At 39.4% G+C, this 288,358-nt stretch overlaps 2 protein-coding genes and 2 long non-coding RNA genes across 11 annotated transcripts; all 4 read right to left on the reverse strand.

The window, feature by feature from the left end:
• Nucleotides 1-38,464: 38,464 nt before the first annotated feature.
• LOC133214962 (uncharacterized) lies at nt 38,465-50,538 on the reverse strand. 2 transcript variants are annotated; one of them, XR_009726285.1, is made up of 5 exons: nt 48,836-50,538; nt 46,043-46,389; nt 41,629-41,786; nt 40,158-40,792; nt 38,465-39,121 (listed from the first exon to the last, which is right to left on the reverse strand). It is a non-coding gene; the product is annotated as an uncharacterized LOC133214962 (long non-coding RNA). The 2 variants fall into 2 exon arrangements; XR_009726286.1 differs by having other exon boundaries at nt 46,000-46,389.
• Nucleotides 50,539-56,249: 5,711 nt separating this feature from the next.
• On the reverse strand, nt 56,250-170,828 carry ATXN10 (ataxin 10). Of its 5 annotated transcripts, none has more exons than XM_061358644.1 (11): nt 170,690-170,828; nt 164,979-165,170; nt 162,888-162,970; nt 142,818-142,914; nt 141,232-141,396; nt 128,282-128,362; nt 122,642-122,807; nt 117,589-117,697; nt 114,150-114,319; nt 84,992-85,055; nt 56,250-56,807 (listed from the first exon to the last, which is right to left on the reverse strand). In XM_061358644.1, exons 1-11 carry the CDS (start codon nt 170,788-170,790, stop codon nt 56,746-56,748), a joined length of 1,290 nt encoding a protein of 429 aa, XP_061214628.1. In that variant the 5' UTR covers nt 170,791-170,828; the 3' UTR covers nt 56,250-56,745. The 5 variants fall into 5 exon arrangements, with proteins under 5 accessions (XP_061214628.1, XP_061214611.1, XP_061214637.1 ...); XM_061358627.1 differs by lacking the exon at nt 56,250-56,807 and adding an exon at nt 66,418-67,239; XM_061358636.1 differs by lacking the exon at nt 56,250-56,807 and adding an exon at nt 83,067-83,266.
• Nucleotides 57,119-59,986, reverse strand: LOC133214047 (uncharacterized). The gene is made up of 2 exons (XR_009725970.1): nt 59,659-59,986; nt 57,119-57,575 (listed from the first exon to the last, which is right to left on the reverse strand). It is a non-coding gene; the product is annotated as an uncharacterized LOC133214047 (long non-coding RNA).
• Nucleotides 170,829-205,941: 35,113 nt separating the features above from the next.
• Nucleotides 205,942-287,180, reverse strand: FBLN1 (fibulin 1). Of its 3 annotated transcripts, none has more exons than XM_061358867.1 (17): nt 286,839-287,180; nt 271,029-271,128; nt 262,955-263,090; nt 255,999-256,161; nt 253,974-254,033; nt 251,553-251,654; nt 250,554-250,691; nt 248,194-248,331; nt 245,786-245,929; nt 245,111-245,239; nt 244,515-244,640; nt 243,833-243,952; nt 242,830-242,961; nt 242,129-242,252; nt 229,464-229,606; nt 227,341-227,472; nt 205,942-207,032 (listed from the first exon to the last, which is right to left on the reverse strand). In XM_061358867.1, exons 1-17 carry the CDS (start codon nt 286,912-286,914, stop codon nt 206,893-206,895), a joined length of 2,103 nt encoding a protein of 700 aa, XP_061214851.1. In that variant the 5' UTR covers nt 286,915-287,180; the 3' UTR covers nt 205,942-206,892. The 3 variants fall into 3 exon arrangements, with proteins under 3 accessions (XP_061214851.1, XP_061214863.1, XP_061214857.1); XM_061358879.1 differs by lacking the exon at nt 286,839-287,180 and adding an exon at nt 286,326-286,530; XM_061358873.1 differs by lacking the exons at nt 205,942-207,032; nt 227,341-227,472; nt 229,464-229,606 and adding an exon at nt 234,661-235,107.
• Between the last annotated feature and the right edge of the window lie 1,178 nt (nt 287,181-288,358).

A 288,358-nucleotide genomic window follows, 5' to 3' on the forward strand; every position in this document is an offset into this window, starting at 1 on the left:
TGCAACTGTGCAGTCCCACATTGTCCCTCCATGACAAAGGGGACCCTGCCCGCCTGAGGAGACACAGTGGCTTGATACACTGTCAGGTATGACTGGAAAGGCTCTCTGCAGGGAAGCACACCAAAGTTTTGTGTTGCAGTCATGGCTGCTCCCAAGATAAGTCACTAAGAGCTCTGTAGATGCTACCATGCGCGGCACTGTATGAGAAGAGGACGTTTGAAACTCCATGCATACACTGCAGAAATTTGCTTTATCTTTAACCTGCATCATCTCAATGAAGCCATGTAGCTATATTCATGTTCTGGGCAGTGTTTATTACAAAGGCTTTTTGCATATGTCTCTGTAGCAGCCCCTTTTACCTCCACAGATGTAAAGGTTAGGTCTTCTTCTCTCCTGGTAACAGTCTGGGCTTATTTATCCTCCTGGAAAGAAGTCTAAGGGAAACAAATATCCTTCAGCTCTCAAAATCAAGCTTATGAGAGGTTTAGGATAAACAAGCTTTGTGAAAACTCTCTATATAGATGAGCATTTCACAAAGAAAAGTCCTTAGCTGTACCATGGGCTCCATGCAATAGTAGGCATCACTGCTTTCCACATTAAACAAATCTGTCCTTGAGGTTTCGGAGGGGAAGAAGGCTGGGGCCTGAGTTGTGGGGTTTTAGCACCTAGGTGACTCTAGGTGACTTCCCACTGCAAACTGAGGCTCATACTGGTTGTTACACCTTACACTACCATGACTTTGGTAGTATCAGTCACACACAATTCCAGAGTTCAAAAATTCTAGTGATGAAAGAGACTACACAAGTGATGTCATACTGATGCATTAACCAGAGAAGCATGACACTGAGATGGGCCTGCCCAGACTCTTAGCTTAAGCACCCTAAAAATACTTGTAAGACTTTTAAACTGAAATGTTATGCTCATTGCCTCCACGACCTTGCCCTGCAAAAAGTCTTCAAAGTGAGACAGAACAGAATAAATAGATTAAAAGCAGTTATTTCCCCATCTGAACCCTGTGTTGTTGCAGGGTGCATCTTTTGGGGTTTGCTTGCTTTTACCATCACAATTCTGTTTACAGTGAGGTAGAACCTATCTGCCTTGCAACAGTCTCAGCACATCTTGAAGTCCCTCAGCATGCATCTTCCCCTTCTCAGAAGCCACACACTCCCTACTGCTTTACAAGTCCCCTTTCTGGTGCTGCTTTTTTTACCCCTTGGCCGGCACTTTGGACTTTGTAGAACACAGGCTGCTGTCCTGAGAATTCTATGGGAAGGATAAAAAAAGAAGGAAACCTGCTATATTGTTGTAAAAGATGATTCACAACACTTGCAGGTAACAAAGTACAGAATAATCATTGACCAACTAGCAACTTTAAACAAAATAAAGAAAAAGCACCATTTAGTCACTTTCCTAAGGGAATAAGTGCAAAAAATTTGCAAAGCAGGGTGCTGCATGACAAGGTTGACTCAAGAGCTGAATTTTGTAAGAGAAAGCTCCCCTTGCCTAGTGACATGAAGGGCATGGTGAATTTAGCAAACATCTACATGTGTTGGTAATATTGGGAAAAGCAAGTGGACAGCAGAAGGTATGAACATGGAGATTTCCCTGAGCTGACCTTAGCCAGAGCTTTCAGAAAATGGGGTGAAGAAATGTGGACCTCCTCTGGTGATGGTGGCAGTCTCTCCAATACAGCCTTGCACTAAAGAATAGTCCCAACTTGCACCAGCAGTTTCTCCTCTCCATATAAATGTTCACACAGTCATAGCATTAGCTCCACTAAGCTACACTGAAACACTCAGAACTAATGTTCTTCTCTAAGTTGTCCTGTTAAAAAGATCCACAACTACTGATTTTATTCATTAAGTTTCCAACTACGGTACAGTCTGTTATTCTTGCTGCCTCTTGTTCAGTCACCTACATGATGGCAATGTTCAATGGGAAACGTTCTTTTCAATAATGGTAGGTATGTTCCCTTGAAAACTCCAGTTCTGCAATTTGCTTTTGCTTCATGCATGCCAGCTCTCAGGAAGAGAGGTTGGGGGATAACCTTGCTGTGAGAAAGACAGGTTGCTTTTTCTAAGAGATGTTTAGAGCCTAGGGAAAGTGAGTTGAAGAAGCACAAAATCAGCAGGGAAAATAATTCAAAATAAGGGAGCATTTAAAATCCTTTCTTTGGCTAACACTGGCAGTAAACATCTCACTTGAAATACTGCAAGGCAATTCAGCTTGCCTGCATGGGAGAGCAATGGCAGAGCAGGAAACTAAATCCAGTAATTAACAGTGAGATTTTAGCTCTGACAACATAAACATAGCACAGCACAAATAACTTTCTAATATTTTGCATTTCTCCATAAGAATCGGGGCAGAGTTTAAAATAATGCAGTGGAGTTGGGTGAAAATCATTCAGTGGCAGCTCCTAGCAAGGATCCTCTGAATCTCTTTTTGGAACTCTGTGGACACACGCGTCTACATGAGTAGGTCATGTTCTGCAAAATTAGTGCCTGATGTCCTGGCTGAAAGAATTCAGAATTACTGCTTACGCAAAGAGTGATCTGAGGTAGATACAATAGAAGTACAATGAAAAGGATACAGGACTTGCCTGATCATTCAACCGTAAGGGTGTGCTGAAAGATTTCTTTCTGAGCCTTCCCCGGCGCAACCCCACAGTGCAAGCTACTGCACTGGGTCTACAGAAGCCTGATTACTGTGCACACCGTGCACCACCTCGGCAATGAAGTCATTCAGTAGTCTGACTAAAATAACATCTTCTAACTCCCTTTTTGTTGTAATTTACAGTCTCTCTCCTTTGGCTGAACCTGCCAGCCATCCTGGAGGTGAACAAAGAGAATGTGCTAAAGTTGCCAATTCTGGGGCCTGGTGTGAGAGAAAGCTTTTATTCCAGAGGTTGTATTTACTCTGGAGACAGTTAATCAAAGCTCTGCAGAGCATTGTAATTCTTCTGTTCCTTTCGTACGGGTATGAACTCTCGGCGACTGATCCCTGCGACTCTCAAATCCCCACAGTAAGCTCACTCCAATGTATCTTACAGTAGGTTTGCTTAAGAAAGATACAAGCTTTTTCAAAATGGCTTTGAATGATTAAATTACATCACTTGCGTTGTTGGATTTCATATTGGCATCATGGGCACCAGGTAACACAGCTGAAATGAGTTTCAGAACTCTTTCAGCAGGACATTTAACGCTTAGCCCAGAAGAGGACTTAGATGGAGCCAGTTCCACTGAGGAAGTGAATATTTGGGACAATAGAGGCAATATGTCATATACTTAAAGTAAAATCAATGGACAAGCCACACAGAGGCATCCAAAATGAGCGGGTGATAAAGGTGTGTGTCTCAGATCTGATTTTCTCAATTTGCTATGAATGCTCTTCTAATAATCCACATTGCCTATGACCATACATGAAGACTACATGCACGGAATCAATGCCTGGTAAGTAATTTGTCTTTCATTTAAAAGTCACATGGAAAACTCTCTAAGGTACTCTGGTGACACCAGTAGACACTTTCTATTTTCAGGTACAGCTGAACAAAATGATAAATCATTTCAAACAGCTAGGTTCTTGATTGGTCTTGCAGCAAGTCTGGAGTCTATGGCAAAGCAAAACTACACTGGAGCTACTTGTGCTACTGAGATTCTGGCAAATTTAGTTGAAAGTTTTGTTTCAAAGCACAACATTCTCTTTTCAGCTTAGAATTACATAGGGAAGAAACTTTCTTGATAAAAGAAACTGTATGCTACTTAACATGCAAATATTATGAGCCTCTTTTGAAATACAGATACTTGAACAAACGGATTCATAAGGCCAGTAAAGGTGGTTTTTTTTAGTATGGACATGGATGCCAGTTATCCTAGATAAACATTAAATATGAAGGTCACTCATTTATTTTTAAACTGTTATTTATTTTTTAAATGATTCCATTACACAAATGCAAACAAAGCACACCAGAAACAGAGTGCTCTGAGACGACTCCCCTGAGCACTGCCTGCGTGAACATAACAAGCCCAGAATATGCCTTATGGGCAGTGAACTCCAAATAATTTCAGCCTATCATCTCCTTGGAGAGGATGCTGCTGTATCTGGGTTCTGGGTGGTCTCCAGTTGCATGGAGAAACAGTTTTAATACAGATAATTTAACACTGTAAACTATTTTGTGACTCTGGGGAATGATGAGAGTGAGAAAACTGTGGTATTTAACCTTGTTCCTTCACCATCTCTATGAGATGAACTGCACCAACAACTACCTACATCACCTTCAGACTGTTTAGGCTGAACTTTACTCAGCGTAAGCCAAATACTGAAGCTGGGAAAGGAGCACCATACACCAATCCACCACACGTGGTGGACAGGGCATCGGAGTAGGACACAGAGCTATGGATTTGTCCCAGATTGTGACCTTGGTTCATTTTGCCTCTGCTTCAATTTTAGCTTTGGTAATATTCCAGCATGCTTTTGTAGAAATATCTGCAACTGCAGGCAAGCTGGGATATCTTGTGTCCTAAGGTACCAAGTCTAAAGAGCAGTAGCAAAGCATGAAAGGCTGTACCATGAACTACTAACTGGAGGTTGCCTACACACCGAATCACAGAAATAGCTCAGAAGTCAGCCAACCCCCTTTGCTGCCGGGAAAACATCAGCAGTAAAGCTACACTCCACACTCCCCATACTGTGGTCTACTGAGAATTGCCTCATCACATGGCATGTGCTCCCTGACTTCTGAGCTGTGGAAACCATGAACTGATGATACCCAATATCTTTTCTGCTTTCTCAGTATCACATTTCAATTAAAATCATTGCAACAGATACTACAGAAGGACAATCTGTGCTCAGAAACAGTAGGAAAGGTGATCTGTGACACAGGCTTTGTGTTAAAATGTAGTCTACCACACACATGAAATCAACTCTCTGAAAGACAGCAGAGGAGAGCAACACAACCCCAGCCTGTAGACCAGTGCATTCAGATGCATTAACAAAAGATCATGGCCAGTTGTAAAAAAATACTTGAACACAAAGCCCTTTTGTACCATCAGAAAATGATTGTGATCTAACAAGTCCAGCTCAATATCCACCTGAAGCACTCTCAATTTGCTTCTACACTTCCTCACTCTTGCTTTCTAGGATTAGGTCCACATCAACATCTGCAAGAAAGCTGCTTCTAATTAAATGTGGAAATTCATATCCCATGCACTCAATTCATACTGTGCTAGCATACTCAATGCTGATAAAGTAACAGAAGTGATTCTAAGCCACAAACTGCTAAATGGAGCCTCCTCTGCTTTGCAAAGTGCTGCTCTTTGAAGTGGCAGCATTTTGACTTACTCTGTCTAAGACTGTGCCACTGAAAATCTACAGTGAAATCTGTGTCCTATTGAATGGCAAAACTCCCGGCAACTTTAGCAAGGCCAGGAACAGATTTAATCTCCTGTATCTATAGCAACTCAGAGGCACAAATTGCATCCATGGGACCTTAAAAGTCAGAAAGCAATGGGTGGCAATCATAATGAAGCTGATTTTCCCAGGATTCTTAGAAAACAGTAGACAAATAAATAAAAATCCAGAATATTTTAACATTTCATTTCCCCAACCCCTCTTTATGAGCAGCTACAAGTCCTCAGAGTTTCCCACTGCCAGTGGTCAATGATATCATTCACAGTGATTTTTCTACACCCTTCATTCGCTGGCCTTTCTTAGGTCTACTACAGTTTCCTGTGGGCTTTGGTTTGATTTGTGTTTTTCTTGGCCATAAGCTGACCTGAAAATATGAGGCTATTTCAGGCAAAAAGTATCAAAAAAATAAAATAAAGTATGCTTTTTCAACCCCTATGGCCGCACCCCTATGCCTTCCGCCATTCTGCTCAGTTAGCATTTTTTTAAAACACATTTTAATTTATTTATTATTTATTTGTGCATTCAATTCAAACTCAAGGCAACCAGACTATAATTACAGAGGCTGTAATTTGGCAGTAGAAATCAGGTTCTTTCAAAAAGTGCTTCATGTTTATGGGGCTGGATGGGATCCATCCAAGGGTACTGAGGGAGCTGGGGGAAGTGCTCCCTAAGCCATGTTCAATCCTTTATCAGCAGTTCTGGCTAGCTGAGGAGGTCCCAGTTGCTTGGAAGTTAGCAAATGTGATGCCCATCTACAAGAACGGTCAGAAAGAGGACCAGGGGAACCACAAGCCTGTTAGTGTGACCTTGGTGCTAAGGGAGGTTATGGAGCAGATCATCTTAAATGCCACTAAAAGGCATGTACAGGACAACCAGGTGATCAGGCCCAGTCAGCATGGGTTTATGAAAGGCAAGTCTTGTTTGACTAACCTGATCTCTATCTATAACAATGTGACCCACTTAGTGGATAGGGAAAAGGCTGTGAATGTTGTCTAAGTAGACTCTAGTAAAGCGTTTGACACTGTTTCCCACAGCATTCTCCTGGGAAAACTGGCTACTTATGGCTTTGATGGTCATACTTTTCCCTTGGTAAAAACCTGGCTGGATGGTTGAACCCGAAGAGTGGTGGTGAATGTCGATAAATCCAGTTGGTGTCTTGTCACAAGTGGTGGTCTGCAGGGCTCAGTACTAGGGCCAGTTCTGTTTAATATCTTTATCAGTGATCTGGACCAAGTAATCAAGTGCACCCTCAGGAGTTTTCAGATGACAGCAAGTTGGGTAGGAATGTTGATCTGGAGGAAAGGAGACTCAGGGGAGACCATACGGCTCTCTACAACTACCTGAAAGGAGGTTGTAGTGAGGTATCAGTCTCTTCTCCCAAGTCACAGGTGATAGGACAAGAGGAAATGGCCTCAATGTGCACCAGGGGAGGTTTAGATTGGATGTTAGGAAAAACTGCTTCATCAAAAGGGTTGTTAAACATTGGAATAGGCTGCCCAGGAAAGCGGTTGAGTCACCATCCCTAGAGGTATTTAAAGGATGTGTAGATGTGGCACTAAGGGACATGGTTTAGTGGTGGACTTGGCAGTGCTGGGTTAACAGTTACATTCAATCTTAAAGGTCTTTTCCAACCTAAATGATTCTATCATTCTAGGAATTCTTGCAAAAAGATGCAGAAGCTGTGCCATGACTGGTAACTTGATTTCTCCTGTCACCCAAAAGGTGCCTCCTATTGCCACAGGATGCCACTTCACACCACAGCAAGGCATGAGTTTGGGCTGGAGGACCAGACCTCAGAGAATAAACAGGAGCATCTTCCTGCACTGCCTGGGTGCTCCTTTGGGGTTTACTTTCCCATCGATTTCCCCATGAGCAGACTCTGATGAGATGGCAGGATTAGGTGTTACTGCAACAAATGCTAAAGGCTGTCCAGCCTTCCTTTTTATTCTAAGGAAACCTTCCAAGCTTGCCATAGTACAATTTGGCATAGTATTTCAACAGATTGCCTCTGTCTGTGTGGACAGCCAAACATATAATTGAAGGAGTATTCTGAATATTCTAATATTCAATTAGTCATATTTTTCAACTGGCATGAGTCTAACACTGTAATCACGTTATTACAGGACACTCGCACAGTTCCATGTGGTCTTTTCCTAATAATATACAAGGCAATGGCATCATTTTGTCCAACTGAAAATTTACATGGTGGCACCGAATCTGAGATTTTCCAGTTGCTAAAATGAATTTTGTCATTCAATGAAGAGAGAAGAAAAAGCTCCCAAGTGAATTGCTTTTCTAATGCCTTGAAAGCTGCACATAAACCAAAACAACCTACCACCCCAAATCCTGTAGATTTACTGAGTCCTTCTTGCATGTTGAGGTTCAGTCATGAAGGAACTCTAAATTATTAAGGATAAAACTACAGTTATTGTGACTGATGCTACTCAGAACGGCATTACTTCTTACTGAAAAAAGACACATACTGAAGTCCAGACCAGCCTAACTGCTGCAAAACTACTTTGAACTAAGTGAAATAAAGTGATTAAAATAGAAAAAAAAAAGTGATAAAAACAGAAAACAATTTTGCCAGTGGGATAGGGGAATTGCAGAGTGCAAGATACTATGAATTTTGTGCACTGTCTTCTGACAGATTTGCAGGGGAAACTGCTCTGATTCCACAAAGAAGGTGAACATGAAAACAACCCTCTGTTGCAACAGAGCTTATTGGAGTCATCGTCACCCAGGGTAAAGGTGAGAGCCTTAGAGGGTGATTCCTGGAGAATTTTATTTTATGTTTGTAACCGTCTACCCATAGAATACTTGTGAAAGAACTATTTGGACAAGGCCAGGGGGACGAAGGTGTCCCCCCAACCCCATACAGCCAAATAAGCAATACAACTGATATTTGGCAGCCTCTTGTTCCCACAGCCAGTCATTAGAGATGCACATCCAAATGATTCTTCTTGCTGTTGCTCTTACTCACCTGGCTTCTGTTCCCTACTCATGCTAGGCAGCAGAGGAATCAAGGAAGGATTAACACTGAACCATAAGCAAGTATTTAAGTCACCTCTTCACTGAAAAGCCCATTAGGTCCTAAGGTCGGAAGAATCTCCCCTGTGAAACAAGCCAATACCCTTCAATTACGCCAGCACTGGAGTTGGTACTTTATGTCTTGTCAGTACTTATCTTCCAGAAGAGGCTTTGTCTGAAGACATTAGGAGACTGAAGACACCCTGCTTCCTTTAGCATTTTGTTGCAACACATAATTATTCTTCATTGAGTCATTTGCTTCAACTGCTCCAGTGACTCATTAGAAAACGAGTGATATTCACCCACATGAATGCAAGCTCACAGGGCTTCAGAGAAAAGCATGCAAAGTTTTTTATCTCTGCTTTTCATCTGCAGCTGACTTCACTCCAGCCTTGCTATGGCTGCTTTGATTTCACATTGGCTGCCTTCCATGCCATCTTTCTTTTTTTTTTTTTTCCCCCCCCCCAAGACTGTCCTGTTTCATTGTGAGAGTGGTTTTATGCCAAGCTTCTTCTGTTCAGAGATGAAATTTCCCAAAATGGTGCCTACTTCTCCATTCCTAAAACCTGCTTTGAAAACTTTGGTAATTGGCTTTGATTTTCTAAGATTTGGAGTATAAGGCATCTTCTGACAAGAGATATCAGGTGCAGGCCCAGTTTTATGGAAAACATATATCTTGTTTTCATGTCCCTAAATAGCAAATTAGAATTACAGGCTTTCACTTGTGGGCTTAAAGATCTTGACAAGAATGCCTATCCACTGGATTATAACTCCACATCATTTGGCAGCAATTGCTCAAGTTGTCACGAACAGTTTAAATCTCCACCAGTCACACAATTTGTTCATTGGGAAGCAAGTAGCTGGTTAAAACCAGATGGCACAGGATCAAAATGTCAAGAGATACCCGCATGGGACAAAGCTGGGTCTAATGGAAATACTTATGAGACCTCTAAATGGTACCAGGAGTAGGTGTGTGTCACATAATGGTTCCATAACTTCATCAACTTGCTAAGTATTTCTGGACTTTAGAATATTATTTTAGAACGGGATTCCAAACTTTCATCTATTACATTAGATCTAATATATTAGATCCGCCATCACAATAATCTATTTTAAAATATTTCATATACTTAAACTTACGTATGTGAGACACTAACTTTTAAAGTTCGCCTGGATTATTATCCTTACTGTAGAGTAAACCTCGTTTCTGCTTTTCTGGATCTTAGGCTGACAGTTCTCCAGCCTCTAATCCCAGTGGCATTCTGCAGATTAAATGGCATTGGTACCTGAAGCAGCTAAGTCACCAGGGGCATTATTCAGCCACAATTTGTTCTACAGGTATTTAGGAAAAAGTTTCTTAGCTCAAGAAAAAATAAAATATGGCGCAGCACCCATAGAGCAGTATAGGAATAATGCACAGGAACAAAAAGCTTTGCTGTGGAAATACTTCTACTGGGACTACATTAATTTAGGGGTCCATTTCCAGGGCTAACTTGGCTATCTTGACCACTATACTTTGATAATGACTTTTGTGATTACAGGAGAAATTTGTAATGAGGTTGAGATTTGAAACCAGCTACTTCACTTTTTAACTGGTGTCCTGAGTTCCGATCTATCCTTCCTCAAAACATTTACTGCACAGCACCGGTCCGTATCATCAAAAGTTGATGCTTCAGGACAGCTAAGAAATTGGGCTTTTGCTTGTCCATGGCAGTGGTGGTTGGAACTAGATGATCTTAAGGTCCTTTCCAACCCTAACTATCCTATGAGTCCATGATAGTAACTGAGTTGCACTCTCAACACTTCCAGTTGCTAACTGGATCTCAGATGCTTTAACTCCCCACACTCCTGCTGGATTACTTCTACCAGGGAAATGAGCATTTATTTGAAGTCTAACAACTGCTGTGTCTGATCCACTTCCACCCCAAAGGGACTGCAGCACACAGGGCCTGGCTGACTTGATGACATTGCCTGATACTGGCTGCACCTTGGCCATTGTAAGGCCTCCAGGACAGTGGACAATATCAAGACAACGATGTACCCACCAAATGAAGTGGCCTCCTCCCCCTCAGGCTCTTTAACACTGATGTCTGGCAAAGCAGACTAGCCTTAAAGCTAAAATCAGCCAAAGCCTAAAAAAGGGCCAACAGATTCTTACCTTGCTCTTTTTATGCTGCTGCTGTCACTCAGACTTGGACTGGGTTGCATGGGCTAGACATAACAACCTGACAGAGGTTCCCCATGAAAAGTGGAAATTTTGTAAACATCCCCAAAGATTCACCCCTTGGAGTACCTTGTCATCATCTATGATGGAGGATATAAGTTGTTAGGAAGCTGCATTAGGCTGATTAGATTTCCTTCACATCCTTACCTCCTGCAATGCAGTCAATGCAGTAAAAAGCTGGAGGTAAACTTAATTTTGATCACTGCCTGCCAACAAAAACCTGTAGACTGGTTTGTACAAGTCTATGACATTTCCTATATGTCTGCTCAAATTAGTGGTAAAAGATGTCCTACAACCTTATTCAGAAAAAAAAATACAAGCTGTAATTTTTTTAATGGGAGATGTGATTTCAAACAATATTGGTTTTCATCTCAAAAGCAGCACTAAACATTTACATCATCGAAAAGAAGAAAACATATTTATTCCTATGTTTAATTTTAGGTATCTATCTGATGAATAAGGGACTATGATACTTCCAGTTCTTAAATAAACCATCTTTTGTACCACGGAGACATAAGTTGCATGGAAATGACCATTTCTATGTCTTACAATGAAATTACAGTGTTTCAGAAGAAGCATGAAGGTTTCCTGAGGGGAGGAGGGTGAATGTATCTTGTGTCCTTCCACAGCTGGAGTGGTCATACAAGACATATTTCTGAGCCATGTGATGCTTCATCATTCTCAGACCAGCTAGTGGGACAGCTAGTTTTTCCAGACATTGCTTTGCCAGGCACAGGTAGTGGAGGTGAGATGAAACACTCTTCAGAAATGGTCTTTGAGATGTACTAAAGGGCAGCCATCGATATGGTCTTAAAATAAGGTTAAGGAAAGCCACTTTTAAAACAGCCATTGCTCTTTCCTGTTGTTGCTGTGAGGGATTTGCTAGCATGACGTCTCTGTGATATGGGATAACATCTTTCCCTGTGGGAACTGAAGCAATATGACTTTATATACTAAGAATTGTCCTTCAGAGGTTCACCTTCAGCTCCCGAGTCAGAAAACAACTGTGGCATTAAACATTACTGTCCTAGGGACGCGGGCTGTACGCCTTCAGTTCCCTACAGGCATGTCCTGTGTTAATCTAGGATAACATCATGTTACTACAATTACTGGAAAGCTTCACAGAAATTAGGAAAAAAAAAAGATCAGTGTTAAGTTAAAACAATCTTAAACTAACGTTATGATACAGCATCAAATTGTTCCAGATAGACTGTAATGACCAAAAGTGCAGCATGTCAGCTATATTGGAAGCCCCTGCTGAGTTTGATTTGTGGATTTTGATTCCTTCCCCTCCTCCCCTTTGGTCTTCTTCACCCCCACCTTATTTTTATCATGTCCTTTTTACCAGTGTTCTCAGAGATCCTCATCTGAGTTTGGTTCCTTTGGAACAGAGCCCTGCACATAAAATTATCTAAAGCAATCTTCCTTTTATTCTAATACTGACATTCATAATCCTCTAAGGACTTAAAAGAAAAAGCAGGACTAATATCAATTATGGGAAAAAGGCTTTTATAAGCTGAAAAGGCGTTTTGATCTGTTAAAATAAAATTAAAAAAATTCAGCCATTTGTGTAACATTTCCCAGGCTAATCCCCAGCATAATTCAAATGAGATAGTTTAGCATACAAAAAATAATAGGAATTCTTTCTATGGGATAAACCCACAAGGTTTTGTTTATTTAAAATAATTGCAGCTGTGGGATAAAGAACTTGATCTGTACCAAACAACCAGTCTCTGTTCAGATATCACAAAAAATGCTTCCCTTATTTTTTATTTTTTTTTTATAATCACCTTTCTATTCTAAAAAGAATGAAGTCTAGGAAATCTCAGTTGTTGACTATTACAGATATTTGAAAGACAGAAGATCACTTGTACTCACTTTCAGAGTACAGGAAGGGACAAAAAGTGATGCCTTGCACGAGAAAGAACATCCTCCTCCTCCTTCCCAGACAAGTGTATTAATAACCCTCTGCAAGCTATCTTCTGAGAGCAGGTTAATGCTCTAACTCCACAACTATCCAGCTATGCCATTACAACTGGAAAAATGTTATATGTATGGTATTTATGATCCTCCAATATTTAAGACAACTTTAATTAAACATAAATGTTTGTGGTAAACTGCCATTTGAAAACACAACTATTTTAAAAATAGATCTAAAACCTAAGAACTATGGTTCTTCTCCTCATTTCTATCTCTGCTGTCACTTCTGTGCATATGAGCGTAAAACCACCATATTTCACTTACAGGTTAATATTTGGGAAGATTAAGCTTAACTCCCTGCATTCCTCAAATGTCTACATTCCTCCATTTTCACTTACAGAAATTGTCAAACAAATAAGCAAAATACTTAAGTCTTTTTCCGCTTCCCTGAAGAACAGACTAAGAAGTCATGAGGTCTGGTAACCATATGTTCCTTAAAGCTGGGACAGTTCTAAGAATCATGAATCTAAGTAATACTTTTATGTTGTGGTTTTCTTGTTCAAACTGAAGAGCAGAGACCTAATCCATCCCCTAAGCACCTCTGAGTTAGGGTCAGGACTGGGACTGGGATTCACACTTCTCCAGTTCTTGCCCTTGATGCTTCTCTACATCAAAGCATGACGATCTTAAAGTTGCATGCTTCCTGTCAAATCAGATACTTCCCAAAGCTCATGGACTCTCTAGACCTGTCTCTCTTCTGCAACTGAAAGACTCCTCAAACCCCACTTGGAAAACTCATGGGCAGTTTCTTGATCTGAATCAACTGAGTTCTTCTGCATACCTATTTGAGGAAAACATGGAAAAAGATAAAACAGACACGGATGCAAGACTGTGTGATGCTCTCAGCACCATCTCATGCATTCTTACCACCAGCTGTGGTTAATGCACAGTGACAAGCATCTCTTGTGCTGTCTGTACCGTGCTAACTTGAAACAATCCTCACATGAGGATGGACAGCCTCATATGAGATTCACTGGGAATGTAGTGAATGTGGTGCCTTCATGGTATCTGCCAGCCGAGTGGCAGGGCTAACTGGCAGGAATGAAGTGGTAAAAGCTGAGTTTTTCCTTTTCATGCGTTTAAGACGACTGTACTCCTAAGGGATAAAAGAGATCAAGAATTTGGATAGTGTGCTTTCCTATAAATTAAGCATCAATTCACCTTCAGTGCCAGTGAACTGAAATCATGTTGGAGAATCATAAATCTCCCATGTCTACTGACAGCTGTAAGCCATACCTATGCCTCTGGGGTTAAGTAGGCTGGCTGAGAATGAGCTGTCAGGAAGCTTCAGATCTGAATGCTGAAAGGGGATAGTGAAACCTCAAAAAGGCTGCTTCAAGCTACCTTTTTTCTCTCACTGCTTGATCCAGTTTGTCCAGCTTTATTTACTCTGTCCCTTTGTAATTCCCAAAAGAATATCCTGGTCTGCTGCCATATTTACTTCCAGGTGAAAGCCAGAGTTTCCTAGGCACACATAAATTGAAATGTGTGGAAGCAACATTAACACTAGCTTTCCCAAAGTACATGTTAAGCTATCAATGGAACAGACAGTAGCTGAAGTGAAGATAAGACTAATGCATTCACTTTTCATGAGCAAACTTCAAAATAGGTCATTTTTTTGTGAGGGTGATGTTACCATAGTTCTTTAAAGCACACAGAAACACAGTCTCACATTAGCATACTCCAGTAAAGTATAATAAAGTGTTTTCCTGCATTCAGGTGAACATGGACTTCACACAGCAGACAGTCAAACAAGTAAAATGTTTTAGCATTAATCCGTTTCTATTGAGTTGAATTGATATATCTCAGAATATTTGATGTTCATAAATTTTACAACCACTAGGAATATAGGTTTTTAACTTTTAAAGAAATATGTGCTACTGAACTAGGTTGCTGCAAAAAAATAGCTAGAAAGTATAACCAGTGTTTGTTTCCAAGGTTTGGTCCTTCCAGTTTCATACTCTGCATTTCAAATTTTTAATCCAATCATATTATTATAAGATTTATGATTCCTGAACAATTAAAATCACACAAAGGACTCACAAAGCTACTTGACTATGCAATTTCTTCCACATCTTTCTGATGCTTCATTGATATGGAGTAACCAGAAAACTTCTTCTCCTTTATGTTGCTGTATACCACACACAGTGCAGTACGAACCACAGATATACTCAGACTTCTTTTTTCTAAGTTTAGCAAACACAACACACTTTGAAGCATAACTGTGAGGTCTTTAGAGCTCACTGCTCTACTATTAGCTTCATCTATGAACACTCTGCAATTAATTGGTTTCTAACCTCTTACACCAAAAAAGCCCCCAAGCCCCCTTCAGACAATTAAAAATGTTCAATATTTCTGTAAGTTCAACAGTCTAGGGAACATAAGCAAGAGGAATTGTCCCCATCAAAGGCAAACAGATGTTGCTATAACCTTTGGAAAAAAACCTGCTCTTAGAAGTGTTATAGTAAATATGTAAATATGCTTTGAAATCTAATATCCTTCCTGAAGTGGAAGCCCTGGAGTACAAAAGCTCTTTGAGAGTATGTTTTGGTTTCGTGAGATCGTACATATGCGATACTGAGCTGTGCCCAGCACAGCCAAGAGTCATCACTACCATACCTTCTTGCAAGAAGATTGCAGGGAGGAGAGATGTCCCAGTGAAAGGAAAGGATAAAGAACATGTGTGCACCATGACAACATACAGAGGCCTCTGACCAGGGGTTAAGAATCTATTAGCCCAATGAGTAGTCTATTACCATGAGTAGTTGTTTTCTGCCTCAATGGAAATAATCTGAAACATTTTCTATGTGTCTTCCATTCTCCTCCATGTGGAATTCCCTCACCTCACACAGCTTTTCACCTGTCTGTTCATTATGTTTCTGCTTCCAGCAATAAAGTATCTTAGAGCTGACATAAATTATGTTGCCAGAGAAGCTGTACTGCTCTCCATCAGCTGAGCTCCTTATGTTTCCCCTTCCTTTGAAAATAATTCATCTCACTACTGCTTTCACCACAGAAGTCCATACAGGCTGGCGGCTTCGATGGGTTTCCCAGGAAGTGGGATCATTAGGCAAACCCCAGAAAATGACTGCCATTCCCAGCCAGAGTCTGAATTGCACAAAATTTCCTCCTCTGGGTGTCCTGCACTATCAGAAATCAGTTGTGCTTTTTTTTTTTTTTCTTTTTTTTTTTTTTTTTTCTATTCAGAGAGAAATAATATTTTCAGAGAGAATAAATACGTTCTTCTCCCTCAAAGGGTTCTGGCTTCGGTACACTGAAGAGGATTAGGAAGTAAGAGCAGACATTGCTCTTTGTCCTCCGGAGACTGTTTCTAATTGTGGAACATGGGTTGGTGCTGTTACAGTGAGTAATATCCCATCAGTGGTACAGGAAAGGACATTTCTAGGCCAGGAGAAAAGCAGAACCAACTCAGATGTTTCACAGGCTTGGGGAGATCAGCAAGAGCAGATACACAGGCATCAGGTGGACGAGACCACATGGTGCTCTACAACAGGAAGGCACAGGTTGATGAAGAACTGCTTTCTGCCAGACCAGTGCACTGAAAAAGTACTCTTCAAGGGTGCTATTTTGCTCCCACAAGCAGCCAGTCTGAACAGTGGGTAGCTCATGATCAGCTTGAATGACTGAAACCAAATCATGTTACAAAGCATTTCATCTTCTGTTCAATTCATGTCTCATAAATTTGAGGCAGGGGATTCATAAGCTACCCATTGCTTGTGAAGTATCTCCCACAAATATTCCTCTGGATCACCTCCAGTGGAAAGAGCTCTCTCATTTTCAATTCTGTCTGTTAACTCCTTCAGAGACCTACAGATGACATCTGGAGAGCCTGCCTCAGAAAACTGTAACAACCCTTTGCTTTGTGGGTGTAACCTCAACATTTCAAAGGGCTTTCTCCTCTAAGGGGTTGCAAAACTCCTCCTGTTCCTTGATAGGTAGGTCGTGTGGTAATGCTCATCCTGGTAAGGGCCTGGGCTGAGATGTGACCCCTGAGCAACACAAGGAGGGTCCTGGCGAAGTTCCCACCATGGCTCTTTCCCTGATATCTGTGTCACATCAGAGCTGGCCTGGAGCACCAGCGGGCAAGCCTCAGGGAAGAGCCAGGGGAAGCAGTTGCAGAAAAAGTGTGAAGAAGAAAAAACTGTTTGGTTTTGCTATGAGAGAAAGCACAACCAAGACAGAAAACAATTTATCTAATCATGCTTCGAATTTTAATTATGGAAAGCAAGGGCAACACGGATAGCACTGCAAAAATCCATCATAGACTAAAATCACCCAAACTCCAGCCTCGTCCTTTAGTTTTGCCTTTTCTGCAATCATAGAGGGGCTTGAAATTCTGGTGGGAGAGGGCCCTCATCTGCACTGTACTGATTTGCAGAGGCAGTCATCCAAAAATAATATTCTGGGTCGAGTTCCTGGAGAGGGACATTGGGGTTTTGTGGCAGGGAAAAGCTGGCAACCGTGACCCTGATCTGTAAAACTCTTCCTTCACCCCTTACACATTTATTGGCTTGTTTTCACACCTTGCCCTCTTTGAAGGATTATATACAGAAACACGATGCTGTCTGGAGCTTCAGAGTTTTCAAAGCTTGAAGCAATTCCTTGCCTCCCCAAACATCCAAAAAAGGTCGTATCTGCCTTGATTTCCTTCCTAAATTTTTCCTTTTTGTTTTAGAAAGAACTGTGCCACTTATGCCTATTCAAACATATCCCTCTCTACTCAACAAAAATGCCATATCTAAAGCTTTAACTGCCATATGTCCTATATAGACATATGAAGCATATTTCTTTTTTATTCATATTTTATTGGAAGCCTTACAAAGCATACAGAACAGATGCCAGTACATCAAATTCATCATGCCGAGCCTTGATTATACAGACCCCGAAGCCCCAACACTGCCATACAATCCTTCCTTTCAGGAAATAAAAGCCAAAGACCAGTTTTCCCACAGGACCACTTGTGGGTATAAGCTGAAGCCCTTATTATCAGAGGTTCCTTGGATACGATTTAAAGCTTGAAAGTCCCTCATGTAGCTGTTCACTCATCATAAGGTACTTCTCAAAGTCTAGGCATGCTGCTAAAAGTAGGAACACCCATCCAAAACCATGGAAGCACTCAGCCAAGTATCTGCTTCCAGCATAGTAGCAGCAGCCTTCTCTTTTTCTCTGAGAGTGCAGCAGACGAGGAGAGAGAGAAGCGTACAGAGAATGCAACATTACAAATGCCAGCTACCAGAAGCTGCTACTATGTGCAAAGGAACTTCACGCTATTCTCAATGAAATTTGGTTCAGGATTGTCACCTGAACCAAATCTACTTTGCAAAGAAGAGATAAAGTAGTTCCTGAGGGCTTGATGTGCTATGCCATGACAAAACAATTAAAAATAAATGAATAGAGCAGAGTCTCACTGGTCTGACATTTCCTCCTATAGTTTGTGGTGTAAATCAAAGCAGGCATGACATCCTCCGAAATTTTAGCTTTATTTACATGTGTTTGGGCTGACCATGTTTACTCACTCGGGGTTTCACTCCACCACTTGTTAATGCATTTGGCACGCTCTCATGTAAATACATCAAGGATTCCAAAGGAAGGTCATTCTGTATTCCCCCCTCCATGCAGAAGGAACATGCCAGAACTAGGCTGAGGATATGGAACGAGATCACTTGAGATCAGAGTCACCATGGGTGGGTAATGATGGGGTTACCCCTATGGTGTGTGTAGATGTATTCCAAACCCTTATTACAGTTACGATATATTCACAGAAACACAGCAAACCCATCTTTGAAACTGTTCCTTGGTTTGAAGTCTACTTGCTCCTCTATGGAAGCCACTCCTGCAGTGATTTTCTGCTGATATAAATGGCAGTATTAGGGGAAGAAAGGCAGCAGGGGCGGGGGGTGTGTGTGGTGGTGATGGTAGAGTAGGAGTGGAGGAATGCAAGGAAAGGAGGGCAGAGGAAAATGATAGAAAACTAGGGCTCCACCATGCATTTGAAAACGCAACTTCAGAACAATTCTAAATCCCTGTTTATAAATCATTATTATCAGCTGTGTGTGTGGATCCCAGTACTTCACATGCATAGCCAGGTCAGGTGACACTCTCATCAGCTTCACTTCCCTCAGAATCAAACTCTGTCAAGCCTTGTGTTACTTTTTTTGTTATTTAGAGCTTTTTGGTCAAACAAGAGCTTCTTGAAACTCAGCCAAGCACTGGAGGTTGCAAAAATTTCAGTTTCTTGATCAAATAAGGATTCAGTGTTACACAAGTGAGGAGATACCTCTATCAACCATAAAGTACCTGCACCAGTTTACCTCCTCTGTGAGTCCAGGCACTGGTCTTGCTGAGGCAATACTCTGCATCGCATAAACATCAGTTCTGTTCCCATCTGACATGTATTTTTTCATATTTATTCTGTGCTGTTGTGGGAATAAAGTCTATGTTGGTTTTTAGGTTTATTTTTAAAAATTTATGGAAAAGAGTTGTGAATTTATTTTGCTTAGAATAGAGCTCTCTTTCTTTTAAATACATCTGGCTAGTTGGCATAAAGTATAACTAGAGCTGGCTGAATCCCTAGAGTTTAAAGAAATATTTCTGGTCATAGGGGATTTAGCTCAAAATTTATTTCAGGATTATGCTTTCAATGATTAAGGCAAAATAAAATCCATGCAACACTTACTATTTTCTATTTAAAATCTAGAAACTGCTTTGAAAAACCCAGCCAGCAAAAATAAAAATGTTTTTAATTGTTAAAGATTATTGTTAATCTTTCACGTTCTAATGATGATGTTATCTTTATAGGAACTGCACATATCTGTGAAATGCCTGTTTGCATAAAATAGAAGGATTTCTTGAAGTCACACTTCAGATGTGGAGGGTTTCATTTTTATTTATTTTATTTCTTTTGAAGACTGTACCACATCAACACTTCAGATGAGATTTCTGAAAGCACTTAACATTGCATCTAATTCTAACCCAGTTCAGTCCCAGTGGTGGCTTAAATGTAAGCAGTATTAGGTCATTGTGGAAGACTTCTGAAAATCTCAAATTAATCCCTACTGTTACCTCATTTAGGTCATGATAGCTCCTTTTTGCCCAGTAACAAACTAACACTTGTAAGGATATAGATTTTCGTGACTCAAGAAGAATGCAAAAACCAGAACTTTAACATCTGGGTTGATAAAAACCCAGAAATTCTGGGCTTTTACTTAGGTTTTGGTGTAAGAGACCATCAGGAGGAGAGATGACTGGTGCTATACAGCTTATGTGATAGGCTGTGAGCTGATGTATAAAGGTGTAACTCCACCAAGACCAGCATCGGGTTTTTTTCAGTGAAGCTATGGCAGCTGAGCTTATTATGCCTAGCTTAGAGCAAACCACTCAATAAATTGCACAGAGCTTATATTATTCAAGAGCAGATGGTATATTTTGCCATGCTGATAATCCTAAGGAGACACTCCTACGGAGGTCAGTGCAAAGCCTGACATTGATTTTCACTGGTTCAAAGAAAGCAGGTTTTCCATGCTATAACAAACTTCAAAGCTGCCCTGTCCCACTGTCCCCATCCCTGTTCCTTCTCTGTCTATAGCCACTTCCATAGCCAACCCCAAAACCCCAGCCATACGGTCCCCAGTATAATCATCATCATCTATGAGCACTTCAACAAGTCAAATCTAATGTGACAACAAAATGTGGTCAAAAAGTCTTTTATCTCACAGAAATAAACATCAATAGATCAATATAATAGATCAATATTAGATCAATACAAGTTTACAAGCGGGTAAGCAAAACCACAAATGTAAAAACCAGACTTTTTCCAGATTTCCAGCATAACACCATTTCCCCTCCACTGCATTCATCTCCAAATATTATCTGCCAGTCACCTTTCACCTAGCTCCCACTAGAGCTGACCACAACAAAACTAACATGTCTTGTGACGTTATTACCATGTGCCAATTCATCTGAATTTAATCTTTATATGAAACTACCTAGCTCAGATTAGGGGCACATTTAATAGTTCTTAGAAAGCCAAAAAGCAGTGGTGAGAAGGATACAGCACTTCCAGCAACAAGCAAAAATAGGAGAAGCTCAGAGAAATACATCACAGCAACCAACAGTTTGAGACTTGACAAAACCATATTTAAATGGTAGACAGAAGAAGCCACAGTGGCACATTCAGCTCTTTGCATCCCTTTTGGAACTGGCATTCTATAAGTTTGTTGTTTGGTTGTTCTTTTTTTTCATCTTCAGCTAAGGTTTGATTGAAAGTCATCTTCAAGAAGCCCATTCACACACCCACAGCTTCGTAGCCCAGTAGTTGTGTTTGAGAAGCACAAGTGGTTTTGTGCAGGGTTTGTGGATATATCCGCTGGGGGGGTGGAAAAACTATTTTTAGACATATCCTGATGCATCATGGTGTTTATGTAGAAAATTAGAAAACAGTTGGTCAGAGAAAATTTGACTTTTACCATGTTAGCACATGAGTGAGAGCTGACTCACATTTTTATTATCTGAGTGGGTCTCGTCTACTGGAACCATCATTTCCAGTAGTCATGTCTTGTATTTCTCACATCATCAGTTCTTCCTCTGCAAGTCTCTCCCACACATATTTCAACTTTCAAGGATAAAGAACAAGGGAAGTGGGAACACCCTACTCATTCCAGTATGCAAAATAAACCACTATTCTGGGATTAAGACCTGAACAGTACTTTCAGGGTATAGATACTAGTCAGTTAACATCTCACAACTGCTTTGCGCAAAGGTGATGTGGAAGACCAAAGAGAAGCCAGAGAAAGCAAAGGCTGTCATATTTTTAACAGAGAAATCTTTGCTAAACTATTGCAAAGAAAGTAAATTGTGAAGAACCTTTAAGAGAAAAAATTATTTTCATTGAGATATTTTCATATGAACATTAATATACCTTAGAGTTTTGCTGCATGAGACAAGTAGTCACAAAATCATAAACCTGGATGACATCTGAAGACATCACGTAATGCACACTGCCATCCTAGGACAGAACCAGACCCGTATTTTTCAGTTCTTCAAAACTTTTACCTAGCCCCTCTCATTTTCAGTGATGGAAATTACACAAATATCCCAGGCATTCCTGCCCCACTGATTCACTATTCTTACTAGTAATTTTTTTTTTTCCTGATGTCAATTTAAACCCAGTCCTTCTTGTCCTAACCACCACTGGTTTGAGGGCCAGAGATTTTCTTCTAATATTGTGTCTTACTTTCACGGAAAGCAAAATTTTTAATAAGAGGAAATAGCATTTTTTTCCAGAAGAAAATCCAGTACTTGAGATTTCAAAACATCAGTTATTTTTTGCTTTGTTTTAATGCGAATCTTCTCTTACTGGTTTTGTCAAAAGCACTATGAAAAAAAGCTCTTTATGGTGCCTCAGAAATCCAGTCCCAATCTGGTTATGCAATAAATCAGAAAAGACAGACTACTCTCATGGGTCAAGGGGGTTGATTTCGAGCCCAGACTGGTTTCAGAACAGTTAAACTTTTAGATTCTTATCTGAACTGAGCCATTTGAAGCTAGGCCTTCACTTGCTAGTGGTTTACTTTTTCACCTCCAGAGACTTCAGTTTAATTCCTGGTTTAGGTCACAGTGAAAATGAGTTTGGTGGTTTTCATCCTAGTGGACTTCTGTCAACATTGAAAAACCACCATACAGTCCTGCACAACTGGAAATTTTTGCTTTAAAGAAAGCCTGGACTGGAATACCAGAAGTAGCTACAAGTTGAGACAGAATCGCAATGCTACAGCTATATAGAGAATTTTGAACAGCACCTGACACTGAGTCCAGTGACAAGCAATAGAGATTAACTGCTCGCTTGACAGAGATATTTTTGTTTGTCCAAACTCATACATTTCTGAATCAGTATCTTCACATATTTGCCCCCAAAATTTCATAACGAGCAATGACAACAGGGAAACTGATCCCAGACACTGCGCTTTGAATTAAATGGCTAGCAAATAATTTTGTAATTTGTTGTACAAAATATTTCTATATGAAGGTATATTCAACAGTTTGATTACATAAAATAAGAAAAGACAGATAAATTGGTGAGTTTTAGATCAGAATATAGATTTACATTTACCATACTAAAAAGAAAATACAAAAATGCCTGAAATAAACTGAAAAAATACAAATAATAATCTTCATCTTCCATTTCTGTTGCCCTTTTTTCCTTCAATCACACAAATACAAATTTGTTCTCAACTGCCCTGTAAACAGACACAAATGAAGTAGAAACACTCTCATGCATAGACAATGTTAAGCATGAGTTTCTTGGTTCAGGTGTTCCAAAGATGGAGATGACAACAGTGAAAGAGTGAGCTTTCCCATAACCCAAGGGACTAAGACGATTTTCCATCAACTTTCCAAAAGTGTTCACATATGTTTTCAAGGCTAGAGATGAAAAGATTATTTTTTTCCCCAATATGTGAATTAGAGGAAAACTGAATGGGAATGAACAGTTTTGCACTGTGGGAGTTGATATCACTTCAGATACAGGCAGAATGCTGTGAATTCAATCATTTGTAGTGCTGGAGTTTGCAATACAATTCATCACTAGCTGCAGGTTATGTTCCAAAATCTCCACTTTTATTAAATAACACCAGAACAATCACTTTTCTCCCCCCCCCCCCCCGCTCCCCCCCTTAAACCACAGTTGCAATAGAAGGCTTGTATTTTGCAGGGCCACATAAATGAATATAAAATTTGTTTTCCTGAGTTTGTGGTCTGCCTTAAGCAATACTGAAGTCATGTGAAACGTCACATGCATCTCAGCAGAACATCTGCAGTGAAGAAGGAAGACAACAAAGTGACCCAAATAATCTTAAAAAGTGCCCCCCCCACCGATGAGCAAATAAAATTTAATAAATAAAAAGAAGCAACATACTTGAGAACTATGGCACTGATTTTATAATTAATTCTCAAATGCAAATTGAAAATACCTATTTCTCTGATGCTATCACAGCTTTATCCATAGGGAGATTTCTGAAGAGTTCAAGGTACATGACAGCTTGATGACAGCCTTCTCATTCAGTGAAATCTATTGCATAATACAGTAACCTAAAGAACATAGTCCTACAATAGTCTTCATCTATTCATTTGATTTCGTAATATTAGTATTTACAGCCTACAGCAAAATGTCAGTTGTGGAGCTGCATCAAAATCCAGCTCTCCAGCCCCTTATGTAGACAATATTTTTGATAGTGGAAAAAGAAAGGATTTATTCAAAGGTAAAATCACAGGAAAATATTATAATAGAAACAAAAGACCTGACAGAAAAGGGAAACCATTCAAAAGCTATAAGCTTTGCCAGGAAAAATGCCCCACAGGGTTTTCAATCTACTGCTCCTAGAACAGGAGGGAAGATAAGTAATAATGGGAAAACAACTTCTTCAGAGAGTTAGAAAATAAAAGGTGCAAACAAATTAGAAACAAAGAAATACCCACAAAGCATCTGCACTGATAAAGGACACAGAAAAAGCACACCTAACTTCTGCAGGTGAGAGAACAGTCAGAAGGACAACTGATCAACAGCTAGCCTATGAATGTGTACAGGAATAGGGAAATTTCAAGAACTGGAAAATATGAATAAAATATAACAGAATCACTTATGGATTACACTATAATCATTTAATAATATAATTCAGAGTAAGACCAATCAAAGTTGCTTCCAGCCTTTCCCATCCATCACTATTTGTTGTTATCCTCATGAGGCTCAGGTACCAGGATCATAGTTTTCAGAGAACGGTCTAACAAATGATGCACTTGATTACCTTAGAGGAGGAGAAAATCTAAACACATGTGAGGACTGAAGAGTACTTGGAAAAATGGCATTTAGACAGGAGTTGGTAGTGTTGATCCACATAAGAAATCTCAAGCCCTAGCACCTTCAAGAGATGCCCTACATAGATGTCCCCAGAGATTTTTGAGAGGCCAATTTGGTTTTCAGTCTACAAAATCATTAGTCTGATTTGATGAATGAAGAACTGGGTCACTTGATGGTTGCCGATAATTGTTTGTATTTTAGGATTAGATCAGTTTAGAAGGGGACAATGTATGAGTATAAATGATTTTTTATTAAGTCGCAGATGTACTTAGCAGTATGGTTTACGGTACTGAATTTTGTTGACATCCCAATATGTACCAGATAAGGATAGGTAAAACAGTTTCCATTCTCAGCAACAAATGAATGAATTTATGGAAATAGTGAAATAAAAGTTAATGTAAATGTAATGAAAGCTAAAAACTATACATTATTCTATTTTAAAATGGGAACACAAGAAAGCAGAGCATGGTAAACAAGTAAAACGTCCTTAGAATGAAAGGCTGTTAAAAGTCTCTTTGCTGCAAGAGCAAAGGCTCTACATAGCTTAAGTTCCACATTTGCTGATGTCCACCTCAGAAACACCAGGGATCAGCTTGATGAGTTTGAAGCAGCTGATCACAGTCCCATTAACTGTATATAAAGTGTGTGCACAATGTAGGAGTCTGATTCTAAGCAGGCTTTATGATGTAATGCCTTTGAGAGGAGAACTGTCCCCACTAGTAAGGTCCTGCTCCTCAGTTCCTAATGCTGTTTAAAACATTTAATTTTGGATGAAAACTAATCAGAAGCCTTCATTCTTTTGGAGCATTATATTTCTCACAGTGATTTTTTTTTTTCCTGGAAGAATATAAATTACCAGATGGAATTTCTGCACTAAATTCCAATTCAGAAAATGACAGCTTGATGAAGACCTACATGCACATTCGGTCTGCTATATCTTTGTTACGGCCAATGTCTTGCTGTGCTGTCATTTTCAACTCAGAATTAGATGCATTTCAGTAACTAAAATGTTCTTCAGTGTGTTCAGGATCTTCAACAATCTGTAGCACTTAGGTCTTAGACTTGTAATTGAATCATCATGGTAAACTTACTTCTGTTTGGATCCCGTTAAAGTTAATCTTACTAGAGTTGCCTGCTTCCAAATACAGTACAAATGTACATCCAGTGCAATGCTCAGATAGTTAGTTAGAAAACCCAAGTAAGTACTTTCTCACAGAACACATATTAAATGGTAGATCTCACTGATACAGGAGACTTTGGGAGCCAGACAGAAAAAAATAAAGGACTTCAGATAAATCCATGGACAGTACATCTGTCAGCAGCTATTACAAACAGTATTGCAGACTGAACCTCTGGCTGAGAAAGTACCTGTGCCCCTGACAGCTGGAACCTGGGAAGCGGTGTGGGAAAACAGAGTGCTACAACTGGCACCCATTAACGGCCATGCGGGTGACAAAATACTGGCCCAGGAGGACATTTGGTGCGACTCAGCACAGCAGTCATTATGGCTAGCAGGAGAACTGAAACAAGGATTCTCCAGTCAGAGAGCACTGCATGTACAGGAAGGACAACCAATACAAGACACTGTTGTTACTCTAAAGTAACAATGACCAGTTGGACATCTGTGCCAATGTGCTGACAATGTGTACTCCCAGCCCTGAAAGCAAAACATATCCCAGGGCAGCATCAAAAGCAGTGTGACCAGCAGGTCAAGGGATGTGATTCTCTCCTCTACTCCACCTTCATGATACCCCACCTGCAGTACTGCATTCAGTTTTGGGCCCCCCAAAAAAGAGGGACATGGACCTGCCTGAGTGAGTCCAGAGGAGGACACAAAAATTCTCAAAGGGCTGGAACAACCCTCCTAGGAAGAAAGGCTGAAAAAGTTTGTGGTGTTCAGCCTGGAGAAGAGAAGGCTCCAGAGAGATCTTCCAGCAGTTTCCAGTGCACAAAAGGGGACTATAAGATGGGAACAAAGTTTTTAGCAGAGTCGGTTGTGACAGGACAAGGGGTAATGGTTTTAGTCTAGATATAAGGAAGAAATTTTTTACAGTGCAGCTGGTGAAACACTGGCACAGGTTGCCCAGAGAGGCGGTAGATGCCCCATCCCTGGAAACATTCAAGGTCAAGCTGGATGGGGCTCTGAGAAACCTGACCTAGTTGAAGATGTCCCTGCTCATTGCAGGGGGTTGGACCAGATGACGTTTAAAGGTCCCTTTCAACCCAAACTATTCTATGATTCAAAAAAAAATCCTCAAACAAGCATCAAGAGAAGTACCTAAAGAAAAATACGCAATTTCAAGGGGAAGAAAAAAAAAAGTTCACAGGCATGTGCTCTTTCCTGCTGTCCTGTTTAGGGGAGCAAACAATGGTACGGAAACAGTCGCATAAAACTGCAACCTCTCTCCATCCCTAGGCATTATGGAAGTCCTAATCTTTAAGCTTTAAGCCTCCAGACTGTAGTTACTACCTGAGGCAGAGTTGTCACACTGCATGTGACAAGCCTTCTCTTCAACCCAGGATGGGTTATGGCTACTTACAATTAGCCCCACCATTACTGGCTGCACACCTTCAGCTAGACTCACTAAGAAGAAAGAGGGTTGCAACTACCTGGATTTGCCAAGCACTCCCCTCTTCTACTGCTCAGAAAGATGGGAGGTGATTTCACAGGATGTGGGACATACAGAGAGAAACCTCAGTGATGGCAATTAGTTTAGTTTCAGAAAGAATGTCCTAGAGTAGAAGTTTAGTCATGTTGTGTTCCAAGATGTATCAAGATATGCCAGTGTGTCTCAATAATTATGTTAGAGGAGGTCATGCCATGTCTGCAGCGTTGGAAAAATCACACACAGAATCATAGAATCAGATAGTTTAGAAAAGACCTTTAAGTCCACCCGTTCCCCCAGCACTGCCAAGTCCACCACCAAACCATACCACTAAGGGCTTTGTCTACATGGGTTTTGAACACTTCCAGGTGTAGTGATTCCACCACTTCCATTACAGATGATGGTTACACTCCAATCACAAGAGCAATAAATGTTATTTATCCCACAGCATACTACAGAGGCAAGAGAAGTCTGGATCTGCACATAAAATCACTCAAACACACTATCCTGCTTCTTTAAAACAGCTTTTCTTCCAAATCGACTCCCTCAGCGAATTCTTAATTTCTAAGTTTCTTTTTCAGAGTCAATGGCATAAATCTATAAACTGTACCTCCACATGAACTATTTCAGTGCAGACTGGACCTTAATGTGTCAAATTAGACAAGCAATTAAGATTTCGTAGGCTTCACTTCCAATGATAAGAATGGCTGAATGAGCAGGATGGGGAGGAATTGCAGCATTATGATACTTGGGTTTGTCTTTCTGCAATTACAGGGATGAATTTAGATGAAACCATTCTGCTCTCTGTGGCTTTAATGAAGACCACTTGCCTTGCCTAATCAAAAAAACAAAAAGTATATATTTGAGAACCAAAAATATCTTGGTTTAATGACGCACATAGGCAGAAGTTTCTAAGTGGGCAAACTTCCCTGCTGCACAGCCCCAGTGCACCTGTGCAACAGCTGGATTTAATCTATTGAGGACTCTATTTTAGAAGCCCTTACCAGATTTTAGGCTGGAAACTGAACAGTGCCTCACCCAGCCATGTTACAGTCCACAAACTACTTTTAACGTTTCAGCGAGGGTACAACAATTATATTCTGTCAGTTAAGGAGATCCAGGGATGATTTGTGTGTTGCTGGGGGTTTAAAGAGGAGAAAACAAAACAAGGCAAATTCAGCTGATGAGAAAACCAATTAACCATTTGGTTTGGTGCAGTGAACAGAAGTTAAACTTATCGACAAATGCCATTGACATTTGTGCTTGATTCATTACAGAACAGCTATGTGCAAACAAGATTGTGATCAATGCAGCTAAGTTAATAATATTCACAGCTTCATAAGGCTGTACTTCCTCCATATCTTTCAACAGTTACATATCTTCACAGTCTGCATCAACAAAACACAGATTTAGACATAAAGATCAAATACTCTGCCCAAGGGCTGAGAACAAATAACTATCAGCCAAATGACAGCGCAGTAAATAAGCGAGGCTCTGAAGCCTACAGACTTTCCCAGCAGTGATTTAGGAAATCTATCTTTGGACACTTTGTTTTCTTTTTTTCCAGCTCCCCCTCCAATCATGGGCAAAATTTTGATACCACGGACCTAAGTGGAGCCAGGTTTTTAACCATTAGCCTTACCATACAAATTCATCTGTTAAACAGATGGTATGAGGTCAGGACATGATCTCATACCTTTTTAGGCACAATATCAAACCCACATGATCACACCCAAAGCATCTAAAGCAAAGGAGCTGGATGTGACAAGACCACCTGAGCACCACTGCTTCATCATGAAGATGAGCTGAGCTGTTTTCTAACCTTGCAGAAGGCAGGTTTTTCAAAAAAGACTAAAAATGTTGTCTTGCCTTCTCTGTAAGCTCTAAGACCCTACTCCTAAGGCTCAGTTTTGGACACACTCCTTTATACCCTCCCCCTGCTTCTCCCTTCTGTTTTTGAAGCTACTCTACTAGCACTGAAGATCACCAGACTGAAAAGTGAAACATATTGTAATAAAATTAATCAAAATTGTTACTGCAAAAACAAACTCTCCTTAACACGGTGATTAAATGATCAATTTATGGACATCTGGAAAAGTTATTCCACAAACTGCAAATCTAACCTAGAGACCCTTCCTAGCCATCCAGGTGCTAATGTTGTTGTTGTATGCTCTGAGGGAGCAACTTAATATTACTTGGCAATGTTCTGCTTTATATAATTGGTGGGGGATATTTTTTCTCGACTTTCCATCAGCTACAGATTGACATCCTATCTCACTCTGTGGCTCAACAGATACCTGATATGAAATGAAGCTGCTCTTCAAGAGAGGCTGATGAAAGATTATCTCACAAGCCCTAACATCCATCTAGGGGTGGGACCCTGAACTGTGTTCCCTGTTTTGGGGCATAATTATGTGTGACCTAAAGAGCCATTGCAAACCCAGAAATTAAGACTCCTCCTGAGTCTGGTGATCAGGACCTAGCTCTGGGAGAAGCTCTGCCTTAGATCAAACAGGTCATTCAAGGCTCAATGAAGTGGGAACACTTGCTTTTCGTTTTAACGAGCAAGAGGGAGGGAAACTAGCTGCAGTTGACCTGAAGCAAGTATTTTTTCCTGAAAGTTTTGCTGAACTGGAAAATCAACTTTTCACGAAGCCCTTAATCAACACAGGCTTTCATGTTAAATTCAGATGGATAAAACCCCCTATTGTATATTTTTTCCCCTTAGAAATACTATTATTTTCTTCCTTTGTTCCACTTTTTCCCTGGAATTAGCTTTGCTTACACTAAATTAAATGTTTGAGCTTAGACACTGAGAGGTGCAAGGTGGGTCTCCTAATCCCTTAGTGCAAGTCAATCTATGGAAATTAGGAAACCTTCTCATTTTAAAGATTTATCAATGAGTTTCAGTTAATCAACCGTGTAAGAAGGATCCCAGCCTGCATATAATTTAATGCTGAAAGGAAAAGCAGCTTACTAGAAACACACATTTGAAAATATATGAAAACCCCCATTCCTCTGCCCGAATAAAACAGTAGATCTTCAACTTGGCAAAACTGTGGGGTGAGAAGATGAAGTCTAATTCCTGCAGTGTGAGATTTTGTGTACACCAATTACATCTGGAAACACACAACTTGTATTATTTTGACGTTGAAGGTTTCACCACAATAGAATGTGAGAGGGTCTTTCTCTTGGTGACAAGCCCTTTCACATGTCCTTGCCCTGAAGAGAAAGGAATGCCAGCACATCAAGTCACTTCTGCGTCTCCCATCACCATATTTTTCTTTCCCATGCTCATCTTGGCCAGCTGTTACATTGTCCCAGCTCATCTTTATTTGAACAGCTTGATGGTATTCCGGAGCAGCAAGGCAGCCCACCAGGCAATTCCCATCCTGATACATCGCTCTTGCTGATTTTGGCAATAATTCATCACACAGATTTACAAGGACAGACAAACAGCTGACTGATAGACAGATAATTGGTGGATGATAGAGCTCTGCAAGTAAATTCAGACTCTATTCTTTATTTGTTTGTGCTCTAGTTCTTGTCAAGGGCTTTGACGCAAAAAATCAGCACATTTTCTAACATGACTTCCTTAACAACAAGTTCTGCAGAAATTCCTTCTGCAGAAATTCCCAGGAAGCAATTTCAACACAGCTTTATGCAAATCTCAGTTTTAAATGGCAGTTCTTATTCTTCTACTCATCTATGCTTTCACGAAACAACTAGAGATTTTGACAGACAGTTGCTTGGGTGCTCACCATATTTCAGCATACGTGTGACTCCTATATTACAGTGCTACTTGTTTGCTCAAATATTTACCTTAACAATACCCCTGAATATTTAAGAAGTGTTATTAATTTCCTATCTGTAAGCCAGGAAATTAGTCTCAGAGATATTAAGGAACAGACAAAGATATTTAGGAACAGATCCTCGCCTCCTTCGCCACCAACCCCATGATAAAAGGCAAAGTCCAGAATCTAATGTAACTGAGGTGAAATTTGGACTGTCAAAACCTGAGCATATCTTTCACAGACACACTGACTAGGAAAAACATGTGTCAGTACAAAAAAATAAATATGTAAGTACCTAAAGTTTTTCCACTATGCTTACACAGGACTGCAAGCTTCTCATCACAAGAGTCTTTATTCTTAGCTCATGGAAAAGCTTCCTTGGGAATTACATACTAGGAGGAGGCCTTAGGCCTAAATTCCCTTCAGGAATCTGAGCACGCCCAAAGCACACTTCCCCTCTTGAGTTCAATACCAAACACAACAGGCTTTGTTTTTAGCGTCTAAAGAAAACATTCACATTTGGTAAACCCCGCAAAATGAAACCATAAATAAGTTAGCAGCTTTGAATCACCTGAACAAAGCTTTAGATTAAATCCATTCTCAAAACAGATGGTGACAGAGATGATTTCTAAATGGGCAGAATTCAGAGTAAATAACAGCATAAAGCCCACAGAGAACAGGATCAAAGGTGTATGCAGAGTGGAACAGTGGTGACCTTCCTACAGAACACTGCCAACACACAAGGGCACATCTACGTATCTCTCATCTCACAGCTATTTTGGAGGGAAACTCCCAGTGAATTTTGCAATAGAAAGTGTTAAAATAACAGCTCTGCCTTCTGCACACACGCCACAAATAGAAAGCATTCACTTGACATGCTTCAGGTTCCACCTATATCATTAGCCATTAAGGAACTTGCATGGTCAGTATTGCCCTTGTCAAGTACAAGATAAATCCACATCAAGAGCTTGATTTCAAGCTCATATTGCAAAGGAGGTAATTATAAACAAGTAAAAGGAGAACTACAGCACTGAAAGACAAGCTGAAGTGCATTCAACAGTGTTGGAGGCCCAACTGCTACTGCAGCTTTATATTTAGCTCTGTACACCCAACTCACTGCAGTTTATTCAAAACTTTGCAAAGTGAGTTCACAGAGGGTGGACAAATGTTCAAACCTAGGTCCAATAGCATATTACAGGAGAGTAGAAAACAACTGAAAGAGGGAGGAACAGATTTTCTTCTTTTGGGGAAGTCTGCCAGTGAAAACACACCACACTGCTGCAACTACTATCAGTGACTGCATGTTTGGAGAAGGCAACATAAATGGCCAGATTTTAAATCAGCGAAGCTATGCTGAGTTTCAGTCTGTTCCCAAAGGCTTTGCTTTACCTCTCTGAAGTCTTACCCCCTACAACACTCCCTTTTATAGCCCCTTGTAGAAAACCTCAAACATACTGCCTTCCACTGCAAAATGCAATGCAATTGAGTCCTGACACTGAGAAACAACTGCATTGTGTCTTCTATTGTTTTACTCCAAGGGTATGTTAGTCACAATTACTGCTTTACAATAGTCCACCTTTCAATTTCAGGAATGGCTTTCAGCTCTGATATGCTGGGAAACCACAAAATCTGTGAAAAAGTCTATGAGAATTTCATACCCAGATACTATTAACTCTCATCTAAAACTCCAGTGGGTTAACACAGTAGACTGACCCATGCAGACAGACGTTTACTCCATCACTACAACCTCAGCCTTATTTAAATCATCTTAACTGAGCTAAAATTATTTTTAAATGCGAATGTCTATTACATCTTCCATAGTTTAATCTGAATGGGAGACAACAGTGCCATTTGGGCAGAATAAATGTGATGGGGCAACAACTGCTTTGAGCCACAGTTTCGTGCTTGGAAGAAGTCCTGTCCCACAGAAGAGTAAAAAGCTGTCAGCCTCAGACAGCACAAGGCTGTGTTATCCAGATGATGGAGGCACTATAGGGATGGAGCTATACAATACTGGTTCTCTGGCCACACAAAGGTGTGATAGCATGTGTTACTGACCCAATGCACTCACCACCATGCTGTTCATTCCCAAAACAGGAGACCTAACTCTTGTAGAAAATTACTGCCAGTCTGAAAATTACATGCATCCACTCAGGCAATTGCTTTCAATAATCAGAAAACATTAGCTGGCATTAAGAAAAGCAGATCACTTTGAGCAAGTCCTCCCTCTTGCCAGAACTGACAGATTTCCTTCTCTCAGCTGCAAGCCTTGCTCTCAGCACTCCAGCCACTCATCACGCCGGTTCATTTGCGATGGATGTAACTTGTATGGGCAACCACTAGCCCATATCATCGTGCTTCCTATGCAGCTGCTCATAACTGTAGGCCTTTCAACAGCACCGAGCCTTCAATCAAAACAAATTGTTTGTTTCTTTCTGACCACAAGAAGAAGTCTGGTTTCATCGTTTGCTTTGGCTACATTGCCTGAGTAAAAACACACTATAATGCTAGGAACTCCACTCAGCCCTCTTCAGATCTAAAGCCATACGGCTGCAGTTTACAGTTCTGACTGTAATAATTCACAACTGCTTTTGAGGCTGTAGCACTCACCAAGGAAAAATTCTTTTTTACACCTTACCATACTGAGCTCCCCCATGACCGTGAAGGTAAAGATACTTGCTGAGGGGTTTTGGAAGACAGCATGAGAAAAGGTTTTCAAGGACGGTATAGTGCACAACATAGGGATATTCAAGCTAGCATGGGAATGGTAAGCCACCAGCCAGCACAGTGTGGGGCTCATCAGGCAGCAGTCCACTCTGTCCCCAGCACCCAAGCCTCCTTGGCTCTTCCTAGGCTGCACTATGGAAATGATTTGCTTTCACTCCTCTTACAGCAGCTTGGGAACAGATATATATATATTTCAAACAACCTTTGGAAACCTTATTTTCTGATATGTTCCTCCTGGCTGCTTGCAAAGCTACTCTGAATCCTCCTTGTTCTTTATGCTCTGCTTGTTAATGTTGCTGCCTTTGCCCTCCACAGTGCCCAGCTCCCTGGCACATCTTCTTATTGTAAAACAGAGCCACCAGCAGAAACTTGTGATAAGCCTCAGTGCAGGTCCAATCCCAGAGCTAATGGAGACAGACAAAAATTATACTGAACTGGGACAAATCTGTAAATTTAAACACCCATCTTTTGTATCATCTAATGGTATGTCAGAAGATCGTCACAGTCTGAAAGAGAGTAACACAATGTGGTTTCCTGAGACCGGGAGAGACTGGAGCCAGTGACCCAGGAGGTACCATCCCTTCCCATGCTCTTCTTTTCTTTCCATGCTCCCTTCTTGCTGCCGCACATCTAAATTTAGGCTGTGAACTAATTTTAACCGTAAGAGGCATGGGGTTGACTCCTTTGAGTGTCTGACACACTGCAGGAGCAGAGTAACTAAAACACAAATGCTTATGTAAATTCATCTTTGATTTTGTAATCAATTTAGCTCACTAATTTGTTGCAGGGATTGGCTGAAGTAACATGCCAGAATTTTTACTGCCTCTCTGCCATAAAACTGACAAGCATAGGTTTTCTGTTTTTGTTTTTACTTCCTTTCAAGTGTAATAACTTCCCTTTTCATAAAATGCCAACATATTCTTTTAAAACTGTCAGGCTGCCATCAACCTGGTCATGATCCAGTGCCAGGCCATAGCCAGACAAGATGAGTTACAAGGTAATCTTTTCTCTGCCAAACAATACAAAGATATTGGCACCTTTCTCACGGCTGCAAATCAGCTCAAAGGGCTACAGAAATCAGAAACCCAAGAATCACTTCTTCCTCTTTTCAGTGTTTGCCTTGCAAGGAAAGTGGCATTCTGCAAGGAGCCTAATGTTTTCATTAATAGCACGCTGGCTTCTTCCCTTCCTCCAAGCCTTTTCCTCCACAAAAGTCCTGGATATGATTTTAATGAGACTGAGGATAACACCCCCCCCCCCCCCCCCCCAAAGTTACACACTGGATTCCTGAAGACTGGTTTCAAGGAAATGTTACTCCCAAATGAAATACAAAGCAGATGCACAACTTTGGCAGGGAAGACTGCACAAATGCCACCAGAAAGTGAATCACTGTCTCAGCCTAACTGGAAGTGCATCAATATTCCTATCCAGGAAGGTCATGCAGCAGTAGAGACCATCCCTGACATCATATAGAAAAAACAGTTCAAAAGGCCACAGAACTGGAATATTGACCCCATTTTTTCCATATGACTGACATGAAAAATGAGGGTTTATGAAGTCCACCAGCTGGTAAATTAATGCATCAGCATAGTAAGAATTTTTAGACAGAAACTTAAAGCACTCGTACTTTCATGAAGTGATTTTGAAACTGCACCTATGTTCTTCGCTGCTACAGTCCCTCCAAATTCTTGTTGCTTTTAAGTGATTTATGTGGGTGGTACAGAACTTCCTTCTACCAACATCCCTCATTTTGGATTTCAGCCTCTTAACTTTATGGTTCGGAAAGAGCATCAAAAATCGTGATGAAAACAAGTGTCTCCATCCAGTGCTTTCTATGCCTCTTATCCTAGTAAATGCAAAACCAGTATCTTTGCACATGCAGAGAATGGGTAGGGATTGCAAGAAGATCCAGTCAGTGCTGCTGGCAGAATGTTCTTTCTTTTTTTTAACAACTTTAATTGCATGACCATAAAGTATACAGTTAGCCCAGCAGCATTAGTGCATCAATCCCTTCTCATACCAATTCACTGAGCAGCATGGTACTATGGTTGCCAAGCTGAGAAAAGTTAGCCTGGGCTCTGACTGAAGTCAAGCTGGTTTTGATTTGGCCTGCATAGCACCACCGGGAGCAGAGATTCATGGAGCCAAACCTCTGCCCTCAACTCACTGTGGACAACTCCCTGTTTCTAATAAGGTAGAACAAGGGTAAATTAAAGGCAGGATTTGCAGTCACAGTAGCAAAATATTTAACAATGCCAAGTCTTATTCCAAAACTGAGACAGCTGCACACTCTGGCAATGCCTGCAGCAATAAAAGTAGTAAATAGCAATTTCTGTCCCAAGAGCACGCATATAGGGATATGTTATCAGGTATTTGCTGATAATGGTGTGTTATGAAGCGATAATGGTATGTTATGAAACAACAATGGTATGGAGGAAAGGTGAAATTTTTTCAGAATGACTTTCAAAGTAGAAATGTCCTCAGGAAGGCACTGGGTTAACTAAGTAACTGATACTTATTGATATTACTGATAATTACTTGTCATTAGAACAAATATACATGTTTATCCACACACAGTACTTGTAAAAATGCCCACCCAACAAGTATAGCAGCCACACATGTACATTTTGAAAACTTGGACTATCATTAGTCAGCTTTTGGCTCAAAATAAATGATTTCTCAATAGACAGTAGCCATTCAATAAAGGATTTGGCCAACATATTATCTCTGGGAAACCTGGATGGGAATTTATGGCAGTAGGCTACAACTCCCTGGACTGATCAGGGTACATAACTCTAGTATTCACAATTCTAGTGCTTGCGTCCCTTAATCCAGCATAAGGTATCATTAGAAATGTAATGTTTACAGTCACATTAGAAATCAGAAACCCTGAAGCACGCATTATTCTAGAGATAGTAGCTGAATATCAAACACATTAATTTTAAGGCACGAAGTTTGAGACAAGCACGCATAGGATGATAGTAAAACTTTCGTGATAATACGGCTCAATTGTTCCGGAAGCATGAAAAGAATGATTAAAGAAAATAAAAAAGAGAAAGGTGACACAGCTCACTGAAAGCATGAAGTGATTTGGGAGTTTGTCTAGTTCTGCTTAGGAAGCCAAACGAACAACTCACCAAGGGAAAACGATATTCAGTGAGGAAAGGAAATCAGATGAATACACAATTTACACACTGTCTAGATAAGAGGTATTTACCTTCAGATAACTTTAAATTCAACTACTGAAATCAAGTATTTCCGGTCTCCAAAACTCTTGTGACTTAGACCAACATCTTAATAGCTCTAATCCATGTAGTTGGAGATGAAAAAAGAAAGGAAAAAAAACAAAGAGAAAATTAAACAGAGCTTGAGGTATGTTACACTCCAACTTGATCTGTTACTGAATACAGAGCAAGATAAGGTATATTCAATAAGGAAGTCCTCAGGCAATCTTCTGCTTATAGAGTACTGTAAACAAAGTAGCCCTCTTTAGCTTGCTCAGTATATTTCATATGAAATGTTTAACTAGAAAATGGTATTATATTAAAAATAAATTTCCAAGGAGAGTTGCACTTCAGCTGCACTCCAAAGCTCAGCGCAAAACATGAGGCATGCAAGTTCTGATGATGGAGAAACCAAATTTCCACTCTTAAATTTATATAGCATAATTAGTGACAAATCTACACACAAAAATATTTTTTTAAATACTTTAGTGGTTAAGCAGCACCTTCCTTTCTGATGAACTAATGCTATTCTTTACATCAAATCTAACCTCACTCAGTAGTTGCTTTTGATATCAAAGTGGAGACTGGTGCTATGAAAAAATATTAAAACTGGTGTAAAATTTAATTTTACATGCTCTTTAAGGCATATTTAAAAAGTTGTAAAGGTTGTCTTGATATTATTGGAACCCAGCTTCTTTGCTTATGCATGAAAAGCCCTTTAAGGTTTCATTCATAGCACCATAGACTCATTTAGGCTGGAAAAGACCCTCATATCATTGAGTCCAACCACTTGCTCAGTCTTCCTGTTCTGTCTCTTGTTTCCTGGAAAGCAGCAACATACTAGCATAATACTTGCCAGTGAACCATGTAAATCCAATGAAAATGTACACACTGGATCTCAGTGGGTCAAGAATCAGCACCAGGATCATTCTGCTCTTTATCTCTGTGCTAGTCTCCAAGAAATAGCCTTTTACAATCCCAAAGAAGCCAGGAGGACAAGAACTAACAACCCCATTTTACACATTGTGACCACAGCTCCAAGAATTTTTGACAAAAGCATGTGAAAGAATGTGGGGCATAGGTAAAGGGGAAAGCCCTCAGAGTATGTGCTATCAGTAAGCTTGCCATCTTTTCATCTGGGTGGAACCTCATGTAAAGGGGCCACTGCTTTTGCACCAAAGCTGTAAACTAACTTGAAAGACTAACCTTACGAAAGACTAATCTAACTCCTCTCGTAAAGAAAGGACTCATTCTTCTTAGGAAGTACCTTATGCTGTTGGATGTAGGAGAGTGAGAATTAATTTTGGACGATGATCTAGGTGATGCACTCATCTATAATGTAACAGGAACATTTTGAAGGAAAATAAATACAGATGAGTCCTCTGACATATGAATAGTAGCAGAAGGGAAGCTTGATGTGTTCAGCATATGGCAATACATAGTTTTTAAGTCTTCACTAATATAGCTCATGAAATGTTACCAACATACCTTGAAAAGAGTGGTATTTTTTAATTATCTTTATTTGTTTTGACATTTCAGCCTTTACTATTTACACACTCTTTAGCATTAATGTTGAACCAATCTGTCTTTATTTTAGCAGGCAACACTTTATTAACACTCTAGAACTTCAAGTTTCCTCAAAAATGCCTTCAACATGCAATTTGAATGACAGCCAGCCATAAAAGCTACCTCAAACTGAAAAGAATTAAAAAATGAAATGGACTTTGGAATGAAGAATGTGTAAGTTCAGTTACCTAAGTCTTATGAAAATATAGCAAACACAAAGAGTAGATGATGTGCCACAGGGAAAAGTCTTACACAGGCTGATTGCCTAATCAACATTTCTTTCATGGATGCACTCTCAGTCATAGCATACTGGTGAGTAAAGAAGTGCCAGTGCTTTGAGTTACATTCACATGCCAATGCAAACTTGAGCTGCATTTAACATATTTGCCTCAAAGAAGAAACATTTCCATAGTAACCTCATAGTTTACCTCAATCCCTCCACCCTAGGCACCCTACAGCTGGGAGGGGATCACTTTCTGCAACATAAAATGGGAGTGAGAAAAGCCTAAATATTTGAAATAGTTAGCTGTATTTAACTTTGTAAAAAGTAGTTTACCTTGAACACGCATCCTGTTTCCCCTCCATGCTCTTAGCAGCATAGTGGAGCTCTCAGCAACACGGTGGTGACTCTCCACTTCAACTCCAAGGGTAGCTGTAAACCTTCACAGCCATGTTTTGCCCTGGGTCATTTGCTTCAAAGAGAAAAGTGAAAAAGCAAAACAGGGCACAGAATTAGCACTGTCCTTTTCACTCCTGTGGCTGACCAGGAGGGAGGATTAGCTTCTTTTCAGAAATCCTCCAGCCTTTAGCCTTTAAGGCCCAAAGAGAAATAATAGAATTTTGCTTGTTCCTCTTCCTGGGGGTTTAAAATGTCACCAGATTTTAGGAATTGAACCAACAGGAGAGGGAAAATGTTCTCACAACTAACTGCCTTCCTAACATTCTTTCCCAGCATTCATGGGACAGAAAAAAAAAGCCATAATAAAGTGCCTACCCTGCCACACCTGGTCATTATTAATTGCACAGTTAATCACACTGGAAAGGCCACACAGCCTAACTGAAGCAGAAACTTGGGCAGAAATATGTTTTTGTTTTTTTTTTTCTTTTTACTGTTGATCTTCCACTGCTTTGTGTGTGTGGGTAATCAGAAACTGTCATTTTCAGGATGCGTGGATGGCAAAAGCTAGAACTGACATATTTAACTTGGGAGGAGGGAAGGTGAGATTTATGGTGAATGGCAGGAGCCAGTTAAAAACTAAACACCTGTCATATTAAATAGAAGGAAACCTGCTATCTACCGAAACTCTACTGAGCAGAGTCCGACCCCACCTACAGAGAGCTTGAATTACAGGATATTTGTTATAACAAACAGAAGAATGCTAGGGAACCCAAGACAGGAGTCAGGCTGGGCAGTGTTGCAGCTGTCTCCCCAAGGTGATAACCTTTCCCCCAGTGCAAAGAGCAGCCCTGCCATGGAAGAAATTGTCATTTGCAGAGTCAACCTCCTTTTTGTTCCTTGGCCTCAAGGCTAGAAGGAAGGTAGTTGTCCTGCTGTTTGTGGCTATGATCCCATGGGAAGTGCTGCCCTCTCCACTTATAGGGAATGGAAAATAAAATGTTTTACATGAGCTACAGAGATTCTTCAAAAATCATCAGGCAAGGGAAAGGGTAGGCCTATCAGTGGTCATTTGGAGAATGCTTCCCAATGGCCAGCCCAAAGGTCCTTACCAGAAGAAGCTGGGGAACTCAGGACCTCACATGTACTAGGACTGGTCTAATACATCAAGAAGCAGGATTGCCATGGGAGAACAGGCCACGCACTCCTTGGAATTCCGTGTATCTGGCTGGCTGATGAGAGAATATGGCTGTAGTTCTCTTATAAACTAGAAATAAGACTAATGGCATCAGAAGAATTGCAGGAGGGCAGAGGTAGTAAGAAAAGGGAACATGCTCTCTGATTATTTGACATAAAGTGGGTGAGAAAACAGATTCTATCTTAGGAAACTACTATATAAGAGCTAGCTAGGTTAAATATAAGAGCTTGCTAGGTTAGGTCAAACAACAGGCTATGTCAATGTCCTGTTGCTGACGGAATGCAGCAGCAGATGCTACAGTAGGTGCACGAGAAACATAGCAAGAATAAACCAATCCTCCTTGAGATATTGCTTCTCAGCTTCCAGCAAACCCAATTATTACAGGGAGGATATAGAAGAAAAACCAACAAATCATATTCCTGCTGATGTGCTTCCTGGGCCTGTATAAATCACCATCTTTGGGTTGCTACCCTGGCTTGCCCTTCTTTCCTCAGTGTTTTCTCCTGCTCTTTAGACTGATGGCTGCTTCACAGTACATATGAATGGCACCTAATAAAAAACCCCATTTACCTTGGATGACCCTCAACAAGGTCTACAGAAAAAACTGTAGGTTAAATCCCACCCTCATCTAGAAAAGTCAAATGAAAATGGAACAACTTATGTTCTGCTTTTGCTTGCAAAACTAGAGGGATGATAGATAAAGCCCCTCACGATGTAACCTCTCCCTACTTTTTCTGCTGCCAGAAAAACAAAGGAATGGAAAACAAGTATTTTTTTTTTGCAACTTTTCTCCTTTCCATCCAATGTTAATAGTATAGATCAAGTTCAGAAAGTAAGCTGAAATACAGAAGATACAATGCAAAGCTACTACTCCTGCATTCTTAACACCTGAACAATCTGAATATTCATTACAGAACTAAGATAGCACAGAGGATTGAGAGGTCAATCACTGCCTTCCATATACAAACTGAATATGCTATAATTCTTTCCATCTTCTTACTTAGAAACAAATAAAAATTTTGTTTGAAAGCAAAATTGGTCATAGGAAGCAATGGCAAGCGTAAGCCACAGAATTAGCGTAACCTACTTGCTCCCCAGTGTATCAAAAGTGTATGCATGCAGCTGAAAGGTTTGAACAGCTATAACTGAAGGGAAAATTTGGCCTGGTCTGTAAAATCAGGCTAAAATGATAGTCAGATCCATACTCAGTACAGCTTCCCCTCCCTCCCTTTTTTTTTAAGCTTCATATCCACTAGTTTCATAGCTTAAATGTCTTGCTGAAGACTTACTTTAAAATCTGATACTAAACAGCCCAGCCATAGTCCTGATACAAAATACAGTACTACAGATGACACACTGGGAAAAATAAAACAAAATTAACATACCAATGTTTGTGGCTGGACCACTATACCATTACTGGCATTTTGCTTATGTAGTGATTCCATTGGTGTTTTGCATTACATGGCAAAACCATAGGTTCCCCTTCTAAGAAAAGACTTGCTTAATGTGCCAAATGGTACATCTGGAGAGAAGTACTGCCAGCCTGCAATGATAAAAAAAAAAAAATTATTAAAAATAAATAAATAAATTAATCGGATGCCTGCTGGCTAGGTTTCTAAATGAGGGTGTTCCTCATAATATTTTTATTGAGAATCATATTTTGGTAATGTGTTGTCTAAAGCTTTCAGGCCAGGAAGTGTCTTTAATCCATTATTCTATGGCTTTTTATTTTTTTGGCAAATCCTGTAGCTGCAGGGGAGATGACTGTGGGTTTGGTGAGATAACATGTATTATCAGTGCTTTGCTTTATCTTGTTCATTAAAATATTCTGTTGCCTTCCACTGTCAGAGACACCGTCAGGCACAGAATTTGTTTGATCTTTGACTGAGTAATGATGTTAAAATGAAGCCCTTTGACTTACAGTGTAGATTTAGTGTCATATGGTATTTAAGGCTTAACACATCAGAGAAAACAAGTAGAAAGGACCTAGTAGATCAGACCTGGTCCATTAGAACGTGTTTTTCTGAAATGTATTAAACTACTACCATACAAAGTCTGGTCATCCCTTCCAAGCAGTGACTTCTGCCACTTCTTCAAATCAAGCTGTTAATGGCAATGGGATTCCTGCAGGGGGAGCACCTCTGTGCCCCTTGCCTATTGTTACAGGGCTCTGGACAGCTAAAAGGATCTGACTATGCAACTCCAAGCAGAGGCCTGAATTTCAGGAGACATCCACATGAAGTTTTCAATTTAAGTAGCTTCAAACCATGCCTCCTTTTTAAGTGTTTTCTTTCTAACATTTTCACAGAAAGAAAAAAAAGAAATCCCAAGCATTTTAGACTCCGGAGATTTAAGTTTGCACAGAATGATACAAGCAGAGGTCAGATCTGCAAGGATTTCGCTTCAGTGATGTAAAATATAACTGCTATTAGGAGAAGTAACATAATAGATGTCATGTATAATGCTACTGCAGCACGGTACACAATTCATAGTAGGCTCAAGACATCACCAAACACATCTGTCCCAGCACACACGGCAGGGATACAAAGATGCCTTGGAGCAAGGCTTTGCATTGCTAAAGCTGTGCCAAACCATCTGAGAACAAAACTGTACAAATCTGCAGCTGTTTCAGAAGCTGAAGGAGTGCTCTGGTTTTGAGGTTTGTAACAGGCCCTGCATTAGAAAAGGCCATCCAAAGAATACGGGTGATTTTTTTCCATGAAAGGTGAATGATTTTCCAACCGAATACCTCCCTGATCCACTGATTCTAGCCATGTTTTCTGGAGCTTTTGGAAAGAGACCTACATTATAGATCTCAGAACAAGTGTTCCGCTCTAGAGTTGTTCATAACCAGTCTGAAATTGTCTGTGGACCATATTAAATACTCAGTGTAGGAAAAAAGTGATGCCTTTTTCTAAGGAGTATTTCATACCAAAAAACTGCATGAAGCAAGTCAAGATAGCTGGGACAGGGTACTTAGTACAGCACTATGAATGCTTCAGGGATGACACATCACTGCATGTGACAATGTAGACACAACACAGGTAAAATACTTGAAATTCTGTAAAAAGGCTATGGGTCATTATTGACTCGCACTGCAAGGTTAGGGCTGGGAGGGGTAGGAGAGAGAGATGTGCATTTCAGGGTTACATCTCTTGGAAGCTGTCTTTATGCTGTGAAATTTATCAGTTAGAATAAAGACAGTGATAAGAGTTGGCTTAGTCAAACTGCTGGTTTTGAACGGCACATGTATGGCCACACCTTGCCTGCTTCCCTGCTAGTTTAGGTGCATGTAATTGTGCTACTGACATTCATTCAGCTCTTCTGGGTAGCTAAACTACTTCAGCCTTCAACTAGGTAATCACCACTTGCCATCGTATTAATGAATACTGAAAAATAGAATGAAACCCATACTGACCTTTCAAAAAGTCCCTGTCATAATCTCCCTTACACAGACAAGCTTCCGTGTTTCATGATGTAAATGGTATAAATTGCTTTGACGTTTATTAGTGCTTCCTCCATCTGGAAGCACCTTCTCACAAACTGACTGCTCACATTAAAAGACAGACTTGAAGTTTGCAAATAAGTCAAGTCTGGCAAACTCATCTGTCCTCAAAATATATTGACATTTCTCATCTCACACAGCAGTCCCTTTATTTTCCCAAAGATCAGAATTTTTACATTCCAGGAGGTAGCTTTCAGGATCGCTCTTTAGCTCCTTCCTGAAGAAACATGTTTAAAAATTGATCTTATCTATTTCCCTTCTCTGACACAGAACATTAGTGGAAATTTGAACAAAGAATTCAGAGCAGCATGCCTGTTGACAAGTGGATAAGGAGTGTCTACATTTAGACACAAGCTACTGAACTTTTCAAACAGGTTGGGGATACTAATCTCTATAGAGCCTGATGTTATTTGTTTACTCTCAGTGTCCAGACCTGTGCTTCATTTTATTGAATAATCAGCTCTGAAGTCTTCCCCATGGCACATAATGTGCATCTTTTATTTTAGTGTCAGACAACAGATGTACAAGGAAGGCTCACATGGCATATATCATGAATTCCTGTTAACCTTTTTTTTTTATGTAGTGAAAACATTATTTTTCCTCCAAAAAACTGTAATTGTAAAAGAACAAAGCTCATAGTGAAAGTAGATGTGGCATGGTTTTATCCTATGATAAAGTAAAAGTTCCTTAATATTTAACTTTCATAATAACACCTAAATTAGGTACATGCTTTCAGAGACACAAACTGTTCCAAGCCTTGCTGTTTCACAGGTGGTGGATGCAGAGACTAAGTGATTGGCTGAAAGTAACACAGCAAGCCTGTGGCAAAGTAAAAAACTGATCCAAGAACTCCCAACCATATCCTGGGCTGCATCAAAAGGAGTGTGACCAGCAGGTCGAAGGAGGTGATCCTACCCCTTTATTATGCTCTTGTGAGACCTCACTTGGAGTATTGTGTACAGTTCTGGTGTCCTCAACATAAAAAGGACATGGATCTGTTGGAACAAGTCCAGAGGAGGGCCACGAGGATGATCAGGGGACTGGAGCACCTCCCATATGAAGACAGAGGGAGAAAGTTGGGGCTGTTCAGCCTGGAGAAGGCTGCATGGAGACCTCATAGCAGCCTTCCAGTATCTGAAGGGGGCCTATAGGGATGCTGGGGAAGGACTCTTCATTAGGGACTGTAGTGACAGGACAAGGGGTAATGGGTTAAAACTTAAACAGGGGAAGTTTAGATTGGATATAAGGAGGAAATTCTTTCCTGTTAGGGTGGTGAGGCACTGGAATAGGTTGTCCAGGAGGCTGTGACTGCTTCACCCCTGGCAGTGTCCAAGGCTAGGTTGGACGAGGCCTTGGGTAATATGGTTTAGAGCGAGGTGTCCCTGCCCATGGCAGGGGGGTTGGAACTTGATGATCTTTCGGTCCTTTCCAACCCTAACTATTCTATGATTCTATGATTCCTATCCGTTGCCTGAACCACAAGACGATTGTGTCTTCCAACTTGCATTATTATTTTGTACCTTTATATGTCGTTAGTCCTCATCATGCCCTGTTAAAACTGCTCTCAATACTATAGAAAACACCATTTTTATCATCAATAACCCCCATGTTCAGCATCACAAGCCCTCACCCCACCTCAAGGGAGGTCCAGGAACCCCTTCCGTCACTACTCCCAGACACACAGCATTGACAGCCCACCTCTCAACAGTCCTGTGGACACAACCCCACAGACCTCCTACCTCTTCCCAACCTCTTGAACACAATCTGACTTACAATCTATTTACTAAACCTGCAAATCGGGCAGCATAGCTGCCAAACTAGGTGTGGTATGTGTGTGTGTCTCTGCTGTACCCATTAGTGTCTTCAAGGTACCTGTGGCTCAGAAACCCCTTTCCTACCTGGTCCATGCTCTCGCTGGTGCTGAGCAGCTTCACACAGCCAGCTCCAGCTGCAGAAGCAAGATGCCAGTGCTTGTGGAGGGACCATGCAGTAAATGACACCTCTGCAAATACATTTTTGGAGAACTCAAATTCCAGGGAGGAAAACCTCAAAGCTTCCACCTTCTCGGGGGGATGACTGAGAACATGGTAACAGAAAGACTGTATGGGAGAGATTCAGAAAAATACAACCTGCCTTTAACCACTTCACACTACTACTTGTCAATGGGAAATAAATACATGTGTGTCTCTGAAAGCATCCCTGATGTGATACGTTGTGTAAAGCACATGCCAGAAATCTAGGAATTGCATACCACTGTTTCCTGGCACTGACCACCACAGAATGGCTCACCGTACCTCACATTCACATGTGGAGTGCCTCAGGTTCTTGCCAAGTGAAAAGAAATTGTGGTGGTTTAGAAGCCATCAAATCCAGCTTCCACAGCTCTTAAAAAATGCTGTGGGAAAAAATGAAACAAGCATGGAAAATATTTGCATAGAAGAATAAATTAATATGGAAGTCTACAGTGCATATAACATTTATCAACACTTAAAATAAGTGTGATTATTTCCCCCTTGAAATTTCTTTAATTTTCACAAACACACACACCTGGGTTTACTGTTCCATAAACCACTTCATCCAGATTTGTTCCTAATAGCAAGATTCCATAACTTACAATGGACCAAAACTTAATAACTGGATCCTGTCGATAAATGCCAGACAAGTTGTGATTAAAAAAGATTTTTGGGATGAAGATTCCTGAGTAGCCATGGAAAAAGCCACATATTGATCATTTCAGTTCAGCGTTCTCCCTTTCCCAAGGGAAAGAACATGAAAACATGCATTTGTTTGCATCAGTTTGAAAGGAAGTGGTAGAAAGAATGACTGTAGTACTTCCCTGTCCAACATTATTTCCTGGCTCTCTCAGCATCTTCTGATGTTTGAGGTGAACCTGCACAAACTGTAACTTTGCTAAAATTCTCAAAAGATATGAACAACAAAATCAAAATTAGGTAATAATGGATACGCAGTACCAATGCCATCTTCTTTCTCTCTTAGTCCACCAGCTGGACCTAGCAAAGCCTATCCAGATTTGTATTTGAACCCCACCAGCACCGGTGGGAATGTGTTATTCAGAAATCTCAGAACAATGGAGTTTATTTCAACATTACCACTGATTTCTGGTCCCTGTCTCCAGTTTGACCAGTTGCCATAGCAAAGTGAGGAAGCTGTGGAATGGCAATGGTAGCATGACAGCAGATAAAGAAGAGGGTTATCATCAGACTTACCTTACAGTGATCATTTATCAATATTTGAGTTATGCCTTCCATTATAGCATTTTCCATATTCTATTACAGACTTAGAAATATCAAGGAAATATTAATTTCAAACTATTAAGTTATTCCAAAGGTGATCATTTAGAAAAAATAGAATACCTTACTCATTAATTTAGTTGCACAACATGGAACCCGAAGTACCAGTACAGGTTGAGGGCTGACCTGCTAGAGAGCAGTTCAGCTGAGAAGGACCTGGGAGTATTGGTGGATGATGATAAATTGACTATAAGCCAGCAGTGTGCCCGTGCAGCCAAGAGGAACAATAGTATCCTGGGATGCACTGGGAGGAGTGTGGCAGTAGGTCGAGGGAGCTGATCCTCCCCCTTCTACTTGACCCTGGTGATGCCACATCTGGAGTGCTGTGTCCAGTGCTGGGCTCTTCGGAACATGAAAGACCAGGAGGTACTGAGGAGGGTCCAGTGGAGGACCACAAGGATGATCAGGGGTCTGGAGCATCTCTTATGAGAAGGGATTGTGGAAGCTGGACCTGTTTAGTCTAGAGAAGAGCAGACTAGATGGGGATTTCATTTGTGCAGATCAGTATCTCAAAGGTGGGTGCCAGGAGGATGGTGCCAGACTCTTTTCAGTGGTGTCCCAGTGACAGGGTGAGGAGCAATGGCCGTAAACTAAAATACAAGATGTTTTACCTCATCACAAGGAAGAACTTCCGCTGAGGGTAGCGGAGCACTGGAATAGGTGCCCAGGGGGGCTGTGGAGTCTCCCTCTCTGGGGACATTCAAAACCTGCCTGGATGCTTTTGTGTGTAACCTGCTCTAGGTGACCCTGCCTTGGCAGGGGGCTGGACAGGATGATCTTCCAACCCTAGTGATCCTGTGAAAGCAGGACTGTGCTCTTCCTAACAAGCATAAGGTGGAAACAAGTGGGTCTCATGTGGGTACCCATACTGTTAATTTGAGTGGTAATCCCTGGAAGACACTCCATCTGGCATATTATCCTCCTGGTCCACAACACATCTGACAATTTATTGACAAATTATTTCTCTGACAATATGCTATTACTCCTGTGTGCACTGGGCAGTCCCCAGTGTGTAGCAGGCTCCAAAAGAACATGCTACTAAACTTGAAGGGCCTCACAGGATTTAGTAACAATTAAAATAAGAGACAAGATGCTGAACATTTTGTGTGAGGGTTCCCCTGCTTAGCAAGTCACAAAATTGGATTTGTAATCCCATTAGCTTTGTTACCGCAACAATAACAGGATTTTTTTGGGGGGTGGTGTTGGGGTTTTTTTAGGAAGTAATAGGCAATAACAGTATGGCAGTGAATGAAATAGAGGTTATCTGTTTGGCACTCAAGTGCCTGATAGCTGCTAATATTGTGGGTTGAAACAGTTTAATTTAGAATTTACCTTAAGAAAGAAAAAAAAGGGTGATAAATAAAAGGAGATATGTGACTGTGGTGGAGGAGTTCTTGGGGTCCAGCATTTGAGAACGATCAGTGGACTGGGCACTCAAGGAGAAGCAGCACTACTGTTCCCTCCATACCAGCTTCCACACAATCCTCCCCCCATCTCCAAAACATCCTTCACGGCAATAACTTGCCCTTGGCATGACCCATGTTTCCAGCTAGTTAAGTCTTCCTCTGTTCCCCCATTCCCTCAGAAGGCATCAGTTTTCTATTTTAAAAATATCAAGTCACCCTATCTCAGCTGCATTATAAACAAAGACAAACAAAACAATCCAAAACAGTTTTGTGTGTGTGGAATGAGAAAAAAACACTTCAAACCCAAAGAAGTTTCCAATAAGTCACTCATTGAAATTCAGGAAGAAAAAACCCCAAAGCGTAAAAATACCCCCATGTATCCAAGTTCTCTGAGGCCATTTCTTTCCCTCATCTGTGTTCCATCATCTTCTTCCTTATCCAAAAAAGTTGCGGTGTCCGTGGGAGTATGAAAAAACATTGGTGTGACCACCGAAAGGAACTCTCTGTCTGGCAGCAGAAAGCCACGCGTTATCCCGTCTCCAGGAACTAAGCCTTGCTTCGACGGTCATAAATATTCTCTGATGACAAAGCAAAGGGTAGTCATTCATCCAGACTGAATAATACTTTAAAACCTTGAAAAGCACACTGGGATCTGTCCTCTGCCCCCAGCCAGAACATTAAGACCCTTGGGAAACAACCCCTGATTGGCCTTGTGTGTAGGACACCCCAGCACTGTCCACCTTCATTGTCAGGGTGTTCCAGGCAAAAAAGAGAGTTGGACTTCTCCCATTCACAGGTCCCAACCCACTACATTATCTGAGGACAGCATGAAGCTTTAAACCCTTCCCGATTCTCCCCCTTGCAAAAACACTTCCTGTGTTTTTTTGCTTCCTAGCCTCATCCTGTCTTGAATGTGTATAGGAAGCCAGTCTTTACATTATGTAGGCATTAGTGGATGCTGCTTCACAGGGCAGCAAATTAAAATACCATATTAAAGTACCATATCTGTGAGTGATCAGCCTCAACTACATCACTGAATGACACACAAACACACAGAAAGGCTGAAAAAAGCAACCAAGCACAGGCTATATGAGTAATGATAGATGGTGTATGCTATTAAAGGGTACCCAGAAATTTAGGTCACCTTTTTAGATACACTCTGCCCTTGGAAGCTTTCAAAGCTTTACAAAACATTTAGGTAAGTGTCATTAAAAGGGGGAAAGGGGAAGACCAATTGCAATATTTATTGTACCATACGGAGTAATCAGAGATCTAATTTTCAAATGTGACTTTACCTCTTGTTGTATAAATATGCTGCTGGTGCAAGCAGATCCACAATCAGCAATGTACGTCATAGCTTTGCAAAAGTGATTGATGAGAAAATTATGAGTAGCTTTCATTTAGTCAGTGGAGAAAAAAGATCAAAACGTGAGTTACTTTCCTCTCTCGGACTCCCTTTCTACCCCCAACCCAAAAAGTTATATTTACAACAAATAAATAATAATTTTATGCTTACCTGTATGCCTTCTACTTTTATGGGAGTCTCTTGAGTTAAATGTAATGTTGGCATTCAGGGCTGAAACAAGTAATAAAACTAACCTGTTTATTAGTCACTGTAGTTTTAGAATTAGATTTTCTTTTCTTCCTTTGAGAATGTAACTGATTGTTGACACAATGGAGGCCAAGCATGCATTTATGGTGCATGATATCATTGTGTGGCTAATAGAGGGAGTTTACTTATTCCACAGATGACTGCCACAAGAGAATGTAATTGCTCAATAATGTGTCGATGTACCCATGGGAAGGATTTAAGTCATCTGAGACACATATTGGGAACTTGCCAGAGACCCCAGCACCACCTCTAATTTGCACGAAATGGTGGAGTTGTGGCCATCTTCCACAATGAGGATAAACATAAGGAGGGAGAAAGTCAGGAAGAACCAGAAAGGCACCCCAAATACAAAAATCTGTTAGACCTTCAGCTGACATGAATGAATTGAAGGCTTAGCGATTTAAAAAAATCAAGTTTTTACACTTCTGAGTTGAGAGAAAGAGTAAGAAAAACCACTAGATTAAAAAAAAAATCTGAACAGTTTTAATTTTTATTTGTTAAGAGGTCTGATGTGGAGAGCATTGCCCTGGAGCCGTAAGATCCCAACAAATGTAAATGGTAAATGTATCCTCATAAAAATTATTATGATATGCCAATAAAAAAAAAAAAAGAAAAAAGGAAAAGTATTTCTCAACTAATTGAAAGAAACTAGAAGGGGAAAAACTGCTGCCCAGAGGCAGGAAATAAAAACTGTACGTGTAGCAAACTTCCAAGGGGACAAGTCAAAGTGCAGCATACTCTAGCATGTAAGATGACAAGGAGAAATTACAACATCAAAAATTAAAGGCTCAAAAAAACCCCATAGATACAACACCTGGCTGAAAACTATTTACAAACAAATCTTTGTACCATCTATACTATAGCTTTAGCTAATTGTGTATCAAGTTAAAGTGGTACACCTGATTGATTGAATACTACTAAAGCAGAGCAAAGAGCTCACTGACTATTGCAAAGCAAGTACCACAATGCATGATCAAGCTAATAAACCAGAATATTTTCTATGCATCTCAAGGACACAAAGAGTCATAGGATGAGATTCACCTTGGTGGATGCCTATTTTTAAGTATGTAGTACCTTTGACTGACTTTGAGAAGACTATCAAAATGCTTCAGTTCAGGCACATGCATTAAGAAAAGTACTTGGGTAAGTGAAGGCCTTGGTTGGGAGTTCATCATTGGATGTATTGAGCAGCTTTTCAAACCAATGGAAATTTTAACTCTCTCCATCAATGCCCATAACCATGTAAAAAGACCCTGCAGATAAAGTGAGAATGACCAGACAGCCCCCACTAGCTAGGGCAAAACTGGAATTTAAAGCCTATCCCAGTGCCCCATTGCAGAATTTTTCCTGAATTTTCAAAATGGTTTATGGGATGTTTTCTGTCCATCTTTCCCCAAGATGCAGCTCAGAACCACCTGCATACCCTTAGCACTAAAAGGTTCAACCCTGAATCCCACAGTGAGTCAAATGATCTGATTCAATGAGAAGCACTATGTCATGATGTGATGCTCAGGGCCCATATGTAACCTACTCCCCCAGAAATCCCATAGTTGTTCTGCTGATTTCAGGTTAGTTTTTCGAACTAGTCCTTTCCCCAGCTCCCCCTCTATATCCCCCTTCCAACACAATCTGATTTTTCACATTTTCAAATAAGATTTAGAAATCTGCCCAATGGCAGGTGGGTGGAGGCACTCCAGATACTATGTTTGTTGGTAGCCCAGCAGTTATTTGTGGTTGACTTTTTTGGTTGCCCACAGGAATTTCCAGGGTGGTGTAAACAGACAGATGTGGGTTCTTTTCTGCTATATAGATCACACCATAGAGAGATATCAAAGGAAAAAAACAAATCCATGAATAATGCACTGGTGGCAGCGTTTGAAGATCAGAACTTTTAAAGACTGGGCTCTAAATTTATTGGTTTAATTGCTGGGTTTGGACACGTTGGCCACCAGATAGCTTTTGAAATCAAAGCATCACTGGAAGGGTTCCTGAATATTTAAAAGTTCAAACAAAGTGAAAGCAGGCTCAAGTACTGGCAAACTCAAAGCTGCTCTCACCCTGTCACCACTGCCCTAACCTTAAATGCTAAAATTGCTCTCTCTTTCCATCAGTACCATATTGGTTTGCTTTTACTGTAGCGATGCATCTCACAACTATCCCATGGCTCTTTGCTGCTCTAACATTGGCAAGCTAAAGGGGAGGACTTCAAGGGTCTGGGTGACAAGATAGTCCTTTTGCTGGCTTAGATTAGTAAAGCTCCACTGATCTCAGGTTAACTCACATTGGCCAGGAATATTGTTCTCTTTTTTGTTTATTTGATTTTACTGATACCATTATGCAAAAATTACTTTGCCATGTGATTTTTGTGTTCCTTTTGCTCACACAAGAGACACATTGTGGCATTTTTCCCCTTGAGATTAACAAGCAGCACATGATTAAAACCATGTTAACTCAACAGTGCAACTTGCTAATCATTCTTACTCTGGAATTGCCAGCTAAAGCTTTTTTCATCATTTATTTTTTCAGGAGGATTTGTGTATGTTTCTGTCAGTCTATTTTAGAGCATGGCAGGTTAAAGAGGAGCTTTGATTCATGGCTGGACATAGATTATTTTAAGTAGAAGGAAAAAGGAGTCTTGGTTTTAACAGCATTGCACTGTCATCTTGCGGTTGCAGCGCTCAGTTCCTAACCCTTATTTGGAAATGCCTTGAACAAGAATTTGATGTGAGCAGGAAGAAACGGTGATTGCCTCACTCCTGGGGCTTGGGTTTGTTTGGAAGCCTCCTTCCTGCCACTCTTGTGACAACAAGACAGACTGACCTTGCCAACTGTTTCCACAACAGTTCTTTCCATCTCCTTCCTCCGTGAGAGGAGAGCGTGACCTCCTCCATAAAACCATCATTATTTAGAAGACTCCATCTCCTTTGGACTTCCAGTACTTCTACCATGAAGACTTATTTGAAGACACATTTTCAGGACAGTATTGTGTACAGTCCTCCTTCCTGCCTGAGCTTTACAGAGGGAATGCTCAACCACTGTCAGCTCCTGAGTATACATCTCTTTCACTACTAAGGCAAAGCTTTTAAAACTTAATTCGCTTTTTCCAACTTGTAAACAGGAACAGTTTTTGCCTCTTTTTCTGGACTGCTCAAGACACCAGCCAGCATGGGGTGCTCCTTGTAGACACCTCGAATCAGCATAAAAGAGTTTACTTCCTGAATTTGTCCAAGATGTAGGAGAGAGCTCCAAGCTAGGCTGAGCTAGGCTTCCCTTTGCCTCCAGCTGTGCCATTCCCTGATTCCTTATATCCTCCTGCTGGCTAAAAATAAACCATATATCAGAAACACACATAAAATGCACTCAGTCCCAGTGAAGTCTGAGGTAATCATCTATCAGTGCATGACTAGAAATGCTGAAATGGTAGTCAGCCTAACTAGTGTGCAGCATGAGGTGACCCAAACCACAGACTCCAAAAGCTGCAACCATATCCTCCTCCTCTGAAAGCAACAGGTGAATCTGCTATTACAGATTCTTGCTCACCTTTTACCAATATCAGGAACCAAAAGCTTAAAAATTTATGTAGTTTCTATTTGTGCTCTCACTTCAGCAATTTTTCTTAAGTTAGAGAAAAAAACAAACTCAGAAGGTCACTATTGTTATCTTCAAGTTTTGGCTTTTGTGTTTGGGCTGCCAATACTTTGAGGGAACGTTTATTTTTGCAGAAACCATTGTTAATATTAAAAGTTGGAGGGGGGGATCAGAAATAAGTTTCTGTGGGGCTCAGTGTAGTACTTGGGAGGAAAACCACTGTATTTTGGTTAGAATTGTTTACTATTGTTCCTCTGAATGGAATCTGGAGTATGCATACTGAATTCCCCATTTTCAGACAGAAATGCCTACAGCTTGAAATGTTGTAAACCATGTTTACTTCAACTTGGTTTACACATGTGAAAATGTTCATGATCTTGCAAATGGATTATCACAGATACACTTATGCATCGATTCAAATTCTTACTACCAGCAGAGGGATCCTCTGTGGGTTTTGGAAATCATCAATGCACCATTCAGAGTACACAAGGTTTATATTCTAAAACTCCCCAAATAAAAGATATTTATTGCAAGGTTCTTCAGCTCTAAGGTGTTTTAAAAGCTCAGAATTACCTATTTTATGCTCACACTTTCAAAATAACTAAATTTTGTGTTAGCTTCAGAAAATAACAACATTTATTGCAGAGATAAATGTAAAACACTTTACAAAGAGGACTGACTGCCTGTAGTATGATAGGGTTACCACTGGTGTGGACTGAAATGTGAAGAGTCTTAATTGCAGTAGATTTAGCAGAAAGGTTAGGGGACTAATCCGACTGATGCAGGATGTGTGGGAAAGTCCAACAGTCAGGTACCAAAATGCCCCTGAACCCAGGAATCAATAAGCTGCAGAGGGCAAAGCAAAACCAAAGCAGAATGGGGACATGGCTCACAGCCTGATCTTGTGGAAGCAGGAAAAGTTGCCATCTCCTCAGAGGGAGAAAATCCGCACGCACACACAACCCAGACAGTGTTAAAACCCAGCTGCCGCTGCAAGAGTCGGAGAGCAGGGTGCCTTGGCCCTGTTTCAGAGAGACCACCTCTAACAGCAGAAGACAACTCGATGGCTAATTCAGTCCTTCGCCTCACTTACCGATACTGCCAACAAGGCTGCTAATTAGTACTAACTGTGACGGTGGTTTCTGTGATGTGGACAGCTGTTTGCGAAAAGCTGGACTGAGACCACCAACTCACTTCAGACAGGCCACTAAACAGCCATCTGAGGGTAACCACTAGGTCGCTAGCAACTTGGGTTAGATTCAAACTAGTGACTTCGAGGTGAAAAGGCTCCATATTCAATTACCAGTCCCCTGAGTCATCCCATCTACCCTCTATAGTTATTTCGAAGTGCTTTGGTAAGCAATATCTGAGGACATTACATGTGTTCAAAATGCTAAAAATACACGTCTAAGAGGGCAGGGAAAAGATCAGATCACCCCAAAGTAAATTTTCCCTTCTATTTAAAAGAAAATAAAGGAAAGAAAAGGTAAAAACATAGGATTCTAAAACTCTGAGCTTTTTTTTTTTCTTTTTAAAAATATATAAAAGCCCTCCCTCCCCTTTGCCATTCCAATTAATTTCTTGCAAATATCATTAGAATACTAAAGAAAGAGACTGTTGTTGGGAAAAGGGAAAATACTCCTTTTACCTTTGTATTTTCTAAACAGCCAAATCAACAGTAGAAAGAAGGGGAAAGTATTAGAGGGTGGGGGGTAGCAGGAACAAAACAAAATGCTAAAAGATGGATTAAGAAAATCCCCATGCTGAAAATGACGACTCACAGGGATTCCACCCAGGGCTTCTCAAACTTGCAGATTTGTTTTAAGAGTGACACTGCCCTTTGCTACCCCAGGATATGGTATTTTGAATGCAGCTCCAGAGGGTCACTAATCTATTTTTGTCACCTATCCTGAGATCTGACAACTCTCACCAGGGGCTCAGTTAAACAAGCCTCCAGTTTTTAAACAAAGTGGATTTTAATTGAGAAGCACCTGTGGTGAGAGAGCCCACTGGCATTATTAAAAAGCAGATTTATCACAGTGAATCATAGAGGCAGGGGGTAGGGAGCGAGCGGGGAGGGGGGCTCCACGCATACGTCATACCTGCAACACAGTACCATTCCTTTCATAAAATTCCCTTGAAGAAATGTGTAGGATCTGACTGCACCCCATGAAGAGTGTTTTTCCCAACAAGCTGTTCCCAGGGTGTTGAAAAGCTATCATTCATAAAAAATTATTGAGGGGGAAGGAGGTAGCAAAGGGGAGTTCAGAAGGCCAGGGATGCCAGTGGAAACCACAGAATGAGACCCTCTGTAAAGCACGCACCTGTTTACGGCCACCATAATAGCTTAACTAAAAAGCTTAAAGTTCCAAATTGTGGGGAAGAGGGGGAAAGGGGAGAAAAGAGAAAAAAACATAATGAAAGCTTGTTCTAATATCAAAATACACTTTAACCCATGGACTGCAGGCTCACCATGGATGGCTGCAAGTTAGAATAAAGCGCTAACAATGGTAAATACACAGAATTGAGGAGGACACTCTTCAAACACATCTTGGCATCATTAAATAGATGTGGGCTTTGGCCAAAGACTGGAAATATTTATTTCAGCACTTTATAAAATATGTGGCTAAAAAACCTTGTTTATTAAATAATATGTAATTATTCTAATAATTTGTTTGCTAAATAATGTTTAATATTGGCCCAGAAAGCGGTTGAGAGTAGAGAGTAGGTGCCAAAGTCTGTCTAAATGCAGTAACGAACAACTGTAACAAAGTGATTACAAGGCAAGGAACAGAGAGTGAAGCAACCCTGCAAAAACTTGGATGATACACAAACGTTCAGAATGACAAAGAATGTGCTGTAATTCCAATGACACTATTAGTAAAATCCTTTGGTGATCTGTAACAATGTTATGAATGCACTCTGCACTCAGTGAGTGGTAAAAGTGACACACTCACATCTGTTGGCTCAGCTGAGAAGGCTTGACATTAAGGATGAGACTCCTCACAGGTATTAAGTCAGTAAAGATATTTTTGCTTTTTCCCCGCAGAAGAAGCTAGGCATTTCCATTCATTATTCCCTTATGGAGTCGTTTTGTTGACATTTTCGCCAAGACTTCTCAAATCATTCTGAGAAAACAAATCTTACATTGAATTGAGGGAAACCACAGGCAGGAGGAATGCACGTATTCACAAAGAAGACAGGTTTAAACCTTTTATCTTAAGCAAGGCTGGGAGGCTGGCTTTGATGCAGAGCCTCTGTCTTGTTACAAACTAACACTAACACTTCTGGCAGAATCTATCATGATGGGCCTATATGAAGCAGAACAGGAGGGCTGCCGCAGGAGTTAGAAGGGGAACATGGGGTAATACAAGACAGCTGTATGTTTCTTTTAATCAATATTATTAGCCCAACACTCTCCCATTTATTAATAGACAAGTAATACTGCATCTATTTCTTTGGTCTTGTTCATATAATCAGCCTACTGAACCTCATCTTCAATCAAAAGAAGGATCAATCTATAATTGCAGAAGAAACATGTGGTGCACAGTAAAAAGGGGGTTAAGGAACAGAAGTATCACCTGCTCTACATTCTCTGTCTGGGACAACATGATTATTTTAATGGTTTATCACCAAAGGGCTTTGATCTCCAAAGCCTGCCTTCAAATAATAATAATAATTTAAAAAAAAGCTAACACAACTCGGCAACTTAGACTGTTTAGATCCATATTTCTAGTCCTAGTTATGCAGCAAATGTAGGCAACTACATCTACACTCAACAAATAGGTAACCTGAAGCAATTTGATTCTTCTTCTGCCACCCACCAGAAAAATAAACCCATAACCCCACAAAAATAGAAAACATTGCAAAGCCCACTTCAAGATACTGATCTTGCAACGTGAGACCACAACTCATGCAATCATGAGGTGGTCAAATTCAAGATTCTCAGGACAGTGAGAAGAGCGTGCAGCAAGCTCACTGCCCTGGACTTCAAGAGGGCAGACTTTGGCCTCTTCAGGAGCCTGCTTAGTAAGGTTCCATGAGATACAGCCCTAGAGGGCAGGCAGGCCCAAGACTGTTGGATGATATTCAAGGATCACTTACTACAGGCTCGGGAGTGTTGCATCCCAACTAGAAGGACGTGCCCAGTTAGAATTAAACTTGACTAGGTATGTGAAAGACAACAGGAAGGGATTCTATAGGTACATAGCAAATAAAAGACAGACTAGGGACAATTTAAGCCCTTCCCGGAAGCTATCAGGAGAACTGGCTACCCTGGATGTGGAGAAGGCTGAGGTTCTGAATGACTTCTTTGCCTCAGTCTTCACTGGTGAAGGCTCTGACCGCACCACCCAAGTTTTGGAGGGCAGATGCAGGGACTGTGAGAATGGAGACCTTGGGCCCACTGTAGGAGAGGATATGGTTCGAGACCATCTTAAAAATCTGAACGTGCACAAGTCCATGGGTCCTGATTAAATCCATCCATGGGTCCTGAAAGAGCTGGCAAATGAAGTTACTAAGCCATTGTCCATCATATTTGAAAAATCATGGCAGTCAGGTGAAGGTCCCGATGACTGGAAAAAGGGAAATATAACCCCCATTTTCAAGAAGGGAAAAATGGATGACCTGGGGAATTACAAACCAGTCAGTCTCACCTCTGTGCCTGGCAAAATATTGGAGTAGATTCTCCTGGAAGGCATGCTAAGGCACATGAAAATCAACAAGGTGCTTGGTGACAGCCAGCATGGATTCACTAAGGGAAAATCCTGCCTGACCGATTTGGTGGCCTTTTATGATGGGGCTACAGAACTGATGGACAGAGGTAGAGCAGTTGATGTTTTCTACCTGGATTTGTGCAAAGCATTCAACACTGTCCCACATGACATCCCTGTCTCTAAATTGGAGAGACAACAATTTGATAGATGGACCACTCAGAGGATAGAGAACTGGCTGGATGGCTGCATGCAAAGAGTTGTGGACAATGGCTCAATGTCTGGCTGGAGACCAGTAATGAGTGGTGTCCCTCAGGGATCGGTGTTGGGACCGGTCTTGTTTAACATCTTCGTCACTGACATGGACAGTGGGATTGAGTGCGCCCTCAGCAAGTTTGCCAATGACACCAAGCTGTGTGGTTCGGTTGATACGCTGGAGGGAAGGAATGCCATCCAGAGGGACCTTGACACGCTTGTGAGGTGGGCTGATGCCAACCTCATGAAGTTTAACCATGGCAAGTGCAAGGTCCTACATCTGGGTCGGAGCAATCCCAGGCACAGCTACAGGTTGGGCAGAGAAGAGATTCAGAGCAGCCCTGCAGAGAAGGACTTCGGGGTGTTGGTCGATGAGAAACTTAACATGAGCTGGCTTCAGTGTGCGCTCGCAGCCCAGAAAGCCAACTGTATCCTGGGCTGCATCAAAAGGAGTGTGACCAGCAGGTCGAAGGAGGTGATCCTGCCCCTCGACTCTGCTCTCGTGAGACGTCACCTGGAGTATTGTGTACAGTTCTGGTGTCCTCAACATAAAAAGGACATGGAACTGTTGGAACAAGTCTGGAGGAGGGCCACGAGGATGATCAGGGGACTGTAGCACCTGTTGTATGAAGACAGGCTGAGAAAGTTGGGGCTGTGCAGCCTGGAGAAGAGAAGGCTGCGTGGAGACCTCATAGCAGCCTTCCAGTACCTGAAGGGGGGGGTATAGGGATGCTGAGGAGGGGCTATTCAAAAGGGACTGTAGTGATAGGACAGGGTTAATGGGTTAAAACTTAAACAGGGGAAGTTTAGATTGGATATAAGGAAGAAGTTCTTTACTGTGAGGGTGGTGAGGCACTGAAATCGGTTGCTCAGGGAAGTTGTGAATACTCCATCCCTGGCAGTGTTCAAGGCCAGGCTGGACAGAGCCTTGGGTGACATGGTCTAGGGTGAGATGTCCCTGCCCATGGCAAGGGGGTTTGAACTAGATGATCTTAAGGTCCTTTCCAACCCTAACTATTCTATAACTCCAGGCATTCCACACAGAACATGATAGGTTCTTATCATTCTTCCCACTGTTCTTCCTAGGTATTCCTGTACCCAAATTCAGTATCAAGTCCTGGCATTTCCAGTAACAAAATATTTTCAGAAATTACTGAGAAGAGATAATCACATAACCACTTAAATAGACAAGCTGTGGATTTTATAACTAATTAGCCAAAAGAAAGTCCTTTGCATGAACACTGACTTCCTCATTATTCCCCAATTTGCCCATAAGCAGTTTATCTTACAAAAGCCCACACACCAGTTTTACGATCTGTTTTGTGTGAAATGTGTCAACACATCACATGCTAATGCGTAACGTTAAACCAATTTCTCAAAGTTGTTTTTTTAAAGCTGTATATACAGGATTTATCATGAAAATCCAAGAAAATGCTTTTATAAGCATTCATTAAATAGCTCACAGAGAAGACTTTAGGAGTGACCATCCCCCTGTACTGGATACCAGTGAAGCTGCTTCTTGAATCCTGTGTTCAGTTCTGGGCCCCTCACTACAAGAGAGACATTGAGGTACTGGAGTGGGTCTAGAGATGGGCAACAAAGCTGGTGAAAGGTCTGGAGCACAGGTGTGATGAGGAACAGCTGGGGGAACTGGGGTTGTTTAGTCTGGAAAAGAGAAGGCTCAGGGGGGATCTTATTACTCTCTCCTACTGCCTGAAAGGAGGTTGTAGTGAAGTGGGGTCAGTCTCTTCTCTCAAGTAACAAGTTACAGGATAAGAGGTAACAGCCTCAAGCTGCAGCAGGGGAGCTTTGGACTGAATATTAGGAAACATTTATTTACAGAGAGGGTGCTCAGGCATTGGAACAGGCTGCCCAGGGCAGTGGTGGAATCACCATCCCTGGAAACAGTTAAAAATTTGTAGATGTGAGACTTAGTGACATGGTTTAGTGGGGGACTTGGCAGCCCTGGTGTTAACGGTTGGACTCAATGATTTTAAAGGTCTTTTCCAACCTAAACAGTTCATGATTCTATGATTATAATAAGTTTTAGTAACCACAGGTTTGAACCCCAAACAGCTGAATCACCTCTATACCCAGAGTTAAGACTTGATAAATTGTTAGGACTTGATAAATTGAGATAAATTACATAATCCATATTGTTTTTCTTATTGTTGTGCTGTGAATACAACATAGGTATGCATTTCTGAAAAACAGGTCAACAGTAGAATAGGTATCATTAACATTTACCATGCTTATGATTTTAGAGTTAACACCACTGTTGAGAGGCCTGTTCAGTTCACACATTTCAGATGTAGTTTTGAGACTTCCTTGAGGCAGCATAGCTTTTGTGCTTTCATCACATTTTCAAAACCCCAAGAGAAGAAAATCTCTTAGAACACCACTACAAAAAAAAAAACAACACAAAAACCAAAGTAGAGATGGGGCTGTTCATCTTATAACAAATACTGATTATGAACACAGTCAGCAGTGTTCAACAAAAAGTGCTAAGATACTGAGAACTCTTGAATTATTACAAAACACCCCACCAAAACTAAAGGCATTGCATACCAACTCCACAAGTGGACAGACAGGTTGAAATAGTTTTTGAATGACAAAGTGAAAATTCAAACAGAAATTCCTTTTTTTTTTTTTTTCTTTTGTGCCATTGTGTCTCTAAACTGATGTTTGCTTGTACTCAAAACTGGTAGGAAACTTTCAAGTTTAGCATAAATGTTTTATGGAAGTCACCTGAAGTACCAATGAGACCAAGTACAAGTTCATCTTATAGAATCACAGAATGGTTTGGGTTGGAAAGGAGCTTAAGATCATCCAGTTCCAACCCCCCTGCCATGGGCAGGGACACCTCACCCTAGACCATGTCAGCCAAGGCTCTGTCCAACCTGGCTGTGAGCACCACCAGGGACAGAACATTTACCACTTCTTTGGAAAATCTGTTTCAGTGCCTCATCACCCTCAAAATAAAGAACTTCTCCCTTATATTTACCCTGATCTTCCCGCTTTAGATTGAACCCATCACCCCTTGTCTTATTGCTGCAGTCCCTGATGCAGAGTCCCTCTCCCCAGCATCTTTGCAGGTCCCCTTCCGATACAGGAAGGCTGCTATGAGGCCTCCACACAGTTTCTCTTTTCCAGGCTGAACTGCCCCAAATTTCTCAGCCTGTCTTCATAGGGGAGGTACTCCAGTGATGCCTCTACACCAATACTGGTGAGGCATTAGCTGTGCTTCTGTGTAACATCTCACTGAGGTGAGATGTCATGCAGCAAAAAGAGGATGAGGTTAATTTTAAATGCTCTGGACTCTTTCTTTACCTACAACTGCTTTTTCCTATGAAAACATGAAAAATTAGAATTCTGATTTATTTACATATTTTCTGATTTTCATTTAAATATTCTAATTATTTTGTATTTTCTGACAGAATTGGCCCTGTTGCTTTAATTGCCTTATCAAACTCAAGGATGCTTTACTGTCTGGCTCTTCCTAAAGGATAACTTTTGGACAGTAAAGTTCTACAACTGTCAGAGTCCATTAGGAATGCTGCAAAATAATTATGCTCTCTCATTTGTTTTACAAACAGACTGATAACACATTGCCCATCTTCCAGTAGTCCTCTCTCAGACTTAAGCCATTCCCTCTCTCACCCTCTGAAATCCAGTTTTATTTATTGCTATCTTCTCCAGTCCATGCAGCTCCTAACTCCATGTTAGATGGACACCAACAGCAGCCAGTGAGATGTGCAGAGAATCTCTCAGTTCTTGATTTCTTTTGCCAGCACCACATTAGTGAAGTGCAGTAGCTGCTGAAAACGCCATGCTCAGGCACTCGATTCATGAGTGGAACAAAGACACTGCAAAAGCAAATTTAGCAGCTCAGCTCTCACAAGCCTCTACTTACAATGTATAAACTAAGGATTTCCAGATCTTACAATCTGGCCAAATTTGGGCTGAATTATGACAGAGGAAAATGCATAACCCTCATTTATATTCGGAATAGTCTTTAAAATAATTATTTTAGGGATAGCATATACGAAACCACTGTCATCTTCTCATCCTCATAAATAACTGGATCTTATCAGAAATCACTGAGAGGGAAAGTTCCTGTGAAGAAACCAATTAAACCTAAAGCCGCATGGAAAATTTCTCCACTTGAATGGTTATAATTTGGCCAAGCTATAAGCAACTGGAATCAGATCTTAACATGGAAAGCATCATTTAACTCTAAACAGAGACACTGCTAACAGGTCTGGCTATAAACAACAAAGACCTAAATATCTTCCACATGTAACACAGCAAGAAGTATTTGTCTTCAAGTACATGTCATCAGCAGCATGCATGTTATTACCCAGCTGTGGCCTCAACACACTGCAGAGAAGCTCTAAAGGAAATTAGGACAGTGATAAAGCCTTGGGGCTGCTTTCCTCGGGAAGGATACAGGCAGTTTGCAGAGCTCTCCTCTGCAGGGCAATGGGCAGTCTGGTCAGAACCTTGGACAGCAGTGGAGGAACTCCATCGCTCCCTAGCTTCGGACCCCAGAGGCATGTATCTCACAAGGAAGCCTCGGAATCATAGAATCCCAGGTTGGAAGGTACCCCAAGGCTCATCTAGTCCTACCTTTCTAGACTAAGCATGACCTAGACTAGATGTCCCAGCACCCTGCCCAGCTGAATCTTCAAAGTGTCCAACACTACAGAGTCCACCACTTCCCTGCTAATATCATTCTCACAGTGGATTTTTCTCATTGTGAAAAATTTTCCTCGTGTCCAGTTGGAATCTTCCCAGAAGGAACATGTGACCATTACCCCTTGCCTTTTCTATATAACCCTTGTAAAAAGGGAGTCTCTCTCTTCTTTTTGGTCACATAGAATAATAGAAATGGCATATAATCATAGAAGTCTACTTAAGAGTACCATATGACAACAGCAAATTCTCTGTCAACATAATCCAATTATATAGTTAAGGCTAGATAGCAAAATTTAAAGTAATTTTCGGTGCAGCCACACATTTTTAGTGGTTTTTTTATTTGCAAATAAATTAGTGTTTTTTGGGATTCTCACTACGTAAACACTCATACTAACCTCAAAAGACAATGCCAACTGCTATTTAAAGGTTGTGACAAAGGCATTAACTGCCTCCGATTTTATTTTTTGTTGGTTGTGCTTAAAAATGTATTTTACAAGTGCTTTACGCAAAACAAACTTTAATAGAAGCAGTGAAAGTTTAGTTCTTTGCAGGCAATTAAGCTTATTTCTCACAACTTGCAAGAATGCTCTTTAAAAATCTATCCACTTATGATGAAAAAACAACTCTCTATTCCCTTTTTTATAAAAAAAAAACCAGACCTAAAAAAAAAAAAAGATTTGATCACTATTGTTTGAAAGCACTCGAAAGCAATAAGATGGTCACAAGGCTTGATCTGACTGTTCTGCCCCTTTACAAACTCAATAAAGCTTGCTTTTTATGACTGATTGCTGTGCTGTATTAATCCCTCAGCATATAAAACAAGCCTATTGGAGACTGGGACTCCACTGGGGGAGGACAGGGAAGCTGTTGTGTTCTGAGAATTAATCCATCTAGGAAAATCAAAAGCCAGCCACTCACAATACAGTAATCAGCATGTTCTCCAATGTGAAAGCCCTACATTTCCCATTTAGAAAACACAACTATTACTCCACTATGTACTGAAACACACAAAACCCTTTTATTTATCTGTGTTTATTATCATTTGGCTTATATTTATGGGTTTGTGTGTATCCCACTGGTGGGTATACAACCATCAAGTTAAAAAAAGCCAAACACTGTCTTTTCCCAACTGCTTAAAAGGAAAAAAGGACTCCTACTGCTTTTTCCACAACCAAAGTTCCTTCTGGATTTCCTTTGTGACCAGGATTTTAACTCTTTATTACCCTAGATAAGAGGAAATTCTTTGCATGTTTTCCTTACACAGAAAGTTAATTTTCTTTTCAGAATAATTATGGGTTCTTTTTCCTCATGTTCCTAAATTGTGTAACATGAATTTGCTAAGTAGCGGTGCTAAAATAAAAAACACTGAAGTTTTGTAATTACTCACCTGGAAAATATTCCACTTTACTTCTAGGTGCTATTATACTTGATGCTCCATCAGCAAAAAGTTTAATCCTTTCCTTTTAAAGTTGAATGATGAAGACCTGTGAGTATTTTTTTCTAAAGAGCAAAGTTGTTTTGTTGTTGTTGTTTTTTTTTTTTTTTTTTGCCATTTGGGTGCTATAAGTATGATTTTTCCGTTATGGAGAAAAAGATTAAATAACTGAAACAAAACCAGCTGTAACTCTAATGTGACATAGTAATTAAACTGCTAAATGAATCCTGGCCTAAACACAAAAATTAAGGCTTATGGAAATCACTGAGAAACCACAAAGTGATAGACCATGTGCTCAAGAAGAACCAAACCCATATACACTTTTCCATTCAGCTAGCAAAAAGCACCTACCTGTATAAGAAGTTACTTTTTAAACCAGCACTTGAAACACAAGATTTTAACATCCACTGAAATGTCCTGTCAATTTATTTTTCAAAAAGCAAATAAAGCACTTTCTTTTGGCAAAGAATAAATACGAATATAAGCAACTAATGCTCTTCTCCCATTTGTTTTTAAAATAACAAGTCACCAAAAGCAATAAAAGTTACAGTTTCCGTTCCTTTTGCCAATATTGCTTTATATACATCTTTTACTTAATAAAGGTCTAAAGACAGCAGTTTCATATCACTGCCTTTAAAACCAGCAGGTTACTAAAATCCCACTAGGTCAATTCCATAGTCCCACCTGGTCAGCTCAGCAGACACTTATAGTTAACTTGAAAAGATCTTAGTATTCCGGCTACACTAACTACCCATTTTAAGTATGACTATGTATTTCTCATAGTTAAAAGCGCCATGTGGTTTTTTTTGTCATTTTTAGATCAAAAAATGAATTGGAGGAGCAAAGACTGATGCACATGGCTGAATGTCAGCAGACACTTATAGTTAACTTGAAAAGATCTTAGTATTCCGGCTACACTAACTACCCATTTTAAGTATGACTATGTATTTCTCATAGTTAAAAGCGCCATGTGTTTTTTTTTGTCATTTTTAGATCAAAAAATGAATTGGAGGAGCAAAGACTGATGCACATGGCTGAATGTCTGTTACATCTACATGTAGTTTTAGGACATAAACTTGCTTTTTGATTTAAAAATAGGACTAAAAGATGACAACAACCTGGACAATTTAATTTTTCTGGGACCTTCTCGTTAGATACAACTGAAGACAAACAAATGATGCACTGATACACAAGTGCTAGTGATATTTAGCTATAATTCTTCTTTTGCTTATGCATGCAGGATTACACTTCTTGGCTATGGCACACATAGAGTTAACTGCCCCCCCCCCCCCCCCTTCACCCCCTTTCTCCCCCCATCTCATTCATGCCACATTCCACAGTGGCAGGGTCCTACAACAATATAGGAGGGTACCCAAAATGAAGAGGCAGGGCCTTCCATTCTTCTGCCTCTCTTGAATTAATTAACTGGAAATGAGTTTTGTCAATGTTTTGGAAAGGCAGAGGGGTGAAAAGAAACTGCTAGAATTAATCACAGTGAGAAACTACCTCTTCAGCAGTCTGCCAGAGTTCAGAAAACCCATGAGAAGTGCAAAATAAAAGGAAAGTGGGCTGACTTACCATCCAAAGGAACAAATAAAATTCAAACAAACACCCAAGTCTCCAAAACAGAGACATGCCCCAGTGCAAAGGAATGTAGCATCTGTTGCCACAACAGCTTCAGCTTTGTTTTTAATATACTTGTCATGAAGACTGAAAAGTAACAAGGTAGAAAAGACAATTTACTAGTTATTTAAATACACAGAAGACATGTTATCTTTAATTCGCTAAATATTTATGTACATCCAATGTTCCACCAAACCTTATGTAAGAAGAGATACTTAAGCACCATGACTGAAAACAAGTAACTTTCATTGTTCAGCCCTGACTCAGCACAGATCTTTTACATGGAGAAGGCAGACTGGAAAGCACTTATTTCTTTCCTGAGTTTTTAATGATAGTAATCTCCAGATTCAGCAATGGAAATTTTAACGACTCACTAGTGCACGCATTTCTACTAATGGAACAAGAAAGTAATGAAATTTCAACCATCTGAAAAAAAAGATCTTTTTCCATACATTAATTTATCGGGGTATTCAGAAAATGTGTAGGTGTCCTTTTGTTTACAACAGTGAGGCAGAAGTACCATTTGGCAGCTTTTCTGACTATGAATGTAACAGTTCCAGCAGACCGGAACTAAAACTGAAGAAATCCTTATTGCCTGAGCAGGGGAAAGTATTTTTAAACAGAAATCTACTTTTAATGATTTGACTGGTCTTAATTTTTTCTTATTGAAGGCTTCTTCCTGGCAGATCTCAAAATTAATTTGTCATCTCGTTTCTCTATCTCTAAGCCCATACTCTCAAGGGCAGAATTGTCTGCCAGCCCCTTCTCCTCCATCTGTGCAATAAGCTCTTGGTTTCTCTCATTCTGTTCAGTGAGATTTCGGATAGCGTATACTGCCCATGGGTTCAGAACTGTTGGACAAAGTTAAGGATCATTTACTTAAAAGTGAAACAATGCTTATTTTAATTTATTACTGCATTCTCCCACCCTCTCCCATTCCTCGAACCCAGAAAAACAGCAGAAAACAAGGGTTTGAAAAAGGCATTTACAGGCAGTGACTCTGGGCCTGCAAATACCTGCATATGAGGTAATTTAAGTCTAAATGAGGTATGTCCATTAACTTCAGGCAATTTTACTAAGTTTTATCTTGAATTAAAATAGAAACAAAACACAAATGAAGGAATTAAAAGGACATATTATTTTAAACCAAAATTACAGTTAATTGAAATGTTCCAATGATCTTCCTAGTGAGATTAAAAAAAAAAGTCACTGTTGCTAGGATCGGAACACTTCAACACTACACTTCCAAGGACTGGCAAACAAGGTGAGCTGTAAATCAGGTACAAGAAAGACAACTTGTTATTTTCTCTGTAAAAGCTGGAGAAATATAGGAAAAGAGAAACACCTCTTGCACAGGGTAACAACTGAAAATACCACAAATAATGTGGGAGACACTTAAAAATACTTAACTTCTAATGATATCAAAACTAATTTCTTTGTGCCTGAGTGCCTTTACAAACTCACCAACAGAAGAGACACTAAGATCACCAGCAGGTAGCTCCTGCTCATGTTTAAAATGGGCACAAGCTACAACTCCTTCACCTTCTACGGTGGTCCCTTGAGGCCAGGATTGAAGCACATGTCAGGGCCATAGACAAAGGATTTAAATTCCCAGGATTATCAGTCAGGCATCTTCCAAGTGAACTACAGTGTTCATTTTATGAAGTGTCAGGGATGTTAGTCCCAATTCTGCAGCTGAAAAGCTATGTTATGATATAATCTTTCCCAAGTTACCCATATGGGAGGCAAGCCATTCTGAATCACACAAAAGTGATTTGCCTGCAGGGCACCAATTATTTACTACATGTAGCTTCACATCCAGTAGAAGAATATGCATAATTTACTCATCTCCTTGACGTCTTTTGGGTTGGACAGTGTCTAAGCACAGAGATAAGATTGTCTTCTTACTGGCATTTGCCAGGGGGTGACTGGAGGGGAAAAATCCTGAGTTGTGGAAGACAGGAACTTCAGCCAAAACAATAAAATACAGGAACTGGACTTTCTTATGCAATCTATCATGACAGCATTTGGACAATTTAGTACCACTGCATGCACATTCTTACAGCAGCAGTTTTGCCATTTTCTCTGTGCACCCTGCTCTGACAGCTGTGTCTATCTTACTGCTACCTTCAACTACCCCTTAGGCTTAGACACTCTCAGCAGAGGCAGCCTTCCATGCTGGCTTGTGGGATGCATGAGGCAATGTAGGTAAGCAACAGCAAGTAGCAGAAGCAGCTTTCTTAATGTAAGACCAGATCCTGCCTTCACAAGCTTATATTTTAAGAGAGGGGAATCAGTAAACTGGGTGCACAGGAGACAAAGAAAAAAAAAAATTAAAAAAAATGCATACCTAAGCACAGTGCTGCTTAGGTGCTGAAAGAGAATAGAGACTGAAGTGAAAAGCACACAAGGAATCCTCAACAGAGAGTGTAGTTTAGATGAAGAGTAGCTTGGACAAACTTCACAGGAGACATACACGGTTAAGGAGCAACCCTGCATTGGCGTGAATCAGTGAAACAGCCCCCTGCCTTTTAACAGCAGTTTATTTTCACATTCAAGCAGCCCAGAATGGAAAATAAAAAATTGGCAAAGCAGTAACAACTATAGGGCTTTTTTTTTCTTTTTTTGGCAGTTCTTCAGATTTTGACAGGAAACACGCTGCACACCTCCTTCATTTAAGTTACATAAAACAAGTACTTCCACTGAAGATTATATTTGAAGTACATAAAACAACAATAAAATATCAAAGAAATAAGACTGCTTATGAGCAGGATCTCACTCAGCACCTCCAATGGTGAGAATAAATGTCAGAATAGTGAAACACACAAGCTGATGAATGCAGAGGAACAAAGCTGATACCTAAACAGGTCTGAGGTCTGATTTAAGGCATTTCACAAGTGCCAAAAAGTAACATGAAGTTCTCCCAGTGGACTGTGAGAAACATGCTACCACCCTCCCTGGCTCTGCTCCTGCAATGAGGCACGACTTCTCTTGTTCTGTTCCTGAAATACAGCTCTGTATAAAATACAGCACTTGCATAAAAGAAAACCTCCTAAAAAAATAAAAGGAATTTTCAAAGAGTGACAGTTCTCAATCATGCAAAGTGCCACACAGAAAAAAAAAAAGTACTCAAAGTATTTTTTGTGTGTATTAGCCTTGGGAATAATCCTTTTACCATCATCTTTATGTCCTTCAATACAAAACCACTGCTAAACCCCACAGCAAATGATGTTTTGCTATTATCATATCCATTCATGCTTACATAATATCTAAGACATCCCCATTATCTTATAAACTCTATCATCATTATGGCATTTATCATTATTGACTACTGTAGCTGAAGCTGCAAAATGGTTTCAATAACATTTTCACTCATTCAAAAACTCTTTTCTGTACGTAGGTTTTCCATTGTAAATTCAGTCATGAATATGCATGATTTCCCTTGTTCACATGCTGTGTGAGGCTAAGACCTTTGGATGGCTGTGTGCAGACCTAGACAGACTTAAGTGTCAGCAGAGATTAAAGCTAGTCCCCAGCTAATATTCACATTACCCTCTTGCTCCTCTCCAAGGATAGAGACACAGAGAGAAAATTAAAAATATTCTACAGTCTCTAATCCTACCAACACTTTAAGCACTTTATTGTATGCTCAGCTTTAGAAAGAGAGCTTCTAAAGTTTCCATAGTTACTACAAATAAGAGCATGAGCCTGTTTGTTGTGAAACTGCATAAAAGAAATGCAGCAAGCACAGATGATCTGATTGCACAGACGATCTGATTGCACAGACTTGTGTAGATGTTTCCAACAGGACGTATTACACTCTCAAATCAATTAGTATTATAGACAAGTAAAGATTACAATCTTTCTGTCACAGTGCAGAGGGCATATAAAAGAAAGAAAAAAAATTCATTTTATTTTGCAGGAGCTTCATTGCCAGACTACCTGTGTTTAGGGAATGAAAGCAAACACTTGCACATGTTTATAGCAACTTTTCAAAATGCTTCAGTACTGTATGCTATGGGATTCCTATGTTACTTTGACTTACACAAACAATAACAAAACTGAACCAACTTGCTCTGTGTTCCACACTGATGTAAGATCTACATACAGTGATTTAAAATTTATCATCTAAACTCTTGTGGGTTGTAACTTTAATTGTCGGGGGGAGTGGGGGGAGGGAGAGGAATACAGGGAGAAAAGAAGAGAGGCAGGGAAAATGTGCTACCAATCTGCCCTAAAGGATGAAATATTTTACTGGCACCTACATAAGCCATGAAGACATGCCACTAAACCCTGTGGAAATTCTGCCACAGACTGCGAAGGGAAGTTTTAACAGTTCTCTCATTTTTCTTCATATGGATTCTGCTACAAGTTTCCTAGAGCTAGTGCTTGCAGCAGCAGAGTGACTGTTTTGTAAGTTTAATGGTGTGTGAAAATACAACCGCATACTGTCAGGAATCACTAACCAATATCCTATTGTGATGCATTACTGGAAAGGAGGACTTAAAACTATTTCCCAAAGAGAAAATTCCAGCTTTTTATTCTCATATTGGGAGGTCCATTTTGGGCTAAATGCTACTGGCCATTGGCTATTGCAGTCACCAGGTCTCTTATGAACTGTTCTATAAAACAATTTTGATTCTAGATGAAAGGTAGAAATGCAGCAATGCATAAGTAACCTGGAAAGTATGTTGCTTAAAAAAAAAAGTAATTAAGTTTCAAATGTTAAGTATTATAATTAATAGAGGATACTGAAGAGGGGTGACAAGGAGAATGAAACATACATGTTTCCTTAAGTCCCCTTAATGGTTATTAATACTAAAGAATTTCTAAATATAACATCTTTGGTGGAGAGTTTGATTCCTTACATAATGTAGGTAATTATTTTCTTTTAGTTAGACCATTACCTGCATTACAGTTAATTTTCAATACTTAAATGATTACTTAGGAAACTTTCTTCCTTAAGAATCATTTGGCCTAATGAGAAAAAGAGAATATTCTTTGCCCAATTCCATTACCTCATTTAAATCAGATTTTTGACTATATAAATTTTTAAGTACATTTTAAACAAATATAGGAAGAGGTACAAAATCTTATAAAGATGGACAACCCACAAGAATTGCAATCCCAGTCAAATGGGCTGTTTATGCAACAGTGAAAGCCACCCAACTTCTCTCAGCACTTTTCTGGAACAGGTCTACAGGGCTAAAAACCAGAGATTATGAAAATACTATTCAAGCTAATTATATTTCTTCCTGGTCTTCAACAAGTAATCCAATTATCGCTAAAACTTCTGTAAACACGAATGAAATACTGAAGTGACACGTTAGAAGAATCACTTTCACTTACAGACCTGACCGGACCACACTGAAAAGACATAAAACATTTCCCCGTCAGTTCTTTTAGTCTTTTCAAGTACTTTTGTGTCACAGCAACTTGAAGATAATTCTTCTCACCATTAAAAGAGGTCTCTAGACAGTTTGGATCAATGTGCTCTGACTGAACACACGTATTAGACAGTCAGGAACTTTGTCCCTCAGAGTCAGCCAAATTGCTAACAAAGTTACACGTTTCTTCCTGTTGGAGCTTTTAGTAGTTTTATGAAGTCCAAGAAGCTATATAAGATGATATAAACTCCTTACAACTTCTTTACATTTTTAAAAATAACATTTACTTGCGCCTAAGACATTACCCCAAAAAAGTAATCACAGAAAATGTAAAGAATTAAAGATTTTATCTTAATTGATTTACTTAAAGAATTTAATTAGTATTTTTACAATTAATAGTTTGGACTCTATTTATACCTGATATTAAATTATGAGCATGAGAAAACCTCAGGAATTCAGCGTATAGAAACTTAAAAGACTCTGCCTGGAAGGTAGAATAAAAACATCTAAAATATTTCAGTTGCCTTTATTTTTATTTATTCCATAGCAGTTAGTATCACTTATGATTGCAGTCACATGATTCTGGATTTTAAAGCTAGAAACAGGCAGTGCTGTGTCATCCAGGAATGTAATTTCTTTTCCAGACTGACCTGGCTCTTGCAGAGCATACAGAGCACAACTCATCTAACTTAAAAGCCTCCCAGGTGGAGGCACCACCGGATGCTGGAGGAGGCATTTATTAGTGGTCACACTTTCTAGAGGTAAGACTTCTAACACTGGGGAACACAATGCAGAGGTTCATGTCTACTACATGTAACTCTCACCTGGCCCTAGAGATCAGAAAGAGGGTTGGACCATCCACCGCCAAACAAGCTCCTATCTTTACCACTACGTGGCAGCAAAGCTTCACTGGACATGCATGAAATCAGATGCCTGCAGCCAGACCTTTCCTACTCCTTACCTAGGACAGGAAGGTCAGGGTCTGCTGTTGACGATTACTGCAAGCACTCCCCATAAAATCTGCTTCAGCAAAATATTCTGGTAAAGAGAGAAAGCCTATTCCTCAAAACCTGAACAGGGGTTTGAAGCTCGAATTCCACTCTGTAGAAGAACATCGATTTGCTAGAGAAAGATCTCAAAAGATACCATCTCAGAACAGGCAAATGTGCAAAACCTACTCAGTTTAAAGTAATTAAATTAGTTTCAGTACTAAGGCAACATTCTCCTTAATTCACAGCCAACACAAATTAGGAAATGCTCACAGCAGAAAATAACTGCACATGAATGTTTTGGGGTTTTTTTCCCCAAGCCTTCACTAACCTCCCATAGCAGTAGCTATCTCTTCTGCTAGCAGACAAACACCATCTTTCCGACTACCTGTACTTGTATCAGTCTTGGAACATCCTACGCATCACATGTCATGATGAATCCATTTCTTAAAGCGTGTCATTTGGGATACAGGTTTTCTTAAAATGGGAGTGGTATCTTCTCTATAACCAACTGACAGGCATGTTATATCGCATATGTGACTTTTAAGTGAAAATTCACTCACTTAAGGATCAATGGCCCACAAATACAGTTCAAGACCAGGACAGATGATCAAACCTCTTTTGTGCAACACTTCTGCACAGAAGACAGTTGACACTGGTCAGTCACTCTTGAAACCAAGCCTGTCAGTTCTGTTTCATGTACAAGATATTTCCACGCCTTTTTCAGAAAGATGTACTATGGTAACTGGGAGATTATACTGTGTCCCTAAATAAATTGTTCAACTGGGCAAATATCTCATTTATTATAGCCTGTGATCTATTTCTGCTTTACGTTTGTTTAGAATTGTTTCCAAACACTAATTTTCATTTTAGAAAAAAACCCAACCCAAAACGAAACAAAACCCCAACATTCACAGATCATAATCAAGGCACTCAGAAAGCATCTTTTGCATGAACTAAAGAGAAACTGAGGGAGATACTCCAAGCTTAGCGTAAATCTTGTACCTATTCCCTCCATTTGTATTTTTCAGCATCCCTTTTGAAGCACAGGCACCAGGGCTATGCAACAAGTTCTGCCAAAATTTTCTCTACGGCTGATTACAGGTGTAACACAGTTGTGAGCACCTTCTGGCTATTAGGAATTCAGAAAAAATGAAGAAAACAAACAAAAAAAGCAGCTCACAATATTCAGTTGCCTTATCATTCCTAGCTATATTCCCAGAAGTAGAATCCAAACTCTCCATCTTATTCAGAACACATTTTCAGCACTGTCGAATTCTGACACCCAGAGTCGAATTCTGAGGCTCATTCATTCATGAGGCCTGACTGCTTTTAACTACATACTTCAGTGATATCCAGCTAAGCAGTACGCGATGTTCATTAAAGTGCTGTTTACCACTTCAGATTTTGGGTTATAAGACACTTCTTACCTAGAGCAAAGTGAGGATTCTTCTCCCCAGATCACTTGTATTTCCAGGTTAACAGGTAGAATCATAGAATCATAGAATAGTTAGGGTTGGAAAGGACCTTAAGATCATCAAGTTCCAACCCCCCTGCCATGGGCAGGGACACCTCGCTCTAAACTATATCACCCAAGGCCTCTTCCAACCTGGCCTTGAACACTGCCAAGGATGGAGCATTCACAACCTCCCTGGGCAACCTATTCCAGTGCCTCACCACCCTAACAGGAAAGAATTTCCTCCTTATATCCAATCTAAACTTCCTCTGTTTAAGTTTTAACCCATTACCCCTTGTCCTATCACTACAGTCCCTAATGAAGAGTCCCTCCCCAGCATCCCTATAGGCCCCCTTCAGATACTGGAAGGCTGCTATGAGGTCTCCACGCAGCCTTCTCTTCTCCAGGCTGAACAGCTCCAACTTTCTCAGCCGATCTTCATATGGGAGGTGCTCCAGTCCCCTGATGATTCTCGTGGCCCTCCTCCGGACTTGTTCCAACAGATCCATGCCGTTTTTATGTTGAGGACACCAGAACCATACACAATACTAAAAGTGATGTCTCACGAGAGCAGAGTAGAGGGGCAGGATCACCTCCTTCGACCTGCTGGTCACGCTCCTCTTGATGCAGCCCAGGATACAGTTGGCTTTCTGGGCTGCAAGCGCACACTGAAGCCGGCTCATGTTCATTTTCTCATCAACCAACACCCCCAAGTCCTTCTCCGAAGGGCTGCTCTGAATCTCTTCTCTGCCCAACCTGTAGCTGTGCCTGGGATTGTTCCGACCCAGGTGAAGGACCTTGCACTTGGCATGGTTAAATTTCATGAGGTTGGCATCAGCCCACCTCACAAGCATGTCAAGTTCCCCCTGGATGGCATTCCTTCCCTCCAGCGTATCAACCGAACCACACAGCTTGGTGTCATTGGCAAACTTGCTGAGGGCGCACTCAATCCCACTGTTTATGCCAGCGACAAAGATGTTAAACAAGACCGGTCCCAACACCAATCCCTGAGGGACACCACTTATTACAGGGCTCCAGCTGGACATTGAGCCATTGACCACAACTCTTTGTGTGCGGCCATCCAGCCAGTTCTTTATCCAGTGAGTGGTCCATCCATCAAATTGATGTCTCTCCAATTTAGAGACAAGAATGTCATGTGGGACAGTGTCAAATGCTTTACACAAATCCAGGTAGATGACATCAACTGCTTGTGATCACACAAGACAACACAGAACAGTATTTTACACTCAGACTGCTATTACTCTTTAATGCCTACCAAGTAAACAACATTTAAGTCATATTCTGTGTGCCTCTTTTCATGCTCTGTGGGACTTAAAAGCACAGTGCCAACACACCTTAGTATTAAACACAAAATTTTGGTCAAGTACTCTGAAGCTGCAAAAGCCATAGTACATGTTTAGCTATATCAATAGGTCTCTTACGCCAAAACTTACAGAACTTAACAACAACAAAAAATAATAAACCCATAACCTCTAGTTTATTTTACTTTTTCCTATACTCAGACTTGTAATACTAGCTTAAAACCATGAATATGACACATTTATTTTTGCTGCTTAGGCTGCCAATTTGCTTTTTTAATTATGACTTTTTAAATAGAAACCCATAATTTATGAGTAACTATAAATCACCTGGTTTTACAAAAGAAAGGATCACACTCTTGATCAATCTTAAGCTAATGCTCCACAGTTACTATATTCTATTCTTACTGTTCCTTCTATTACACTAATTCCACTTTAACAATTCATAACTACTAAATCTGTTAGTTATCTAGTAGAGGTACCAGTGAGTTAGCAGGTTGTTACATCAAAAAAGAAAAAGCTTCAACCGCTGTTACCTGTTAAAAACGCCTCAGCTTACCTTCTTATCCCATTTACAGAAAAAAATGCAAAATTCCATTAAGCTGAAACTCGTGTATCAAATTACTATTAAAACCTATCACAAACATTGAGATGTAACGCACTGAAGCATAGGGGGATGGCAGTGTGCTCACAAACTGATTAAATATCAGGCAGACCATAGTAATTTTAAATGTCCTTGAACATGTAAAGAAAAAATCTCCACCTACACGCAGGAATATATTAATGTGCATTTATATGGATACATAGAGAAACCAAGAGCTTTTCTAAAATGCATTAAAACGGAAATTACAGAAGTAGAAAAAAAAACACCTTCCAAATATTTGACACTAAACTAAAAAACCCAGCCTAGTTAATACCTGAGATATGGTCAAGCTAATTCTAATTTATCATACTAAGGTAGATGACAAGATAAGCTTACTCACAATTTGGACAGAAGGTCTTTTACTATGTGTAATCTCTAGAAATTCGTCTATTATACAGATTCAACAAGGATCTCTATATCAGCTTATGTTTCAACATTGTTTAGAATATTTTATTGATTCAGGGTCTCTGAGTAACTTATGTATTAACTCTCACTCCTGCTGTTTTTGGTAATTTCAAATGTCACATTATGACAAATAATCAGAACAGTGAAGGTAAACGAAACTCCCGTTCCAATGTCACAGACACCAGATGATGTCCAGTGCATCCAAAAATAACAGTGGTTTAAATAAATGTTTTGAAAGATGCCACTAAATCATAACTAACTAAGGTTTTTCTCCCATGTTTTGCAAAAAAGCCATTAGCCAAATTTCCTGCTAAAATTTCAGGAAATGGTTGCATCTCCTTGAAGAAATCTCAGAACACCAAGAGGCAAGAACAAGTAAGGAAGTTCAATGGAATGGACAGCAAATATATCCTTTATGAGGGAGGAAAGGTAGATTTTGGAAACAATTTCAGAAAGAGAAAGAAGGAAGTCTAAACTGGTGAAATGAGGGAAAATGATTTAAGGATCAGGAAGGAGCTGCAGAGGACAATGCACTCACCAGCTGATGTTACAAATTGTTTTAACAAAAGTGACCAAAATATAGCTACAGAATAATGTCAGAATTAAGGTATTATGTTGGCCATATGACATCTGAATATTTTTTGGAGGCATGCAAGAAACAATGTCAAGCAGACAGACTGAAATATGATAAGGCAGTCATAGAAGGCATTCCATTCTGAACAATATTTTTGAACCACTCCTAGCTTTATTAAAAAATAAAAATAAAAAAAATTATCTCTGGGTCTCAAATTTCAGGTTCTCCGTCTCAGCCCAGAGGGGAATTTTTCAAAAGAAAGGCTACAGAAAAATCAAGCAAGCTGTTTGAGCTACAAAAGCAGTGAAAGATTATCTATATTTTTTTGTTGTTGTTGTTGTTGCTGCTCCTGGTAACTAAAGATCCTCTTTCTGTCAAGAATTCAAGCCTGTCGTGGATTTAAATCCACCAAGAGGATCAGGGCAGAGGACAAATATGACAATATTTGATTTAGCAACAGAGTTATTAACTTTAATTGCTCACTTTTACATGCATGAGTTGGTACCTACAGAGATCACTCTTCCCAAGGGATTAGAAACATTATAATGTAACATTTAAAAAAACCTTCCTGCATTCTGTATAGCTCTGCTGAACTTCCTCCAGCTTGAAGAGGAACCCTGCACATTACATATGTTTCGTAATGATGGTAGCTGCCAATTACTGGAGCTGGAGAGGAGGGAGGTACTGAAGGAACAAACTTCATATTTACATCTCTGCAAATCTGCTTCAGTATTTCATATACTCTCGAGAAAATTAATACTTCCCCTTGTGCCAAACTCTGAATTTCAGAATTTTAATCATCTTTCAGATGCACTAAATAAATTGCATCGTGAAACTATGGAATCAGCAACCTGAAATATAACATCAGGAATAATTGTTAAATGTCCAAACGCGAAATTTAATCTTTGGTCATTTCTGGCAAAACCAGGCAGCGCTTTCATTTCTCAGAGCATCTTTTTGTCTCCTACATACTACATTCTTTCTGTGGTCTTAAGTCTTTTTCATATTAGGAGAATGCTGTGTTTGACAAGAGAAAAAATGACCTTGAGGAACAGTGTGGATTAGTTATACAGCTAGTAGATGTAGAACATCTCACAAGAAAACTTCACATTTTTGTTTTCAATTTAAAGTAAACATTTTTTTGCAATAAACGTTTCAGAAGTGCAGTCTTTGAGTCAGAATTTAGACCTATGAAATACTGTGCTTAAGGTGGTTGGGTTTTTTGCTTGGTTCTTCACTTTTAACCAAGTTCTGTTCCAAAGAGTGCAATGCACAGAAAAGACAAACAATGGGTTAAGACATAGAAGTTATATTATCCCAACTCTTTAGACATGAAGCCAGTGTCAAGAGGGATTTAAAGTAAGATTAGGTTACACAAATGCCTCCTGTATCCTTTTCAACAGGGTGCATGCACCTAGATCCTCCCCCTTCAAATAACCTCATTTAGGACACTTTATTCAATACGGGTTGCAAAAATTCCACTTAGAATGGAATCCAGACTGTAACACTACTGTAACAACAATACTGGTTACTTGCAATGCTTATTTCAAGACTGTAAAAATGCCCAGATACATAGTGACAGAAATAAGCACTCATGGGCAGATGACCTTCCCAACTAAAACCAAAATTAGGGCTTGGGAATAGGGTCTTTTCCTTTCACCATAAAAAATAATAAAAAGGCTGAAGACTCTTAGGAAACACTTAGGAAACTGGTCAACTACTGCAGCCAAAAGAAAACCAAACCACCACCCTTATCATACAACATTGGAGGATTCCCCTGAGAACTACACAGACCCCTAGGCTCCATTAGTATCTAGCAAAATACAGCTATGAAGATTTCACAGTAACTTGCCTCAACAGGGTAAGATTTGGTCCACTGAATAAGGTGAAAGAAATAAGCCCCTCTCAGCTTGCCCTTGCTCAATGAATGAACACTTGTACCAGTTCCAGCTTCTAGTCTGACCAGTTCATCTGAGTATTGTTGTAAGACACAGAGAAGGAGCTAAGGTTTGTGCTTATTCCACAAACCAGAACTCCTCCACTCTGTTTAAAGAAGAATTCACAGCACATAGGAGTTGAATTAGTCTGAACTGGAGAATGGCAGTACAGAGATTTCTTCTTGCTTGATGTTTTTTTTTTTTTTTTCCCTTTGTTTTCATCCTAGTTCTATCTATGGTAGATGGCTTCCACTCAGCTGATATTTTGTGTTGTTTTCAGCACTATGAACCTAAGGTTCAGGTCAAGAAATTTCTGCTCTTTACCAGAGCTAAGTCCCATTCTTTCACTGCTGACCACCACTGTGGGGTCACTAAAACCTTACCATCTACCTTTTTTTTGTTAAAACTCATAGTGACACAATCAGTATTGGTTTACAGAAAATAAGATTCTAATAGTGCTTTGTCTAAGGATAAGGGTTGCAGCAGCAGCAACCTGCAATAATGCAAAATTGAAGCCCTCTAGCAAAGAATACACTTCCATTTAGCCCACTTCAAACTTAACTGTGCAACAAAGCAACTGTTAATGGGGTGAGGAAAAGTAATTTCTTCCAAGTGGGCAGAACTTGACTTGTCATGAGGAAGTCCTGATTGCTTTCATCAGCAGACTACATCCTTTGCACTGACCATATCATGGAAATAACATGATTTTATGTATGCTTATGAAAATACAGAATCAAATGGGTCACCTCCAACTACTAAATGCATTGGCAGTGCCTAAAGCAAGTTTTCCAAAGAAAGGCAACCATTACTGATATAGCATTATGCTGTATTTTCTTGCCAACATACATGAGATAGCCACATTTATGTGAAAATGCTCAACTGTATGATGGTTTAATCTAAAAAGTCATTTTACACTCCTGTTTTTGCTTTCTACTGGCTTCTATTCAGCTGTGAGGCTTTTTTACAGCATGTGGTCTGTTTTAGGTTGCACTCTGTAACTTGGAAATAGAATGTGTGTCAGCTCCCCTGAAAGTCTTCGCTGGCATCTCACAAAAACGAACTGCCACTCTTGTAGACCATAGCAACTTGATTTCTTCTAGCTTTACCCAAAAGTTTCATGAACCACAATTATACTTGCTGCTGCCATGCAGTCAAAAGTGTTTTTGATCTACCTCTCAGATGACCTTCAGACTGAATATAAGAAGCAGCTTAGGGAAGGAGTACCTGAAAATGAACTTACGTTTTCTGTATTTTGTATGGATATCCACAGCAACCACATGTTTTTCTTTCAAAAATACTTAGAATTCTTCCTCCTAAAACATAGCCAGCTGGGTATTTACTCGTATATGTAAGAACATATATATGTGTGTGTACACACAAACATATGCACCCTAGAGCAGAATATTTTTTCTTCGCATATGACTGCACTTTCGGCTAACAGAAAAAACATGCCTGATCAGGGGTTAATATAATATGGACACTTACATAAGGTCATCCCAATTAAATTCAGTCAGTCACGAAATCAATTTATCATTAGACCTACTGCAAGAATCTCAAAAGGGTAAGATTAGCAAGCATCCTGAAAAAACCAAGAATATTCCACCTTCAAAACTATATTTTACTTCTGATTTCCAAGTTTTACCACTAATTAACAACTATTTCCTTGCAGTACTTCAGAGAATATGTTTTTTCTTAAAAGAGTAATAAATATTTTTAAGAAGGACCATAAAATTAAAAAAAAAAAAAAAGGCATACCTTTGTATTACTCATGAGCGTAAATGTTAACAAGTAGTGAAAACCCAGACAACTTAAGGTAAACTGAAAAGTCTTCTATAATAAACAGGTTAGTTTATTTAAAGCCTTTTATAAGCACCTTTTTTTGTTTGACTGGGGTCAATAGTCTTTTTATTAGAATGGGATGGACTTCCTTATGTTTGCCTTAAACAAGCAGAATTTGCGAAAGATCACAAATGAAGCTGGAAGGAGCAGTAAGAGCTTAGGATGAGGTAAAAGACAAGAAAAAGAAGAAGGGCTCTTGTCTGATGCTAGAGCCTGTAAGAGATGAAGACGATGGTGGCTTATAGAGCAAAATATAACATATTTTAATTTAGAACACCTATTCAGCCCAAAAAACATGAAAAGCAGGATCTGGAGTAAATTTTTTACTGGTATTACCCAGATAGGCATCTCCAAACCACTCTCCTAACATGTGGCAGGTAGAATTATTTGTTTTTAAATACAGGTTACGTAAGTAAAGCACAACACTCCAATCTTTTCAGAAGCAGAACAAGAAATTTAATTTTCAAAACCAAAAATTTATCTCATGAAAGAACCTCTCCTTAATCTAACAGCAAACAAGTCCACTTGTGTTTTGAAACACCCTTTTTTCTTTTGAATACAGAAGCACAGTTATGGTTAGGATACATCCAGTACAAGATGGAAAGATTTAAAGGCCATAGAAAAATTTAAACTGACATTCAAACTTCCCTGAAGTTTAACTCTTCATACCCCAAGGTCTGTAATGGACTGTATCTCCCTAGTCTCACTCTGCTTGCCTCTTCCCCTGTGCTAAAAGCCTAATAGCTAACAGTTAAAAATCTGTCATCTTTCAGCATTTCTCCATTGAATTTACTTGGAACTATGCAAAATTATAGTTGCTGACAATATAAAATACAAATTCAAATAAATGCAAGAGGCACAGCAAATCTGTTCTTAAGCGTCCATAATCACCTTCATGTCTGTTACTAATGAGGGTGGGTCTTTTTGTTGCTTTTACTCATGAAATATCCTGAAGGAAAAATACTATTTGTTAGCATGAATGTAAAAGATACAAGTCTGTCTGAGATGCAATTAAACAAGGTAACAGTTCTCCTAAATTGGGCACTGAAAGATGAATTCAAACTGAGAAAGTTAAAGCAATGCAAACATGTCAGTTGAACTTCAGCTAGCTATCTCAAAAGCTATAAACCTTGTAATACTTCTGTGCACAGTACAGAACAGTTCAGGATCTCAAAGGATGCAATTTTAAGGTAATGACAGGTTTACAAAGGAATTTATTTTAGGATAAGAGCATACCCATTTCCTCTTTCAGTATGCTTCCATATGCTACAAAGACTTACCAAAGGATTTCTCCTTTCGAAGGTAATAAAGAGCTCTTTTAACATTTAACATGGCAACCCAGCTTCAGTTGATGAATTGCATACTTTAAGGAAATTGTTTCTTTTTTTTTTACTGCCCAGAAAAAAAAATCCTATCATTTTTCCACACAGTTAGATATTTCTTTGGAAAATTTTGTATTTGTAATTTGGAAGCAAAAATTAATTATTAAAATGAAGAAAATAAGAATATTGTTTCTAGTAGAAAACATAATGACAGCTGTGGAGCTTGAGTGTCTCCAAAACAGATGAAGATTGAACAAAAATGTGCATCTACAAAGACTTTACTAAGAAATTTACAAAGTTCTTATACAAAAAGAATGCAGATTAAACTTTTTCCAGACAGCTTTATCCAAGGAGAAATGAGTAACACAGCCTGAAACCACAAAAACAGGCACTAGAAACAAAAATGCAAACAGAAGTTTCTGGACGTGACTTCCCTGAAGGAACCGTGGCTGAAGAACTACACCAAGTCTTCCCTCACAGCTTTCTACATCACCTTGGTAAGATGCAGCACCACTTAGTGACCATGTCTGAATTTCAGCAGCTCTTAACACCCAGCTCAAGAGCTGCCTAAATACTTCCTTTTAATTAATCTTCCCTGAAAACAGTAAGAGACAAAATAATTTCAGTCTGGATCACAAAGTTACAATGCAGGCTATTTTAGGATGTTGCAAGTAGGCTTTCAAATCATAGTAAGAGCACTGTTCTGGTTGACAAGCATCACAAAGTGGACATGTTGCAGACAGGACCCTGTGCACAGAGGGAGGAAACAGCTGAATCCCTTCAAAGGAATGTTATGCTACGGAGCCAGGTACCTACATGCTATTACGGACTTGGATTCTGGTGTCTAGAAGTAGCAGAATATGCTGCAAAGCAGATGAAAGTAGGCAGATACAAACTGCAAATTCCTATTGCTTTCTGCATAAAATATGCTGAGAATGCAGCAGATGAGCAACACCAGTGGCAGGAGAGAAGCAGGGGAGCATTAACTTCATGAAGCACAGGAGCACCTGGAATAGCTCAAGGTCAAACCAAAAAAACAGAGTAGTAGCCAGAAGCTGCGCTCCAAAAGCTGACACAGCAAACTTCATCACACTAGGCTAGTCTCCCCTCTGCCCAAGTTCGACTTGACTTTTTCACATATCTGAATACTGTATGCTACGTATCCCTGGTGAAAGCTCATATTAAGAAGTCTAATTATATCTTTAAACACCAAATCAACAATGTCTTATGCTCTGGCAAGAAGTTTACAGCACAATCATAAAATGTCAGCCTGTATCAAATGGTGTAAGAAGTTCCATGCTGCACAAAATGCAGTAAGGTCTCCCACGGTATTCTATTTTCATGTGATTCAAGACCGTAAATTACAACTCTACCTTTTGAAGGCCTCAAACTTTATCCTCTTTTACTAACAGCTAAAATGAATGACTGATCCTAGAAAGAAATTTTAGAAGTTGTTGCACAGCCATGTTTTCCAGCAAAGGAAGAGTAACTTGGAACCAAAACTCCCTACAGTTTCCTCAGGGCTGCTGTTCTGCTTAGGAAAATGTAACTTTCTTTCCCTCCCCCTCCACTGTATCCAGCAGTACTCCTTACCAGAATCAGATCACAGAAGTACAACTCTGGTACTTGGTGCCCTGTCAAGAGACACACTGTCAGGTCTCCAACTACAGGAATAGTGATGAATTTAAAAACCTTGCATATAAAGCAAGTAAAGTGACGGACTCAGAGGACACTTAACACCCATTGCTCCTCCACCCATCTTGTAACATTTTGCTGTCATCTGCCCCTACATTGTTTCATTTGAGATATGTATTTATAATGTAGATAATGTTCTACAGCACACAATTTTCAGAATACTCTTTCACAACTTTGTTTTTTTATGCTACTTGTAAAAAAGTGAGCTTTTCCTGACAAATTAATTTAAAAACATGTTCCATGTGTTTAGTACAAGAAAGCAGACATTAGACAGGAAAGGCATTTGATTTCCAGATGCACTTCACAGAAAACTTACAAGAAGCTAATGATTAGATGCCAGAAAATAAGAGCTCACCCCCTAGAATATACCAGCAGGATTACTATGCAGTTAATGAAGAGATGGATAAGTCTGCTTAACAACTGTTTATCTTCAATATTATTATTTCCCTTTAATAGCAATCTATCTTGGAAAGTCTCTGCTCTTAAACACCAAGGAAAATAAAATCCTGAATATGAAGCACAATGTCATTTATATTAAAATCTCCCCAACATTTCAGTCATCTGCATCACTAATTCTCTCAATTATACATATTATCATTCCAGCTTACTAGTCTTGTCTCTATAGTTCTCCAACCAGATTTAGTAAGTGTATAGAATTGATGGGGCACTTATTTCAGCCTACTGAACAGATTTCAATTGAAGCAAAAGCTCTAAGGTCTGTTACAACGACCAAACCATAGTATTCATTCAGATTTCCCTTACAGTTAGCTCTCGGAATTGACATATGTGAACTAGTAACATTCATTACTTTAGGAAAAAGAATGGGACAACAATTCAAATTACTTTAGAATCCAGTTTATGAAAGTGTATTTATGAGTTTGCTCACTTCTTAACCAAGCCTTTAAATACAACAGAAACTCATGAGGACAGTTAGACTTAGGTACCAAGTGAAAGCAATGCTGGCATAAATACATTAAACCTCCACACATTTTCTTATGAGTCATATTCAATAATTAGAATTCTTTTGTAAAGGATACAAGGATTGTTGTCATCAATGCTGCAGTTGTCCAGGATCAAGGGGATGCCATCTAACTCATAAACCTAAATAAAAACAGAAGTTTAATTTAACAGATGTCTCAACAATACTAATGACGCTTCATGCAATAAATAGGTAAAACGTAACAGATGTTTGTTTCACCTAAAATATTAAACATGTTAACATTAATTCCAGTGTAAATCTGATGTTTTCAGCAGTAAGCATCACAAAATAGCAACAACACAAGCAGACATTAATTTCACATTCTTTCTTCATTTAGCATGTGTTTGACTGAGGTATTTTCAATGTCATGCTTCTTACACTGAGCCAGAAAAAGTGATGCTTATTGACAGCTCATACTCGCTTCCAGAAGAAAAAAAAAAAAGAAAAAAAAGAAAAAAAGAAAAAGAGTGAATAAGAAAAAAAAAAAGTTGAAGAACACATATACACATGCATAGAAGTTATCATGGGACCACGTGTCTTCTGTATCTATGCAGCCTTTAAAAGCAATGGGTTACCTGTATGTACCTAAGCACAAATTCAATGAAGTAAGAGCCACTGACTTTTTCCTTTTATAAGATGATCATTATATTATTACTATACCAGCTAAGTTGAATTCTGTCATTTTTCATTTCTGTGTATGCATACACATGTGAACTAAAAAAATTACACTAATATGTGTGTGTGGATGTGATAATAACATATGATCTTAATAGACTCATATATACACACCTACACTACCAAGAACTTAGGATAAGTTGCTGTTATCAATAAATATGTACTGTAATTTTCTTTCTTTTTTTTAATTTTCTTAATTTTTTTCCTTTTTTTGCAGCATAATTTTCTTAATAATATTCCACAAGAAATTTATCTAGACTTATAACTTACACTATAACACCACACATCATCATGCATATATTTATAGAGTTAGAAAATGTTACTTAAAAGAAAACCTGTTCTAAATTATGTGCAAAATTTCAACCTTGGAAATACCTTAAGACATATAAGCTTTTTTTTTTTTTAAATACAAAAGTAGTTTTAAAAATACTTGAGAGCATGAGGATTAACAGTTTATATTCTTATTATTTATAGTCTTTAAGCCACTTGGACATGGTCCTGGGCAACCTGATCTGCATGTAAGTACGGGAGATGTACAAGAGGTTCTTCCAGAAGTCCCTTGCAATATCAAAGATTCTGTGATTCTGCAATAGCCAAACCATATTTGTCCAAATACTGAATTCTTTAATTCCTTAAAATTTAATTTCAAACCAAGAAATGCCAGCCAAAGGAATTTAGACAAAACACTGATTTAGACTGTGGCTTGATGATGGGATTCTCTCTTCCTTTTTTTTTCCTTTCTTTTCCAAAACGTGTTTTTTTAATATCACGTTAAACAACAAATCACAAGGTTTATACTGTAGAATGGATCAGCTTTCTGAAACGCAAGTTCTATGGTAAGAGAGGAAAGTTGGGTAGGATGTCATTTAGATGCGAAATCCAAAACAGTTTATTGATCAGTAAAACTGAATTCAGGGACAAATCTCAGCACATGCCTCTTACAAGGTCCTTTAACAATCTTACTTTTTAAGGTTATAGCTTAAAACTCTGCAGTAAAAGTAACAGAAGACAGATCTGCAAACAGGAAAGGCTTACATGTAAGAAAAGCAAACAGTATTCTTAGCTTTTAACTGGCCTAACTGGCACATCAGTACTAACATGCCTAACTATACCTACATGAAATACAGTTAACAATGCAAGTTTTAAAATATTCAGTCTTTCCAAAAACATTTTTTGTTTTCTCCAAAGCTAACGCACCATCTATCATGTCAAAGCTTGACCAAACGTGAAAGTGACCTTTCAGTAACACAATGCTTGTGCATGCTTGGGAAATGTTGTTTCTTTGATTTTCACGCTGTAGCCAAACTCTGATATGCCTACAACGTTACCTTTCATTTTCCATCAGTGAAATGCTAAACAGTACAAATTAATCTAGATTAAGTGCTGTCAACTGAATTAAACCATGCAATCTGCCCAGTCCAATTCAAATGAATCGTTTGGGTAACAGAATAAGTAAGTATTCTGGCAAAGCAGAATTTTTATTAAAATCAACACATGCTTCAAAAGAAGTTAATACTGGAATATAATGAGATTCCTTCAAAGTTAAGTGGGAACAGAAGCAGTAAACCACAGCCTTAGTGATACCTTAACGTAAAAAAACAGTTGCTAACTACTACTGCCTTACACACCCACAGAGTGTCTCTTGAACATCCTCCAGTTAAATTGTATGTATAATTTGACTGAGTTAGGCACAGCATTTGTCACCATGATGCCAGCTTTAGCAGTCACCTGCGATTTACCAGAGAGTGAGGCAAAGCAAGGGAAAGAAGCTTTACAATATACCCACCCGAGTCAAATCTATATACTTCTCAGTCCAAACATGAGACAAAGAGCTCAGATTCCTGAACAACCACTATTAGAGAAGTTCCAGTCCATGCTACCTGTTCCTGAGCCACCACTGATCCGCTAAAAGTGTTTCATGATAACCTAAAATTCATGCCAGTGTATTGTAATGATTTGGGCTGCAATATGAGTCAGTTTAGCAATTGCTTTGGATTTAGTGAAGCCATTTCTGCAATGAATGTCCCAGATAGTGAAAGAAAGAGATCACTGTCCCCCCCACCATGCTATCCCACTTGCATTCTAAGAGTATCTCAAATCTTCTCACTCTTACCTCCCTGTAATCTCCCACACCATCAGATTTTGTGAATATCCAGAAACCATCATCCCAGGTCCCAGTCACACAGATTCACTGGAACTATGCTGCACAATACAAAGAGGCGACTGATTTTTTCCAAATAATTATCGGTCTCAAAGTTTTTCCTTTAAAGAGAGATGTCTGTAAAATGCACAGTGGAGAGTAAGGCAGCAGAACTTTTGCACGGATCATCTGCAGGGCTTGCAAAAGGAGTCAATAGTGCACAAGCTTCAAATCTCACTTTAAATAAGGTGCAAAATTATCCTGGGAAGAAACCATGTAGTAGCTGGTGTGAAACTGGCTGTAATCCATCTAGATTTTGGAAGAAATTATAGACAGAAATTATCGAACAGAACAATAGTTCTGGTGTCTGTCTGGTAAACCGATTGCCCTGTGTTACAAGAGGTCTCTTAAAAACTATTCTCCATTTACATTATTGACAACACTGCTTACCAATAACGTGGAACTGCAATGGACTGTAATTAAACCACAAGGCTATTTTATTATGAAGATCTATATTATTTTATTCTGAACTATACTGAAACAGTAAATGAAGCTGCAATCTATGTGTAGGCTGAAATCTCAACCACATATAAGTTAATTACAAAGGCTACTTAAGACAAAAAATTACAGCTTTGTGCTGGTGTTCTTTAGTACCTTAGTCAAGTTAGTACCAAAATTTTTGCCTTAATAGCAGTTTTTCCAATTCTTTTTAAAAAGCAGAAAAATAGAACATCCAGCATTCAAAGCATTTTATCTGTCTTTGGCAGTTAAAAAAGGTATCTTTCACAACACACCTTTATATTGCTGTCCCACTTGTATTCTATACTTGCCATCGAAACATAATGAAGATCAGTTTCATGCCAGTGAGAAATTTAAATGCATTATGCTTAAAACAAAATGCATTCCTCAGTGACAAAGTGACTGCTAGGTTTTTTCCCCTGTGTACATGGAATTTTATAATCAATTTCAATTACTTAAACCAGACACTGCACAGAAGCCCATGTAGGCAAAGGTACTAAATAAATATTAAACAAGAACTTGTGAAAATGACCAGCCCAGCCCATGCCTACTGCTCCTGTGGCCAAGGAACAATATAGTGTTTTATTCAGATAGTTTGGAACATGTCAGTCCTGTGCGAAAAGCTGTGCTTTTTTCTCTTAATAACCAATGAAAATATTAAGGCTAAATTAAAGCTTTCATGTTATCTTACAGAATTCACATTTATTTACCTTACATACAAATAAGGCCACAAACATAATTAAGGATATGTGCCCATACAGAAGTACTTCTGGTAAGCTCCCAGTATTTTCTTTTGAAATTCATGGAAGTAATCATCATTAACACAATAATTCACAGCAGAACCAAAAAAACTATAAATTACCCATAGACTGTTTCTTGACTCTTTCCCTCTAGCAGCAATGAAGCCAAGCTCAGGGGTAAGAATGTAAATTCTCCAAGCATGACAGTGCTTGTTGATGATTCTCTGTGCATCTATCTAGTAAAATACAACTACAGTCTCCAGGTACAGCAACTATATGGACAGTAACAGAAAATCTCCAGCAAAAATAAGCTCTTCAAAAAATCATTAACACTTCAGGCATTAGAAACATTACCTGGTGAACTAAAAGAGTACTGTCATGCAAAAAGAACATTTACGCCTTCAGGTAACAACAGCTTGAACTTAAATTATTCTTCCACCAGAACATGACCAATTGTCAGTCTTCAATTGATGCAGAAGATGGAATGAAAAATGTGTTTGTTTCAGCCAAAGAATACTTTTATTTCTTAAAATTTTTATTTGGTCAAACTATAGATAAGCAAAAGAAAATGCATTCTCACAAACAGAAGTAGACTACCAACAGTTTGAGTAACCCATGCTGGCACCGGCTCTTTTTACATGTTACGGAATGGTACACTGAGAAATAGAAAGATGAATTTCTAGCTTAAAAAGCAGTTGGGTGCAGGAAACACTCTAGAAGCAAGTAAAAAAGAGGGAACACGCAGGAGCCATTTATATGGAGAAACTCCAGATACGACATTCATCACCATTCATCACCAATTTCCTACCAGAGAAAAAGCCTGTCTCCAACAGCATTTAGCTCCAGAATATTACATTTAAATTCACATTAGTGAACCTTGAAGAAAAAAGGCTTCTGGGAGAAACGGAACTGGCAAACTTCACATTTTAAGGGACTTGGCTCCTTCTTTCTTTGCAACACTCCTAGTTCTTTTCACACAGCTACAAGTGTCAAAAAACATGCAAGTAGCAGCACATGGTTTATAGGTACAGATGTGCAGACAGGTTGCCACATGCCAACCTTCGTTTGCATTAGGCCAGGGATTAAGCTGCTACTACCCAGCTTCCCCCCTCAGGAGCACTACATTGGGTTCCTCATTTACCTACTTGCTGATTCTCATGAGGATAAAAACAGGAGTATAACAATATTTCTGATACCCATATTTCTCTGACAAATTTTATTTAAACTGGCTAATGGATATAAATGCTGGAGGAAGTAGAGTAAGGGAGAAGGGGAGTAACAACACAGCTGGGATAGCGTGACCATAGAAAACCTGAATCATGTATTAAGCTCGCAGAAAACAAACCTATTGACTGTATTTTCTGTTTTCTCTTAGTACCCGAGATCATTGAAGCGATTACATTTCAACGTACTTCTGAAGAGCTGAATTATCAACATATTAACAACCATCTGACTTGAAACAGCAGAATCCTAAGCTGTATCAACAGAAGCATAGCCTGTAGGTCAAGGAAAGTAATTATCTTCCTTGGTATTCGCTTGACAGCAACCTACTCAAGGGGCTGAAGCTATGCCATGAGAAGAGAGGGAACTGGGGGGTTTTATCCTGGAGAGGAGGTGGCTTCAGGAAAACCTGATGTCAACCTTCAGTACCTACACAGAGGTTACTAAGATGACATAACTGCTGTCCTGACTCAGGTTCACAGTAGTTTAAATAGACAAAATATGATAATGGAAATGAAACTGAGAAATTTCTGGCTGTACACAAAGAAAAAAATTTTACAATGAAGATATGGAGCAGGTTGCCCACAGACACTGTGGGCTCTCCATCCTAGAGTTTTTCAAGACTTGTCTAGAAAAGCCCCAGGCAACCTGGTCTGAATTCAGCTTTGAGCAGGAAGTTGGACTACAGACCTCCCGAAATCCCTTCCAGCCTACACGACTGTGCTACTCTAAGCCTTTTCCATCTCACTCCAACAAAAATGAAAGGGCTTAAAACCATGAAAGAAGTGTAAGTCCATTCCTCACATTAGTTGAAGACCAGATTCTTTCTACCCTAATATGACCTTTCCTTGGTTATAAAGCTGGGAAAAGTTGTCAGAAACAGTTTATCAGAGTTCTAATAGTTCTAGAAAACATGTGATTCTTGCCCACTGATGGAATAATCCTGCATATTCACTATCTCCACACAGAGAAATCTTAAATTTGTATTTTGGATGCCAGACTGTTCATATAATTTTGTTCCTATAAGCTCATGTAACTAAGAATTAATGCCTCTGAGTAAACAAAAAGGAATCCTCAACTGTACAAGCTAAGATGACTGTGTTTTCTAGAGTAAAAGGTAGGAATTTGTACAATCCAATATACTGAAGAAATATCTGGGCTGCCTGGGAAGAAAACAAAGGAATAAAAGTGAGGCCTAAAACTACATGTTATTAGGGGAAAAAAAGAAAAGAGTGAAAGTATAATAAGCAACATGGTTAGCCTACAGCAAGAGCTTGCTAGTGAACACAGTAACGTTTAATCAGCTTCAAGAAAAAATGTTTTGTTATCTTCATTCAGGAGGACAAGAAGTAATAGGCCTAACAAATATAATATTCACATTACACACTCATAAAATATGTTTAATGATGATGGTTAGTCAAGCACTGCAATACACTGAAATACAAATCTCAAAGACTCCTGGATAATTCTCCAATATTGCAAGTCTCCACAAATGACCTGACAAATCTTAAAACCATAAACACTCTTAAGCAGCCCTGTTCTGGACAGGTGAATGATTATGATCCTTTGAATCCCTTCTGTCTCCAAGTCCGCATGATCTTCTCAGACAGAAAATCATACTAAAATAAATCATGCCAAAGAAAAGTGATTCAATGAAATACACACTGGGAATTTGCTGCTGATCTTTGGTCATCATTAAAGATACATTTAATTCTTACTCCTTCTGAATGTATAGATGTGGACTACAAAATGACTGTGTGATAAGAAATACATACTTAAGGCCCTGCTACCAAACAGGCTGACCAAACAGAGTCAATTTTCCTGCAAGACCTGCTCAACAAGGTAATGCGACTAGTAATTAAACATCTTGGCAGAATCCAAGCATTCACAAAAGTAGGAATAGATCAACTGGTCAGGTTCACAAATAGGCTCCTCTGCAGTTTTGATGATACTGAAAAATGTTATTTCATATCTTTCATTTCTGCGTCTCAGCCTGGGGCTTGGTTTTGTCTTTTGGGTTTTGTTTTTTTTTTCAGGTTTTCCAAGCAGCAGAAGTGATATGAGATACACAGTAGATTCTACTTCAAAAGACAAAAGTACACTTTAGTCCCTTAGTGCTAGGTCCACTGCAGACTACAGGCACTTTGGCATAGAACAGAGGCAGCTGTGGCTTGCGGCAATCAAGTCTATTATTGGAGTTCACCACATCCTGCAGATCTACTGAAATACTTGTGGACAGAGGCTCCTTTCCCCAGGACATCACAGCAGACTTGCTTAGCTAGTTTGAGAGCTCCTTGCAACAGCATGAATGACTTTGAGAGCTAAGAGAAATCTCTGTGACCATTTCAGTCAAGGCAATGTCTCCAGAATACTCTTCCACCTACTACACAGCTTAGGTAAGCATGTATTTAACATTTTAATGTTTGAAATGCAGAAATCATGGCAACAAAACTGGCTGCTCTGCTACACTGATTTCAAATATGTTGTCCCTCTTTCAGCATTACTTCCTGGAGAGACATGAGGTTTATTTCAACTCTCCCACAAAAGGTGACCCTTGCCTGTTTCTAAGACATTAAAAAAGGTAATTAAAAAAAATATCTTAGAATCTAATAGTGGGATTCCTATGTGATGTCCTAAAACTCTATGAAAAGAATTGGTTTAGAAGATACCTGTTGATCTTACTGAGAGGGGAGGGAACAGAACAGAAGGGAATGTGAAGGTACTAAGCACACAGTCTGGACTAAGTCAAAACAAGCAGAAGCTAGGATGTCCAGCTACTGGGAGAGTGTTACAAGTCATCTCAGTTTTTGAGTAATATTTTCCATTAGTTCTTCCAAGAACAAAACACAGGAGTTTCCAGCCACTGAGATGACAAACACTTCAAAATTCAAGAGACAGTAATAGTTAGCTCATTTGTTTTTAAAACAATTCAGCTTTCATCATTCATTATTTACAGTTCTTAAAACAGAGGCTACTTTTAACAAACAGATGCTGCTATGAGGAGCAGGCTCTTAGGTCTTTTTGAGTTTAGATCTGTTACTTCACATGGATAAAACACGGTCCAACACAAGATGGATTTTGCTTGAAACACATTTGCTAGCATAGTCTTTGCCTATCCTGGCAGCAGCAGTAAGAGAAAAGCACCATTCAGTATTAAGCTCTTGCTTTACACAAATTTGTGTCAGAGTATGTCTCTCTACTTCTAGTCACTCACTATCTTATCCACTAAACCTAGTAACTGGATAGTCGTACTTGCCGATTTCAAATCATTGCTACAAAAGAGGCTCTTTTAATTTTTTTCTTTCATCAAAACAGGAAATAAAATTAAAGGAAACTAAGTATAAGAATTAGCTACACGGCTAGAACGGGGCTGAGGAAACAACCTACACAAGATCATCATAATTTCAGAATAGTATTTCCTTCCAAAGCATAGTGAAAAATGAAGACTTGAAATTACGCCAAAATTCTGAAAAAATAGAAATATGGTTGGGTAAGTGAGACAATTTCAGCTTTTAATCGCTATTGCAATAGGAAGTTCCACGTCATTCTGGCAAGCTGCCACTGTTTTGGTGGCTACAGTATTTTTGTCTTCCATGCTAAGCTTTACAAGTCATTTTAAGCATCTCTCAATTAAAATGAGGGCCTTTGTTTTGTGGGTTGTGTCTATCAGGGGTTTCGTTTGGGTTTTGTTTGGTTTTTTTTGGGGGGGAGAGTGTTTTGTTGTTTTGGTTTTGTTTGGTTTGTTTTTCTTTTCAGTTTTAACATTTTATATTATGTTGGTATAGCTTTTCTTCTGGAATAAAATTCCAGGCATTCCATAAAATATACTAATTTTCAAAATCATTCACATTGACAGAAAAATAATTACCACAAATTTTTCTGTTGAATATTTCCTCATTACTGTTCTACACATGAACACACACTCTTCTAGCCACAGATCAACACAACAGTCTTGTGACCCTCTAGTAACCTCTTCATTCTACTGTTCATGCCAGCTTTGGTACTTACTTCATTTCCCTCCTAGCAGCCTACACACCTGATTTGCTGTTACCTTTCTTCAACATTCCAATTGTTCCTTGAAACCCAGTTCAACCAAAATATCCCTGAAAACCACCAACAGCTTACAACTTAGTGAGTGGGAATGGAAAAGAAGAAAAAGCAATTCAAATTCATACCCTCTTTTGATGAATACACACAATCACTGAGGCCACATGTGTCATCACTCTCCCACATCACTACTGTATTTCAAAACTGTTTCCACTCCCAACATCAAGGATTTCAACTCTTCCTTGCAAACTTCTGAATTCAGCAAGCAAAAATAAATTCTAGTCAGATGCTCTGTCCTCTAATGATGATTTTTGTTGTGTCCAGCATTATTTTGCATTTCCTTGTACTTTGCTTTGAACCAGAGGTTTAAAAAAAAAACCCTAATTCAATGCCAGGCATGTAAATTCATCCATGGCAAAACCACAAACACACAATACTCAAATGAAAAAATTTGTGAGAAAAGATCTAGTATTATTTTGAAACATAGAGTGATTTGTGCTAGTGATTGCTGCACTTCAGGGTAAAATTCTGCAGCTAAATACAACAGAATTGTACACAGTGAGCTGCAGCCACTTGGAGTGCACTGTCAGACCCTAGGACTAAAAACAAAGTACCACAACCACCCAAGTGGTGGCAGTTTCCCCGTAGTTCCCCAGAGTTTCCTACTTCAATTATGTGGCTTCAATAGTGATAATTGTTTTTAAGGAACTGCAAAGAATAAGTTATCGTATATATTTATATTACCCAAAGTTCACAGCCAAGAAAGGGTGGGAGGAAAGTAAAAAAAGAAAGTTAGCAGGCTGGAAGATTGGAAACAGCACACTGATACAATTAATGACGTTCACTATTTTATGTTTCCACATTCCCTTGTATGCAGAGCTTCCAAGATTTTAGTAACGGGTCAAAGAACAAACCATTAATTTTTTTGTACGTGTGTAAAGGACACGGACTATATTACATGTTAAGTATAAAACCATCTTTAATGATAATTAGATTTTTCATTAGGTTAGAGCACAGTAAAATAAAGCAAGTGTTTCAGCAAAGGAGTGTAAAATGCCTTTCTAGAACTCTACAGAACTTGTAAATGGCAGGCTGCAGGACCTGGCTCACTTCTAAAGCCAGAAGACAGTTTAATGCTGTTTGCTGCTTGGGTTTTAAATCAGATCAGTCAGGGAAGCCTTCAGAAGTCTGCACCCAGCCATACAACTCCATTGCTTAACACCACCATACATAATACTCCTCACTGAGCAATGCCAATTTCACACTCCATTATATATAAAATGCTACATTTTCCAAGAAACATATAAATAACAGAACTATGGTACTTTTCAAAGAAAAAACAAACAAACAAACCAACCAACCAACCAACCGGGTCTTGCAATTACAATAACTGCTTTGCTTCAGGAGCAACAGATGTGGTCTCAGTTTACTGCAAAGCAATACGTACAGCCTGCTGGGGTAGGTTTCAAAGGAGGCTAATGCAGGTGCAAATCTAGTCTTGCACTGGGAAAAAAGCTTTAGACATAGGGTATTCTGCTGAGGCTGATTCCTATCTCCTTCCAAATAACTTTTATCCTTTATGATACCTTCAAGTCATGGAGTATTCTTCATCCAAAATAGAACAGCTAGCACATCATTTCAAACAGAAAGCAAAGCAAGTACATTTCTTTCATTTTTCTGAAGTAATTAATTGGCTCCCTTTCTATTTTATAATCCTGTACAAACTATCAATCCTGGTCTAAGCACTTCCCTGTAAAGCCCTTTCATTTCTTCCTCAAAGTTATTTTATAACTAAATTCAGTACAATTTTTATTTACTCAGTGCTCAGTACACAAATACATCCTGGCAATTTTCACTGGAACAGTCAGGAAAGGCAAGAGAAAGTTGAAGTGTTCAGCTCAACTTTATGATGAGGACTAGATACTTTTTAAACACTGATCAAACACCAAGCTCCTTTCAATCTACTTTCACAAGCTCTATATACTTGGCTATCAGTTTCTGCCCATATTACCTGAAAGAACAATGATTAAAACCTATCACATTTACGTCATATGCAGCAATAACAGACTGGAAGGTGATGGAGTTCACATATGTAAGTTTTTTATGCTTTTTTTAGTATTATGTGTCTGTAGAAAGCATCTATCGTAAAGTAAAACAAATTGTAAGCAGTGTTAGAAATTACCATAGATGAACAGAGTAACTTCTGGTTCAGTTTAACCTTGTTTACAAGTCAGACTGAATTTATTTCTTCATGACTGAACTAATGCCACAAACAACTACAGCAACATTTCTACTGAGAATAACTAGTCACATATCTTATGAATAAATAACTCTCATAGTTAAGAACTTTGCCTGAAGAAGGTACTCTCTTCAAGACAGAGTATCCCAGACAAAATGATTTCTCCCATGCTGAAAACAAGCATTAAAAGAAAACTGATTTTCAGTGATGTATTTAAAAGATTTCATAGTATCAATGCAAGGGAAGTTGTGGCATGACAGAATCACTCTTCAATGGAAAAGTATTCAAATGCATTAAGAGAGGTTTTATTCAAGTTAATAATCAGTAACACGATGTGTTTGTTCTTCTCACTTTATGGCACTCTGCAAAACAATGACTATTTCAACAAACGTAATTTATAAATTTGTTTGTAACTCAAATTTGATTCCTCAGAAGCTGTGTCATATAAACTAGTCATTAAATGAAAGCTGGAGATGTACTAATGAAGGTGTTTTGAATTGCCAGCCTCTTATGGAGCAGCTAATGGCACTGTATACCAATATAAAACTTGGAAAAGATCAGTGTTAGGGTAGATTACAAACTAGTCTTTTCCATCATTTAAAGAAAAAAAAGTATTAACTTAAGGTCTGTAAACCAGTATAGTTGCATTAAAGTATTATTCTTTATCAGCTTAAGTAAATAAATGGGGAAAACCGTGTGCATGCATACTATTTAAGCATTTAATGTTCCTCACACTGCAGAACAGAAAGGGTTTTACTTTGGTTTGGGGTCTTTTTTACAGCTCTTACATAAACAGAACCAAATCCTAAACAATTCCAGGATTTTGCTAGTAATGGTGTTTCATTTTTGATTTTTGACTGAAAAAGAAATCTGAATCTTTTAATGACTGTTCATCATTCTCTGTACTTGCAACCCTTTTGCTAATGTAGCTGCAGTTAAAAATAACTGCTACAGTGTTTTCCCACCGACAACTGTTACAAAGTCTGATTCTGGTAGCATAAAATTTTCATAACTTTTCCATTATAGTTTTGGAAAATCCCAAATTGCCAAACCACAAAAGGACTGAGAAAACAAGCCAAATTATAGTCTAGGTTACAGTAGTGTAATGTTCAGTACTTGGCCCCCTCCAGCAGTTATCTACAAACATACCAACACAAAAGAACAGTGTAGCACCTTACACTACATCCCCGTGACAGCTGAGGAAATCAATTACCAAATTACATGGTCCACTTGCTTCATAACCCAGCTCACCTGCATTCTGACATGCTACTGCTGACTCTGAACCCCTAACCCCTGGAGCACCCTTTGACAAAACAGATAAATGTAATACTTAACTAATTCCTTCTGCAGGTTGAGAGCTATCTGTATTTTGAAAACTACATTTAATGAAAACAAACTACTGAAAAGGTTAGGAATTAGAGAATGTCATAAGGTTAATAGAGGAGCAGGGCACAGCAGCTTCGAAACCATGTGCTGCGACTCAAGAAGTCTGCAAATAAACTAGCAATGAACTGTAAAAGGTTTACCTACACAAAACATCTTGAGGTAAAGGGTCTCCATGGCCAAGCCGAAGGGACCCAAGGTCTACTTCCACTTACTGTAATTAAAACAAGCTCAAGAACTCTTGCAAAAGATGCAGAACATAGGGAGGAAGTAAGGAGAAGAATCATCCCCATCATCCCACCCTACACCTGGCAGTGTTCAAGGCCAGGTTGAATGGGGCTTTGGGAAGCCTGGCCTAGTCAAAGGTGTCCCTGACCATGGCAGTAGGGGTGGAACTTTAATGTCTCTTCCAACCCAAACCATTCTATGATTCTATGATCTTAGGTGAACAATACACTAGTTAGGCCTGAATGCTGCAACAAACTTAGGTCATTCCAAATCATTTCAGGAGAACTTTTAATTGCATTAGTAAGAGATGTAGGGCAGGGGTGCTGGGCTTGTGGTTGATGTTTTCTGCTGTGCTTTCTGGATGGTCCCAAGGGGCTGTTGGCTCATAACAACTAGCACTCTTTTGGACAACACTTGGGAATGGCTGGGTATAGGGTGTAGGCTATGGGCTCTTCCCAAAGAGAGGTATGGGGAAGATAGTTCTGTGATTTTGTTTTGTGGGGTAAGATTAAGGTGAAGGAAGAAAAGTCTATAAAAGAGAATGCTGTCATGCTGATGTGAGCCATGCCAAACTCTGCAGCCTGCCCTCAGGGCTCAAAACGCTTCCTAACACTTTTTACTTGCTCTCCCCACTAGTGACTGGCCCAGTCCTCATGTGGCACTGACTGTGTTTCTTTGCTGGTGATTCAAACTTAAGGGAAGTTCAGCAATTATTCTCTACATTTACCTAAACTCCTATTACCTGAAGAATACGTATTTTAATGATTCACCAAGCATAACCTTTGCACAGGTTATGCAATGAGGGTGGTGAGACACTGGCACAGGTTGCCCAGAGAAGCTATGCCCCATCCCTGGCAGTGTTCACAGCCAGGTTGAACAGGGTTTTCAGCAACCTGGTCTAGTGGAAGGTGTCCCTGCCTGTGGCAGGGGGGTTGGAATTGAATGAGCTTTAATGTCCCTTCCAACCCAAATCATTCTATGATTCTATATACATACATATACATATATGCACACCTACACAAACTGATCAGTTGCTATAATATACTACTGTGGGGGGCTTTTTGGAGAAAAACACGTAAGAGAGATGTTACTTTTGGTGAAACTAACTGCATTGTACATCTTTAATTTACTAATCTTCCCATAAGCAGTGTTTACATTGTATTACTCATATATAATGTGAAAGAGATTTTCAAATCATCCCTTTCAAATAAATCTCTTAAGAATCATAACTTTCGTTCCATTCCTGGTGGAAAAAAAAAAAAAGTTGCATTGTTAAATTGGAACTTTAAAAATTATTATTTGTTTTACATGTGCTGTTAGATCATCATTGATGGCAAGATGTAGTTCATTGAGGTGACAAAAGGCAACATTAAAAAATGAGCTATGGAGCAGTCTTGATGATGTGCAAAGAAAAAAGAAAACACTGATACTTGAAAACATGACAAAATTTTGTATAAACATAACTTATATGAATTTTGAGGCTGAAAAATTTACTTTGCAAGCCAGTAGTACTTTGAAAACTATGAGTGCCAAAAATGTGAGCCTTGAACAATGTACGTAACCCACTGTGCAATGTAGATATGGTACAAACCATGAAAATTATGTTCCCCTGATGACAGTTTCCCAAGGAAGAGAAGACCCAGTGTAAGGGATCTATTTGCAATATGAATGGGTATAATCAAGGCTATTTTGCAGTATTTTAATTTGAGATTCATTCTGCTTGTGTAACTGCAGAAATATAATTTTGTTGCTTTTAAGCATTACAAAAAAATTTAGATAGTTGCCTGTAAAGTAAAAACATTCAGTGTGCTTCATTTCAGTCTAATCATTTTTGAGGTGACATGCAGCATTTCAGATTGCTTTATTTTTTTCAAGTTCTTACAATCTAACTAATATTTCAAGTAAAATATTGAAACTGGACTTAATATGAGGAACAGCTCCATCTTGAAAAATAAAACTAGATCATAAAATAAACTAAATATTTGAGTGTGTGTGTGTTAGTCTTATGGTCTGCTTTGGTTTGACATGAATTTTACCTGTGACAAAATAAGATGGATTTAAATTTTGGTCTAGACATTAATTACTATTCTAGAGCACAGTTATACAGCTCTGTGAATTCATATTGAAGTTGGCCAGATTTCTGTTGAGTTTCAGTTAGGGTAAATATTAACATTTACCTCCAAATAATTTTTTCCCCGTCCTTTCTAAGAATCACAGAATCACAGAATCATAGAATAGTTAGGGTTGGAAAGGACCTTAAGATCATCAAGTTCCAACCCGCCTGCCATGGGCAAGGAAACCTCACACTGAACCATGACAACCAAGGCTCTGTCCAGCCTGGCCTTGAACACCACCAGGAATGGAGCATTCACAACTTCCCTGGGCAACCCATTCCAGTGCCTCACCACCCTTACAGGAAAGAAGTTCCTCCTTATACCCAATCTAAACTTCCTCTGTTTCAGTTTAAACCCATTACCTCCTATCCTGTCACTACAGTCCCTAATGAAGAGTCCCTCCCCAGCATCCTTATAGGCCCCCTTCAGGTACTGGAAGGCTGTTATGAGGTCTTCACACCGCCTTCTCTTCTCCAGGCTGAACAGCCCAAACTTTCTCTTCCTTTCCTCAGAAAGGAAGTATACTGGGGGAGAAAGAAAGCTTAAAAACACGTGCTTAATTTTAAAAGTATAAATGACATTTTAAATGCTCCTACAATAGATCAATCTGGTGGCAGCTGACTGAGATTCTGATTCAATGCTTTTTCTCCTCTCACTTTCTGACCCACCATTACTGTCAACCTGCTCCTGCAGGCTTTTCTATAAAAGTGTCAACCTCTCCCTTTGAAAATAATCTTCAAAGAAAACAGTGTTTATTAGTAAACTCCTATAGAAGTTTCCTTTGTTCTTAAAAAAAAAAAAAAAAGAAAAAAAAATAGTAACTAGTAGGTTTTGAGAATTTAAAAAACCCTAATTTTATGATTGCATTTATTTTGGTACAAATTTCAGGTACTGAAATGTACCCTCCAGCTCTGTTCATATGAGATTTTTTTTTTTTTAATTTAATGGACTTGAGAGGAAGATTCCCTGTGCATGTGTAGATTCCTTTAATGAAGTTTTAATAACATGGTGCATACATCTACTTTGTGAAGAGTAATGAAGCTATGCCTTGAAACAAGAACTCTCTCTAGTTTTCAGTTACAACCTGCAGGTTTAACTTCATAAGCACAAATCTGTTAATCAAATCAGTGATCTGTTGCAAGAAAGGTGAAAACTAATATAAATGAAGCTAAACAGAACATGTAAAATTTGATAAACAATTGGCTTAGTGCTTGAGGATATATATGCATGTCTTTTTTTGCATAATGAAATTTTAATGTAAATTGACTATATAAAAGGATAAATTTATTATGGAATTTTTAAAACAGTATGTATGACACTTTTACAAATTTAAAAACTTAGAATTATGTTCATCATATATGGGTTCACCTAGAAGCTGGGAATTTTACTTCCATAGTATCTGCAGTTGTTATTCCCAGAATGCAAGACATTTAGAGACACAAATACTCAAAAAACCCCTCTGGTAGTTGTAATTTAGAGGTAAATTAAGAAACGAGTATGCAGTCTCCTTATGTATAGCTTCATGTATCATCTCGCTCAATAGCCTGAGGCATTAGCAAGCTTTCAGCACAAAATTTAGTGCTAGAGCATGCATACCTGAGTTATTGTATATCATGCATACTAAATATATGGCTTTTATAGACATATAAATCACAACATCAAGATTCTTGTGTTTTCTAAATGTAAAGTTGATCTTAATCTCACCAAGGTGGCTAAATTTATCTTAATAACAGAATGTGATCCTGTGCAAAGGTTATGCTTGGTGAATCATTAAAAGAAAATACGTATTCTTCAGGTAATAGGAGTTTAGGTAAATGTAGAGAATAATTGGTCAACTTTCCTTAAGTTTGGATCACCAGCAAAGAAACACAGTCAGTGCCACATGAGGACTGGGCCAGTCACTAGTGGGGAGAGCAAGTAAAAAGTGTTAGGAAGCGTTTTGAGCCCTGAGGGCAGGCTGCAGAGTTTGGCATGGCTCACATCAGCATGACAGCGTTCTCTTTTATAGACTTTTCTTCCTTCACCTTAATCTTACCCCACAAAACAAAATCACAGAACTACCTTCCCCGTACCTCTCTTTCGGAAGAGCCCATAGCCTACACCCTATACCCAGCCATTCCCGAGTGTTGTCCAAAAGAGTGCTAGTTGTTATGAGCCAACAGCCCCTTGGGACCATCCAGAAAGCACAGCAGAAAACATCAACCACAAGCCCAGCACCCCTGCCCTGCATCTCTTACTAATGCAATTAAAAGTTCTCCTGAAATGATTTGGAATGACCTAAGTTTGTTGCAGCATTCAGGCCTAACTAGTGTATTGTTCACCTAAGATCATAGAATCATAGAATGGTTTGGGTTGGAAGAGACATTAAAGCTCATCCAGTTACAAACCCCCTGCCATGGTCAGGGACACCTTTGACTAGGCCAGGCTGCCCAAAGCCCCGTTCAACTTGGCCTTGAACACTGCCAGGGATGGGGCAGCCACAGCTTCTCTGGGCAACCTGTGCCAGTGTCTCACCACCCTCATTATAAAAAACATTTTCCTTATGTCCAATCTAATGCTCCCCTCTTTCAGTTTAAAACTGTCACCTCTTGTCTTTTCACTAGATTAGACAGCAAACCAGAAAATATCTAATTTCGACTGGTTATCAACTTCCCTATTCCCTACATTTACAGAAAATATTCAATTTCATAAATTACAATAATGAACAATAAGAAAAGAACACCATCTTGACAGAAGACTCTATCTGCAGTTTCAGCACAAGTGTCTGGGTTGGTGCTCAAAGTACATATGAAACAAAGTAGAGCTCTCTTCCGTACGTCCTCAAATCACTGAACTTTTACACCTACAGGACATTTATGATAACCCACCAGAGTGATTATATATTAGTTATTACACTGAACTTAAATCTTACTTTATGTTGTGAAGAATAACTTTGGTCAAAACTATCCATTAGTTGTGCATCACAACTGCCAGTAGTTTTTATGCCTATTTTAGCCATTTAGAACCTGCACAAAGACATTTGTTTTCCCCCAAACCTAAGTCAATGGCAAAAAGAGTGTGCTTTAGAATTTTGTACTGTGAAGATGCATCCATCTGTATCAGTGTCTGGAAGGTGGATAAAAATATGTGCAGTGCTGTTGTCTATTCAGTTACTCTCTCTCATACCAAATCCGTGGGGATCCTCCAAATGAATACACACTGATTATTAGCAAGCTCTTAATTTTACCCTAACAAGTGATAACCCTATGATCAAGAAGAAAAATCACACTGGAGGCACAGGTTTCTTCTTTTCTTATAGAGGTGCTTAGCATCAGGATATGTGATGGAAGCAATCTTGATAGCGGTCTGTAATCAACTAAAGCTTGAACACACACATTCAAGCCATCAACTTAGCTTTTGAAAATTTAGCTACTTCTGCATTTCACAACAGCAGAAGATAAATCTTGGTGCTGTGACTTTCAGTGCATCAGATCATTTGACATAGTACACTTGACGTTGCTCCCACTGCTACAATATCTAAATACAGGCAGTGCTCCATTCAAGGAACTTGATCTAATACCCAGTTGTTTTCCCAGTGTCTTTACTAGATCTATGGTCAATGTCCTTTTTAAATCCCTCTCATAAACCACTTCTGTCAGAACAATCTGAACAAGTCTGACTGACCGCAACTATGGTGTGTGAACTTAGGAGAGTTGCAGTTTTAAACATTTAAATGCTAATGAGACTATTTGTCACCTTTGCCACTTTATAGAAACACTGACCTTTTTTGATTAAGCATAAAACAATTTCAAAAAGCACAGTTAATGTGAACTGCCAAAACAAAGGTAGACTGTAAAAGAAATATTGTCTGTTCTCCCTCAAAACACAGACAGAAGATCCTCCCCAAAGTCCTTAAACAACGTGGTAACTGAGATGTTTTTCTAAAATCTCCTTAAAGAATACAAGTTCTCCTCACCTGTTCTACTACTGTGTAGATAAAAGAAAGCATGAAAAGCTAAGTACGTTTCTTTCAATCACTGGCCTTTGACATCAATGAGATGAGATAATTCATATTTAATAAAACAGTGCAAAAGTGATTACTGATTATTTTCCTATTATTGTAGCCCTCTCATAACATTTGGGCTCTTCAAAGAGCTCTGTATTTCAAGCAGAAAAGATAACTGAACGGAATCCTGCTAATAAAAGCCGAAGAGGCTGAACCTTTGCCTGCGTGGACATGTGCACCCTCATTTATTCTCTTCCCCCCATTTCTGCAACCTTTCAAAAAGAGACAATTCAAACACTTTGGTCCCCTTTGGTCACTGGCATCACCAAACTTCGCTCAAGCATTGCTATGCTGAAGAGCAGGAAGCAGGATACTGCAGGTCTAACAATTCAGAACAAACAGCATCACCCAATGGCAGAAATTCAAAACTGCAGATTACAGTGCTTTCTCTTTACTAGGATACAAAGAAAAAGCAGGAGAAAGTGAAAAAAAAAAAAAAACAACAAAACACTAAACCCAACAATCCACAACTAGGGAAACCAGTGCTCTCTATCTCAAGACTGAGTAGGTGCTCTGATACAGCTTCATGTACTTAAACAGGAATTTTAGCAAACATTTTTCAGGGTTGATGACAGAAGTTACACTGGCTTGAAAGCACACAGGTGAATCGAACTGAAGGCTATTGATAAGGCAAAGCCAGGCTGAAGTGTGCAAGGCAATTCACCTCTACTGAACCTAACGTTGGGCTGCCACATGAGTGCAGGGAGTTAAGTAACTGAACTCTACTTTGATGAAACAGAAACCAAACACCAGACTTGTGTAAGCACATTTGTAAGCTTCTATCTAGCTTGATGCTTCTCTGATTTTGGTGGGAAAATTAATATCAAGGTCCTGTAGCATGTGTTCAGCATCCTGCTTGCTGAACACTGGTAAGGAATCTTCCACCACCCCTTCCACAAGCCTTCACATAAAGTCTCCTTTATGTCCCCCTCACCTTGAATGTAGCACAGAGCACCACTAAACTCATGAGTTAGCACAGTAAATTCATCACAGAATGTAGAATATCACATATGTGATGCTCCATTGTTTCCTCAAAAAAAAAAACCCAAATAACTGCATGTAGGATGGTAGTTAAGGTAAGAAAAGGGGAAATCCAAGTTCATGCCGAGGTTAGAACAATGAAAAATGACATAGAAAGCTAATGAAATTCCTTGTTATCATAATGCAAAATATTTGTTACTTGTATCTGACACCAGTAAAAGCAGAAAGAATTTGGATTAACAGCTCAGATCTGAGCTGGAGAAAAAGTGTTCAGAAAGGCAGACATTTTTCTACATATAGTGGTCTTGCTTTCAACAATCAGCAACACTGACAATAAACAGGAAACACAAATTTCTTGCCTGCAATACAGGGCTCAGTACGTCTTCCAAGACCCTTCAAAAGATAGAAAAATTATTAGCCACATCAGAAGGTGGTTATTTTAGTAATGGTTTTCATAACAGTGAGTACCCCCAAAAATTTAAGTTCTTCACCAGCTAGAAAACTAGTGAGAAACATTTTTGGTTGATACAGTGCTCTTCATTTAACTGAGAATGATATATGGAGCAACGATGAAAAAATTCTGAATACCTCAGAATATTTTGCAAGCTACTGGAACTTTAACATCCCTTGTCTTACTGAAGCATTTAAATCCAAGCTGGAGAAAGGAAAAACAAAGCTGTCATGACTCCCAGACTCCTTTTTCTAGATGCTAAGCCACATCATTTCCCATCGTTATAGGCCTCAAAATATATACCTGGACAAAGAAATTACAAAGCTGATTGAGATTTCTGAGGAAAGCAAAGACATTTTCAGATTTCAGTGGACTTTAAACTAGGGTATTTACCCAAAAGATGCTGTGGCTATTCTTGAAGAGAGAAAATACCTGCAAAGTCCAGGAGAACTCTCCTCTGTTTTACAAAGGAGGTTAACAGGCCAAGAACCCACCTGCGATATCCACAGCACAGCTGTAACCCCTCATTATATGATTTACGCTGTGTTAACAGAAATTACTCCAAGCAGCAATGACTACCACACAATATACATTTCAAGCAAGTACTATGTCAGGTCATTCTGCAAATGGTTAAGTCTAAAAAGCCTGCTACAGCACAAAACACTCTGCTGAACACCAAACTTATACACATGGTAGACATGAATTGGTAACTACTATTCAGTCCACTGGGCCAGGAAAAGAGTTTCAGGAATCTCTGAGAATTCTTCCATATAAAGACCAATACCTTATCTTTTTTAGATTTCAGTCTGCCTTAAAAATTATTATTTCATATGAGCTGCTCCTCCCTAGGCAAATTAAATATAAATGCTATAGATGCAGTTTCAACACTTAGAATAAGTTTATTGTGAGTTTGAAAAAGGTCTGGAAACAGCTGTTTGACAACAGCGTGCTGAGCTTTGCTTTAAAAAGGGCTAGAGCCCTGTGTTGTGCTCAATAGTAAAAGGGTTCAACACCAAACAGGGTTCAAAAACCATCCAGAGCCAAAAAGAGGCCAAGAAGCCTATAAGTTGGTACTGACTATGGAAAGGTATGCAGAGCCAGCTTGTTTTAATTCTGAATGTTAGAATACATCTAGTCATCTTACTCTTTCCTATCTTCCCTTTTCACTATAAATCAAAGCAATTAATTTCTAGGGCTATCCAACATTTCAATTTCAAAGACTGAACTTCACAAGATAACCTTCCTCTCACAGCCTTCATTTTACTCCAAAATACCCAAGTCCTGTTCTTGCTTTGGCGAATGTATGCTGTATAGGATCATTCTACAGACATCTTCACATTGGCAGAAGCCAATGTAGTTTACACTTATGTATATTCAAGGTTTGGTCAGAATCTCAGCCTATGATTCATGAGAACTTTATAATAAACAGATGGATCTTTATACCCTTTTATCTGTTAGATGGCAATTATAGTAATCCCCCACATGAAGCAGGCAAATAACATACAAGAAATGAAGTATGGTACTGTGTATATGTCAGCCTTCACCTAATCACTGAGGATATCCAGACAATCAATATGTGAAGATACCTCTTATGTAGTGTACAATTTAAATATCAAATGGAAGCTTTTTAAAATAAAAGCTTTAGAAAAACAAAAAATAGCTTATGCATTACTAAAATTAACCTTTAATATGAAACTTTGACTGTACCTAAGTGCATCTAAGCTCCTTGCAAGAGAAAACTTCAAGTGAAACTGCTCAAACTGGACAAGTCACAAGGGATGCCTTGATCAACTCTACCAATTGCCAAAAATTGGTAACTGGAATAGGAGCAGGACAAGAGGGAACATTAACTTGTTGCCTATAAAGGGGCAGCACAATATAAAAGTTTTGGATTATTCTCTATCAACAAATCAATCACACTGTTCTAAAAATAATTCAGCACTTCATAAACAATACTGCAGTGGGCATGTATCTCTGACCTAAGGTCAAAAAAAATCCACATCAACCCTTTAAGACTCATAGTGTCCCACCACTTGGAGATCTTGCGATTCTTTTAACAGTCTCCAGAACTTTGAAGAAAATCTTGGCACTTCATTAATCATTTGTGACAGAACTCAAAACTAAAATAAAATCCATATGGGACCAAGACTAGAGACAGTTACCTTAGATGTCAAAACAGATACTTTTAAAGACACTCTTGAACCAGAGATACTTTTCTATTTGGAGTAAGTCTATACCAGTTAGGTAGAAATCTTGTTTCCCCAGCAAAACCTAGGCTTTTTAAAGCACTTCTCTGAGAAAGCCCATTTTAAGCCCATTTTAAGCTTTATTGCCGACTTTTACAGTGCTATACCTAGACAAAACTTACCCATTAAAGGGCTCAGTCCTGCAACTCCCCGAATGCTTTGTCTTTATCTAGCAAAGCATTAAAACATACAGACAGGCACAACATTAGAGCAGCCCCATTCAAACAGTGGAACCATGCAGAACTTTGCAGTTAGCTGTGAGGGAGCTCACAACTTTGGATCATCCATATCCAAAAGGCTCCACTGTTTCTGCTCAACTCTTAAATGAAAAATCTTGCCTGTTTTTGGCTTATGTTTAAAATTAGAAAAATATGATAATCACAGTTATGTAGGTTTCTAATGAAGAAATCAAAGCAGTTTACTTCTCTTCCCTCTCTCAACAGCACACAGATAAATGCGGGATGCTCTTCACTGCAAGTAACTCAAATCCTGCCATGCCTGGGAGAATGTAATTACTTTAAAAAGTTAAACTAATCCTAAAAAACCAAAAACAAAAAAACCCAAGAAAAAAAACCCAATAACCCAAAAATTGGATAAGCTCATAGAGTCTTTCTGAAAACCTCAGGCAAGAAAAAGCCAATTGTTAAGTAAAACAAAGTATTTGTCTTTAGTTTGAAATTTTCTATTTTATAATCACTACAGCCAGAAGACTTAAGGAGCCAAACAGTGACAATTTTATCTATGGGTACTGGCACCTTTTCTTAACTGTATTCTAACTAGATTCATTACACACCCTGCCCCAGTGAAAAAAAGAATGAAAAAGCAAATTCCAAACAAGTCAAATCTTGTCTATACTTTCAGGCAGAACAGTCTTCAAATTAGGGAGCTAGTCTCATATAGAGCAATTTGGCTTAGATATATATATATAAAAATATCAAAGTTACAGTAATTACATAAAACAGTATCCAGATGTTTTATTTGCTACTTTATTCTACAGAAGCTTCCACCCCACCACCACCTCTTCTCCCAGAAAACTTTCTCAAGCCCGCAGTGACAAACCCCAACATAATTACACTAGAGGAAGCACTGCTGCCACCTCAAATAAAAACCAGTCATGTAAAAAAAAATTTCTTCATAAATTGCTCACCTCATTAGAGTGATTCCATTGTGGTAGGAAGGTGCCAGTACCAAAGACAACCCTGTATTTCAATTTTTTTCCTCTATATAAACAGACCAACTTTATCAAAGAAACACATACTAAATTCAGAGACTAATATCCTATCATTGGGTCCATCAGCATCTCTAGTATCTAAAATGTCATTGGCCTAAGGCTATGGATTACTTTATTTTCCTGAAGGCATCAGTTTTGATTTAAACAGGCTGATTAAGAGATATCTCAAAGATACATTTGTGCACATTCACTATGCTGGAGAGCACAACAGGTCTCTCAGCATATATCAAATTATCCCCAGCATACTAAATGTATTGCTAGAGTAAGCAAGTAGCAATAAACTACCTATCCTATCAGTAACAAGAGTTGCTTAAAGACAGCAAAGCCAATGCAAACAGATTACAGCACCAAACCCAAGCTGAGTGCTTTGTTCTAAGTTAAGTTTAACTTCGCATTCAGGAACATCAAAATTTTCCCTTCAAGATCCCTCTCAAAAGGCACATGTTCTGCCAGCTGGCTGCTCCATGTTGCAAGTAACACAGCTCATGTCTCACATCTAGCTTGTTCCAAACAACACTGCATCCTTCAGTAATAGTTTTCACAGGGTAGAACCCTCAGGCAATTCAGACTCCCCCGTTTGATCTCAGAGGTAATAGTGAACACTAAAGTGAATAGTGAATAAAGACTGCAATTAAACTTTGTCAAGCTTTCTACTTCCTTTCAATCCCCTATTTATGTACTCCGGCAAGGTTGTGTGATTGAAGTCTGTCTAATTCCTCTCTTTACAAAAGAGGAGGGGAAACAATGCAGAATAAGGTCTACATTATTTCATTCCTTACTCAAGTACTGATGACACTTGCAATTAAATCAAGTATTTTAAACAAGTCATAATGCATAAACACCTCACAACATTAACAATACTTTTAGGGAATGGTAATAAGTTTGTGCAGAGTAATGCAATTTGTCACAGCAAGGCAGAGATCAGTTATCTCACCTTCCAGTACACATTCTTGTAAATGAGCAAAGAAAGAGAGGTGCAGACTAATTGCTGTGACCTATTTTGTATTTATTTCATTTCTACAATAAAGGGTTATAACCTCTAGACTTCATCTGTTATGTTTCTTTCAGAAGTTTTATTCTTTATTAAAACATTTCTACTATATTAAACCAGCAGAAAGAGCTGCACTGAATCCACTACTTCATAGCGGAAAAGTGAGAGCAGGAAATAGGTATAAATTCTGTCCAAATGACAAATCTAAGGTGTTCAGAAGGCAAGTCAAACAAGGTGAGGGGAGTATGGAGTTTTCACTTTTTCTTTGATAACTTCATTCATTAACTACCAGCCAAAGCCTCCATTCCTTGCTCAGCCTCAAAACTCATCTCCTTCCTTCCAGAATATTTAAGAAAAACATACAATGTGTATTTGTGAAAGAGACATAACAAAATAACAAAATACAGGATCGCACCCCATGCATGACAATAACTCTTTACAGCTTTTCCTTCTATAGAGATGCACAGGAGAATTGAACATCAGCTGCAGGCTTTTGCCAGGTTCAGCACTCAAGTAGCTCAATGTTCAGTGTCTTAAGTACAACACTTAATTTTTCTTCTCTCCTCTTTATGCAAAAGAGTTCACATCTAAAGACATGCATGTACCAAACATTTATCAGTCCAAAATGAACATTTTATCATTCTTCTTACAAATACCAACCCATCCAGCCTCGCAAAACATGCAAGTGGGCAGTAAGCCTGACAAGACCCATTTTAATAACTGCATCTCAGTATATGACTTAAATGTCTGCCCACTCCTTTATATCTTAAGAACTTACCACAATAGTAAATACCACACAATAAATAAAACTATGAGGAAAAATAGATGCAAAGAATGTATTGCTGATGCTAACAGAGTACAAGCTAAAGAATGCTTTTCAGAAAAACAAATAATGATATAAAACAGAAAGCGAAGAAGCAATAAAGCACTATTTTTCAAAGCATTACAAGATTTTTCACCACTGCCCACAAACCAGTGCACTAATCCATTGCAATTATTGTTCTTATTGCAGGTGGAAACCATAGAGATGGTGAAGCAGCCTTTGCAGAGCAATTATCCTTCTACTTCAGGCATTCTGTTGCTTTAACTCTGTCACTAATGCCCCATGCAGTAGGACTTCACTGCTGTACTTCAGCAGACATGTGGTGCATGAAACAGGCTGGCTCAAGACCCACCTGCAGAGAGGCAGGTAGTCACTCAACTCTTGAAGAAGCTCCTCAAGATAGTGATGTAACTCTGTCCACTTAGGGCACTCAAGTCACCACTGGGGTTCAATGGCTTTGGGGAATACTCATGTTTTCAGAATAGGTCATGCAGACCGATGCCACGCACTAAGATTGTATTATAAAATTAGGGGCTATGTTTTTTATTACTTATTATTAGTAGTAACACAATTACTCAATTTACTAACGCATTACCATTGTTACTGAGAAAAGAACTCCACTAGGACTAGAAATTACTGCAAAATGTTAGAGAAAACAAATGTAAAAGCCTCAGCTAATTAGAGTCAGAATACTAGCAGTGCTGTTCAAAATCCTTTGGTAAATGCCCTCTCATGCTAAGCAACCAGTAAACTGACTGCAGAGAAAGCCACTTTTCCAGCTTGTGCCTAGAATACACACAGAAAGTCACACAAAAGCAATAGCCAACAGTAAAGCCCAAGTTCTCTCAGATGTGTTGGCCAGTATGCTTGTTACATAAAAAATACAATCTACCCTGTATTACATTAATTTTGATTGAATACAGAAAGTAAACTCTGTGTAAACCCAATAATGGATATAAAGTAAGATCTATATCATGAGATACTACTCTGCAGAGAGGTTTGGGAACCCAGGAACTAACCCCACTTTTATTCAGTTCTAGCTCTGACTCATGCACCACTTTGAACAATTCACTCTCAGCTCAAAACTTAGTTTTTTTACCTGTGCAATATGGGCTGCTTTCCCCTTCCTCACAAGCATGTGCTTATGTGTGGAAATGGCCTTAAAAATGACAAGTGCGTTTACCAGAACCAATTTAACTGTATGAAACTAACTGAAGGTACAGACAGTGTATCATGGTATTGGCATTTCTGAAGTTTCAACGGCACTTAAATAATGTTCCATGATATCGCACAAAAGAATCTAAGTAATTTTCAAGACAGCATAAAGCAATAATATTTGCAGGCAGCGTAAGGCAAGTTAATACCCACCTTCCATTGGAAACACTAAATCTGCTTGCCTAATTGCTCCAGGGGCCTTTGAAAATCCCAGCAAAAATGAACAATAAGCAGTAAATCAACCCTTTCAAATGAAAGCAACATCCTCCCCTCCACTATCATAAGGTATTCCACAAAAAAAGTATTTCACTTACACAAACATGTATTACACCATAACGGGATCAGAGACTGAGGTATGCAAGAGTGATTAACAGTATTAATTTTTCAGAAATGTTAATATCTTTTATTATATTCTGTAATATGAATGGGGAAAGGGAGGATTATCACTGTATTTCCCATCTATATGCCCACATTATTAGCATTTGTCAAAGTGGGTAGCATTCCTCAGATTTTCCATTACTCTACCCTGCAGAAAAACACCCAAGGGCACAGGAGAGCTCCTCTCATACACTACGAAAATGCCCTGCTGCCATTATAAAAGTCTAACTTGCTAGATGCTGAAACAGTTGAAATCAGATTTGACAGCATCAGTACAAGAGCATATTATTTTTGTGAAATGAAGTATTAATAAAAAAAAACCCACCAAAAACCAGGAAAAGAAGCTTCTAACAGGGATTGGTTTTTTTTCAGTACTCAGTGTCTCAACAGCTCTTTGGCAACATAGAATCAGACTCTGTGTATCTTATCATATGCAACTTCCTAAAGAGTAACCCATATTAATTATTGTATTTTTAGTACTTGCTGACATGGGTCTCACTTGACATCATGAGAAGTAAAAATACTACTTTACTCCTTTATATACTGCTTTACTCCTTCTTTGATGTAGCCTTTCTTCCATGTTTTTCATTTTCCAGCCTAAAAATTACTTCCTTGACAGCTGGTGAAAACTCTGATTCAAATTAATAAAGAAAGTAAAACAAACCCAAATTTCCCTGTTCAATTACAAACAGCAAGTAACAAAGGCTACTCAAGACCATTTCTTTCCAGGAGAAGGCTGCCAGAAAAAAAAGACACTTTAAGAGAAAGGGAAGATATGGGAATCAAGAGAAGGCTTCTCTAAAAACACTCACAAGGAAGAACTTGAGAAACAGAAACCTTTCATTAAGCTGAGACTCTCGTAATAATGTATGTTGTTGCCTAACCCAAAGAGTAAGATAACCTAATTGATTTTTGGAAGTGCTCAGATGAGCTGTAAGACAACATCATTTAATGACTGCTTTTCTTGCTGAAATTAGGTTAGTCTAGCAAGTCCTGGAGGAAAAGCACATCTTTTATCACTTTAAGAAAAAAGGTTTTGTATTTAAAAACATGCTGTTGTTTCCTCTTTTTCCTCATTGTGGAAACAAAACTAATTTTCCATACAGAAATTCTAAAGGTAAATGATTCAAAGTGACTTGATGGAAACAGACCTACATTTTTAAAGTGGCATGAAAAAATATAAGGGGAATGAGGGAAGAAGTATTATATACTAATTCAAAGACTGAAAATTAAATTCATGCAACAATTCCCATCCATTTCCTTCGAAGTAAAGCTGAGCTTTAGTCTCAGATATTTTCTTTTCAAAGAAAGTATAAATGTGAAAACAACAATGGAATTCATCACTGGACTGCATTCTATAGGACTAAAGTAAAAGACAGGCATACATTACATTGTTATTAAAAAGTCAGCATATCTGTGATAGTAATTCCTTTACATGACCAGTTGTATCCAATCTAGACCAACAACATATTTTCATCAGTAAAGTTACAGTCAGGCATACTCTTCTGTTCACATGTCAGAGTTCTGCCAGAAAAAGGTATAAACTTACCTTGTCTTGGTTTTCCTTATTTTTGTAACACAAATTTCCAATCAAACGAATGAGATGAGATTTAAAATCCACAGCTGGATGCAAAACTTCTTCCTGCCCTGTCATAGCATGTGTGGCAGTAAATACATTTACAGCTTGTTTCCCAGCAAGATGAGTTAATCTCAGGGTATCTACAGAAAACAAGAATATTTCAATTAATTACCACATGAAAATTAGTATCACTTTGCACAAAACTTTACTACTAGTTGTTAGGTTCAAAGTCGATCAACAGAATTTGAGATATTCAGCAATTATGTCGACAGAACTTTGAAAAATTTTGTAATTTCTTAATTTGTGCTAGCATAACCGTAAAAGGCCATCTCAAGGTCAGAAGGTGGTTTTGCATCCTTTTTACACATCTACATAGTTCAGAAAGGAAGTCTGAAGGCTGCTGCTATCAGCCTCTACTTGAAAAGTCAGAATTTGCAGGCTGTTGATTCTGGCACCATAAATACATTGCTAAACTCAAGGGTTTTTTTATAAAACTTCATTTAGCTGAAGCTTGTCACAACAACACATCCTAATGACAGAATTACCTTTTTCTGTCTTTTCCAACCCATCCTAGCTCTGTAGCATGAGAGGATTTTGAGTACAGACAGCACCCCGACACACCTTAACAAATCCCTCAGTGCTGCAATCTTGTCAACTAAGACATACTAATGTCCTGTATGGCAAATGCTAGTTTACAGCAACTAGGAGTTTTTCTACAATGCTCCAGGGAGAAATCAGGGAGAAAGGAAACTAAAATCTGTGAAAACAACATCTGACAAAGAGACCACACCTAGAAGAAAAGCTGAAATCATATGAACATCTGAGAGCTCATATAGCTGAGAAGCAAGTTCACTAAAGGCTGTGCCGATATTTCAAAATTATTTCCCCTCTAAGTGACCTGCAATACTAAAAAATGTCCTGTTATGCCACTGTCCCCAGGATTCTTCATGAAAATTACATGAGAACATCGAAGACATAGCAACACCAGGTTACAGAATAGGGTGGTGATTAACCCCTATACTCATTCTGTTCCAGATGTGACAACATCCATAGCAGAATGAGCACTAGATTTCCTGGATATAAATTACAGGAACCATCATTTATAGCTTCATACCCAAATGGTTGATACAGGGAAGAAAAAATAAGAGGTAACTACATTTTGGTAGGGTTTTTTAAATATGAAACTATACTAGGGCCTAGAGGCCTCCTTTATGACAGCTACCACTTACAGTTAGTTTATATTATGAAATCGGAAAAAAAACGCCAACAAACACCACTCTCCTGACTGCCCCTAAATATGCCATCATAAAAATGTTTTTTAACAATCTCTTCCTTCACAGATATTTGTCTGGTTTTGTAAATTCGTTAATTTGTCAGTCTTGCATCCTTTTCATGGCATTTCACTTTGTGTGCTGCCTTGCCTTAAAGTCTTACTACTTCCCCACACACAGCACATAAGAGGTCTTCCTACATCTTCTGCCTGTCCTGAAGAGGGATCCCTGAAGAAAAAGATTTAAACCAAAAAACAAAATCAAACAAAAAACCCATGAAAAAATTAAATAAAGCTCTTCAAATTTTATTACAGTGCAGACTAAAATGCAATGAGCAGTGCACCTACCTGGAAAGAGAAGTACAGGAAAAGGTGGAAGAAAAACAGCCACCTTCCATGCACAATGCCAACCCAGAGAGAACAGTGCTCCTCTCAAACACTGCACATCAACACGATACAGCAACTGCTCCCAGGATGTCACCCATACTCTCAACTAAAGGACACTTCAGTCTGCCATTCTCTCAGCCCAAAGAGCAGTTCTTCCAAACTGCCCCTCAGTCCTAAAGACCATTTACCTCCCTGGTGATATTCCCCAAACACTGTGCAATCAAGCTCTTAACAGTGCTAGAAGTGTTGTTAATACTGAAGCATTAGGGTCGAATGTAATCCAACAATTACTTGAAATAGCAAAACACACTCCTCAGCTGATGCTTAAAAGATTATTCAGGTATTTTTCAGATCTTTCAATCATGACTTTGCTAACTTCTAACAGGAAACTTTTCATCATATAAACTGAAGAACTTATTCATCAAAAAATCTGTTAGATGAAAATCTTTAGCACTATTTATCCTTATTCTTCTGGTCTTCTGAGTTAAATATTGAAGGTGATATAACACATTAATACAGCTTTTTTCCATTTCTGCTAATACAGAATTAAATCAGTCTTGTAGCCAAAAGGTAGCATTAAAGAAACCATGCAAGTACATAAATTATTGTTGGCTGAGGGCATGTGAGCAATAAAAACGATGCACATGGTAGCAATGTTCTAGCCTGCACTTGTTTCATTAGCCTGGAGACAGCTGTGGAGAAAAGTCAGGCTGTGCACAGCTAGAGACAGGACAACTTGTGTGTAAACTTCTAAACTTAACTGAACTGCAGCTCCCTAAAATTCTCATTTAAGTTTAGTTATACAAGCATTCAGATGATATAACACGTACCTTTCAGTTTCCTCAAAACATACACACATGCACAAAATAGATCTTGTTGTTAGTCATCTTACTGTAAGGAATAAAAATATAAACCTGCCATCAAAAATAGGTTTGGCATTTTTTTGGTGGTGGTTTTTCTTTTTTGTGTGTTGGTTGTTGTTGGTTTTGTTTCAGGTTTTTGGTCTGTGGGCCTTTTTTCAGCAAAGCACCTCTGAAAATCTCAAAATAGTCACAATTAACAGCTGTTTCAGCCTTTTTTTTGCCAAAATATTATATATTTCTCCTTGAAATTCATAAACTTTTACAATTTTCTCAGAAAATGGTGGTAGTCTCAGAAGCTGCTAAAATTTAGGAAGGCACAGGCATACATACACTTCCTCCTCCTTCCTCCCCAAGTATATAGGGTTTTTCTGGACAAAACTGTCTAATTTTCTTTGTGTACAGCCCTTTGCTGTTCCTTAGCAGAAGACAAATTGTTTCAAGCTGACCTTTAAAAGTAACTGAATTTGGTTAAGAACATTCAAACTGCACTTCGTGTCAGTTTTCAGGAATTTGGGAAACAGAAGGGAACAGGCATGGAAAAGTCCTTTTTCTACCTCTTGAGGAAATTCTTCCCCACGCATTCAGCCCGCAGAAGAACACAGGAGGCAGTTGTCCTTTGCACAACTCTCACTGCATAAATAGTGCATTGCTACAGTTGAATCAAGCCTCTGTTGGGTAATAGGAACCAACAGAGCAAGAGGAGAAGCAGAAAAATTCCAGGAGCAAATCAAATATTTGAAAATGTAGATTAACTAAATTTCTTATTTATTTATTTTATTAAAGGTCAGTATCATAATTACCACCACTTGTGAAAAACATGTTTTTATTCACAGAGCAACATGATTTGGAGCAAGCCAACTGTTGAAAAACCTTGCGGCTTTTCACTCACCTATGGCTGTTTCAAGCAAACCAGGCAAAGTCTGTAGATACTCCAGCTGTCCGTTGTTCGATGTCATTTCACAAAGAACGTCAAGAAGACGAATTGCAACCAGTGCTTCCTGTAAATTAATATGACATTCATGAAAATGGCTTATGAAGGATACCAAAGGAACATAAAACTGGCAATCTAAACAGAAGACAGGAACTCTCAGCACCTCAGGTTCTTTGCAGGTCTTCTAAACTGCCAAGAATACATTTATATAAAATGAGGATATCTTTCTAGAATAACAATAATGTATTACACTGCAATAATTTCTACAGTCAACCAAGGTTATATGTGCCCTGAAAAATCATGGGGAAACCAAAACAGAGCCATAAAGGATAAAATTTTAACAAAAACACAGTAGCTTCCAAAAGCAGAAATACAGAAAATTACTAGCTGAGAAAATTATTTCTGTATAAATGTTTTCTTTGAGTTTATTCAGTAGGAGCATCCCACTTTAAAGACACAAATGCTGCCTGCAAGACACCAATTTGTTATCCGCAGGAATTCTGTAAAGTTCTGTGGTCACATGAACTTTGGCTGCGAGAATTTACATTATTCTTGGGTAAATAGGTTTGGGATCAGAGATGCAGCATTTTGGTTAGGTATGAGACACAATTTTATTTGCATATTATTTATTCAGCCAGAGAACTATTTTTTTTCTCACAGACTATATTGACATGTGCTTATAATGACAATCCAGCACTTAAGGAAACTACCTGAAGAGAGTATGGCATAATTTGGAACACCACATATTGCTCAAGAACCATACTGTGATTGCAAGATGAGTCAACACAAGGTGTGGTATGCAAACTGCAAGTAGCCTTGAAAAGACTCAGACATAGGTCACTGTAACTATTCCTGCATTGCCTGGTCCTGGACAAAGAGACATTTACTTACCAACAGTATAACATTTTTGAATTCACATGACAATGTAACATAATTGAAATCATCAGCAATAGTGTTCAGTAATTAAGCACTATGATTATATCCATTCTTTGCTCCTTGGAGGCAACAAATCAGTACAGGGTCCAGGTCCTAAAGCTGTACTTTCATTTTTTCCCCCTCACATAGGTGTAGGACGATGCAGATCTTTCCTACGTTATTCAACAAATTGCTTTTAATAGCACAAAATCAGCCAATACACTGGTCATTGTCCTATTATAAAGTAAGAATACCCCAACTGTATTTCAGAGACAGTAAGCTGGTATTTAACATTTTAAAAGCCATTTTGCATTGTTATAAGACAGCAGGTTAACCATAAGCCCCTTCAGCTCATACACTTAGCATTTACCTTTGCACAAGAAAATGTTACGTGCTTTACATCTGTAAAGCAAGCATTAACAGTCAACTATAAATCACACCAGTAAGGTACAATGGCTCTTGCTGCCTATGCACACCCCATTATCCATGTACATAATGCAAGCTCTGTAGTGGCGGACACTGTGAGTCGTGGCTTTTCCTTTTTCAGCTTTATCCTTTTCACCCTCTCCCATTTTTCTGGGTTTTTTTTATTTTTTTTAAATGCATTTCCTCACTGTCCTCTACAAATAATTCTTCCCAGAGCCTTATAATACCACCTCTCCCTTCTATCCCAATGTCCCTCTCGGTCCCTCAAGTGTTCCATCTAGATTTGAGAAGAGGAACAGATTATTTAAAAATCACAAACAAACCCTCAAATTCTTATCCACATTTGAAACTTGATACTTTAAAAAAAAACTGTTTAAACGTTTCTGGTTGGGCTCCTCAACACCACCCCAACTTTTAAATTTCTTTTTTTTCACCTTCCACCTGTACAAAAGAAAGGCAATAAAGCAGAACACTTTAAGTTCAGCAGCAAGACATTGTTCAAACCCCAAAATGTTTTGAAATCTGACAGCCATCTTGATGTGGATATAATCTGAAAAGTAAATAAGGAAATAACTGAAGTTTTAAAATAAACCTATTTCAAGAGAGACTCAGAGTAATGTTCCTTAGATGAAATAAGAACTTAAAATCCAGGGAAGGGTTTTATTTTGCAAGTATGGTTGAAAGTTACTGGGAGCAAAACGATGCTGAAGTCAGGCTTATAATGGAAAAGTTATTTAAAACATTGGTTTAAGCACTGCAGAAGCATATGATTAGCTTTTCTTTGGTTTAAGATGGGAGCTGCAAGACCTGAGTTTCCTTTGGGAAAAGAAGCTATGTCGACATATAATAAATTAAACAGTACATAGGACACCCAGAAAATATTTTGGGAGTCAGGCCAGTTCAAGGATTGTTCCCAAAAGGCAGTTTTCAAATGTGGCCTTGCAGTTTTGGAGTCTAAGACAGCTTACTAATACAGACATAGCCTGCCCAAAGCACTTCGCTTCAGGGCCACAGAATAGTCCAGGCCAGAGTTTAGTTTAATATCACAGATGTTGCCTACAGCATTTTTAATTACAGACTCTACATGCACAACTGCATTTTTTTTAAGTTAAGCACAACTCTTATGCAAAACCTAAGGTATTTATATAATTGAGGAGAAATTGGTGTAATTTTTTATTGCTTGTACTTTGTGCTCATCAAATGATCCACATTTCCCACCAAATAGTGATACTCAGCTTACCATACATCATGTTTATGTGCAAGAAGAATAAAAAGTCAGTGTCAATCAGGGCAAGTTCTACAGTAATATTCTCAATAATGCTGTCCCAGCACCTTCAAGTTGGACAGAGATCTCCTTTGGCTGGGCACAAACAAAATGTTTTTTTCCAAGAACTTAAGCCACAGAATACTTAGAAAGTAAACACATCAGAAAAGGAAAAAAGGGGGAGGGGAACGGAGAGGGGTGGAAGGGAAGAAGAAAAGAGAAAACAAGAGTGTACAACAGGGTGGTACAGGGGAAGCTGGAGTTGTCTCAGTATATGTCTTCCTACTGCCAAGTTCAGAGCTTTTCCAGAAGCAGTCAATGAAGTTTTCTAATATAACTTAGACAAAGCAGTTGTGGCGATGGGGGGGAACCTGTGCTTCTTGGACAGATAAGAAGACATGGTTGTGTTGTTGTTTGGTTTGGATATCTGGGGGGAGTTTTTTATGCATCCAAATATCACCTCTTCATAAAATGATTTGTAATATATTTTCGTAACACCTCTCAACATACATTTAAAATTCTAGTGCCCATTTAAAAAAAAATAATTGTCAAGTACAACACTGTGTAATATTACCACATCAAAACATTTAAAGATCAGTATTTTTTCACTTTGGTAGTAAAATATTTATGACACCCATTCTTGAGAGTTTCTACAAATAAAACTATTACAGGTTAATTTTATTTTAACAACAAAATGCTTCTGATTACATGTATATTGGGTAACACAATCTCAACATACCACTGTGGTCACTTGGCAAGACAGAAGTTAGAAGTGACTCTTTAAAACAATGTATTTTAAAATATATTATTAAGAAAATGTTAATTACACTTTTGAAACTAAGCATGATTGATCAATGAGAATCAGTGACTAATTCTATGTTTGACTAAAACATTTTAGATTTCTCAGGCTTTTTGGCCAGTTGTCTTAAAATTAAAAAGAGCTCACCCCTAACTCAGCTGAAAACATTAAAACTTTGTATGAGAGGGATCAGGAATGGAGACCAGTATGATCTGACACTGCCTGCTGATAATACGATGACCTAACACAGCACAAATAATGTCACTGCAAGTTAGGTGCAAGTTGCTTCCTGTTTTCTCAAGGGCATTGTTAGATCTTCAAGCAACTTATTGAAAGCAAGAGTAAAAATAACACCAGATTATTTGAACAGACCTCTACCCTTAGATGGCCTAAACCTCCTTATTGCACTACATGGTATGGCAAGTAGCCAGCAATTCTTGGATACTTCATAAGGCGGAAATAAAACAAGGCCATCCAGGACTGAGCTCTGCACCAGAAGTTCCCAAAGTGCAACCCACAAACCATCTGTGACCCATAAAAGCCTTCTTATTTAGCTGGCAAAGGGACTTCATTGTGGCCATCCTCAACAGAACCAGTTCATTAAGTCTGAAGCAATAACAAATTTCTTCCATGTGGACTGGAGTTGGGGCAAGTGTCTGGGTGTTGAGGAGACAGGAGCCATCTGCCACTAAGAGCTCAGCAAACTCTGCAACTCGATGCTGTGGATGCTAGCTGGCCCCAGGACTGCCACCTTGTCAGAGCCATGCAAGGTCCAGAGAGCCCCCGATCATTGGGAAACAGGGAAGAGCCATTAACAAAAGCCTTTGCCTTCAGGGAGGCTCACTACACATTTTAGATAATGCCCCTGCACTAAGCCAATCACACACACACCACAGTTCTCCACAATCAAAACTTGATGTTCCAGGTCATAACAGAGCAGGAACATCTGCCTTACAAGTAGTCAAATGCATTTTCTAGCATTTGGGACCTTAATGATGCATTAATTATCAAGCTATCATCAGTTATTTAAGTTAAAACAAAACAGAACAATAACCAACCACCACATTTAAAAAAAAAAAAAACCAACTCTCCCCAAACCCCCAAACCTAAGATTCATTTACTTTAGTACTCCTAGGAAAAAAACAAACAAACAAAAAAAGCACCTACTCCATTTACACCAATCTGGGGGAGAGGAAGAGAGGAAGAAAAAAAAAATTAAAAAAATGAAGAGATGCTGTTTCCCACCTATAAATAAAATAAATACTTTAAGTTTTGATTCATATTTGAATAAAATCTAATTCACAACCCAATTAAATTATACAAGGATAGAAGGGATCCTTAGTAAGAACATAATAAAACATGCAAACATGTGAAAACTCTTAACATTTTTAAAATGTTGAGATCTTTAACAATGTGGTAGATTTATTTCTACCTCAAAGTATTCTTTGTCATCCTCAAACTATAAGCAAAATTGGGCTGCTGTCTATAGATTCTACTCTGAACTTTACCAGTGTTTTCCCAACATAAACTGGAAATGTACACAAGTGCCACTTGGGTAGTAGTGGCAATGAACACTCTAGTACTATAATGTTTTCTGTCAGACATACCTCATCATCTGCATCTTCTGCAGAAGTTAACTTGAGCACAGCTTCATATTTCTCTTGGAAACAGCCTGCAAGGAAGTCAGCATGTCTCATGAACACATTCATTTCTTCACTGGTATGTAGGTTCTTCTCACATACATTCACCATCATCAGCTCTAACAAAGTAACCCTAAAATCAGAAAACAGAAACTGGTTAATCAAATTCACTAAGCCATACAGAATTATCAGCAGAAATAAGTAGATACTGTTGTTAAAAAATATACAATTAGTATGCCAGTAACAGAGTTGATTTTTAAAAATTAAGAAGTCTTATGAACACTGATCGGTGGTTTATTTCTGCACACCATTCATTTAATTCATCATTTAATTAATACAAATTGGCCAGACAGTGAAGTCAATATTTTTTTCAAGTCTATTTCACTTTGCAATTTCTTATGTCCTAACAGTACTAACTGCGTATTCTGTATGCCTAAAATTTTCACCAAAACAACTCTTAAAAGCTGTTGTTAAGTTCAGCAAAATAAACAGACTATTTGACAGCTTCCATTGAAAATAACACTTTTCACAGCCCTTGACTTGCACGCAGACCTTCGCTCATTCTCCTCCCCGAGCCCAAACCAACCATGAGCAGAAACAGAGAAAATAAAAGTTGATATGCACATTCTGTTCTTTACAATTGTTTTGTAATTACCACTAGATGGACTACAGTAAATCCAAGTTACTTCCTCATATACCAGTAAGAGCTACTCAGTATATTAAACCAGCAAGCAAGTGGATGCATACATAACAAAGCTGCTCTATAAAATACACTTCTGTCATTTATTTGAACAGCTTTGATGTAATTTTATTTACTCCTTAATGTTGTTAGGGCAAACAGGGAGTATTTTCTGGAAGCTGGACTTTAATGTGGCAAAGGCTCTCCTATAGTTTCCCAGCTCACCTCCAGCACAGAGGAGCACATGGGTTAGTGAAGTCCCACTGTAATTCTCTCAACCTGAAAGAGCACTATTTATTGAATGAAATCAGGAGCCAGCTCAGAGTTTTCTTTCACTAAAATATTTGCAATTCAGATGAAAGGTCTGACATTTAAACATGTGGAATAGTTCAAATGCTTTTTCTTCTTTTTTTAAATCTATCAAGCAGGTTTTCACAAGTGGAAGAGAAATGTCTTTTTCTGTGGAAAAAGCACGGTCACTGCTTTATTAACCTCCAAGAACCCACTCCTATTAATCACCTAACAGCTACTCAGTTCTTGCTAAACTCAACACTCAATGTCATCAATACAGCTGCATTAAACAATTATCTGAATGAGGACAAAAAGCTTTTTCAACATGGTAGCACAGAAATGCACTCAACGCATTTTTGAAAGGGTGGACTTCAGACAGAAGGCTGTCAAACACTGGTAACCTCTCTCACAGGCTCTGTTTATGTCAGACGGAGCACTGACACAAAGCAGTTGTTCTGTTTGTTCTGCAGGTTACAACTGAGTACCACACTCTTGTCCACCTACAAACGAGCAGGGTCCATTCACCCAACATCCCCAACTGAATGAAAGCTTTCAGATTTGGCCTCAGACTATGCAAAAATCAAACTAAGTGCACAGATGTGTCATCCATCCCCAAGACAGGGCTAGATTTTACATGTCAGTTTTTATCAGGTAAGAAAGCAGGCTGCTCAAAGACTTTATGATTACAGGAATTATTCCAATAAAATATTGTCTCTTATTTAACAGAGTTCTAGTCAGCTACTGTTGTACCAATGATCTAAGTAACACATGTTTAAAAAATGGCAAACAATACATTTGTAAAGAAGTTGGAGGGTCATTACATATTTCCACAAACTGTATTAGTGAGATGAGATTGTTGTAAATAGGGAAGTTTTCTGTATGACTCTTCCTCTTGCAATATAGCTGGGTGCACTTTTAGACAACCATAATCCTTCCAGAGAAATGGGAGTGACATTAAAACACCACCTGTATGGAATTTCTTTTAAAGTTTTCTGTTCTTTTTAGCCATTCATGTCAAAATTCTTTTCCTGAGTTTTCTTCCAGGCATAGTCATTCAGGACATGCCCATCTTTACCCTGAATTTCAAGCAAGTCTTGCCATTCAGCCAACAGTTTCCTGAGAGCAATGGTTTTTGTTCTGGTGCAAGTTCCTTTACACTCCTTTCTTCTATTGTTTCTGTGTTTTCTTCCAAGACTCACCCGAATCCTTCCAAGTTAGTTCTCCTACACAATGCAATTGGTAATTTCTTTTAAACTATCTCAGAACCCTTCAGCCATTCAAATAGCAGAGTTTGGTCCTACTTGTTTGCCTACATATGCTATGATTCTATGATACAGCTAAATACAGATATGACAACTGTATTGACAGTTGTAGTGTGTTTCATCATGAATCTTTGTAACAGTTCAATATCTAAAATATAATTTTGTGTATTCTACTTATGATTTTATTACTATTTGGCAATGATCATGCCATGTCATCTTCCTTTTCCTTAGACACCACTTAGAAAGTCTTTGTCATTCTCTTGTGTTTTTTTCCCCTAGCCAAATTTAAACCAGCTCTTCCAAAATCTGACCAAACTGGCAGGAACTTATTTGCAATCATCAGTAAAACACATTGCTTTCTCCTGTAGTCTGCAAACAAACCACAGCAATTAAGTGAAATTTAAAACTGGAAGGTCGTTATTAAAAAAATAAAGTGAAGTCTTGCTAAGCCTGTCTAAGAATAATACTGTAAAATTGTATCTATTTTATTATCATCAAACAATTTTTCTATCAAGCATGCCTGGTTTATAACCTCTTAGCAAGTGCTACTGTCTTTGTGAGCATCGCCAAGAACAAAACCCCCCATCTGGTAAGTTGGTAAATGGCTACATCATTCACTGAGAACTCTTAATATGACGTAGCACAAAAGTGAAAATTAAAGATGCAAGTAGCTGAGCATCTTAAAAACACCTGATTCAGTTACTATGCAGTTGCATTTTCATTACTATTAAACCAAAACTCCTTAAAAGTGACAATACAGATTAACTCATTTTGAAGTTTTTACAATGTAATTAAGACTACCAAAGCATTAACTTATGCTGTCTACACTCAAGGCTAACTTGGATTAAAGCAAAACAGGCTTTTTCTAAATACTTCTGCCAAATACTTGTACACACGTGCAGGGAAATCTCAAATCTGGCAAAGAATTCAAGAATATAGTTTTTTGGCTCAATACCATAGCCATATGTTTTTGCAATAATCACTTGCAGAGAAACAGCAGGCATTGTCACATCATCATACACTTTTCAAAGCCAGAATACCATTAAAAAGCTGATCATATTATCACAGTTTTTATTTCAGGCCATTTGTAAACTCAGACATGCAACACCAAACTGCTTAGATTTGCTGGAAATGAAAGAGGGAGTTGTTCAGAAGTCAAGAATTTTATTTGAATTGAAAACTCAGATTCCAGATCCACTTCTACAACAAGAACTACTTCATGGCATGCACTACGGCCAGTGTATCACAAATGCGCTAGATTTCAATTACAGGAAATATTCTGAATAGTGCGAATACTGTGAATAGTGCAAATAACTGCGGTTATGCAACTGCATATACTTCGGTTATCTAAGGCAACTGCCAACTTCAAGAGTCACCACGAAGGTACGTATTCCCAAACTTTCTCAGCATAGTTAATTTCATTTCAGTAAATAGATTTAAAGTAAGGGTATTTAATGTGCACGATAACTGAGAGTTACCATATATTCATGAGTGCAAACTGCTTTCCCCAGACACCTCAATACCACATCTGTCCTTTCTTCGTTTATATGACTTGGTCAGCCTTATTGGACACCCAGTGCGGCAACTCTTGCGGTGAAGGCTCCTTGTCTCGTTTTGAAACAATGAATTCCCTGTGCTTTGGTTTATACAGTTACTTTTTCCTCCAGTTAATGACAGTCAAAATGTTTTTATCTAAATTGGATTTGTCTCCTCATATATCTCAAAAGAATGCATTCTTAAATATGCTAACACTACATGGGAAGATGCCATGACAGGGTTTTCTTCTACAGCTCAGATGCAAAAGGGCTATTTCTGTACCACTTACTTCCATATTTTTGACAGTAAATTAAGCAGTATCAAATTCATATTAAACTGTACTGTGATTTATACTTTTGAAAAACTTAATGAAGTTTACTTGATTTGCAGAACTCTTGGGATTTATAACAAATTCAGTGAAAATGCTGTGACTACTCATCCTGCATGTGATCATCCATATGATGCCTACACCAAAAGCCTTTCCCTAGAGGCAGCAAAACACCCTCTGTAGCGTGGTGCATGCAACAAATCCAGCTGAGACCTTTCTAGAAACTGATTACATCTACTACTTGAAGTACATCTGAAAACCTAACCTAGTCCTGGCTGTCCTCAAGGGATTAAGAAAACATACAAACTGCCATCCATGACATCCCCGAAAGAATTAAATCTATCTCATTCATTTAAAGCATTCTTTCCTCCTAAATGGTTAAGGAGTCCCTACTCCCAGGCACAATAAGCCACAGCTCATATTCATTTCCATTTGGTCAGCCTGCATAAAGGAAGAGGCCAGTTATTTCCCTCCTTAGCATTCCCATGCTTATACATCAATGCTGTTTGCTCTATGGTTTTCAACCTATCATATATTCTTTACTTGCCTGCCACCCCTTTTGCTTCTTTCTGATGATCTCTGATCAGTGTCTGTACCCCCATTTGTAATAATACTGTGGCTTTAGTCACAGAAAAAAAAAAACCAAACCAAAAAAAACAAACAACCTCCCCCCAAACCAGGAAAAAACCTCAAACATTAAGGGACTGCTTTGTTTACTGCTTTGTCTTTCACCTGGGAGTACCACAGGGGGAACTCTGAGTTTCTCTGTGTCAATGGGGAACAAAGAAGCTATATTGACTACATAAACAAGATGACAAGATCTTCAAGCAGTTGGAGGAGAAACAGAATTATAGTACAGGATTTCAAAAAATTTATCTTCCCTAACCTTCGATTAAAGCAACTGCAAATCAGCATTTCCCCAAATATGGCAAGGACCATTTGCCATTAATTCAGCATATATTTACAGAAACACTTGAAGGAAAACTAGCTAGTTTCTTTCAAGGTGAAGCACTGTTAAAGCCTTTCATGTTTTTAATAGTGGAAATACTAAAAGATTAAGTAATAATGGGCATCTGCATATCTGCATTTTTTAGGTTCTGTTAAGCAGTAGGAGACACATTTCCAACTTTAGTAAAGGCTTCCTTTAATTTCTTGTAATTACAACAGGCAGACGAACAGTTGAGGATATTTCAAATACAGCTGTAAAATACTGCAGGGTGTGGTGCTCTTATGAAATCAAGACACAGGCATGAAATCTTGACTTTTTTTTTTTTGAAGTATTTCTTTACCAAGTAATGGCGCCAACCTGGATTCTGCAACCCTACATAAATCACTGCCAGTTGTGGCTAAGCTGTAATGTTAACCAACCAATTTAAAACCATTACTGACATAGAAACATGTATTTAGAGATTTTGTGCCAACTATGAAACCACACAGTTTTTCAATCATGTGAACAGGATACTCTATATGGAATGCTAAATACTAAAAGCCACATTGGGTTTTGGGGTTACCTTTCTTGATTGCTCAGTTTGGCATAGAGGGCTTCTACCAACTCTGGACATTTCAGCAAATAGTCTGTAACAATCAATAACCTAAAGAGAGAGGGGAAAAAAAAAAAAAAAAGGAAGGTGTTACTGGTGCTACAAAATCAGCATCTACATTTACTCCAAATGGCATCAGTTATTTTATCCTGTTGATGACCTGGTTACGTACTTCTGGCAATTGTCACAAAATAATTGCGTGTTGTCCTGCAGCATGTTCCTAATACAGCAATGGTCATTTTCATCAATTCAGCACACTCAAATGCCTGAAGGAAAGCTAGTGAGGGTTTCTTACCAGTTACACAAATGGCACACCACAATTCAAATAAAACACTCATCTAATTGTTTATGCATATCAGGAAAAAAAAAATCAAATCAAAGTTCAAGCTTGAAAACTATTATGCTACTCTTCACAACACTATTTTACATGCACCAAACAGTTAAAAAAAATGCCCAAATAATTTTTTATTTAAAAGAATTCTAACAAAACATCAAACCAAATGGAAACTTCTTTGTCAGACGTAAGCCAGCAAAATGCTGTTCTCAACTTACAAAAATATAGCCTTGTCTCCTTTTGTAATAGAACCTAAGCTGATAACCAAATCTAACTCTTTGCTCTATGAGGCACAGAGGTATGGTCAGCCTAGCCTTACCCTACCACCAGTATTTACAGTGATCACTTTCCCAAGAACCATTCATAGCGGTCAATTGCAAATGCTAGTCATTTATTTTCAACACAGACACGTACCTTTAGCATTATGGGAACAACAAAGTATGTAAAAATATTCTTCAAAATACACTCCTAGGAGTACTGACAGTATTATATATGCTGCATAGGTATATGCATACTAAACAATGCATTTTTAAAGTAGCATGTCTACCTATTAAATATGAACAATTACAGGTCACATCTCAGAGCATCCTCTGAGTTAAGCTACTGAAAAGATATAGCTAAAATAATATGAAAACCAAGTGGTTTCAATATTCCCTCTACTTTCTCCCTACTTTTCACTTTGCTGACAGCCTTTTATTTTCTGTATCCATAACCCACTACACAGCTAAAAGGAAGATCACACAGAAGACTTCCAGCTGCAGTGAAGTATTTTTTGGATGAATACACAATGACAATTGGGGAAACAGGAGAACAAGAGGTCCAAAAGACTAATAGCTATTATATTTCTAATGGTAACTGTGGACTTAGCCAGCATCTGGTTCAGTTACTGTAAACTAGACATTTTTAAGAGGAGGAGGGATAATAAGAGCTATTTTGTGATGTTGTGTTTTTTTTTCTTAACTGATATTTGTACACACTTTCAAGGAAAAAAGGTACAGGCATAGGGAATCACTAACATAAAATTGGCATTCTGAGCAGTGCATTACTGATTCAAGAGTTTCTCAACACAAATTTGGACTTGCAGACTTCCCCAAAGTCAAAAGCACAAATGTATTCCAACTGAGCAGCACAGATTCAGCCGTAACAACCGAATCAAGCCATCAATAGGCTAGTCAAGGTGAACACTTCTGCAGTTCCTGAACCAACAATTCATTGCATACAAGCCATCCACAGTTCAACCTTCAGATAACAACTGACTTTTATTTTTCAAAGATTTGAGTATAAGCAAAGGCTTTTATCCAGACATGTAAAAGAAAAAAAACATAATAATCAGAGTTGTGCGGAACATAGTACTTAGCCTCGTAAATTATAAATTTCAGCTGACAATGAAGTATGGAGAAAGTGCACTTAAGGAGACAATCTAAACCTCAGTTTTTCAATTCTGCAGTTCAGACTAAGAATTTCAACCTTAATTTTCATAACTTTATTTAGATGAAATCTTCTTGTCCATTTACCTTGCAGTTAAAAAGTGATCAGTAATTATCTCAAAAAGAACTAGTGCTACTAGGTGCACATTAACGATTACTATTGCAAAGAAGACAACCTGTATTTTAGTTGCTACTACATTCTTGTATTTATTCACACGTATTTCACGTTCTGCGGATTAGACCTCTACTGCTTGAGGAGCTTGCAGTATTTCAGAATAAAGTTTCTGCTTATAAAGGAGCATAGACTTCTCTGTGTGCTTCTTACCCTTTTATTTAATGACATGATGTTACACCTCAGAAATTTCTGCTTCTGTGTGTATGTTTCTCTTTCACTTTAGCAACTTACTTCATTACTGGATGATGAAGAATAGAGCAGTAGCATATTGTAAAAGATCATCACCAAGAGATAACAGAAGAATTAGTAAAGGAGTAAAGCAATTTCAACTCCTGCTACCATGCTCGGAAATTCTGGTGGTAGCTAAGCAAGGATGCAGAAAATTAAATCTACTGTCTTTAATCCTCAGCTCTCCTGTTTTTCATTTAAGGCAGAGGAAAAGAAGAAGAAAAGTAGGCCATCCACAATTCTGAACTAAAAGAAGACATTCAGTTTTGGGTTACTGACTGAATATGGCATGTCAGATGCACACAAAAGGCTTTGGTAGGAGATTTAAACTTTCTCTGGGGCCAACAGCAGAACTACTGGAATAAACTGAGGACCATGGTAATTTAGTGAAGGAAATGGTGAAAATTAAAATTGTTATGCAAGCGTAACACAGTAACAAATGAACAGCGTTAAATATGCCAATTTTCTTGACTTTTAAAAAATTGTCTGGCTAAAATCCTAAAAAAATCAAGTGCTTACATAGTAGGTAAATACAGGAGATGTTCAGTTCAAAGACTTTACAATAGCACAAAGGCTGCATTGTACCAAACTGAACTTGAGAAGCAGCCAAGATGAAATGGTATAAGCTATATTTGTGCTCAGTTTATTCCAAATGACCACTAAGCTTGCTACAATCAAAGCCTGGTGTAAGCAATCAACTTTATCATCAAATGTAATACTCCATATTAAGTTAATTTGATCCCATTAGCAAGTTTAGAGAAGTGTCCTTGGTCTCAGAATATGAGGAAGAAAACCCCCATAAAAGTTTCAGAAGAAAGAAAACCACATGGTGATTCTCTATTTGACCATCAAACTTCTCTTCCAATCTCAAGACCAAACACATTTTTCATCATCCTACAATAATGCCACTCTATCCAAAATATTTAATAAGAATAAAATAGCCATTTTTGTAGTTTCAGAAACAAATGTAACAAATCATACAAATTCTGAAGAAAAAAACCCACCAAAATTTAGATACCTAACCTTTCAAAGCCATATTGCCAGCATTTTAAGATGCCAAAAAAGCAATATGCCTTATGCGGAATTGTTTGGCATCAGAACATAGCTCAGAAACAGATATATTTTGGTACTTCCACAAGAATGCAAGCAGTTTATCAAAACTATTTACAAAACAATTACAAGCACAAAGCTATTTAGTAAAAACTGGAATACATGTGTTGTCACAAAGACCTCTAGAAATTGGGAAATTCACCCTACTTGAATACCAGCACTTCTCGCTCAAAAGAATAAGGAAACACACTTCCATATTTAAGGTTCAACCGATGTATCAAGCATCACAACAGTTCTCTCCAGAGCTGAATCAACCAAAACAGTGAACATCCTTCCATCTTCAAAAGGCATTACCCATAATGAATGCATCTTCCTTACAGGCCCCGATACTGTCCATCAAATAAATTCTCAGGTCTAGAAAGCTGAGTTCAGATTACCTGTAGTATTTCGCTGATTCAGAGGACAATCCCATTCGGTTCGAAAGGCACTAGAAAACTTATTTTTATTTATGTGCGAAATGTGGATAATTATATTTTTTAAGAGCTACGGGGGGGGGGGGGGTAGAAAAAGATAAAAAGAGAAAAAAAAAAAAACAACCTCAAAATGATTTCCTGCTTCCCCCATCCATAAAATATACAAGAAGAAAGAGGTGACAAGATAAATAAATATGTAAGGCTGGGCTTTGAAAGACTGAGGAAATCTGTGCCAGTACACTGCAATTGCAAAGAGAAAGTAGAAGCTACTCAGATCTCTACAATTAAGGAAACTTTTCCAATTGTCAGTACTATTTAAAACCACAGTCAAACTTGGAACCTGCAATGTAACTCCAATTTTACTGGAATTAAAAGTAAGAATTACTTTCTGGAGGGTAGAAGAAGGGGGCAGGGGACACCCTAAATTGTCAGAGTGAAGAGCCAGAGTTGCCAGCCCAAAATGAAAAAGAAAAATAAAGAAAATGGAAAAAAAAGTAACATTTTCTGTTTTCTCCACCACATGCATACCAATTAAGCAACAAGCACTCCACTGAGGAGTTCCATCTTTGCTTTTAAATCTGTGCCCATGGGCGAGACTCCTTGCCACAGCAGCACTAGTTTCTGTCCACACTTCTTTCCACTTTCCATAAGCCAGGACGAAATAACCAAAGGCAAAAAATGGGGAGGGGGAGCCCCACAGCCTAATCTTTACAGTCATCATTGAGCTGTGGTTTCCAAAAGAGAAAGTGGATGTTCAGAAAATCTTACTTCCTATGCCAAACAGTTGACCACACTCTTAATATTGTTTTTCTGGAAGCCAAAAGACGTATTATGCCTCTTATTTTAAAATGGAGGATTTCTGTTCCTTGCTCTTCAGGAATCAAAAATACAACCTGCTTTTCCTTTCCATAGTAGCTACATTGCCCCATGCACACACTTGGAAAAACTGATGACACAAGCTATACTCTCATCGCTAATGGAACCACGAAAGTATTTCTTAAATAAACAGCTTTTAGAATACACATTGGTTTCGGTTAGGATAAATTATAATGTAATTTTGTACTACTTTTTCCTAATTATTTTACAAAACACATATGTTTGCAGGTTCAATATTCTAAAATAGATCTCGTGGCATTCTGTGCTGATTTCTCTTCTAAATACAGTAGCTTCTAAACTGTGTGACACACTTTTCTGCTGTTGATTAATACAAACCCAAAAGGGAGTGGATGTGTGGGAAATGCAGAGGAATTACTTTTTAAAGGCTTCACAATTTTCCAGAGCCTAAGGCATAGCTCTCTGCATGTTTTAAGGAAAAGCTTTTACTAGGAAAAAAAATAAATAAATTCATTAATGGCAGTGCTTGGAAAGCCTTTTCAGCATACCGCACATACAACATGGGAATCAACACGCCAGAAGAATTAGATCAGCATACCCATTACAGAGCTATATTGGAAAGATGGAAGATACAGAGAATATAGTTTATTGCCACACAAGTGCATGAAAACCACACCCATCCCTTTGAATAGAACAGAAGATGGAGCATAGGGGTGAAGGAAGCAGAACCAAAAGATGCATAATGCAGAAAGACCGATTATAATCGTGATCATAAGCAGGGCAAGATGGAAGCAACAGATCATAACCAAACCTGAAAGGGGAAGCCTATAGTAAGGGACAAGGTCTCAGAACTAAGGACAGGAATGGTCACTCATGCATCATTCCTGTAGCAGCATGGAAGTTTTCCACCAGAGTCAGAGGGTATTAACTCTGAAGCTAATAGCCTAGACAGTAGGGGCACGATGGAAAGACCAACACATTTTCTAGAAGACAACCGCACAGCAAAGAACCATCAAGGAGATAGGATCATTTAATTAATGTATGCCATGAATCATATCCAAGAAAGGAAACAAACTTGTTTCTGCAGAACCAGTGTCTTTGGAAAGACCTGCAAGAATATCCTGTAACATCATACTCTTAAAACTTTCTGAGAGCAGCAAGCTCTGGGCACTCCTCACAAGCCCAACTATAGATCAAAACATTCAGGACAAGACAGGTAAGTTTCAACAGCTTTCAGTCCTGAAACTTCCAGTTTCTTCTTGCTCTAAGATTTTAGCCAAAAGCTACAAAACAAAGGGGTATACAGCCAGTTAAGCGATGTTTTGAGGAACCTCAGCTGGAGCTACACAATCTGCCTGCTCAGATCACTGCTCTTGGGAGTGAGACCAGCAGCAGCAGCAGAATAGTTCTTATTATTCAAGATTACCAGATTGCTAGCCTGAAACAAGTTCAGGAGCTGTGTTAACTAGAAGTTTAGAAGCAGTTTAAGAATACCTTGTCTAATATACGTTAATTAATACCATCTAAAAATGCCACTCAGCATCTAGCATTAAACATAGCAAAGGCAGCAGCACCCAAAAAAAAATAATCTTTGAGCAGTTTAGAAGATAAAGCTCCTACAAAAAGAAAGATGAGGAAGTATCAGTGCAAGAGTATTTATTGTGTAAATTACATTCTGCAATGTAACTTTACAAATTTCAGAGACAGAAGCATTTCTGATGCTTACAAGTAACCACAAGCTTAATGAAATTAGCTTTCAGACCATCTGGTCTGGATAAACAGGTACGATCATACAAGGACTAAAAATAAAATCTGACCAGGGCATTCCTTCTAGAACTGACTTCCTTCTTAAATTTATTAACTATTTCTTAGCTCATAGCATACAACAGAGAAGACTTAATGAAAACTGTATCACTCAAAGACATGCTTAGGTGTGCATCCCAGCACTGCAACCTTCCTTTCTTCCAGGTTCTGAGGCAGTTTTTGTTACACTGTCGATCTACAGACACATTTTGAAAATGCATCAGTACTTACAGTCTCAATCTCACTATGCTGATATGCAAAATAGCCCTCCTCTGTTTCACAATCTGTTAGAAAGTATGTGTCTTGTCTTTCCATCACTGATTAGATTCAGAAGTCACTGAACCGAGGCCTTAGCTCCTATAAACCACCCCTCTCAGGAAGCGTGGCCAACATTTCAGACATTCCCTCTTCACTGAGAGGAGACCCTTGTCTTCTACCAAACATCCCGTGACTTGAGAAGTAGGCAGATGTTACAGGAAAATTCCAGAAAGCTATGTCGGCCTTTAAAGATGCTTCCTCTTCTCTCTTTAACTGGGAGAGGGGTTTACGGCAGACAAAAGAGGAACTGCAGAAGGTCCATTACCAACAGCTGCTCCTAAAAAAGGAGGTCTGAGGAACTGCTCAGAATAATCTCAGATTTCCTCTGACAAAATCTCCCTACAGAACTGCAGCAAGACTGGAGGCAGAAGCCAAAGGCGTCAAACTTGGAAAGAACTTCCTCCAGGACTTTCACTAAGGACTTTTCCAACTTGGAGACTTGGACTTTAAATACGAATATAGCATCACAGAGGAGGAATTGCCAAAAAAAGTTTTTAAAAGATGTGCTTGCCTTCCTGTGATGGGTGAAGAGTAGAAAACCCCGTATGTGCTAACTAAATGGACTAGTGAGGACCCCATGGGAGAAACTACAGTTCAGCCAATTAACTTAAACCCAAATATTTGCCCTGGATGTCCTCTCTCTGTCCTAATGGCTCATGGCAGCAACTGCAAAAATAATTTGAGCATCCTAAGTGTTTATTTGTGGAATTCATTTGATACAAACTTAGAGGCACATTAAGCCATAAATTTCAGTGCACAATAAAAGGGAATAAAATATTGAATAAAGTTTTGCCTATAACCAAAAGTCACCTGGTTATTCAAAGAAAGATTGTCCACACCTGAAAGCAGTGTTTGACAGCAAGAAAGCCCAGCCAAGAGGAATAAACACACGTGGCATTTACTTTTTATTCAGTGTAATATGAAACTGGATGCGCCAGCTGAGAGACGAGAAGGTAGGAAGGAATTAAATAATATTTTTAACTTTATAAATAAGAACATCTTAATTCCAGTCATTTAGGAGTCCAGCAGTGAGCATAAACTCCGGGAAGAATAGTTTGCATTTCAACTCAGCCATATAATGCCATAACGGACACTTAAAATCGGTTGGTGTGCACTTAGCTGGGGCACAAGGGACCTAAATCTTTACAACAGAGTACCGGCTCTATTGCAAATACTGAGGCTATGTAAATTCATCTAAACAATCCCAGTGGTATGTATTTCAGTGAGAGCTGAAATACAGCTCCAAGTTTTCAACGAGTTGCTGACAAAATATTTTTTGTACAGTCCAGCCAGAAAGGCAACCAAAGCTTAGCTTCAAATTCAGAAGAAAAAGGACAGAAATCTTGTTAACACACTTTTACCTGACTATATCTTATGCATGCTCTTCTGCATCAGAAAGTACTATAATTCTTCAGTGAGGGGAAACAAAAAGTGCTTTAGTAACGGACCAAGAACTTGTTCCAATGAGGAAGATTATATGCAATGATAAAAATGGACACTAAAGCAAGAGCAGCAATCACACACACAGTATCACAGTATGTTAGAGATTGGAAGGGACCTCAAAAGATCATCTAGTCCAATCCCCCTGCCGGAGCAGGAACACCTAGATAAGGTTACACAGGAACGTGTCCAGGCGGGTTTTGAATGTCTCCAAAGAAGGAGATTCCACAACCTCCCTGGGCAGCCTGTTCCAGTGTTCCATCACCCTCACTGAGAAGAAGTTTCTTCTCAGGTTTAAGTGGAACCTCTTGTGCTCCAATTTGTACCCATTACCCCTTGTCCTTTCATTGTTTGCCACTGAGAAGAGCCTGGCTCCATCCTCGTGACACTCCCCCTTTATATATTTATATACACTAATAAGGTCACCCCTCAATCTCCTCTTCTCCAAACTATAGAGACCCAGCTCCCTCAGTCTTTCCTCATAAGGGAGATGCTCCACTCCCTTAATCATCTTAGTTGCCCTGTGCTGGACTCTCTCCATACACCAGAGTTCAAATATATCCTCAAAAGCAGCAATGACCGTGTCTGTCTTTCACACACCTAACTGCAGAGAACTGCAACTGATTCAATATAAAAAATAATTAATAGAAGGCTCTAATGAAAAATATTATATTGACTATTACTGAGTATAAAATTGAATATAATGACTAGAATATCATTCTAACATCAGCACAAGGCACATGCAAACCTACACAATTTCAAAAGCTGTCCTAAAGTATTACTACGCATCAGGACTAACACTGACCCAAGGACAAAATTTAGGTTTTCACTTCTTGTTGTTCAAAAAATATGTTCTTTCATTCAGGACAAGAATCTTCAGCTTTCATGAGCCAAAGTAAGTAACATTACTCTTACCAAAGTAAGAAATCCTGTTTACTGTTCACCCTTTCTGTTCATAGTAAAGTGTGTGACAGGGAGCCATTTCTGGACATGGTCTGCTCTGTTTGATCACAGGACAGAGCAGCACATTACACTAGTAAATCAAGAGCAATGAAAAGTTCACAACAGTTTCCTACAGGAAACAGATGCAACATGGCTTGCATCAATAAAGTTTTCCCCTAAATTCGAAGAACCAGCAGAGAAAACTGCTTGAGTAGGCAGAACACGAGAAAGTCAGCACAAGAGCTGGCTAGCTTATTTTGTGCTGCTCAGCAAATGGAAAAAGAAAAGCAAGCAACTAACAGAAGGTACCATCATTATATATGACTGCGTCCATCCACATTCACCTCTCAGAAAGCCAAGACAAGAAAAAAACTCTTAATAATTAAAAATAAATTAAAAAGATGTTGCAAGACTGATTGTTCTACTAACTTTGTAGGCTTCTCCAAACCTTTAACTCCACAGAAATACACCATGCAGTACAGGCTCACAAAATGCATGTATTGTCTATGATAAAAGCATTACATTGTGCAACACACTGACTTATGGCTAACTAGGAGAGGGGAGAAAATAAAACAACAACAACAACAAAAAATTATAACCAAATCATAACCAAAACAAGAAAAAATATCTTTTTAAAAATCACTGTTGCACTGTCTGCACACTAGCAGATTTCCTTTGAAAATATGAAAAATAAACCTCTTGTACTAACCGTTTTTTTTTTATAAGAAAGGATGTGAAAATGTTACTTTCTTATCTCCCCCTATGCACCAAGTAGACCAAAGATACTACACGCATTCTAATAGATTTTCAGGATGTAAATACAAAGAACATATTTTGCCATTTAAATTAGCCTTGGCTATGACACAATGTCCGGCTGGAGACCTGTAATGAGTGGTGTCCCTCAGGAATCGGTGTTGGGACCGGTTTTGTTTAACATCTTCGTCACTGACATGGACAGTGGGATTGAGTGCGCCCTCAGCAAGTTTGCCGATGACACCAAGCTGTCTGGTTCGGTCGATACGCTGGAGGGAAGGAATGCCATCCAGAGGGACCTTGACACGCTTGTGAGGTGGGCTGATGCCAACCTCATGAAGTTTAACCATGCCAAGTGCAAGGTCCTACACCTGAGTCAGAGCAATCCCAGGCACAGCTAAAGGTTGGGCAGAGAAGAGATTCAGAGCAGCCCTGCGGAGAAGGACTTGGGGGTGCTGGTTGATGAGAAACTTAACATGAGCTGGCTTCAGTGTGCGCTCGCAGCCCAGAAAGCCAACCGTATCCTGGGCTGCATCAAAAGGAGTGTGACCAGCAGGTCGAAGGAGGTGATCCTGCTCCTTGACTCTGCTCTCGTGAGACCTCACCTGGAGTATTATGTGCAATTCTGGTGTCCTCAACATAAAAAGGACATGGATCTGTTGGAACAAGTCCAGAGGAGGGCCACGAGAATGATCAGGGGGCTGGAGCACCTCCCATATGAAGATAGGCTGAGAAAGTTGGGACTGTTCAGCCTGGAGAAGAGAAGGCTGCATGGAGACCTCATAGCAGCCTTCCAGTGTCTGAAGGGGGCCTATAGGGATGCTGGGGCTGGACTCTTCATTAGGGACTGTAGTGATAGGACAAGGGGTAATGGGTTAAAACTTAAACAGGGGAAGTTTAGATTGGATATAAGGAGGAAATTCTTTCCTGTGAGGGTGGTGAGGCACTGGAATAGGTTGCCCAGGGAGGCTGTGAATGACCATCCCTGGCAGTGTTCAAGGCCAGGTTGGACGAGGCCTTGGGTGAGATGGTTTAGTGTGAGGTGTTCCTGCCCATGGCAGGCAGGTTGGAACTTGATGATCTTAAGGTCCTTTCCAACCCTAACTGTTCTATGATTCTATTCTATGACAAATAATGGCTCGCTATAAGAAAAACTGAACAAGAGGGCGAAACACACTCTCCAGAATGTGTTTATTGAGATGGAAGACATAAGAAATACAGCATTAGAAGAACAAATGAAATGAAGGCAAGAAACTGGAGGCAAATGGGTACAAGAGCTACAGAGTAACAGAAAAATCAGCGCCTTTCTAGCAAGGAATTATCTTTTTCACTTTCAAGATAATGCTGTTTGAATACCTATTCAAATACCTCTTGCAATGCACCTTTTAGCTTAGATTTTGCACTTGTGAATGTGCTTTACCTGTGCTGACTTGAAAATAGTGCCAACATTATTGAAAGATTTCTGTTTAGAATTTGGTTCAAGGTGCCAAGAAACTTACAGTACACAGTCACTGTTTTTCCTTTCAATTGGGAAAACTGATAATAAGCTTTGAGATTTAACTAGCCAATGTTTAATACTATGAAACAAAATCAAATCTATTGTTTTCTTAATGCCTGGATAATAATTCGATGCTTTTTTATATACTCCCTGTATGAACTCAGTGTTCTGACAGGAATTAGAGGACAAACATTCTGCAACTATCTTATAGCAGGACTAGGATTATTCTCTACCCATCTCTTTTCCTTCATCATGGTCCTCTATCTTGTATAGATGTTTGCCCCTTTTTAGTTTCAAGACTACTCTGAAGAGAAACCATTTTCCACCCACATCAAACATCCATCGTGGAGGCAAGACATCGTCCTAGTAACATCAACAGAACGCACTTCAGGCTAGAAAGATCAGGGAAATTAATATCTTGGCATTTATTTGGATGCTCCATTTATTCTGCAATTACCTTCAAAATGTAAATTTAACACCACAACCACCTCTTCCCAGCTCTCCCTGGGTTTCATCTCTCATTCAAAATACATTTCAGCATATCTTTGCTAGATAAAGAAAATTAAGGATAATTATGATAATTACCTGAAAAGCAATCTTTCACGTGTATTTATACTGACAGATGCCAAAACTGAAGACTCAATTTGTCACTTCTGAAACAGAAGTCTGCTTGCCTGACCCTGAAACTTGGCTTTCTGAAAACTATTTATGTCCTAAGCAAATTGACCTGGTTATGAAAAAACCCCTAGCCACCAACAATTCTGAAGTCATTTTACAGTACAAAAGCGATTAAATGACAGCTGCTTTGCATTTGATCATCTTAATTTTGTTTGGAGACTCTCCAAGTAACTAGTAAAACCCTGACAAATCTTCCTAATTCAATTTTCAGTTTCAACATGACCTTCAACAGAATGCTACAAAAAAATACAAACTTTTATCCTCTTGAAATGCATCATATAAGAAAATAACAATGTGTATCCTTGCTGATGCAAGGAAGAACGTTTCTCAAATGCATAACTGACGATAGTATTTACAAGAATGGCCACTAGCAAAACACATAAAACTCAATGGAGTAAGACCACTGATTGGGTGCTCTTAACACTATGAAAATGAAACATACAATATTCACAAATAAAACATCTTCTCCGCCTTGTTATAAAAATGATTGCATGTTGCAGTAGATAACTGATCTGTTAAAAACAAAGAACCCCACCCATGTTTTATGCAGTACTCCCAAGCAGCAGTCATACAAGTTTTCCTACCATGACCCAGTAACTGAAGTCTGTAAGACTATTTTGTGTGTTAGCTTTATTTCAAAAATCTACACAAACCAGCACATGAGTATAAATTAGTTTGCACCATTCTATGATTCTAGAGCCCTGTTTCAACACCAACAACAAAAAACCCACCATAATTTTAAAATTCCCATCTATATCCTCAACAAAAATGTAGTCTTATTTTAGCAGCAATCAAAATGGTCAGTGAAAGTATCATGAAAGTTGTGTCTGTACCAAATTACTAACTTCTAAGTAGATTTTCATTTACTATTTAGTAGTGTCACAAATTTTGACTTTTTAATACCGAGATTTATACTAGAAAAACACCTAATTCAGAGGAGGTGGGGAATAAGTCTAAAGATACATACGACCACTCAGACTCCAACTGCTCTTTGTAGACTTTCAGGACACGAAGAGCCACAGTCAAGTTCCCAGGATCCAGTAGTTCTCTCACCTTCTCTGAATTAAGGCAGGTGAACAGGACCATACAACAATAGGAAACAACTTTCTTATCACTGCATGTTAAGCATGTCCTTTAAGAAAAAATAAGGAGTTTAAACTTTAAAAAGTAAGATATAAATGAACATGGAAAAACAAACTAGTGACATTCAGCTTGCCAGGTTGTTTTTCTTTGCTGTCTTTTAGAAAATTATGAGTTTGCTACTGCCTAAAAGGGATAGAAGTTATTTGCAAAGAAAAACATCCAAATTCTAGCTGAAGGTCAAACTTGACAGGCAATTTACAAAACTAATGCTAAATTGGAATTAACTGGAGCTCTAGAAATTGGGTGAAACCATAATAATGATCATCTGCTTCTATTATCATAAGGTACTTCTACATCCAGTACTGACAAGTAGGCTCCAAAAACACACTCAGAATGATTATCAAATTGAATGGAAGTGCCTTTGTTGCTAGCTTACTACAAAAAAAAAAAGATCAAACACATCAACAATATTGTCATATGTCTGCACACAAACATTTATGTAAAATTTCATTATACATATGTAATCGAACCTCCAGGAAGATATTCTGCTGAGGTTGGGAGGGAGGCAGAATCATTAGAATATACAAAGATTATGTCACTTCTGTAGATTCCATAGCATCAGCAAAGTGAATTAAAGAAAAGGTACGTTCTTGAAAATAACAGAATCATAGAATAGTTAGGGTTAGAAAAGACCTTGAGATCATCAAGTTCCAACCCCCCTGCCATGGGCAGGGACACCTCACCCTAGACCATGTCACCCAAGGCTCTGTCCAACCTGGCCTTGAACACTGCCAGGGATGGAAAATCCACAACCTCCACGGACAACCCATTCCAGTGCCTCACCACCCTTCTCCTTATATCCAATCTAAACTTCCCCTGTTTCAAGTTTTAACCCACTACCCCTTGTCCTATCACTACAGTCCCTAATGAAGAGTCCCTCCCCAGCATTCTTGTAGGCCCCCTTCAGATACTGGAAGGCTGCTATGAGGTCTCCACGCAGCCTTCTCTTCTCCAGGCTGAACAGTCCCAGCTTTCTCAGCTTGTCTTCATACAGGAGGTGCTCCAGTCCCTTCATCATCCTCATGGCCCTCCTCTGGACTTGTTCCAACAGCTCCATGTCCTTCTTTTGCTGAGGACACCAGGTGAGCATAACTACTTAAAAAGACCTCTTAAATAAAGCTTACGTTTGAAGCTTCTAATTGGAAATAGAAGTTTTCTTCCCATTTCTGTTAAATGAAATCAATTTATTGTTAGTGTAGAGCAAGCAGGGTTTTAAAGGTCTTGACCTCTGTAGTTGACTAACAAAAAAACCATCTACAGGATATGGTCTCAACCATCACATTCTCACCAAAGTTATTTTTCAAAGCTTCATGGTGCTAGCAGAGGCACAACTATCGTGTAGAAAAGATTTGAATATAACCACAGAAATTACATTAGGAGAAAAAAAAAAAAAAACGCATCCATGCTTACAAGAAGAGATCTGGGAAAGCACACTTCCAAATGCTATTCTGGGAATCTCCGTTTCCTGCTGCAATGTTTCCAAGAAACTGGAGGCTACAACGAAGAGCTGAAAAAAACCCAGAAAATATATTAACAGGAATTCAAAGAAACACTAATAAATTTCAAATAAATGACAAACTTCAGCATCATGGTTGTATACTACAGAATGCATTTCAATTAAGCTTAGGGTGAAGTATTTCACTGCATTTTCTCAATGCGTAGTTGCATTTTCTCTTCCAATGCAAATAATTTTACAAAGTATTCCAGAATTATACCCAAAACAAATCCACCTTTTTCCCCAGACTTATGGGAATATCAAACATGGTTTGATCAAACACCTGGCTACTAATGATTACAGGAATTAACTAACTCTGTCAAGGTTTAAGACAAAGTGATATCAGTGACAGCTCAGATCTACGGTTAGCACAAACTGAAGCAGACCCATGCTGAACCAGTGGCTGCCACATGGCAGTGGCCATTCTGCCTCTTCCAGATCTGAGATGGCTTTCTTCCTCTTGTTAAATTAACAAAAATAGGTCATCTGTTGTCACCTGAACTCTGCAAGAGCAGCTCTGCCTGGTCTTAAGAGAGCTCCCCAGGCACCCTCCATATGCTGGCCAGAGACAGCTTCAAAATTTTGTTGCAGCAGGTACAGCCAGAGCAAGAGAACTGAATCTGTTCACTCTTTACCCACATTAAGTTCTGGTTAGCTGGACAAGTCATTATACAATATGATGATGTGCTCAGTACTTTCTGACTTCTATCCCAGAAAAACTCCAGTACTCCAAGTAACTTTACCACCGATTTTAACACTGAATTTAATATGGCAGATTTTTACTATTACTATGAAGTATTTATTCCAGCCTCCTCTCAGTAGACTTAAAATATGGGAAGATAATATTTCATCATACACATTAATAACCTAGAGTCTGTCAAAAGGCGTAAATTCATGAAAAACAAAAGCATGAACCCACAGACCTCACAAAATTAAAACACTTTCTTTGGCCCTATTGACAGCTCTCAAAAACCTGGCCCTTATTAATAAGTTGGCAAAGAAACTTAGTATTAAACGTCAAAATGCAGTTTGACAGATATTACAATGAGCAGCCCATTACAGATGGAGGTGGCTGATACTGCCAGGGTCTGCAAATATAAAATTAGGGCTCTTTAAAAGGTGCTGGGCCAGCTGGCAGCCAGATTTCCTACAGAGGTCTGGGCATATGTCCTCTTGGGAACAAAAAGAAAGCAAGTCTAAAATGAGGTCACTTGGGCTTAGGGAATAGTAAGTAATTTTCTTACATATATATTTTTTAAGCCTGCAGTATGTATATTCTCCCCATAATGCATTTTGAATCATATTCTCCTTTATGCTGTTCTGTCTTCCTGCACATCTGCTCTTTTTTATTACTTTCTGCTTGTCATTATATTTCCGCTTCTCCCATCCATCTGGCTCCCATCCTGCTGACTCAGAATTTTTCTGAAGGACAGCAAGCATGGGCACGCTACTGTTCTAGCAGACATTTTATGGAAAAACTTCCCCGCTAGAAAAAGCCAACAAAGCACTAAATCCTAGGAATAGGGTATACTTTCTCTTGGTGAACTCCTCACATGCCCTGCTATGAGAAAGATCTCTCAAAGGACATGAGGTTGCTTGACTATATCCTGATCTTTGAAATTCGCTTGATCTTTTTCAGCTATCAGTTACCCTTTGGCTATTAGACCTTACGTTGTCAAGAAAAGTACTACAGTGGGGGGGGGGGGGGCAGGGGGGAATGGGAGAAGTTAAAGATCTTTTAAAAGAAGTTGCTACCCTTAACGTTACAAAGATCAAATGCTATGAACACATTTGCAGTACAATAATAAATATCTGCAAATTCTCCATTAACACACTGGAGTCCTAATATTTGTGAAAGCAACTAACACTACCCTTGTTCAACTGCAATGTCCTGAACAAGCAAGAAGGATCCAGGAAAAGGTGAAGATTCTGTGGATGTACCATGGAAAACAAAACAGTTTCATCAGTAAGTGCTTAGTTTTAACCAGTAACGGTTAGCATATTTCTTTTAATTGGAAGATGCAAAACAATATATGGGAAAGCATTTAATCTGAAAGACAAAAAAATACTGTATCTATTCACAAATAAGCAAAAAAGGATGATGTTCTGATAATGCAACATTTTCCCATCCAATTAATCTTACTTGATGAATCTCAGCAATTCAAAAGATGTGAATCTACAAACACCTGAAATAATTGAGCTACTCCTGGAATAGAGATTACATACAACAGGACCTAGCTCACAATCTGTCCAATCAATTCTGTCACAACTACAGTGCAACTGTTGCACTGCTTCTGCAGTGTCTGAACTCCTTTTCCCTATGAAAAGAAAAACCAAAATAATTCATATTACATAAAATTTAACTAATTTCAAAGTACTTAGTGTGATGTCAGGTCAATGACATAGGACAAATATGGCCTGTATACCAGAGTGTGAATATTTATGCTTCAGCTTATATGACCATGGATCTATTTTGAGAAGCCAGGTCTGCTGGGAGCTGATGAGATTCACCTGGCCAAGTGAGACAAGAGGGTCTTCATCAACAAGCTAGACCAACCTATACTGTGAAACCCCACCTGGAATACTGTGTTCATCTCTGGGGTCCTCACTACAGGAACATGGATCTGTAAGACCGAGCCAAGAGGAGGGCCATGAAAATGGTCAAAGGGCTGGAGTATCTCTCTTATGAAGACAGGCTGAGAGAGCTGGGGTTGCTCAACCTGGAAAAGAGGAGGCTCCCAAGAGACTGTATTGTGGCCTTTCAATATATAAGGAGGGCTTATAGAAATGACGGATGGAGACTTTTTACCAGGGCCTGTAGATACAGGACAAGGGGCAGCACTTGTAAACTTAAAGATGGTAGGTTTAGATTGGATACAAGGAAGAAATTTTTAATGATGAGGGTGATGAAACACTGGCACAGGTTTCCCTGAGAAGCTGTGGCTGCCCCATGTGTTCAAAGCCAGATTGAATGGCCCTTTGAGAAGCCTGGTCTCATGGAAGGTGTCCCATGGCAGAGAGGTTTGAACTAGATGACCTTTAAGATTGCTTCTGACCCAAACGATGCTATAAAACTATATACCATGCCCAGAAGTCACAGATGGGAAGTCAATGATGAAGAGGGGCAAACAGCATTAAAAGTCATGGCACCACAACTAGAGTAGCTAACTGTAGCATGTTCTCCGTATCCTATCAAAGTACTACCTGTGTCTTTACACTTAAAAAAAGCATCAAAACCAAACGAGTACTACCTAAAACCAACCACTTTCCCCCAGCCGCAAATATACACCTGATGGGCTTGAAGTATACAATTATCTTACATGCAGTGTTTCTCTCCCGCCATTTAACAGATGATTCCAGAAAAAAATGTGATAGTCTAGCACCAAGCTACCAAGTGACAGGAAATATTGATATGAACACTGCAAACCTACACTTCGGTATTTATGCCCTAAAGAAAGACACCCCCCCCCCCAAAAAAAAATCCAATTAGAACTATTAATTCACAGCAAGGTATACGTGTGTTCAAAAATGCAAATGCTACAATAAAAGCACTGCACTCCCAGCTATGCAAGTCTTTTCTTAGCATTCAATTTCCATGCTTCTATTTTGGTTTTAACTATTGAACTTGACTGCTGCAAATTATGATTCAACTATGCATAAAAAAATCTGTAGAATACAGATACTGCTTTTCTCCTCTCCAATAATGCAATTGTCCTTACAGCAAGAGCAAGAAAAATCCAAAAGCTGATTAAAACCAACTTGCTGCCGAGTATACCAGCTGAAACCATTCTGCCATCCACTCAATAAACCTTATGCTTTGTGAAAAGGGGAAGGAAAAGTAAAGGAAATAAAAGAAAGAAAATAAGAATACAACTATTAAACTTTTCCCCTGAAAATGTATGGATCTTTATGAAGCTAAAAATAACTGCCAGCCACTCCTTCCAGTTGCATTAGCTAGTATGTGGGAAATACTACTCATAATTATAAAAATATGTCTTTTCCATAGGACTGACTTATTTAACATCTTAAGTCCACTCCCTACCTGCTGGTGTCTATAAGCACTGACTTTAACAAATAATTCTGTAGCTATCAGCACAGCTAAACCTTGATTTAAAAAAAGTTACACTGTGTGTGGTCAACAAGGCTATTTTTAACCTGATGGTCAACCACTGTGAAATTACATGTACTAGATGTAACTTCAGATACACAGATAGGCCTTAAGAGCTGAATAACTTTTTTCCCCCTTTGAGATATCAGTGGTTACTACAAAAGCAGCATGCTCTTTAGCAAATGCAAATACTCAGGTTTCACAATGAACCTACAGTGGGTTACAGATCTAAGTTCTGCAAAAACAACCTCTTTATACCACAGGACAACCCGTACAGAGGAGACAGCAACTCTTTTCCTAACAAATTCTGGTACCTAAATGTTGGTCTACATGTAAACTGCTCTTTTAAGAGTTGCACAATGCCACCCATGCAACAAGTGAGGCAGATGATTCTTACAGCCCTGCACAAAGATGCCTTAAATGCACTCCACCAGTTCAGTACCTTCAAAATCACAGATCCATTTGTGCCTTTCAATCTCTTTTGATCACACACTATCTGAACCAAACTTTAGTGTGCACTTTTCATTTCAAAATTAGAAAACAAAGTTAGAAGACCTTACTGCTGGTAAGCCTCTATCAACAAGATGAACTGCAATTTCTCACCCTCACACACACACTTGCCCCCCGCCAGCAGCATTTTTCCTCATTAAATTGCTACATGTAACCAATATGTTGTGCAGTCTATTTTGGTTTATTATATTATTATGTATATTATTTGTTCATATTCATACACATTTTTATGTCTTACTTACAGAACGTGAGGTTTTTTCCTGAGAGATAATCAGACTTATCTGTCAAACTCTTACTACAATTTCTCTAGGGAAGAACAGGTGCCCATGAACTTGCTCACCAATCACTTTGGCCTCAGTTGCAGTGGCTTACAACAGTCATAGAAAGAGATTCTCATTCTTTTTATTTGGGGTAGACAGCACAGAGATAGTGCAATCCTCTGCCTTTACTGGAGTTACTTAGAGATATAAAATAAATGCAATCAAAACATGTCTGAAGCTGCACAGCATCACTTACCAGACTGCAAACACAAGGCTAGCAAACTTGCGTATCTTTTATGCTTTAATGCTTTACTAACCATTAAGTATGCATGAAAGACATAGCTGGCATGTCCCCTCTACACTGGGGGCATGCACAATGGTTTGCAAGTACTTAGACCAAATCACAGCCTCCCAACAATATGCACATCTTGTAAATCAGATGTGAGTTTTGCAAATCTGAATTGTAGACTGTGAGCCATTATACAGACCACCTTTGGTTGTTTGTAAACAATGGCAGAATGTTTTGTGATGTCCTGCAATCCCTGGAAAAATAAAACCTTCAACTCAGCAGAAGGTGTAGACCTCTATTACTATAAAATGCTAGTTTCCACCACTATCATCCGGTCATTGACTTGGTTCCTTGTGGCTGCAAGTTAAAGCAACTTCCAGTCATAAAAAGAGTTATTTGCCTCTTCACCACCATGAATCATACCACAAATACTGATGAAAATGTATTTTCCTTGGAAAACAGTCTGTCTAGACTGCTCAAATTGAATGTACAATGCATATACGGGCTCTGTCATTTAAAGTTATTAAAATAGTGCTTAGTACTTTATTTCTGTAAATAAAATGAACGTCTAGCTTACCGATTATATTTCTGCCTTGATCATACTGCACTTGCTGTAGTGCAGACTAGTAACCCATTTTTACCATTTGTGGAATACCAAGAATGTTGTGTTTAATAAGTTTCTGTTCCCACTCCTCATCTTCTCCACCTCCAAAAGAAAGTAATGCTTTTAACTTTTTTTCTTTCCCTTCAGAAATGCCAAATCTAATATTAACAGAACAGTACGTGCAGTGACTGGACAACCATTCTGTTCTTGGAAGACAAATGTCTAGGCAAAACACTTCGTTCTTACTAAAAGGAGAATTTGACTGAAAAGCAAGAAAAATCCCCACCATGCCATTAGAAATGTAGAGCTACAAGTGGATTATAAGGGAGCTGGAAGAAACCATCAGACCACTCAATAAAATTAGCCTCTCATGCAAATTTAGTTCTAATAAGATCTCATAATGGTAAATTAAAAAAAAAAAATCATTTCAAACCAACCTTACTTGTGCATTTACTAGGAAAAAAGTCAGTTTTACAGCCCACTGCCTGACATGAGATCAGTTTCATACTGATTTCAATTCATACAGCATTAGGAACAGTTATTAAATACAGTAACAGGGCAGTCTCTTTATCTTCTGGTATTTTAATTGCATCATTTTTAGAAACTAAACATCTTAAGTGTGTTAATTTCTTTAATAAATTATCTATTAAAGTCTAAAGGCATAATAAATGGTACTCCTGTTATAGCCCCACAAATAGCAAAAACACACGCCTGAGATTACTCTCCTATGCAAAGTAAAACATATCTAAGTGCTTGCAGACTTGGGAACTGCATTTATAAGCTTCCTGCATGAGTTAGGATGTAAAAATCTTTTTCCTCCAGCAACCTAGAAACTAAACCTAAATCTAACAGACAATGTCTCTTTAAAGACCTTGCTGTAGCAAAATCAGCAAGTTTGAAGTACTGGGGAGTCTCAACCTGGACTTAAACCATGCCAGGAAACCAAGAAAAATAACAAGAAGGACTGGCCACCCACTGTGCGTTATTCGTGGTATCTAACCATATGACACAACTACTACATGATACCTTGTATAGGTCAAAGAAAAAAAAAAAAGACTAACATGTAAAATACGAACCAAGCTCATGAGCAAATTTCTCCAATTATTTTTGATGGCATAGTGTGGCTGTTGTTTCCTTTAAAACAAAATTTCCACCAAAGTGATTATTTTTTCCCTAGAAAAGCTAAATGGTCTTTTTCTGTAAGTCTGTGGAAAGGATATTAGACTTTTCCTCCCCCACACTTTGGGCCATTTATAATGCATACCTGGCTAATTAATGGATCAAGGTCCTTTTGCAATAGACAGATATCCACAAGTGAACTTACATTCAGTATGTTTACTTGCATTCCAACATTAATAAACAGCAATAGTTTTGGGACATCAAACAGCATCCACATTTTGGGCACTACCTTTTTTTACACCTATAAAGGAAGCTACTCATTGCCTTGTTACGGTTCCTTGGATATCACATTCCATGCATGCCCAGAGCATAGAAGAAAGGGAAAAAAATTGATGTCTCCTGGTACAAATTTGTAACTTTTCCTTTCTCCACTGGCAATATTCCCTAAAATTCTAACTGGAAAGTGAAAGGCAGGCACACGGCACTTCTCTTCAAGCCCAAAACTGCTAGCGAAAAAGGATATTGCAGAATGGAAAAAAAATGTCTTGTAGCAGGCATCCAGAAAGCCCCAGTTACAGACAGTACTCTCCTTTTCCACCAGAACAATGCTCATTAACCAGAGTCTGGAAGTTGTGTCATGGCAATAATAATCAAAAGGCCGAGAGAATGCCATGGTGAACTTCTACATAGCTATAACTATTATCCAAATGTTTTATCATTTGTTTTTATCCAAACAGATGATAGCTTACCCAAAGAGCAGATGCCTCCCATTATTCTCTTTGCCTGGATCTTGCTCCACCTCATTTGCATCTCCCTTTCATTTTCACTGTCCCTGGAGGAAGGAGCAACAGCACTCTCTAGCCTCTGCGGGAGATTCTTTGCTAGTAGCATTTCCTCTCAGTACACATGAAAACAGTTAAGCTTCTTCTCCCTACATTACCTTTAGGACACCCTGTCTTCATGAAGCTCCCCAAATTAAAAGGTTTGCTTGGCCCATGCTTCCCACCTTGATTTTATGATCCTGACATCCCTGCCAAGTAAAAAAAAAAACACACCTAGTCCTTCTACATAATGTAGAAGATACATTTATTGTAAAGATTATCTCTTCTCCTCCACAACAGCCATAAGAGAAGCTGTGGTGGAGGAGGAGCAGGGAAGAATCATGCAACCTGCACTATGCCCATCACTGCCGATAACCACAGGATCTATTAGGGATGGTATGTAACTGGCAAAACCCACTGATGTCTGCTCATTTCTGGTGAAAACCTAGCAGCACGTTATGAGATAAAGACTGGTTCCTCTTCCTGCCTTTGATGTAGAGGGAAACGAGAAACAGCCACAGAGCAACTGCTGCAAGGTAAGATGATCAGAAAGATGATGGCCCTGCTCACAGCAGAGCTTCCCTGTGCAGCTGCCAATTCAGCATACAATGTCAGAGCAAAGCAAAAACACCACAGCCTTTCCACCCGAAGGCAGGGAATACATTTTCCATCCGGTATAGAACAGTAATTTCCTATAGAACAGTAATTTCCACACACCTTTACACCTTCACAGTAAACTACTGGTGACCATCTTAATTCTACAGATATTTCTGTAATTTTGATTCACATGTATTTATGTAGATGAGAAACCTGCCTCAGTATGAATCTTGTTGACATTATCAACATAAAAAGGACATGGATCTGTTGGAACAAGTCCAGAGGAGGGCCACGAGGATGATGAAGGGACTGGAGCACCTCCCATATGAAGATTGGCTGAGAATGTTGGGGCTGTTCAGCTTGGAGAAGAGAAGCCTGCGTGGAGACCTCATAGCAGCCTTCCAGTATCTGAAGGGGGCCTATAGGGATGCTGGGGATGGACTCTTCATTAGGGACTGTAGTGGTAGGACAAGGGGTAATGGGTTAAAACTTAAACAGGGGAAGTTTAGATTGGATATAAGGAGGAAATTCTTTCCTGTTAGGGTAGTGAGGCACTGGAATAGGTTGTCCAGGAGGCTGTGACTGCTTCACCCCTGGCAGTGTCCAAGGCTAGGTTGGACGAGGCCTTGGGTAATATGGTTTAGGGCGAAGTGTCCCTGCCCATGGCAGGGGAGTTGGAACTTGATGATCTTAAGGTCCTTTCCAACCCTAACTATTCTATGATTCTATGATTCTATTTGCTTGTAGGGCAGTGGACAGTAAAGAGCAAGGAATGAAGGAAGGAAAGGGCTTACAGAACACTGTATTTAAAGGTCCACTAAAATACATTCATTACTGTTCATTTCAAGCCTCAACCAAAGTAACCAGAAACTATTCTAATTAAATAGACATCAGCAAACTCCCATTTCCTTTGTGCTCAAAGTGGGTATCAGTCCACATTATAGAACCACTATGCATATGCCATAAATCAGCAACATCTTGGCAGGCTGTACTAGAAAGCCTCCAAATTGCAGAAGGAAGACCAAAACAAAACATACTGCCTAAAAAGCAGTACCAGCAACAAGAAAAGAGAAACCTACAAGACAGCCCACTGACCTACTAATTGCTATGACTTAAGGATATTAGCTCAGGTTAGTCTCTCCTTGGAGCAAAACTATTTGTATTGACTCTGAGACAGTCACCACCTGTTTCCCTGTACAGAAATCAAAAACCATATCCATTAATACCATGAAAAGGACAGTTTTGATCATCAGTGCAAAAAACATCGAACTGTTGGGAAGTACGAGCTTTTCTGTCACTATTTCAAAGTCTGCTACCAATGCCATTGACGTCACCAGTATCTGGCAGGTGAACCTCATTAGGCAGGATCTGGTCTATAGTTCAAACTGTGCCTCAACAAGCCACTGCAGTAATACACTTTCATGCTCACATTCCACAGTAAATAAAGTAATTCAACCCATCATAGCTTAAATCAGCCAATCACTGCAGAAGCAACATGATTAAAGTAGAGAATCAAGCCCAAGGTAGGAAAAAAAAAACACTATCAAGACTCAAACTTCGTAGGACACTTAGACCAAAGTTAGGAAAATGTTTTAAAACAAGAGGGAAGTCTTCCACAGGACGAACAAAGGATAAACACAGCAAGCTGGAGCTTACTATATTTGGACACAAGATCCAACAACTACAGTCGCTTGTGTTATCAAGGGTCTAGTAATGATGATCCAGGCTTTGCTGAAAGCCTCACTCTCATTCTTCCCCTCCTCTCCTCCCCCGTAAGAAAATGTTGCATTTAAATAGTGCCTCTTGTCCTAAAGGTGCTCTTCTTCAATGGAACTGAACTCGCACTCAGCAAAACTCACTCCACTCCAGATAAAATGAGAAAAAATACGATAAAAACTTAAGTCGTGTCCAAATTTCCATATTAATACCAGAAGTCACAGCCAAGCCGAGCATAGGAAACACACACATCAGGCTGAAAACAACTGTAACACTGGCATTTACTCAAAACGACAGTTACTGCTGAATCACATAAATACGTTTTGCTGTACTAACCCTGCAGGGTACAGTTAATTGTGCCTGTACACACTGCACAAGATTCAAAGTGTGGGACCTGCACTGCACAGACCAAGAGTTGACCACTGCAGACATGGACAATACTACACACACAAGAGTTAAGAGAATTCAGTGTTTGCTATCTCCAGATAACTTATCAGTTTGACATGTCTTAGTCCAGGTTTGGCTCTTTTCCTTCTGCAGACAGCTGAAGGAGGTATTGGCTCCTTATTTTGCAGTTTCTGAAAAAAAAGGCCCAAGGCCAAAGACCTGGAACAATAACCTGAACCAAGGCCCACTCAAATCAGAGTCTTTCCACAGCCTTTAATGGCTTTTGGATGAAAATATGAGGACCACCAGGAGAACCTTCTGGCCCACAGAAGGTGGCAGCAGGTTGACATGCCTAGGAAGTGTGAAGCTTGCATGGCTGTACTCCTTGATGTAGATGTTCTAAAGACAATTAATTCAGAAGCTGTGGCAGTATTCACCAAAACACAGCACCGACAGAGCACTTGTAAAGTTCAAACTGCAGTATGGGGAAGAATCAGAATACTTTTGCATCTGGTAACTTACCATTGCCCAGCAGCAAGAATGCCTAGAGTCCTGCCTGCACCATTAACTAGCAAAGGGGCTACTGTCTACTGTCAGAAAACATTGTACTTCCTAGCACAGATGTTTCTGGAAGACGCTCACAGTCACCTTTCGAAAGCACTCAGACTCGCTTTCAAATACAAAAAAAAAACCCCAATAAATAAAAAACATCAATGAGCTAAACACAAAGGAACCAAAAAAAAACCCCAAAACAACAACAACAAAAAAACCCCAAACAAAACAAAACAAACAAAAACAACCAAACAAAAAAACTACCCCTGACCAACCCCAAGTGGTACCAAGAGAACAAACCAAGTACTTAAAACTTTCCTGTTTGGTAAAGTAGCAAAATGCTCTGAGCTATAATAATTAGAGGATAGGAAAACTCAACAAAAACACAGGATTTTCTTAAGCTATGGAAACATGAAACCAAAATCCCAATACAAGTGCAAACAGCAGTTTACTTCCATCAGATAAAGTATCAACTGATTGTTATGGCATACACTCTGTAAATGCTACAAAGACTATGAAAATCCCAATATTATTTTTACAGATTGGGAAAACACAAAGGCCAAAAACAGCACCAATAACTCAAATAAGAAACTCATGCTTATGTTTACATTAAAGTTTGATGAGCATAATATATTTGTCACATTCCCACAATTATTCCCCGAAAATACTATAAATATTATTTTGACAATGTAATTACAGTTTTTACTTTAACAGTGGCAGCGAAGTACTGGCACCAATCCTCCATACAGAAAGCCTAACAGACAAAGCAAAGATCACACATGGAAACAGGCAGCTCTTATGATCAGGGCTGTCCTTTATTTATTTGGCTAAAAAAAGTCTGTTTAAATTAGTGTCTGGTTTATTTAAGCTGTAAAACAGAAATAGTTTAATTATCCTAGCAGTAAGCAAAAGGAAACCCCAAATACAAAAATAAATGGAAGTGCAGATTTTTAAATTCTCTTTTCTGCCAAGCAACTGAAGCACGTTCAGCACCACATGGACTATGGGTCCATTCAGGAACCACTCTTTCCCACTTCCTCTCCCTTGAAAGAAAAGCGAATATGAACTTAAATTGACAAATGTCACCTATTAACAGCTCAGGATGTTTTGACTCTGTATGACAAGTAAAATGGTTTAAGTTTTATAACCACTTGCTCTCTCATTCCATGTAAACCAGTCCATCACATATGACTCGTGCAAAAATCTGAAGAGTAATAATTTATAGTATTTGCTCTCAGAAATCTTTCAAAACCAAACCAACAACTAAATCCCCAATAAAACAGCATGCATTCTCCTCAACAGATAAATATAGAGGGTATTGATGTGGGATGAGAGGAAGGATTAACTTTCCTTCCTTAGCCCTGCTGGTTTAAATATATTAGCCATTGTGTTTGAGAGCCTGCAGGATACAATTTAAAAGTTACATCTTCTCCAACTGTAGTCACATTACAGTGAAATCCATGTAACCAATTCTGTGTCTCCACACTTGTTGTCCAGACAGCAAAAAAGATCTCTGTTTATAGGCAATAAAACTGAGCAATGGTTTTCCAAATGCTTTGGGTGAGCTCTGGATATTCACTATGCTGCAGTATCTGTCTAGTAAAATCTACCGTTCCCTCACACTTTCCAGGCATATTTTAAAATGTTTATTTTTCATATATAAACCACAAGCAGTATTTTGGAAATGAAACTATTCAGAGCAACATGATTAAAGAACTACAAAAAGCTGTGAAAGATGAATGTGTTGGAGATTTTTTAAGAACAAAACAGAAACATGAAAGATACCAAACAGGAAATAAACAAGAAGCACAAAAGAGAAGGGCCAGGCTCATTTGGTCAATACTGGCGTTCATTAAAGGCTACCTAAGTTCCACAGCTGACCACTCCGTTTCTCGTTCCTGATAATTTAAAATACAGTGCTGAATGACCAGTCATGCCAAATGGTAAGGTACCGGGGAAAAAAAAGAAGAGAAAGTTATCAAAAACAGGCCAGAGATAGACTCCTATTCTAGTATGTAAGCCCACTGAAGCACCTACCCCTGATTTTCAAACTAATGAGTTCTGTGAAAATACCACCTGACACATTCTGAAAAACTCCGAGTATTTACTTCTAGCTCATTTTCCAGTTGCTAAGATTGTGTCTTCTTAGTGGAACCAAAAGTGTAAGTGTTGCTGTTGCCATTGCCTTCCAGGAGAAGAAAATAAATGAACAGATAGATGAATATTGACAAGAACCAAGAAAAGGGTAAGGATACATGGCTACCCATTTAAAAAAGAATAAAGGAAAATCAATTTAGTGTTCTTCAGCAGGTTTGGGAATGTCACCTTCCCCTGCTTTTCCACACCATCAAAAAAAGTCTCATTTTTCCAGTGCAATTCCAACCAGCAAATGGTCGAGTACAGAACTAGGAAGAGGTGAGAGCAAAGAAACATTCCATGTTTCACCTCACTGAGTAAGGACAGAACTGAAAGGTTTATTTCTCCTATCGTCTTTCGAGGAAGTAGAAATTATTTGAATCACTTAAGAGTTATTTATTCATTTTTGTTTTGAGGAATACTTTTGCAAACATAACTACTCAAAGCCCCTCATTTTACTCAGATTCTTCTTTAGGAAAACAAAATAATTTGATTAAACATCTCATTTTCTGTAAAGCCTGGAAAACATTTTTTTAGAATAGATAAGCTACCCAGTGCAGCTGCTGTGAATTTCTGATCTCCTAATTTCTTTTCAGGGACTTCTTAAAATGTCAACATGATTTTCTAGCACTACATGAATTACAGCATAGAACTCAGTGGCCTTTTAAACACAGCATGCTTTCACCTTCAAGAGTTCAAGTAATCAAGTATCTTTCTTTGCTCAATTGTGTGATGTCTTCCTGCAGACCCTGGGAGAAAGTTTTTGCCTTCTTATTTCAAAGATGAAATACTTCTAAGCTATCTGGCTTCTGCAAGAAATAGTATCTCTGAAAGCTATATATAGCCTAGGTTCCTTACCTCTTCTTTTTGAAGCACACACACACTCTCCCTCATGCCTTTTTTTTTTAATCTCTATGAAAGAGTGATGATGTTTTTATTTTTAGAGCTCTGAATTCCAAGGTTACTTACTGCCACTTCTTCTGCAGAGTATGACCCTTCCACAGTGGCAAACTAAAAAGTACCTTTCAATGCACTTTCTTCCTAGACCACAATCGACCTATAAGGCAGCAATGGGTCAAGAGCAATTGCTTTTCATTAACTAGAAGAAAATACACATGGTAGCTGATCAAGTCCAAATTAGTTTGATAACTGGAGAACACTGACTGAAGCTGAACCCAGGTTTCAGGTAGTCCTTACCTGAAGAACATCACAGGCTTCCTCCTCTTCTGTTCAAAGCAAGCAGCATTTCTTTATCGCTCCCTTGTAAGTACATGGCATTTAGAGCATTTGTAAAATGTTTAAAACAAGATATTCCGTATTTTCCTACACATCCTCCCTCAAGAAAGGAGCTGTGAACAGGTGTTAGGCATATGATATTCATGTTGCTGAACATCCTACCAGAAAATGATCGAGTTACTATAATAAGCCCAGTATTAAAAAAATTACATAGAGTCATCTTTCATCCCTGCTTGTAAAGGAATGTTTTAAGTTCTGTTCTGAATAGAGTATATGTAGAAGTTTAACTACACCTGAACATTTCACAGAAAATTGGAAGCAAAGCCAAATTCCTGTTCAAGGATTCAAGCTTATCATCTATGATAATCTACCCACCGTTTCTGGACTTCATAACATTAAGAGCGGTGAATGACCTAAACCTTTGTACAACAAAGCTGGCACATCTGGACCCCAATTTTGAACAGATGCTGTTATCATCTTCCCATTAACGCATTTTTATGCAGCTTGCCCTGGTAGATTAAAACCCCTAAAAACTTAAGAGGGATGGTATCAGGACACCATAACAATAATAACACCCACGCTACTTGATTTAAAGCTAGCTCAAGTATCACCAGCAGCCTTAAACTGAGGAATGCTGGCATAATGCTCAGAGCACCTCTCTCAGGCACACACAAACAGCACAGTATTTCACTGCAGCTGATATGGTGCAGTTGCATTCAGTTCTGTTCAGAGAGGACAATCAACTCATTCAGAGAACTTGCACAACAAATTATCCCATGAAGGGCAGCTACCGGGCATTCAATGCCTTTTTTATCCTAGAGGAGAGAAAAGTATTTTGGCAGATAAATGCTTTTTAAGCAATTATGCTGGAATTCACAGTACATTCTTCAGCATCAGCAGTATTTTGAAGCAGTGAAAGGTTTGAGAAGATCTATTTACAAACAAAAAAGATTAAAGCTCTTCTGTCCAGGATGGGGTAGGGGTGGAAATCAATGAAAGGATCAGGTGGGACACAGCCTATAGAATATATCCTTGCTTCAGAACAATTATGCCCTTGCTTGCAATTTATCAAGAAGAAACAAAGTTATCCACTTTTTCCAGATTTCAGAGATGAATCCTAAATCCAGATCTCACACTCTGGAATCCAAAGATCCATCATCTCAACAAACCTCAATGTACCTTTCCTGAGGTCTGGTAGATTCTGCTGGAAAGCTTAAGATTTGCCATAGGAAAAAGGAGAAAAAATAACTCCACAACCAAACCAAGACACATGCTATGAAGTGAAGGAGATTTTCTACTTGGGTTTCTGACAAGGATATTTCCTATGTCTGCTGCAATCCCTAACATACTGAACTATTTCTTAGCTCTTAAGAGATCTGGGTCTGCTTTAAGTTCAGTTAAAGTTCATCTGGCAGCTTCATCAGCCTGCTCCTCTGGCAAGTGTTCTTGATCTTTGTACCCACAGCAGAAGAAAAAAAACAAATCAAACCAAAACCCCTTGTTACGATGAGACTTTTTTAATTAAACTAAAACAAAAGAGATGTGCAGAGGGTACTATGAAAATTCCATTAAATCGATATTCTGCAGACACTTAATGATTTGTTGGAAGACTGTGGTCTCAAATCACTTTAAAAAAAATGTAACAGACCTTACTGCATGCAGCATTTCTACATGAATAGATGGAGCTCCTGCATCTTCAATCCCTATGCAAATTAATTTTGAATTGGGGAGAAAGGAGAAGTATTTGTCATTGTCTGCCTTCCCACCAGGAATATTCAAGCTCCACATCCACTTCCTAGACCTTCAGCCTGTACAAGAACACTGAGGTGAAACCCAGTTGCCAGATACTGTCCAAGGAGTGCAGCATTTGAATTTTTCTCTACTTGATAGAACTTGGAGTTCTATCTTCTGCAAAGAAGAGGGAGGACTGCTGGAGCAATTAGAAAACAGAGCATTTACAAGTATGTGTGACTTCCTTGTCATAAATCAGTCTTGATGCTGTTCAGACATTTAGCAAACTGTCAAACACTTGTTTAGCATCACTGCCTATCAATCCCCTGCACTCATCTAGCTGTTGGCTTTCACTGTGCAACTCCTTAGAGCAAGGTCTCTTCTCTAAGTACTACATAATATGAATTGCTCACTACAAATTAATACTAGGTATCATAAGAAACTACAGGAAGAGAAACCAGGCTATGAAATGCAACTAGTGTTGGGAGGTAAGCAGGGAGAGATGTGCCAAACAGCTATCTGTAGCAACACCATACAGGAAGGGCCTAAAAATGTTCTTTTAATATACGTATAAAAAGAAAGCAGAATATTACTACACGGATGACTGGCTTGCAGGTGGAGCTGGACAACCTTTATATGCCATATGTAAGAATTAACTGGTTATTTTTAAACTTCTCTGAAGCCTTAAAGAGATATTCCAGGACAGACATACTAACTCACCTTCAGCTTTTCTGGCCCACTGCCTCAGTGGCATACCATATACTCAAACAACAATTTTATCTACAGTTGGCAGGAACAAGTACTTTACAAGCTTTCAGGAATTCATCTACCTTTTTACAGCATTCAAAAAAAGAAAAAGAGATATGCTGAAAAATTGTATTAGAATTGTTTCAGCAAATACACTGAAGAGGCAAATTAGCCATGAATGTAACACTTGGGCCTAAGATAAACTATTACAAAAAGTCTTTCTCCTAGCAAAGAAGATACAAAGCAGTCTGGATTCAATCGAATAAATCTTAGCAACGGTTTATAATCGCATCACTTTGCACAGCACTTCCTTTTTGGTGCTTGGATCATGTCTCGTCCCTTAGAAACACTACACTGGTCACAGCAGTGGCCTAAGAATACATAATTTATTTCATTTCTGGTTTTATCCATTACAAATTGTACTACACTGAACTTTAGTACAAAAACTATCACACCATTCAGACTTAACCAGTCTTAACAGTTACCAATGGATAAAGAGTGAAAACACACCACAGGGAGGCTAAACTAATTTTTCAGTTTGCATGAAGAGTTTTTAATCTCTCTTCTTCATAAATACAATAATGTATGAACTTCAAATTTCTTCAGCCTACAATGATTTGATCTGGGAATTTTTCACAGGGACATGAACTGAACATTTAGTGTTGTTCACTTTGTGATACAGCATTAATACTTTATCCTTGTATTTTGCTGCTACGAAGCAACAATAAAGGATCTAAAATACCTGAAGGATATAAACAGGCACCAAGGGGGGTCATCAATCCAAGCAGCATTTAAGGGCAGAAATGGGACACACATGTAAATGAACAACTTGAAATATTCCACTTAACACCTAATTATCTGCTAGAACAAAACAGATTGCTACTCTAGCCCTGTGACCTGATTTCCTACGTGAAATAGGAGGAGAATCAATCATGAAGTAGAAATACAGTTAATAAACACAGTAATATTTACTAATTTCAGCGGTTTCTTTTGTTTCAACTGTGCTATCTGATTTTGCGTCTCTTTTGGAAGTATGACTAACAATCCACAGTGGAATGTACTGTTAACTTCCGAGGTATGCCCTATGGAAGGGGTTGGTGCTCTAGGCACTAGCTAATTGTCACTCAGAACAAAGTTGAGCAAATCACTCAGTAAGGAATTAGCAACGCTTGCTTGTCTAAAAAAATTTTTTGTTGCACTAACTTACATGGAATACCCAGCCACACTCATCACAGATGTTTCACAGTGAGATCAATACTACACACATCATCAAATGAACCATCTATCCTGGGGCAACACATACATTTCAGTTATAACTCACACTCATTTGTTGAATAGCTATGTAGAGTAACAGTAAAAAACCACTTTTTATTGAAATGTTATTAAAAATGTTCTGGTCAATGCCTGTTGTTTTTCAATAGTGATAAAAAGAGATTTTACAACATCCTGTGGCTAGGAAAAGGAGTCTAAAGCAGTTAATCAAATTACTCTGCTCCAGCCTCTCCTTTGCTTTTTGCCAACTAACATTCACTGTTGCTTCTTCAGACCCCAACAGCAGCAGAACAGCACATGTATATGATAAACTATGAAGGAGGGGTCAATTGCCACCAGATTAAAGAGGAAACATCAGGCCATGCATGTAACCAACGAGAGCAAATGCTGGGAGGCACCAGTGAAAGGTGATATTCCCATGCTGCAATTCCTGAAGCTTTGAATAAACTGAAGGTGGGAACTCCACTTCCCCATGGCAGCCTCCCGAGCCTACTGCTGTCAAGGACCCTAGTCCTTGGAGTCAACATCAGGCTGGACAACAGCATTTCAGTTCCTATCAGTTTTCCTTTTCTCTTACTCGTCTAGGAAGAGGTTCACAACTGTGGAGCAGGACATTCTTGCCCTTCATGACTCTTCCCAGTCTTCCCTGTCCAACTGTGTGACACAGCTTTAAAGTCACTCCTGTGTGCTATCAGTTCCTCCTCTTAATAGTCACTGAGCAAGCCCTCCTTTTCCCACACACAGGGTTTAGTTCTGGTCCTCCCACACTGAAGGGCTGTGCATCACCAATCCTTCCCTGGAAGAAGGATTCCAGCAACAGATGAAGGAGTGAACATGGCTTAAGCACAATACTGCTACAGGCCTGAAAGGCTTCATTTTGAGCCAACTATAGCAGCAAAAGGAAAAAAAAAAAAAAAAAGAGTATCCTGGACTAGAGTGCTCTTTCCCATCTTCATAAAGGTGTTTGAGGGTAAGTTAAAGTATGACACTAGTTTCATTTGCTTTCACAAAATGATATAAAGCAGCAACAGGAACCCAGTAAAAACCTCCTCCAAGTAATGGGAATGAAAAGAAATAAAAGTAGCAAGAGAAACCAAATGTTCCCTACTCTCTGTAACCACAGACAGTAAAGCCTGGGATCCAATGCCCTATATCAAGCTCCAAATACACAGAGGGAAAGAGATTATATAGAAGAAAATTACTGAAAATGTCTTAATATCGAGTGAAATGAGATTGCTAGAAATGAGGAGCAAGAACTGCCATTAAGGAGAGATACTGCAGTCAGATTTTCTCCTCATTGCATGAAGAAAAACTCTCATCCATTAGGGAAATCTGAACACTACTCAAATCAGTGCTTAGCTCTCGGCACTTACCCTAACTGGCCAGCAACCACAGTACAGAAATGAAAATTAAAAAAAAATAAAAAAATATTATAAAAGTCATAGCCAAAATTTGTTTCCTGGAATCATCTAAATTATTTCAAGTGTCATCAAAATAAAAAGTTAATATCCCTTTGTTTCACTATGTTTGCAGATCAAACAAAAAGACAGTAAAACAGCAGAACGTATTTGGAATGGAGATATTACAGGAACCTTTCCCTTTTGCGATTCAAATAGGTGGGTTAATTTTAAAGAAGTTTCCACATACATTTCCTTTAACAATCTACAGGGAATAGTTGAGCAAAAATACAACTGGACTATATCTGAGGCTGGATTTTCTTCAAGCAGTGTAAAGAAAACCACTCTCTCCTCTCCCCCCAAATTCTTAACTACGATTCAAGAAACAATTAAACAAATCTATGAAAAAAATGCATCAGTAAGATGACATCATACCATCACAAGACTTTGCACATAAGAAAATATAGTGCAGGCTACATGTTTAACAAAATCCATAACCTTACCAGTTAATAACAATTCTTCTTTGATTTGTATTCCATGAAGCAATTTGATCAAATGGACAGATGTAGAGATGAGACCCAGGTTCCTGTTATTAAATCAGGGGAAAAAAACCCAAACATTTTATATGAAATACACTCAAAGTGAAAAGGCTTTCATTGAAGTTAATAGCAACTCTTTAACATCTTCAGAAGCTCTGAAATAGATGGCAGTTTCTCCTACTTAACTGTGCCTGACTATCAGTAGCCACACTACTACCACTGGAGGCAAAGCAAACAGGTTTACTGCATTAGCTTCCATATTAACAACTTTGGATATAGTACCTTCAGAACCAAGTACCCTTTCTTCTCTTTTTGCTATTCCTCTAAATCAGATGTCAAAAATTAGCAGGTTATTCCTGTAATTTAAACAGCTTTGTTTGTGTAAAAACTTTGCTTTTTTGAAGTTCAAGTGTTTAGGGAAAGTGTCATTGTACACTACTTAGTAATAAACTTTGAGGATTTTATATAACAACAATGTGGTTAGTGACCACCAGCAAACAAACAACAGGGCCAGTTCAAAAGCAAGCATACAAAACTCTTGGAGGGAAGCAGGGAAGTTAATCATTCATCTTTCTTCAGTGAGAAAGAATTATAATTAGAATGGTTTCGGTTGGAAAAAAACCTTTAAAGGTCATCTAGTCAAACCCCCTTGCTATGGGCAGGGACCTTCCACTACACCAGGTAGCCGAAAGTCCCATCCAACCTGACCTTGAACACTGACAGATACGGAAAAACATGGCAACAGTGAGGATAAATAAGTGAAGTGAAGCCATTTAGAAGCAAAACCACCAAAATAATTCTACAGCCAAAGATCAGCAATCCTGGCGGTAGACAACATACACACCAGGATGTGCATGCTACAGAGTGAAAAAACAAAAGTCAAAGAATGCAGTATAAGCAGATGAAATTTTCAACTCAGATCGCCGTAAGTAGATTGCATCTATCATGCTAGTGAAAAGAACAATCTCACCAACTCCCAGCCCCACAATTCTGCTTCCCACATTTTGTAAACATGAGTAACTATGGAGCTACAGCAACTTACAATAAGAAACCCAGTCTGGCTGAACATCCAGCCAGCAAACATCTATAAAAAGCATATAAACTCTGTTAGAGCAGCTCCTTGACCCACAACATGAGTGCTAGCACTGCCAGGACAAAAATGCAAGAGCCTGAAATTTACATTGTTCCACAACTACTGCCTTCTAAGAAAAATCCTGCAACTTTGTGGCATTAACAAAACTCTGCCCCAGAACAGAAGCTGCAACTTTGTCTCATGTCAAAATTGACTCCAATAAACCAAATTTGACAAGTCCTATGAACCCAAATTTTAAGAGTATGCTCCACAACAATTCTTCATGATCTAATGAACTTACAACCGCGTTTTTTTGTTGGGATTTTTTGTTATGTTTTTTTTTGGGGGGGGAAGGATGGGTTTTGGGTTCTTGCGGGGATGTTTGCTTTTTGTTAAAGAACTGCATATAGACTTAGCATGTTTTCAGTAACTACAGCTGGCTGTATCCCAAGCATCCCCTGGATGTTGCAAAGAGAGTCTAAATAACTTACGGAGACAGACCGACCTCTTACCATCCATTAGTATCAGTTTACCTCTGTATGTATCAGGGTTGATATGCACAATTCTACATGCCATACTTTGTCATGAGTGCCAGACAGATACACATGTACCTTAAAAAACATAGTAATCCTGTAACTGATAATTAAGACTATCTACTTATTCATTATGTTAAATAAAGGAATTAAAGAGAAAAAAAAGATAGTTCGGCAGACTTCCAAAAGGTTTATATCATTTGCCTGTAACTTGTACTAAGGACACAAACACTCTGTTCTAATTATTCAGCACTACCCCAAACTCTGACCTACAAATAGGTCAGCTATTTCTGTTTCTTGCATACTTAATTTCAAGTGATTGAATCAAGCAGGAAATACCAGTTAATAAATCAACTAACACAGCAGCATAAAATAATAATGTCTATAGAAAACCACACAAATACCATAACATTATACTTTTGGATGGGTTAAAATGGATCATAACTATACCTCATGACATGTTGATTCTTGGCACACTCAACACAGGCATTCCTCAGACATCTGAAACACTCTGCTATAAGCAGCAGGCAGGTGTCTAGATCTACCAATTCACAGGAGTCCTTGTAGGCCTGCTCAATCTCACTTGAGGCACTCCTCAGGATTTCCAGGAGATCCTGAAATACACTTTCTTTTGCCATTTGTCTGAAACAAATAAATTTGTAGTGAACAACAACAACAACAACAAAATGCAATGCTATGAAAAAGCCTGTACTATGACAATCTTCCTGTAAACATGAAGATGTTTCTGCAACAATCTCTTAACTATCCATAGCATATAAGGTCTTTCAAGTAGAAAGAGCAAAAGACATTCATACAATCATTCCACCAGCCTTTTCAGAAGATGAGCTGTGGGAGAGTTGTGCTACCTTAGTATTCCTCACAGCTTTCCAACAGCTCTTTGGAATCTTAATTTTAAAAAGAAGTCTCCCTAACACATGTAGCTAGCATGTTTATATATGACACCGCATGTTTTTTTAAGAATTAGGAATTGCTTTAATTCATGAACACCATTTAGATGTCCAGTACTATATGTTTCAGAAAAAAAGGTATCAGAAGCTCCATTATAAAATACCCTGCCACAAATTTCACCAGCGGGAGGAAGAGAAGTCATGGAGACAGCCAGTGGCTGCATCAGCATCAGTTTCAAGTGTGCGAATCAAAGCCAAGGGAGAAAGTCAACTATTTCAGCAGACAACTATGCCAATACAAAAAATACAAATGTCACTTCTTAAGAGTATCAAGACCTAGGAAACCAACACTACAAAAGCATAAGCATATAAAGAGACACTTTATGAATGGATGAAAGAGCTGCTGCTGCTGCATCACATAGATTGACCAAACTCCCCAGGACTGACAGGCACATTTTGCAGATGCTCTGTCACACAGATATGCACACTTCCAAACTACAGCTATTCACATGCTCTCTTCCCTGTTTTTATGTTCAGAAAAGATACAAGAGCAACACATAACAAACACTGCTAACTTAGCTTTAGACATTTCATGCTGAAAAGAAACCACACCAAAGAGTGTTTCTGGCATTGCTACAGGGAAGTCCAATAAATTCACTCATCTAATACTTCTAACCAGAATCAAAAAAAGGGAAATCCAGATGCAGTCTCCTTAAACCTTAAAACAGGTCTGTCATGTACGCAAGATCAAACAGGAAAGTTAGGATCCAAGACACAAGTTTGAGAAATACCTCCTAAATTATGAACACAAGAAAGTTAGATGAAATGGAAAGTAACATTAAACAAAAGTATATCAAACAAAAGATGTTCACACAGAAAACTATTCCTAAAGGAGAATTTAAAATCTTGATCAAACATTAGTGGATGATGAAGTATTAGCTGCATTCAACTGCTCGCTCTAAGGCCTAAACATTTGCACAACTGGAAATTCTACCTGCTCTTTATAGTAAGAGATCACATGTTCATAAACCAAACTGCAGAAACATAAAATCATTCAGGTTGGAAAGGACCCTTGAATCCAACCGTTAACCTAAGGCTGCCAACTCCACCACTATGTCCCTAAATGTCATGTCTATGCACCCTACCGGTAACACCTTTAAACATGGCTGAAGACTATTTCCCACCGCTGCTCCTGCTACATTCTCTTTCCTCGACTAAATAAAAACAATTCTCTCAATCTTTGCTTACAGTTCATGTTTCCTAAGCCTCTTAACACTTTTGTTGTTTCAACAATGACACTTTCATATTCATATACATCTTGTTAACAGTACACTGCATCCAATTCTGAAGTCTGTTAAGCTGTGGGGTAGACTTGCAAAGAAGGGAGAGCACTTGTACTGTAAGAAATACAACAATGTTTACAAATATCATTAAGTTACTACAATATTATGTATCAGATCTCCAGGAAATATCAGTTTTATTCTACAACCTCCCAGTTGATCAACACATTTACACCATCTCCACCTACATTAAAATACAAAAAACCCCACCACAGCATCAAGATACATTTTGCAGGGAACTAGATGATTTTAAGGTCCTTTCCAACCCTAAACATTCTATGATTCTAATCCTGAGGAGAAAATACTAAAAGTAGCACAACAAAGACCAAAAGCAGAGCTGGCTTCAGTCATAAAGAAAACAGTGGAGCTTACATAACAAGAAAGAAGGTCTGGAATTTTGTTTAAGTTTCCAAGATCTAAGAAAAGACATTCATGGGTCCTGAATCTTCGACGTGGTACACCTCCTGCCGCTTCATGACAGGCATGCATGCCAAAACAGATTCAGTGGCTGACATGCCACAGTACACATGGCAAATGCATCCAGACACAAGTTTTTCTAAACATCAGAATAGCTACGGTCTGGTAAAGGAGCACCCAGCCAGGCCCTGTCCCAAACACACAAAAGCCATGTATTCTCTATTGAGTGAAGACGCCATACAGAACCATTAGCTGTTAGTCTACTGACTTTTTAAACACTAAAATTATTCTAAAATAGGAAAACTCTCTGTCCAACTGCAGTTTCCTTTGTGTATGCCTACGCCATGTGTTGGGTTATCACATGAAACTAGTCATTTCCTGACCCAACTTAAAAATACAGAAATGTACTACTGCCCAACATTCAGTTATTTGAAGTTAGTAGAACAAATTAAAGAAAAGAAAAAAAGCTGCAAGTACTTTTGTGCGCATTCTTGTGACTCTACCATTAAAATGGCACCTTAAAAGTTATTCTTACCTGTAAAAGTTTCTACTCTCATTATAGAGTTATGCAGCAAAACAGAAGTTTCAGCCAGACACTGGATCACATGCATACCAAGCCATTGTGGCAACTTCTTTTTTCACTTTTGGATTGAGTTAAAAACACACAGCCTTGGAGTGCATACATTTCCAGTGAAATACAATGACAAAACTCATCCTAACAAAGCAAGTATAAGGTACACCAGAAAGTGCCTGTCCTCGCTGTGCATGTGGAAGGAGATGTGGACTTTTACATACCAGTGAGGAGAGACAGCACTTCAAATCTCTCTTGCACACTGTGAAAGAAAAATTACATGTGCTCAAGCCAGACATTTCTGGGCAGAAATCAAATCTCTTCCTGCAACAGAAAAGCCTAAGTGAACATTCAAAAAGTATTCCAAATGACCACGGAATGACTTAAAGGCTCTTTGGTATAAAGCAGGATTCTATTCAGAGGAAATTTTAATCAACTCTTACTTAAGCAATGTAATTTGAATGTGCGCTACAAAGGAATTTAATTAAAATCATCCTTCTGCACAAAAACTAAATTTTCAAACTAGTGAGGAGGACAGGAAGTGTTTAGCTAACACTAAGAAATCAGGCAGGAGTGACTTCAGGTCACTGTTCCAAGCAATGCTTAGAAATATTTTTAAAAAGAACTGTATTTTTCCAGCAGTACGACAAAGATTCACATACATATAAAATAGCAGCTACAAGTATTTAAAATGTACTTCTTCCAAGGATTTTGCTTTCACAAGTGTTTCCCTAATCTTTAAATATCAATCTATAAAACTAACAAAAAGCCTGCTAAGTAGCTTTTAGATTCAAAAATACCTTTCAGAACTGCTCTGTGGGTATTCCACAGATTTCTCTTTCTGTTACTCTGTTGCCTAAAACAGGATCTTCACAATTTGTTACTCCCACCTGTCCTTGATTTCAGCATCAAGTATTCTGTAGGAATACAAAAGGAAGCAGAAGCAAAGGGTAGAGCGGCCCAGCTCTCGGACAACGAAGACATACACAATTTCTCATTAAGTCAAAACAAAGAATCAAAATTTATGAATCCATGCCAAAAGAAAGTTTACTGTCACTCCTTGCAAGACCTACATGTTTGACTTCAAAACTGTACAATTCTAGTGAACAGTTAAAAATACTAATGCAACCCTGTTCAAAAGAGCAGGTCTCCAAAACCCATGAAATTAGTTAAGAACTACACAAAGAATCCAGAAGGTTGTAAATCTGCATTTCCAGCCCATGTTTTAGATACTTACACAATTCCATACCTATAAACAGAGACCCTAAAAAGCCTTTAAAGCATTTAACTTCACAATATCCTGGTAATAGAATAAAACCACTTTCCCCCTCTTGTAGATCAGTAATGGAAGCATAAAGAAATCAATCCTCTGCTCAAAAGCACTGGAAGTCTCAGATAAAGCACACAGCTGAATTCAGTCTCCCAAGTTCCACACCATGGTCTCATAACTGAGGCAGTATTTTCTCACCTTGTTTGCTTCTGAATTACAGACCACTAGCACTCACAATTTAAAATTACTTTGTTTTCACAAGCACTGAACAATCACATAATAACAAAAGAATAGTCATTAAGTATCATAACTTCAAATACCAAACATCCACTGGCTTGCGTCTTCTGGTTCAGCATTTTCCAGTTGGCAAATTTATTGCCAAAGTTCCTCTCAGATCCATTCTGGATGTGAGCTAACACTACAGCTTTGTCCTTCTGGAAGGGCAATTACAGTGCCTCTCTTCTGGCCTACCTGTACCCACAAAACTCGGGTATTTGGGGGAAATATCTACTCCTCTGTCACTGCCAGAGATTTCAGGGAAGGCAAGAAACAGCCAGGGAAAACATCAACATGTAAGACCAAAATCTTCACAGGTCCTACTCTCTTCCAAGATAAAAAGTACATCTTCACTCTCCCCCCAAGTTTGACTTTTAAATCTGGATTTAATTAACAAAAACAGAACTGGGAATTAACAAAAGTAGAGCTGGGGAGAGAGGAGGAGCAGAAGGATGATGGTGGGGGGAGGGCACCCACCACCACAATTTTATGCTAAGCTACTGAGTTTGATTTCTTCATTCTTAGGTGCAAAGCTGTTTGACCCTTTCTAACAGCTACTGTTAGGAGTGAGCAGAAGCTTCACATCAACCTATGCCTCCTCCCAGCTCCCAGGCAGAGGGAAAAGCATTACTCTAAGAATTGTCACACAGCTGAACATCTGAACCTTTGCCAAAGCCAACAAGTGGTGTGCAATACAGCCACAACTACCCTCCATACCAGCCCCATGCTTTTTCTCCTTATCCTAACGCTAAGGGGCATCCAACCTTTCCTCCCACTGAAGCCCCTGCAGCCCATTCTACCACACAGCAGTTGCCCTCAGTTGCCTACAACCACCACCCTCATCTCAAAGCCTTGGCCTCGCAGGCCCATGAAACAGCCACCGGGCAAGGCCGCAGACACACACACCTTGCCCATTTCTAGCCACCCTGCAGCGCTCAGCGTGGCCTTTCGCCCCATAGTGGCTACCTGAGCACACGTGCCTTTAGTGCAACTGCTGTCATCTATGAGCGGGGAGGCACAAAGTTTTCCTCCCTGCCCTGGGTGTGCCTCAAGGCAGATAAGCAGACTGCTAGCTCCTCATGGGACCCCAAAGGAGCAAAGCGAAGGAGAAACATGTCACCCTACTGGCCCCGGGCCCCACACCAACAGCCCCTGGGGGGAAGGAAGAGATTTCACAGCAGGGAGGGCGGCACACGACAAGCCTCTCTGTGGACACTGCGGGACCCTTTCCCTGCGGACCCCACTGCCCGAGGGGCACGAATGCGCTGGAAGCAGCAGCGAGCCAGACGCCTCCCAGGCCCGCCGGTAGCGGCTGTTCCCGCGGCCGGGCTTCCCTTCTCCGGCGCCCATGGCGGCGGGCGGCCCCTCCTCCCCGCTACCTGTGCTGCGCCTCCCGGAACAGGCCCGCCAGTACCCGCACGCTTTCCAGGCGGGCCCCCGGCGCGGCCGCCACGGCCGGCAGCGATCCCACCGCCGCCATCGCCTGCCCCGGCACCGCCCAGCTCCGCCTCCCGCCGCGCGGAAATGGCGGCGGTCAGGCCCCGCCGCACGGGCGGTGGGCCTCGAGAGGTTGGCCCGGATCCCTGCGGGGTAATGGGCTCCCCGGCTGTGGGGACACGGGCGGGCATCCGGACTGTGTCCCGTGTGGGTCCAGGGAGTGTAAACCACTGTCTTTTCCCGGTAAAAAGCAGACCGTGAGGACAGCGGGTTTTTTTTTCAGTTCCGCCTTTTTCCGCGGGCCCGTGGACTGTCGAGGTGCCGACCCTCGGCTTTCCTTATGGAACGGAGCTCTGTGAAGGCTGGCTGCTCACCGCAGCCATCGGGTCTGGTCCTTCCCGTCGTCCCAACTATGTGCAGTTAGGGTTTCCAGCTCCAAATAAGCGTTTCACTGCGTTCTAAACATATGTATGAAAAATTAACGTAGGTACAACCAGCAGATCACAGCTGCAGTGAAGGAAGCAGTGGAATACACTGAAATCTGACAGCATAGTCACATGTGATCTGTGAAATTTACCTGCAAGTTACTAATTTTGTATTTGGTTGTATACTGCACTGTTTGGGAAGGGATGCTATTTGTCCAGCAATCCCCTTTAGCTCACTGACTTTGAACTGACGTTTTGCCTGTCTTTTGTCAAACACAAATCTGATAAGATTTTTTTTCTTTACCTGTTACAAACACACCTGTTTCAAGATTTGGTTGGTTTTTTTAAGCATCTTATGTTCTAAGGAGTCTGGTCTGTTAACCAGCTTTTACTCCATAAGTATGCAGATTTTTCACGTAGTATACTGAAATGTTACTTTGCAAAATATTTCAGATTAAATAGCTGAAAATACAGAATTGGCCATAGATATGGTCCAAGACATCACTATGAGGATGCATTAGTTTTCTAATTCAAACTACTGCATTGTTAAGGTTTCAACCTAACCCCAGCTGATATAAAGGAAGGCAAAAAAAATCATGCTTACCCTGGGGTTAGATAGCACACAGCAGCTCCACATATAAATATTTTCTTTTTAAGAGCACATAGAAAGCAATGCAGAATGGAAAAGTCTTTTTTTTTTTATTTATTTATTTTATTCTGGCAATCTTAACAGACACCTGATCTTGGTGGTATATTCCAATGGTTTCCATAGGCCAGCTTTACCCTGTTAAGAATTGCTGCATGTTTCATCAAGTGACTCTGCAATCAGTATTAATATTACTCATGGATCCTTGTGAAAAATAGTCTTGCCTATGCATATAATCTCTTTTGCACTTTTTTTTCTCCTGCCTTAAATAGCCAGAGATTTTTGTTTTCTTCATTTTAGTCTTTCCATGCTTTCATTCATTCTCAAAAGCGTACTCGAAACCACCTTTATTACAAGGCTATGCAATACTTTGAGATAGGTTTCTCACAAGGCAGTTTTGCAGGGTCTCCGGGATATCAGTTATAGAATTTAGTGATTTTTACCAGAATACTTGCAAATGCTGTATCTTGAACTCATCTGATTTCTTGATTCTGTGAGCACTTGCAGATCCCTTAAAGATCTGTTTTTCCCCTTAAAGAGTTTACAATCTAAATAATGTTTGTTTTTCTTAGCACAGATTTAGAGAACTACTAGAAGGGAAACAATCCACCTACAGCCAGATAGTCCATCTGAAAAACAAAATTACATAGAACCTATTTTTAGAGTTCTGCTTAAAATTAAGAGGAAGACCAGTCTCTTGAGGCCCTGGTGTTTGAAGCTGAATGCAGAGAAAGATTTGTCCCAGCTGAGACTCTGGGTAGAGACAGTTCCCTCATTCCAACAAATGATGGCTCTGCGGGTAGCAAAGCAGGTCAAAGACTTTGAATCCCTCACGTCTCAAAAGTTGAGAGAGGGCTTTTCATTCTAATCACAACATGTATACTAGCCTTGCCCTTTTTTTTATTGGAGGTAAGTCCCATCAGAAGATAAAATTTGGGCTCTGGAAAAAGTTACTTTACACTAAAGAAGCAAGTCCTGCAGCATGTTATATTTCCGGCATAAATAATTAGTTTTCTGACTCTTATTTTGGGCCTGTATTAGATTAAGTATGACTTGGACCACAGAGCTTTGAAGCTGTAGACCAAAGCTTTTATTTTTGGTCCAGCATTTAATAAGATCCAGTGAAATTGATTGATGCACTTGGGAAAATGCTTTTGATTAGCCTTTGCTGCTGAGCAGTGAGCCCCACAGCAGATCTGCTGAGCTGTGAAGCACACCATACCCTCATGCTGGTCCTCAGCTTCCTTCTTACACCAGGCAAATCACAGTAATTGGCCAAGGAATTCTGAACACCTATGCTAAAGCTGAGGTAGCACACATCTGAGAGAAGACAGCACCATCTTCTTAACCACCAGAGGTGGAACGCAAAACAGCTTGTAAGTTTTCTGGAGGTATTTGGGAGCAATGAAGAATCCATACGAAATGGGTACCGCAGACTGTCTTAGTCCTCCAAATAGCTATTGAAGTCCCAATTCAACAACTTTAGGGTTTATTTGGCTTCAGATGAGATGTTACACGTCTGAAGACCATAAAAGAGTGGTTGCATTTGACGTTGAGATGTATGTGTCACTCCTTTGTTATGTAATAGCAGAAATAAATTTAATTCTTCATAAGAATGAAATCCATCCATCTGGAAAGAAAGCCTGCAGAGCCTTGGAAGAGATATTTGAAGCACTTGCAGTTTATCATGGAAATGAATGGCATCTTCCAAGAAGTAAGTATGGGTGAAATACTGTTCACTGTACAGTTGTCAGGCTCAGAGACACTACAAATACTTTCGCCTCATTTGCTAGATGCCATCCGATTTCCAGAGTGAATGAGGGATTTTATAACTGTCATCTGCCCTTCACAAAGTTTTTATGGTACATCTATATGGAGTGGATTTTCTCAGGATCAGCATTACCATTGTTACATTTGGCAACTGCACAAGTGTATGGAAGGATTCGATCTTTGCCCTATTGAAGTGGATCAGAGACAGTACTTGGGATATCTGGTACCCAAAATCTAGCTCCTTAGTAACCTTGGGAATTTCACTGCACATGAATTCCACCTTATACATATACCAGTTTATTTATTTTATGTAGAATTTAAAGTCCAGCTTTGGTCAGGCATGGCAGAAGACTCAGCTGAATTGTAAGAAAGCTGATGCTAAGTTAAAAGAGGCTATGCGTATGCCAACTTGCATAGTCCTGTAGTTTCTGTGTGTAAGGGGCATAGAGATCGTCTTACACATCAGTAAGAATACATGTCAGCCCTGGGAGTACAAGGGCTACATCCAGCCCTAGCTCATTTCCTCTGCATTTCTTCAGCATTTTGATTTTAAACACTATCATCTAGGAACACCAGGGAAGGGTAATTTTTATTTCTCTACTTGTCATTAGCTTTGGCCTTGGCAATAGCTATCTCAAAGAACAGAGGAAAAGTCATGCTATTTACCACCTCCTCCCTTTCCCTGTCTTGACCCATATGTGTTGTGCACAGCTCTGCGTGTGTCTTCCATGCATTTCCCAGCTGCCACCTCTCCTGTCCTCCAGCTGGGCTGACCATCTTGTATATGAGCTGGCCGGGCGTCCTCCGGTGATCCTAACAAGTGCCTTTCTGCTGGCTCCCTCCCTTGCCACAGCAACCTCTTCCCTTCCAGTCAGTTTTTAGTTGTGACAAGAAGTGATTCCCATGCACAAGCAAAGCAAAAACCTTGGCCAGGGAGAGGCCTCCTTGTGTTTAGAAATTTACTCTCATGGACAGAGAATCTCCCTGTTACAGGAGTTACATTAAATCTCATACTTGGGATTTAATTACCAGGACTGGGAGGAACCCAGTGGCAAAACCTGTGTTGCAGGAGCTGCATTGTATACAGGGCTTGCCTGCTTAAAACCCTGGGGTCTGATAGGCACAGCGGAATCCCTTTTGTCTGCAGCACACAGCACCCACCACTGCAAAAGTGGACCACTGGACCACCATGCAGTTTATGCATGAGTGTTTGCACCTGCTTACATGTATAAATACATGGCATGTGGTATATTAGACACGGAGACCTGTGAAAAGCATAGGAATTTATTCTCTGATGTTTTGAAGTATACACTAAATCAGGACTCAGACTGGCACATGGGAAGTGATGTTCTCATTTCTGAGGGAACCAGGTTAAATCTGGATTGGGATGACTAAGGAGGTGAGTGCAGTCAAATAGGAAATTTATGCATACAGGAGCAGGTGGGATACAGTTCACTCTCTGTCAGACCCTCGTATGACATTTTTATTTTTCCTCTATGAGGAAATGCAAATTTGGATAAAACTAAACCTTAAAACCTCACTGATTTTTTTCTCTTTTTGGATGTCAGTTGACAATCATATAGTTTAACACCATGGCAGGGAGAAAAATCAATTACTGCAGTTTAACATCTGTCCTAGGAAAGGACAGGCATGCTCCAGGCAACACACAAAACAGAGAAAAACCTCTCTCCACAAGACAGGCTGCCATTGACACTGACCATGAGACTAAAGAAGAAAAGGTGGATATAGGGAAGGTTTAAAGAAAAGCATGACCAGAAATGTGCTGCATAGAAACAGGGTATCTGAAATAAGTTCCAAACATTTTGTTTAAGGTTTTATGGGAAAGGAGGATTATTGAAGAGGACTGTGAAGGTGAGAGTGTGCAGTTCCTAGTGTCCTCTTGTGACCTTTTCAACTATCTAGTGTCATTTTAAGTGCTATACTCCCATGTGAAAATGCTCCCACAAGCAGCGCTAATTTTGAAAATTTGGCCATATAATGGAGATTTCCCATGCAAATACAGTCAGATCTCATCTCTCATGTGAGAATCTTGGCTTTTCCTGTGTTTTGACAGCAGCAGCGGTTCTTTAGGATTTCAGCAGCCTGGACAACTGACCATCCAGGCAGTTGCTGCTAAGTAAGCACAAATCACTTCTGTGCTCTGGACTGAGCTCACCAAGCTTTTGTGCTGCATGGAGTAACTTTGTATCACAGGACAGAGTTCAAGCAGACTCGCTGCTTTTGCATGCACTGTCTGCTCACTCTCTGCATGCACATTAAATCTGACATGCTGGGATGGCATTGTGTTTGCAGAGCTGCACTTGGGAAGCTTACCTTCTTGGGGCTGCAGAAGCCATCAATTAGTATCTGCGAGCAAACTCCTCCAAAATCCTGTGTACAGTCCTGGAAATGTTATCCTGATTCTGATGCTTGGGAGGTTTAATTCATCTGCTAAACCTTAAGTCCAGCCTGGATCCTTCAGCTGTCTTATAAAGATTCTATTGGAGTGGTGACAATACTTTCTGAAATAATACATTCTTCCCAGAAAATGAAAATAAGTATCCCTGCTGAGGAACAGAAATAGCCAAAAAGCTCCTTACTACCTGGTCACTGTCAGGGAGTAGAAAAGGCATTCACTTAAATATTTTCAAGGAACTCACAAGTGAAGAAGTCCTCCTGAGTAGATGTGTCAAGCCTGGCACCTTATGAATGGATGAGCGAAGGGAAAATGCCTGTGGGGAATACCGTGTTACTTGGCGCTGCTCCCATTTATCAGCATTGGTGGACCTTGTCAATTCCTGAGAAATTTGCTGGAGGAAAAATACAGGGGTAAAAGAGCAAAGAACAAAAAAAGAAAACAACGTAATGACTCAGAGTATCTCCTCTTTTGGGTTACTGCTGGTGATTGGAAGTAGAGAATTGTAGCTGTGATCCTGACCATGCTCCTTACTATGAAATAGGGATTAAACCCCTCCAGCTCTGTCAACAGGCTGACATCTAGTGGAGGTAAAATAATGGGCTACAAAACTCAAAACCATTTCTGAACGACTATACTGAGCTCATATGATTCACTAGAGATGTTCAGTTCATTTAATTTGTTAATTCCACTTCTGAAATGTAAAATATTTTGATGATTGAATCTACAAATCTTTATTGTAAACTGAAATCACAGGAAACAGTAGGCAGATTTACAGTATTTCATTTAGCTTACACAGAAGTAATATTAGGATCCAACTAAATCACAAAAACTCAAACTTTAGAAGATTTTCCATGCTTACAATACTATGTCAGCAGGTAGGTTTTGTAAGATGAGGGCAGCAGGACTGGGCTCTGTACCTTAGTTATTAGGAAACAAATACTTACAGAGTTTGGTTTTGGAACATTTATGAAAGCCAGTCTTAGCTTAAGAAATAATGTTTGAGAAGACGCTAATGGTAACCTGGAAGTTGCCGCATACAACATACGTCTGTCTCTAAGGACAAAATTTATCCAGTTACATAGAGTTGTTTGACTGACTGACAGACATGAAGAAATAAAGGGTTTAAACTTAAGTTCCTCAGAATCTTTTTCTTCAGGATTTTCTTTGTCAGTTTTTGCAGCTATAAGTTTAACAGTCATGAGCAAAGGGCAGTCAAAATGGTATTAATTTTGATATAATATTATGAAACTCATGAAGAGCTAATTAAAAAATCTCTAGTCTTATTTTCTTAGAATTGTCCTATACCAGCTTTATATCCCCTTGAAAGAAGCATGCAACTTAAAGTTTAAAAAAGGGAAAAAATACTGCTATTACAGTATCATCCTCAGAAGATTTCAGAAGATATGTGGATATGAGGACACTTTATTGCCTTTTAAATTTCAAAACCTTAACACACTAAAGAAATATTAGATGAAACCTCGTTGCCATAGCCGTGGACTTGAAAAAAAGAAAATTAAGTTTCTTTTAAACCAGTATGTAAAAGCTGTCCAAAAAGTTAATCTAATTACATATTGGAAGGGAAGCTATTTTCCATTCACGTTTTATATGGGTTTTTTCCCACATGATCATGTCATTAGACTCAAGCTAAGTGATATATGGATTATTACTTTTTTAAACTACCACCTTAACTTCCTAAAGCCACCACAAATATAAATGAAATTAGATAATTCCTTTCTGCGTGTGCTGATTATAAGAGGCTGCCTCCACAGAAGTCATTATTTGTGTTTACATGGCAGGATTCTGATTTTCTAAATTTAAAAATCCCACAGACTGTAATGATTGGGAGTAATAGTGCTATGGAGCTATTAGGTTTCCCATAGACAAAAGCAAATTTTGAAGGAGGGAGTTGTCCATATGTTCACCTGTGTAACGTCCTCCTTAAGCTCAAAACCCATACAGCTAAAACCAGCCTTCTGTGCCCGCATCAGTCTGCCAGACATTATCCACTTGCTAGACTTAGAATCAATGGATTTTATTAGCCTTGCCACCATCATTCACCAGCCTCTAATGTGCCTGGTACCTCAATAATGCTGCATTAAGTTGTTAAGTACTATAAATTAATAATTAAAGTAAATATTAACTATTAATACCATGCAAACACAGGCATGTTCAAGACACTGTCAGGGAGGGGGGAGCCTGCTTTTTGATCGGAGTAAGTGCTGATACTCACAGAGTACAAATACCGGTTTTGCTGGAGGGGTAAATAAGGAGAAAACCCAGTGGTGAGTCGGAGGTGGAGCCTCCACTGGCAAGAACTGGGTCTGAGATTACGTTAGTCTAAAGCCCCTCCTGAATTCTCTCTCTCCCTTTCTCCTTGCCCATCATTTTTGATACCTGGGACTCTGCAACTGCAGAAGACTCTGGGTTTTCCCATTACTTCTGAGAAAACATATTGTTTGTCTGCTTTTCCGTGTGGTCTGGTTTAGAGGCAGGATGAGAAGAGGAATAAAGCATAATATGGCATTCATGTCTGCTAGACTTCATGTTTGTCTTTTACTGATGCTCGCCCTGCACTGATAAATAGGCATCCTTGCCTGCGGGGTGAATCGGCGTAGCAGGCTTGCTGTGTCCCTGGGGCTAGGCTCAGAAATAATAGGCATTGGGATTCATGCTGTTCAGCGCCCCAGTGCCAGGGAACATGCAGGATGAGATATTTCTATATAATTAATGCAAGTAATTAATGCAAGGTAAGAGGCCTGAACACCACAGGCCACAGTCTCTGATCCTCTGCTTCTGTTTTTATCCAACATCATCAAAAACCACAGACATATCTTAGACAAAATCTGTTGAGTTGTTTTCCCAGCTAGAAACTCCATCCAGCTTCATCTGGTACAACTTCTCAAAATAACGCTCCCCCTTACCTCCTGAGATGTTATTTACACCTGCACATGCCTGACTTCTGAATACAGACTGTAGTTTCTCAGCACAGTCACAGTCAGTTGGACAAAAGTGGAATCGCTTGATAATCAGAAGTAGGTTACAAAGTCAGTTTTTCTTAGCAGAAGACAAAGTTTTATAAGACCATCATGTTGGGCAAAGAGCCTGAGTATGGTGTGCACCTTCATTCCTGAAGCAAGGAGTGCCTTTACCGAGGAATCTGTTATAAATCACATTTTTAGTTGGTCTGGCAAAGCTACATAACTCTGGCCTGGGGGAATCTGTCTAATTTGTCAGCTAAAATTCAGCCTCCTGATAGAAAACTAGTCCATTCATGCTTTGTGAAAGCTAATTACCCATGGAAGGAATCTGCTCAGGGAACTGTCAGCAGTGATGTGGTATGGCACCATCATCTGGCTGGGAGCTTCCCAGGGAAGGTCAGCAGAGTTCCCCCTCCTCCTTGTGCTGCTTGCCCCGAGTACCAGGCTCTCCTCTGCAGCTGGATGTGAGAGGCATTTACTGTAGTCAGGATTGTCTAAAAGAGGTGAGATTTGCAATAAAAGGTATGTTTTGTTAGATCATTAACAGAGTTGCAGAAACCAGAGGAGCTCTTACGTACCTTCTTCAATAGCAGCTGCTTACAAACTCACTGCTGCTCATGTGTCAAGACAGAAGGGAAGTAAATAATGCACAACAAATAGGAGCTTCCAGAAATAATCCTGGGAAGATACACTACTTGAGTTCTTAAGAACTTATTTTTTTTTTAATCATTCATATGCATTAGGAACTGTAAAAACTCCATCATTTAATAAATTACCACAGATTTAACACTTCTCATATCAGAGAAAACATTTGTTTCTCTATTGGACCAATTAAAGTAATTACAAAGATTTCTTTAACTACAGATCATAGTTTAGTTCACTTCCATAATGTTAGGCTGGCAGTATATTTTTTTCTTCTGAGAAATAATCCTGTGTTATTGATCATAAACTTTGATGAGCTGAGTACCTCTAAACTGTATTTATTCCATCTTAGTAGCACTTTCAACTGAGCATGTTTTAGCACTGATAAATATGTAGCCCAGATTTTGGGAATATCGCTAGAATAACAATAAAAATGGGAAAAGAAGTTGGAACAATGGCTGGATCTTGGGGGAAAAAATGATCATTCAGTTATTAGCAAGCATTAGAGGTTCAGTACCTGAAGACACCATGTGTAAAATCTCTGCAATTGACGCTTTAACCTATGTTAGGAATTATTCATCATGCAGTTATGAACGGGTCTTCTGGACTGAGTTAATTGTATTAAATAAGGAAAATAGGGTATGAAAAAGAATATAATTGCTTGGAAAAAAGCTGTGTCCAGCCCCAACCTATCTACGCTGCTTTTTTTCATTTGTTATTATAAAAAGACTTAGTTAAAAAGTACTGTTACAAAAATTGTTTGCTGCGATTAAAAAGTATAATGCAGATTGCCCAGGTAAGCTGGAATTCAGCAGGGTGCTGAAGCAAGTGCAAGTTTGCAAGAAACCAAGCAGTCCTGGGATGGTTTGCAACCTTAAAATAACGCCCATGTTTAAGTTTCTTGATGTACCAAGGCCCCTCTATTCTGTTCTGACTCCATCAAGGTTGTGTGTTTGTTCTACTAGATGGCATCAGTCTCTTCTCAGAGTGCTGTGTAGAAAAGGGAGCATAATTGTCTGAAGAGAGGCCTATTAAGTGTTTGCTTTAAAATCAAAGAACACTTTTGAAATACTAAATAAAGAGGGACTACAATATATAAGTCACTCCAACCCATCTCAAAAATACTGATGCACATTAATGATTTACTTTGGGCTTATACATCTGTTTGCTTTTGTATTCAAAAAGCTGCATTGTTACCTTGGTAACGCCAATATCTCTCAGAATTTAGCTTATTCTCCATCTGAAGTACACCCTCTTAAGGAAATTCATACAGGTTCTCATGAGAGCACTTTTCCCTCTCTTCCCCATTGTTTGTAAAGAAAAAAATAATGACTGGTTTTGTCATGAATGGGCCATTTTTATCTTTTCTTCCTCCCCTCTCCCATTCCATTAATAAGAGCTAGGATTTAAACATGACAGCACATTCAGGCACTGTGTTCACTGTATAACACTGTTCCCAGTCTTAAGTGAGTTGTGCTGCTTTTACTCCCATATTGATGCATTTTGATACACTGCAAAGAGCCTTTCTAAGGAATTCATCTCCTTATTTTAGGGGATACCTTCATCTGGCCTCTCGTATATTCCTTTAAACAAGAACAATGTTGCTCTCCTGTGGTATGATGGTATTTTCCTGGGACATCATTAACTAGGGAATATTTCAGCCTTTCTTAACCATTCAGCGGCCTTTCAGCCCTTGCTGCAACTGCAGACATCAAGAACAGGTTGCCTGTGAGCCTCACAGGCTGGCTTCTGCCTCATGGCAGGTAGACAAGGATAGGGGAAAGAGCAGTAAGTACCCTGTGGGAGACTGTACCGCTCAGACACCAGACTTAAATAATCTGCTTTGAAACTGCCCAGCCTCTCTCCTGAACTGGTGGTGACTGCTGATGATCCAGAGCAGGCAGTTAAGTCAGGCAAATGGGATGGCTGCAGACTGAGAGCTCTCAGGAAGGAGTAGTCCTGCTTTGTCCTGTGTGCTGGTTCCCACCCTTGCTCTGTTGTTTGAGGTCCAGCAGTCACCTGGCTGAAGAGCAAGGTACTCAGAGAAGATCAGAGAGCTGATCAGATCTGAAGATCAGAGGGCTGATCCAACAGGAAGGCTGGAAGCCAACTCCAGGACTCTCTGCTGCCCTTCTTCCTGCGGGCTCCTCATTGCTGGTGTCCTACACCTTCTTGCCTCCCCTGCTGTACTGTTGCGAGTGTTTCTGTGGACACACATCCGTGCTGGTGATCTGATCTGGCTGTTCCAATTTTGCTACATCATGTTCATGTTATTATTTTTATCAGTTCCTGCACAGTCCACGGTGTGGTGACTCAGCACTCACTTTGATGCAAGGGAAGAGATGAGGACCTGCAAGAATAAGGAACAGGGAATGTGAAAGGGCAGGATGTGATAACTGGCATTGCCACCCTTCACACAAAGCATGACAGAGCAGGTTATTTTGGGGAGGCAGGTCAGAGCTGGAAAGGAAGGTAAACTTCGCAGTTTTTGCTGGGCAACCAGCCACTTCTAGTGCCATAATACAACCCAGAGCTACAGCAGACCTAGCCCAAACTAGACCCCAAGCAAGCCACAGGTAGCTCCTGAAACAGAAAATGCCAACCGTGTTCCTTCCATGCCCTCCTGCATAGGGTGAGGGCATCTGACTGAGCACAGGGCACAAAGATGCCAGTCAATGGAACACTCTAGAGAATTAGGTCCAGGCGAGAATGTTCCTGAGAAGGGGTGGATGGGTAAAACTCTAGAGCCCGTCCTCAGCAGGTACAGTTCAGGCACAGCCACATGCTCACCCTCAGCTCTCTGCTAATGCCAGAAACAGCACGACTTACTGAGCACTGTGGTTTACATGACAAAACAATGCTTGTTCCAGATGTTGATTTTTTTAATTAAGAAGATTTATACAGACCAATGTAGAAGAAATGAAAGAAGTAAATGCAAGCTTAAAGCTTCAGAAGAGTTTCAGAGCTCGTTACTCAACACTATTTACTTGGTGCATAAGCTCTTCTCATCATTATTGACTTCTGGCAAACAAAGGGTTGAGCTGACAGGAGCTTCCAGCTTCCTTCCTAGAGCCAAGATTCTTAAAAATACCTGCTTCTTAAAGAGGTATTTCAACCTCTCCAGACACTCTGTCCAATAATCTCCCTTAAAAGTACTGTCCTACTTGTCTTTCACATCTAAGAAACTTGCTAAGAGCACTAAGTTAGGCAGGTACATAATTTTTTCTTAACAAGAGTAAAGGGGAAAATATTCCAAAAGGAATGAAACCAACCTGCCCGTATAAATGCAAAACCTTTTCTCTTGATTTCCCCCCCTGTGGTCTATAAAAACATCTTGTTAGTCACTGCAGGGTTTCTGAGGGAAAAAATTTCAAAGGTCCATACGCAACACTGTAAGTTAGACATCTGAAGCAGAAAAGATTGACTAATGTAATGATCAAACAACAAAAAGATATGTAAATGACTGAGGAATGTACCAGGGAACCATACTAACTACAGTTTCTTGATATGTCTATCTTTGAATTCCTAAGAATTCACTTAGAGGAGATGCCGAAATATGCTGTCGCAGTTAGCTCTTGCTAACCTTAAATGGAAAGAAGTTTTAATCATTTCAGTCAAAAAATCCCAACCCATCAGACTGTATCCACTTGTGCCAGTTTATAAATCTATCTGGCTCAGAGCTGATGAAAGCTTTCCAAATTTTGGATGATGTCATCTTCACAAAATTTAAAATTTGAATGAAATAAAGGGGGTTTCAGGGTTTTTTTTTTTTGTTGGCGGTGGTGGTCTTGTTTGTTTGTTTTTCAAAAACAGTAACGTTTTTCTCAGGTAAAGAATTCTCTGAAATCATCCAGGTTTTGAAGTGGAGATAAAAAAAATGTTTATGAATATTTTAATGTGAAAGAAGAGCAAAATTTTCATTAAAAGCTTTGCAGCATTTGAATAAAACCAGAGAAAATTGAGTGCATCCTAATCTAGATAGAAATGACAACACACAATTACTTGTATCACCACAAGTTTAAGTATGGAACTGCAAATACTAAGTGCCAGCAGCACAGTCTCAAGGAATATCGTAGAAATAAAGTAGACTGAATTTGCAGGTTAAGAAAAAAATTACTTAGTTTCACTAAATTAATTGGTCAAATGACCTTAATGAGCTCAAGTGCTGGTGTTTTTTCCAGTCACACTGCAAATGTGACTCCTCCATTTTGTAGGAGTTACCTCCATATGTACAACCTTCTGCTGAGCACAGATAGAAAGAATATGACTTTGAAAAAGGAAGTTACTCAGGCATCTTGAAGCTCCCATTAACATCAAACACAGATGAGCATCTCTGTGACTCTTGTGCACAGGAGCCATTCCCACCTTACAACCTGATCTCTTCCTGCAGCTCCAAGCATCACAAAACGCACAGGGACTCAACCTGAGCTAGTTTGCTCTGTAGTGGCTGGTCCCTGAAAGCTCTTACATGCTAAATCAGGTTTGATTCACGTGTACTAACAAAAATTTCATCTCCTCCTTTCATCAGTCATCAGTTGGTAAATATATTGGAAAAGAACATCCAGGTTTGCCCCTAGAATGAGTACAGCACAAATACCATCAGGGCAGTGTTTTAGGAGCTTTTCCCATACTGGCGAACAGTAACAGCCTGGGCCTCAACTGGCAATCGGTTTCTAGCACTTCCATTGACTTTCTTCAGCATAGATAGAACCGTAAGATGGCACCTGTTCAAATATGACCAATTATCAGCTCTGTTGGCACTGGACCAGTCTATCTCAGGCAAGCTACCAGGTAGGGAGGTGTTATTTGTATTTCATGTTTAGGTAGCAGTCAGAAAGCCACGATTCCCTGTGAAAATACCCATGAACAGGAGAGTCTCTGTCTGGAGGAGTTTGGCTGCTACCAGCTTGGATGAGATCTGATGACTATCAAGTCAAAAAGTTCTGCAGTTCCTTAGGTCCTTCACATGCCAGACCACTCTATCGCACCATTTTGGATTAATCTTACTACAGAACACGTCTTTGTGTAACACAGTGGAGTTTTGCTCACTGCAGTGTGTGAGTTACTGCTAGCTGGGGCTAGGGGCAGAGCTCCTCAAGGGATTGGGATATAGAGTTATAATTGCCTCCTTGGAGTATTCTCCTTGATCCAGTTGGGAACATGCTCAATTATTGCCCATTATTAGGGGCATATTATTCTCCATGAAAGCTTTGCTGTGTTGAATTGCAATTTATTGGAAAAAAGCCAAAGCATCATCTATTTATGACCACTTCCATGTTCCTCCCCTTTTTCCCCTGCACGTCATAGAATAGTTTGGGTTGAAAAGGACCTTCAAAGCTCATCTAGAATCCAACCCCCTACAATGAGCAGGGACATCTTCAACTACATCAGGTTGCCCAGAACCACATCCAGCCTGGCCTTGAGTGTCTCCAGGAATGGCGCATCCACCACCTCTATGGGCAGCCTGTGCCAGTGTTGTACCATCCTCATTGCAAAGAATTTCTTTCTCAAAGCTTGCTCACGCAGAGCTGACCATCCCTAGCACTGTGAGTGGTCTCAGTGTGTGCCTGTTGAGAGTGATGAGATGTAAGAGAGGAAGCCATGACTACAGATTACAGAGGGGAAGCCTGAAGTGCGCTTTCCTCCTTGCCTTAACAGTTTGGAAGTGGAGGGATTGGGGGGGAGAAGGCAGCTCCTGGTTGTAGCACACCTTTTCCTAGCTTGGCTTAGCTGGAGTACACATTTGTGGTTCATCCTCACAAATGCCATGTCAGGCTCTGGGCCAATACAAACACCAAGCCTGTCTTCAATATATATAGCGAATAAAAGTAGTTCAAGCTCACTCTAAAGCAGAGTGTGTTTGCAGAGAGAGGGAGGAAACAAGGAGGGCTATATTCCCGTGTTGTAAAAGTTTGCAAAACCACCTCCCTCAAACTCCAGTGTTAGTAAAAACATTCAAACCTGACATTTAAATAGGCTGAGCTCTTGAAACCTTTTTAGCCTTCTTGTGCCTGGAGATCCAGTCATCCATGAAGTGGAAATAGCAGAAGATAAAAAATAAAATTAACAAAAATAAAAATAATAAAAATAAAATACTTTGCAAGAAAGACAGCAACTGACATGGATTCTGGTGAGTGCTTGATCACAGCTGAAGATAGGAAGAAAAAAGAGAGAAAAGTTATCTTTGTTTGCAGGTGGTCGGTCACTAAAAATTAAGTTGAAAACAAAATAAAGCATAGAAATTAATAAATTATTCCTGGTAAATAGTTTTCCAAGCATAAATCCATGCAGTTTTCATTGAGAATAAAGATCATAGTCTGGTTTCCTGGCCTTATTCCAGAGAAGGTAATTATATTGTACCTACTTAAATTTCCCCTTCAGTTCAATATGATGTATGTGTCTTCCTCTCTGAAAACTGTTGTCTAACAAATCTAAAGCCTGCCACTTGCCATTTGATGTTGTATAGCTTTCAGTTTTGCTGCAGGACTCTTTATACCTCTACCTTAGCAGGCTTCATATTTCTTAGTCTGGTAGCACTAAAGAAAAGAGCTCAAGGATAGCATTGCTAAATCCTAATATTTCTAAGATTTTCATACAATTAGGTATTTTAATACCCTGGAGTGAAAAGTTTCAGCAGTGCCAAACCCACACAATTCAGCCCAGAAAAGGAACTGACTTTGCTCAGCCTCCAAAAGCTATTGTGTGTTTTTATCATTAGTTAGGAACCAAATTTCACTCGGGCTACCCTCTACAGATAGCAACCTTACATCTGAATGCTTCCCTGTGGGCTGGGGGTTATCCACGTGACTTCAAGTTTCAGAGAAAGCTGAAGGCTGTTACTGCAGCTCCACCTTTTGGGAGCCAGAGATCAACCGGATTGCTTCAGTTGGTTATTTCATTACTAGGGAAGACTTAACGTTGTTGCATTTGTGGCTGACATTAATCTCTAAAATGCAAAGAATAAAGCACTTTGGAGGTTTTAAATATGCATTGATTCCTCTCAGAAAGCCCTAAAATGCATTAAGCTGGAGATGTTTCTATTCTGAGTAGATTCTGAAGTCTGCTTAGTATCAGTGAGGACCCTGATTAATATATATATTTATCATAATAAAAATATTTTCATCCACCCTTTCTGTTTAAGATCCACTTGAAATCACTGTTCCAGTTTGAGATGTGCTGTAAGTAGACCACATCAAATATAATAACATCTGATCTACGTTAAGTTCAGTACTATTCTGGTAGCTTTGAGATGGGTTTGGTTTCTGATCTTCCACTTGCAACTTCACAAGTGATTGCAACCTAGAGACTTCATGTGGTAAAGGGCTGAGTACCTTCAGTGCTCAGGTAATTGCTGTGCTCTGGTGAGAGGTCTAATTATCTGGTCCCTTTTGAAGAGAATCCAAAACACAGCAGGAGAAGATGTTACCTTGTATTGGTGGGCTGAAGATATCGGAAATGTGCAGAAAGCAACCTGGAAGCCATGAACTTCCAAAACACCTGGACCTGGACTACAGCACAAGTCTACCTCTGCTGGAAAAAACAGGGATGTTGGAGACTGAGGAAGGGGCTGATCCAGAGTTTTAAGATGAAGAGGTATTGTGGCAGCCAAGAGTGACCTGTAAGAGAAGAGAACCCCCCAGAATAAACAACCTCACTTGTTGGTTCCAGAAGTTGAAGGGGTGAGGGAAAAAAAAATAAATCAATAACTCACGGATCAACAACATAAATTCCCTTTTACCTCTTTGCACTATTCAGACATGGATTAAATTGCTTTGATGAATCTCAGGCATGTATTTGCCTTTCATCACTTTTCACATTCTAAACCTTGCTCCCAGACTTGGCATCCTTTTTTCAGACTACTAAATACTATGTGTGCACAGGAGCAATTTAGCGTATATAACGACATGCATGATTGTTAAATTGGTTTCCAGTGTCTTTCAGGCTATGTCTCTGCAGAATTGCAATTAAACACTTGACAAACCACAAGGTTATGCTAATCCTGCTTCAAAAACCTCTGATGGCAAGGATGGCAGCCTGCCTTCCTTCTCCACTGAAAGACAGAGACCCAGCATCACTTTGGCTCTTCTTAAAAATATACTTTTCCCCCTTTGGCTCAGTGGTTCATGTTTCAGCTGTAACATTCTGCCCGAGTTCGCTATTGCCATGTAACAATCTCCTCTTTGTTTAGCTCTGCTACCTCATTTCTCTCTATTAGCCTTTAATCCCTGTCAGGGTTTCACCTTTGCAACGATGAGGTCACAGCTCACGTTGATTGGGAAAGGAAATCCTGATGATTGTTGCTGACAGAAAGCTGATAATGCTGGTTTGGGCAGCAATAAATTCTCAGTCTCTAAATGAAGACTAATCTTTGAGCCAGAAATCACCTCTTTCAGTAGTTTTTTTGGGCCTCATTCACAAATATTTTCCCATGCTCAAGCTGCTTGACCTTTGGAGCATTCAATGCACCTATGTTATTGTGCAAAACTGTTTTCCAGGGATCAAAATAAGCAGCCATCTATCAGTGGGAGGCAGGTGAAATTATGAAATAAATCAATGATCTTATCCTCATTGGGAATGCAACACTTGGAACTCTCTGTAGCCTCTGCAACCCTAAGTGCAAGACTGGTATCTGCTGCTGAGCAATTATTCCATGCTGTCAGCATTTATATTTCTTCAAATGACTGCTGTTGTCAGGACCAGTTACTTCTTTTTTTTTCTCAGGATAAAAGTACATCATCCAGAGATATAAAAGAAGGGAGCAGGGGAGTTGTGCTGTTAAAATCATGTTGCTGACCTGATGAGTGATTCAATAAGTGTAGTTCTTAAATAACCCAGAGCAATGCAGATGCTACTTCTACAACATCATAAATGCTGTCTTTGGTGCAGTTCACCACTTTAAATCAAGTATGGCCATTGAACTGGCCCTTCTCCACTGCAGCATCCATTATATGTGAGCTCTTTGCACCTTCTGCAATCACCCAGCTCCTTGACAGCAGGAAAACTCCTGAGCAGCAAGAAAGTTCACCAGTGGTTGAACAAGGAGAACTTTTTTGGAAATCTGAGAGTTCAAATAATTGACAATACTGTAAAAAACTTAGCTTCTGCACATTATATTGTCTTTTTCTTTCTGCTCCTCCTGCTGTTCCCCAAAACAAGTTCCTTTGGCACACTGCAATCTAATCTACTCCTAGTGTCTTATCTACCTAACAGAGCCTCGGTGCTCCCAGTACAGCTTCTTTGTGCACTAAGTCACTCCTGGACAACTGCATCCAAGCTCAATGCTCCAAGAAATGAGAAGCTGGTTGTTGAAAACTTCAGCTCACTCTCTGCCAGTCCAGTCTGGCTATTGTTTTTGTCTCCACAGCAGGCAATACCCACTTCTTTGAACAAAATAGCCCTGGACTTTGGTCTGAATGCAGATTTGAACTTTACAAATTGGGTCTCCCCCAACTAACAAAGTGGGCATTTTACTCCCTTTCCTGTTAGCAGTAACAAAACTCCCCGCTCCCATGCACAGCTGGGAGCATTTTAGTCAGGCAATCCCTCTGTAATCTATTATAACTTTTTTCTTCCTTCCACAGTGTGTTGGTCTGCCCAGTGGTGTAAATCCGCTATTGCCTGGCCATAATTCTCTCTGAATATAGGCTCCAGCAGAGCTCCTGAGGGGAGCAATTCAGGTTCCTGAACACAGATGTGCAGTGCCATAATAAACTATTTAGGCTAGCCAGGATACCCACACCAGGCTGACGGATGTGATATTGGAGCTGTGGAAGATACACACCCTTCCAGAGGAGCAGCCAGAGCCCAGGCAGGCTGTCTCAGACACCTGCAGACTGTCCAGGCAACACCGTACTGTCAGAGGGGAAGTTTGCTTCTGTGTTCATCAGCTGAATGGGTAAGTAAGTTTGGCCCATACATTATCAAGGTTCAAAAATGGATCATTACATGATGTTATAGAAACCAGCACTTCAGTGTTTATACTAACATTCCCACCTTTGCAAGGACAAACATCAGTATGTTTGTATTATAATCCTTATGCCTACAGGTAACTACTTATGTATCTTATACATGCCTGCATCTGCCCGCATGTGTCAGATTTTCCAGTTCTTTCGTCAGCTAAATCTATTGGCCTGTGGGTTAAACTCTTCAGAGGAGAAAGGGAAGCTTTGTTCCTTGAATTGTTTTAGCTTTAGGATTCTTTGTTATCTTGGTTTAGTGAAAACTCTAGCATTAGCTACACTTAGTGTGCAAAAGAAGTTTCTCATTAGAAAAATTTGGCTTGACGAAACCTTCTAAATCTGCCTCACATTCCCAACCAAGATCGCCTCTTCATAAATCCACATCCCACTTTGTAAGGGACAACTCAGGAGCTCAAGGACAGCAACACACACAATGGCTGCAGGTCAGACCAAAGGTTTAGCTCTCAGTCTCAGCCCATGGAGTGTAAGCACCTATCTGGGAAATGCTTAGGTAAACTCAGCCCATGGCACAGGGAGCTACCATTCTTGGAAAGCAGAGGCTGAGGTGCCAGCGCACACAAAGCAGAGACCTGACATCTCCTTTGGGCAGGGGGAGCAGTAAGGAAGCAGGATGGGTAAAAGCAGGAAAGCAGCTGTGATACAGAGAGCACAAGGAGAGATGGTGGCCTGCTTAACCTGGTTTCCATTACCTATTTTGGCTGAATAAGAGTGAATTTCCTTAATTGCAAGAACATTATCTCTGCAAGGGGTTGGGCTAGATAGTTTGGCCCTTGTTTCTGCCCTTCATTTGTATGCCCTGGGATGTTGGCGAGACAAAATGCTGCATAAATGCATGGATAAATACCCTGCAGTGTAACACTCAAATTCAGTGGGACCACAGCATCATCCTTCCCATGCTCCCAGGACTCTACTCCAGTTTACAGATTTCACTGTTTTGTGCTAGCTCCTTTGAGCATCTCGCCATATTCTACCCATACTGCACAGCTCCATTTCACAAAACCTAAACCTCAAACCAAAAATGGGTATAATAATACATCCTGGAAGGGAGATGTTTGTGGAGATATGCTAATTGCTAATGGATAAAGTCCCAATAGATGGCACTTATTTCTCCCAGACCAGATCAAACTTCCTTCCATGCATTGCAAACAGCTTTTCATGTGCATCCCTTTACAATAAGCTCTTAAGAACAAGCATGCTACCCTGTTTTTTTTACTGATCCTTTGCTAAAAAGAACAGGTTTTATGGTTTGAAAGTCACTTTTTTTGGAGTATCTTATATTTTATTTATTAATATAACATAAAAGCTAAAGAAAACAAAATCCTGACATTGATGAAACTTACACCTAACCCGTCCAAACTGGAATCTCAAATCTTATCACAAGGAAAAGACATGGAAAACCTTTTAAAGAAGTAAAAATGGGATGTCAGATACAGTGCTACTATTCTACAATGCCATTTTAATCCAGTTACAAAACTAGAATTTAGTAAAGTCACTACAAAGCTTTCCCCAGCTCTGAACTGAATTCATTATTCCCACTTAAAAATATAATCACTTTGGCTTAAGTAACCACAGTATTATTGTCACAGCTCTGTGTCACTGCAGCTAGATAAGATACTTTAAATCTTTCTCCAGCAATATAGCTGAAAGCAAACTCCTGCAGCAGAACAGGTTGAATGCCACATCACAACTACATGACATCCCTTAAGACTGAGAATTCCCTCGAGTTTAGGACATTCTCTATAAACAACCACTCTTCCTTGGAAAGCGAACAGTTAATTTCATCACTATTTTAACCTCATTGGCTGCAGGTATGTTTCCTTCAAACCCCATTTTCCATTCTAAGATTTCTTCTTTTTATCATCTCTTTTTGTTCAAATGTTGTATAACAGTTACAAAACAGTCCCCTTCAGAATATTTGGCCTATTCTAGAGGTAGCATATAGTTAGTCCAGTCTAGTGCCTGAGAAGACAAGGGCCTGGCACACCTGACACACTGGCTGCAGGGATGTCTGTCCCATGAATCACAAAGCAGTGATTTCATGTTTTAATACAGACCGTGTAAAAGACATGGTTTACAGCACATGTTCTTAGAGCTGCATCAGCCATAGCCATGGTACAGCAAAGCACTGTGCAAGGTTTGAAAGGACTGATGAGAAGCAGGAGATTCTCAAACTGGCGCGAGAATGAAACCTATCACAGGGTATACAACCCCCTCTGAATATTATGGAACTGCTCTCTCAGACCTGGTTTGAGCCACTAGAACATCCGATCCACTGATGAATATTGAAAAGTCTGAGCATGGCCAGCAGCAACACTAGCTCCTTGTGTCCCATGTAAACTGTAGATTTATACTGCGCCATATGTGTGCACTGAGGCTTTCCACAGTGGCAAATTAAAAGTTTCAGAGTGAGCCAGTAAGGAAGTTTTTTAATTTTTTGGCATGTTGTTTGGTGGGATGCTGAGATTTGGACTGAACAGATACGTTTTCATAAAAAACGTTTGACTTCTGGGGAGATCACAGTTCTGTGTGAAAACATGAATGCTCAGCTCCCAGCTATTTGAAGCTGGAGTAGAGATGTTGTTTTCAGTGCTCTACCACAACATGGAGACAGAGTTTGTGTCTTTTCCCATTGTGGACCCCTGCCCAACTCTGGGGGAAGACTTGTGGCATTATAGTGGGACTGAGTCGGTAGGAGGACCTCAGCTATTCTGTCAGAAGGAATACTCAGTTTCCTTCTCCCTGGGAACCACAATATAATTTCCAAAGAAATGTATTTAAAATAAAAATAATTCAAAACCTGAATCACTGAAATTAATTACTTCAGTGACTAAATTTGAAAAAATATACAACTTTTTAAAGAACGACATGATCAATTCAAGAATTGTTGTAACATGTTAGATCAGAGGTTTGTCTTGCTCCATTACCCTGTCTCTGGGAGCAGCCAATACTGTGTGCTTGGGGAGGCACATAGTGATTGTTCCCAGGGAAACTCCAATCCTCCAGCAATTTGCAGCTCAGGCTTCTCAAGACACAGGAGAAGTCTTTGGAAAAAATGTCCCTCCATGAATTTTATGTCTAGGAATCTGTGCAGCCACTTTTGTAATGTTGCAAAGTTTTACTGTCTACAACATGCTGTAGCAAGGAACCACACAGCTTAATTCCCCATCATGTGAAAAACCACCTCCTTTTTCATTTTAGTCTGATCTCTGCTAATTGTGCACCTACTAAACATCATTTAATCTTTGCTTACATATTGTCAAGTGAATGCTGAAATAAAATATGCTATCATCACATCTACTATCATTATCATAGTAGTCAAACAAGTCATACAAAAATGAATCTAGCATAGCAATATCCCTATGAGGGAGCAGGAGTAAAAGAGTTGTGTGCATTGGCATTTCAGTTTGCACCATTAGTTCACTTCTGAAATTAATCTCCTGGTTGTCCCTACCTAAAATGCTTTTGTTTATACTCTAGAGAGGTCACAGTAACAGCTGGATTCACCCTAGATGAAACTAAATTAAGGTACGTACTAAGACAGCTGCTAGGCTTCATGATGTTCAGCACTTTTCAGACTAGACTTTTTTTCAGGGAAAAAAAAACAACCTATGAGGTTGGTGTGTGTATGGAGGGCGAACATCAGCTCCTTACCTTCAACTTTCGGTCTTCAAACCCAATCCTTTTACACTCCACTGCTTGGTAGTGTAGACAAAGCCTACACAACTTGCTCAAGGCTATAAAGAACATGCAAATAAATCTCAGCCCTCCTGAGCTGCTTCTTACCTCTTTGAGATATGTAACACAATTAAGTGTGCAGTTACAGCTTACTGCATCCAAACATTTCAGGCCTCATATCAGACTGCACGTTTGATCTATCCCCAGCCGCAGTCAGACAAGATTCCCTCCCTTGCCCTTCCTTCCCCCCTGTCACTTGGATCTGTCCCTCTCATGTTTCTTTTCCACAGAAAAAGTGCTTTTATTTCCATGAATGAGTTCCACAGTGACCTGGGACAATTCCACCCTCTGGCTTCTAACAAACCAACTTAGTCATGGATGATGATATAATTTGACTAATAATAGGTCAGCAGTGCAAATGCTGTGAGGTCAGAAATAATATAGCATGGTGATGACAGTCTATTCGTGCTGAAAGGATAAGTGGGCAGTATTACTTTTCAAATGAGATTTATTGACCGTAAGCTGAAGGTAAAGAGGATGCAAGTCATCCCATCAGTAGACTTTCTTCCACTGTTTAACAAGTGATTGTTTACTCTGCTGTGTAGGTGGTTTACAGTTAGTTGAATCACATCATCTGAGTATCTTACAGAATACCAGCATTTCAATTCCTTAGTTCCAGTTGGAGGGCTTATAGCACTTCCAGTTGGCTTCAGGGCTTACGTACACAGCCTCTGGTATCAGTTTAAGGGGGGCAGTGAGAAAGTACATTACTTTCTGGCAAGATCAGTGTATTTTATTTTCATGTTTCATCAGGAAAGAATTGTCATTATAAAAATGCCTTTCTGTAAATACCTTAGTACGTACTTTCTTATTTGTTATACAGCCAAATTTTGAGGAGATTAAGGACTAAATTTAAAAAACCCCACAGTAACATACCTAAATATCACAGCTAGCTAATCTGTCTTGACTCTTATGACAATCTCACTAGGCATTTGCAGGTCTTCAGAAACCTGGCCATGTGGAAAATGTTTTGCAGATCCACAGATCTGTCAAATATTTGTTGGTTTATCCATTTTATCCCCCCTACTCCTCACCCCAAGAGTTTACTTTTTTGGAAATAAAAAATAAGGTTCATATGTTATAGAGGGTCTAATGCATTTGGCATTGTAGAAGAATTGCAGAAAACAGGGAGTGGGAAGAGAGACAAAGAGATTTAGTCATTAATGAAATTCTCTGGTCAAAACTAATGGCAATGCTCCATTGAGACTTCAGGAAAGCAGGTTCAGGCCACAAACCACAACTACCACAATTAGAAGAGAATAAAAGCACATTGTCTGGACAGGACATGTGCAGTGTAAATTCAGAGATGGATGCTACTCGGTTATTTTAACATGTTTCATTTATGAGCCAGACCCAGGGCTGCAGTTACCTGAGTGCTCCTTATTTGAGCATGAATTAAGTTTCATGTAACGTTTACTAGCTGCAGAACAGATCAGTGCTTGTTTATAGTGACACAATAACTTACACAACATTCCAAAGAGTGTGGCAGCTCCTGAAGAGATGTAGAGTGCAGAGAGGAAGAAGACTTGCGTATGCAATTAGAATTGCAAAGGAAATTAAATAAGCAGAACATCATTGCCAGGTTTGTATTTAGCCTATAAACAGGCTATAACATACCAGCTTTTACAAACTCCTTCAAGAAATCTGATGTAAACTCCTTAATAAACTGCAAATAATTATGTTCTTGAATTTCCTTTAATCTCACATGTGGGACATAATCTTGAGTGAGGCACCTGTGGTTTGAAGCTGATTTGTTGAGCTCATCTGTATCTGATAGTCCCTGACACAGCATTGTAAATTAGACATGGCTAATTTGGTTATGTTATCTCTTTTTGTTATGACATCCTCTGTCTCAGAATGAGCACTATCCCCACCGCATTTAACTCTTTTCCAAATGATCAGGAGCAGAAGTGAAAGAAAATAAACGTTTGTAACTCCCTCTTTTCCTATCAAACCAAGCCTGCAGTCTCCCTTCCCAGCCTGGGGATCTGTCAATAAAATAACATTACTTTTGTAGACTCCATTTTTTGACTGAAGTCCTCAAATTCCAGTCAAACGGAGCAGAACAGGGTGATCTAGTGTTCTGCATTTAAAGTTCACACCAGTTTCCATAAAGACCCTGATATCAAAGTGAATTCAGTTCAACAGCCTTTTCAGTTACAGACCCTTGCTGGCCCTCTGCTCAGATTCACTGGCAACAGATATTACAGACAGAATTGCCTTCCTTCAGTGACAGTTTTTTCTGTCAACACATTAATGGTCTTTATTTATTTATAACATGCAATTTATTTCCTGTATTGTTCTATATATTAATTTAAGTTTTCTAAAATGTGTCTGTGTGTTTTATATTTTTTTAAATATTCTAATAAAAAGAGGAATACTGAGACTAATAGAATGACTTAAAAGATGAGATTTGTTTCATTCATCCGGAACCATAATCTTGATGTGCTTTCTATGAATGGGGTGAAAAGAAATATTCATTTAACTTTGCTTTTTCATACATATCAGAAAAATAACGGGATTTAAGCTTCCAAGCCTGCTTGCTTATCCTCATCTGAGAAGCATGGCAAGATGACAGAAAACAGCTTTTTTTTTTTTTTTAGCTACACAACTCTATTTTCCTGTTATCTCCATTAGACTAAACCTCATTTTCCCTTTTACAGTGGCTTGTCAACAGATGGTTTTGAAAGCCCATCAGCATGAAGCTGTGCTAGCCTTTATTCTGCTGAATTCAGTGGTGAAATTCCTGTTGGCACAAATTACTGGATCCAGTCCCACATAAATAAAGCCGTTTCTTGACTACTGGAAACAGAAGAATGCCACCAGTTTAGACATGGCCATATCAGCCGTGCCTAACCTGTGTCGTTCCACCAGGGCAGGCCCCAGGAGGGCTCAGTGCTCTAGGGTGCCCTGAAGATGGCGTTCAGATGCTGAAGTCCAGGCAGTCAACAACAGTCAAGACGCCCCCTGGTCTCTACCCTCTTCCAGAAGGGTGTGGGTCTCCTAGAAGTCCTCAGTCATATCCTGAGCAACACAGAGTTGTCTCTAACATCCCGAAACACCAAAAATGGCACTAGAAGCCAGTTGGTTAAGCAACTGAATCCCACCTATCAGGTCCTTGCTGAGAGTGGTGTTTCTGACTGAATGTCCGCTTTCACGTGTGGTCCTGGGGCTACGTGGAGACAAACAGGACAAATTCAAACAAGACTGTTTTGCTTGACAGTCTTCCTGGGGTCATTGTGGCAGGACTAGGTGGGCTAGCTGAAGGATACAGGGGACTAATGCACAGGGACTGATACACTGGGGAGGAGCCACTGCAGCTGCACATTATGAGTGACCAACTGACCAAATTCCCTGGAGACCCCAGACAACTCCTTACAGATCACAGTCACATTTCAGGTAGACCTGCACCTCCATCGGTGGATGTTTCAGACTGAAGAGCTGTTCCAGGGAGCTACAGTTTCCTTAAGAGCTGGCTTCACAACGTGGTCTCTGGTCTCCCTGGCTGCCACTGCTGCTGCCTCTCCTCCCTCCTCCAGCTGGCTCTGCTGCTTCATAGTCCCTTTGCTTCCCACCCACTCACCCCAAAAGCAAGTATTTATGTCATTTTGAAGGCTTCCATCAGTTCAAGGAAAGAAGCACCCAAGGGCCAAGAGCTACAGGTGAAGCTCTGTATTGAGCCCTTAGAGTGGCTCTGGAGGATCAAAACACCCCTTGGGGACCCTCCCAGATCAGGATAACCCACTGCAGACTGCAGGAGCCAACAAAAGCCATCCCCCTCAGCAACACGGGTGCAGAGCTGTTCTCTGCCAAGCTCAGCACTGCAAAAGATACTTCTCTTTTTGGCCTCCCCAACTACTATCACCACCTTTCCACAGTTTCTGTGAAGTTTCTGGGTTATAAAATTTAAAATATTTACAAAATATGTTAACACTTTTGTATAACTTAAAGATACGTATTAAGATAAGACAATTAATAAAATCTATGTTCTCCCTTGGAGTCTCTGCAAGCCAAGGTGACAGAACAACTTGCTTTTAGTAGCAAAACATCAAAATGCATATTTTTCAGGTACCTGTCTCTATAATCTCTGTAAAAGAAATGGGTAAAACATGGTGTGAAGAGGTGAGGTCTGAGGTCTCTTTATGATGCCTGACAAATCATGAATTGGATAATATTGCTTTAGATAGCTTGGGAACCCCACACTGACCCTATGCGGCTGGCACTGGAGAAGCCATTCAGACCCCTGCCATGGCATCCAAGCAGATAAGAAGCCAGGTCTGGTACAGTGAACACAGTGTGGAGCCCGTGTGGCTTCCCTGTGTGCCTGGTGTTGTGTAAAGACAAAATGAGCCCTTCTCTCTATTACAGTTGTGCTCCTCTCCTCCATGGGTTCATGCAGCTACTCTTACCTGCTGCTGGATCTCCTCAGCTCTCCACAGTGCACATCTGCCCACCCAGCCCTGCAGAACACACCCCTGCTGGGAAATCAATCCTGTTGGCTTGTATTTTTCCTCCTCCTTTCCTCAGTAGGAGTGTTTTCTCCATTTTGCTAGAAGGTAACTGACTGCCATGGAAAAGAGGATGAATCAGTTGGTTCCCAGTCCTTCTTGCCAACCCTCTGCCTCCATGTTTCAGAGGAGATGAGGTTCCAGAGAAAGGGGCATGAATTCTGCTTGCAGAGATACCAGAGGCCCTCCTGACCAAACTGCTTTTTGAACTGTTCTCCCTCTGCTCCCTTTGCAGAGGAGGTCCTGCAGAGGCAGTCTCTACGCCAAGTATTGACTACAAAACCACCTCTGAAGAGGAGGATTTCTGGATCTCACCTCAACTGATCGCTTGTGCCTTTTCAGTCCTTCTGCCTCTGCCTAGATAAGCCCATCTCTAGCCTAAACCTGGAGTTCTGTTTCAGCTGCTCTCTAACCCTGCCTCAGTAAGCCATTCATCTGCAGATCTGGGAAAGCTTGTGGGTTTTGGAGAAATAAAAAAGCTGCTCATTTTGTCAATGCTGTTCAATGAGAGCAATCTTTCAGCCACCCACGCCTATCAGCTAACCGTGCTTGGCCAGACATCAGAAAGTCAAGCCTGAACCACCAACAATTCCAGTGTAACCTTTGCCTAGGAGGAGCTCGGGAAAGCCCACATGTTTTCAGACTGCAGTAATGCCTGCTTCTTGGCTTCCTAACAGATGCTTTCCTGCCTCTATCCGCCCATCTCGTCCCATATAACCTTCTTCACTGGGTATCTGCCTGACAGGGGGGCAGTAGCTCTGCAAACATGGAGGGCTGTGGGAGCAAAACATCTCCCTTCTGTTTGACTGTGGTGTCAGCAGCTGAAATAGTTTTTCCATGTCCCCAGCTGTTCCACACCTGAGAAACTTAAGGAAGGGAAGGTCAGGTGTGAAGCTTACTCAGTGTAGGGGTAAAAACTGTATTCACAAACATTTACAGAGAGATCAGCAGCCAAAGGTACATGAGTTTGGAAAGAACAGATTCACCTGCATGTGTTGAAGAAATATCACTGAATTAATTCTCACGTATATAATTAAAGACAAAGTGAAGCTCACTTTTACTGAAGAAAGCAAAGTTTACCATGACCTGTTAACTAATGGGGTCTGAATTAAAACAAATATGAGATTTAGTGGCTGCAGAGGGGGTCTCTGATCCATCAGAGATGAAGTGCATCATAAGTTGAAGGCTACAGAGTCCCTTTTCTCTTATGTTTTGGGCAGTTGTTTTACAAAGTACTTTTTCGTCTGTGGATACCACAGATAACCTGATGCCTGGTAGAGCTGGACAAATGGTCACCAGCTCAATATATACAAATGTACAGCAATTTTTCCACTTTGGAAAAACCATTCTCGTCTAATTTCTAAATACTAGAGAGCTGGCCACAGTTACAGCACCATCTAGTACTCTCTGGTTAGCCTTAGTTAAACACATATTTGTAATTTTCAAAACCTAAACTGTAGTTATGGAGTTATGATGGTATCTGTTACACTGATGCTTTTTTATCATTATTGCAACTTCTGCCCAAAATGTTTGCAGTATTAGGACAATTCAGCAGCATGTAATTTAACTTACCTCAAATCCAGAGTTGAGGGTGGTCCCTCTGATCAGGTCTGAGGTCACTGATGGGGCAGGTTCAGAGAAAGTTGCTCTTGCCTTTGCCAGGGTCAGCCCAGCTAAGGAAACCCAAAAACATTCCTCTTTTATCAGCTCTCCCCCACCATCACTTCATGACCTGCACCAGATCTCACTCATGTGAGAACCATCAGCTAATGGCAAAACAAAAGAGACAATCACCATCTCAGCAGTCAGCCTGCAAAGGTCATTCTGCAAGAATTGACAGGTGAAGATACTGATCATCTGTGGTGTCAGACTTGATATAACTGGTTTTTTTTTCATGTCATTTGATTTTTTTATTATTTTTCTAATTTTAATGATGTAAGGGAATCCATTTACATCAGAGAAATACCAACTCCAGACTTACTTAATCTAGCTGTGATCATAAAATAGCCATGCTTTGCTCTTGTAGGATCTCCCTTGCAAGACGGGAAGAAAAGCCCCGGCTTGCTTTGGTTCCCAGAAGTCCCAGGTCTTCTGATGGGATGAGCCAGCCTTTTAACACAGGCAGACCCTAAGAACCCTAAATATCTCATAATGCACCAAGAACATGATTGTAACATGAGTTTGTGGACCTCCTGTGTGGCCTCTCTTCCCATAGGTACTGACAAAGTACCATCCCAAATGGGAATATCTTACAAAAGAAGGGGTCTGAGTCTTCTCTATTGCCCTATGCTTCACATTGGCTATTGTACTTTGAAGTGATGAGGTCTGTGGATTTAGTTGTAAGTTTAAAAGAGGCTGGCCATAAGCTGTCACGTGAAGGTGGCCATCCTGGTGTGCTCTGGATGTGATTCAGAGTGCTATGGTAAAACATTTGGGGTGTGAAAGCACGGTGTGTTTTTTTCTGGCTGCAGTGACCCCAGGACAGGTTTTCTTTCTGCAGCATTTCAAGATGTCTCTCTTGGGTCTGGTGGACATGTTTAATCTCTGTTGCTAAGTTAACGAGTAAACGCTCAGTGATAGAAGAAAAGAAAAAGAGGGATGCAGGGAGTGAAAATAAGGAGACAGAGAAGAGAATCTAATAAAAGTAAAGGGAGAGGGGAAAAAAAAAAGATGAAATAGGATAAGGTGAAAGCAAAAAAAAAAAAAAAGAACTCATTACAGAACAGATAGCGTATTCTTAGCCACAGCCGGAATGAAAAGTCTTTCATCAAATCAATGGCTTTGGAGACTTGGTGGGTGTACTTTATGTCTCTCTTGTCTAGTAGCAGCAATTTTCACACAGCCTTACACCTCCTGTGCTCACCACAGGCAGCAGGGAATAAAGATGCTCAGGAAGCAGGAGTGCTGTTGGGAAGGGCTCTGGCATTCCTTGCTGTTGCAGAGCATTTAGGACCACTTGGATCACACCAGATGGGTAATTTGAGGGAAGGGCGTCCTCCACAGGCAAGGGGGGAGCCCTGGTGGGATGGGCAGGAGCTGAGGTGCGCAGAGGGCAGGCAAGGGTGTGGGGCTGCCTGCAGGCATGTTTGGAACCTCAGACAAACTCAGAGCCCTGAGACATAAATCAGATTCTGGTTCCTCTCGCTTTCCTTAGGAGAAACAGTATTGCTTAATTAATGGCTAAACACATGCTGGACAAACAGAACCGGCTCTGGCATTTTCATCAAAACTGTGTTCAGATTGGCCAGGAGAGGACAATCAAGTGCTATTTTTGAGTGCGACTGACAGCAGTGCCTTGGAATAAGCATCTCTAGGAGACCTCAGCTGGCATCTTTTCAAAAGCCAGCAAAACTTCCAAGTAAGAGAAGGGAAGGATTTTTTTTTTTTCCTGTCAGAGAAAATGTCTTTTCCACAAATCCAAAGGAATATGTTTAATTAGTTCTGACGTGGTGTTAAATGTACTAAAAAAACTAAAGTGAAGCAGCAGCCAGTGCACCTAAACTTGAACCTTGCTATACCTTTCAAAGGAGAAGACAGAATATCAAGAGATATGCCCACAAGAGAGTATGCCCACAGTAGGAAAGGATTGCAGAATGCTGTTAGACATGCATTTTTATTTTCTCAAAAACTGAAGCAAAAAAAAAAAAGAAACTTAGAATGGTTTGGATTAGAAGGGACCTTAAAGCTCATCTAGTTCCAATCCCTCTGCCATGGGTAAGGACACCTTCCACTAGACTAGGTTGCCCAGAACTACAACCAGCCTGGGCTTGAATGTGTAACACTAAGGATCACACTCCAGTTCTACTGAATTCCAGCAGCCTTGTCTCAAATTCTTCTTGGAACTACCATGGATTCATTTTGAACACCTCAAAATAAGTTGCTTTGCTGTCCTTAGCGTCATTTGCTTATTTTTAAGATGCACTAGATCATCACAGAAAAAGTAGATAAAAATGCAGTTTTTTCCACTGTGTGGACATTTTTCCTGCTGTTTTTACAAATAGTATCCTCACAATTCACTAGCAAAAAAAAGTTAAACGAAACAGATTTGGGGAGAAGGGGGAGGAAACATCCAAATATTTTCTATATTAACTCTTACTTTCGTGCTGATACAGCACATGGATCATATACAAAAAGTAAGATCATTTTCCAATGGTCTCATTTAGACAAGACAAAATGCAGCCAAGGCACTTACTTCAAGCAAGCTGAGACCCCTCAGTCATTCTGCCATTTCTGTGGAGGAGGAGCAAGCAGTGTTTTACATTCACAAAAGCTCAGTGAAACAAGTCACAGTGAAATGATGTAAGGGGAATTACAACCAGAGAGGATGTAGAGGAATTTGTGCTACTTTGACACATATAGCACGGCCGCACCCGGAGCCTGGTACATACAGAGGCTGCTGTTTAACTTCTGTGAAGGACTACCTACCTGGGAAAGGCCATCCCACAGGTAGATAGCATTCTGTGGTGGGTTTCTTGTACAGTTGTATTAGTGATCTCACTAGGATCAAGAGTGAGAAACTTGGGAGATGAGCTGTCAAGCTCAGATGGGTAGGGTAAAGGCAATATGATTATGGCATGAAGACCTTCCCCATTCCAGCAGGTGTGAACTGCTCCTCAGGCATCAGGATTTCTTATTCTAAACAGCCTATCTAACAAGCCACACCTAATACAAATGTATACACAATTTTCTTATGCAATATGGATTAACACCACCGCAGAATACAGAAAAGTCACGTCAGCATCCCTGTAAAAGCCTTTCATAGGATACTAAATCTAAGCTACTGAAACATTGCAAGAGGATCGCCAAAGACTATAATTCACAGAAAATGTTTTTAAGAGCCCGTACTCTCTTTTTCTGCCACAGCTGGCAGCTACTATGTTCTGCATCAACAACAGTGTCACAAACAGACCAAAAATAGAAATACTCCTTTAGAAAATAAAGATATCAAGATCACATTGACTGATGAGCAGAGCATATTCTCTGTGTTCAGTGGAACAAACTGCATATTTCTACTGACACTCACTCCTGGAAGGAGTCGTCTTCACAGCAGTATACCTACACACCACCTGATGTAAGGCTGGTGGTGTTCAATTGGTGACCTTATGCTACTCTTCAGAATTAGATATCAAATAATAATTGCATTCACTTCAGTTACCAGTATGCTTGAAATACGGGCGGTCATCCACATACACTTGCTAGTTCAATTATGTACCATTACAAAGAAGTACTGTATTTAACCTGGAAACTGCCTCTGTTTTAATTCCACTATACTGGCATGGATGTAAGAACACAACTGCACTGTGCCTGCTTTCAGAAGTGCATTATGTCACATACTGGGGACACTGGTTGTAGCAAGCTGTGCTCCAGAAGCCATCTGGGGCTATGCTTTCCACTCTACCCCACACTGTACGAGTCAGGAGAGTTCAGCAGGGCCAGGCCCACACCACTGACTGCATGTGTTCAGGCACAGAAGCAGTCATGAATTGGATAGGCAAAGCAGATGCAACAATATTTTTTTCATGGGCAAAATTCAGGCATAGTTTGAGTTTCTGGCTGAGACAGGAACACATTTCTGTTACAAAAGCTCAAAATTAATGGGATTACAGTGCTGACAAGCAATTTGCCATGTTGGGGTGTTAGAGTCGGTCTCCAGCATCTTACCATACACTAGTTAGGACAGCTAACCTGGAAAGGCACACAGCATTTCTTTCCAAATCATGCAGTAACATTTGTCATCACTGCACCAACTTATCATGTGTGGAATGTACTGATTCAAACACTGTTATGAAACTTGTTCATTCTTCATTGTTATTGTCCTTGGCTACTGTGCCCTGTAAAAGGAGTAACTATGATAGGATTGCATACACTATGCTATCCTGCCTTCTCGATCTGCTAACACATTACAGATCCATCAAGAAGTGGTTTTAAACTGAAGAAGTAGTTCAGTCTATCAGAAACTTGATCTGAAATATTCCTGGTTTTAATTATTTCACTTGACTAAATTACTCAGAACAGTCTATGTACACCGAATGCTTACTAAGGCAAACTGTCTTAATCCCACTAGAAATAACTGAGGCAATTTTTCCTGCCAGAAGACCTGTCCTAGAAGCAGTCCCTGTGACACACAAGAAGTCTTCCCATCTATGCAGGTTGCCTGACTTGTGGCAGAACAACCAGAGGGTTGTTGCTCCTCCCACTGGGAATCTTGCTGGCACCTATGAGCCTTTGCTCATTCAGTTTTTGTCTCTCCATACTCATCTAGTGTCAAATGAGAGAGTCTATTGTGCAAATTGAGCCTATGTAGTATCTGTAATTGTGTCTTATTATTACTCATTCTTTTAATGGTGTGCAATTGGTTTTCCAAGGCACGCGATAATAGTTCTGTGTATGACTGAGCAGATGACTCTTAAAAAGCAGACTAATGAACACCCAGCAGCCTATACTCGTTCTCATTGCTTTCTTCTAAATACTCATTCGCTAGTGATTGTGTTTCCCTACAATTAAAATGATTTGAACTTAGATCTAATCAGTCCAAAGAAAAGCCCTTGAAGTGTATGCATCTCAGTGACAATTTCGTAAGCACATTCTCCCACTTGAACAGCTTTAATGATTTGCCAGTAAAACTACAAATAGTTGTACTTTGCCCCATTTACAACAAATTAAACTTTATTGTTACAGGTTTGGATAAGAGAAATGTTTAATTTTTCCTATCATTACTGAATTATCTAGTTTTTCTATGCAGATCTATTAAAAGTTCAGCCATATCACAGTGACCATGGCACTAAACACTTTAATTTTATTATACATAAAACATAAAATCATTTACCAGATCAGTGTTCTCATATGACAACAGGTCTATTTAAAAAGCTGTTTGCAATTTTCAAAGATTACTTGGGACAATGTAGGAAAGCAGGTCTCTAGGAAGTAGTGGTAATCCTTCATCTGTCCTATTTTTACTCAGAAATGCAGACAGAAGAAGGGGAGAGGTGTGTGTCTGTGGTGGTGTGTGGTTTCTCCTTTAGAGAAAGGAGAAATTTGTAAATTAGTTTGTTCATCAGTTTGATCCTAAAATTAGATTTCTGTCCCAAAGTTCTTTCCACTGCAGTTAAATACCGCTTATGAAGGAAATAAAGGATCAAAAATTGCAGTCTAGAGAATCGGATGGAAACAGTTTCTGTATTTTTGGTATTAGGTACTTACTTTTCTTACACCAGTAAGAAAAATAACTCAGTGGTATAAAGGGAGCTTTTCAGTCTTGGACTGTTAGCATAATAAAACATTTTACTCTCCAATCTAAATCAGAATTACTTTGGCTAGTAATCCCTGAAGTCAACAGCAGCTCTTGGAATCTGGAGTTCTCCACCATCTCCATCAGTTAGCTGAACGACGGTCACCTACTGTAAATATATCTGCTTTACATAATTTGTCTACAGAAATATGTTAACTATTTATTGAAATCATAAGGACTGTAGAGGTAGCCACAGACAACACTGGACACATTTTAAACTGATGGCATCCTAAAAAACAGGCTATGTATGGGGTCAGGATGCTCTGTAAGTGTGGGGGGAACAAATACTGTCAAGGTGTCCTTCGGTCAAATTTTATTTATGAGAATGTGTTATAAAATCTTACTTTAAGGAGTGAAAATGCTGCAGGCAGAGGAGCTTCCCTGGAATTAAGAATTCTGTATGTACACAGCAAAGTTGCTATGGTCTTTTATTTGGAATGGATCAGAGAGGATGATCCTTATCATTCTTCTTCAAAGATCATTCAGGTCAGTCGAAAGATTCCCTTCAGCTTCAGGGGCTTTTGTATAAAAGGAAGAGACAAATGCCTAGGGCTAATAATGACCAATGAAACAGAGGCCTGTTTCGAGTGAGGAATGTGTATATATACATTGAATTAATTTGCTTACGGGAGATACATCATCTATATTTTTCCAGTAAGCAGAAACCATAACATACTTCTGAGTATTTCCCCTCTGACTTTGTTTATTTCCTCATATCTTAACAAACACAAGAAACTGAAACATGGAGCTATTTATTTTCTGTTTTGTGATGAAAAAAAATACATTGCTTTGATGCCCAAAAATTACACTAAACATTCATTTATTTGTGAGAGTTTCATTATATTATTACATATGCCTTGCTTTGGTGCATAGGAAGTATACAGCTTAACATGCTAATTTTATTACCAATTTTTAAAAGGTATGGAGCTTTACTCTATAATAGACAGGAGGTACAAGCCTGAGATTTCCATGTATTGTTGAGTACAGATGAGATTGGAATTTAAGCAATATGCCTTATCCTTGTAACAGGTTACTTTCAGTGAGAGGTACTTGTTTAATTAGAATCAAATATAATTTTACAATCAAATAATAAGTAAAAAAAGGAGTATTTTTTAATATGTGCAATAGCCTGCTAGCCTCTTGCTATTTCTGATTCTGTTTTGCATTTCCTCCTGCAGCCATAGCTGGATGGCGTTTTTTAAATACCTAGGCTAAACTTTTCAGAAACGATAAGCAATTCTGGGTGCCTATTCAGGGTTATCCTATTGGGGCCTGAAAGCGAGTATTTAACACTTTCTGACAACCTGACTCCTTCAAGTTAGTTAATACTGAGGTGAAATTACTAATACTTACCAAACTTCTTCCATCCAAAGACATTATATATTCATTCCAATGAACTCTGCTATCCATTTTGTTCCACATCTTTAGTCACTCTAGTTTTCTGGACAAGGAGCAATGGTTAAGATCTGCCTGAACATTTACAAAAGTTTTAAATTTCACTAGGCAGCCGAGCACTTTTACACACTACTTATTTATACAGACAACTACATCAGGCTCACTTAAATTGCTCCACCTTATGTCTAATCAACATAATAGCTTGTTATTTGTCTTAAACTATAAACCAAATATTTAAACAAAACAAAACAAAACAAAACAAAATGCTATGGGGTTTTACAAACAAGTATATGACATAATAGTTTGCGGTAATGATTTAGGTTGGAGCGGCTCACTTATCTGGGAATTTAAACACTCTCTCAGAACCAGTACTCAGAGACAAAGATGTGAACATTGACGATGTTACGATGAGATACCACTCCACCCATGACATAGTTCATCTCCAGCTTCAGGATGGCATGGAAAGGTCCGACAATGGGCTTTACCTGGCGAACTACACCTGTTGGGATAGAAATAGGTTGCTGAGATTAATAGGAGAATCAGATGGGTTTGGATGAGCTACACTCCCTTTCATTTTCAATATACGTGATGGAAAGTTGGATCCACAAAGAGCTTGCAAGAAAGCTTGCAAAATAAGAATAAAATAGAACTTTAAAATCAAAATACCTTAAAGAAGATCTGGAAAGAACACTAAAATGCTGCTAATGCAGAAAACTTACATATTCTGAAATTAGTAATGGGGATTTTTTTACATTTTATTCAGAGACATAAATTCTGTAAGCAGTCTGCTTCTAAGTAGGGCATAAGAAGACTCCCTAGGTAAAGCAGCGCACACATTGCCCTGAGAACTACCTAAGCACGCTCCCCCAAGACTGTGTTGAAAACCACATTTCACTTGGAACAGTAGAAATTAGTTGTTATGCAGCAGTAAAACCAACATTTTCCCTATAAACATCAGATAACACTCATCTGTGAATCGTTAGTTTGGACAATCCCATCAGGGGAGTTAAATGAGGAAAGTGAGACTACCACGGCATCTGTTCCTGTGTCATTCCTCACATGGATGGTGGCCATTCCTTCACCAACTTCAGGGCTTGATAATGGGGAAGGAATTGGCAAGGAAGAAGTGAGCTATGTCTTTTTGGGCTTTAGTCTTTTTGTTTGCTTTACACAGAGGAGCCCCAGTGCTGCGATGCAGCAGGATGAGGACAGTTGTGGGCTGAGAGTGGTGAGGTCCTCAGAGGGATAGCAGGGCAGGGCTTCTCCAGACCAGGCTTGTCCCACCACTCCAGCCAGGCAGCAGGGCAGGACAAGAGGCAGACAGGTTCATCCAAGGGCTCACATCACTGGCCAACTTCATAGTGATGACACTGGGCCAAAGTCAAACTGCAGAGGCAATGTGTGGGTCAGAGACCAGAACAAGAGGACATACGCCTGCGATGGAGCTGGAGACCAGCCCTCTTCCAGCACTGCTCAGGCAGAGACTGAAGCTGAAATGGGGCTTCTGGCCTCAGGGCATGGCGTGGGAGAGGACCTGGGGAAGGCCCATTTGGGCCATGAGGTCTTACTCATGCCTTGGCACAAGGTGGCTGAACAGAATACTGTTACAGTTTCAGACCTATGCAAAAGAAAGTCTGCAGGAGCTTTGCCATTGACTCCAAAGGATCAAGATCAGATCATAAACATGTTCTAACTTCATGGTCATTTTCTAGGTCCAGTGTCACAGAGCAGGGAGCCACCAAACATCTCTCATCTGAAAGGTCGTATCCAAAAGGTCAAAATCTGCTAACCTGAGGTCAGCCAGCAAGCAGAGGCAGTCTGGTGGAACCCCCTTCCTCAGGCACCTCCTTCTGACAACTGATTTATCTGACAGGGTGTTTGATTCAGAAAGAAATACACAGTTCAAGAAAGGATTATTTAAGATGTATTCCTTCTGCATGCTTCACAAACAGGCAGCACACCAGTGCCTTCCCAGAGTCCCAGATGAACTCCTACAGCAGTCCCCTACGAACACATTGGCTTGAGATCTGATGGGAGAGATAAACGTTTGCTTATGCAGGCTGTCAGCACCTTCTTCCAAGGCAATGATGACGTTACAGTTTTTTCCTAAATACTAACTAATATTTTCAGCATGCAGTAAAATTGCAAACTTTTCACCACATTGGCTTTGCTTGCCATATTTGAGGAATACATTTTCAAGCATTCTTCCCCCTACAATTTATATGTACGTACATACATATATATATATGTATTTATTTATTTTATTGTAGTTTTCTTGGCTACTCTCTTGCACCTTATAAAAATGGTTTGGCTTGGCAGATGATATGTTGAAAAAGAAAAGCCTTGCTAAAATTGCCCTCCCTTTAGGGTAGCATTTAAAGCATTTTGCTAACAGCACATCGCATTATTGCAGGCGCTGCTTTAACTGACAACCACGGAAACACACAGCATTGGAATCACTCAATACTGGCAAGCTGTTTAACCCAGCCTGTTAGAGCTCATGCAGTGATCACCAAGCCTCAGATGGCAAAGATTGCTGTTTCCATTTATCAATCTTTTTATAGTGCTCTACACTTTCTTGCTCTACTCCAGTGGAAACTACTCCAGCCTAGAAGTATGATTGCAAATCTTGGGTTTTTTTTTACATGATGCCATTCTACTCAAGATAGTTTATGCCATAGTATGGCATCTATCTACACATTATTGACACAGCATTCAAAGCAGTTAGTAACTTTCTTATTCTTGTTTGGATGCATTCTGCCAATATAACATTTATTTTCAAGGTATAACAGGCAAACACTCTGTGATCCATGTGGCAGTACTTTTCCACACAGTTCTCTTGCTGCAGTTTTAAAATCTAGCCTAATAATCATCTGAGAAGTGAATGCTGCACATGTTAAGACACATACATCAAAGCAAGAAATCGAATGAATGCACAAAGAAACAATACTTTTATGATACTTATTTATCCAGTTTGCTGTGTCAGTGTCCTAGGTGGTGCTGAAATGACCATCAGTGCAAAAGAACTACTTTTCTTCCTCTCCTATTAAAGTTTGTGCTTATCTGTGTGCATCAGAATGCTGTCATTCTAAATGTGCAGAAGAGTAAAAAAAAAAAAAGAGTAAGAATAAAACCATGAAATGTTCTACTGGACAAAAGCATGTGGCAGGTTTTCAGTTCCTGGCAGATTTACTCATTGTGAGCTTTTTTTTTTCCCCATTTAATGAAAAGGGCTCAAATGGAAAACCTGAGCTTTTCCTCCACCAAACTCAAGGACAAATGAGGGTGGAAACCATGCAATAGCAAAACTGCCCTTAGCCTGAAACGTGGCTCCCCGTTTATCTAGTTCCCAGTGCTCCTGTTACAGTAGTCCTAGGATTTGTCTCAGAAGCGGCGTTAAAGACTTCCTGCTATAATGTGTCACTGCCTTTTGATGCTACCTGTGTCTAATCCTCTAATGTCTTGTGCCACTCATGTCAGGGATGAGGGAAAATGCAGCTAATCCAGACCCAGATAAAGCAGTACCTTGTGCCTACTTCCACAAACAGATGTCTTTAAAAAAAGCCTGAGACTCAAGCCTGGTACATATAATTCACATACATGGTTGAATGTATCAGTTGATATCTCAAGAGCATTTATCATAGGACACATTTGAAGATGCCAGGTGGAATAATTCTGGATGTTTTTAAGCAATGTGGATTTATCAGCTACTGCAACATTTTCCTAAACATGTTGTTCCACTATGCCTTTTGGCAGACTACTGCTGGGTCCAGATTTGCAGTCTGGCACCCTTCAACATTTATAGCTGAATAGCAAGTATAAAAGCATACTTTATAGTAATAGGAAGGTTACCATTTTTAAATGGACTAAACAGAATCACTGACTGCTTTTTGGTCTCTATTATACCAGTCTAAAGCCAAAGCAGCCGGATGGAGCCACTCAGATTTGACATGGGGATAACTGCAGGCTTGGACTTGGTCTTGGATCACTGTAGCATTACACACTGTCCTGTGAGTCAGTCTCTGTAAGAGGCCAGGAGAACAGTGGTGTTGCGAATTAAATGACCTTAAAATAGAGGACTCTCAAATACTACCATCAGCTAGTCGTCTCTGGGACCAGAGCTCCAGACTCTGCAGTATGTAAATGGGCTGAGTTTATTAAAGCAAGTTCACTCACATCCTTTTCCAATAAAATCAGATTTCAGCTAGGTTAGCATTTTGCACAAACACCACCCCCCCAAAACAAACGGGAATATTTAGCTATATTAAAATAGGGTAAATCACTGATAACTGAACAAGGAAATTCATACTGCTGCTGAATCTCATGTGCCAGGCACTACTGAGCTTCTCTGTTGTCTTGCCTACAGGCACACCTATGCAAGCAAGTGCTTTTACCCTCCACTCTCATGTGCTTCTGTTGCTGTTTATACTCTTCAGTTCATAATCTGTGAGCCAAACACAGACTCGACCTACAGAAAACCCTATGTGTCGCAGGCCAAGCAGACTACTTTCCATCAACTCCCCTTTGTTTGGTTTTGCTTTTTGTTAACCGAGGACAGATGTTATTACACGTCCCAAATCTGCTTGGGTATCTTCACGGTTTGCTGACCTCCTTTCAAAAAACAGTGATAAGACTTCTTTTTCTTCCACACTTTGCCCTTATTGTAAACAGGATCTACACCAATCCTTTCCATCTGCTGATCTGTGTAAGCAAACAGCCTTGGCTTGAGAGGCAGTAAGGTTTTTAGATGTCACAGTTACTTCTGCAGTGATAGTCAGACCATGGCCTGGAACTTTTAAAGCTCTGTGGTAAATACTCTGAGCTGCCCTCTTGCTCTGTTTCTTCTTCTTTCATGTTTCATACTTTGATTTTGTCTAAGGTAAAAGTATGTACCATATGAGGTGAAGACATTAACCTAAATAATATATAATACTCATTTACAAGTGAGAATAGTGACAACAGCCAACAGTCTGAGTTGCTGTCACTGGATTACTGAGGCTTTGCTTATCAAAGGAGATGGGATAAATGAGACATCAAGGCTAATATTGTTAATCTTCTTAAGCCTTTCAGCAGAATCATAAAACAGTTTAGGTTGGGAAAGACCCTTAAGATCATCAGCCTCAACCGCTAACCTGGCACTGCCAAGTCCACCACTAAACCATGTCCCTAAAAGCCAGACCTACACGTCTTTTAAATACCTCCAGGGATGGGGACTTAACCACTTCCCTGGGCCTCCTGTTCTAGTGCTTGATAGCCCTTCTTGGTGAAGAAATGTTTCCTAATATCCAATCTAAACCTCTCCTGGTGCAACTTGAGGCCATTTCCTCTTGTTCTATTGCTTGTTATTTGAGAGAAGAGGCTGACCCCATCTCACTGCAACCTCCTTTCAGGTAGTTGTAGAGAGTGATAAGGTCCCCCCTTGAGCCTCCTTTTCTCCAGACTGAGCAACACAAGTTCCCTCAGTTGTTCCTCGTAAGACCTGTTCTTGATATGTCACAGGTATTCCTTGGCTTGTCTGTACCTCTTTAAGATATCATTACATTTCTCTGCTTTGAAATATGTCAGACCCTCAGGCAATTCACCTCTGTGTCTGGTTCCTGCTTGTATTTTTGTATTAGGCAGTTGATTTGCTAAGAAGCTCTATTTTGAACTTAGGAGAAACACTACTGTTTTGTTACCATACCATACTAACCCATGGATGACAAGTCCCCGCATTATCATGTGTTAATATCTTGTTTCCAGAAATCCAGACTCCTAATTCTGACTTCTGTGGTAAGCTCAGTGCTCCGTACACTGAAGGAACACTTGCAAAGCTCTTTATATAGTTAAATAATAAACTCTTTAAATACTTAAAAAACCCCAAAACTTTTCTTATTTTCTTTTTTTTTTCTTTCTTTTTTTTTTCTTTCTTTTCAATGCTAACCACATAATTTGCAGGAATTACACTTGCAATGAATGTGGGTCATTGTGTTCCTTACACCTCTTGCTGAATACTTCATTTGCATTTTCTCTAGAAAAAGTTCCTCTAAACAGGGATGGCCACAGTTTGCCTGAAAGCAAAGAAGAACTAAAGAAGCTTATTTCCACACTGCCACTAGACAAGGCTGTTGGGGGTTAGTAGTGAGGATATGTGGTTTTATGTTTTCTGTTCCAGAAGTGAAGGTGACAGTATTTTCCACAGGGATTGATTCTTGAGTCTATAGTAAAGTATTTAAATCTGTATCATCGTAAGAACACAGTACAGACATGAACTGCATGCATTCCTCAAAAAGAGACCTTCAGATAACCTAAATTCTAAGGACACCCCAACAAAAATCTGAGAAGTATTAGGAGAGGAAGGAATCAGAGGCTTAAGAGAGGGTCAGCAAGGACTGCTGATTACTGTGGAGCTGTATCAGATGATTGCTGAAAGAGGTGATGTGCTGAAGTAAACCTCCTCTTGCCTTACCTGTATATGCAGGCATATGCCTTTGTGGATATATAAACAATCCAAACTGCTGCCAAATCAAAAGCTGTTTTTACAGGTAGCCCATGGGCTATGCTCAGGAAAATACAAAAAACACAGTTATCAAAAATGTGATCAATTCCCTCAACCACATTTCAAGCTTTGTGTTAAGTAGCAAGAACAAGAGATCTTTTTCTCTCACCCGCTTCCCATCTTTTCCCCTATACACACAATTACAGCTATATTGTTTTGTTCTGGTCATCAAAGGAGGGTAACAAAACCACTTTTTTTGTTTTTCTTTTTGCTTACAGCAAGCACACAGTCTCCTTTCTGTGATTCTTCTTTGGTGGCAAGTTAACAAAGAGATGTGGCTTTTTACTGGGAGTTGAATCCAAAAGTCTTGCCCCATTTTCGTTAGTGCAAGACTTCACATTTGCCATTACAGGCAAGTACTCATTTGGCAAGTTTTTCTAGGAACAAACAATTTATTTAGGAAAATCTGCTCTTCCCCCCCCTCCCCCTTTCTTCTTTACATTCTTTTATTGTATGAACTGTGATCCAATAAAAATGACCACAAATTGACTAAACTTAGGATGGATGGTGAGGAGTTATGAAGTGATGAAAAGAGCATAAGGTAGTGAAAAGAAGAACAATCCACTTTTCTGAATCATTAATCTATAGTTAACATATTAATCCAGTCTTAAATAGAACAAACCACATCTTTTTATTAATTCAGAGATCTCTTTTAAATGAAGCACTCTGTAAAAAATATCTAAAAGAATAAGAATGGGATATACATTTGAAATACCATAGGCAGACAAACAAGTCTGAGCATAGGTCATTGTTTGCTTTTCCTTCAAAGTAAGCACACACTGCTCTGGGGAGGGAACTTGTATTTGCATCCCTGTCATGCAATATTAAAATAAACTAATAGGGCAACTGAGAATCAGTCTTCATTCACTCTACTGCAAGTGGAACTACTGACCATATATATATAGAGAGAGAGAGTATTTTGCATTAGGTAGAATTAACAGCAACTCAGTATATGAAACATATGAACTATTGTGTGGAATATGACTGCATAAGAATGCTAATATCAGCTCCGCTGTACAATACAGTCATAGATTGCAACAGGTTTAAGGGCTGAGGAAAGCTAAAAAACATCCATCACAAAATGCACCCATTTAAAAAAAAAACAACACAGGAAGGCTTGTCAAGAGAATGTGCTATTACATGATGACAGATAGTGCTGCCTCTTTTCAGATGGAACTTATGGGATGAGCTGCTAGTGACAACTACAAGAGAGAGATTTCAATGACACAAAAAGACACCTTATAAATTTTCCTCTAGCTATTTTCCTAGTGCTTTAAAAGGGTACTTGGAACATGAAATTATTAATTTGGAAAAATCAAACCACCAGAGAATGTGGTGAGAGCTGTGGAGCTGGAGCCTAACTCAACTGAAACTTAGGTAATTTATTGTACTTTATATTAACTTCCACTTAATCTCAGCATATGTCCTAAAGTCCTACATTTGGCTGTTCCTAGATCTGTTTCCCCACAGAAACCACTTCAGTCCTTTTTACATCCTTGTCAGGGATGAACAGTCCTAGCTGCCACAATACAACAGTAACTGCACTTTTTTAAACAGTAGATCTTTGGGAATCACTAAAATAGCCTTTAAATAGTCTGCTAGTCTGTGTCAGGCCACAGGTACGTGTGATAATATACAAAGGAGGGACATTGGCTCTCCCCTAACGTTAGTGAACTTCTTTAATCCCATGTGGATGTTGAAGTAATGAAGCAGAGGTGATCACCTCAGCCTCCTGGAATCTGAAGCCAGTGCATGGCTATTAAAAGAAAAACAGCCCTGAACACCAGCTTGCTAGTGTAACATGTGGAGAACAAGTTTTTCTAGGGGAAAAGCATGTTTATGAGTTTCCCTTAAGCAATACAAGAAGACCAATCTCCTCATGTTAACGCAAGACCCTGGACTATAATTTCAAGTTTGCTTTTCTCCTCTAGGCCTCTTGCTTTATACTGCTGGCCAAGATTTTCAAAATTAAGAGTAAACATCTCAGATGCATCAGTGTTACTTAAGACCCTAGTTATAGTTTCAAAGAAGATGTGCAGGCAATTAGGAAATTTAGGACTAGAGAAATGATTGTTGCAATGGCTATTTTAAAAGGCAAAGTTGATAGGATCATTCCAGAAGTGAGCAAAAGAAAAAATCCATCCATGCTGGACGCTTCCTTGGATCAAACTATAGACAATGAGTTGCTGGTTAGACTTGAATACCAGACTATCTCAACCTAAAACATGTAAATACTTATCTATAGTGTGGAGCCAAAACTATATAACCAAATTGGGTTTTGGCTCTGTAGATAACTCAAAGTCATGTTAAGATTTGTAAGAAAAATGTTATTTCTCATTCAGTATTCATTACAAATATATGAAGTTCATCAATAAGGTTGACAAATAATTCACATCCTGATCACAGACAGAAAATACACATTTTAGGGTATTTTATCCAGGGTTGATTTGTGTTTTTTTTTCTCTGCAAAAAGCTTTGGGGCTTTGCATACATTAAAGTTTAATTAAATTCCTTTCCTAAAGGCTGCTCTTTGTTCCAAAAGGTTATGCCAAAGTAATGATTTTTGGTGCTTAAATTGCTCTGCCAACATGGTTACTAGAGTACTTACTGACCCAGGGGAGAAGGGAAGTGAATCAACTGTTGGGTAATTGCTTAATGTATCCTAGCTTTGAAAATATAATGCTTCAACCATTGCACATTATAGAGAATTTTTTACTGCCTTTGGTAGAGTGAAAGCTACGAAGTCCAGGCCTATCATGTTTTCAACATCACTGCAATCCAGAATCAAAATCGTGGAACTGTTGAGACAGGAAGCACCTCTGAAGACCAATCACTTGCTCAAAGCATAGTCACCTAGAGCATCTTGCTCTGGGCTGTGTTCTGTCTGGTTTTAAATATCTAAATGGATATTTATTAACTCCTCAGCTCTAGGCAGCCTGTTCCAGTGTTCAACCATCTTTAGAGTAAAGAAGTATTTTCATATGTTTAAATGGAATGTCCTGTATCTCAGTTTGTGCTCACTCACTTTTGTCCTTTCCATGCCACTGAGAAGAGTTTTTCTTCTTTATTTCCTACCATTACACTGATCAGATTCCCTCTGAGCCTCCACTCCTCCAGGCTGAACAGCCCCAACTCTCCCAGCCTCTACTCATATTATGGATGCTTCAGTGCCTTAATCACCTTCTAGACTCTCTCCACTATGTCCACTATTGTCTTGTACCAGGAAGTCCAGAAGTGGACACAGCACTCCAGTGGTGACCTCACCAGTGTTGAGTAGAGGGGAAGGATGACCTACTTCAGCCTGCTGCCAATGCTCTTCCTCACGCAGCCCATTGGCTGCTTTTGGTGCAAGGGCACATTATTAGCTCAGGATCAACTTAGTGTCCCCCAGGACCCTCAGGTCTTTCTCTGTAAAACTGTTTTCAGCTGGTAAGCCCCAGTGTGTATTAGTACACAGGGCTATTGGTCCCCTGGGTTAAGACTGTGCATTTCCCTTTGCTAAACTTCATGAGGTTCCTGTCAGCCCATACTCAGTCCCATCATCCAGGCCATTAATGAAGAAATTGACCCCAGTACTGAACCTTCAGATATACCATTGTGACTGTCTGCTAGCTGTGCTGCTGATCACAAACCTTTGAGTGTGGCAGCTCAGATGTTTTTCAGTCTACCTCACTGTCCACTTATCAAGTCTACATTTCCTCAGGTTGCCTATGAGAATATTAAGGGAGACAGTGTTGAAAACCTTAATGCCTCTATATCTTACTAAAGTCAAAACAAGCAACATTCGCTCTTCTCTCATCTGCTAATCCAGTAATCTTTTTGTAGAAGGCTGTTGGGTTGGTCAGGCACAATTTCCTCTTCATAAACCTTTGTTGACTACTCCCAGCCACCTTCTTGTCCTCAGTACATTTGGAAATATTCTCCAGGTGGATTTGCTCCATCACCTTCCCAGGGACTGAGGCGAGGCTGACGAGTCTGTAGTTCCTTAAATCTTCCTTCTTGAAGATTGCAGTGATATTTGCCTTCTTACAGTCCACAGGAACTTCTGATCACCACAGTCTTTCAAAAATAATTGAAAGTGGCCTCACAATGACACTGGTCAGCTCCCTCAGCATTTGGGGGGGCATCCTATCAGCTCTCATGGAATTGGGTATGTCCAGTTTTTTGTTTGCGGGTGCTCAGGCATTGGAACAGGCTGCCCAGGGCAGTGGTGGAATCACCATCCCTGGAGATGGTTAAAAGATCTGTAGATGTGGCATTTAGTGACATGGTTTAGTGGTGGACTTGGCAGTGATGGGATGAAGGCTGGACTTGCTGATCTAGGTCATCCTATGATTCTATGAAGTGTTCCCTAACCTGATCCTCCTCCACTGAGGGTTAGTATTTCTTGCTCCATACTCTCCTATTGCTATGAGGGCTCCAGGACTCATGAAGGCCAGTCTTATCAATGAAGAATGAGGTAAAGGTGGCATTCAATTCAGCTTTCTCTATGTCTTTAGTCACCAGGCTTCCTGCCGCATTCATAGGCACATTTTTCCTAGTCTTCCTCTTGCTGTTGATGTACTTGCAGAAGCCCTTCTTGTTGTGCTTCACAGAAGTGGGCTGTGCCTCTGTAAGCAGTCTCACAGGCATTATATTCCTTCAGTCCTCCTTAGTTCATGACTCTGCCTAAAGGCACAATCTAGCTGTCAAATGACAGGCATTTCCCAGACCACCAGGCGTCCACTGACTTCAGACAGTTACGTACACCTTAGATTCCTCCATCTCTCAAAAGCTAAGTAATCCTTTTCATTTTCTCTCTTTTTTTTTTTTTTTAATTTTCCTGAAAGCTACCTATATTTCTCTCAATTATTTGTGACAATAACAATGTAAGCTCCTGCTGTGTGGTGCTCTCATGGTTTCTGATACAATCAGTTTTTATTAGTAAGTGGCTGCTCTTTGGAAAATGAAATATTTCTTGGTAATCATCACTGCAGGCATCAAATCATATACAGAAAAATAGCTCTGAAGATATCATTAATCCTTGAACTGCCACAGCTGACAAATATAAACATGTTTACAGGATTCAGAAAACTCATTAATCAAAATACAAGTACTGAAATAGATTTACTCTTGCTTTGATGTATATTGCCCTCATAACATTGTGAGTTAGACCTTCATTCAAGTTTGATGGTGAACACTTCACAAAATAATAGATTTTGAGAATCAGTTTAGAGTTGGATGTTAACAAGGTTCCCATGCTGATGGAGAACTGCTTCATAGGAATGTGGCTGGCTATACATACCTTTGCTGAAGTATCTGGGGACAAGAGTTTCAAAAACATGTGCTTTTCAAACATGGATCTCCCAGATCTTGATTCAAATTCTTAAGAGAATGGCCTAATTTTCAGCTATTGAGAAACCAAGTGCTTATAAACTGCTTCAGAAGTCAGTCTGAACATAAAATCATATTTTCATAAGGTACATACACTCAGGGCTATTTCACTGTTGGTTTAAGCTGACCAAAAATAGTGGACCTGCTATATCCTCCACCCCTTCCCTTGGATTAACACCTGAAAGAAAAGAATAAAAAACGTAGCTTGCCACACAAGCACTAAGGCTGACAACAGGGAAAGGGTTGGAGCATTAGCTCAGAGATCAACAGGAGAGGGGTTTCCCTTTTGAGCACCCACAAAGCTCCAGATCACATAATACAATCCCAGTGTTCCCTATTAAGGAATACAAAGGCAACGGTGGTTTAGGTACTGTAATGGTGAGTGTCCCCCCAGTGGCATGAACAGGACTCCTAATGACTTAGGCCAGTTGGTGCAGTGCTGACCATGTTATCGCAGGAACAGACAAAAATGCCTGTGTCCCTGAAGCAATTCAGTAACCACTACTCAACAGTGCAGCTCAAAGCTGTATTGTTTCCTTCTCTGGGAAGTATAAAAGAGGATCAGGGGAAGGGCAAGACATCCCTCAAAAAAAAACAGTGTAGTGTAACAAGATGGGCCCAAGCCTCCAACCGTAAGCAACATCTATTGCTCATATCTCTCCACGGTCAGAGCATCTATTGATCACAGTAATCTTTTTTAAACCATGTAAAGACAAGGCACTCCTTTAAAGACTGTCCAAACAATTGTCTCTAAAACTCTCCAGGTACTCATAGTCTTTGAAGTTTCCACCTACTGTACAGATCTCAGTTTAAGTTAAACTAAAATGGAATCTGCTTCTCTTTTTGCCTTTAATTTTACCTCTGAAGGAAAAAAGACATTACAGTACAGGAACCGCATTTCAGCATGAAAAGGCATCTTTCTGCCTCATTCAAGAGATCAGAAATTTGGGATTCAATCTATTAGAAATGCTATCCTTCAAACACTCAATGAAGTTTAATTTCATTAACACTTGGGCTTCTCTAGAAAGTTTTGGTTGCTGAAATGCATCAAATAAAGAGGCAATAAAGAGGCCTCATGGTATTAATACATTTTTTGGCCAGAAACAAATGGTAAATATTTTCAAAGCTATTATCTGTCATGTTGGATCATATGGAGCCTTGCTATTATGAAAGAATTAAAAACAACCTTTGATTTTACTGAGGTTTGGCTAGTTTACAAATACTATGATCTTTATTAAGGATACCAAATAACTTCAGAGAGATGTGCTCTTATCTTGGTTTGGCAAACTTGAAGTGCTTTTAGATCTCTGGTTTGCCTGCCAGCCAAACCTCGCAATGGGTTTTAATGTTGACAGTGCTGTGAAATCACTCATGCCTAAAATGCAATAACTGTACTTAAAGTAGCCTCATTAAAAAATAGTTTCCACTATACATTTTTTAATCCTTCTTTTTCCACCTTTGAGAACGTGTCATGCTTTATGTAGCACACGAACCTCACATATTACAAAAACAGGTGGAAAAAACTTAAGGGCTGAATGTCCAAAAGAGGCAAAAATCCTGTATGTCAGCTTCCTGATTTTATCCCTGCTACCTTATTACAGGGGGGTTAGTGTCCACTGTGGTACATCATCACGTACATGCAATCTCTCCATTTAGCAAGAGTGGCTTTGTTTACCCTACCTGTCCTGCAACCACATTATTCTGTTTCAGCCAAGCTTGGATACTGTAGCATATCCATGACACCTGAGCAATTAATTATTGTCACCCTAAGCATTTCTTGGCAAAAAGCCACGCTGTGGCACACAGCACGATATGGCTCTGTGATTCAATTTACCATCGAAGAAAAGTACCTAATCCTGAGGATTTGACATGAAAGCCCTTCTGTAGCTGCTCAGTCATCACCTAGAGGCGACAGCTCTGCTGGTATTGTTAGCAGAACTTCTGATGAGGGAAGCTCTCTGAATCTTAATGCGTGTTAATCCCTGACCAAATTCTCAAAACAAGGCTAAAATAAGGGGTCACTTCACCACATTTGACCCCTTTAAAAATAAAAGTTTTTTAAGTAATCCATGCATCTGTGCATCATACTGGGAAAGATTTATGATATGCTTTGAGTCTTTTATCTTCTGTCTCCATTTTTATAGGGTGTGTAGGTGCTAGCGCAGGAATGAGATGCTTGCCATCTACACACGAACGTGGGAGCAGCAGCAGAAGCAGCTGAATCAGTCACACAAATATTTCACACTTGGAGATCCTCAGAAAAGTAGGTCTCTGACTACTCTAAACCAGTGCAAAGAACTTTAGAAAGCTGAATTCACACAGAACTCTGTCAGAGGAATTGCTGTAGGATGTTTCTCAGTGTACTGAATTCCAAATATGGCTTTATTGGCTCATTTATGTAATAACTCAGCCCAGTGTTTAAAATTAATACCAAAAAATGCATGCTATGTAATCTGAACCAAGGACCTTCTGCAGTCCCCTTAGCTGTTCCCTAACTCTGTCTATTTCATTCCCAAGCTGGCAGGTTTTATACTTCATGCCACGGTTCACAAAACTCCATCAGAGCTGCAGTGGGATTTATTTGTCTGCTTGCTTTATGGAAGCTGTAACCAAAGGTGGTCTGTATGAGTGTTTTTGTGATATATCTTTGTACCTGAGGGGTGAGATGAACACTGTTCAAGGAGAAGCGTTTGATTAACCAGATACTTGCAATGTGCTAGAGTGAAATTTGGCATTAGGAAGGTTGTTCCACTCAAGCATGAGACTCGTTCTCACCAGAAAAGCACCTTCAGCATTTCTCAGATATGAAATGGAAATTCACCTCCTGCTCAAGTTGCCTGTTTGCCTCCAGAAGAGCTCTCCAGCCTGACATTTTTTCTGGAGGGGAGGGAGGGTATTGAGAGATTTGACTACTGAACAGCGCACTCATCAGCATCCCAAAAGGGCAGGTTCAGGCAATAAATCTAGGATCCCGTTTACCAAATGGCTTCTGGGCACTCTCATCTCAAATGCATAGCTACTAATTTCAACAGGGCATCCTGGCATAGAGAAAAACTCACAAAATATTCTTTGCTGAGGGAGTCCTCTTGTGAAAGGGGCAAGCCTAGATGAAACCAGAACAAAGATACTGAAAGGGACTGTGTCTTTTTAGTGTAAGGCTGCAAGAGCCTGTCGAAAAACCTGCTGAATTATGTCCCTGCTCTCTGTGCTTACTGTGAATGACTGGACAGCATCAGTTTTGTATTGCCAGACACCATTGTCATTTCATGCTAATGACATTATAGTCATGACAAAAGTTGGCTATTGTTGCTTACTTTCTAGTAAGAGTACCCACAAGGGGAGATAATGTATGTGCTGAAATCCTCACTCATGAACAGCAGAGTTCTCCTGGACACCCTGACTGCCTACACCTAGTCTCCATTTCCCCACAGAGAAGCAATTGCAGGTGAACTGCTACCTTCAGCATTAGAGCTGTGCCAAGAAGCCCAAATCAGTCCAGGGATCTCATTATGCTAAACGCAGTAACAAATGCATGGTAAGAGCCAGCCAGCCCCTGGCCCAAAGATAAAGTCTAAAGCGAGAGAGGATAAGGGAAAAGCAGAGAGGAATGTGAAAGTACTTGCCCAGTGCTGCAGAGTGGGTCCGGGGACAAAGTTCAGAAACGAATCTTTTGCAATCCAGTGCCTTTGAATTTAATGTCAGATCATACAAATGTCAGACCACACAGATGTCAGACCACAGCATGGCAGACTGTGGAAAGACCTTGCCACACTGGGAATGGCCAAACTACGTACAAGACACAGAACTACTATCCTGTGTTAAGGAGAGGTTTCCTCAAAAGTCAAACCTCCAGTCTCCTTCTCCTGCCCCCAACCAATATGGATTACACAAACACACTTTCTTATGGTATCTGGTTTTGTTTACCTTATGATCAATTTTTAAATGTGTCTTCCCAGCCTCTGGAACATACTAAATGATCATGATACCATAATAAAAATTAGACTACTACTAAATCTACTGTTGTGCTATCAGTAGCTGGGACACTTTCAGTAGTAATTCAAGGGTAATATCATGAACTCTCATACTTGTGCATGTGGCTGGAAAGCCAGCACTGAGATAGCAGTGAAATCTTTGCCATAACGATGGAGAATAGCAGTACATATCTGTAAAATTATAAGCAACATTGATATCAGTGTATTCTAGCACCAGCACAACACCCCTGAGAAGCTCAATAGGTAAAAGTGAAATTTTGTAATTGTATTGACTCTGGATGTTTTTGATCAGAATAGTACAGTTCCTCTTAACAGGCAAGAGTATCTGCTTAAGTTAGTATTGAATGCAACATGAAAGATTTCAGCCTATCAAAACTGCTTTTTGCTGTATGACAAAATTTTGCAATCTTCCTGAAGTTTACCAGCCTGCAAGGTGGTATTACAGTCACCTAAGGAAATGAATGCATAGCTGAGGGGGGAAATGTTTTATAGTATCTGATAATACCTTAGGCGTTGATAGGACATTTTTGTACAGGTTGAAAATGCATTCTTCATTTTTCACTGACAGCTGGTTACAGGAGGAATGCATTGAGAAGTCTGTAAAAGCTTTTTTTAAAAAGTCCACAACTGGATAGGTCTGCACTTCTGTTTTCCTCCCACCCATGCTAATAAGTGATGTGCAGTTGTTAACAGTGTCCTTTGGATTCATCACCACCTTGGACTGTAACCGCACCAGGCAGCAATGACTCTACAGCACTTCTTGAACCAGGAAAGAAAGGGGTTTCACATCTCTTTTTAATACAATAACGCAGAAATATTGGAGACAATTTTTTACACAGCTATTTTTCTTCAGTTTGCAAGAAGTCTATGCACTGTAACTCCAGCAGGCTGGCTTTCATATCTTCTCTTCCACTGGAAGATACTTCCTGTAGGTCAGCATAGCTAGTTATGGAGCCTGTTCTTACTTCTTTTGGACCTCCATGTCTGATACAGCTGATCACTGATTCCCATTTGATATATTTTCTTTCCTTGATCTTGGAATACTGTCCTTACCTGTTTCTTCTCCACACTTGTGCCTGCTTTTCCTGCATCTCCTTTGGGAGACTGTGCTCTTTCTTTTTCTAACATTTCCTGGAGCAACTATTTCCTCTGCTTCTGGTGTCTTTTCTTTCCCTCCTCACAAACTGCTGCTACACACTCTCATCACTCCCTATGACCTCAGCTTCTGCCTTTCCATCAACAAATCACAAAACAGTCTGACAAGCCACTCTCCATCCAACCCTACACATTTCTCAGCTTCAGAACATCTTCTCCTTGATGTCTTAGTGTCAGCTTCAATAGATAATGGCTAAAACTGATGACCTGATTCTTCAGTCCACAGTTCTTTGTCAGTATTGAAGTCCTCAATTTTCTTCTGCAACTCCTTCTCTAACAGCTCCTCCCACTCTCTAAGCCTTTACCAAAAGGAATCTGTACCTTTTTGCTTTTTTTTCAGTGCTACAATTTTGAGAGCATCTTGTTCCTTTCCATTCACACACAGGTCCTTCTTAAGGTGTCATCTCTTGTGTTTGTGGCAACCTAGCAAAAACCTGTTTTACTGATGAAGGATCCTGCAAGGGCATCTTCATTGATCTGTCCTTTCTCCCCCTCTTTTCTCAGTGCTTCCTCTTTTCTTTGAATGCCTTCATCAGTTTCCTCTGCTCTGACATATAGTCAAGGTTTATTACACTCAGCCCTTTCAGTAACACTAGTAATTATTTTCCTGGGGTTTTTTTCATATGCTGTTATGCATTTCATCTCTCTCTGAGCTAGTCCATGTCTTTAAAGAAAATAAACCCACAGAACTCCTGTAGGGGTTTTCTACCTTTTCTCTTACAGAGAAAATTTGTCTTGTAGACGAAGGTATTTGGTGATCTAATTTCCATTAGCAGATTAAATAGCTTTGATACTCTGGTCATTTCTCCTGAATTATTACACAAAGTGAAACATGCTTATTATTCCTTTTACCCATGCATCTATGGTTTCAGGGTAAATGTATTCTTTCCTCTACAATATAGACAGAAAAAAATAATAATAATTAAAAATAGGTTATACAGATTTAAGAGGCATATGTCCATCAGTGGTCATCAAGCATGGTAGCCCAGGTGCACTTTCCCAGAAGCACATAACCTACTGATTGCAGCAAGTTGGAATATTACATTTGCAGAAAGATTCCTATGTACCTCTCTGTTACTGGCTCATATGTTGGACAATGGTTACTGAGCTAGTTGGGAATTTGTTCTGCTAGAGTCCCTATGTTATATCCCCACAGTTCTTATGTTTGTGTAACTTAATGGGATAACCGATGAAACTTTCTGATATTGTTTATGCCCTTTGTTTTATTCCACCCTTATGCAAGCCCTTCTCCTTTCTTCACAAGTGTTACTCATTTTATGAACTCTGGAGGACTAGGATCCCGTCTTATTTATTGTATTGAAAACAACTCAGCACTTTCATGGAAACACCTAACATTCTGATTATTAACAAGAAAAAAATGATATTCTGATGAGAGTAGCAGAACTGCTGCTGGCAGAATTATTTGTAATCCTGATTTCACACATACAACATGCTGCCCTGAACCTCTGCCCCTTCAGGTAAGTATCAGCTGGGGTTTTGTTTTGTTTTCCCTTTTCCAGTTCTGCTGCAGGCAGTTTACTTTGCAGCTTCCATCCATTAATCTCAAAGTAGCTTTACGTAGAGGAATTAATTAAGAATCTTACATACAAGAATTAATTAAGACAGTAGTAGGCATGTTTTATCATCTCCATGTTGCACATGGGGGAACTGAGGTGAAGAAAGAGTTGCTCAATTCTTTTGCAGAACTGGGAATGTACTTAGGTGTATATCATATCCTCTCAACCTGCTGTATAAGAATATCCTTTTTCTCCTAATGCTGTGAGGCAGATATCCATTTTACCAAGTAAAATACCATCGACATGCAGTCCTGTTATTCAAAATGGAAAAGCTTCCCTCAGGCGAATACCTTGGCCAGCCAAATTTCTAAACACATCCTTCTTTCTTATTTCAGACAGAAAGAAGCACACAGCACGAAAAGCAAACTACTCTAACTACTGTGGGATCTGATAACATTTATACTCTTCTAAAGAATCAACCCAATACCTGAAATCTGTAATCTTATCATCCCACTTTAACAGACTCTCCCTCTTTCTCAGCATTCACATGTATACTTCTGTTTGATAAAGAAAGAAATATAAACCTAATGACTGGTGATTTTTATCTACAGTTCATAAAACCTTTGCACAGCTCAGGCTGTAATGTCAAGCTTCTGAAATGCAACAGTGCCACCTTCAGATCATGCTAAGTATGACTTTTTCACAAACCAGTATGGAAGCAGCGCAGCAGTAATTTTCCTATTCATCCAAAGTCCTGCTAGAAAACCAGAAGCACACATAGAAAAGTTTTAGTTGAAAAAGACCTTTAAGATCATCAGGTTTAACCATTAACCCAGCACTGCTAAGCCCACCACTAAGCCATGTCCCAAATTGCCACATCTACAAGTTTTTTAAACTGAGAAACGCAAGTACTTCCAGCTAACTTACTCTCTAGTAACATGGTCTGGATTATGAACTGTATGATATGCAATGGATTAAAAGAAAAAATCCCTAACCAAACCTTGCACCACACATTGTTTCACTATTAGAGTACTACAAATAATCACAGAGGAATCCACTATTTTCACTGTAAAATATTTCTGCCCAGTTTCTGCTGTGCTTTTGACTCCTGAAAACTGATAAAGTCTCACATGTGTAAACTTGAGCAGAACCTGCACATTCACATATTGAAGCACAAATGTTCAGTGGGAACAGTAGTCCTCTATTTTCATAAATAGACATTAATAAAGACCAATCAAGTATTACCTTTTACCACCTGGCATATTCATTCTTTAAGCATGAGAATCACAGCATATTCCCTTGCTACAGCACTAGCAACTTGCATCAGGCAGAGCAGCCCATCAACTGGGACCTGTTTCTGCTCTGCAACCCTCACATGATTTGCCGCCTACTCTTGGGTATGCTGGGTCCCAGAGTGAAAGCCAAGCAGCATAACACTGTAAATATATATTTGTGTGCATGTATACATATACATGTATGCTAAATACTCAGTACACATTACATACTTTGTACATTATGCACTATATCCCCCAAAACAGCCCTGCTCTGAGAGCAGCCCCCCAGAAAGAATGACCCCAGGTTGTGTTGCAGCCCCTCCCTGCTATATAAATAGATGCAGGGCTACAACATGATCCATATACACACGTATACCTCCTGCCATGTCTCTTCCCTGCAAAGCTGAGACTGTAAATCAAACGTGTATGCTCCATTCTAAAGTTTCTTCTAAACCACAGCATTTGTCAGATCTCTTTTACCTTCAACAAAGGTATTTGTTTAAAACTGAACCAGCCTTTCATTAAGTATTAAAACAGGTAACAGTTTCAGTAGATTCAGTCCTGCTTTAAAAAAACTATTATCCAAAAATTGGTGCAATACTGTTTAAACAAGAACCCTTAATTAAACTTACAGTCTCTTTGCTAACATGCTGTATTATTATATTAGGTTTGATTATAATGGGCAAAGCTCATCATTTTAAAATGAATCCATTTGCATTTGTAATTAGCACCAATTCTGAAAGAAGTTAGAACATTTCTCAAATTGAAGTTTAGGCCTTTACTATTTTTAATAAAAAACTAATTGTGATATTAGTTCAAATTACATAGATTGGACTGGAGAATAATAAATCAAACCAGGCTTGAAAATCAAGGTGGGAGTTAATTATGTGAGTTAATTTCCTTGACCTTGTCCTACAATATTATTGAGAGAAGAAAGTAAACAGAAAACACTACTCACCCACTGTCATACCATCCATGTAACGCTTGATGATATCAAAGGAATCTCTTAAATTTCCTTCTGTTATGTCAAATATGATATCTGCCTGGTTGGCCGGATATGTAGGTGTGATGGCACGAAGAAAAATAATCTCTGCGAAGAAAGAGGATCACAGAATGTACTGAGAAGTATTTGAAAACATCACTGAGGAACCCGATAAAATGTGATCCATAATGACTTGCCCTCAAAGCTGGTGGAGGACAGCCCCCTCCCCCCACCACTCTCAGTTTGTCCTTTAAAATGAAAAGAAAGAAGATCTGGGGGAAGGGAAGATTCAGACAGATTTATTTTCTCCTCCTGCACCATCCAAGAAGCCCTGAAGCCAAAACAGTATTACTTTTAGAGTCCAGAAAGACAACTTTTGGAAACCAGGCAGGTTTCCAAAGTCCCAGAGAGGACAACACTGAGAATCCACAGGGTGGGCAGGGGAGGGGGACCAAACATATAAACCCCTGAACTCTGATTCCATTATAGGCAGTTAAAATATTGCCATTACAAATTAGAGCCCTTTTGAGGGTGTACTGGAAAAAGGTTTTAGGTTTAAAAAACAGTATCTTAGCCCCTGGGGGGGGTGGGAGGGTGGTGGCAAGTATTATTACTCTCGTTATTATCCTTGCTCTACAGATGATGAAAATAAATCATGGAGATGTAAGAATTCACCCAAAGCCATGCACTGAATTACGGTTTAGGAGCATGTCCTGGCCTTCAGTCATACTCTCAGATTGCTAGGTCTCATTTGTTTTTATTAACTTGTAAGGGTGGACTAACGAGGGAACAGTTCGGGAAGCATCATGGGCCAAATCCTTAGCTCTGCTGCCAGTACACCTGGTAAAGCTGAAGGGGTGTGTAGGGGACAAGTGGCTATGGGGCATGCCTCCGCTTCCCGTGAGGTAGGGCCAGCCAAGGCCTGAAACTGGCCTGACGCTATCTGTAGCAGCTCTATACAGCTAAGTTATTGGTAGTTAAATTGCTCCTATACGAACAAGGACTGGGACGTCTCTTGCCCTACTTCTTTTGACTGGTACAGAAGTGAAGAAACAACTTTGGCTTTCATTTAGGACAAATTCATGACACAGAAAGGCTGAGACTCTGCATGCATCAGAAATGGAGATTTAGGTGCTTTAAAATCCCTTCCAAAATAATCTTCTTTCCTCTGCCACTTCTCTCTCTGTGTCTGTGCCGTACAGCAAATTGCTGAGGAGGTTCATCCTACAGAGAAGCAGGACTGCAAGCAGTAATCCCACCTATGGATGTATACACAATCCCAGTGAAGCTGCCAGAAAGTGAATACCAATGCCAAGCAGCAAAAATTGGCTCTCGATCTGTATGTATGTATGGGAACTAAGCAAAGTGAGTGTGATCCTTATGAAACTGCAGGACTTAAAATCTTGCAGGTGCTGCAGAGGCTGGAGGAACTAAAGAAATACAGATGTGCCCATGAGAGTGCAGCATCTGGGGCTGGAAAATTCACTTCAGATGACTGGACAGATACTCACTTGGATACTTTTTGAGAATCCTAGCTTAGAAACTTCCTGTCCAGCCCTTGAAATTTCCTTTCCTTTATTCTGTATTTTAGAAAACATACTTATTTATTTCATAAGTCAAAAATTAGCAAATCACAGTACTAGATAGCATATTCAATAGAATGTATTTTGTGATTAATGTTTCCATATAGGTAAAGGCTATATTTTTGGAACAAGTCACCTGTCAATAGAAAACAACAGACCACAAACAGATGAGAAGAATATAATGAGTAGCTACTTCCTATGGCAAAATCTGCAAGAAGGGAAAAAAAATGTCATGGGGCACATGGCTATTATGTGGGTAAATGTGGTACCTGGGAATTCAGGCTCAATATGTATTTCCTAGGAAGCTATGAGTTAGAGCTCTGAGTGACTTTCTCTGCCCCATAAAATTAAAACTCCTGGGTATCGAAGGTTTTAATTAAATGAATAGTACACTATAATTTGGACCTGTGCAAACATCTTACTGCACCGGTAGCAAGTCTGGCTTTAGGCAAGGATTTCCGGTGGAGGCTTTATATGTTGTAGTCTATTAAATGGAGCAAGGAACAAACCACTTACCTTCAGGTCTTGTAAATTCTCTGAACGTGGGCAGTGAAATGACAGTGTGGGAAATTGTGTGGACTGGATCCAACACACAGTTGACATCATTAGGTCGACAAGACTTAATGCAACGGATAGTATCTGTCTTTTCAAGTCTGACACTAAGAGAAATGAGAGAGAAATATGCATATATATTCTGAAAATTAATTACTTCTTCGTGTTTTGCAATCTGGGGAGCTAGAAACTATAATTGATTGAAGTGTTCATTCTTCACCTCAAAAGCTGAGACAAATGCAGATCATTGGAACTGCTAGACCACTGAAAAACTTGGCTCAGCTGAGTTGCGGTCAAACACCCATTAAATTCAGTTCTTCAACCCAGATATGTGAAAACAGGGAGAACTGTAGAGCATGAGAAGCCAAGATGCCATGTAAAATCTCTTCCAAAGTACAAACAAGACCAAACAATTAGGCCCAGATCTTCAGCTGCAGTGCGCTGGCATGGTCTCACCAATTTCAGTGAAGCTGCGCTTATTTGCACAAGCCTTTTTACACTCCATGTGATGCCAGCCACATAAACAAAAAACAATTCCCACTCTGGAAATCTGAAGGACCAACTTTCTTTCACGATTTTCAGTGCAAAAAGAGCCAGAAAAGCCTCTCTGAAGTTTTTTTGTTGGGGTTCTTTTTGTTTATTTGTTTTTCACATCCCCCTTTCCATTTAAACTGAGAAAACAGAGAGGAATGGAAACTGGGAGAGGAAAAAGGTTAACCACATTATTTAAAACCTCAAAGATTGAATTCTGAGTTTGGGGAAACGGTAAAGATCATTTCATATTCGATCTCAACCAGCTGCTCGTTCGTCCCTGAAAGTCTATTAAAAGTTAAATGATGACTTCTCACCCTTGTCCACTAGAGTGAATTTAAAGTCACTTACAGTTCAAGAACTTCACACAATACCCAGTCTGTGTTCATGAGAGATGAAAGGGCTATGCTGGGGCTTACAATGTGACTAAGCCCCACAAATGATCTCAACTTTGACCTGCCCATTTCTTCATATTTCTAAGTGGAAAAAAGAAAAGACTGCAGTGTCGGGGCGGGGAATTCAAAGATTAAAAGGAAGAAAAATTCACTGAGTAAAAGGGAAACAAAAATGGAAGCTTTAGTTTGCCAGATACCTCTAGAAACAAATGGATCTTACTCTTTTCAAAATGTGTTGCCCAAGTCCACACCTACAAGCCATCTTTTTTTCAGATGTTTAAAGGACTTTACGGCTCTATTCATACCAAATACATCACTGACTTCTTATTGCATGCTACCCACATTTGCTCACCAAAGAAAACAAAGCCAAACAAGCTGATATTGCATGAAGCTAAAATAAAGTAAAAGAGAAAACATGAACCAACATTAATGAAATTATGCTTTAATAGATGTGAACGGGCATAGTCCACAGGAAGGCGATGAAGCTGCCTTAATTTACACCAGCTGAGCCTCGCTTCTGATTTTTCACTCTGTAGTTGATATTTTGAGACTGGACAGGAGATGGAAGCCAGGAGAGACCTTTTACTTCCCACTGCTACCTGGGTACAAAATTTCATCTTTTCCTAGACATCCCACAGAGAACAGAATATGGCTTTCTGCTGAAATGCTTTGTGCTGGTCATTTCGGAACAAATTAATTAGGGATATATGGACATAATAGTCTGATCTACAGCAACAGATTCCATCCCCTTAAACTTCAGCTTCAAATTAAAAGAGGACTTCCAGCTAACTGACCCTCCTGTGTGTGAAATAAGGATCAGCTAAATTGCACAGGCTAGCTCCAGCATAATGTAGTGTATACAAAATACATAATAAATAGAATTGAAGCAAAATCTGCATCATTCATGTTTGTTTCCCTCTTCCCCCTTTTTCTTTTTTTTCCCTGGCTGCATATAGAGGAGTTTAGCAGACATTTACATCTATACAGCCATGCAAACAAACACTGCATCTTTCCTTAGGATCCTGCTGAGCTGGTGTCACAAGAGCCAAGTCAGACTGGTTTTACTTCCAACAACATGTTTAAAAATGACGGAAAAGTTCTTTAAATTTTTTTTTCTCTTTGCATTACATAATGCAAATAATAGCTATAGCATCCTCGAAAGATTTTAGGGACACCAATAAACAGTAACTTGCATAACTCACATTGGAACGTTATTACTAATGAGGTACTACTGGTACAATACATACAGCATCCTACATTTTCATAGCTGCATTTAGATAATAGGATTTATATGCAGAAACACTGGTGAGAGTGTCTGAAGCACTCAGCATTGGTCTGCCTTTGCTCCTTCCTAGAAAGAAAAAGGAGCTTTACTCTTGCCTTCAGCTGGAACAGAACTGGGCAAATAGAAACATTTCTGACATTCTCATCAAAAAGCCAGGAATTTAAGATGACGTTCTAAGACCTGCATTCATAATTCTAACTTTTGATTCACTGGAGTAAGGCATTCTGACATGAATTAGGTACCCTGCGTACAGAAACTGAGGATCACAATGATAACAAGTGATTTGTGTTAGTTCCTGACTAAAACTGGTTTCTAGATCAATCCAGCTTGTAACCATCCATGTTACAGACAATGTTTGTCAGATCTGGTTTTTTTGCACCGTTTTTCTCTCTTCTTATAGATCCCACAACTTTTTTTCTTTCTTGCATGCTCTGTCCATACTACTAAATTTGAGTTTATGCTTTCATTTTCTCCTGCCCAAATATTCATTCTCTTATGAGCAAATATTCATTCTCTTATCACCTTTCTTTTGATATCCCTACTAATTGCTTCAGCATATCCAAAATAATACTTTGTTCTCTCACTGCTTCAACATCCCATTTTTAGACAACTCCTGCAGTAATTTGACAACTAGCATCTATTTAAAATCCTGTTATTGGTTATTAATGATGTGCTCTGATCTTAAAATACCTTTTAATTTTATCCTTACACATCATCTTTACATTTGACCTTCTGATTAACTGATGTTTTCATTTCTGCTCATGTCCTTCTGTAGCAGGGACAGTGAGTGACAAAAGTTTCTTACTAAGTGCTGAAAAATGTCTTTCTTCAAATCTTTCCTTCAAGTTTTCCCCTCTAACAAAAATTGCAGCTCTGGAGCTCATGCCTCTTTGAGACCTTTTTCATTTAAAAGAGAAAAAAGTTAAGAAACAGCTCAGTTGCTCTGATTATTTTGCAAATAATCTTTTCCTGAATATGATTTTTCATTTCTTCTTGGGTCCTGGTTTAATTTATTTTTATATTCTCTCTTAGATTCAGTTAGTAAGTTCTTTGGTTCAGGAACTGTGATTTCATTTCCATTTGGAAAGAACCATGAACAAAAATGGCACTACATAATTTCATGCATGTTCTTTAATGTTCCAGCCACATTGCAACATTAAAGCATCTAATACAGGAGAATCTGAGCTCCATGTTCTTGAATTACTTGCTGAATGCAATTAATATAGTAACATTTTACAATACTGAGGGCCAAATTCTCACACTGCCTTCTTTTCCTGCCAAACAAATATATATTAATGCTTGCTAAAATGAAGTTTATTTTTGAATCTTTATCCTACTTAATTACAGTCTCATAATGAACTGGTAGCCAGAAGGCATCTATATACGAGCATCTTCTGTGGCGGTAAGAAACCCCATTAGTTCAAGCAGCATGGGCTTGTGCTTTCAATATTTAAAACTGGGATTCTATCCCCACTGGCAACTTCTGGCAGCTTTATAAGTATGTGTCAACAGACTTATTAAACATTGGCATTCCTCATGAGACTTGAACTCCTGTCAGCCAGCTGGGATAAACTTTGCCTTAGGGAACATGTAATACTCTGGCAGAGTGCTGCAATCATGCCCCAATCTAGTCCTTGGCTGATGATGAGCACAAGAGCCTGCAGCTTACAGCTAATAGAGTAATTCCTTGTGTTCAGGTGATTAAGGCTTGTGATCTTGGCTTAGAATGTTCTCAGTTTCTAACCTTGTACCTTTCCTGTGTCTTCTGCATTTATTTGGTGAACCATTCTTTTTTTGTTTTTTGTTTGTTTGTGCATTCACGTGGATTTTTCTTCATCTATGAACGACTATTCTGCTTATGTACCAGGCGGCAGAGATATCTGAGCCTAGGATCGTGTAAAGAACACTGACTTTTAGATCATACCTCTGGGACTGAGCTTTTAATATTTATCAATACAAAGACTGAAGAGTAAAATAAATCCTTTTCCAGCTCACAAAACAAAAGAACTCTGAAGAAATTCCAGTTGTATTTTCTACATTTTTCTTGATTGCATAGAGGTGAATGAAGAAACTTGTAGAAGTAAAGGAAAAAGGATTTGGATATTAGAATTCTGGCTTATCTTTCAGGACTGCTAGGGTTTGGTTGGGATTTTTTGGGTAGTGGTGGTGGGTAAAGTCTTTAAAATTAAATATTTATCAACTTTGATATGGAAGTTGGAGAGAGACCAGCTAAGTATCTTTTTCAAATGTTCCTATAGACACATCTCAGGATATTGCCTATGAAATAGAAAAGAGCTCTCTGCTAATAGCTGAATGCTGTTAGGAATTCCATTGCTGTTTTCCCAACATTAGATTTTCAGTTCAGCGAAAATTCCACAGAAAGGAAGATGAAAAATCTCAAAAATAAATGTTCTTTAGAAAAGATTCTCTTTTGTACCATCTTTAAAAGTTAGAACTGGGATCTGTACCTCACGGAAATCAGCACAAGCTCACTGGCTACAACAGAGCAATGATAACTAGTGCAGCTTGAAAATGTGGCTCCCCATTTTCAAAGCCACTTGTGTGTTTGGGCACCATGAGGTCCTAAGGGCCTAAGTTACACCCTTTTAATAGATTTTCAGAAAACGCACAGAAATTTGCCCCTGAAGTGACGAAGCTCTCTAAAGATGTCTCAGTTGAGACAGGTCAAATTATATACCTATTTTGTTTAAAAAATTTAGACCTAAACATATGCAGCTGTACATCACCAAATGAAACCAACCCCACTACTGTGTGAAGCAAATGAATTCTTTTCAGTCCTCAGTATGCTCAGGCAATAAGCTCTTGGACACCTGTTTCTGCTTTATAATGACACAGAGTACATTTAAGAGTCTCCCTAAAATGAGACGTTCAGTTATGGGGGAAAGTGGAGAACTGTAACGATGATGGCAAATAAAATGCAAGTGCAGCATGCAACAGATGAACTAAAACTTTATTAAAACTGGGAAATAAAAGCTACTTTTAAAAGAGAAAAGGTAGCCAATGATGCCTGTAAGTTAGGGATCAAAGCTGTGCAGAGACAAAGATAAAAAGTTTGGCAATAAATGTGTTGACAGTTCCATGGCGGAAAAGTTGCATTTGAATTGTCAGCAGAAGGTCTCTGGGCTCTGTGATTTGCCGCTGCATGACCACTATGCCACTGTGGTTGTTCACTTTTTTTGTGGTGAAAAACCCCTCCTGGTTCCCGCTGATGATGGACAGCAGAATTTTATCCCCAGGGACAGCATTGGAAGGGCCCATGCGGAAAATGTCGGTGGGTACTTGAATGTTGATAGGAAAAGAGAGGTGATAGTAGGTTATTCTCAGAGGCAGGCTCTGGCACTCCTTATTTTCATTACAAGGCAAGCGCTCACAGCGACTGCAAGAAAAGTGAGAACACAAGACAAGAGGAAGATTAGTGTACATTTAGCAAGCGTGATAGGAGAGCAAGGGCAGTGGGGGTGGGAAAAGATATCTTGATTTGCATACTGTATCCATTCTTCAGCCTGGCACCTCACTCTTACTGCAAATGGGCATTTATTAAGTAAAGACGAACTTTTCTGTAGCAGGTGCTTTTGGAGGAGCATTGCCATTTTCAGAAGTGCTGCCCTTTCTTTGCACGCACAGATGGACTGAGTCTGGCACCTCAGTGCGAGTGAGAGTTTATTTGCATCTAGATCAGCTAAGCTCTTCCCAGGAAGAACGCTGTCTCCCCCCTCCCTCTGTTTTATTCTTTTGTTGATTGGACATAATATTAAACTAAGGAAGAGATCCTAACTGGTTACTGAGTTGACTGTGTCCTACTTGGCATGTCTGGCTGGATTTTAAGACTGAGCAAAGTATTCTGAAAATCACAAAAATATAAAGGGTCAGTCTTTCTGAGGGAGAAGAGGCACTTTAGATACTGCACTATGTATGTTCATCATCTGACAGCATACATAGGAATGTAAAACTTATTTCCAACTTTGCCTGCATGTTAAGTTTTATCGACTTTGACTGAAAACCTTACTCCTCTTGATTTGGCACAGTATTCCTCTGTGCTACCAGGACAGCCAACATGAGTCAGTCTTAACACCCATCTAGGAAAGCACTGAAGCAAGATCCAACAGCTTGAAGTCTCCACCATGATGCTGGTGAGCAAGAAAGTTGCCCTTTGCTGTTTCTTTCCCTTATCACAAGACATTATGTTACAGTGAAAAAGTCAAGAGGACTAAGAAGAAATCTCCCATACAGGCTGAAAGTGAACAATGAACATCAGCACTAGAAATCATGATTTGCATGGAGAGAGCAGTCTCCTCCCTTTCTGTTACTGAGAACTGTGAAGTTTATCCAGTAGACTATGGCACAGACAGGTATGAGCATGAAAGTCACTGCTATTAAAGAATGTTATAGTCTACCAGCACATTAATAGAGATCTGACATGTCATGATACCTGATGGGTTCGAGAAGTGTTTGAAGAATTGCATACAAGGAGAGTTTATATGAATTTCATGTTAAAGATGCCCAGCACCACATTCAAGTTGTGGTGAACATCCTCTCAACAGGTGCATGGAAGTACAGATAGACATGATGATCTCACTTGGATATTGACTTTGCAAAATTTGGGAATGATGAGATTGTGCATTCAGCTCCAAACTTGCTTCAAGCACAACTATGACTCAATTACATTATGTATGAGAGCCTCTCCACTCAAAAGCAATATTAAGTTCACAGGCTGAGGCTTTAGAACCTGAACTATTTACTCACTCCTTCACTAACAAATGCTCTAGCATGAAAGCCTGGTTTGCTTCTTACTACCTCAAGGACATGTGAGTGCCCATTTCATTTATTTTGTTTTGACATATGAAATTGAGCTTCTATCAGGAGTATCTGGTATCAACAGAATTGTAGCTCATATGCAAACCCCACTTTGTTGCCAATGCATCGTGACCTGAATTCCAGGAACTTTTCATTATATGCAAAATAAGCACTTTCAAGAAGAGTAGTTAAAAGCACCCTCAGTTCTTCAGTTAATGTGTTCTATATTTTCTTTTAATACCACTTGCAAATGAAAGTACAAAGCAATTCTTTGAAGACTTAAATGCATTCTTAATTTTGTTCATCTGTGTAAAGAGCATGCACAAGTCTTCACAGGATGACCAGCTAATTAAGTGTGGATACTCCTGGAATATTTTCAGGTATAGCAAGTTCTGCATTCTTTTCTGAAATGTCATCAATATTTCCACTAAAAAGAATTACTTGGTTTTGCTGAAATCATGAAACAAGTCAAGATGGTTAATTTCTTAGTTGGAAATGTTTTCTTCATGTAAATCTTTTTGGAATCATGTACCTGCTCATGAGCATTTACATGCTCATAAAAATGCCCTGATTTATTCTTTTATAAATAAAATACATTTTATAATAATTAGATTTTTTAAGAGAACAGAACCCTAAAGCTTCCAGTTTCCTAATAACAACTTCTCAATCAGGACATTTTCCTGATTCATTTGTGGAGACAGATGTGCCTGCAGCTAGAAGCTAGAATTATTCAGAATTCATTATCTTTTATCATATTCTTTGGTGGTACACACGACACACTACACACTTCACTATAGTTTCAGTTACTATTCACTAATTGTTTCATCAAATAACCACAAAGGAGAGATAGCAAATATTATTGCTTTCAAGAACTGGAGTTCATTCTAGGGCCTTGCACCACAAAGGCAATAAACAGCATTTAAATCCCAGCGTACTCTTTAGACCTTATTTAAATGCTTCCCTTCAGTGGGCAGATGAAAATCATAAGGCAAGGGAATCCAACAACCTACGACTAGTGAGTAAGCAGCCCAAGATTCGGGATGCTCCTCCAGCTCCGTGGCATCCCAGGGTGGATGAGCTGGCCTCGCAGCCACCTTACCCTGCCACCACGCCGTGTCGCTGTGGGAGAGAGCACAGGGGGACCCAGCGAGAGAAGGGGAGCCTTGAGGAGGCAGCAGGATGCTACTAGAGAAACCCAACCCAGGGCCCAAGTAAAACACACACTGCTTTGCAGTGAGGTGGGATTATATGCATCTTTGCAAATGTTTGCAGTTAGGCACATGAGCTAGAAAAATAAGCACATGCTGCTGGTAAACACTTTTTCCTGAATTTGTTCCTGCTCACTCACTACTCTGTTCTCCTACATTTGATTTTATGGCTGAAATACTGGTTTTGAACTATTTCTCATAGTGTGAGTTTCATATAAAAAACACTGGTTACTCATACAGGAAAAGAAAACTATCAGAACTAGAGAGATCCCATCTTAGATAATGAATACAACATCTCCTAATGCAGAAATGAGGAGAAAATATTTTCTGCCTTCCCTCCTGCTGATTTCTGAGCCTTGGTTTTACTCGTTTATGCCCAAAAGAGTTGAGTGATATGCAACAACTCCTCATGTGCTGAAGAGACAGAACCTTTTACTAGCAGGATTTATGACCTCGTAATTTACTTCATACATGGAAAACATTTCAACATGCTGAACAACTAATCAAGCCTTATTACTAAACTATACACTACATATCTCTGAAATTCAACCCTATGGATTTCCAGAACTGTAATAACCTTCCAGACCTCCTAGAATATGCTCCATTACAATGGCCTTCACTCCTGCTATTGTTTGTTAGTCTGTATTTCTTTTCTGTAGGTTGCACCACACCTTGAGGCCCAGGTGAGTTATCAGCCAGGCTGCATCACCACATCATGGATCCCTACATTGATATTAATAGAGCAGCTATGTAGAGAAGGGGGATTTTGTCTTACACTAAAACTTAAAGGGAATGAAACCAGCTGATAGCTGGTTTTCACAGACATTTCTTAAGCAGAGGTGAATCTGGAGTTCCACGTCAGGCCGACACAGGAATACAATATTCAGCAGTACAGCAGACAGGACGGACAACCTTGCATGTCCCTCCTGTCTGGAGCTGGAAAATCTCAAGGAGTTTTCAAGCCATAGAAGACACAGAGGCTCAGATCTGCTAAATCAGAGGACAATTGTTTCTTGCTTTTTTTCCTAAATGACCAAAACAGCATATTACTCCCCATGCTTGTTCTTGGAAATGAGTGAACTGCTTTTGCTGAAATTTGCCAAAGCTTGAGTTTGAACCAGACACTTGGCATGTAAAATTTTAGCCATTGGTTATATTCTGGAAAAATTCTAAGCAGTTAAAAACAGGTCCCAGTAATGAAAAGTGACAGGTAATCTTAATAATACGCAGACATGTCTAGAATATATATTTCCCAATCCCGCTCACTGCAGCACACATTTCTGACACGCCGCCATAACCACTTCTTTATCTTTTCTGCTATTTTTCTTGGCTTAAATATTATAAATGTTAAGCTTCAGTGTCACATAAAGAGAATTTAATTGTTATGCAATTTGAAAACAAAAAGTGTTTGGCAAGGCAGTAGAGCAAGTTAAGTTCTATTGTGAGTAGATCTTAATTATCCTTGGAAAAACACCAAGCCTAAAGGCTGATCAAGGCCAAAAAAAAAAAAAAGGCAGAATTTAAGCAAAAGAGATAAGACCTTCAATAAAATTGTTACCACTAAGAATCAGGCCATGCCAGGTGCTTTGGTGGCCTCTGGGGAAGGTTACACAGGCTGTTTCCTCCTGAAGCTTAGTGTACCTATACAACACCCTGAGCTTTCAGCCTTTGACACAGGATGATTCTGCAATTACTTCACCAGAAGACAATCACCATTGCAACAGCCACCATGCAAAAGTCTCCGCTTTAAAGGTGTTAGGTAAGAAAACTTCTGGATCACTGAGGACTGTTATTTCTATATAAGAGTTTTCAGGAAAAATAAGAATGAACAAACTTGGATTTGTCGGATCGAGGCCTGTTAAATGATAGCTGTTCCAAAGAAAATATTGGAGAATAGGGTAAAAAATCCAACAAGGTGCCAACTGGATGGAATGGAATATGTGTTGTCTTTCTCATGATGTGCCAAGTTGGTGAAACTGGAATGTGTTTTAAATAAAAAGGAGAGGGAAATGGTATCTGTGTTAGATACGATAAGAAGCCAACTATTTTGATTTCAGAATCCTGGAACAAGGTTGGGTAAAAAAGTGATTTAATGTCATTATCATGCAAACCCTATTGGAGATATGCTCTCTATCACCTACGGTGGGTTATATATGCCAAAAAAGAAAAAAAAAAAGTAATTCAAGAATATGTAATTTCATTTGGATGTTAAAAGGGTGCTAAAGAGCTGTCTTATCAAACTGTTCCTCAGTGGGCACAAGGTAACACAATTCATAAACCCTGATTCTGGCATAGAATCATAGGATCATAAATAGTTTGGGTGGGAAAGAACCTTCATATCATCAAGTTTCAAGCCCCATGCCACGGGCAGGGACACCTCACCCTAGACCATGTCGTCCAAGCCTCTGTCCAACCTGGCCTTGACCCCTGCCAGAGACGGAACATTCACCACTTCTTTGGGCAGCCTGTTCCAGTGCCTCAGCCCTCTCACAGTAAAGGAGTTCTTCCTTATACCTAACCTAAACTTTCCCTGCTTAAGTTTAAACCCATGTTTAAGTTTAACAATGTTTAAATTTATACCATGTTGCTATAATACTCGTATACCAGCTAAGCATGACAGTACCCCTCTCCCCACTGAACTAACTTGAACATTTTGCAATAAAGATAATGAAGTCATATTCTCTTTGGTTTATGCAAACACATTTTTTATAACAAATTTAGTAACTGTCTGTAACTGTTGAGAGGGAAAAACCTAATAAATCCAGCAAGATAGTAACTCAAGGAATTAAAGTAATCAGAAATTTACTGAGCAGCTATGGGGTTTGCATCTGACTCATAGCCTAATTATAGCCCTAGCACATCAGAAGAATCTCTCCCTATGAGTCTGTTTGAGTTTGGCAGAGTAAGCCATTATAGGGCCCCAAAAACCCAGACACAGAAAAACAATTCACACATTCTACTACTTCCCCAAAACAGCCTTAACATCTCAAGTAGCCATTAATTTCAACATATGCATAAAAATATAGATCAGATAGAAGATGAAATGGAATGTGTGTGTATGATGCATGTTTTATAAACTGAACTTTGTAACTCAAGGATGTCCATAAGAGTAGAAATCTGCTAATTCTGCTTAGTAGCCCATTGTAAATGACTTTTTTTGAATTAGGATACAAATGAACATACAATATTACAAATAATGAGAACATCTGCATCACAAGGCACTGCTTGTTTAGTGATGTGACAAACTGATCTAAAATTCAATTACTATTAACACTTGTAAAAATACAAGCATATTTTATAAATATCTGGGTTTATACCAACTCACTCTATAGCGTTCTGATCAAATACATCTGTTTTGACACTTCTATGGCATTTCACAGATTAAGGTCTAAATGGGAACTAACTAATCCCCACAAAGTCCCTCTGATGATCAGAATTAGCTTCATTTTACAGAGGTGCCACAGAGAACTTGATTTGTGGGTATGGGTATATGGTGGGTATATGGACACTGACTGTGAAAAGCAATAGCGAGCTGATGACAAATGTGATTTGTCAGCTTTCCTCCCTAGCTGGTGGAGGAAACACTTACCTTGGTTGTGGGCCACATGTGGGGGACCATGGAGCAACCCTTGGAAGAATTGCTGGAGTACAGGGTGGCTATAAAGGGTGACCATAAAGCCACAGGGTGGGAGGAAAAGCAGCCATCTTCATCAGCATAAACTCTAGCTACAAGACTGAAATTTTGAAACAACTTCTCAACTTAGCACCATTTGATAAGTATAAATGAGCTGCCAGTTGTGTCTCCTCCCAAAGCTGTCACATATTTTCAACACCAGAATGCATAGACTTTCTTTGAGGTAAGTCAAGAGACACAAACATGATCTGAACCTAACATATCACCCTTCCTAGGGTTTCCAGCTTTTTTAGAAGAGCTAAAATGGTACTAAAAATAAGACATTCTTGCAATACTTTGAAACAGCACCTGTAAGATTTCAGAGAGGGACCTAAAAAGAACTCTTTCACTGTGTGCTAGTGAAATAGTGTAATAGTAAAGAAGGACTACATGTGAAAGAGAATAGGAGTCAGAATCTGAAGCTGAGTATCACCCTCCAAACAGGTTGCCTGCAATGTAGCCAGAAAGAGAACATCTGCTCATGGCTCTAGATATCATCACAATGCAAACCACTGGCACTTGGCTTTTTTTAAGGGGGATACCTTTTTCTTAGACTCAAACAGGAGCATGAGAAAGGGACCAATCCTGTGTTTGCAAAACATAGGGTAGGCCTACCAACAAAATACATATTTTTATGTGTACATGTTCTGTATTCAGTCGGCAGTGGCATGAGAGATCATGTCACCAAAAAACTGTTCAACCTTGAAAAAGAAAGCACTTACGTATCTCCTGACTTGCGATAATTTTCTGGACATTCCAAAGACAGACAGCGAAAGCCCCCCTGGATGTTAAAGCAGGTCTCATTGAAAGAGCAGTTATGGCTTTCTGCAACACACTCATCAATATCTGCAAAGGGAAAAAGGTGAATTAAACACGTGCTTTTCCTCTACTTTCCTCTACACCTGCAGGTGTCAGGTGATGGAAGTATCACATTAGGTACTAGAGAACATGGGGTGCAATTAAACATTATTACAGGACTGGAAGAAGAGGACAGAAGAACAAAAAAGAAGAAAACTAGCCCAAACAGCAGGCAAGAACAGGAAAAGGAAGAGCAGCAGTGCCACTAAGTGGACAAGACCTACATATTTGCTGAAATGCTTACAGCATGATACTTTCTTTTAATGGCTGAACTGTAACAAAGTGTATGAACTTTTCATAACATTCACAGTGGGAAACTTAATCTCCAGAATATTTTATAATTCTTTAATAATATTATAAAAAGTATTTCTAATTAATTGTATAGTTTACAACATAGATTTCCAGTATATTTATTATAAAATATGGTTTTCTTCAGATTTCAAGCTGATGTTTACTGCTTTACTGATAATGTTGTAGGTAAAGACAACTTTTTAAACATAAAAACTTGATAGACTTTTCAGAAGTCCACAACCCAATTAAGTCTTCCTGCAGTTACTGAACTCACCTTGGCAGTTGCGTGCATTGGGGGCCAACCTGTAGCCAGTGGAGGGACAAGTACATTGAAAGCTCCCAGGAATATTAATACATCGATAGGAACAGATATGCCCTCCAGTAGGTAAAGCACATTCGTCAATATCTGTAAAAAGAAAACTACTTTATTATGGATTCATGACATTCAACCAAGTGCACATGTACAGTGTTCCCTCTGCAAGCTTTGAAAGCAAGTTCATTATTTTAATTGCTGGGCAAGGAGAAAGATCATCAGATAGATGTGGCTCTAGTCAATATAAGGCTGTCAGGAATAAATGGAAGTGTAAAGAAAACTAAAAGCAACATAAGGGCCCAAGAAGTAAACTAAATGCATAAGAGCAAAGCACTTCACAGTGACGTATATCACAGTACTTTACAAAAGGGAGGGAGAGGAATAGTTTTATCCTTGTTCTTACAAAAAGAAAATTGAGATGAGGTGATCTGCCCTTGATCTTACTGTCTAGTAAGTCCTGTAGACCTAAATCCAAATTCTGGATCTTGTCCAGGAGATCACACCCAGATCCTCCTTGTATTTGAGGAGAACCTACTTACACAGTAGTTCAGAACCAGCCACAAAAAGAGGATATATAAAATATTACATAGTAATATTATATGTTACATATGTAAGACATGTGTTTGCATCTTCACTTGCTGAATACTAAAAATTCTGTTAGTTCCTAAGGGAAAAAAAACCCAAACCAAACTCAACCCAAACCAAACCAAAACCCAACACTACATTTCTGACAAGTTACAAAATTATGCAAGCTACAAATCAATGTAAACAAAAACTGACACCACACAAGCAGAAATACTTCTAAACTAGGACATTAAATACAGCTTCATAATTTCACAGGAAATACCAAAGAGAGTCAAATGCTAAAACGAAACAATTACAGGTACCTGGAATTGTTCATGTATGTTATGGTTAGAATACGAAATGGTCACTCATCTTCTATCTGCAAAACAGTAATACTTACCTTCACATGAAATCCCATCTATGTCACTGAGTTGAAAGCCACGGCGGCAGTAACACTGATAAGAGCCATACACATTGGCACACTCTTGACTACAGGGGCTGCTCTCACACTCATTTAAATCTGCAATGCAAAATTATATACCTGAGCCACAAACATCTTGCTGTATTCTTCATTCCTATTACAGGAATAAGACAAAAGTTTTGATGACAATTTTCTTTTTGTTTCATTAAAACAGGATGGGATGCATGTCACTGAGTAAGCTGGAAATAGGAGGCTTTGGGTGTATTATGCTCAACAGGGTCTTGCAGTATAGGCTCATCTGCACTGTGCTGTTCAAGGTGTATGACTTGGAGGTAGTTTTCAAGACCACACTTGCATTTTTCTATCTAGATATCAGCAAGGCTGGTTTTAAAGGTCTTGAATCCAACCTAGTTGGATCACCCTTCAAAATGCAGTAAATGCAGGCCCACACATCTCTGCATGATCCAGCCTAAGGGCAATGTATTTGAACTGTGGGCTACAGTGGCCTTGATTAACAGCATTCATGTAATTGGAGATAACACACTGGGTTGATTTCTCATGCCATTCCAGTGCAGTCCTCCAAGCTAAAATCATTTGGAAACAGCTAAAGAGCAGTAAGTTGCATCTCACACTGTGTAGCCAGAGCATATGACAGCCGTACCTTCACATGACCTGCCATCAGCTGAAAGTTTGAATCCCATGGTGCAAGTGCAGTAATAAGAACCAGGAGTATTCTCACACTTGTGAGCACAAAGGCGGCCTGGGTAGCGTCTGCATTCATTGATATCTGCAATTATATATAGAAGTCTAGATATATATTGGCTGGCTTCACTGCAGTAGTAGTCTGTACAAGAATGCGGTCATAAAAGCTTGATTCTTATTTTCCAGATCTAAATTTCATTTAGAAGCACCTCCGTGCATAACTGAATTAGATCTATAAAGAAGATAGTTGCTTTGATCTTCCAAAGGAATGTTTCTCTGTAGGTGCATATAAAAATATCACAGAAAGCAATTACACACATTCTCATAATCTTACCTTTTAATAGGATAACAGATAACATGCTGACAATACTAATACACCTTCCTTTGAAGTATCAGCAGCTCTTTAACGTGGTATTACATTTATACAAATAATATAGTAGTCAATTTTGCATTCCGATGGAAGAGGTTATGCAGAGAGCAGCAGCATTCTTTACACAGGATCATTTTTTAAAAACACCATGGCTGCATTTATTTAAGTAGATAGGTGCAACTTACCAATGCAAGTTCTACTGATGACATCAAAAGAGTAGCCAGTTTTGCACTCACAACGGTAATTGCCTGGGGCATTTATACAAACATGTCCTTCTCCACAAGGCTGATTAGAGGATGAGCACTCATCCACATCTAAAAAAACAAGCAAAGTGATTGAAAGTATTCTTCTGAGCATGAAAGTTGAGAGAAGAGCAACATGTTTAGATATTCCTGTTTTCCTTGCAGTTCTTTGACATAAGCCGTTTACAAAAATTGAAAACACATGCAAAAATACCTCACTTTGCAAAAGTCACCTTAGTTACAAGCCACCCAAAGGCTTTCAACACTACTTAAATGGCTTCCATGAGACATCAAGTGGGCCTTGTGTTATACTTCTATTTATTGAGAAGACCACACAGCATTGTTCCAATACATTAATATAGTCACAGACAATAACATATCTTTGGGGGTGATTATTATTTCTCCTCTTCTCAGAATATAGGGTTTCGTGAGTTATTTGAAGTCAGAAAGTAGACACTTGTCATTCTTCACTTGTTAGGACTTCCACGAGGGAAAGGACTGGATCAAGAACTGACTGTGGGAATGTGAAAAATTTGGCCAAAGTTCAAGAAACTGGTAAACATAAATGATAGATTTATTTATTTTTTTCAAACTGTGTTTTCCTCCTAACTTACTTACCTACGCATCTTGTTCCATCTTCGTTGAGATGATAACCTCGGCCACAGCTGGGTGACATTCGCTGGCAGGTATATGAGCCATCAGTGTTAATACATATCTGTCCAGCTGGGCATGGCATGTTGGTGCTCAGGCATTCGTTGATATCTAAAAGAGCACAATAAGTTAGTGTAACTATCTGCTGTCTGAAGATGTTCAAGTTAAGATGCTTTCCTTACATAATTCCTCAGATTTTTAAAAGTTCTGCCCATGGGAGAATACAACTATTCATGTCATTTAGCTTCACTGATATAAGGCTTCCAGGGTGAAAATCAGGAGAGGTATGAGCGGCCCAAATCTCACCAAAAAGCAGTGGCAATTAGGTATAGAATTTTTATTTGTTTAAAAGCATTTGAAGGTCTCCCCTAAACAATACGAAGAGATAACCAACAATTCAGTTCACCAGCTCAACCAGTTACACTGCAGTCTGTGGGTTGTGGATCCCAGTGAATGAGCTATTTGGTAGTATGTGCTCATATATGTAGTAGCTGACTCTATTTTTCCAGAGAGATAAACTACTACTCACAGGTATTCACCATGAATAGCTTACTTTGTCATAGGATAAGTTGTCCATGTAAACACGTAAGAATGTGAATAGCTTATTTATGTTACTACAAGACTATGCAACCCTCTTCCATCTCTCAAATGTATGCCCATTTTTTTACTAACTAGATACTGTATCACTTTGTGACAAAGAAAACTTTTGCCTGGTAAGAACCCACTGTAAAATAAAATCTCAGAAAATGTAATAAGACTAAGCTGTGTTAGAGTATAATCTGTGTGGTGTATCCAGCCAAGATGGTAAGGAACCCATTGTTACGCAAGGTTAGCACGTGCTATTAGTTTGGGGGAAAACAGTTTCAGAGCCAGGAATCAGTGGCTGCAGAGATACTGAGGCTATCTGGAAATGTTAATGTAACTAAGACCTGAGAGTTTGTAGGAGTAGCACTGCTTGTGAGTGTTTGGGTTTGCATCCCATAACCTTCAGCAATGTCCAGCTTCATGCAAATACTTCTTTACCTAACATTTTCCTGTTTCACTGGGATATTATCATAATTTTACACAGTGGTACTGTTAGCTGTTGAAGAGCTACTGCTTTCTAGTTTGCATGGTATAGTATTAAGTACAGCATCCAGCTTGCAAAACGTTGGCTGCCAGACATGGAGAAGGCAACCTGGTATAATGAGAAACATTTGAGCCAACCCTCTCCCAGCTCACTGAAGTGTAAAACTTTCAAATTACAGAGACACTGAAAAGACAGGAAGGTTTTCATACTTTTTCCCTTCAGTACCACATAGGGTAGCATCTGATTCACATTTGAATCAGCCTCTGAAATTGTTTTGGTATATATTTTGAGCAAATGCATTTTAGGAGACATAACTTTTGCTGCTACAAACTGGCATGTCTGTGAAGGCAAACTAACTACAAATTGCCATGGACCTGATGGCAGATACATTTTTTGTATGGCAGATACACTTTTCCAAAGGGTTTGCTGTGCACAAGCACTTCATTTTAAAGGCTGCAATTTTGTTTTCAGTCTCAGTGTTTCCAGTGTCAGATTTCGGCACTACAGGGTATGATATGGTCAGGAGAACGAGGGGTTGACAATGAGCTAGACTTGGCAGCTGCTGCCGCTCAGCCAGTTCCACAAGTCCAAGACATGCTATGCCGATGGGGGAATTCAAAGTTAAGTTGAGACTTGAAAATACTACTCAAGGGAATAACTGATAGATTTGTAGGTCACATTAGACAATTCCATTTAGAGCCTGCTGGAAACCACTAACATAAACATTATAATTGTTTTGTAGGAGTCTTGGAAACAAGGCATTAACTTGACAGATTGCAATCAGTCTTTAAAATAAAACTCCTCAGTGTGTCACAACTGGCCCTTCATTCTCACAGACAGTGAGGTTCTTGATAAGCTGTAACTAATGGAGGACAGGTCTGGAAAGACCTACATACCTGTAAAACCATGCATACTAATATCAACAAAGTGTGTTAAGAGGATGTCATAAATTACAGCTTTTTATACTAAGTTTTTGTTAAAAGCTTTTGGATAGAGGGAAAACATTTTGCAAAATTTTTGTTTCAAATAAAATACCCCAAAACTTCAGGAAAATGTTCAAGTGTAGGTAAGTGCCTTAGGTAACCAAATCTCATTAAAAATAGAGATCTAGTACTTAAGTCTTATTTGAATTATTTTCATCTGTAAATCTGACATGTAAGACCAAGCCTTCCTTTAAAATAGCAGAAAAAACACATAGAGCAATGCATACGTGCATGAAGAATGACTTGAGAAGCTCAGAACTTGCTGAAACTACACTTAGCTCATAGGCAACACTTAAGTATTCACCAAGATAAGAATATCTTACCAATACAGTTGCCTAGCGCATCTTGTATAAACCCATTCATGCACTGTAGCTTGGGTCGGCAACGGAAAGATCCTGGAGTATTCTGACAGATAAAATCGGGGGGGCAGTTATGAGTACCAGTCTCACATTCGTCAATATCTGGTACATCACAAAAAAAAATATTGTTAGCAGGAGTTTGACAGAAGCTTTTTCATCACATTTGAAACATAAGACATAGTTAAAGACGTCAAATAGATTTACTCCCCGTGTACCTCCATGCAGTTCAATTCAGTGACCCAAGATTAATCTGACCTACTGCCTCAAACAGAATCACAGTAAAACCAAACAGAATAAGTTAAGATTTTTTATTATTTCATTATTAACATTAAATATAGGGAGGGTCTGCGTGCTTATTATGCTTTACAAATTTAGTTCTCACAACTAAATGATTCAAAATCATTATAGAGCACCTGAAGCATCATGTTCAGCAGTGTTCAACCTTGATTCAGCAGTGTGCTCAGCTTAAGTCAGCAATATTTAGTAATATGTCCAAGTGCAATTTAAATTTTAACCTCAGATCCAATGCAGATGTTAATTTCTTTCATAAGGAAATTAATTGGCCTAGATTCTCGTCCATATTAAGGCTTGCAATATCCTTGTGTTATTGTGCTTTTAAATGCACATAAATACCTTTTCAATTTAATATTCCAGTTCAGAATTGACATTAAATATTTGTGAATAAAATATGGTTCAGATAATGGAGACAAGGGCTAGTGAATGTAACACTATCCACATAAAAGCAACTAAAATTTAATGTTTGCCACCTAGCAATAGGATGAAATCTCCTAAAGCTATTAAAATACAGAAACTTTCCACAAATAGGATGCCTCAGCTTTTCCACTCATGCAGTTGACATAACAGGAGAATGCCCCTGTTTATCCCTCGAGCTTTGTGAGACTTAATGATCGTGGAGCCCATTTTAAGTTTATGATGGATTAATGTTAAATCGAGTTCAGCAGGTTAATGGTTGGACTCAATGATCTTAGAGGTCTTTTCCTAACTATATTATTCTACAAGTCTATGTTGCACAACTCAGTCATTTTGCTTGGTATTTAAAAATTATACCTAAAGATTATTAATTTTCTATTTTCATTGCTATTATTATAACATCAATAATTAGCATTCTTAAAAGATCTTTTCCAGATAAGAAATTTCTAACGTTAATAGCGTTCATAATTAACTATCTCTACTCCTGTTATTTCAGAAGAGAAAGATAGGTAATACTTGCAGGTAAGGTATTCACTGGCCTAAATCTGATGCCATTTAAATCAGCAGAAATTTTACTTCAAAAGGATCAAAGTTAGACCCTGATACTTTGAAAAACATTGCCTGCATATTATGCAGGTTTTAATTGGAGTAAGCTTTTTTTAGTCTATCTATTATTCATCACTGCCCAGTTCCTACAGTATAACCTCACCCATAATTTTGCTTGAGTTAATTTACTCAGTGGAATGAATTTGTCTGTTCTAGGGTCTGGGGGGAACAGACTTTTGCATAGTGTAAACCTACTCCACATCAAATGGAATCTGCTGCTAATTTAATAATAATTTCTGCAAAGTCAGGTGCAGTTACGAATGCATGTAACAGCATACTTTGAGCTAGATGCAACTTGAAATCAGTCATTTCTTAAGTTAAAAAAAAAAGACTATTACACTTGTGTTCACAAATAACTAGTCAAAAACAGTATTTGTGACCTTTTTTAATTTTATATCCTTAAAAATATTGTGATTAAGAAATTGATTGCTTTGTAACAAATTTAAACCTCCTGAGGATAAAGGCTTACTTTTTTTAAAAAGATGCATCTAGCTTTTCAAATTGAATCACCTTGTCACTCCACTTGCCACACTTCATTTAACACTTCAAAGTGTGCAAACTTGATTCTTTCAGGTGAAACTAAACTATTAGACATGGTCCAGAAGCAGGACTTAGATGCTCCACTCATTAACAAGAAACTAATTCACAGGACAGGACTAGAGCTAGACAGAAGTAAACATCAGTAAAACACACAGTGTGAGTGCTGGGCCTTCAAAATCAAGTGTTTCCCCTCTCAGACCAGTCACTATTGCACAACACAAATTGCCAGTGTAAAATAAATGTAATTATCTTTCCTGGAAATCTCTGTAGTAGTCCACAGACAGCCTGATCTGGTATCTGCAAGGCAACAGGTGGTAAACTACTGTTCCAGAAGAACTAGCACTGCCTGTGTGTCCCTGTGCAACTATGGCTCACACCTGATTACCAAAAGTAAAAGAGCATGACATGATGATGTACTTATTTTTTTACCAAAGTCTGAAAAATCTGTTTCTGTGAGCAGGACGTACCTTTGCAACGATTGTCATCTGTAAGTTCATAGCCAGTTCCACAGCTCGTGTCTCGCTGACAGCGAAAGGATCCTAATGTATTGACACAGGTTTGTCCAATCCCACAGCTGTGTGTCCCAGTGATACACTCATTAATATCTACAATATGAAAAATTATTGGGGTGGGAGGGAGAGGGCAAAGAAGTGTGAATAAGAAACATTAAATCATTTGGAATCCACATATATATGTAAAAGTTTTCTTTTTTGTGTTTCACAGTAAGTTAATCTTCAATACCTGACCTGATCAATCATCAATATTTGTTTTATATTCTGAAGTTTGTATCTGACCTACTTACCTAAACTCCCTTTTCAGTCAATGACAGAAAAAGGCACTCCTGATAAGTAATGCTTGTCATCCTAGAATAGCTATGCAGAACAGGCAAGATGAATTGTGCCCTGCAAGTGCTTCTCTCTCCGTTAGCAACAAAAGGAGTCTAGGCTGATATTTGCTCAGAAGCAAATATCTACATTGCACATGTCTGAAGTCAAATGCAATGACCCCTATCCCAGCCCATTTAACTTCGTATGCCTTCAGTTCTTCTGGGAGACACTTAATCCTTACCCTTGACTCCTCCTATGCCACACATGATATCCAAAACTTTAATCCTTTCTGTCAGTTGTATCCTTAACAAGGTGCAGAATCCTACTCCATCTGCCTTATCAATTACTATCTACTATTACAAAGGAGAACAGGTATTTTATTTTGGTTTTATTCATAACAATAAATTCAAACTCTTCTGCCTCTTCTTTCTAAATCCTGTATCTCTTCCGGATTCTTTCTTAATTCCATCTTCCCACAATTCTCATTCCAACCCTCCATTTATATCGACTTTTTATGATGTCACCTCTTTTGCCAGCTGTCATAAGCATATTCTGATCTCTTCTGTCTGCATCTTTTTTAAGCTAGTGTTGCTCTTTTAAAACAATAATGCTGATAACTGAGACAATTATTTCTTTTACCTTCACAATTGACACCATCTGCTTGAAGCTGATACCCAACAAAGCAGGAGCAGACGTAACTGGATCCTGTGTCTCTGCACTGCTGAGAGCATGGACCACCACCTAATTGGATATTTTAAGAAGTCTTATGTAATTAAGAGGCTCTTCACAGAAACTGAAACAAACCATTAATTTACAGGATGTTTCCTTATTTATTTAGAAAACAGATAACATGCATATACACAAAAGAAGTGTTTGTAGTCACTGGATTCTTTTAGCATTAAAAGTCAATACAAGAAGTATATTAAGAAGGTAGTCATTGCCCATCACTGTGTATGCAGGAGTCACAAAGGATGAGAAAGAAAGCTGGGGTTATTCTGGCAAACAGAAAGAGAGAATATAATAGGACATTTACACAAAATTTAGCTCATCATTAAGAAAGTTAGAAGTTGAAGGAAAAATGCTTATGAGCTCAGACACCTCAGGTTTTGGCTGGAAGTTAAACATTGTAATGGCGATTACTGTAAAATAAGGAAGACAAGATGCATCATCATAAGTTAATGAAACATTTTCACTGTTAGCTGCATTAGGCTATGTTTTTAGCCCATCATTATTAGGACCATACTCCTGAATTTGCTATTGTGTGCATTCTTTTCCTACTTAGTAGGCAAGAAACATGAAAGGGAGAAGAGGTTATTGTGAATAACAAAGGCTTCAGAGAATGTGAAGACTTCGTACTGGGGAACTAAGAATGTAGTGAGGTGTATGCAGGAGTCACAAAGGATGAGAAAGAAAGCTGGGGTTATTCTGGCAAACAGAAAGAGAGAATATAATAGGACATTTACACAAAATTTAGCTCATCATTAAGAAAACCTTTTTTTTTCTGAACTTGTTAAAAGAGAATTTTAATATTAAAAACATTTCATATTCTCAAAATAGAGAAAAGGTTATGTACTTCCAACCATTTGTTGTAAGAGTACTGATACGAATACTGATTACGAATAGAACCTGTCCTCTTCTGTTTTTCAGAAAAGCTGGATAGGCGTTATAACAAAAGGTTTAAGATAAGCACAAAAAGCTGGATAGGCATTATAACAAAACGTTTAAGATAAGCACAATCAGTGCTGGCAATGCAGCTGGAATACTTTAAACTTTTGAGTGAATAATTTTTTTTTTGTAAGTGTAAAGATTTGCAATGAGGACAGGGCCATTATTACACCATGGAAAATCAGGTCTGTACACCGTACTGGCAGAAATAACCATAGTCTTGTGGTTGAAATGGACAGCTACTGCTTTCTGAACCTTTGCTAATACTTGAGCTCCTGTCAGCCACAGTAAAACCTATCATGAAGCTTTTGGAAGAATAGAATTAATTTCTTCATATGCCGCAAAGGTGCTTCAAAGCAAACTGCTGGAAGTTTCATTGCCTAAGAAATGTAAGCTTCCCCTGGTGAAGTTCAGGAGATAACAACAATTTTGTCATGCCAAGTTTATCAGAAAACATACTGTAAAAGGAAACTTTAATTTGTAATTAGTCATACCAATCCATCTCTTGTGGGCACCTGATTAACTGACAAATGCAACAACTGAGTACATAAGGAAATAATGCTAGGAAAATATGTAACACATTATTCTATGTCATCTCTTATAATTAGCAGCTGGAGACAAGGACAGCCAGCATTGGCTTTAACTACCTAATGACCTAGTAGACATTTCCGTCCTCTCTAGAGTGTAATAGCTATGCAACATGCCACACAGTAAATCATCTCTCAACTAGAATATAAGACTACTAAATTGATTTTACCCTAAATACATTACTTAGTTCTGAGATGCTTGTAGAAAATAATAAATCACTGCTGGTTTAAGTTTATAGACATGTAAATCACACATGAAAAGCAATAAATCAGAATACTTTGCAGAGCAATATCCCAACAACACATTATTCTCAGGAAGTAGAACAGTCTGACTAACGAGGACAATAGACACTTTTCTTCCCTTTTTTCAGGCAGTGTATGAAAAAGAAAACATGTTTCATTTTGTATTCAATCACCCTGGTCATCCCAAGAGGAGAATAAAAGAATGCACATATTTAATATAGGATCCCCATATCCTGAAGAATCCAGAGTACTCCACAGGTTCAATAGGTAACACCTCTGAGGTACTACCCACTAGAAGTTAAAAAAAAAGTTAAATGCATAGTCTAAGTTTCAGGTAGATAAAATGAACTCCACTATGGAGGACAATGCCTCCCTTGTATTTAAGAACTATTGAGGCATCACATATAATGGCCTACTATTTCTTAGAAAGGGTCTTCATTCTGTTATTTTTACCCATAACTAGCTTGGGCAAAAGGTTTTGACTAATCTCTAGATCTCAGTTTGCTTCACTTTTATTGGAGGCAATCACAAAAAGCTGGCTAACAGGACTAGTCACCTGACTTACCTCTGCAGCCATCGTGCAGATAGGGATCTTCTTGGTCTAGTTCTTCCTTTGAAATTTCAACTAAAAAGAGGAGAGATAGGCATTAGAGGAGAAAGCACTTTTCTTCTCACAGTAAAAAGCTGCCTGCTTGGCATGGGACTCAGACTAGGGTTTTGGATAAACCAGGACAAAATTAAAGAACATTATTTACATATTTTACAGCTATTTCATACTTAAATTTGCCATTCAAATGTACATGGCCACCGGGCATTTTCCATCTGACTGATTCAATATGAAAGTCATGCTGTGATCATAGATTAAATTTGGGCTGAGATTTTCAAATGCAGGTTCTTAACATTAGGCTTTTAACCAGTGCTTAACCTCATTTTCATAAGACATGTTGCTGAGGCATGCTTGGCTTCTACTAACTTTATAGTAGCTTGGGGTATTCACAGTTATAATGAAAATCAGATTAATCTCAGTTATTTATTTAGACTTCATTCCAAAAAGAACCTCACACCCAATTTTTGGGTACCTACTTATGGCATTCTTTCATATGTACTTCATATATCTTGACTTGGAGTTTTGATCAGAGGTACTTCTGCTACATATATGTGTCCTGAGAGTTCTTTCTCTCTACAAGGAAAACATAAAAGGGCTGAAATGGGTTCACTGTCTGAACCCATTGCTTGCCCAAAGGACTAGCTAATGGACTTCCTCCAATCCTGCTACTTTGAACACAAGGGAAATGATAGGTTGGTAGTGAGATGTGTAAAAACAAAACCTCAAAATATTCTGGTTATTGAATAGGAAGTTTGGTCTCATTTCATACGACTGTCCATAAGTCCATTCAACCACCAGTCTCTTACAAGCAAATAATAAATCATGGATGTGAAAACAAGATTTGTGCAGTGGCACAAGGCTGGGTTGGTACACTGAGTCTTCACACTATAGGGGCATTTTGGTCATAAGGAAGCTAAGGAAATCAATTTGCCCAAATCTGGTTTGATCTTACAGAGGTCTCTGGAAACACAATACCAGAGAATATTGGTTACATTACCCAGAAAGTGTCATACAAGAAATCAGCTTGCCTTGAATGTCTTTCTATTGCATAACACAAACACAAGGTGCTAGTCCAAGAAGCTGCCTTGCAAAAGGGAGACTGATCTCCTCCTAATGACTAGCAAAAGTGTCTATTAATATTGTTTGCTCTGCCTTTCTACAGGCAATTTTTACTGTCAATAGGGATATTTGACATATGTTGAACTACCTGCTTGTTTCTTAGTTTAATGATGAGAACATTGTCCTGTGCTGCTTGCTGACATACTCATTTTTGCAATGCACAATATTTGGCACAATAACCATACTAAAACCATATTAGCCATATGCATAGTGGTTATTATGCACACCACTTGCCTCCAAGGGTAAGTATGGAAATCCTGTATGCTGTGCTCACAATCTGGATTTTCAGGTGCTGATAATTTTTTTCATGTCATGCAGGTACATTGACTCTAAAAAATTCTCTTATTAGCAGAGTGGTCTAAGTACAAGGTACCTAGTCCAGTCACTTCAGCCAGAGCTAATGGAAAAGGGGACTTCCCCTGCTGAAATAGTGGCACACAAAAAAAACTGGAAGGGCATTTCTAAATGTTACTTGATAAGGGCAGACACAGGTTTGAAACACCTGAAACAAGTCTGATAACACACTGGCTCAAGCTGACCAAAGCAAGCTTTTGTGGTAGGATCTGGGCTTGACTTTCAGCGTTTGGTTAGGAAGGTGTCTTCAAAATCTGTCACTGGTGATCTGCAAGCCAGCCTGCATGTTTTTGGTGCTCAACTGCCCACTAAGGAAGCAACACCACACAGCATGACTCTTCTGCAGTTTTAGGGCTGTCTGCTAAGTGAAAAAGGAAAAAAAAACACCATCATGTCTGTAAAGGTCAGGATGTCCACGCAGAATTCCAACAGAAATAATTTAAAGTACAAGCACTCCTTGTACCTCACATCATTTTGTATTTCCCTTTTTATATTTGCAATATAAAATACCTTGCTCCTTTTTAGGAACATCATCGCTGATGGACAGATCTTGACCCTTCACACAGCAGGCTCTGAAGACAATTCCACATTGGTATCCTATCTTTGGGTTGGGTTCACAGCTCTGTCCTTGAACTTGAGCAGTCTTTCCCAGCAAACAACAGTAGCAGCATACCTGTTAAAAAATAAATAAATTAATAATTTAAAGAGAGGCAAATCCTAGCCCTGAACAAATCAATGCAGATTTTGTCAGTAGTGTCAATAGTGTTACCTTACCTTGGCAAACTTCTGGAATACACTCTGCAAACTCTTTAAGAAGTCCTGGTATACTTAGTCTGAGACATTTTGATCCACAGTTGAGTTCAGTGAGCTTTGCATTGGGCCTACATACAGCCAAGCACAGAACCTGGATCCAGTTCTCACAGAAATCCTAAGTGTCTGTGTGAATGTGTGTGAAAGGTGATGTGGACGACCCTGCCTGCATAGTCCAGTTTCACACACCAGCAAACAGTGGAACCTCTTAAGAACTCTGCTTCCCTTATGTCCAGTTCAATTAAAACAGGACACAATCAATGAAGTGCATGACTCAGTTTATAATTAAACTGCCTAGTCAACTTCCCAGCAAAAAATACCCCTCTCTGAACTAACAGACAAACAAGCCAACAAACATGATTCATCCAAGGTTAACAGGTCATAAAGAGAAGCAGTTCTGCTTTGAAAAACACACTACATAGTCAAACATTATTTAAAAGCATCACAGTCCTGACATGGCTTCCAGCAATGAAACATGGTTTGCCTCTTTCAGACCTGCTGAGCTACTGCCTGGAATGCACCACAGAAGTGAACACAGGGCAAGTTAATCCTATGGAGGCTTCCTTTTAGTTCAACTTGAGGGAACATTGTTGACTAATTCAGTTTTCTTCCTTGTTGTTAGAAATCAGCAAAGATGTTTATCTCTCTGGAACTGGTCTGCTACTGCTACTGTCACGTAAAAGCAAATTTAAGCTTTTATTCTTAGTTATTCTTCCAGACTTTTTTATTGCTTGAGAAAAATAGTCTGCACCATGAAACAGAACAGATGAATGTCAAGTAACTGAACATTGAAATGTCTGTAATTTGGTGCTTTAAGCACTACAACTATCAGAAAGAAGGCAACTATGACATTTCTTTCATTACTCTCGGATGTAAAGCCCCGGCTATATCTACAAGGTGTTATGTATGTTTCTCCCTCTGTACTGCAGTGAAAGGCTCTTCTGACATCTCAAGCAGAGTAAAATTTAAATAATAAAATAACAGAATAATTTTTCTGTGTTTCTTCAATCTTCTTTTACTTTACAGCATTTTGAAGTATCTATATCATGCTATTTTGTACTTAGTCTTTCAATACATAGACAAATTCTCTCCCTGCTGCAGACTGTTGTACATCAGGAACTCTCTCCTCCTGGCCAATGTTGTGCTGTCGTTTTCATACTCACTCTAATATAAAGATACACATTTCCCCTTATTAACTACTGTTTAGTGGGATGGTTCCTCACTACCCATTTCTGTTACTTGGTTCCCCAGCTACTTGCATCTATTGGTGGATGCTCTGGTTTCTTTACTAATATGACTGGGATATTTCCACCTTTTCTGTCTTTTCCAGATGACTTTGGAAATAAATACTTGATGATCTCTTCTGAGAATTGCAACATTTCTGAATATGTATTCTGTCTAACATGTCTAACATTTTCCTGAGGCATCAAAGTTTATAATTTTGTCAATATTTCCAATTTTCTCAACCATAAATTAGAAGACAGAAATGAAAACTGTGCTACAAATTCATTGATGACTTAAGCTTGTGTATTTTTGATAACAAACTTTATTTAAGTTACTGAATAGAGCTGATGCCTTGCCAGATTTTGACATCATATACTTCTGCATATCCTCACTGTCTTCTACTGTTAGGCATATGAAGAGACTCAGTCTAGTCCTTTGTTTTGTCACATAATGCTCAAATTGGGATTTACAGTGTTTCTTTAGGCTTTTTAAAGAGTAATCATTAATCTTGCCGTTCTTGAAAGTGCTGAATAGACTTATGTTCATCATTTTGTCCAGGTTGAGTCACCACTTGAAAGACCTCTGTCTCCAGCTAATGTGAATCTTCAATTACAGAGCTTGCTACGTCTTGCAACGTCTGTAAGAAACTGCATTTTCATTTACTATAATCGAAGGCATTGAACCATTTGTTCCAACCTATATTTATTCTGAGTGTGCATGATGCATCTTGATTTAACACCTTGAAAATGATAATAATTTATGTTGTTATACCATGGCCAAAACAGTCCAAAGATGGAAAGTGTCAAACGTTTTCTTAACTGATGTTCATGATAACTAGCTTTTAATGTTGAACCTAGAAGATTCAGCACTGGCAGTCCTAAGGGTTAATATTTCCTGTTCAACTAAAGAAAACAGAAGAATAAGCTGTTGAACGGCTTTGTGCTCAGAGCACACCCAGAGCTCTGCATATTTCACCTCTAAACTTAGAAAGTCACCTTTTCTTTCGGTTCTCCCACTGTGGACTAGTAGTAATGTAGCAGTGATAAGGCTAGTTTAACTTACATTCATGGAGCACTCTGGGATTATTATAACTATAACTATCCTGATGAGATTAATCTCAACATATCTTTTTTCACACAAATTTTTCCAGAGTCATTAGCCTTTTCTGAAAGACTTTGATCCTTTAGTCCAGACTGCAGTTCTAGACTCCGTATAAGTTCAGTTCTTGATGTGTTTGCAGCCATTTTCCAAAGGTTGCCAGCAACCTGGAGGCATGTTTCAGTGGCCGTTCACCCATTCGCTGGAACCGTCACTGCCTTCATGGATAGTACAACCTAATGATGGAGTTGCTACTACACACTTTCACTTCCCATAAGCTTGCCTTTGCTTCTTAAGTGATTCCAATAATAAACATCTTCCTTTTGCCTCTCCCCTGTTATTAGCAAAAGTCCATGCAGTTTCAGAGCCATGCCTTGATATTCATGTTTGGATAGAAACCTGTGTACTGCTTGAAGTCCTACGATCCCTTACCTCCTCTTACACCTTGCCTTCTCACAGAAAGGAATAAAGATGGAAAGGAATAAGGGAATGGTTATATGTGAGAAGCTTAAAGATTTAATTTTGATGTAATTAGAAAGCATCTGAAATTTCTACCATCAATAAGCTCTTTCAATTAGTTAAAATGTATAGTAGTGCTTTATTATTTATGTTACCAGAGTTTAAGAGACATATTATTTAAATTACTAGATCTGGGTGAACCATGTATTAACATTGCTTTTGTATATCTGTCCACAAGAGGTCTCTCACTTGCTGAAATCCAGACTAACGGGTAGATGCTATGAAAAACAGACTGAAAAAAAAATTCAAGTCAGCCGGTGGAATTTTTCAGGACTTTTGAAGATCTGAACAAAAATTAAAAATAAGTTCAACAGTCCAAAGCAATAAAACTTTTATGCTCACCCAATATACACAAACACAGTATTCTTGCCAAAACTGGGGAGATAAGGCCATATGCTGATCTTTGGGAAAAGAAAACCTTTTATAAATCAATTTCTACATTGCCTGTACCAGAAACAAATCTGAAATTGATTACTGTTTTCGATCAAGATTTAAAGATTAATTTTTGCATCCTTTTTTTCAAGAAGTTATGTTTCCAAAAAACCCAGAGGAGTAAAATTATGCCCATCATTACCTATGCCTACTGCCTTTGCGTGTAAAAGCCGAGGCAAGTGTTTTCAAAATATGGTCCGTTTATATTCTTTCCAATCACAAGTTTTAGATTCAAAAGAAAGATTTGCTGCCTCATTTCCTGAAAACTTCTGTGATTAATCTTACTGACTGAATTACTAAATCACTCTTTCTTCTTCCTTGAAGGAGACAAAGAAGATTCAAAAGATTTCCTATGCTACCTAAGCTAAACGGAAACTGAGCAACTCAGGCAAAATGAGATTTAAGCCCATGTCAGATGGGCTTGGTATTAAAGTTTGTTACAACACAACACAACTGCAAGATACATCATCTTGCAAGGTCATCAGGTTCAAACTGTATTCAACAAAAGAAATAATGAATTGGTCACTCATATTAGGAGACCAGTAACTAGTGGTGTCTCTCAGGAATCAGTGTTGGGACCGGCCTTGTTTAACATCTTTGTCAGTGACATGAACAGTGGGATTGAGTGCGCTCTCAGCAAGTTTGCCAATGACACCAAGCTGTGTGGTTCGGTTGATACGCTGGAGGGAAGGAATGCCATCCAGAAGGACCTTGACACGCTTGTGAGGTGGGCTGATGCCAACCTCATGAAGTTTAACCATGACAAGTGCAAGGTCCTACACCTGGGTCAGAGCAATCCCAGGCACAGCTACAGGTTGGGCAGAGAAGAGATTCAGAGCAGCCCTGCGGAGAAGGACTTGGGGGTGTTGGTCGATGAGAAAATGAACATGAGCCAGCAGTGTGCTCTTGCAGCCCAGAAAGCCAACCGTATCCTGGGCTGCATCAAAAGGAGTGTGACCAGCAGGTCAAAGGAGGTGATCCTGCCCCTCTACTCTGCTCTTGTGAGACCTGACTTGGAGTATTGTGTGCAGTTCTGGTGTCCTCAACATAAAAAGGACATGAACTGTTGGAACAAGTCCAGAGGAGGGCCACGAGGATGACTGGACCACATCCCCTATGAAGATAAGCTGAGAAAGTTGGGGCTGCTCAGCCTGGAGAAGAGAAGGCTGCGTGGAGACCTCATAGCAGCCTTCCAGTGTCTGAAGGGAGCCTATAGGGATGCTGGGGAGGGACTCTTCATTAGGGACTGTAGTGACAGGACAAGGGGTAATGGGTTAAAACTTAAACAGGGGAAGTTTAGACTGGATATAAAGAGGAAATTCTTTCCTGTTAGGGTGGTGAGGCACTGGAATGGGTTGCCCAGGGCGGTTGTGAATGCTCCATCCCTGTCAGTATTCAAGGCCAGGTTGGACGAGGCCTTGGGTAATATGGTTTAGTGTGAGGTGTCCCTGCCCATGGCAGGGGGGTTGGAACTTGATGATCTTAAGGTCCTTTCCAACCCTAACTATTCTATGATTCTATCACAAATCATCTATGTCCATCATGGATCAAACAGACTATCTACAAAGACATAGCTAAGCTAACTCAGTAGAGTTATTAAGTGTAAGATATTCCTATTGTGGGGGAAGGGGGAAGTAGAATGTGGCCGATGACCATTAAATAACACCGACAGTGTTTATACAAGTAAATTAAACAGGGACAGAATATGGGCTTTGTCCTTCAATCATCTGTAATGTTTAAATATTAGGAAGCTCTAATGGCAACTAATATCCTCTTAGACAATGCTGAAGCATATTTTGGGGTTAGCACAGGCCAGTGAGTGTTCCCAACAGCCCTTATGCACTATGTTTTGCAGGAGAAAGATGTCAGTTACATGACATGAGCTGTGCTGAGCAGTTTATTCTCAGGGCTAGAGACCAAGTCCAAGTTCATTTTGTTTAATAATACAGCTGTCACCATGAAAACCTGACATCTTTAAAGAAGTCTGGCCATTTTAAAAAACACCATTAACTCTTCCTCATGCTAACAAGCCCACATAGGGAAAAATCAGTCAATTGATGTTTCCTTAAACAGTTCTATTCTGGTTTAGAGTTGTCTCATGGCATGTGTTGTTTAAAATAGTGCTGCTGTTATAAACCTGTCTCTGCAAGCACTTGAATCTGCAGAGTAGTAGCCATCACGGTCTTTGTTCATCTGTTCATAGCCCTTCAAAGTACTGACACATAGGTTTAAATATTTTATCATGCCACATGCACATTGGGATGGACACACTTCCTAATAGCAAAGGCTGCACAGAGGAATCTAAGCCAGGAGCAGGGCATATCCTGGACATGGATCCTCTGGGGGACAAACTCCACCATGTACAGAATCAGGCTGCAAATGTACACAAGTTTGTGACAACCCAACAATGCCAGCCTCATCAGCATGTGTTACCTTTCTTACACTGAGAACATGGATCACTTCACAGCCCTGGCACCAGAGACATCCTACTGCCAGGAACATGGTCAAGATGTCATTTTGAAGAGACATGAAACTTGTAAGTCAGACATTGTCTGCCATCTTCTATATAGCTGACTTTTTTTTAACTGAATAACCAAAATCACAGCATTTTTGAGCAGTGGGGAAAATTAAAATCATTCTCATCTATTTTCATCACCACTGAAAGAAATCTGTAACAGGACCAGAGCTGTTAATGACTGGGTCATGGTCAAGGTCAAGATCTTGCTGATAGAACTTTCTTCCAAAAGCACTCTGCAGAGTGCTATGGATAGGCTCCCTTTCAAAAACTGAGAAGCAAAGAGTAGTAAACACAGAAGGGAGGGCATAGATTAATTAATATCAAATACTATTAGCACAAGGTTACATGTCTCCATTCAATTGTAAATCAAAGTGGTGTTAACTAAGGACACATACACAAGCTAGAATAATAAGTACACTAAGAGGATTAACTTCAGTCCTACCCCTTTAGACCACCAATACTGAAAATCACCGAATTTGACCTTAATCCATGAAGCTGTAATGAAAGCTAAAGTCTGAAATGTGGCCAAGTTTCTTACCCATCCTACAGTGTTTATGTCTTATCTTTATGCAAAATTAGTTTCATAGCAAATTACCCATTCAAGACTTTCCACCCTTTTGCATTCTACCCTCTGCTTGTGCTAAAAATGTAATGAAACAGTCTGCTTCACTCAACGAGGAACTGTTTATCTCAAAGAAGCACAAAGTGGATACCCTAAACAGAGACATGAAGTTTAGGAGGGGAAAAAAAAACTGTTTATGTGCATCAAACTGAGTATCATGACCTTCAGGGTCAACCCTTAATAGCAATCTAGACAGTCAATACCATTTCTTAACGATGAACGGGAGTATCTCTTATGTCTCACCTTGAAGTAGTCAGCTTCACAGGTGGAATTTTCACCAATATGTGAGTCACACTCTTCACGTACATTGGCAAACTCAATTCCATCTGAACAGTACTGCTTCTCCAGTTGGCTGCGGCAGCACTGTACCTGAGTCATGCTGACAAAAGGATGGAAGCAATAGGAGAAAAATGTCATACATAGGTCAAGGATAATGCAAGTTTTGATAATTAGCATTTATCTTATGGAAAGAGGTTCACATTTTAGTTACAATGTCAAATATTCTTAGGAGTAGGTAGAACATGTAGGTGATATGTCTAATACAGTTTAACAGCCTGTCTACCTTGCAGTCTGCCCTAACACTTTTTAATGCAAATGGATAACTTCAACCACATTTGCCACAGGACGTAAGGTCTTTAGGACTTGCATTCTTGCATGTTTTGTAATAACTGATGGCTGAAGACAAGATGGCATCCAAATCAGTGCTCTGATGGAAGTAAGAAGCGAGAGTCTGCCATCCTGCAGCCAGGCTACCCTCACACCTGGTGCCCCTTGCTCAAATGGACAGACACAGCATGTTGAAAGAAGCTCAGAGGGTTGCTCTGTGGGGCAAATGGAGATAGAGGGAAGTGAAGATACCAAGGAAAATCATAGTGAGAAGAGTGTATTGCAAGCAAGAACTGAAGAAAGACAGGGGAGAGAGCAGTATTCCAGGGCAAGAATTTGTGCAGAGGAGAAAAGATAAAAATCTGCAGAAACTCAGCTCTTTTGTACTTCCACTGCTCATAAAATCATTCTGTTTTATCTCAGTTTCAGTGAATAAAGTGAAAGCTCCTTCCTGTGGCAAAATAATCTGTGTGAGGAGGCTTTAAACTCCGCCACTCTTGTTGCTACTGCCACTTGAATGCAAAACCCATTGAAGGAGATGTCTTCATTTTCTTCACGTTGTTTTTAGCGTAACTTGGTTTTGTTGGGTAGCCCTGTGGGTGGAGCTTGCAGTTTAAAGCTCTTCCACTGCTACATCCTGTAACAGATACTGGGAAATGGAGAAGAAAGCTAAAAAGAACAGTAGCAAATCAGATTACACATACAAGGGTATAAACATATTCATGTGTTTTGTGATAACCCAGTTTCACTAAGAAAGATGGAACCTGAGTTTGCAAGGGGGAAAGGAAACTATCCCAAAGGCAGTCCAAGCTGATAAATTCTGCTTACAGTTCAGTCATGCCATGATATGTTAGAGCTCTATAAGAAGTTCACAGAAAAACCCTATAAATGCACTTCTATGCCCATCAGCATGGGAAATCTTACATATCTTACAGATCAACAACACTGAACACATTCTGCTTGCCGTTATGAGTATTCACCTATTTATTTTTTTCCCCTTATCTCTAGTTATGTGAACTGAGGAGTAAAATCTTTTAAAGGGTTGCTTAGAAATACATAAAAACATGTATTGATATTCAGCACACTATTACCCTTTACTCTTAAAAATCCTTCATTTACACCATTAGGTATTTTGGAAGTGTAAGGAAGAGGGGTGGGCTAGTTGCACCACTGAGCCACAGGCTTATACTGACATCTGAGATAAGTGGATTCCCACGCATCACCTCTGGAGTAGCCTCCGTGCTCTCGATGACCATAAGATGAGCTTTCAGTTCCCAAGTGGTGTAGGGGGCTCCCTCAGCTCTAAGGCCAGGTCATCCAGTCCAACCCACTAAAAGCAGGGGCTATATGGATATTGGGCTAAGATTCTGCATCTCTGTGCATATTGATTTTTAAGCTACAATCCTAAGGCAAGGATGTTAAGCTACAATCCTGAAGATCCCCAATTCTTATTTATTGGATTTTGCAATGGTCCGATTGTGCAGTTCTCCCCTGGACAAAAACAGCTATGAGTTTTCAATGCATAGGAGCAAAAACCAGGATAAATTCACGAACAAATTATTCAAAAATAGACTCTAAAGTCATAGCAAGAAGTTAAGCCCAGGACAGTAACTTTATTTGGCAGAATATTTGAAGGTTTTGATATTTGATTTAGTTCCAGTTTGGAAGAATATGTAGCTTTTTTGTTGCTGAAATTCCCTCTGAAGAAGAATTTCCATTCCCTGCCCAGCTCTGGGGTGGTCTGACTTAGGACTTTGGGAGCCTGTAAAACCTGATCTTCAAGCGCCAGAGTGTGGGAGTTGAGACTTTCCAGCTCCTTTAGCCCTCCAAGTCCTGTTGAGGAGCTAGATTTGTTAGCCACAGACAAATAAACAGACAAACAACAGCAGCCTTTCAGTAGATCTGTTTGATTTCCAGTGTGGCCTTGTTTTTCCCCCAAATACAAATAATCTCTTTGAAATCTCTGAGAAATTGGCAATTTCAACCAAAACAAAAAAGTTTCTTAAAATGTTTCCCACAGCTGTATTCATAAGTCATGTGGCCCACCCCAACTGTAATAAGGAATTAAACATCAATTGAATACTAGATTAAAATACCATTTGTTCATTCTCAGAACAACAACAACAACAAAATCACACCTCATTGCCCAAATCATACAGTGAAGTTGCACTGGTAGCAAATATTGCTTGAGACTGTAAATGCTTGTATGTCTGTAACAGAGGTAGAAATACTTGTGAGATGACAAAGAAAGATGCTAAAAAGTCTGCGCAGCACTGGTCTTCTGGCTGCAGCTTAGCCTGCTCAGCTGACTATCCTTTTCCCTTTGCTGATGGTTGCTAAAGCATACCACCACAAGCTCTTCAGACCGATATTTTTGAGATTATGAGTATCCATCCCTATCTTTGCTAGGTTATGTGTGTCTCCCTGGCTCAGACCCTAATATAGTATATACCCACTTTCTACTTCACAGCAGAAAGACTGAAAGGAGATTGTACTGAGGTGGGGGCAGTCTCCTCTCCCACGTAACAAGCGACAGGACAAGAGGTAATGGCTTCAAGCTGCACCAGGGGAGGTTTAGTTTGGATATTAGGAAACATTTCTTCACAGAGAGGGTGCTTAGGCATTGGAACAGGCTGCCCAGGGCAGTGGTGGAATCACCGTCCCTGGAAGTGTTCACAAACCGTGTAGGCGAGGCCCTCAGTGTTATAGTATAGCGGTGTTCTTGGCAGTGCTGGGGTAATGGTTGGATTTGATGATCTTCAAAGGTCTTTTCTAACTCAGCTGATTCTGTGATTAGCCAGTAGAGGCTACTGATTTGTCTCATTTTGTAAAAGCTTTCAACATTTCCTGTGCAGCATTCCTATTAACTTCATGTCTACGAACAGCATACAATAGTGGTCTTAAAAAAAGAGAAGGTAGAGAGGTGCTTTCCTGTGGTTTTGGTTTGTATTTTTTTTAGTCACTCCTAATAATTAAAAAGCTACTTCAACGTTATCTGCCATATTCTGATTTTCAGTTAAAATAGTACAGCAGAACCTTATTGAAATAAATGGTTATTTGCAATATGGCTGAAATGTTAAGACACTAAATATGAAATATCTAGGAGCATGAGGCCTCATAACTGACATTCATGCAGAGTATTACAGGTAAAATCATGCATCTTTGAAATAAGTTTTATTCATGGCTTACTAGTGAACAGAAATCACTTGGACATTTAAAAAATCCTTATTCTTTGTTGCAGATGCTGATCCAAAAGTTATTTCATTACTATGTAATTTGATAATAAATCAAGGTAAAAAATAATTGTTTCTATTTTTACTTTTACTTTCTGTTTAACTGATGTTACTGATTTTCATGGAATAAATTTCCAGCTGAAAATCTACATGCATGTTTATCTCCACAACCCCTTCATATCTATGATTCTCCTTCCCAGAAGGAGATGCAGTCCTAAACCAGCACAGATTTCATAATCACCTGGTTTTCCTTTCATTTCTTTCCATAAAAGCATTAAAATTTAACTTTTCTCTGAAACAATGTCTCTGTTGTCTATTTCATTTCACTACCCTCTCCCTCTCTCCTTTTACATATTAGCCTGTCTTCAAACTATGTCACTGCTATTCATGTGCACAGTGGAAGGTCTTGGACAAAAAATATTCAAATTAAAAAGAGACTGATCCCACGCCAGAATTATTTTGCAAAGACAAGCCGGATTTCCCACTCTTACTCTTTTCAGTTTGCAGTTTAACATGCAATAGAAATGGATTTAAGAAAATTAAGAGCAAGATTTGGTATTACGTGTGACACTATGACAAACAAAAATAATAAGGAATGCCTCAACAATGAAAATACACACATTTGATCATGTTTTATAAATAAGCAAAGGATTCAAGTAAAAATAATTGATTCAACAAATCTCAAAATTAATCAGCTGTGATTTGTAAAAAACTTTATAGATTATATAATTAAAGTTTTCTTGAGGGTAAAGGGTAAAATTATACTGATCTTATGTAGAGAAACAACACTGATCATGTGACAGAGAAGGATGAAGTTTGGCATTATTCACAAAGTGAAGTAGCAAATTATCCTAAATGAGTGGCAATAAAACCCTCACCACATCACAGCAGACTGTTCTGTCCTTCTCACTGTGAAGCCAAAAAATCTTTGTGACTGTGAGGCACACTTAGCAGACTACAGAGATAGGAATTAATAAAGACAGCTTCTCCAAAAGTAACTTTAAACAGCTTTTTCATACATAAAACTGTCACAACTTTGATGTCCAAAATCTCAAGCTTTTCCAGACTTACAATGGCATAAATCAATAAACAACTATCAGCGGTCAGCGTCTGGTGCCTATCACTCCAAAAACTCTTGTCTCATTATTTCCTTGTGTTCCCGTCTGAGTCTGTATGCAAGTGCTGCCACTTGTCTCTACTTGGGAAAACAGATGACCTTTTTGTTCTGTTCTTGCACTGTACCTATCAGAATGTTCTGTAGCTTCTCCTTTTATCCATTCTTGCAACACTAATACTAAATAACTCCAAAGACTTTACTCAGTGCTAAAGGCATGCAGTTCTCATATGGAGATAGACTGTTTCTGGCCCAGGAATTAAGTTCACTTGCTAAAAGCTCTGGGCAGGTGAAATTCTTCATTTTTAAAGGATGAAGATTTACTGGGCAGGTTGAGATAAAAAAAAAAACAAACCCCACAAACCAAAAAAAGGCAGCTGTGCTCTTTCCATCTGCTGTGAGTTTAACCACATCACAAGCAAATGGATGAATGGGCAAAAAGCTGCTGTTATGACAGCCAAAGATATTATTCATTAAAACTCATAGTTACTGAGTCATGAAGACACAGAAAAATATCGTTGTCCAGAGTGATAATACGGTGGGGTATACTCATTTGTGGCACAAGCCACCACAGTAAGAGATTGCAGACATGACTGGATTCAACTTAAATGCAACTGAGTAACAGAAGCCACATAGATCTTGTGAATTCATGTGAACTTCAGAAAAGGCCTGGCTCACCTGTGCTGACAAGAAAGCGAGCATATCTGCAGTTTGACCTGTGCCTTATTAAGCAAGTGCCACTCACGTAGATGGCAAGGCCCTCAAGAGCTGCAAGAGTTTTAGGGGGAAGGATCCTAAAAAGATGTTGAAACCCAGATCTGTCAACTTGTTTCCAGGATACATGGCAGGTGTGACAATTTCAGTACTCATGTGGAACCACTTCTTGATTACTAGGAATGTGCTTTAAATTGTTTGGAAAAGATCCAGGGGGTGCAATTCTAATTCACTAAGGCAGCTTGTTCCTCACATGAACAAAAGAAAAGCAAAATAAACTAACTTGCTTTGAGGGAAGGACAGAATCTGAGATGCCATTATGTGATTATTATTCTAAGCAGAGGATTCAAAACCAGCATGTAAATTCTTGCAATGTGTGCTGGGGAAAGTACTCACATCCAATCTGTTATGTGTTGCATGGTCTTTGCCAAGTAACAGCGCAAACTCATTTTTTCTTCATCAAAGCTGCTCATTTCACAATGTATTTAACCTTTGCATTCAACTGCTAACCTTGCAAACCTAAGATAAAATATGCAGGGCAAACAGCTCCATCTGGTATGAAGTAATATGGGTTTCTACACTCAAGAGGCCATGTTCTTTTAGAGCTCTCCAAGTCAGATGATCTATGCTGCTCAACACTGTGCTGCAGTGGACAGTCAAAAGATCCCAGCTGTAGTTTAAACAACCGCATCAATGCCAGGTGTTTAAATAAACATTTATTTATGTTTATTTAAATGCAGGTGTTTAAATGGGAAGGAAGTTCTTTGTAACCAGTAAGGCATCCTGTGCCATATTCTCACCTGCCTAGACCTCAGCAAGCGCAACGAACCTGGTTCTGCCTGCACCTCTGTGCAGTAGGTATAAATGTACAAAATCAGTGCCACGTTTTCAAAGGGAATTGTGCTTCCTCACTGCTCATTCTGGCTCCAGTTACACCAGCAAGTAGAAGTAGTATTTGTCCCTTACTTTTCTCTCTAAAAAGTCATCATAAAGGGATTTTTCTGTATCTCTCACAGATAGGCCAGTTTGCAATCGTAACTGGACTAAATAATATTGCCATTAGAGAAAATAGTCAAAGGTGCTAAAGGTTCACATTTCTAGAGCAAAGCCAAGCTTCACTCAAATGTAAATGTTTCTTTATCATGCAGTCGTGAATGAATGCACCTGAACTGCATTTATCCATATTTTTTTGTTTGTCAATAAGTGCTCATGCCTCTCACAGAATACATGACTCTACCCATTTCTGAATTACATCACCATGATTTTCTTAATTACATATCAATTATGCACAAAAGCTAGATGAAGTGTTAGCAAGCTTTTTTCAGTTCCTTTTAAGTCCTAAAGGCTCTCTAAAATGGCAGTCTTTTAAAGAATACATTTACAGCAGAATTACAACTCACACTAATCAAATTAACTTTAAATCTTTGAGATTCTCATTCCCAGATTGTTCAGTAAACTTGGTTTCCTGGTTTTGCTGCTTCTGTTTTGTCTGTAACTCTTCTGACTCTTCAAGGTATTTTCTAAATTGAGATTTAAGTCCTATCTGTCAATGCTTCTGCGTAAGAGACTGCTTTCAATGCCAATATAAATGCAAAAGTCAGAGATCATGGACAAACTTGCCTGCAAGACACATTCTTTCCATAATAAAGATCAGTCCAACACATCTACAGTTACTGAGGCTAAATCACTTTGCAATGCATTTGAAAAGATGGGAGCAATGTAACATATCTTAAATACAAAGTCCTCTGTGAAACTGACCCTCAAATTACCTATCAATCACAAACTGTTAACTCCACAAATTATACGCAACAAGTGCATTTAACAACAAAAATAACACAATCTATCACTGACATAAAAAATAAGAATGTCCCAACCATATAAGAGATTCAGTATAAACAAAATATTACTGTTCAAATAATTTTAACTTTTTAATTATTTAATTTGCTAGATTACATAATAAAAACTAGGATCATATTAAATGTCAGTAGGTTTAAGAAATCTATTTATAAACCAAGGGTTACTATTGTCTGTGGTCAAATACATTTGACAGAAGTCAGACAATCTACATAACCAGAAATCTCCTTGACTTAAGCTTTAAGTTGTCACACAGAGCAATTCAGCTAAGACCTGCAGGATAATTACCTGTGTGGCACTACATAGAAGAAACAGTTTTAAAAGGCTGTCTTACATAAATACATATGTATGTATTCAATCCATAGATTATTCAAGTACAGGATCTATCATATTTCTTGATACATTTTTGTTCACGAATTTGGAACATTGCTGAGCTAGATCCACAATCCTTATAAACTGAAGAAGCTTTGCTGACATTAGTGGTGTCACACTGAGATGTGTTGACTGTAGGGCAAAGTCCAAGCCCTGTGAGTATAGTACTCTTTTGCCTAAGACACAGTACATGTCAAACAGATAGAGCTGGATGATTCTATACTAGAACAGCAAAAATTTAAAGGACATAATGGAAGAAAGATAGGTACTCAGTAGGTACTCCCCAAAGCTAGAGGTGGATTTGAAAAACTTGAATTTAGGAGCTGGGTGTTTTATCATCTAAATCAGCTTTTATACGTGCTGTTACCATGGTTTTATATGCAAATACAAACTGTAGTTTAATATACAACACTTGACTATATACCTGCATTCTCTGGACTCAGATATTAAGGGAAGAGAAGCACATATTCTGTTTTTATTTGCCCATTCAATGCCCTTGTCACAGCATTCTTCCATTGAAAGATCTGCAGAAATGAGGAAAGAAAGAAAAAGACAATACATTTAATATAACCTTAGTAAATGGTATTTCATCTGCCAGTTAAAAACAAACAAACAAAACAAAAAGAAAATCCATTCATTTTCCCTAATCTACACACAGAATAGTGCACCCATCCATAAGGCAGCCATGGCCAAATGAAGCATCTGTTAGCACCTTGCAATAATCCCAGATGCTGGAGGTATTCCTTCCATGGTAAAGCAAATTGCAGTTTCCCTTTACCTGCCACATAAAGACACAGCCTAGAGCCTGATACCCTAGCCGAAAAAGAGTTCGTATAGGTAAGAGTACTGCACAATAAGAGAATCGGTCAGATTGCACTCTTTTATTATCAAAAACATCAGTAGCAATAAGCAACCTTTTGAAGTCCTGAAAAATACAGTATTAATGATGCTATTGGGGTTGGAACTAGATGATCTTTAAGGTTCCTTCAGATGCAAACCATCCTATGATTCCACAAGATCAAGTAACTGGCTGATATGGAAGATAGACTAATATCATGACAAGTTAGTTTGCAGAACTATTTTTTTCCTAAGGTTATTTTGCAATTAATGTTTTACTCAAAAGCATGTTGTAAATGCAGAAGTACTGTACAGAGAGACAGTATTTTGATAACATATGAAAGAAAAATTAGTACAGATACCAACTTATAACAACCCTGAAACTAAGGGAAAGCATAATGAAGATAATTATTTGTTCAGAGGATATTTTTGCAAAAGTCTCTAATTTAATATATCTAAATACTGTTAATGAACTGACAAGCACTACAGATTTGCTTCATATTCCAAGTGCAAAAGTTCACTGCACAGCAGGTGTATCAGAACTTGGAATAAACATGAGTCACATTTTCCTATTAATTATCTTGTAGTCCAGATACTGAACAGTTCCTTGTATAACAAATACGCCGTCTGTGTAAAAGAAAAAAAATAAAATCTGATTATCAAGAGGGACAGCTTTGTAATGTTTTCTCTTTTCTCATAATTTTTTTCCTTGATGTCCCTGACAGAATACACCCTTGAGTGCTGAGAGAGTTGGTTGATGTCACTGTCAGGCTACTCACAACTATCTTTGAAAGGTCATGGTGAACAAGAGAAGTTCCTAAAGAATGGAAGAGAACAAATTCTTCCCCATCTTCAAGAAATACATAGTTTCCCTTATCTTCAAGAGGGAAGACATGGGAAACTACAGGCTGGCCAGCCTCTTCTCATTGTGAAGGTGATGGAAAAAATCCTCCTGGTAACTGTCCAAACACATGAAGGACAAGAAGGTGATCGGGACAAGTCAGATTGGATTTATGAAAAGTATATCATGCTTAGCTAACCTCATAACCTTCTACAATGAGGTAGCTAGCTTGGTCAATTAGGGGAGAGCAGTGGATGTTATTTACCTTGATACAAGTATGGGTTTTATCTCTGTCTCCCATAACATTGTTATAGACAAGCTGGCAAAGTTAGGTAAGTGGACAGTGAAATGGACACTGGGAAGGAGTACACCTTCAACAAGTTCACAGCTGATACAAATCCGTGCTGAGGTGGTTGATGCACCAGAGAGTTGTACTGCCATCCAGAGGGACCTCAACAGACTGGAAAAATAAGCTGGCAGGAAACTCAGGAAGTTCAGCAAAGTCCTGCATCTGAGGAGGAACGAGCCATATACACCAGTACACACTGAGGACTCATCAGCTGAAAAGCAGCTCTGTAAAGAAGGACATAGGTGTCCTGGTGGTCACTGCCAGCAACACGCACTCACAAAGCCAGCAACCTGCAGCCAGCTCCACACTTGAGTTAAAAGTGTATCATTTTTCAACACAGTTAAGATTGACTGCAGACAACAGCACTAAAAATACGGTGATTTGTAACACATTGTATGAAAGTTCACGCATATAGTGTTTGTTAGCAATACACTGGCAGACAAAGCACATGAGACAGCGTCCCTATTTCCAGAGAAGAGATCAGACACAAATTCTCTCTTTTCCAACACCATCTTGGGCTGCATTAGTCAGAATATTGGCAGTGATTTGAGGGAGGTTTGCTCAGCATCAATGAAGTGCTGTGTGCTCAGCATCATCTGGAGCATCATGGTGCTGGCTGGACTCAGCATCATCAGGAGTGCTTTCACCAGTCCTGGGCTCCCTATTTCAACAAAGATATGGACTTACTGGAGTGAGTCCAGTGCAGGGTCATCAAGTTGATTTATGCACTGGAATATCTTTCATATGAGGAGAGACAGAGAGCTGTAGCTGTTAAGCCTGGAGAAAAAAAGGTGCAGGAGAAATCTAATTGACATTTATAAATATCTGACAAGAGTGGATGAAGAAAATGGAGCCAGACTTATCTCAAGTGTCCACTGACAGGATAAGAGGCAGTTGACACAGATTATACTATATGAAGTTCCATCTGAATACAACAGAACACTTCTTTACTGTGAGAGTGTTCAGACACTGTATGATCTCAAGAGGTCCCTTCCAGCCTCAATGATTTTTGACTAATTACTTAACGAAAAATAAGCAAGACCCATTCATCTGTAGGTTGCTGTGCTGCACAGAGGAGGGCAAGTCTCATTTACTTCTTTTTGATGGAGAAGCTGAAGTAAAGATTGATGAAATTACTTGGCCACGTTACACAGCAAGTGGGTGGCAAAACAGGGAGTGCACAACGGGTCATTCCCAGACCATCTCTCTACTGGATCATAAAATGCCTCACGTGATTGTCTCATTCTTAGTTTTGCTCCAAGCATACCTAAAAGGAGCAAAATTCAATAAGCAGCAGCATTATATTCAAGACATCTTCACAAATTACTTCCTGCAGAGCCTAGTAAGGACAAGCATCTGTCTCCTCTGGTTCTCCCTACACCAGTTACAAAACCATCATTCACCAGGTGCTCCTGATGTAGAATGAGATTTATAGCCTCTTTCCGTCTCTTCATGTACCCTAACCCTAACCTGTTGCAGTTATCAAAATAAGTGGAAATATTAAATCTGTTCATGACCCCACTTACCTTGACACACATCAGAGTTTACATGAGCACTTCAAATGGCAGATCTTCATATGTGGGGAAGGACAAATAAGCAAGCAGAGACAATTCCCTCAAGTAACTCAGTTGTTTGCAGGGAACAACATATATATCCCGACAAGTGATTATAATTCAAGAATTCAAAGCAAAATGGAAAGAGTTAAATGAGATATTAGGATGCATCATTCATCTTAAGGTAGGTACTCTTAAGGTAATTATCTGATCTACAGTACAAAGCTCTGGAGTAATAAGTATAATTCTGGCCATCCCTCTTTAGAAAAGATTACTCAAAATGGAAAAATGTGTAAAGAAAGACAAGAAATATGGTCAGAAGAATCAAAGCCCTATTCTGTGAGGAAAAATTGGAAGAAATAGACCATTTTAAGCCTCGATAAGTGAAGCTTATTCAATGACATGGTTCCTGTCAACAAATATTACAGTAGTAAACAATAATCAGAATTATGGGATCAAATAAACCAAATGTGTTTTAATAAGAAAATCATTATACTTACAAGCAAAATTACTTTAAATGTCAGTTTATAACAGAGGTCTCTACTCCATGACCCAGGTCACCCTTCTAGTCTTACTTGCATACCCAAAATAATGGTCAAAATTCTGTCATTACAAAGTCAAAGCAATATTTCTCTTGAATTCCTCAGTGTGTCCAGAATTCATGCCAGTGTCTGAAAGCCAACTGCAGTTCATAATGATACAGGGAAAATCAGTCTTGTAAATAAATATCTGCCTGTGCTGAAAGACATGAATTTGTGTCTGATCTCTTCTCTGGGAATAGGGACATTGTTTCATGTGCTCTGTCTGCCAGTGTATTGCTAACAAACGTTACATGCATCAAATTTCATACAATGTGTTACAAATAACCATATTTTTAGTGCCGTTGTCTGCAGTCAATCTTAACTGTGTTGAAAAATGATACACATTTAACTCAAGTGCGGAGCTGGCTGCAGGATTTTGCAGGGCTTTGTACAAATGGGTCTTTAGCCAAGTTCCTCCCCAGAAGGACAATCCCTGGCTCTGGACACCAGTTCTTCCTTCCCAGCTCTGGCAACACACCTCTACTGCAACCAAATAACTCAATAATTCAAAGCAGGCCAAGATAAGCAAGCTCTCCTGTAAGAGTGCATGCAGGCAAAGAAGGGTTTCAGATAGTTTTCTGAGGAAAAACTGTGGTCCAGACTCATTGTTTTGGTGACATCACAATTCATATCCTTCAAAGATCCTGCCAAAAATCTCTTGAGAATAGAGGGAAGTGAAAAACAAGCAGTAAGAAAAGGACTCCACCCTCAAGGCCATTCTTCTAAAACATAACAATAAACCAGTGAAAAACATTTTCTCTAGGTTGGCCTTGAAATTTGCTTTTAAAAATTGTTGTTTGTGGACAAATCTCTACTCTTTCAAAAATCTGAGAAAGTGCATGTCTCACACTTCGGATGTCACCTCCTGACTGCATTGGAATTGATTGTGACTACTTTGGCATGAAGAGTTGTTAATGAGTATTCAGAACCAGGACAGACTTACCATCTCGTAACTGTATTTTTCCACTGTTGTGGATTCAACCTTACATGTGCATATTCATGTGGCTCCCAGTTGGAAGCCTTTGGGCAAGCAGTTCATACTGAGGCCATTTGTGCCCCCTTACACCCTCTTCAAGGGACCAACAGCATGGGGGACCATGGCTTCTCTTCAGTTTCTCATAACTAGAGGTTTGTAATGCAGAATATCTGAAGGGAAAGGGAGGCAGGAAGCAGATGGTAGAAACTACGCTGATTACGACATCTCAGAGAATGTCACTTACTGTGCAGAAAGTGATGTGGTTTCTTTTCTCTGAATGTGACCATGTGTCTTTTATTGCTCCTGGCACCCCTCAGAGCTGAAGTGCTAAAGATGATCAAACAGAAATTACAGCACTGTTCTGCCGAACCTGCTGACCCTTACTGTTTTGCCAAGTGCATAATGTTTCACGCAAACGAGCCAGAGAAATCTCAGGCATCTGAGAGACAAAACACTTCTAGGAAAGGCTGATGATATTGTCTGTGTCCAGCTGAAATGTGCCCTTTTATCTGGAGGGAGAAACCCTACAGGAAAGTTGTAAAATGTGGGAATACACTACCTGGTCCATTCTGTAAGTTTGTGAAGTAATTGTTCAGATTTTTAGCATCACAAGGCAGAGAAGTATGAAGATAAACCAGAGGTCTGTTAAGATGGTAGCATGTTTACTTCCTTTCCACTCAGATACAGTAACTGTGCATGATAATTGACTAATTGAGAAAATCCAAGTCTATATTAGGTAAAATCAAATGCAGCTTTATTTCTACTTCGCCCCTCTAAATAAGTATGTGCAGCAGGGCATCCAAAAGAATTTGAGTTGTGTTAGTATAGTAAAAACCGAAGATGCCTGTCCTCATGTTGAGGTGTTACATGCAGTATTGTGAGAGAGATTTCAGGAGTCTCTCAAGAGGACAGTAGAGACATCTGAAACTCCGACCTCTATTTTTACAAAACCTGTGACAAAGAAGACCTATCAGATAAGAAGTGATTAGAGGTCACACAAATTCAAATATTTTGTGTAAATGATGCATCCATGTGCTAGCAATGAACTATGCTTGCATCAGCAAAATGTGTACAGGCATATGGCTGTTTTAAAAAAAGGTAGTCTGCTAATCTTAACAGGACTGCCATATTGCGTGGGAGTTCAAAGCAAGGAATGCGGTTAAAATCTGTATAACCTTAGACTTCTATGATGTAATGATTGCTTATTCAGCTGCTACAGTGAATATTTTCTGCAAAAGAAAGATAAGCTGAAGAATGCTACCCAAAAGCATGATTCCTGGAATGAGAAACCCTGAATTGTTTCTGGGAATTGTGCAAAAAAAAATAAGCAGAAGTAAAAAGGACTGGATAATTTTCATGGCAGTAGCATTCCATCTAGATCAAAAAGGGACAGATTTTTTAAGTAACAATCTGTAATAGCATCTATTCTGTACAGTGACTGCTGATGGAAATTCCTATGTACAATCCAGGATTAGATAGCTGTTCATTACTCAGTGCTGACCTATGGAACATCTATAAAGGTAATGGTAATACCAAACCAATGCTACACCTGAGCCTAGGTGGGTTTAACAAACTAGTGCTAGAAAAGTTTTCCAGTTCTTCAGTGCAATAAGTTATGTGACCATCAAATTCATCAACTTCCCAGCCCACATAACCAGCTATAGCTGGGTATGGATTTGGAAGTGAATGCAAGTCAAGGGGTCAAAGTCACACCTCCTTATTTAGATGTTTTTAATCTTTTACGGACATAAATTGATAACATTTATAAAATGTGTGCAGGTCTTTCCCTTCACTCAATTTACTCTGTCAGGGTCTCAGCGCTATGGAATGTGAGAAAACAGAACATGATTATCACTTCCCAGCATACGCAGACACAGGCAGCAGATGGACTCTGTGAAAGCTCAGCACCATTCCAACATGCTTCAGTAACAGTATGTTATCCAGAATTTTTGGAACTCATGATTGCAACAGGCATGCATTCATTTAGATTTCCAGTAAGAAAAATACTTTCAACTTTCACAGCATACCTTTCTGACAAAACTTTTCTTGTCCTGTCAAGAAAATCTCTTACTAGTGATGCTCATCCATTTGTCAGCTGAAAAAACCCTCAAGTCTACATAATGATTTTGATTCTCAAAATAACACACTGATCACCTGTATTATTCAGAGTCACATTGTCTTCCAACATCCCTTTACATCTGTAGTTTCCTGACAAAAAAGCCCAGAGTGACTGCACACACCTTTGGCCAAGGCTCAACTGTGCTATAGGTTCAGGGCAGACAAAGCGTGCTTGGCCTGATCTGCTATGCCAAAGCAATCATTCTTGGAACAATGACACCTGGCTAATATTAGATGGACAAGGCAGTTGCTTTTGTAGCAGGGATGGCAGTCAAGTGCCGCCAGCTGGGATTTGTAGTCTTGAGTTTTTGGCTGTCCTTACAACAAATTGTGGAAATGCTGTTTCTGGCAATGGAAAAACACTCTGGCTGGTCACTGAAAGCATCAAATAGACCCAAAGATATGTTTAGACAAGACAGAAGCCAGCTGACTTCAAAGGTCCAACTGGTAATAGACTAACACGATAAGTACAACCTTGTTACATCTTGATCTTGTGTATAAACCTAGGGATTAGGCACACAGAGTAGAGGAAAGGGTGAAGGACACCTGAAGCTGTGAAAGGGAAAGACATAAACCAGAAAATCAGGCCTCATGATTCCCTGAAACAGACGGTTTGAATTGGAGTAACGGGGTGATTCAGGAAACCATTACCATTCTCCATCTGAGATGATGTATTTGCTGGATCTCTTCAGGCTGGAGTTGGCATGAAAATGCCTTTCCTCCACTTCATATGCAAAGAAAGAACTAAAATGAATAGGAGCTTCTCTTTTTCTTCAGAGATGTTCTTGTTTAATTCAAGACTGCACATCAAATATGCCCATACACCAATGGGGTAAGATGAATAGACACAGCTGAGCTGTGGCATTAGTCACCTTTCAACAGTAAGCTGTTCTTAGTCCTTCCACACTAGATTGTTCTTACAGATTCCCTTAAAGAATATACCAATCTAAACTTTCCTAACATAAAACTTGGAGTCAAGATGCCCCGTCTTATAATACCCACAACAGCAGAAGCCAGGAAGCAATATCTAGTGCATCTGTTGCAGCCCACAAGGCTGTCTCTCTACTGTTTGCCCTCAAAGAGAGCCTGTTATAATAGTGCTTCTCTCTTCCAAGTGTGGAGGTCATACTGGACCTTTGACTGGCAATCACCTACAGCTCATGTGCTAAGAAATACAACCTGAGTAGGCTTTAATTGTTTGAACCTTTAACTTCAGATGAATTCTCAGCTAAGTGTGATTATTTCAGAATAGCTGAAATCATTGAAGAAACCCAGTTAGCACACTAAACTAAAGCAGCAGCACCCTAAAGGAAATGCCTGGTATGTTAGTGTGTTTTGTGGTTGGTTTTAAAACAGCCAGCATTTTACTGGAAATTTACTTTGGTCTGGAGAACACTCAATTATGGGGAATGTGGCTCTGGTAGCACCAGTAGTGGCCATCGCACAATTAGGGGAATTTTTCAGATATGACCAAACTTCATTTTGAGATGTCTGTTTGCAATTTATAAAAGCAGCTCTTAAAATCATTCATGGCAATAGCTGGTGATAAAGTAGCTGCTATGTTTGGTGATAAGGACAGTCCTAAGGGAGGCGAAGTTGTGTTGCAACATGCCTTGCTTTCTCTGGTGGGAAAGTAAGTGCTTTACTGTGGCTTTTTTATTTTGTTTCAGGCCTAATAAGAATTTTTTTTCAAAAAAGTAGACAACTGGCTACTAAAAAACTAGAAAAGGTGACTCCATCTATTGCAGGAAGACTATAAGGCATTTTGAATATATATCAAAATACCATAAAAGGTAGGGATGTAGGAGCCCTCAAGAGGTTGCCTTCTCTTACCCACTAATCTCAGGCAAAACTGATAAAATATGGTCAGTTTTAGGCAGATTCCTATCTAGTTGTTCAAAACAATATCAAGTGGGGCTGATCCCACAACCGCTCTAGGCAATGACAGAGAATTTTTAATAATACATTACCTCACTGTCCACTTCAAAACGCTTTTGAAACCTAATTTTTTTGTTACTATTTCTTACACACAGGTTCCTACACACTTCAAAAGCCTTCTATGTGTCTGAAGATTGCTACTTCATGTGGATGGATGACTTTTCTGTAAAGAAATTTCCTTGAATTTTTTCATCTTTCCAGATAGATTATTCTGGGGACTTCTGTAAGGATGCTGGAGTTTGAAAGATACTGAAAGTGGAAGACTGAAGGCTGTTCTGAAGATTTCTAGAAGACATGAAGATACTGAGAGAAACTTAATACTACAGCCCACCAAATCAGCATCATGTAAACAGCTTAGTATAAGTAATGGCTATCTTAGATTTTACATATTCACAAAAACATGAAAAAAAGAGTGCATTCACAGCGCTGATGGACACAGGTGGCCTAAAGAACCCAGTCTCACCAAGATGACAATGTGAATCTATGAAAAAGACTCGTAATAGGAAGAACAACAGCAACTGCTCTTTCGGACAAGCACATGCTAAATTTTGTTCTTCACTCTTCCCTGTATGAAAAACATCATGTAATGAAATTACTTCACAAAATGTTGATACCTTGAAGTGTAATTTTCTTTCTCATTTAAGAAAAACTTTCTATCTTCTCTTGATTTTTCATTTCAAATCTTAAAAAAAAGTGTGCTTAGAAAGTTTTATATAAAAGGTATCAATAAAGCTATTGTTAATACCTTTCATTTGTATAATGAGTTTAATCCAAAACATACTGAAGTAAACAACGGTCTTTAGATAAATCTTAAAGAACTTTGAATTAAGCCCAAATATATATACGTATTCAAATTAAAGCAACTGAAATAGGAAGGATCTTAGAATATGACAAAGCAGCACATCTGGGAGTATCAAATATACATATACTTAAGCATTCTTGTATTTTCTCATGAAAAATGGTTACAGGAAAAATATTTTCACACTGGGATTTCTCTATTTCCATCTGATCAGAAAATAAGCAAGAATAACTATCCTTTTATATACTGCTTAAGTGAAACAGATCTACTCTGTAGGCATGCTTATTGCTGAATATATATATATTTAAAAAAATGGACAATGATGAAGGATTCTCATATTCTACTATTGCCATATTTAAAGAATAGTCTGGAAACATTAAGTGGATGGGATAAACTTTACCCACAGTGGGGCAAGGTTCAAGTATGGAGGGAACCACAGACTTTACAGAGCATGAAGAAAACAAAGATCCAGTTTTTGCATGTAATTTTATGGCAATGATTTGGAGAAGGTTTTGTTTTGGAGAAAACATTACTAAACTTTTTCTTACATGAGATTTTCCTCATTTTTTAAATTACTTATACTGAGCTGCAAACTGGTATCTAGCTCTTCCAGATTTTCCACCAAAGTATTGATATTAGAAGTACTCAATACTGCTGCTACTGCTAGTAGAATTTGTACAGTATATCCTTTCAGTGCTTACTAAATCCTTGGAAATACCTTAAAAACCTGGAATATATCTGGAAAGTACTTCAATATCCATACACTTACTTTGGCATTGATACAGAAGATTTTTTTAGGTACTGCTTTATTACTAAACTTAAGGTCTCAATCCAGATTTTGACTAGACCCAAAAGTGAACCCTTTAGCAGGGAACATCTGACAGGCTTGTCCAGCATGGGTCATTTATGAGTGCTACCATAATCCAGAAAAGAGCATACTTTGTAGACTTGTGCAGTACGTACCCAAAACCTTATCCCAGATATCATTCAGCTTCTTTTGAATGAAGATTTTCCACTAATTCGATTTACTGAAAAGAGTTCTCAAGAGAATTTGTGAGAATCTAGAGATTCAGTATCTTCTTAAGACCGAAGAGCACATACTTGAAATCAAAAGGGCAATTTGTCAAAACTTTTTAAGTGGGTTATACAAGCACAAAGCAGAGACAAAGTATTCATGAGAGCTGGGGGGGGGAAAGTGCTAATTGTTTAAATAAGTGAAGGCAAGACACTTCATTAACTATACAGTCAAATATAATCATGGAATGGTTTGGATTGGAAGGGACCTTAAATATCCAGCCCACAAAGCCAACCATATCCTGGGCGGCATCAAAAGGAGTGTGACCAGCAGGTCAAAGGAGGTGATCCTGCCCCTCGACTCTGCTCTCGTGAGACGTCACCTGGAGTATTGTGTGCAGTTCTGGTGTCCTCAACATAAAAAGGACATGGAACTGTTGGAACAAGTCCAGAGGAGGGCCACGAGGATGATCAGGGAACTGAAGCACGTCCCATATGAAGATCGGCTGAGAAAGTTGGGGCTGTTCAGCCTGGAGAAGAGAAGGCTGTGTGGAGACCTCATAGCAGCCTTCCAGTATCTGAAGGGGGCCTAAAAGGATGCTGGGCAGGGAATCTTCCATAGGAACTGTAGTGACAGGACAAGGGCTAACAGGTTAAAATTTAATCAGCGGGAGTTTAGATTTGATATAAGGAAGAAGTTCTTTACTGTGAGGGTGGTGAGGCACTGGAATAGGTTGCCCAGGGAGGTTGTGAATGCTCCATCCCTGGCAGTGTTCAAGGAGAGGTTGGACGAGGCCTTGGGTGACATGGTTTAGTGTAGGTGTCCCTGCCCGTGGCAGGGGGGTTGGAACTTGATGATCTTAGGTCCTTTCCAACCCTAACTATTCTATGATTCTATCATCTAGTTCCAACCCCCTGCCACAGGCAGGGACACCTGCCACTAGATCAGGTTGCTCAAAGCCGCATCCAACCTGGTCTATTACAAATACAAATCTGTGAATTCAGGAGAGCATTAATACTGGAGATCCTTCTTCAGGACTGGTGCATGGAGCTGATCAGAAAAGACTTTTCCAGCTTTTACTGGACTGTTCCAGTGACTCACCAGAAATTAATTCAGCATGACAAAAATCCTCACCAAATGTATAAACAGGCAGGTTTCTGTCACAGTTGCCGTACACACTCTACCTGTCACTGTAAATTACCTATCACATCATCTTTGTAGGTACTACTTTGACTACTCCTCCACTTACTTAACATTATTGAGAGCATTCCTAAACTAATTTTTACTCACAAAATATTATGGCCAGAAATTCTTTACATTTTTCTAGGGCTCTTCACTGATCTGTAATGACCCTTTCTCTCCTACATATTCTTGTTTTGCTTCTTGTGCCCTATTCCTCTGTATTCCCTTTTCTCCTGACAACTCCTTCATGGACTTCTTTGTGGACAATTTTTCCATCCTTTCTCAGCCTGCAATCTTCCCAGTACTGCATCTTCACCTCTATAGCTTATCTTGGAGCACTGTTATCCACCCTCCCAGTTTAATTATATGTGATGACTACTGAAATCTCAACAGCTGGCCTACTTCTTTCCATCAAATAGACACATAAATACATGTGCCTGGTATTTTCTGAGTGCTTTACAAGAACTTTTGCCCATTCTGGCTAAAATGACCTTCTTAATTTGTTATTTCTTTAGTTTGCTCATTTTCCTTACTCCCTGTCACTGCCAACCATCACATTTTGCTACCTTTTTCACAAAAGCTTTTGTTCATTTATCTCTTTCATCCTAAAACACTCTGTGCTACCATTAAAATTCCTGACTATGCTCTGATGTTTTTTTTTTATTTGGATTTCAACTCTCTTTCTTGACCTTCTCTCTCTCATCCCCTTTTATTCTGTACATACAGATATTTTACTAGATCTAGTAAATCCATGTCCTCTGTTTACTGAATTGATTTTGTCACCTACTTCTTTAGATCTATCCATAACTCACAAAACCAAACTTTAATACTTTCATGGTCCCAGGTAATTCTATTTCTGTCAACTCCCAGAGGGCTAACACACATCTTTCAGAAAATGTTAATAAAAATATTATAGAACAAGTTGGTCTCAGTACAACTATCTATTAAAAACACATGGAAAGTTGATATGAGACTTGCAAAATGAGCTAAAGTGCAACAATAAACAAATAACTTTTAAAAGTTCATTGACCTGCTATCAGGTAGTGCCTGAAATCTGACAGAATGTTACAAATATACTGCAGTAACTTGATAAGCTAGTTTATGGATTTTAATCTTGGATTTCACTAACAAGTCTGCTTTCAATTACACAAATGAAAACCAAGAGTTTTAACATTTTGCCCTTCCACTGACTGCAATAAAATGTCATGTCTGAAAATGGACTATTACAAAACCCCTCAACTTAAAACTAATTTAGAGATAGTACTCATATTTTAGAACTGTATTTTTTGGTACTATGTGATTTTGGGGGGAGATTTTATCTATGATAGAAGGCAAGAAAGCACAGATTTAGCCTTTCGTAAGTTCTACCTCCACCCATACACTTCTTACAAATTTATTGCTATAAATGCACATGTAAAAATCATACTCTTAAAATAAAACTCATTCCACAAACTCAGTGGAACATTTTTTTTATTGCAAACTCTAAGCTCACCCTGAATAGACATGTTTCCAGATGTTTAGTGAGTTAAACTGTCTGTGCCTGTAGTACCAAGACATGCCAAAGACACAGCTAGAGGATGAACTATTCAGACAGTGACTGGACGTAATGATGTGAACAATTTGTATTCTTCAGTAGATGGTAGTTTATATTATAAGGAAAAAAACAACAACAACAAAATGGTTTAAAAATGCAAATTTTGAAATAAAATAAAGTTGCATTATGAAATTTAGAAGGTTTTTAAGACCCTTACTCTTGCAAAGAATGATGTGCATATTCATATTCACATGCACTGGACAGTTCCACTGAAGGCAGCAGTCCCTCGGGCTTTTTTTCAGAATGAGGACTTTAATTAACAGATACTGATGATTTGGTGATTCATTAGCAATGAAAAGCAATCAAGAAACCTGATGGTAAAAAGCTTAGGAGGAAGCTGTTTCAGAAATATGTTGTCCTAGTAACTTGGCAATTATATCACTAAAGCACTTAGGAGCTCGTCTTTGCCCCAAACCCCCTTATTCTAGTCACACAGAGGAATGGAGGCACTCTCCCAAAGATCCTGCACTTAACATGATCTCACAAGGTAATTACTTCATTTGCCTGCAAAACACAGATGGCCATGTGAAATAATGCAGAAAAACAAGTATCTTTCTTACAGCAATTACAATTACCAATAACTATTTCACCTGAGTGAAATCTACCTTTCAAAATGTAGTGTCCTAAGCAAGGACTGTCAGCTGGTTTTAGACATTTAAATCTAATTTTATATAGTGTACTGCATTCAGAATTCTATAGATGTAGAAATTCTCAGTGAATTAGAGTGTGGATTTCTATTGGAGAATAAAAACCTGGTATACCTTTTACAGCCAAATTTGGCTATATTTTGTGTTAAAAAAAAAACTATGAAAACCTGAACTTATATATCTAATTGCTTATCCTTTTTCTAAGAAGTAGTCCAGTAATTAAGGTTAAATGTGCAGAGATTGCAAGATTAAATTCTTCCATGTTTTACCATAACACAGAAGGCTTAAAATTAGTATGTCTGATCACTGTGATACATCAAAGCCACATTTTTGGTGATGTGCTGCTATCTGAGAGAAAGGAGGAGTGATCTGAGGATTCTGGCACTAAATATTGCTTTTCAAACCTTTATTTTTTTCCTCCTGCTTTAAGAGGAGTGGCTAACATCTCTATCAAAAAGCAAATATTCTGAAGGGTATCTGTGAGTAGTGCTCTTCTATATAAAAATCAAAGAGCCAAAACACTATGATAGTAACAACTTCACTGGCTTTTCTCTGCCATTGTTAGGCCTATGCCAAAGACCATATGTTTCTAAATGTTTGCCTGGACTACAGCACAATCAAGCCTCAAGTCTGAATGGCCCCCTCGAGCTTACTCTAATAGAAAAAGTCACTTACCTGTTAGCTATGACAAATTCATTATCATCATACGAGAAATAGTTTCTTTGTCATATATTACCACTTCTGTTTGCATTGGATTGCTACACTGAATTAAATCAACTGAATATCCTTTTTTTTATACAGTATTGAGACAACAGGGGAAAAGTGCGTAGTATGGGAAAGGAGCCATGGCCTGGACACAGATCCCTGCTTTCAAAAGCAACTACATCACACACCATAATTCATGAATGTTTCACATTTTATCTTCAAAAAGCCTGCATCTTTTGCTTTGCTATTCCTTCTGCTCCACTGAGATTTCAAGTAACTCCTGCTCTTGTTTCCCATTTTGGGGGGATGTAATTTGGTCCCCTGCAGATCAGACCTGACGCTTCCCCTGACCACCCGTTTTGGGACACATCACCTTCACGGTGTGCAATTTTACCCGACCCCCATATGCACCGGGCACCTTTCGCTGCAGAGGGGCACCGTGCGACAGCGCCAACACTCCGACATGGGACATTCGTGACGCTACTGGGACATCGGCTTGCAAGAGCCCCGTGGCCGCCCCCGGGGGCCTGGCCGGCTGGTTCTCTGGGAGGACAGCGCTGCTCGGCCTCGCAACGGACCCACTCACCAATTCCTGCTGGCCAAGTCCGTCCCACCGGAGCCTCGCATCGACCCTCCAGAGCACAACTAAAGCGCTCCGGGAGTGGCGGCCCCGAGGGCCAGCAGGAGCCGACAGCAGTGGGCAGCTGCTGCGGAACCGGTGCACGCCACGCCTTTCAGCTCACTTGAACGTGGCAGAGGCGCTTTAAAGCCTGCCCGGGACGCCCAAGGGTACGGGGAAGGTGGGGGGGGACAGGCGACATCAGGGGAAGCCCAGAGGACCAACTGCCCTACGGACCCACAGCCGCTGGTCACAGCTCGCTGTCCGGAGAGCTGCCTCCTGCTCCCACCGGAGCGGGTACCACTGGGGCAGTGAGGCGTCCCGTTGCCCACAGTCTCCTGGCAGGGACCCCCCGCCGCTAGCCCCGGGTGCAGAGCCGAGCCCAGGGGCGCCGGGGAGGCGGCGGGAGAAGGGGAAGCGAGGCACAGCGCAGTCCGGCGGACGCCCGCGGCTCGGCTCCGTGCCGCTCCCCGCACTTACCTTGGCCCCGGAGAGAAGGCACCAGCGCCAGGAGCAAGAGCAGCCGAAGCGGCCGGGCCCCGCGGAGGTTGTCCATCGGCCGCCCGCAGCTGCCCGTCAGCGGGAGCTCTCACACCGAGCTTGGCTTGGCTCTCCTGCAGCGTCCAGCGGGCTCCGTCCTTTTTGCTTGTTGCTCTTGCTGTTTTTGATGTTATCCCAGCCGCCTGAGACCGGTTGGAAAAGAGTTTGCAGGAACCCCCCACTCGGTGGGCTTTACAAAGATTTAATTCACTGCCTGCCTGGTTAATTATACCGCCTGCAAGTGCTCAGCAGAACAGAGCTGCCACTACAGCTCGGCGGCAGAGCCCCGTTGCTGTTGATACCCTACCTCTCCCCGCCACCCCACGCACACACCCCCCGCTGTAAAAGTGACTCCCTTTAGCTCGGAAAACTTTACAGATCCTCAGCGTGAACCTAGGGCCGGCGTGACTGGTTCTGTGAAGGAGAAACGCAGCGACTTCTCTCGGTGCCAAGGAGGAGAAAGCCACAAACAAAGGCAAAACAAAACAAAAGAAGCCACCTAGCAGAGAAGGAAAGGTTTAACCTCTGGAGAGAAGATTTTCAACCCCCATTCTTGGTCTTTCCGTGGAGTTTACTCCAACACAACTTTTGTCAATAAAAAATGATTTCATAAAGGAGGGATATTCTAGAATCTTTCAATGAAATTAATCGGGGGGGGAATCCCTCCTTCCCCATTCCTTAAAAAGTCAGGATGAGAATTTCAACCCAAATGCGGCAGTCAGCTCTACTCCTCCCTCCCCCCATCTTACCCCCCCCCCCCTTTTTTCTTTCTTTCTTTTTTTTTTTTTGAACCGCCTTATCTTATTTAAACAGGAACACAAACACTGATAGAGGTCAAAGGAAGAGCTGGAGTTGAAAGCACCCAGTTGGCTATGCTGTTGCAAAGATCTTTAAGATAATGAGGGGGATAATATTTGCAGGCAAATGTGCATGGAAACAAATTGAGAGTTCATCACCTTCTATACTTTGCCCTCAGTTTTACTCAAACAGTTGGAAATCAGTGCGTGTTAGCTGTACCACATGGACTCTGGTTAGACTGTTCCTCTTGTAGCTACTCAGTAGTGCAATTTTTTAGTATCTCTTTTCAAAATGTCCAAAGTATTTAAGGCAGTAAGAGTTGAAAGTGTGCATGTTTTGTTCAGCACCAGGTTACTTGCTCTTCCCTTTTCTTACTCAAGAACATAAATGGGGCTGGATGGGACTTTGAGCAATGTGGTTTAGTGGAACGTGTCCCTGTTCATGGCTGGGTGGTTGGAACTACATGATCTGTAAGGTCCTTTCTGGCCCAGATCATTTTACTATTCTATGATAAAAATAGCCATACGGCCAAGCATCCAACTTTCCCAATAGCCTGTTTTCAGCAATGATCCTAAATGGTCTCCAAAGGAAGAGTATGAACAAGGGAAACATATATGATAATTCTCCCAACTGCTGTCCCAGCCTTCAGCTGCTTTGAGTTT

This window comes from Neopsephotus bourkii, unplaced genomic scaffold (assembly GCF_033783945.1).
Source record: "Neopsephotus bourkii isolate Nb327-2 ecotype Australia unplaced genomic scaffold, CSIRO-AGI_Nbou_v1 NB_107, whole genome shotgun sequence".
In the NCBI taxonomy this organism is placed as follows: domain Eukaryota; kingdom Metazoa; phylum Chordata; class Aves; order Psittaciformes; family Psittacidae; genus Neopsephotus; species Neopsephotus bourkii.

Excerpts from the sequence above, each read along its gene's own strand:
- FBLN1 (XM_061358867.1), bottom strand. The coding sequence starts at position 286,914 with ATGGACAACCTCCGCGGGGCCCGGCCGCTTCGGCTGCTCTTGCTCCTG. Across the intron at positions 245,240-245,785 it reads AGATGGAACAAGATGCGTAG|ATGTGGATGAGTGCTCATCC; the intron begins GTAAGTAAGTTA and ends TTGTTTTTTTAG. Across the intron at positions 242,253-242,829 it reads CAATGCACGCAACTGCCAAG|ATATTGATGAGTGTGTTGCA; the intron begins GTGAGTTCAGTA and ends TTCCCTTTGCAG.
- ATXN10 (XM_061358627.1), bottom strand. The coding sequence starts at position 170,790 with ATGGCGGCGGTGGGATCGCTGCCGGCCGTGGCGGCCGCGCCGGGGGCC. Across the intron at positions 162,971-164,978 it reads AAGAATCAACATGTCATGAG|GAACCTGGGTCTCATCTCTA; the intron begins GTATAGTTATGA and ends ATTTAATAACAG. Across the intron at positions 117,698-122,641 it reads CAGAAGATGCAGATGATGAG|GAAGCACTGGTTGCAATTCG; the intron begins GTATGTCTGACA and ends ATTAATTTACAG.